The following is a 241192-nucleotide window of genomic DNA, read 5'->3' on the forward strand; positions in this document are numbered from 1 at the left end:
GGGCCATCGAGTCCAACCCCCTGCCAAGCAGGAAAGACCATCAGAGCACTCCCGACATATGGTTGTCAAGCCTCTGCTTAAAGACCTCCAAAGTAGGAGACTCCACCACACTCATTGGCAGCAAATTCCACTGTCAAACAGCTCTTACTGTCAGGAAGTTCTTCCTAATGTTTAGCTGGAATCTTCTTTCTTGTAGTTTGGATCCATTGCTCCGTGTCCGCTTCTCTGGAGCAGCAGAAAACAACCTTTCTCCCTCCTCTATATGACATCCTTTTATATATTTGAACATGGCTATCATATCACCCCTTAACCTCCTCTTCTCCAGGCTAAACATGCCCAGCTCCCTTAGCCGTTCCTCATAAGGCATCGTTTCCAGGCCTTTGACCATTTTGGTTGCCCTCTTCTGGACACGTTCCAGTTTGTCAGTGTCCTTCTTGAACTGTGGTGCCCAGAACTGGACACAGTACTCCAGGTGTGGTCTGACCAGAGCAGAATACAGTGGCACTATTACTTCCCTTGATCTAGATGCTATACTCCTATTTTTTTTTAAAAAAAAAATTTTATTAGGTTTTCACATTTTATATAGACAACGACAAAACACAAAAACAAACACAAAAAAACAACAAACATGTATAATTTCCGAAAAACTTATTTTCTAACCCTGGTCCTTGACTTCCCCCCACCCCCTCCCTTGCATCCCTATTCCCAAATTTATGTCAGCAAATTAGCATTCTCTTGTCCATCTTGATATTAGTCCTTTTATAAAGAAAAAGAAAACAAAAATAAATTTTTCTAAGTTGGACCCCAATTCCCTTCCATCGATTTCCCATTTTGTCTTAAATGATAGTCTTATTATCTAAACCCCCTGGTCTTGAGTGTTGTTATAATTAGTTCCTTCCCTCCCTCCCATCCCCGATTTGCGTCCCTTCCCGAAACATGTCTAAAATAACAGTTCTTAGCCCGGGTTCCTCACGTCCGAGGCTCTCAAGTCTCTTTCAGTCCCTCTCCGCCGGTCTTGTTGGTAATCCTTTATGTCGGTCATCGAATCTCGAAGGAGTTCTTTTACAATCAGTCCATAGTCTCTTCCCATATTTAAAAACAGCTGCTGGATAATTTCCACAAGGCATGAATCTTGAAAGTAATCAAGGTCAGAGTCTATGTGGAGGCCCCAATTATATTTCTTTATTCCAAAGTCCTGAATTTCATAAACTCCCAGGGCCTCCACTTTCGTCTTCTGGATCTTTCGTAGACCTGTAACAGATTTAATCCAATAGTCTCCTTGCTTATATTCCCCAGGTGTCAGCTTCTGGTTAGTGTTTTCCCACTTCACTTTTTCTCTTTCTTGTTTTGTCTTCTCCTCTTCTTTAGTTATCATTTCGAGTTCAGCTGTGGATTCTTTCTCACTCAGGTCCTCATTACATTCAGCAGAGCTACTTGTTTCAGAAGTCAAGGTCATCAATTGTTTGCTCATACCCGTAGTCTGCTCTTGTAAGATTCCCACCAAATGGAACATCCTTTCGATTTCCCCCAGTATCTTTCCATCCACAGCCATTGTAATTCCACAGAATTCCCCCTAGAGGGAATCTGGTTACTTAGTGTTCTTTTCTCCAACAATCCTCTATCTTGTTATTGTTTCTTTATTTCCAACAATTTTAGTTCAAATGTAACTCCTTTTAATCCAGAGGAATCTTAAGTTGCAATTTTTCACTATTTACAGTCCGTTTGACAGCTTTGACAGCTGTCAAACTCTGTACCTCTTACACAAGCTCCAAAACAGGACGCTCCCGGGCCCGGGAGGGGGGGTTGTTTACAGCAAAACAAACGACTTCCAACACTCCACTCTCCTGCTCAAAGATACTTTTCCAAATCTTGGAAGTTACTGTCTTTTTAAACTCACCCTTTACAGGGTAGGCACTCCAGCTTAGTTCTTATATCGTTGCTCTGTATCGTCTGCAAGGGGGGGGTGCGGACTTCCTTTTAGCACACCCCCCGATCGTCTCAAATTCAAAAGGTAAAATTCTTAAAGTCCAATTCCAATTTACTCACGGGTTCTTCTTTTCAGCCAAATTTCAAGGAAGGAAGTCAGCGCTCTCCAGTCATGGCTCGCGGCTTCACTCAGCGGCGGTAGCGATCGACTCTCAGCACCGCGCCGTCCCCCGTATCCCCTCCACAGCCTTTAAAAAGGCTCTTCGCGAATCAGGGGGGCGCTTAAGGTGCCCACCGAGTCTTCAGTCCGCAGGCTTCCGCGCCTGCGGTTTTTAAGGGTCCCCGTGTCGCCGGCACGGCAAAGACCCATCCACCGCTGAGCCGATTCCCTCCGGAGCTCGGAGGGAATCCGCCATTTCCAGATCGCGCCAACCCCGGAAGTCCCTAGATGCTATACTCCTATTGATGCAGCCCAGAATTGCATTGGCTTTTTAGCTGCCGCGTCACACTGTTGGCTCATGTCAAGTTTGTGGTCAACCAAGACTCCTAGATCCTTTTCACATGTACTGCTCTCAAGCCAGGTGTCACCCATCTTGTATTTGTGCCTCTCTCTTTTTTTTTGCCCAAGTGCAATACTTTACATTTCTCCCTGTTAAAATTCATCTTGTTTGTTTTTGCCCAGTTCTCTAATCTGTCAAGGTCGTTTTGAAGTGTGATCCTGTCCTCTGGGGTGTTAGCCACCCCTCCCAGTTTGGTGTCATCTGCAAATTTGATCAGGATGCCCTTGAGTCCATCATCCAGGTCGTTGATAAAGATGTTGAATAAGACCGGGCCCAAGACAGAACCCTGTGGCACCCCACTAGTCACTCTTCTCCAGGATGAAGAGGAACCATTGATGAGCACCCTTTGGGTTTGGTCAGTCAGCCAGTTACAAATCCACTGAGTTGTTGTTCAGCAACATCGGGCTGATCAACAGTGTGAACTGGCAGTGTGGTGTAGTGGTTCAAGTGCCAGACTAGGATTTGGGAGGCCAGGGTTAAATCCCTACTCAGCCATGAAGCTTATTCAATGTCATAAAAACATAAGTGTGTGTGTGTGTGTGTGTGTGTGTGTAGTATTTGCATTTGTATATTTACATATATAGTATTTGTCTAAACCACTGAGCCTAGGGCTTACCAATCAGAAGGTCGCGGTTTGAATCCCCATGACGATGTGAGCTCCCATTGCTTGGTCCCTGCTTCTGCCAGTTCGAAAGCACGACAAAGTGCAAGTAGATAAATAGGCGGGAAAGTAAACAGTGTTTCTGTGTGCTGCTCTGGTTCGCCAGAAGGGGCTTAGTCATGCTGGCCACATGACCCGGGAAGCTGTATGCCGGCTCCCTTGGACAATAAAGCGAGATGAGCGCCGCAACCCCAGAGTCGTCCGCGACTGGACCTAATGGTCAGGGGTTCCTTTACCTTTACCCTTTAATATACAAATATACACACAAACTTCTGTAAATATATGTGTATGTGTGAATAGTTCTGTTATCAACTCACTTACATTGTCAATTCAATAAAAAAGAGTGGGAGGAAATAACAACAACAACAATTGTGGGATGAACAAATTGTTTAATGGGAAGATGTCTAAACAAATCAGGATGTGTGCTCATTGTCATATAACCTCTCCAACACATCAGAACAAATGCTAATGGCTGGGCATAGTATCACCTCTCTGTAAGCTTTGTCCAAACAAATCAGGATGACTACTTGATAAACAGGTCATCTGGAGCAGCTCAGTAAATCCAGATCTCCCTGACTCACACCCCTGCCTTAGGCAAGTACTGTATCTTTCCTTCTATCAATGCATGGTCTGCAACAGGAGAACAATCGTGCTAATCTTCCTTAAAAGGCTGTTGTAAAGATGACAATGGCTGCCATTATTTAGAATTGTATTTATTCTTCTGCGCCGTGCTTTTTTTTCTTGTAGATTGGTGACCCAAAGGAGTATTTTAATTTTTTTAGCGCTAACGTCATTGCAAGGTTTAATTCTTCCGGCATGAAAACTTTACTGAAGTCACAGATTCTCAGATCGTTCTGGATACTTCGACTGCATCACCGATGGTTCCACAGGCACAACAGGTTCCTCGGCTCTCCCATTTTTGCTCAGTATGAAGCTCAAAGCCAAGGAGAGCAGCAGCTACCTGAGTATTTTAACTTTGCAAGTGACATTTTGGATAAATGGTCACAGATCGAGAAGGTAGAATTTACTTTCCTTCTACAGATGAAGTGGCTTCTTCTAAATTAATATCTGATTGTGTCCTTTTTTGAAAAGCAGTTAACATGTGTGTGTGTGTATTTCTAGAAAAATATATATACACACATATGATGCTTTGATGCCAACTTCTAAATAGTGAGCACCTCCAAAGCATCAGAAATTTGTTTCAAGTACATACAACAAAATTTAGGTTTGCACAACTAAAGTGGATTAAAACGCTCTATCATCCCAGCACAACAAATCCACTTTTAAAAATAACTGACGCTTAATGTCTGATGCTGTATTGTTTTTGATATTTGGTTGGAAGCCACCCAGAGTGGCTGGGGAGACCCAGTCAGATGGGCGGGGTATAAATAATAAATTATTATTGTTATATTATTATAACAGGCTGCCTGGAGGAGCCCAGTAATAAGTTTCATCCTCACACCCTTCAAGCCTGATCTGGAATTGACGTGGTCATCACATACCCCTCAACTGTCCCGCTTAAATCGGGACATCCCATTTTGGGGGGCTTTGCTTGTGCATGAGGACACGGCCCCCTTAAACACACAAGAGCATGGTACCTAAAAACACGATAGATCACAGTGCCCAGAAACACACATTTAAAATAAACACAGTCAGCCCTCAGGCTGAAAAAAGGACCCCCGCCCCTGCTAAATCAGGTCTATAAACAAAACAAACTTTTCCTTTTCTTTTAACACATCTGCATTTATTTTGCAGGAAGGAAAAAGACCTTCTAACCCAGCCCTATGGTGGATAAATGGAAGAGGGGGTGAAGTAAGGTGGAGCTTTGAGGAGTTGGGAGTCCTGTCCAGGAAAGTGGCCAATATACTCTCCAACCAATGTGGGCTATGCAAAGGAGACAGAGTTTTGGTTATCCTGCCCCGAATCCCAGAATGGTGGTTGGTGACCGTGGCTTGCATAAGGACAGGTCAGTAAAAATAGCCGAACGTAATACAGCAGGGATGGTGAACCTGTGACTCTTCTGGTGTGGTTAGACTCCAAATCCCATCAGCCTCAGCCAGCATGGCCAATGTTCAGGGAACAAGATGGGACCTGGAGTCTTGCAGCCACAGAACCAGGAGGCCACAAGTTCCCCATCCTTGAAATACAGCCGTTCTTGGAACTGTCTTGAACTACAACTTCCATCATCCCCAGCCAAAACTTCCAATGGTCAAGGATGATGGGAGTTGTAGTGCAAGACATCAGGAAGGCATCATGTTGGGGGGGCAGCTCTTGGTGGCGACCCACAAGTTGGAACAATAAAGCAAGTGTGGGCAATTTCTGGCCCTCCAGATGTTACTAAACTACAACTCCCATCCGCCCTAGCAAGAAGGGTCAATGGCCAGCCATGATTGGAGTTGTAGTTTAGTAACATCTGGTGGGCTAATGGTTCCCCCACACCTGCCATAAAATGGTGGTCAGGAGACTCCATGCCATGGGCCAGATTAGACCCACCAGGCAGAGGCGTAGGAAGGTCAGGTGGTACCTGGTGCGGAACATTTCTTGTCACACACACCCCACATCGATTTTTGATTTTTTTGCCTGCAAAAATGGTTTTATGTTATTTCATATTTTCTTACAAAGGAATGTGGATTCTGAGCCTCTGAAAACAAGTAAGCGACTAGGGACAGATACTTAAATCTACAGGATGGGTTGTGTTTTGGCTTGCGTTATTTTATTTATATTTATTGTTTATTCATTTAATAAAATTTATTTTTAAAAACTTGCAAAGCGGTTTACCTAAACAAACAAACAAACAAAAAACACCACAGCAGTAAAATCAAGAAAAATTAACAATCCTACTTTAAAACATACAAAAGCTAAAATATTAAGATTAAAATTCTTCAACTTCCTAAAATCAAGGTATGCTTGCCTAAAGAAGAATGCTTTCAGCAGGTGCCCGAAAAGAGTCTAGCAAAGGCATGTGCTTTGTTGAAATTGCAGCCTTCACAACATAGGAAAACAGCCAAGTAAACAGCTATTTTCGTGGAGGAGGGTCAAGATTAATGACTATTTTCGTGGAGGAGGGTCAGTTAATGATATGCATGAAATTTCATATGTAGCTATATAATCCCTAGTGTAGTAAGGTAGGACTTTTGGAGCAGGCTTTTTTTAAAAGGTTTTTTATGAAGTGCCCTAGTAGGGCAGTAATTGTTCCTTGATAATTTGTCACCCCCTCCATGAGGGCACATGGGGCGGCCCCCCTTTCCTACACCCCTGCCCCCAGGCCTCTCCATTTGGCCCAGAACCATTTGAGTCTCCAAAACTCCTACAACACAGATCCACCTGTCCTTAAAAAGAACATTGCTCTTCTTGTAGGAATCATCCTTATGCCTGGAATATCCCAGTTAACAGCAAAAGACATTCAGCACAGACTTCAGGCATCAAAGGCCAAGTGTATCATCACCACAGACGCTGTGGCCCCTGCAGTGGATTCCATTGCAGGCAGCTGCAACTTCCTGCAAACCAAACTGGTGGTATCTGAAGGCCCGAGGGATGGGTGGCTGAATTTCAAAAAACTCTGCAAGTGAGTATCCCTCATTGTGCTTCATCCAACAACACAGGGGTGGAGAACCTTCAGGGCCAGGGGACCAAATGCAGCCCTCCAAGCCTCTCTGGTTAGCCCTTGAGACTTTCCTCAGGCCATAGCCATTTTCCAGGCATACATTCTCTCAGTGCTTTTTCCCCCTAGAAAAAAAAAGGTGCTGGTATTCACCATGAAGTTGTTACAGTAAGTGCCACACTTTTTAACAACAAAAAAGAGGTGCATACTCTTGAGTAAAGGTAGAGGGATCCCTGACTATTAGATCCAGTCGTGACCCACTCTGGGGTTGCGGCGCTCATCTCGGTTTATTGGCCGAGGGAGCCAGCGTACAGCTTCCGGGTCATGTGGCCAGCATGACTAAGCCGCTTCTGGCAAACCAGAGCAGCGCACAGAAATGCTGTTTACCTTCCCGCCAGAGTGGTACCTATTTATCTACTTGCACTTTGACGTGCTTTCAAACTGCTAGGTTGGCAGGAGCAGGGACCGAGCAACGGGAGCTCACCCTGTCGCGAGGATTTGAACCGCCGACCTTCTGATCGGCAGGTCCTAGGCTTTGTGGTTTAACCCACAGCGCCACCCGCGTCCCAATACCCTTGAGTACCCCCTGAAAACAACAGCATAGCTTTCTCTCCTCAGACCACCCCCTCCCAGGCCCTGCTTTGCAGCCTCCTTGGGTGCTTGTGCCTGGCTGGAATGCATCTGTGAGCTCTGTTAAGGCTTCTTGCATAAATAGAGGCTAAATTTGGGTATATGATTGTGGGTGGAAAGTGGCCTCTTGCATTTGTGATTGTAGTTACTTTAACTATTGTGGCTTTCTGTGTTACACAGAGAGGCTCCTGACAGCCATACTTGCGTGAGAACAAAGATCCATGATCCAATGGTCATTTACTTCACCAGTGGAACGACGGGAGCTCCAAAGATGGCTGAGCATTCCCAAGGGAGTCTTGGCTTCCGGCCCATCGCCCACAAAAGGTATCAATTAGAGCCAAAGCAAAAATGTACAGTGGTGCCTCGCAAGACGAAAAGAATCCATTCTGTGAGTCTCTTCGTCTAGCGGTTTTTTCGTCTTGCGAAGCAAGCCCATTGAAGGATTAGCGGATTAGCGCTATTAGCGCTATTAGCGGCTTTTAGCAGCTTTTAGCGGCTTATCGGCTTAGCAGATAAGCGTATAAGCGGCTTAGCGGCTTAGAAAAAGGGGGGGAACCCGCAGGAACTCACAAGACATTTTCGTCTTGCGAAGCAAGCCCATAGGAGATTCGTTTTGCGAAGCACCTCCAAAACGGAAAACTCTTTCGTCTAGCGAGTTTTCCGTCTTGCGGGGCATTCGTCTTGCGGGGCACCACTGTACTGAGAAAAGGTATTGAGGTTTTCTATTTCTCCTCACCAAAGAAGGTTACTTTGCAACATTTTCTCCATATATTCTCCACCATTTTGTGAGGCAGTTTCCATTTCCCATCAGCCCCCACTTCACAACTCCCCAGAAATGCATTATGAGGGATACAAAATGGCGGCCAGACTGCCAACACAGTTGTTGCTGCTGCCAACACTAATACTGAGACCCACCCCAGAGAAACTCATGAAGAACTTCTCTCTCGCTCACCCCCAGCCAATCTTCCCTCAATTTCTCTTGGCACAAGTTCAGGGTCCAGCATCACAGAGTCAGGCAAGGCAAGGCAGGGCAAAGTCCAGTTTTCAGGAAGACAGAGGAGGGTCAAGCAAGGCAAAGTGAAGTCCAGCTTATGGTGAAGCAAGGCAACTTGGTAAGTTAAAGTGCAGCAAAGTAAGATAGGCATTTGGGAATGCAGAATAGCCTTCTGAGCACTGAAGGCAGAGACGTATTCAGGCAAGTCATGTCTCAGACTGCACACCTAAATGTGAATGCATCAAAACACCAGGCACAATTACTGAGCGGTACCTGATCAGCATTAATCTAAGGGGAAGGGGCTCTTTAGGGTTTCCAAAATGGGGGCAGGGACCCTAGTAGATCAGGGTTGCAAACTTTGAAGGGTACAAATGTATTTAATAAATAAATTTAAAATAATAATAATAATAATACCAAACAGCACAATGCCAGCCGCTGAGCATAATCTTCAAGGTCCTTGTTGCATGCTTGAATTGCCTGTTGCCATTTTCTTTCCTCTGTTATATCAGATACTGGCTGGATTTGACCCCTGCTGACATTATGTGGTCCACTGCAGATACAGGATGGGTGGTGGCTTCTCTGGGGTCTGTTTTCGAACCATGGGCTTTGGGTTCCTGCGTCTTCATACACAGCCTGCAGCAAATAGAATCAACAATTATCCTGAATGTAAGATTCTTGCTCCTGTCTCTTCAAACATTTCTACCTGATTTTTCTCTGTAATGGCAGCTTGTCCGTGGCTGGGATTACATTAGAAGTGGAGGAACAGTAATGAGACTGATTGTTTTTCAACATTATTTTTGACTAATTGCTATTGTCTCTGAGCCTGTGGAATAGGTTGGGATTTATGCCCACTTAAGGTTAATCAGACCACAATTGCTCTTGTTTTACTTAGGGATGGAGGAGAATGTTTGTCCTGAGGGATTAGAGATAAATTCAAAATAAATTCAGTTTGCATTTCAAGATAAAGCTACCTAATTCACACTTTCTGAAAAAATATGAGAACCGAGACATGAGAGCCTTCTTCAAATATCTGAAGGACTGTCAATGGAAGATGGCGCAAGCTTGTTTTCTGCCACATGCAGCCCTCTCAGTCTGGCCTTTGGGGTTCTCCCCAAACTACAACCCTCGCTAGACTTGCATTGTACTCTCCTTGGGTGTTTTGTTCCGGATAGACTGTGTCCTTGAACTCTGATAATGCTTTTCATTTGGAGACTAGAGAGTGTGTAGAACTAAGCCCTCTGTTCAAGGGTAAAATTAACATTGGTTGCTCCGCCCACTTTCCCCTCAGGCCCCACCCACCATGGGCATGTGGCCCTCAAAAGGTCACCAAGAAGAGAGAGTGACCCTCAGCCTGAAAAAAGTTCCCCACCCCCCTAGTTTAGCACTACTGTGCATCAGCCAATTTGTGAGATGAACCAAGACAGTTAATATAAAACTCAGTTGATCAAGACATTGGGTTGGATCAGATTGTGTTGTTCTTGCACAACCTTTGCCTTTTTTATGTGCTAGACTCTGTCCCGGTTTCCCATCACCACCATCCTGGGTCCTCCAACCTTGTTCCGCATGTTGGCACAGAGCGATCTCACCAGGTACCTCGAATACGATTGTTTCAGAATGGATTTGCTGCATGCGTCCAGACCAGTGGCGTAGCGTGGGGGTGCAGGGGGGGGCAGCCGCACCGGGCACAACATCTGGGGGGGGGCGCTCGCACTCTCAGCTCTCTGCCCCTACCTGGCTCACTCACTCTCTCTCACTGCAGTGCTGGCTGTGCAAACCCGATCCGAGCCGCCGGGTCGCCGCCCACTGTGGAGGGGGTGGGTGCCAGGCATGCGGTGCGGAGAGAGAGCGAGGGACTATCTGGGGGAGGGACAGTGCAGCGGCAGCGCAGCGCTGAGCGCGGGAGAGAACCACACCAGACCAGACCAGGCAGCAGCAAGAAGAAGCTGGCAGCGGCGGCAGGTTAGGGGTTAGGGGGCGCAAATTACTTGCCTTGCCCCGGGTGCTGACAACCCGCGCTACGCCACTGGTCCAGACTCAGTGATGTCAGTGATGTTATTGAAGCTCTAGTTTGAAATACAAACCTTAGCATCTTGCCCTACTTGTTTCCAATACCAGACAAACGTTACATTCCAAGAATTACAATTGCAATTTGAGAGGAAGAGAAGAACTTCTACTTCTAATGCTGGTATCTGGAGTGGTAGCAGCAGGAAGGGGTGTGGTTCTTGCTCTTTCCCCTTGGTGGTGCCTTGGGCACTAGGGAGCCTGGGAAATGTGTTTTTCCCAAGGCACCCAATAGCTTCAGTTTAGACCTCCCAGAGACTTGTGCCCCTGCCATAACAGCATTCAGGGTGCCAGAGAGAGGGAGGAAGAGGGAGGAAAATCTCACGGCCTGGCACTACCATGGTCACAGCTGCCTTTGCTAAGTCAGGTGAATGACAAGCGGGAAGTGCAAAGGTTTATTGATGCGGTTTGGAAGGCTTACACAAATTGGATAAGGACCCAGTTGTGTTCCTAATGATGTCATCAGGAGCAAAACAGGCCAAGCTGGATTCCAAATAAAGAGCACATCTGTACACATACTCATGGCTCAGGATGGAGACACACAACTATATTTAGATACTGATGCAGTGATCCTTTTTTTCCAGTGGCCTGAAGGTGTGTTGAGACCACATTTCACCATAGTCTTAAATACCATCAAAGTAGTATCTGGGACATCGGGAAGCATGGGAAATGTGCTTTTCCTAGGGTGCCCAATAACTTCTGTGCAACATGTTCTGGGTACCCAGAAGGGGCTCTCTAGAAGGTGCCTATCTAGGCTTGCCTGCTAGATGCCAGTGCTTGCACCAGCCACACTCCTGGACAACACATATGTTGGGATATATGGGGGTGGGGTGAGCCAGGTGTGCTCTAGAGATACCCCCTTCACCTATTCCGTACCCACAGCCACCAAATGACCGAATAGAGTTCATGTTCTTTCCCCATGGAGTTGATGACCCCCTCCTTGAAATGTGCGTTTCTAAGATGCTGCATAAAATGTCCTTGGGGGTTCTCTTATTTTGTTCACCCACATTCAGTTATAAGTTCATGAGTCTGCAGTACTGCTTAAGTGGAGGGGAACCTCTGAATCCTGAAGTGATGGAGCAGTGGAAGAGCATGACAGGACTGCAGATCTATGATCTCTATGGACAGACGGAAACAGTAGGTGCTCCTGTGTATTCTTACGCTTTCAATGATCTTTTAAGATGGAGATAGGGGACCTCAAACACATGGGCCAAGGTGGACGCCAAGCCTCACTATCTGGCTCTCAGGATTCTTCTCATGCCCCAGCCACACCCCGTCTCCCCAGGTCATGACCTTCACTGATCCCCTGCTTTGCACCCAAATTTATGGTAGTGTTTTCACTGGGTAAATAAATAGTTGTCATTGAACTCACATAAAATGCTTCTTCCTTGCCTAAAAGGAGGATTCTGGGTATTGTGAGTATCTGTCAGCTTTCCCCACCTCTGCACCTTCAGCTCATGTTCTGGACCAAGCTGATTGTCTTTAAGCATCACCAATTTGCCTCCCGAGAAATGGGGTTCTGTTGGAGAAAAAAACAACAACAGATGGGCTAAAAAGAGTAGTGAGGTATTTTGGGTTCAGGCCCAACTTCTGCACCTAGCAGTGACATCCCCTGCTATTTATTGAAACCTAGGGCAGATCTATGGGATGCGGGTGGCGCTGTGGGTTAAAACCACAGAGCCTAGGACTTGCCGATCAGAAGGTCGGCGGTTCGAATCCCCGTGACAGAATGAGCTCCCGTTGCTCGGTCCCTGCTCCTGCCAACCTAGCAGTTCGAAAGCATGTCAAAGTGCAAGTAGATAAATAGGTACTGCTCTGGCGGGAAGGTAAATGGTGTTTCCGTGCGCTGCTCTGGTTCACCAGAAGCAGCTTAGTCATGCTGGCCACATGACCAGCTCCCTCGGCCAATAAAGCGAGATGAGCGCCACAACCTCAGAGTCGGTCACGACTGGACCTAATGGTCAGGGGTCCCTTTACCTTTAGGGCAGATCTACACTCATGATTTATAACGTTAAGGAAGGTTTAAGGAACAGTTATCATAACATATTTGGACATAATACTTTTTGCTTTTAATAATGCGTTTTTAAAATGAGACACCATCGGGCGTTGCAGAGCAACCAGGAACCAGGCAATAGGGAAACTGCTTTGTTATGAAGGAAACAAGGTAAGGAACATTTTTATTTTAGCAGTATGCCCTGTGACATTTTAGAACAATATATCTAATAGTTTAGTGTAGACCTGGCCCTAGTCAAACGTTGTAAAGCTACAGAAACTTGGGAATGTGCCATTTGAAATCCTTGCAAGTCACTTCAGTGTAAACGTGCAGAAGATCAAGATGCAAAGATATCAAAAGCTGTTGGGGAAATGCCATATAGTCCCTTTTGAAACAATATAACAATCTTCTTTTAAACAGGGTGTGATTTGTGCGGTTAAAAAAGGGATGAAAATTAAACCCGGTTCAATGGGAAAGGCATGTGCACCACATCAAGTCGAGGTGAGTGGTTCCTATTTTTCTAGCTCCTATCCATTTTTAAATGACAGCCAGCGAAGGTTGGTCCATTAGGGAAACTGGGGCACTGCACTACCAATGTCAGTCCGCCTTCAGCCAACACCCTCCCCCCGCAGCTGCCTATCTGCCTACTTACAACCAGTCTCAGAGTGGCCCCAGCTGCCAGCTTCCCCCTTCCACCTTAGTCTCAGTGTTGCCCTTGTAAAACTCAACAAGGAAGAATGTGGAGACAAAACTAAAATTAGTTCACTTTGCCAGTCATTTGGTTCTACCTACTGCTGGCCTCCTTGCTTTCTGCCACACTAATCCCAATGGGCAGATCCTGAAGCTGAGACTCCAATACTTTGGCCACCTCATGAGAAGAGAAGACTCCCTGGAAAAGACCCTGATGTTGGGAAAGATGGAGGGCACAAGGAGAAGGGGACGACAGAGGACAAGATGGTTGGACAGTGTTCTCGAAGCTACTAACATGGGTTTGGCCAGGCTCCGGGAGGCAGTGGAAGACAGGAGTGCCTGGCGTGCTCTGGTCCATGGGGTCACGAAGAGTAGGACACAACTAAATGACTAAACAACAACAATCCCAATGGGCACCAGCTGAAACCACAGAGTACAGCTGTTGTGACACACCACAATGGAGGATACTTGATGCTGTGGTCTAAACCACTGAGCCTCTTGGGCTTGCCGATCAGAAGGTTCCAATCCCCACGGCGGAGTGAGCTCCCGTTGCTGTGTCCCAGCTTCTGCCAACCTAACAGTTCAAAAGCAAGCCAGTGCAAGTAGATAAATAGGTACCACTGCGGCGGGAAGGTAAATGACATTTCCATGCACCCTGGCTTCCGCCACGGTGCACCAGAAGCAGTTTAGTCCTGCTGGCCACATGACCCGGAAACCTGTCAGTGGACAAACAGCAGATCCTTCGGCTTGAAAGTGAGATGAGTGCCACAACCCCATATTTGCCTTTGATTGATCTTAACTGTCCGGGGGTCCTTTACCTTTACCTTTACTTTTCTTCTAGATCATAGATGAAGAAGCAAATGTTCTGCCACCTGGGAAAGAAGGAGAAATAGGCATCAGAGTGAAGCCCCAAAGACCCCTTGGTCTCTTCTCTCGCTATGTAGTAAGAAGCCTTCTGGATAACTCCATTGATTTTTGTGTGGCATATGAAGGGACACCATAATTAAAAAGTCTGGGTGAATCCACAGAGCTTTGTTCCCTTTGGTTCAACTCAGGTTTATTCTGCATTTTCATCACTACCGCCCCAGAATCTGGGGTGGGGGGGTGGGAATTCCCAAGCGAAACTTGGAAGGAGTTGCAGATTTGTGTCTTTATTTACATATAAAATAATATTCATATACCATCCATCCAAATAAAATATCAAAACAGTGAACAGCATGCTTTGTATATGTCCGTCTAATACAGAATAAAGGCAATACAAATGAAACATTAAAGTGACTGGCTCACCTTGGGGAAATTCTAACAAATGCATAGGCCTGTTGGCATCAAAAGATCCTCAACAGCAATTAGCAATAGGAGAGAAATTAGATTCAGTTTTCATTTGAAGCTGAATTTGTCAAATCTGCCCTTTCCAATATATACCGGTATACGTCTGTGTGTGTGTGTGAACAGATCTGCCCTTCAAAATTTGCACCTCTCTGAATTTCGTTTGCATTATTTATTTATTTTTATTTATTTTTCATTTGCATTTTACTTATTTATTTTTAGATTTGCATGCCACGCTTCCTCTGTGGATCTCAGAGTGGCTCACAGCATCAAAATGCAAGATGAAAACACAAAATACATAATAAAAACAAGAACAAAGCAAAACAATAACACCTCTCCCTCCAAGCCCCTCCTACAAGCACATTAAAAAGGATATAGGATATTAGTAAGGCTATTTTTCTAGATAAAGAGGTACCAGAACTCACCATGATCCTTGTTCTCTTAGAATGGCAATGATGCCCACCTGAGAGGTGCCGGAACTGAGTTCCAGTGAGTTCCAGCTGGAAAAATAGCCCCAAATGTTAGGTGGCCACAAACCTGGCTGGAGATATGCTATGCAGTTTGCCAACCAACCAATATTACATAAATGCATATATTAGGGGACACTGTGCATGAAAACAAACATATTGATGAAACACATAAAAAGGCGTTGCGTTTGGCTTAACCACCATTCATCTTCTCATTGAACTCTGGGAACTGTAGTTCTGTGAGGGGGATAGGGAACAGGGACCTCCTAGGATTTGCCGACCAGAAGGTCGGCGGTTCGGGACTTCCGGGGTTGGCGCGATCTGAAAATGGCGGATTCCCTCCGAGCTCCGGAGGGAATCGGCTCAGCGGAGGATGGGTCTTTGCCGTGCCGGCGACACGGGGACCCTTAAAAACCGCAGGCGCGGAAGCCTGCGGACTGAAGACTCGGTGGGCGCCTAAAGCGCCCCCCGATTCACGAAGAGCCTTTTTAAAGGCTACGGAGAGGATACAGGGGGTGGCGTGGCGCTGAGAGTCGATCGCTACCTCCGCTGAGTGAAGCCGCGAGCCATGACTGGAGAGCGCTGACTTCCTTCCTTGAAATTCGGACTGAAAAGAAGAACCCGTGAGTAAACTGGAATTGGACTTTAAGAATTTTTTCTTCTGAATTTGAGACGATCAGGGGGTGTGCTAAAAGGAAGTCCGCACCCCCCCCTTGCAGACGATCTAGAGCAACGATATAAGAACTAAGCTGGAGTGCCTACCCTGTAAAGGGTGAGTTTAAAAAGACAGTAACTTCCAAGATTTGGAAAAGTAATTTTGAGCAGGAGAGTGGAGTGTTGGAAGTTTTCTGTTTTGCTGTAAACAACCCTCCCTCCCGGGCCCGAGAGCGTCCTGTTTTGGAGCTTGTGTAAGAGGTGCAGAGTTTGACAGCTGTCAAAGCTGTCAAACAGACAGTTTACAGTGGAAAATTGCTACTTAAGATTCCTCTGGATTAAAAGGAGTTACAATTGAACTAAAATTGTTGGAAACAAAGAAGCAACAATAAGATAGAGGATTGTTGGAGAAAAGAACACTAAGTAACCAGATTCCCTCTAGGGGGAATTCTGTGGAATTACAATGGCTGTGGATGGAAAGATACTGGGGGAAATAGAAAGGATGTTTTATTTGGTGGGAATCTTACAAGAGCAGACTTCGGCTATGAGCAAACAATTGATGACCTTGACTTCTGAAAGAAGCAGTTCTGCGGAATGTAATGAGGACCTGAATGAGAAAGAATCCACAGCTGAACCCGAAATGATAACTAAAGAAGAGGAAGAGACAAAACAAGAAAGAGAAAAAGTGAAGTTGGAAAACACTAACCAGAAGCTGACACCTACGGAATATAAGCAAGGAGACTATTGGATTAAATCTACTACAAATCTACGAAAGATGCAGAAGACGAAAGTGGAGGCCCTGGGAGTTTATGAAATCCAGGAATTTAAAATGAAGAAATATAATTGGGGCCTCCACATAGACTCTGACTTTGATTACCTTCAAGATTCATGCCTTGTGGAAATTCTTCAGCAGCTGTTTTCAAATATGGGAAGAGACTATGGACTGATTGTGAAAGAATTCTTTCGAGATTCGATGACCGACATAAAGGATTACCAACAAGACCGGCGGAGAGGGACTGAAAGAGACTTGAGAGCCTCGGACGTGAGGAACCCAGGCTAAGAACTGTTATTTTGGACATGTTTCGGGAAGGGACGCAAATCGGGGATGGGAGGGAGGGAAGGATCTAATTTTAACAACACTCAAGACCATGGGGTTTAGTTAATAAGATTATTATTCAAGACAAAATGGGAAATCGATGGAAGGGAACTGGGGTCCAACTTAGAAAAAATTTATTTTTGCCTTTCTCTATAAAAGGACTAATACTAAGATGGATAAGAGGAGAAATGCCAATTTGCTGACATAAATTTGGGAATAGGGATGCAAGGGAGGGGGTGGGGGAAGTCAGGGACCAGGGTTAGAAAATAAGATTTTCGGAAATTATACATGTTTGTTGTTTTTTGTGTTTGTTTTTGTGTTTTGTTGTTGTCTATATAAAATGTGAAAACCCAATAAAAAATTTAAAAAAAAAAACAAACAGAAGGTCGGCGGTTCGAATCCCCGCAACAGGGTGAGCTCCTGTTGCTCGGTCCCTGCTCCTGCCAACCTAGCAGTTCGAAAGCACGTCAAAGTGCAAGTAGATAAATAGGTACCGCTCTGGCAGGAAGGTAAATGATGTTTCCATGTGCTGCTCTGGTTCGCCAGAAGCGGCTTAGTCATGCTGGCCACATGACCCGGAAGCTGTACGCCGGCTCCCTTGGCCAATAAAGCGAGATGAGCACGCAACCCCAGAGTCGGCCATGACTGGACCTAATGGTCAGGGATCCCTTTACCTTTACCTAACCTTCTGTCAGCACCCTTAACAAACCACAGTTCTCAGTCAGTGTAGAGACAATACTGAACCAAATGGACCAATGTTCTGACTCCGGGTAAAGCAGCTTCTGATGCTCCTATAACTCTGCAGTCCTGGGGCAAAATGTCCCTGTAGCTAATTCCCCCTTTCTGAACTGTTTTCATTAGGATAACCCAGAGAAAACAGCTGCAACAGAACGAGGGGATTTTTACCTTACTGGGGACAGAGGACTGATGGATAAAGATGGATACTTTTGGTTTATTGGGAGAGCTGATGATGTCATCAATTCTTCAGGGTTGGTTTGTTCTCTTCCTTTCCTAATTATTGTGTGCATCTGTAGCTCTTTGAACCCGGATACTTCAGGATCCCCAAACTAACTTGCATTGGCACGAACATGATTCTAATCAGCCAGTGCTCTGTAGCCGCTGGATGTTGGACGAAGATCTGGGAGACCTTCAACCAATCACAGGCTTGCAGGCTGATCTACTTCACAGGGTTGTTGTGAAGCTAACATGCGGAGGGGTGAATGATACTTTGAGCCCCTCAGAGGAGAGTTAAAGATGTTATGATTATCTAGAGTAGTAGCAGTTGTGATTCAGCTCCCAGAGCAGAGGTTCCCTGTTTGTGATTTATTGTTTTCTGCAACTTATACTAGTTTTCAGCTGTTAGCTGTAAGCTTCTTTATACGTAAGATGTCTGTGTTCTCACCCCAGGTTCCAACAAATGCAACTAATCTACTCATCCTTCTCATCTGCAAAATAGATACTGTTCAGGTTAAGAGACATTTCCGTGCGGGGCATCTTTCCTCCTACAATTTCATTGTTGCTTTGTTGTTGTTATGATGATGATGATGATGATGATGATGATGATGATGATGATGATGATGTCAATTTCTTAGGTATCGCATTGGACCATTTGAAATAGAAAGCGCCCTTTTGGAACATCCAGCGGTAGCAGAAGCCGCAGCTGTCAGCAGCCCAGACCCGCTCAGAGGAGAGGTAACAATTGCAGAAAGAGCATCTGTCCAGCAGGGCTGGGTAACCTGTGGCTCTCCGGGTTTCACTCCCATAATCCCAGGCTATTGGTCCTGCTGCCTGGGGCTAAGAGAGCTAGTATGCTGCAGTGGTTAGAGTTGTGTAGTGCTCAGACTAAATCCTGGGAGACCAGGGTTCAGACCTGCCACACAGCCATGAAGCTCACCGGGTACCCTTGGGCCTGTCACTGCTGCTCAGTCTAACGTCCCTCACAGGGTTGATCAATAAATGTTTTGTTTATAAAACAAGTATGTTTCCAAGCACAATTCAAAGCACTGGTGCTGACCTTTAAAGCCCCAATCTGCCTTGACCCTGTAGACTTGAAGGTGCAGCTCCACCCCCATCGTCCAGCCCGGACACTGAGGTCCAGCTCCGAGGGCCTTCTGGTGCTTCCCTCACTGCAGGTAGTGAAGCTACAGGGAACCAGGCAGAGGGCCTTCTCGGTAGTGGCACCCACCCTGTGGAATGCCCTCCCACCTGATGCTAAGGAGATAAGTAACTATATGACTTTCAGGAGACATCTGAAGGCAGCCCTGGAGAGGGAAGTTTTTAGTGGTTGATGTTTTATTTTTATTTTTTTATATTTTGTTGGGAGCTGCTCAGAGTGGCTGGGGCAACCCAGTCAGATGGGTGACATAATGTTGTTGTTGTTGTTGTTGTTGTTGTTGTGACTGTATTATTATTATTATTTGGGACACGGGTGGCACTGTGGTCTAAACCACTGAGACTAGGGCTTGCCAATTGGAAGGTTGGTGGTTCGAATCCCCACGACGGGGTGAGCTCCTGTTGCTCGGTCCCAGCTCCTGCCAACCTAGCAGTTTGAAAGCATGCCAGTGCAAGTAGATAAATAGGTACCGCTCTGGTGGGAAGGTAAACAGTGTTTCCGTGAGCTGCTCTGGTTTCCCCGGAAGTGGCTTATTCATGCTGGCCACATGACCCAGAAAAACTGTCTGCGGACAAACGTCGTCTCCCTCAGCCAGTAAAGCGAGATGAGCGCTGCAACCCCAGAGTAGTTTGCGACTGGACTTAACTGTCAGGGGTCCTTTACCTTTTAGTAGTAGTAGTAGTAGTAGTAGTAGTAGTAGTAGTAGTAGCAGGAGCCCTTTCTGGAACAGGCCAATAGTCCACCTAATCCCACATCCTGTTATGCCAGTGCCTTCTGTGGGATACTCACATGCAGGACATCCAGAATATGTGAGGAGGGGGGGCTTTAGAGGGGTTTGTGCAGGGTGTGTGGTAGGGGTGTTGGTGACTAGAGTGAGCAGGGGCACAGTCCCGTGTGTGTGTGTGTGTGTGTGTGTGTGTGTGTGAGAGAGAGAGAGAGAGAGAGAGAGAGAGAGAGAGAGAGAGAGAGATTATCTTTGCTTATATGCCAACTCTGTCTTTTAGGTGGTGAAAGCATTTGTGGTCCTGTCCCCAGCCTACACACTCCAAGACAAGGAAAAATTAACACTCCAGTTGCAGGAGCACGTCAAGAAAGTTACTGCTCCATACAAATATCCAAGGAAGGCAAGTATTACCATGGAATATAGAGATGTTTAGAGATAGTGGTGCTGGAGAGAGCGGTGTTGTAAGCTCAGGAATAACATACTCGCCCCACACCAAAAAAGAGAGATATGAAAGGTCACTAGTCATATTTTCTGTACCATAATGATGCCTCTGATCTTTTAAGAAATGAAGGCACACCAGTTACTTTGGAATCTAATCACCTAGTAATTATCATTAGTCTTTGATTTGACTTCTAATTTTCCTCATGATTACTATGTTCCCCAATCTTGTTAACCAGTTCTTAATTACTGGGATTTGAAAGGCTCCTTCTTTCATACTTTCAAACTTATTTTCCCAACAGCAAAATGTCTGTGTCTGAGGTCATAACCTCGCCAAACATTTAAAACACTTTTATGCCACTAACAATCTTGGCTTCCCCCAAAAAATATTGGGAAGTATAGTTTGTTAAGGGTTTTGAGCTGCAATGCTCAGAGTGGTTTAAGAGTCAATCCCTTTCCCCAGGAACTCTGGGAATTTATCTCTGTGAGAGAAATAGGGGTGTCCTAACAACTCCCAGAACCCTTAACAAACTAAAGCTCCCAATAATCTTTAGGGAGGAGAGCCCTTAATGTTAAAGTGGTATAATAGTGCCTTAAATGTACATGACTTGATAAAGAATGCTGTGTTATTAAATACATCGTAATAAGAACATCTCTAGTTGGGACACTCACTGTCACTAATAACAGATATCCATTCGCCTAATCTGGATGCTGAATTCCACACCCTCCTTGAAAAACTCTGAGAAGTGACCCATATTCACCATTCATGAACAAGTCCATAAATGTCGGAGGCTAACTGAATTCAGGCCTGTTTGCAACACTCATTGACTGATAGATGCACTGATCTCAGACCCCATGCCTCTGCAGACAGATTGCTCAGAAATAACAGCCCCCACCTGCAATCCAAAGCGGCGCATTTTACCTAGACCAGGGGCAGGGAACCTTTGGCCCCCCAGTTGTTGCTGAACTACAACTCCCTTCATCCTTCTGTCTGTAAAGGCCAGTCCACATAGACTGTCATTATTCGGAGTAGACACCCCACCTGCATTTCACACTATGCTAAACAGCCGTAGCTATTGTATAGGAAGTCACTCTATGGGTTGATTTGCCATGCTTCCTTTCTTGTTGTTGTTCTTGTTTTGCTAGATGGAGTTTGTCAAGGAGCTGCCGAAGACAGTCACGGGGAAAATCAGACGGAACGAGTTAAGGAACAAAGAATGGGGGCGAGTTTAACACAACGGGGGAGGTTGCACAACTACTGAGCTTTCTTGAACGCCATGGATGTTATTCAAGGCTTGTTGATATTGGGATGACCTAACTCTTGGGTGGACTTTGAGCATCCAGATTAGAGGCTGTGGGGATGATAAACAACGAAAGAAGGGAAAGTGGACTGTACCATTACTATGCAGAGATACCCATGGACTTTAAATATCCCTTGTTATGTGCCACCCACTCTTCCACGCAGTGACAAGTCTGAGACAGCAACACAAGATTTAAGGGGATGAAAGAGACCTCAGGAGATTTTGAAATATTCGCTTCATTTACAAATTTTCAAGAAGAGCACAGTGGAAGCAAATGGACATCTACTGCAAGCAGAACAACTCCTAATCCTGCACCAGAATCCTGAATAGCAGCTGCATCCCAAGAATGCTTCCATTTAAGTCAGCTCCAACTTTATATTTGGTGGGGGGCATATCTCTTTCCCGTTCTCTTTGACTCTAGGCTCTTCCAGCCTCCCACTATTTTTGGTTGGGATTCAGCCACATTCCAGCAAATTCAGATTGTGCAAAGATTTTATTTGTGTGTGCAATGGGCATTACAAAACATAGGAATAGTACATATGTCTACAATTACTAATCAGCAGCAGTTAAAGTTGATTTGACACTCTTGTGTAACAAACTCACTTCTCTCCCACAACCAGACTTCTTACGACAAGTGATGATAATGACACAAAGCTCTATTTCTCCTTTACATCTGCAGGTGAGGCCATGGATGTGCTGGACTGGGGTCTGGACTTTGTAATGGACTGGATGAGAGCCAATAAACTGAAGCTCAATCCAGATAAGACAGAGACACTGTTAGCAGGTGGTTCCTTAGATCAGATGGAGACTGCTTGCTCCTTGACCCTCTAAAGGAGCAGGTACATAACTTGGGGGTGTTCCTGGATCCATTGCTGTGGTTTGGGGCCCAAGTGGCCTCAGTGGTGAGGAGTGCCTTCTGCCAGCTTTGGCTGGTGGCCCAGCTATGCCCTTATCTCTGCAGGGATTACCTAACTGATGTGGCCTCTGGTAACCTCTAGGTTAGACTACTGCAGTGTATTATACATGGGGCTGCCTCTGAAGATGGTTTGGAAACTTCAGCTGGTGCAAAATTTAATGTCCAGGTTGCTCATGGGTGCAAGATGACTGGCCCAACTGCACTGGCTGCCAATTCATTTCTGGGCCCCATTCAAAGCGCTGGTGCTGACCTATAAAGCCTTGCACGTCTCAGGACCTCATTACCTTAAGGACCTCCTCTCCTCATACAAACAGACCCGGGCCCTGTGGTTGTCATGCAAGGCCCTTCTCTGGGTGTCCCCTTCCCTGGTGGTGTGCCGTGGATGACATCATCACATGTCTTTAGGTGCCTGGTGAAAACATTCCCATTTTACCCAGGACTTCGGCCATTAAACAATCTATGGCCTTTTAAAAGTGGACGGGTGGATATTATGAGCCGCCCCCGTGATTGTTTTATTGTTTTTTATGTTATGTAAATTATGTTTTTAATGTTGCACTGGGATCTTTGGTTAAAGGGTGGTATATACATTGAATAATCAATCAATCAATCAATCAATCAATGATTGCTTGCCACACACAAATCAGAAGGAAAGCTCAATAAATAGCCAACATTGCCTAACAAACTTTGTGCAAATAAAGGTGACCTTGAACTCTGAAAATGGCTCTTTGTTGTTTGGGTGGAGAGCCGTCTGCAGCTGTGTACAAAAACTAGCCTACTGTACAAAGGTAAAATCTATATTCATTGTTCCAGTCACTTTTGCCTATTGGCATGGCCTTCATAAGGTTTGCTTTATGAAGAGAAGGTGGCCTTCAGTCAAGAGTGAAAGGTGAATAAAGTCATGTCATGGAGTGGCTGGATGCAGAGGAGGGGTGGGAGGCACCAGCTGAGGAACCCCAAGAAAACCCCCAGGGGAAGAAAGCTCAGTACCAGGAGACTGGTGATGAGTGACCAGAGGGAGAAGAGGGAGCCGACCAGGAGGAGGAGGCTTCAGAAACTGGAGAGGTAACAGGGTTTAGTGAGCAGGAAGAGGCTGTGGCAGAGAGCAGTCCAGAATCAGTGACAGAAGGGGAGGATGGTGAGAAGGAGGGGCCAAGAGGCAGAGATGAGTCAGGCTGCTGAAGAAGCCAGGGAGTCTCCCCTTCCTACTGCAACCACCTCTCCTCCCCCGCGGACTCCCAGAACACAAAGAGGAATGAAGAGGGCAGAGCAAAGAGAGATAAGATGAAGGAGCTTTAGGTTACTGGGGAAGAAGTTAGAGAGCAGCAGCAAGGCAGGGACCTTCAGTCCTCACAACTGGGGCCTCATTAGAACAAGACCTACTAGGAAGAGTTGCTGTGACCACTAGGCCTGTGCTGTTTTGGATTCTTTGAAGAAAGAGTTAACTTCACTGGCACCAGGGTTTTTATTGATGGCATGCTCCAGTCTCCAGCTGCTAACAAATAACAGCAGCAATTGCAGAAGCTCCTAGGTCCAATCCCTAGCATCTCCAGGTAGGGCTGGGAGAGACTCTCTGCTTGGCTTTCTGGAGAGCTACTGCCATCCTAAAAATCAGAGACATCACCTTGCCAACAAAGGTCCGTATAGTTAAAGCTATTGTTTTCCCTGTAGTGATGCATGGAAGTGAGAGCTGGACCATAAAGAAGCTGATCGCCAAAGAATTGATGCTTTTGAATTATGGTGCTGGAGGAGACTCTTGAGAGTCCCTTGGACTGCAAGAAGATCAAACCTCTCCATTCTGAAGGAAATCAGCCCTGGGTGCTCACTGGAAGGACAAATCGTGAAGCTGACGCTCCAATACTTTGGCCACCTCCTGAGAAGAGAAGACTCCCTGGAAAAGACCCTGATGTTGGGAAAGATGGAGGGCACAAGGAGAAGGGGACAACAGAGGAGGAGATAGTTGGACAGTGTTCTCAAAGCTACCAGCATGAGTTTGACCAAACTGCGGGAGGCAGTGGAAGACAGAAGTGCCTAGTGTGCTCTGGTCCATGGGGTCACGAAGAGTCGGACATGACTAAATGACTAAACAACAACAACACTGCCTATCAGTGTAGGCAGTACTGAGCTGGATGGAGCAATGGTCTGGCTCAGTTAAAGGTAGCTTCTGCTGTCCCTATGAAGCTCACCAACAAGACTTGAAGTTAACAGCCCTCTGAGTGGTGCCATCTGTGCAGAAGGGTTGCCAAATGCAGAAGAGCTGTCTTTACCAGATTTTGAGGTAACAAAAATGGTAATAGATGGAATCTTCTCAATGGGGTGGAGATAGGTTCCTGTATAGCATTTGAAGTAATACACAGAACTGTCTAAAGAGGGGTAGGGCCCATAAGACCACCAAGTTTGCATTCATACCATACATTTAAAGTGCTATGGTAGCACTTTAATAACCCATGGCTTTCCCCCACAGAATTCTGGGAGCTTTAGCTTTTTAAGGGGAGAGTAGTTAGTAGGCCCCTATTCCGTTCTAAGAGCTACAATTCCCATAGTTCCCCATGAAGAGGGATTGACCGTTAAACCACTCAGGGAACTGTAGTTCTGGGAGGGGAATCAGGGCCTCTTAAGAAGTCTCACTCCTCAAATTATTGGGAGGAAGCCATGACGGTTTAAAGTAGTCTATAGTGTTTCGAATGTCTGATGTGAATGAAGCCTAAGTCTAGATGGTGGACCATCTGCCAACAAAAGGAAAAGCTGATAACTGTGCTGGTGCCACTTCTAATGGTGAGCACAACCCTGAGAAAATGGTGGAGAATTTCTCATCCCCCATGAGAAATTCTATGGAGTCTCCCCATCACAATTTCTCTGCCAACAAATAAGATGAGCAACTTCAAGAGTCCATTTGCATGCAGCCTTCCATTTATCTACAAACAAACCTGAACTTTAGACACAAGGCATTTCCGAACCTTAACACTGAGGTCAACAGGAAACTGACAAGTTCAAATCAGAGCAAGGTGGAAGCTGAGTTCGAAGGAAGATTGATTAACTTGGACTAGGCTCTGTTCTGCAGACCTCTGCAAGTTTGGTATTACAAATGGATGACCAAGTAAAACTAGCAGATCAAAAGTGAGGCACGTTGAGCAATCCCATGCCACTGGATGATCCTGTCCAACTTCCTGGCTACATTTATGTCCACCACTAGTTGCATTCACTTCATGGTTAGAGTCCTACCCTCCAGAACAGGAGAAAACCTAATCCATCTTCCATGTGACAACCTTTTAGATAATGGAAGATGGCTATCATATCTCCTCTCAGCCTCCTCTTTTCCAGGCTAATCACCAACTCCCTCAACTGTTACTCACAATGCTTGCTTTCCAGACCCTTGATCAACTTGGTTGCCCTCCTCTGTGTTAGGATATTTCCATTCCACCTTAAATGGTCAGTCATGATTGTTGCGTGTCACATGCCTGTTTACTCCCAGCACTGTTCTCTCTGGGAACTTCTGTTTTGTATATAGCTTTTGTTCTGGCTTTTTTCCTGGACACTGTGGCAAGCAGTCATGTTTTTCCTTTGTTCTGATCTACGTTGAATAAAGCTGTAAATATGCTCTCCTGTCTGAATCTTCCGTTGTGGAGACTGCTGAAAAGGGTGTGCATGAGTCTTGGAATGTCTCTGAGGCTCGTGTCGCTAATTGACTGATGCTGTTCCACGGGAGACCGGTGATCATCCGGAGATGACTGGGGGGGCCTGCATGATGGCTCCGTCTCCCTGGCAGCATCCCAACACTCTGCACACATCCAGCTTGCCAATATCCTTCTTAAATTGTGGTGTCCAAAACTGGGACACAGGACTCCAGGTGTGGTCTGACCAAGGCAGAATAGAGCCGGACTATTATTATATGAGATCTAAACAGAACCCCAAGCCAGTAATCTGGCTGTTGCATTTTGGACCAATTTAAGTTTTTGAGTTGTTTTCGGTGGCTGCCTCATGCATAGCACATTGCAACAACCCAATCTGGAACTTACCAGAGCATGTAAATAATGTCACAATAGCTTGCATTTCAGTTCACATTTTTTTGTTTTGGAAAGTGTGAATTTGGTAAATCATGTCCTCCCTAAAAGAGGGCACATGTTGTGGTGAGACCTGGAGACCAATCCCCTGGGTTGTGGGTGGGTAAGATTGATTAGCCACAACACCTGATTGGTAGGTCCCTCGATGTTGGGTTCAATTTGGCCAATGGGGTGCAGTCCAAACGGATTGAGGGACCTATTTATGCCCATGCACGTGACCCAGAGCTTCCTCTTTCAGTGCATGCATTCAGAACACCTGCCCACCTCTCCCTACTTTTAGGGCTTGTGCTTGACCTTGCTATGCCATTGTGTGTTGTCTGTTGTTGGGACAGGGGCACGGCAGGAATTTCCCCCACTTGGCTGATTGGCTGTTGCCATTTGGGTTTGGCTTGCTGCGTAGCAAATCGTCACAACTTGTAAGGTTGCAGATAGGCTCTGGTTCAGGTGATAGGGATGGGGGAACGCTCTTGCCATCCCTATGTGAAGGGTATTCCGTTAAAGGAATCCAGGAACTCAAATGGTTTGGTCAACCCCTGAGAGGGGGACATCTGGGTGGCCGACATAGTCTGTTCCCGATTTTTCACCCACCCAGGTGTTCACCCTTGGCTGACCTATGCCAAAACCCCGGGTCAGTGCTACCTGCCAGTGCAGGGAGCTAACCGAACCAGAGCCTATGCAACCACTCAGTTTCTGTAATCAATAAAGTTGTGGCCTAAATTCTGCCAAAAACCAAAGTAAAATTTGAGTCAAGTGTGAATTTATTTAGGGTGGGTCTGAACACACAATTAACTTTCAAATACAAACTGAGCTGAACCTCTTCTTCTTTACTAATGAAAATAGTACAAAATGTTGAAAAGCTCTGTGACCTCCTTCAAAAGGAACCCAAACCAGAACCCCAGAACTGATCACCACTTGATTCACCACTTGAAGAACTAGGGCAAGCCCAGGAAGATCTTGAATGAAACAGGAGAGGCCACCGTTTCTACCTTTCAGAGTTCTGCCATTTCAGGATTTGCTAAACCTCTCTACTCCATTTTCCCTTATCCAACCTGCATTCCCCAATGACTTTTGAAGGGGGAAAAAGAAGGCATATCCTACATTTCAGCATAAATTAATTTGGAGGAAAGAACGGGGGCCTTTTGGCAAATACGTAGCGATCTAGTCAAACATTAACTTTTGACTTACATCAGACTATCCAAGTGAAAGGTTCTCAAATGTCAATCAATGGATCTCTGATAAAAGTTAATGTTGTTGTACTGCTTGCTGTTTAATTCAGTTCTCAAAAACCCTGGTGAATTTCCTTTTGGAGTGCTCTCTGCTATTCCAAAGTGTGGGTTGTGGTAAGTTGTCTGCATGTTTATACAGAGATTCTAGTTTCTGAGTTGTATAAGGTCCTCTGGGTATGCGTCTAACAATGAAACTATGTTGTTAAAACAACCAGATCTTATATAAAGCATGTAGGTACCAACGCCCAACTAAGTATAGTCACAAAAGCAGTCAGTTTGAAATGAGCTGTAACTAATATACATAGATATTTTCCAGTTGTTTCAAGAAAGCATTAGCCACAGCTCAACTAAGCAGGAGTGCTTTCAGACTATTGCTCTTTTTGGGTAGGATTCAGTCACATAGCTGCAAATTCAGGATGTGTTGAATAACAGTTGCTTGGCATAACATCAGACAATATTAGCAAGTCAGGATGAGTGCTCAGTAAACAACTGCCATTGTCTACCCCGACAAATGTCTGCAATACAATCACTATGGATAAACAATGTAGAACCACCCTATATTTCAGCTAGATTATATTTATATAGAGACTCTTGTTACATGTTACATTCCCATGTTGTTTTCGAAGAATGGTGTTTAGGAAGTAGCCAGGAGCTGTGTGTTTGTACAATGTCAGGATGGTCCAGTCAGTGGTGCTCTTAAGGAGTGGTCTATACATAAGAATGTAAAATGTTGTCAGGGGGTGGATCTACACACCGTGGGAGGGGGAAATGTTATAAATAAGTCAGAAATTAAATCATTATAACAAAAAAAAAAAAGCCATGGAAAATCGCTTATAATTTTATTTGCTCTCTGGCGCCATCTGGTGTTGCATGTTTATAACACATCCGAAAAGCTGAGTCCAGGTTCTGCAGTTTGCAAGGCTGCCAATAGGAGGCCCCACCAACTGCAGCATGAGGAACAGCGGTGCGGCCCAGCAAGCTGTTTAACGGGGGGGGAGGGGCTTGAAGCACCTGCCCCACTCCATTAAACATGTCCACCGCAAGGTTTAGCAACCCACTGGGTGAAGTGCCTTCATGCACACACTCACACATCCGTTGAAATACTACCAGCTTTTGAATTTCACTGCTGGCCGTTTTCACATTTTGTGTGAGCAATAATATCATTTGTAGGTATAGCTGGATCTGCAATCCTATATTAACTTACCTGGGAGTAAGTCCTATTTAACAAAGTGTGGATTACTTCTCGGTAGACATGCCTTCTCTGAAGACGTTTTATTACCAAGATGGAGAGGTCTAACTTCTCTTAGATCAAATCAAGCCTTCCCCTGGACTCTCTCTTTTAAACTTGTATTTGTACATGCTCTTTTCTTAAAATTTCTAACCAAAGAAAAATAAACCAAAGTAAAAAATCCAATAAACTAAATTCCAATAAATTAAATTATATGAAAACAGATTTCCCGATGTAAGTTACATTTACGACATTGAATGTACTTATACTTCTTACCATAGTTTCTAGTACTTTCTTATAACATATCGTACCATTTTTTCCTTGCTTAGTAGTATTTTATTTCCCAGGATTCTCAATGGATCCATGCCTGCCCCTTCCCCAGAATTCTGCTCACAAATAAATGAAACTTTGAGGAAAGTAGATGAAATTATTACATCTCCTGAGCCTCTCAGTAGAAGCAACACAGACATGTGATTTGATGGTGATGGAGGGGGGGGGAGAGAGAGAGAAAATTGATTTTCAAAAGCCTCCAGCAAACAGTGTTGAAATCTCTTTAGTTTTCAGTAATTTGAAAACCAGGCAAGAATATTATACAGGTGCTGCTTGCCTGTCCTTAAACTCCCTCTCTGAAAAATATATAATTTCATGTAACAAGGGTTTCCCTTCAGTAATGCTTGTTCGTCAGGGACATCAGCATTAAATTAGGACTTTTCAGTGGGGCATGTGGAATTCCTCCTCATATTTATTTATTAAATATATATGCAAATTTCCTCCTGGTGCAGAACCTAAGGCAGCTTGTTGTTTAGTTGTTTAGTCGTGTCCGACTCTTCGTGACCCCATGGTCCAGAGCACGCCAGGCACTCCTGTCTTCCACTGCCTCCCGCAGTTTGGTCAAACTCATGCTGGTAGCTTCGAGAACACTGTCCAACCATCTCGTCCTTTGTCGTCCCCTTCTCCTTGTGCCCTCCATCTTTCCCAGCATCAGGGTCTTTTCCAGGGAGTCTTCTCTTCTCATGAGGTGGCCAAAGTATTGGAGCCTCAGCTTCAGGATCTGTCCTTCCAGTGAGCACTCAGGGCTGATTTCCTTAAGAATGGATAGGTTTGTTCTTCTTGCAGTCCAAGGGACTCTCAAGAGTCTCCTCCAGCACCATAATTCAAAAGCATAAATTCTTCGGCGATCAGCCTTCTTTATGATCCAGCTCTCACTTCCATACATCACTACAGGGAAAACCATAGCTTTAACTATACGGACCTTTGTTGGCAAGGTGATGTCTCTGCTTACAGCATCAATTAAAACAGATGAAGGTTCAAAGTATAAATATTAAAACCAATTAAATAGGTAAACTTTGTTTTAAAAAGCAGTGAAAACACTGAAAACCATTCAAATTCTCACACATACGCAAAAGAAACATCACCCATCTCAGAAGACCCCGCCAGTTTATGGTCAAAGGCTAGTTGGAACAATGAAATCTTTGGCTGGCAGCAAAAGGAAAGCCCAGAGGAGGCCAGCCTAGTCTCATGGAAGAGAGCCCCACAATCTGGGAGCAACCACCGAGAAGGCCCTCTTACCTTCTCACCCAGTGTGCCTACAAAAGTGGCAGAACCGAGAGGAAGGCCTAGAGAAAGCATTCTTTTTTAAAGGGACCAAATGTGTATTAAATGTGTCCTTTAGAGAAAAGTGTGCCCAAATATACATATAAATGCGGAACTGTTGAGGGAGTCGGGTATGTTGACCTGGAGAAGAGGAGACTTAAAAAATAAATAAATAAATAAATAAATAAATAAATAAATAAATAAATAAATAAATATTATTAATACCCCACCCTTCCTGGTTCAGAAAACCGGGCTCTGAGCGGATAACAACAAATTTAAAACACTTAATTGATGCAACCCAAAACAGCATAAAATACAGTATAAAACGTGAATAACAATAAATTCAGAATTCAAAAATCAATTTAAGGGGGAAATCCATCCAATAAACATTAGATGATCACCAGGACTAGCTGGCTAAATTAGTCCTATTTGGGCCAGCGAGGAGACCAGGGGAGAATTAGCTGTGGGATCCCAGATGTTATGTACTGAGGTTCTCACCCTAGGCCAGCAGGGGGATACTGTAGATAATTTTCACTCAGGTCTATATGCAAATAAGGAATTGAAAGTGACATTCAGTGATTGGATAGTTACAGAAAGTTGTTACTATTGCCTCGTAGTTGAGCTCTATATAAGCAGGTTGGCTGAACCCTTCAGCTCAGTTCTGTTCTGGCCTGTGAATAAACAAGAGCTGTTTGAAGAGTCGCTGTGTCGTCTGATATGTTCACCCACAACTTAACACCAGAGTGGGTAATCTTCATAAAAAGGGAAGGGGGAGGGAAGGAAGGGGAATAAAAGATCAGGCTAAGTTCAAATTGAAAGAGGTGAAAGGATGGCCATCTTAAAATATCTGAGGGGCTGTCACAAAGAAAATGGAGCAAGCTGGTTTTCTGCTGCTCCTGAGGGTAGGCCCTCAACCAATGGACCCAAATTACAAGAAAGGAGGTTCCAGCTAAACATCAGGAAGAACTTTACGGTGGTAAGAGCTGTTCAACCCTGGAGTAAGTTGCTTTGAAAGGTGGTGGGATCTCCTTCATTTAATTTTTAAAAAAACAAACAGAGATTGGATGGCCATCTGTCAGGAGTCCTTTAGCTGTGATTCCTTCACTGCAGGGGCTCTGACTAGATTAGGGTCACTTCCAACTTTACAATTCTCAGATTCCAGGATTCTTTGAGGCTGGAACCCGGCCCAGCAGCAAATTGGCAATGGGAACATGACGCACAGTTCAGCTCCCATTTTCAACACTGAAAGAGCTATATAGAGCAGGCTTCGTCAACCTCAGCCCTCCAGATGTTTTTGGCCTACAACTCCCATGATCCCTAGCTAGCAGGACCGGTGGTCAGGGATGCTGGGAATTGTAGTCTCAAAACATCTGAAGGGCCGAGGTTGAGGAAGCCTGATACAGAGTAACTCTGAATTCCCACCCCTAAGACACATTCTGGCTACGGAGTGAAGTTGCATTTCCATTGGAGTTCCACTTTGCAGTTTTGTCACTGGAATTTATTCGGTTCATACATATATTTCTGTCATTGTTGTTTTGTTTTTGTTCTTGAGCAGAATCTTGAATTATCATGTTTAATTCTTTTTTCTTTTTCTTTTGGTTTTCCATAAAGGTAAGAATAGTTTTCATGGCAGGGGCAAGGAAGCTACTCTCCAGAATTCCAGTTTTAAAGTCTTTTAGTGCTTTCAAATTGCCTTGTAGAATCATGAGTCAACCTTGCAGTGGATCTCCATTTCTGGATTTCTCAGACACTGAAGCCCTCTACAAAAATGTGCCAGAGCATTTTAATTTTGCACATGATGTCCTGGATCAATGGAGCCAAAAGGAAAAGGTAAGGGACTATCTGTCATGATTTCCTAGTATTATCAGTCAGTCATGCTGATCTTTATTGTTTATAGCAAACGGTCACTGAATATATATCTAAAAAAAAAACTTTATGTCAACAAAACATAAATTAGCATTAATTTTTAGCAAATCATCAAAACCTAAAGTTGCAAAGTTCCCCATTTCATTTACATTAATAAGTGAAGTCCCTTTGGTAGTCAAAACTGTTTTGAGTCAATGAAAAAGAGTAGCCTGAAAACTTCCTCACTGCTAGCTAGAGTTAAGAAAAGTTGTCCTGTTTGGCTTTTCTCGGTTTCTCATTTTTCCCGTCTTAAATTCAGTTCTCAACATTTCCCCCTCAGCTTACAAATCCATTCTGCCTCCTGCCTAGAAATGTCTGCATGGAATTCATCAGCATTTTAGTGTGAAAGTTCTTGTCTAACCCTTACATCCTCTGGTTTTTTCGTTTTCCCTTATTTAACATGCCAAGTGATGTTCAAAATTCTGAATGTTTTTGTATGTTTTCTTTTCCTTTGTATAAATGGCATTAAGACTGTTACTTGTGGTCTGCTTAATTCATTTCTGTTGTCCTGAGGACTTGAATTTACAGAGTATCAGATACGTTGCAAATTTTGTCTGTAGATAGTCTAGCTGTTTATGGGGATGTGACATCTATAGTTTGATTAATTTTATGCCTACTTGCTCAAAAACAAGTAGGCATAAAATTAATCAAACCATAGATAAAATATGAAACAGGATGTAAGGGATAGTTTGATTTTATTGGTGTCTTCTTTGGAATAGTTTATAGGGTTTTCTGTAAACCGCTGAGAAACCTTTTGCTGATTATTTGGTATATAAATCTTGTTAGAGAGATAGCAAAGTAAAATAGCTTCCATTTTTTTCCCATCCTTTGTGCCTGATAGGATAGAAAGAGACCTTCCAATCCCGCTCTTTGGTGGGTAAGTGGGAAAGGCGAGGAGGTGCGGTGGAGCTTTGAGGAGCTGGCATTCTTAACCAGGAAATCAGCCAACGTCCTCTCCAAAGCCTGCAATCTGCAGAAGGGAGATCGAATCATCATCCTCCTCCCCAGGGTGCCTGAGTGGTGGCTGATCACTGTGGGCTGCATCAGAGCAGGTCAGTCAGGTCCTCTTTGTGCTAGGAACTGACAGAAAGATCCATTTTTGCTGTGTCTCCTTTCTTTTTAATCACGCATTGTTTTGCTCCTAGGTGTCACCTTCATCCCAGCCACAACCCTATTGACTGCTCAAGACATCTTGTACCGGCTTCAAAAGTCTCGGGCCAAATGTATAGTTACAAACGACGCCTTGGCTCCATTGATCGACTCTCTTGCATCTGATTGCCAGTTCCTGAAAACTCGGATGTTGGTCTCCAAAGGCACCAGCAGAGAAGGATGGCTGAACTTCCATGACCTGCTGAAGTGAGAATCTCTGCTGCCTTGTTAAGCAAGTCAGGGATAAGTCAAAGAGTGAGATACAGAAAAACCTGGTGTCTGCAGTATTCATCACCTACATTAGGAAGATAGCCAATTACTTGCGAACATTTTTATAGCGGACAAAAGTGTATACAAAAACATGTATTTTGGGAGGAATGTCAACTAAAATGTTGCAGAATTTTCATGGGATTGTGGGTTTTTTTTAAGTACAGGGGAACCTCGGGTTACGTACCGTCCTCCTTATGAACGCTTCGGGTAACGAGCTCCGCTAACCCGGAAGTAGATGCTCCTGGTTGCGAACTTTGCCCTGGGATATGAGCGGAGGTCACGTGGCGGCAGCGGGAGGCCCCATTAGCGAAAGTGCACCTCATGTTAAGAACGGTTTCATGTTAAGAATGGACCTCTGGCACGAATTAAGTTTGTAACCGGAGGTTACCTCAGGATGCGAACGGGATCCGTTCCGGAGCCCCGTTCGCATCCCGAATGGAACGCAAGACGCGACGGCACGTCTGCGCATGCACAGGTCATGTTTCGCCACTACCATGCATGTGCATGACATCATTTTGAGCGTCTGTGCATGCGTGAGCAGCGAAACCCGGAAGTAACACGCTCCGTTACTTCCGGGTTGCCGCGGAGCGCAACTCGAACATGTTCAACCCGAAGTGCATTCAGCTCGAGGTATGACTGTGACTGTATATGAATCACAAGCTGATTCAAAAATGTGAGGAACTTGAGTTAATTTGAATGGAGTATCTTGGATGAGGTCTTCCCACTGCAACATTTTATTGCAGTTCGCACTTATTCGTTTTCTATTGGAATCCTAATTTCCCAGAACACCTTAAATTTACAAGATCACAGACCATTGATTTTGATTGCATCTACTCCATTCTTACTACTTGCCTACTTTTCTGTTTTTTAAAGTGCTGCAGACGGTGATCATCAGCCTGTCAAAACAAGGAGTCATGATCCAATGACCATCTACTTTACCAGTGGAACCACGGGTTATCCCAAAATGGTGGAACACTCCTGCAGCAGTCTGGGGATTGGGCTGACAGTTGTTGGAAGGTATCTATCTCTTTCTAAATCTTCAGGGGCAACAAACACAACAGAAAGTCCTGTGGCAGTTTAAAGAATGACTATTTAAGTGTGGTAGGGACGTGGGTGGCACTGTGGGTTAAACCACAGAGCCTAGGACTTGCCAATCAGGAGGTCGGCAGTTCAAATCCCCGCGGCAGAGTGAGCTCCCGTTGCTCGGTCCCTGCTCCTGCCAACCTAGCAGTTTGAAAGCACGTCAAAGTGCAAGTAGATAAATAGGTACCACTCCGGCGGGAAGGTAAACGGTGTTTCTGTGTGCTGCTCTGGTTCGCCAGAAGCAGCTAAGTCATGCTGGCCACATGACCCGGAAGCTGTTCGCCGGCTTCCTTGGCCAATAAAGCGAGATGAGCACCGCAACTCCAGAGTCGGTCACGACTGGACCTAATGGTCAAGGGTCCCTTTACCTTTATTTAATTGTGGCAAGAACTTTGATAGGCATGATGAAGTGGCCGTAATCTTTGTTTTAAGCTTAAGGCACAATAAAACTCCAGTTCTTAGTCATCCAAAGGAGAGCCCCAGCACAACTTTTTAAAGTAAGTGCACATTACCACAGCTTCGAACCATTTCCATCTCTCCACCTCCCCCATTCTTGCACCTGCTGTCCTTTAAGTCTTAAAATCAAAATATCTGATCTTGTCACCCTGTCTAGTTTGTTCCTCAAACATACGTAAGTCTAATAAATGTAACCGAGCAGTCGTCGTGTTTGCCTCCTTATTACAGGTACTGGATGGACCTGAATCCTTCCGATGTGATCTGGGGTTTCTCCGACACAGGCTGGATCAAATTCGTCTTCAGCAATTTGTACCCTTCGTGGATCCAAGGGGCGTGTATCTTTCAGCACGGCATGGTCCAGTTCGAGCCAACGACTGTTCTCAATGTAAGGCTAACATTGCCTTAAGGCAGGAAGCATTGGGGCAGAAGACTAAGGTGTCTGGGGGAGTTGCTCCTTGAGTTTTCTCCTTGAGCTCCAAACCCGGAAGAGTGGTTGAGAATTTGCTTTGGATTTGGATTTGATATCCCGCTTTATCACTACCCGAAGGAGTCTCAAAGCGGCTAACATTCTCCTTTCCCTCCCTCCCGCACAACAAACACTCTGTGAGGTGAGTGAGGCTGAGAGACTTCAGAGAAGTGTGACTATCCCAAGGTCACCCAGCAGCTGCATGTGGAGGAGCGGGGAAGCAAACCCGGTTCCCCAGATTACGAGTCCACCGCTCTTAACCACTGCACCACGCTGGCTCTAGACAGCATTCAGAAGGTTCTAGGTTCAATGACATCTCTAGGTAGGGCTGTGAAAGATTCCCTGTCTGGGACCCTGTAGAGTCGCTTTCAATCAGCGTAGACAAAGCTAAGCTAGATGGACCAGTCTGATTCAGGATAAGGCAGGTTCCTATACGTACTCCATAATAGCCTTGCCTGCCTTGCAAGAGCTATCTGGGGTCTCCAACAGAGGTCTTTCCCCAATACCTCCCATCTCATCCTAGGGGTGGAGAACATTTGTCAGCATCAAGGCCCACGTAACCTTCTGGGCAGTATCCCAAGGTCCACTTGCCAGTGGTGGGTGGGGCCAAAGGGGAAAGTGGGCAGAGTAATAAATGTAAATTGAACCTTTGGAAGTTCGAGAGCCAATGTGGTGTAGTGGTTAAGAGCGGTAGACTCGTAATCTGGTGAACCGGGTTCGTGTCTCCGCTCCTCCACATGCAGCTGCTGGGTGACCTTGGGCTAGTCACATTTCTCTGAAGTCTCTCAGCCCCACTCACCTCACAGAGTGTTTGTTGTGGGGGAGGAAGGGAAAGGAGATTGTTAGCCACTTTGAGACTCCTTCGGGAAGTGATAAAGCGGGATATCAAATCCAAACTCTTCTTCTTCTTCTTCTTTGAGATTAAGGGAACATCCCCACCAAGCAAAACATCCAAGAAGGGTTCATAGCAGGGACAGGGAGGGCTGTGGCCTGGAAAGAGTTGAGAGGTAGCTGGGGAGCATTCCAAGGGCTGGATAGAAAGGTCTGAAGGGCCATATTCTGCCCCAGTCTAAGGTTCCCCAGAGAGGCTAAGAATTTAACTGGGAATCTTCTGCATTCAAAGCTCTTCCCGCTGAGCAATGTTCCCTCTCCAGACCACAATTCACTCTTCTTGAGGGAGGCAGGAAATCTGTTTCCTCCATTTCTTGGTAGAAGTAAAAACAACAATTCAGCCTTGCAGGAAAATGTTTCCGACAAAAAGTTAAAAATCAGAAATCAACCCTGGTGAGACTTCTGGAATCACATGGTGCAATAGGAATGTGTTTGTGTTTTCCCCTCTAGACCCTCACCAAGTATCCAGTGACAACTTTCTGTGGCCCCCCAACTGTTTATCGTATGCTTCTGCAGCACAACGTTGGAAGGTATGGCAAACTCTGCATGGTAGCATCTGTGCATTTTAAAACTCAACACTAACTTCCTACTTTTTTTAAAAGTGCACTTCCGAGTCCCTCTGCCTGGGTTTACAGAATCATAAATTCAAAGAACTGCAGAGTTGGAAAGGACACAGAGGGTCGCATCTAGTCCAACCCCCTGCCTGTTTTTTCTTGCTTTTGTTTTAGCTTGTTTCCTATTAAATCCATCTCATTATTTATATTTCTTGCTTCCTTTGGAAATATTTCATAGAATCTTAGAATTGTAGTCGAGGGATGTCCCAAGGCTCACCTAGTCCAATCCTCTGCTATTTAATTTTCCATTGCTTTATTTCTTGCATTTACAATAGTTCCATTTTCTACTTCTTGCTTGCACTTGATAACATTTTTTTTTTTTAATTTCTGAACTCAATCCCACCCTAACCTGAGCATTGGCCAAGCTGTCCGGGACTGATGGGCATTCGAGTCCAACATTACACCAGCACTAGGTGTGCTAACTGGGATGCTATTGTACGCCTTGCTACAGAGGCAATAATCACTGTTGACTCCAAGCTTCTTCATACCCTCATGCAGATACAAGTTCAAGAGCCTGAGACGGTGTCTGAGCGGTGGGGAAGGCAACAGCCCTGAAGTGATGGAGCAGTGGAAAGCGCAGACAGGAGTGGGAATCCGTGAAGGCTATGGGCAGACGGAGACGGTATGTTGGCATTTGGCCATGTATCTATAGACAACAACAATAAACCTATGGTTACGTGAAACATACTCAATAAACACACAAGATGTAACTGGCTGTAAAGGTAAAGGGACCCCTGACCATTAGGTCCAGTCGTGACCGACTCTGGGGTTGGGGCACTCATCTCACTTTATTGGCCGAGGGAGCCAGCGTCATGTGGCCAGCATGACTAAGCCGCTTCTGGTGAACCAGAACAGCGCACGGAAACGCCGTTTACCTTCCCGCCGGAGCGGTACCTATTTATCTACTTGCACTTTGATGTGCTTTCGAACTGCTAGGTTGGCAGGAGCAGGGACCGAGCAATGGGAACTCACCCCATCACGGGGATTCAAACTGTCGACCTTCTGATCGGCAAGTCCTAGGCTCTGTGGTTTAACCCACAGCGCCACCCGCATCCCTGTAACCGGCTGTACTTTTGAATAAATAAGGTATACTATTCATTGTATCAAATTGTAGATTTCAACGGAAGTTCAACGGAAAAAGCAGAAGACCATTCAGTTCATTCTCTAGTCAGTTCATGCAAGGATTTCCAGAATATTAGCCTTGTTTCGCAACCACTACTATGCTATAAGATCCACTATCCTGCAATATTACATATGAGCCTGCTCTACTGATGAAGCCAAGGATGGCGAAACAAGGCTTATATTCCAGAAATCCTTGTCTTAGACTCTGTGAAAGGATTCTGCGGAACTGTAACAACCCTTCATGTGGATATTGGACTCTTTGAACAGACAGGTAGAATAGATAATTTTACATGTATGGACCTTATGCATGAACTGACTAGAGAATGACTAGGGAATGAACTGATCCACAGTTGAACTTTATGAGACTTCCGTTGAAACCTACAACTTGATACAATGAATAGTATACCTTATTTATCAGGTATCTATAGAATCACAGAATCACAGAATTGTAGAGTTGGAAGGGAGCCCAATGGTCATCTAGTCCAACCCCACTGCAATGCAGGAAACCTGCCTACTGCCGTCCCCGTGTGGGCTCGAACCACCAACCTTCTGGGTAACAGCCAAGCACAGCTGGCCCATTGTGCCAGCAGAAGCTTATCAAATCCAAATGCATGCATTCCCCAAAACACCCCACCTGGGAGAATGCACCTCCATCCATATTGGAGAGAATGGAATGGAGTGCCCTAGAAAAGGGCATTGCTGGCTGGTTGGAACCCTGTATAGGAAAAGTATACCTGAAGGAATGCCTCCACCCCCATTGTTCAGCCCCGTCACTGGGATCCACCTCCGAGGGCCTTCTGACAGTCCTCTCACTGTAAGTGGTAAAGTTACAGGGAACCAAGCAGAGGGGCTTCTTGGTAGTGGCACTGAGCCTGTGTAATGGCTCCCCATCAGATGTCAAGGAGACATCAGATGTCAAGGAAACATCTAAAACACAACTTCTAGAAGACGTCTGAAGGCAGCCCTGTGCAGTGGTACCTCGGGTTAAGTACTTAATTCGTTCCGGAGGTCTGTTCTTAACCTGAAACTGTTCTTAACCTGAAGCACCACTTTAGCTAATGGGGCCTCCTGCTGCCGCTGCGCCGCCGGAGCACGATTTCTGTTCTCATCCTGAAGCAAAGTTCATAACCTGAAGCACTATTTCTGGGTTAGCGGGGTGTGTAACCTGAAGCGTATGTAACCTGAAGCATATGTAACCCTCTCAAATGATGGGGCAGCCTCCAAGAAATATAACAGAGGTAGGGAACCTTTGGCCTTCCAGATGTTCCTGACTGAAGGTACCACTGTATCAGGAAGTTTTTTTAAATATTTGGCATTTTATTATGTTTTAATGTGTACTGGGAGCTGCCCAGAGTGGCTAGGGAAACCCAGCCAGATGGGCGGGGTATAAATAATAAAATTGTTGTTGTTGTTCCATGCCGCAACTTCTCCTGCAGACTCCAGCTTGTACAGTCCCTCACTCAGCTATGGCCCTTCCCCAAATCTGTAAATGGAAGATAGATAAAGTCAGCTGAAAATTCTCTAATCTGTTAAAAACCATAGTTTCAAAGAGTGTGAGAGAGAAACCTAATTGAACATTTACCATTTCTATACACAGACTATGTTGTGTTCGACTAGGAGAGATATGAAAGTCAAGCCTGGCTTTGCTGGAACGCCAGCTCCTCCCTTTGATGTCCAGGTAGGAATATTTATAATGCAGGGAAGCCATAACAGTCACCATAATAACCTATGTTGCCTGAGTAAACACCGTGATGTGCCCCTATTGCTCAACTAAAGAGACAAAACAGAAAAGCTCACATAACTGATGCTTGGGGTTCCATCTTTCTAGATAATAGATGAACATTGCAATTGCCTACCTCCTGGGGAAGAAGGAGACATTGCTGTTAAAATCAAGCCCAAAAGGCCCTTGGGTCTCTTCACCTGTTATGTGGTAAGAAACGAACCCTCTCAAATGATGGGGCAGCCTCCAAGGAATATAAGAGAGGTGGGGGACCTTCCAGATGCTCCTTACTGGACCTCCCATCATCCCTCTCCATTGACCATGATTGCAAGGACTGTTGGGTGTTGTAGTAGAGCAACATTTAGAGGACCACCCCTAGAATAAAAAGATATTGGGTGCTTTTTTCAGCAGATGTTAATAAGGCTGGGTGGGGGGGCTTACAAACCCGTAAAATGCAAAGCAAGCTGGCAATCGGTTTAAATCATTTGCGGAGAACCTTTGGCCCTCCAGATGTTGCAGAACTACAAATCCCATCTACCCCAGAAAGCACAGCGAGCAAGCTGGGGATGATGGGGGTTGTAGTTCAGGGCCAAAGGTTCCCTACATCTGGTTTAAACCAAATAAGTAAGGGAAAATATGATGGAGCAAAAATTGCTAGGAGAGTTCATACATCAAAAATTGGGGGGGGGGGTTACCCCACCTTGCTGAAAAAACAGGTCAGGAATCATAGCAGTGGATCATGCCATTTAACAACAGAATGCCTGGGTAAGCAGAAATGTCTTAGCCTAGTATCTAAAAGCTGACAATGATGGTGCCAGGCATGTTTCCCTGAGGAGAGCATTCCAGAAACAAGGGGCCACCACTGAAAAAGCCCATTCTTGTATTGCCATTGTCTGCACCTTCCTTGGAGAAGGCACTCGGGGAAGGGCCCCTGCTAATGACAGCAGAATCCATGTAGTTTGATAGAGAAAGATATTAGCCATCATGGCTATATGCAATCTCCAGGACCAGAAGTGCCATGAGTTGTATTCCATGCTAGTTCTTTGCAGTTAACCAAGTGTGAAAACTCAAGCGTCTCTGTGTTAACCAAATGCAAAAGCCAACTTTTACCCAGGAAAGCACTCAGTTTGAGATCTTAGAACATTCTGCCTGTGTTGCTAGATCTGTGATGGGCCCTTCACAAATGCAGGATACCATCTGATGTTGCAAGAATCAAGAGATGAATGTGCCTTTGTAGCTTTGTTGATCTCCACTGCATTGTTCTTAGGATGACCCTGAGAAAACAGCCGCAACAGAGCGTGGGGACTTTTACATCACCGGGGACAGAGGGTTCATGGATGAAGAGGGATATGTCCAGTTTGTGGCAAGAGCCGATGATGTTATCTTGTCCTCTGGGTATGCTTATTTTGTAAAACACTTGGCACTGCTGTTTTGTGTTTTTTTTTTGTTTTTTTACCGTGCCACAAGTATCTGCAATGCAAAAGTTGCAACACCATTAAAAGACTAGAAATCAAGCCAGCACTGTCCCTGGTAAAGTAACATCCATACATTTAAAGCTCATTCATTTCCCCAGAGAACCCTGGGAACTGCAGCTTGTTAAGGGTGCTGGGAACTGTAGCTCTGTGAAAATTAAACTGCAGTTGCCAGGGTTCTTTGGGGAAAGCTGTGGGTGGTATTTAACTAAGTTTTACGCAGAGTAAGCTCACCCAAATTAACAAGCATGACTAAGTTAGGCCCATTCATGTCCATACCGTATGTGTGCTCTAAGTAAAATTTAGCTGAATGATACTCTATGAGCTTTAAATTCAAAGTACAGTCATACCTCGGGTTAAATATGCTTCAGGATGAATATTTTTAGCTTGCGTTCCGCGGTGACCCAGAAGTAACGGAGCACATTACTTCCAGGTTTCGCTGCTCGCGCATGCGCTCAAAATGTCATCACACGGAAGCAGCGAATCGCGACCCACACATGCGCAGACACGGGTTGCATTCACTTCAGGATGCAAACGGGGCTCCGGAACGGATCCTGTTCACATCCAGAGGTACCACTGTAACGCTAAGGAGATGCTTCTATAACCACAAGTGTTTCTGTTTGTCTCACAAAGACAGGTCCCGGTCTCCCCAGCACACTTGGGGGTCTAGGGAGTGGAGGGGGAGGAGCCCTATTCCACTAGCAGAAACCTTTGTGCTGGCTTACACTCATGGGACCGTGCAGATGAATCCTTGCCCCTGGGGTGATGGGAGTTATAGTTGAACAATATATTGAGGGTCAAAGTCCTCCCCACGCCTGAATCAGGGTGAGATCCAATCTTAGCCCTATTCAGAGTGGACCCATTGAAATTAACAGACCTAAGTTAACCATGTTAGCACACACAAAGCTCTGCTCCAGGCTGATAGCTTGCCAAGATCTAACTTCTCCTTCAAATCTGAGGTATCGCATTGGGCCATCGGAAGTAGAAAATGCATTGATGGAGCACCCGGCAGTGGCAGAAGCAGCTGTCGTCAGCAGCCCAGATCCTGTCCGAGGAGAGGTACGGTGCTCTCTCTTCTTCTACTACTACTTCTTCTTCTTCTCCTTCTCCTCCTCCTCCTTCTCCTTCTTCAATATTTTTGTCTTGAAAGATTTTCACTAAATAACAAAAATACACCCAGTGTCTCTATTTTCAAATCGTTGAGTCCTTCATATAGGTCAGTTACAATCAGTATGAGACATTTTTGTTATAGGCAATGTGGGGTTGTAGGCAACATGCAACTCCATCTGAAGTATAAGCCTGGAAATTGGAAGTTAAAGCTTCTATGTTCCTGCTCAGTCTCTGGTCCAGGAGCTAAGTGTGGATGGGCAGCTTCTAGGCCTCTGCGCTTCCTTCTGAGGGTTGTTCTTCTTTGGACTGGTCAGCCCTTCAAATACCTGCAGGGCCAATGGTACCCCACACCTGAAAAAGATGGCACCTTCACAATAGAGGGCTATCCCAGGACATCCTAGGAGGAATGAGTCTCATCTTGCTTCCTCCCTGTTTCGTTTTCTATGTACAGCAGGGGGCGACTGTGTGTCCAAGAGAGCATTCAGTGATGTCTGAGCCCCCACCATTAGCCTCAGGTGGGACAGCCCAGACCTACATTCCCCATCTCTGCAAGAGCTAGGTTTTTGTCAGAGAGGGAGGCAAGTACAGTTGATAGTATCATAGGAAGTTTCCTTATTCTGAGCCAGGCCATTGGTTCATCTAGCCTAGTATTGTCCTCACAGACTGGCAGTGGCTCTCCAAGTTTGCAGGCTGGGTTCTATCACAGCCCGACCTGGAGAAGCTGGGACCTTCTGCAGGCAAAGCTCTAACCACTGAGCTGCAGCCCTTTGCCTCATTTCCTCCCCTTTCACACACACAAGCATGGCTATCAATTAACCTTGCCTCCATTCGCCTTCATTGTAGGTTGTGAAAGCTTTCGTCGTCCTGTCGCCAGTTTATCAGTCACACGACAAAGAACAATTAATTCTTGAACTGCAAACACATGCCAAGAAAGTGACAGCTCCTTACAAGTTCCCCCGAAAGGCAAGTACAGTGTTCAGAATTACTCGGCGTCAATCTCTGGATCTTGGGTGGAGCGAGAGACAATGTTCTTAAGAATGAATTATGAATGATCCTAGCCTAGCAATGCTTCCAGACTCTGGTTTCAGACAAGAGTCACATTTAAAAGCAAACTTACCTCATTTGTGCTGGCCTTTGAAATTTGTGCTGCTCTGAATTTTACGATGCAGTTGTCCAATGGAGTTGTGCATTCAAAATGCATATACTGGAGTAAATTTGCATAGAAGCGCAAAAATGCATTATATTACGGGGAGCTGATCTGCCAAAAAAAAAAAGTTTATATTTGAAGAAATTTGCACACAAATGGTCGCGAATTTTCATGTGCACGTTTAGAAATGTTAATTCGCAAACTGATGTTGAAATGTGAAGAGCTGAATTTAAGATTGGAAAAACGAAAAACAGAGATAAATCAAAATTGACATATTCACCTGTCCTCTGGTTGCTGGAGATTGAACCTGAGACCTTTTGCATGGAGAAAAAAAAGACGTGTTCTGCCACTAAGCTACAATCCCTCTCCAGTGGCTCCTATTTAAATGTGTATTAGCTCTCTGAATATATATTACTGTTATAATGCACCCTTCACCAGTGGGTCTCAAGCTGGGTTAAAAGGTAAAGGGACCCCTGACCATTAGGTCCAATCGTGGCCGACTCTGGGGTTGCGACACTCATCCCGCTTTATTGACTGAGGGAGCCACTATCCAGCTTCCGGGTCATGTGGCCAGCATGACTAAGCCGCTTCTGGAAAACCGGAACAGCACACGGAAACGCTGTTTACCTTCCCGCCAGAGCGGTACCTATTTATCTACTTGCACTTTGTGCTTTCGAACTGCTAGGTTGGCAGGAGCAGGGACCGAGCAACAAGAGCTCACCCCGTCACAGGGATTCGAACTGCCGACCTTCTGATCGGCAAGTCCTAGGCTCTGTGGTTTAACCCACATTGCCACCAGCGTTTTTTAAAGGGAAATTCCCTTATTCCAAATAGGATTGCTCACAAGAAAAGGGAAAAGTTGACAGCTATGTTTTAAGCTCCAAGTTTGATACATTTAAACTGCCGGAGACCACTGCAGCATTAGGAGAAGTGTGAAGTCAGTACATTTGTCCAAGACATGCAATGGATCATTTCACAAAGGAATTTGCAATGCCTGAATTCCTCAACCGTTCAGATGCAGAAATTCAGCTGCTGTAGCATTTTTGCTGCATGGAGCTGAAAGGAGGGTCAAAAACTCCCATGGCTAAGCCTCTGGCTCCCTTACCCCAGATTCAAGGCCCAGGAGTCTTTCCAGGAGAGGTGGGGACAGCTGGTCATCCTGTGTTTTGTTAAGACTTGGATTAAGATTTCCCTGTTCCACAAAAGTTGGTTTTTCACAATGACTAAATGTAACTCCAAAAAAAGTTGATGTGTTCAGTTTATCCCTCTCTTTTAATCCTTCAAAACAGGTAGAGTTTGTTCAAGACCTACCCAAGACAATTTCTGGGAAAATCCAGAGGAAGGAGCTGAGGCTGAAAGAGTGGGGGAAAGCCTAAAGAGACTCTGAAGCTATCAAAAAAGGACTGATTGTCACAAAAATATCACAGATGGATAGGTGATGATGCTCCATTTGCCTTGGTGGCTCTTGGGTTGCCATCACTGTACAAAATTCTAGTGTCTCTCATGGCTATAAAATAGGAATTTATAGCCTATGGGATATTAATTGGCCTGTTGGTGTCCTTCATGGTCACTTAAATTTCTTTGCTGTATTATAAATTAATGGTTAATTATTGAAATGTTAGTGCTGTAAATGGTATTATGATTTTAATTATGTATTGTGGTTATTGCGTTGCTGCTTTTGGGGTGTTACTCTTTTGTAAACTGCTTTGGATACAAGTTTGCAGAAAATGCAGTATAGAAATAACGTCATGATTATATTATATCGTTATTATTTTATCATTATGAGCTGAAGAATTTCTCCTCTCCTGTCAGTATATATCAGTATTGTATTGACATATCTTAGGGAAGTAGCAATCTGAATGCCAATCTGAATAAATATGGAAAGTTGGTTTACATAAAATAGTGTCTAATGAATAAAATGCCTTAGTAGCTTACACTGCCGTTGCAGAAAAATAAAAGAGCAATCTCATGAATTGTTTCAACTTACACAATACATTCAAACCTGCATTGCAAGGACCATAAGCATAAATTACAGGTGATGAACCTTGGGCCTTTCAGATGCTACTGGACCATAGCTGTCAATGTTTTCCTTTTTTAAAGGGAAATTCCCTTATTCCGAATAGGATTCCACACAAGAAAAGGGAAAAGTTGACAGCTATGTACTGGACTCCAATCTCATCAGCCCCACCCTTGAGTTCCTTTACCAATAATTCAGGAATTTTCACCACTGTAACTAAGCCAAATTTTACTGTCTGTGTTTTCTGACTGGTGTATGGAAAAGCACATGAACCTGACCTTTAAAGAGTTTGTAAGTAAACTAATTTTAACTTGTTAAATGTGTGATTGTTTTCTATGCTAGGGGAAGAGGGGAACTTTGGATGAAATGTAGAAGGGCGTATTTTAAAGGTCTAACAGTCTATATTTCCACACTTTGCTTTGCTGCATATTATGTGATTTTAAATCTCTGCTGGAGTTCTCTAACCAAAGAGTACTTGCCCAAAGCCTGGATCTTGGCATCCAGGAATTATCTTTTTATACCATTTTCCCCCACCCCTTGCCACAACACTTTTTGGTCTAACTGGAATCATTTCTCATCATAAGATTGTTTTGAAGTTAAGCTCTTGTGCTCCTGAGCTCCAAGACTCTAAGATCTGCAACTGGATGACCAGGTAGTTGAGTCAACCCAGTTGGATACTTCACCCACATATCTGAGGAAGTAGATGCTGGTTTATGAAGGCTTATGTCTTATTTTCTTTTTTTAATAAACACAGTCTTTAATGTGCCACAGACCCTTTTGTTCCCCTGACCCTGATACCACAGACTAACACAGCTACCTCTCTTCTGTTTATTTATTTTTAACATGCAATTTAGACAAACAGAAACAGACAAAATTGCTTTAAAGAGTGGGTGAGAGAGGTGGTTTTGTCAGCAAATGCAAGCTTATTCAGCTGGCTATCTTGAGCCAAGATAAGATAGCCTTAAGCCTGGTCTTAAACTGGAAGGTTGTCTTTTAACAATAATGGATATTCTAGGGTCTGGAGTGGTTGCAACACTCCTGCAGAACACTCCTGATGTTTTCCTTTGAATTGTGTTCAGTCCACCATTCTCACCAATTCACCATGGATAGATTGGTATTAGGTAGTGGAAAGCCCATTTTGATGTTTCCACTGGTGAAAGTACAATTACAGCATCCTGCGATGGGGATCTGAATGCAGGCCAGATGGAATCTCCACTACTTCTTCCTCTCTCTCTCTTTTTTGAAAACATTGGGTTTTTTAAATCATTTCCTTCAATGTAACAAGGAACAATAAAAAGGAACAAATAAATCAGCAATAAATAATACAGTGGTACCTCGGTTTATGAACTTAATCTGTTCCGGAAGTCCTTTCTTAAACCGAAACCGTTCTTAAACCGAGGCGCGCCTTCCCTAATGAGGCCTCCCGCTGCCAGTGCCCTTCCACTGTTCAGATTCCGTTCTTAGACCAAGGTAAAGTTCTCAAACCAGGACACTACTTCCGGTTTTGCAGAGTTCAAAAACCGAATCGTTCGTAAACAGGACTGTTCTTAAACCAAGGTACCACTGCAAAATAAAATAAAATCATCACACACAGAGTGGGTTATATACACATGTATGCACAACACAGGCATGTATATGCATGTGGTATACAGAATAATTTAAGTGACTGAAACTAAATAAAATAATGGGCCTACACAACAAGAAGAGGTACAAAATGTTTAGGACTGAGGTGAATGGTTAGACAAGAAAGGCAAGCGGTATCTCAGAGGATATTTAGTACATCCAGGTTGTATGAGGTAAGTCAAGAACCGCATATTTTCAAATTTTTCAGATTCTTGCAGTCCTCTGAGAAGCCTCTTTCACTGGGTCAAGCTTTTATTGCAATACCAAATTCTAGACTTCACTCTCCCTCCAGAGAGAACACAGAATTATGTTTCCAGTGGTGAGCTATTTCCATCTTAGTAGCCAAAGGAAGAAATAAAATAAAGTCTTTGGGGGTTAAATCATTCATGTTATTCAGGAAGATAGAGCGCAAACCAAACCAAACCAGGGTCAAGGGGAAGGCTCTGACGAACAATAGTGGAGATTTGTTGTAAAACTTCACCCAAGACAGGTCCAAAGGTAGACAAAGGTAACCATTCCATTGCACCCCCTCCAGCAACTGGGTGTGAGGTCAGCATTCATCTTAGACAGACATTTTGTTAAAGCAAAATAAAGCCTAACCTATCCTCTTGCTGACCAGTCTCTCATATCCATTAATTTATTTTACAAATATTTTAACATAAATTAATGGACTAAGGGAGCGCTTTGGGATATAAGTGATAATCTAGTAGAACATTAACACCAGATTGCAGAACAATTGTAGAAAAAGGTTGCCCAATGTCACTGAATGGAGTAAAAGTTAATGTTTATGTTCTTAAACCTTAAACATTTTCAGCTAAATCTGACTCTCTTAAACTCTGGTGACTTTCCTTTTGCACTTCTTCCCAGAGTGTAGGATGTGGTAAGTATGTACAGGTATATATATATATTTTATACTATTTCTTGTTCCAGTCTGAAAAAAACAAGAAGTTTCCTTTAGCAAACTCAGATGGCAGTAAATGGGGTTTCTGAATTTCAGACCTATAGGTATGCATCTAACAATGAAACAATCTAATCTGACATAAATATATAGGTCCCAGTGCCCAACTAAAGATAGTCATAAAAGCAGTCCAACTGAAATGAGCTATGAGTAATATTTTCTTCCAGGTATTTTTTTTTTTTTTTTGAAAAAAGAACAACTTTAGACACAACCATTTTTTTAATGGATCAGAGCAAAGTTAGGTTGTGCATTTAAACCCGAATTGGTTATCTTGCTCAGGAGACCAGACCCTGCCCACTGGACTTTTTGCTATAAGAAAACAGAGCTGGAAAATGCACTGGGAAGTGTGGTGTAACAATTGCTTGATGCAACACTATATAACAAATCACCAATATTCAGTAAGCAGTTGACATTATCTACCCTCTGCTGCCCACAAACATAAAGTGTAGCTGATGCTCGTGAGCAGCTAACTTTGGTGCATTCCGGTCTATCACTAGCACACTTTATCGACAGGGTCCATTGCAGGTTGTACTTTACACACAGTTAGCCTCCTATTTTCAGCATGAGACTGAAGGAACTAATACTCTGAGCTCTTCTGCCCTGAAGAAAGATCCTGGATCTGGAGTGAAGTTGCATTTCCATTGCATCGTTCCAGTTGCATCCATCTTTCTTTTCCATATACTACAACATCAGTGTTTGTTTTCTGTTCTTGAGCAGAATTTGGAATGTTCTTTTTTATCCTTTTGGTTTTCCATAAAGGCAAGATCATTCACGGCAGCTGCAATGAAGCATCTCTCCAGACTTTTAAAACCTCTGAGTGCCTCCAAATTGCCCTATAGAATTAAAAGTCAACCTTGCAGTGGATCTCCAGATTTGGATTTCTCCGACTATGAAGCTCTCTACAAGAATGTGCCTGAACATTTCAATTTCGCAAGTGATGTGCTGGATAAATGGAGCCAAAAGGAGAAGGTATGAAACTCTGTCTGTCATGATTTCTTCCTAATATTATCAATCAATCAATCAATCAATCAATCTTTATTACGGTCCAGAGACCCAACAAATCATTACAAATCAATCCATAACTTTGTTGCATTGTGCAAAATATGAGCAGGCCAGGGCTGAACTGATATTACCCTTGCTGGTACCTTTCCTGGGAAAATCAGAGGCTCACTATGTCAGGTTCCTACTGGAAGACCGGACAAATGCTAGAACGTTAGCAGTGGCAAAGTTTTTATCGGTGGTTGCAAGAACAAATGAGCCCTATATTCTAAACAAAATGCTTGACTAATATTATCAGCCAGCCTTTCTTTGCTGTTTACAGTCAACAGTCATTGCAACAAAAACAATTAATCCAGGTGGAAGTGAGCATCAATTTTCTGATCCTCAAATCATCTAAACTTAAATTTGTAAAATTCCCTGAATCTTTTAAATTAAAATGCCCTTTTGGCAGTCAACACTGTTTTTTTTAATAAAAAAATACCGGTAGCTTTCTTACTGCTGGCACATATAACATTACTCTATAGGTAAAAAATGAAACCATCTAATAATATTATGTCATCCAATAAACAGAAATGCATTACTACTGCAATGCGCTCTACGTGGGGCTACCTTTGAAGGTGACCCAGAAACTGCAATTAATCCAGAATGCGGTAACTAGACTGGTGACTGGGAGTGGCCGCCGGGACCACATAACACCGGTCCTGAGAGATCTGCATTGGCTCCCAGTACGTTTCCGAGCACAATTCAAAGTGTTGGTGCTGACCTTTAAAGCCCTAAACGGCCTCAGTCCAGTATACCTGAAGGAGCGTCTCTACTCCCTTTGTTCAGCCTGGACACTGAGCATAGCTGTCAACTTTCAGATTTGAAAATAAGGGATCAGCAGCCTTGAAAATAAAGGATCAGCAGCCTTGAAAATAAAGGATCAGCAGCCTCACCTGTCCCAGGGACAGTCTACGGGATATCTAACAATCCGGGATAGCAGCGGGAAGCAGTAGGAAACAGAGCTGGAATAAGGGAATTTCCCGCAAAAAAAAAAGGGAAGGTTGACAGCTATGACACTGAGATCCAGTGCCGAGGGCCTTCTGGCAGTTCCCTCATTGCGAGAAGTGAGGTTACAGGGAATCAGACAGGTGGCCTTCTTGGTAGTGGCACCCGCCCTGTGGAACACCCTCCCATCAGATGTCAAGGAAATAAGCAGCTATCTTATCTTTAAAAGACATCTGAAGGCAGCCCTGTTTAGGGAAGTTTTTAATATTTAATGCTGTATTGTTTTTAACACTCGACTGGGAGCCGCCCAGAGTTGCTGGGGAAACTCAGCCAGATAGGCGGGGTATAAATAAATTATTAGTATTATTATTATTATTAACCTTAGAATGGACTTGAGCAACTGATCAAATCTCTCCATCATGTTAGTTCCTTAGTCAGGGTTACCCTTCTTTGAACTGCAGTATTTCTTAGGACACAGTTGATAGTGCTATTAACTTAATTCTAGCATAAAGAATACACCTGGGCGATACATTGATTTAATACGGCATTCATACCACTATCAAGGAAGCTGAAAATAGAGGTGGGAGCAGGAAGTTGATTCAGTTTGAATTTAAAGGTAGACTTACGTAATTTGCATTTCCTGAAAGAAGGTTCAAACCAAATGCAGCCATCCTTCAAAATCTGCAGTTTTCCAAATTTTGCAATGTGGCCCTCCAGCCAAATAATTTGTACAGACATGCATATACTAGTTTAGAGCTATTAGATTATATTTTGGTGAAAATGGAATGCAAATATGCATTATATGAGGGGAAATTATTTTCAAAAATGTTTATATCAGGATACATTTGCGCTAAAATACTGATGAATTTTCATGAGGGTTTAAAAATAAAAAACTGCAAACTGATGGGGAAATATGGAATCTTGCCAAGCCTATCCACATGGTTCAGAATTAGATCCCTGCCACTGTACTCAACAAGACTTTCTCCAAAATAAGTTGGAATGAATTGGAATGCAACATCAGATTGTGACATCAGAATAAAAGTCCATTTCATGTTCATTGTTTTATTTTATCTATAGTTTGGTGAATGTTATGCTGACATAGTTTGTATGTTTGATCAGTATTTACTTGTGAATGGCTTGTTTTCTTTTCTGTAAACAGCTTAGAGGCTTCTTGTTGGACAAACAGTAGATAGATTTTTGGGTAAGGGTTTCTACTCTGCATGCAGAAGGTCCCAGGTTCATTCCCCAGCTTCAGGGAATTGGCTTCCCCCCCCCCATTGTAGTAGATAAGCAGGACAGAGGAAAAGGAGTCTTCTTACCAGTTAGAAACTGCAAGAGAACAAAGAAAGCAGCCCCTAGAAACGGCGGTGCTCCCAATTAAGGATCACACCCCTTTCCATCCCTATTAATCTTCGTCATTCCTACATCTTGTAATCTGAGCTTGTACCTGCTAGTATTGCAACGTCTCATTCTCACATTGCAGAATGTTGTGGGTTGCCTTTAATTACTTAATTGATTTATGAGAATGGGAACTATTTAAATGCCTCCTCTCTCTCTGCTCCTCTGCTGAAGAAGATGGATGTGAGAGTCATCTTGTTTTGTTATTTGCTTTATACATAAAACCTTTCATGTTACTATTCCAACCACAGTTGCTTCTGCTGCATTCTGCTGTAAAGGACTGAGTTTACTATCTGCAAACGGGCTTTTAAAGCTCACAGTACCCTCTATGCTTTCTGTTCTGACACTTTCTGAGCCTTTCTTGACCTTGGACTGAGCGGAGGAATGCTGTCCAGAGACTGAGAATCTGTTAACCCTCTCTCTTCCAGTGTTTCTTCTCCTAGCTGTTCCCCATCTAGTATTTCCCAGCTTCTGCCTACTGAACTATGCCCCTCTGCAAACCACTGTTCCAAATCTATACTGTCCTCCTGCTCCTGAGAAGATTCAGGAGCAGGAGGAGGGGAATGACCGCTCCCCGCATAAAACGGGGGGCGCCCTTTGCGTGGACGTGGGCAGCCCCTGGATCTGGAGCGGCTCCATCAGCATAGGCTTGGCTTTGCCTTCCCTCAGGTGGGATACCTGGAGGTCTCCGCCTACCCCAGTCAGTTGTCCAATCCCACCTGGGGGAAGCGTTGCCAAGGAGACCAGGCCAGGTAGGGGAGGGATTACCTGCCCACACAATAGAGGGAGGATCTTACCTGGGAATCCTCACTCGGCTCCAGAGCTTCTGAGAAGATTCAGGAGCAGGAGGAGGGGGAAACTCCCACCATTCCTTCTCAGTGCAGCCCTCCTCAGCATGGTCCCTGACAGCATCTCCACATAAAGCTGGGAAAGACGTCCATTGGAAACCCTGGAGGGCTGCTACCAGTCAATGTAGAAGATACTGAACTATATAGATCTATGGTCTGAATCGGTATCAGGCAGCTTCCTGTGTTGTAAAACGAATAACTATCTCCCATATACTTTCCCATCTTTTGTACCTGATAGGATGGAAAGAGACCTTCCAATCCCGCTCTTTGGTGGGTAAGTGGGAAAGGCGAGGAGGTGCGGTGGAGCTTTGAGGAGCTGACATTCTTATCCAGGAAATCAGCCAACGTCCTCTCCAAAGCCTGCAATCTGCAGAAGGGAGACCGAATCGTCATCCTCCTCCCCAGGGTGTCTGAGTGGTGGCTGATCAGTGTGGGCTGCATCAGAGCAGGTCAGTCAGGTCCTCTCTGTGCTAGGAACCGACAGAAAGATCCATTTTTGCTGTGTCTTCCTCTCCTCTCTTTTTAATCATACTTTGTTTTGCTCCTAGGTGTCACCTTCATCCCAGCCACGACCCTATTGACTGCTAAAGACATCTTGTACCGGCTCCAAAAGTCTCGGGCCAAATGTATAGTTACAAACGACGCCTTGGCTCCATTGATCGACTCTCTTGCATCTGATTGCCAGTTCCTGAAAACTCGGATGTTGGTCTCCAAAGGCACCAGCAGAGAAGGATGGCTGAACTTCCATGACCTGCTGAAGTGAGAATCTCTGCTGCCTTGTTAAGCAAGTCAGGGATAAGTCAAAGAGTGAGATACAGAAAAACCCGCAATCTTCATCCTCTAGACAGGAGATAAAGGAGATAAGTAGCTATACAGCTTTTAGAAGACACCTGATGGCAGCCCTGTATGGGAAAGGGTTTTAAAAAAATGTTTAATGTTTTATTGTGTTTTAATATACAGTCGTACCTTGGAAGTCAAACAGAATCCATTCCAGAAGTCCGTTCAACTTCTAAAATGTTTGGAAACCAAAGTGCGGCTTCTGATTGGCTGCAGGAAGCTCCTGCAGCCAATCGGAAGCCACGGAAGCCCCATCAGACGTTTAGCTTCCAAAAATAGTTCACAAACCGAAACAGTCACTTCCGGGTTTGCGGCATTCAGGAGCCAAAACGTTCGGAAACTAAGCTGTTTGGAAACCAAGGTATGACTGTATGTTGGAAGCCACCCAGGGTGACTGAGGCAACCCAGTCAGATGGGAGGGGTATACATTATTATTATTATTATTATTATTATTATTATTATTATTATTATACCAGGAAGGTGGCCAGGGTGATATTCCTTCCAGATGTTGTGCCCCAGGCACCATGGTCAATGTTCAGGGGTGATAGATATTGTTGCCCTGCAATAAATGGATGGTATGAGGGATTTGGCCTGGAAAACAATAAAAAAATAACCAGTGTTTGCAAACCTTGTCACCCAATCAGTAGGGCTTGCCTGATACATTTTTCTGCTGGAGAAGAACAGGATCATGCAAAGGGATGGGGGAGGGATTTGGTTTGCTTCAGATTTTAGTGTGAAACTACCTAATTCACAATTTCTGAAACAATATGTGAACTCAAAGGCAGCCGTTTTCAACTTCTCTGAAAATTGTGGTGCAATTGTCCCACCAAATACTGTGTACAGAAATGCATACAGCGTGTGCATAAATATGCACATATTAGTGAAAATTACAGCCACAAACCATTGTGTGAGGAAACATCACTTGCAAAAATGAGCTAAACAGGCAAAGGTGTGTGCAAAAAATATGTATTTTGACAGAAAATGTCCACTAAAACCTTGGGAGAATTTTCATGAGGGCTTAAAAAAAATAAATCTCAAACTGATGCAGAACTTAAGACTGGAAGAATGAGAAGCTGATGTAGATCATAATGGAGTCTTATGGACGAGGGCTCTGTACTGCAACATTTTGCTACAGGTCCCACATATTCATTTTCCCATTTGTAGTCTAGTCATGCACACCAGAAGCCAAATCCCCATGCTACTCAATTAGTATAAAAATGCCTCTCATAAATGAATAAAAATAAAATTGACCAACAACAAGTTCAGGACAAAGGAAAGCATTACATAACAGAACTACTTATTGGATGCTACCAGATGTGGGAGATGTTCCCTCTATTTCTACTGTTCAGAGATGAGTGTTGATCTTTACGCAGCCAAAACAGCACTATCCATGCAGAAAGTGGGATCCTTCTGTAACTGAACCATTTGGTAACAGACACATCCAAATCCTAAAAGAAGCTGAAAGAATTTCACAATTTGAGCTTGCAAGATCATAAACCATTTTGACCACATCTAGTCCACTTTTACATACCTGCTTCTCTACTTTAAAGAGCTGCAGGTGATGATCACCAGCCTGTTAAAACAAGGAGTGAAGATCCAATGATCATCTACTTCACCAGTGGAACCACGGGTTATCCCAAAATGGTGGAACATTCCTGCAGCAGTTTGGGGATTGGACTAGCAAGTACCGGAAGGTATTTCCTATCCCTTTCTAAATCTTCAGGTGCAGGAAACACAACAGGGAGTCCTATGTGAGGTTTGAAGAGTGACAATTTTATTGTGGCAGAAGTCATCTGATGGCCTCCTCAAAAAGCTTAAACCACAATAAAGTGTCAATCCTTGGATACCCAAAGGAGGGCAGCTGGACACAGCTGGGCTGGCTTGCTGATGTTATTATGCAAATCTATGGTGTGACCACACTTGGGGTGCTATGTACATTTCTGGCCACCTCACCTCAAAAAGGATATTGTGGAACTGGAACATGTTCAGAATGTTAAAAGGAACCTGCTAGAACAGGCCAGTGTGTTCAGTCCGATGCCCATAAGAAGCCTCCAAGCAGGATCTGACTGCAATAGTGCTTTCCCTACTTGTACTTCCTAGCAATTGGTATTCAGAGGTGTGCTACCTACAACATAGAGATAGGACACAGCAGTCTTTAGACAAGCCTTATCCTCTGTGAAGATGTCTAATCCTTTTTTAAAGCAATTGAGGTTAGTGAACATCTCACCAAACACTGCCAACACAGCTAATCACAGTTTCAGGGAGGTTGTTTAAATCTGAGATATTGCCCAACCTTGATCAGCTTAAAGTCACCCCCCCCCCAAACCCCACATCCCAGCAGTTGCTGTTCTTTAAGTCTTAAAACCAAAAGATCTGACCACATATGACTTTGTGTTACATCTCGTGTGGCCCTCAGACATTGGCTGTTTAATTAAATGTAATTCTAGGGCACTGATCATAGAATTGTAGAGTTGGCAAGCACCCCAAGAGTCATCTAGTCCAATTTCCTGCAATGCAGGAAAGTCAATTAAGCATCCATGGCAGATGGCCATCCAACCTCTGCTTAAAAACCTCCAGTGAAGGAGAGTCCACAACTTCCTCTTGAACAGCTCTTACCACCACAAAGTTTTTCCTGATGTTTAGTCAGAATCTCATTTCTTGTGACTTGTAGCCATTGGTTTGGGTCCTACCCTCCAGAGAAGGAGAAAACAAGCTTGCTCCATCTTCCATGTGACAACCCTTTAGATATTTGAAGATGGCTAGCACACTGCCTCTCAGTCTCCTCTTTTTCAGGTTAAACATACCCAACTCCCACAACCGTTCCTCATAGGACTTGGTTTCCAGACCCTTGATCATCTTGGTTGTCCTCTGTACATGTTCCAGCTTGTCAACATCCTTAAATTGTGGTGCCCAGAATTGGACACAGGATTCCAGATGTAGTCTGACCAAGGCAGAATAGAACAGCGCTGTTCCTTCCCTTGATCTGAACACTATACTTCTGTTGATGCAGCCTAGAATAGCATTCGGTCTTCTTCTTTTCTTCACATGTACAGCTGACAAACCAAGTGTTCCCCATCTTATATTACACTTGTTTGCCTCCTTATTAACAGGAACTGGATGGACCTGAAAGCTTCAGATTTGATGTGGGGTTTCTCCGACACAGGCTGGATCAAATTTGCCTTCAGCAATGTGTACCCTACATGGATGCTAGGGGCATGTGTCTTTCAGCATGGCATGCTCCAGTTCGAGCCAACAACCGTTCTCAATGTAAGGCTAACATTGCCCTATTCAAAAGGCAGGAAGCATGTAAAATATAAGATGTGTGAGACCTCCTGAATCACACGATGCATTTGGAGTGTGTGTGCTCTTCCCTCCTAGAGTCTTTCCAAATATCCAGTGACGATCTTCTGTGGCACCCCAACTATTTTCCGTATGCTTCTGCAGCACGACGTTAGCAGGTACAACTACCTGGCTGTGGTTTCTAGAACTCCACCCTAGAGTAACTTGATTCCTGTTTGTTTACCTCACTTCAAAGTCACTCTGCCTGGCTTGAGTCCAGTGATGGCTGGTGCCTGTCGGAACTGGTTGGGCAAAAGACAGGGAGGCCAACAGTAGGTGGAGCCAAAGAGAAAAAACTCCCCTACTGGTTCTAAGTAAGAACTCTATGGGAGATGACTGAGGGTAGACTTTGATGGGGCACTGCACAATTTGCCTGAATAGACCAGCCTCTGCTGGCTGAATCTTTCATTGTCCTTCCCCTTTTCAATTTTACCTCTATATCTATAAAATTCTCAGAGTGTGGATCCAGCTGAGGCCAAATTGGCGCCACTCATTCTTTGCTTTTCCGTGTGTTCTGGATAAAAGTCGGATCTGGTAGAATTAAAACGGTTGTCTCTTTTTAGGAAGACTAAATGCTTCTTCATATCCTTGTTCAGATACCAGTTCAAGAGTCTGAGACGGTGCCTGAGTGGTGGGGAGCCAACCAACCTTGAAGTGATTGAGCAGTGGAAAGCTCATACCGGAATAGTAATCCGTGAAGGCTATGGGCAGACAGAGACTGTATGTTTGCATTCAGACACAAACATATATGCCAATGAGCAGCAGAAGCCTATCAAATCTGTATGCATGCTTTCCCCCCCAAACTCCCCAACTTTGATATGTCCCTCAGTCCATATTGATCATACATAATTCTTATGCAGCACGTTCATGATTTGTCTGCACAGGTAGAAATGGGGGAAAATTGACACCAGAAGCCCAGGCTCAATGTGATGCCAAGAATATCTGATTGGGTGGGGTGAGGGAATGGAATGGAATACCCTGTAAAAGAATGTGGCTGTTGGTTTTTGGAATCCTTTGCAAGAAGACTTCACGGTGCAATTTTTTTTGCAGGTCTAGCTTGTATGATCCTTCCCCAAATCGGTAAAGAGGCAGATGGTTAAAGTCAACTAAAATTTATCTGATTCACTAAAATCCATAGTTACACACACACACACAGAGAGAGAGAGAGAGAGAGAGAGAGAGAGAGAGAGAGAGAGCTGATTGCACATCTACCATTTTTTCTCAGACCATACTTTGTTCAACCCCGAAGGATATGAAAGTCAAGCCAGGGTTTATTGGACCGTCATCTCACCCCTTTGATGTCCAGGTAGGCATGTTTATAACACAGGGGAGCCGTAATGGTCATCTTGGTTGTAACAGCCCATGTTGTATGATTTAATATCACGATACCATATTCTAGTAAAACTTAACACTCAGCTAAAATGACAAAATGGAAAAGCTTGCATAACCCACCCTTGTTTATCTTTCTTTCTAGATAATAGATGAACATTGCAATCGCCTGCCTCCTGGGGAAGAAGGAGACATTGCTGTTAAAATCAAACCCAAAAGGCCCCTGGGTCTCTTCTCTGGCTACTTGGTAAGGAGCATAGGTGCCAATTCCCTGGGGCCCTAAGCACCCACAAAATTCCCCATGACGGGGCTGGGCACCCACAAATTTCAGTGCCAAGGCCATGCATGCTGCATGGCACCCATGAACCAGGCACCCACGGTCACAGGGCCAAGCTGGTAAGGCGGGACCCTTTCAAATGGTTGGGCATTATTCAAAGAATATATGATCCTAAGTGTTTCCTCAGCAGACACTAGGAGGACAAAGACTTCACCAAGACTACTGGCTTCATTTTTCTGCATTCTTGCTTAATGCGCTGAGTTGTTTTTATATTTTTGTTCATTCATTTAAGGTCCCAGGGCAGGTGGCAAAAATAAAATACACAATTATAAGACACTTGTGACCAAAAAGCAAACAACTTAAAAACAATTCCCTATATCAAAACCATTCAAGAATGTAGAAGCAATTGATTTCACCTCTAGAAACATTAAAAAAAAAATAGTTCCAGTACGGATGTCAATTGAGGTAAGAAATATATCCATTTAAAGGACTGTTGAAAGAGGAAGGTCTTTCAATGCTTATGGAAGCTGCCTTCCTGGAAAGAAGTTTTTGGATGAAAGTGTAATTTATGGATTCTTAAAAGTAAGTAAGTAAAAGTTTTAAAGGGGTATTCACCAAATTCATGGAGGGTGTAATTATTATTATTTGTTGCTTTCCACAATAAAATGACTCAAATTGACTTGCAAAGCCATAATATGACCATCAGTTGATGGGAGCAGCAATGGGAGGGTGTACAAGAATAGAAAGACCTTTTATCTGATCCAGCAGGACTCTTTGAGAATGATGTGAACAAATGTATGAATGTTGTGGAGACGGGAGAGACTGAGACATCATTAAGCCCCAGCTTGAGGCTCCCGCTTTCTTGCATACATCTTTGACATCTCCAGGAAACCAAATGTGAGAGCCAACTCCTCACCCACCAAACACACACACACACACACACATTGAATTTGTTGTCGTAGGAGAACATTCTGTCTGTGTTGCTAGATCTGCAACAGGCCCTTCACAAGGGCAGGACACCCCTTGAAGTTGCCGGAATCGAGAGATAAATGTTTCCCTCTTTGGCTTTAGTGATTTCTGCTGCATTGTTCTTAGGATGACCCTGAGAAAACAGCCTCAACAGAACGTGGAGACTTCTACATCACTGGGGACCGAGGGATCATGGATGAAGATGGCTACATCCAGTTTGTGGCAAGAGCTGATGATGTCATCTTATCTGCTGGGTAAGCCTATTTTATGGGCACTTGGAAGTGCCCATAAATAAAATGACTCAAATTTTGAGTCATTTTATTTGCAGCAGAGGTGGGGGACATTTTTCAATCTGAGGGCCACATTTCTTCCTGGCGACCTTCCAGAGGCCACATGCCAGAGGTGGGTAGGGCCAGAGGCAAAAGGAGGTGGAGCAACAAATGTACATTTTACCTAAAGCAGGTTAGTTTCTGCACGTACTTTCAAACACCCTTCTTTAGCTTCCATCCAGGGAAGCAAGAGGCATTATTGGTTTTCAAAGTCACGTTCTAGCAAGGCAAAATCACTCAAGGAGGATGCAAACCAGGGCTGGCAAAGAGTGTGGCCTGAGGAGAGTCCTGAGGGCCAAATGGAGAGGCCTGCAAGGCTGTGTCTGGCTCCTGGGCCTGAGGTTCCCCACCCCCAATTTACATCATGCATACATGTCACCCCATGCACACCAGTCTCTAGGCGACTCTCAAACATGAAACAGTAAAAGACCATGTTAAAAAATTGTTGGCAGAGATCAAACTGGTTTCACACCACATGTGAACAGTGGCATACCTGTCAACTGCCCCAGAAAAACAATGTTTTGAAAGGTTATAAATATAAAAACTGTCAGGGACTGGGCTGAGGTGGAATGGTGGAGACCGCCTCCCCAGCCTGACCCTTCCAGAGAAGAAGACAGTTCAGAATTACAACAGGGGTTTGAGGGAGGTCACAGCTCAGAGGTAGATGAGGGGAGAAGTTGGGAAATAATGGGAGAGGAGGAGCAGGCAGAGCAGGAGCAGCTGGCTGACATGCTGTCACTAGAAAGCATTCCAGACCCACCATTTCCCAGAACCCGGCAAGCCTTAAAAGTAGGAGAGCAAAGAGCTCAAAGACAGGGCACCCATAGAGGAGGTGGGAGAGAAGGGGGGTGGAGATTCACTGGGACAACGCCATTATCCAAGAGGCTGTGTTCCAAAGCCTCTCTCTGTAAATATTGAATAAAAAGCAGATGGTAAGAAACTTTTCTTTGTCTTTGTGCATTCCCGGGCAACCAGCCATGGGAGTTGCTGGCAGCCACCTGACAAAAACCAATTCCAAACAACATGCTTCAAATCAATTCAAATTCAGAGCAGAGACAGACTTTAGAAGGCTTGTGGAAAGGAGTAAACATATTGGTATGTAATGAATGAAGCTTTGCAGGGTTAAAGAAAGAGAAAAATGGTGTAAAAAGTATAAAGATAGAGGTAATCTACATTAGACACAACAACTTAGAAAGAGTAAAAATGTCGAGGTCTTAGAACAAAGGAAGGAAGTCAATATGTGTATATGTATGTAATGATTAGATTAGAATGATGATATGGTTTTATTTGTAGATGTGTGTTTTTGTTTTTTGTGTTCTTTTTTCTCTTGTGTTTTGTTGTTTTTCCCTTGTTTGTACTGTTTTATTTTGGATTCAATGTTTGTAATTTTTGTTGTAATTTTGCATTGATATTTTTTTAAAAAAAAAGAATGCTTGTGGAAAGAGGAGCATCTTTAGCAGCCTCCCGAAAAGGACTTTTCTCCAAACCAAGATACTGTATCCCAAATGTTATAACCTTTCCTACTAGAGGAGTTGCTCCATCATCTTCATTGTTTTTGTTGCCTTTCTCCAGTTCTGCAGTATCTTTTTTGGGGGTGAAGCATCCAGAAAAGAATTTAACTTGTGACTCTCAGTGTGCAAAGCATGTGTCCTCATGTTGAGCTATGGCCCCTCCTTGTTAGGTATCGTATCGGGCCCTATGAAGTGGAACATGCCTTAATGGAACACCCAGCAGTGGCAGAATCGGCTGTTGTCAGCAGTCCAGATCCCATCAGGGGAGAGGTAACATGAAATGGACCACCATCTACCGTCAGCACCTGGACAGCAGACTGAGCAGGCAGACATGTCATTTGGTGACAATTTCCCATTCCCCACCCTCCTTATGAGGAGATGCACTATATTTCTTCTCAAACTATTCCTGTTATTCCCAAATTTGCATGAATACATATCCATTCACATATATCCATTCACTGCACGCAGGTGGTGTAGTGACAATACAGGTTGTTTATTATTATTATTATTATTATTATTATTATTATTATTATTATTTTCCATTTTTATGCAAAATCTTGTGGGTTGTGAAAGCGTTGATTGTGGCCTTTCTTTTATTTTTTTGGGGTGCTAGGTTGTAAAAGCCTTTATCATCCTGTCGCCTGCCTACGAGTCACGAGAGAAAGACCAATTAATTTGTGAGCTGCAGGAACACGTCAAGAAGACAACAGCTCCCTACAAGTACCCCAGAAAGGTAAGAAGAGGGTTCGCTGTTCCTAGGCATCAGTCTTGAGGCTGGATTTAACAACAGGCAACCCCAGCTAGCAGCCTTGGGCGGCGGTATAGCCTGCCAACTCCAACATTTGAACTGCCCAGTCATGATCAGGTGGGGAGGAGCAGCCTGAACAACAGACCAGAGTCAGGAAGTCTTCACTGCTGTCTAGGAATAAAAGCCTTGGACACTCAGTACAGTCATCCAAAGAGCAGCGTCCCTCCATTCCCTCATACTGCTGTTGTTTAACATGTCATCAAGTACAACTCTGTATACAGAATGAGAGTGTATTGCACGCTAAATAGCTCAACACAGCACATACTATAACTCCAAATAATGCAAGCTCAAAGAATATATATAAATATACAGTCTCAAATCAGTCTTGAAGAGATATATACAATCTTGCAAATTACTATTCAATGCCACCAGGTTCAAGAGTTCAGCTGTAATGTACTGAAGGCCAGAGTGCAGATTTCTGCGTTAAATCTTGCAGATAAGAAACTGTGTACAAGGAGGACTCTGACAACGAGACGTCCGGGTAAAATCTCTGTCTCGTCTTCCTCATTCAGTGCACTGAGGTACAGGCAACTTAATGCTCACAATTAGGTCAGGTCCTGCCTTGCTTGGGCACTCAGCTCCTGGTAAAATGCTGTTTAGCATGTGTCTTAACCTTGCTTTTGCTTCCAGGTGCACCCTGTCTATTGACCTTGCTATGGTTAGAAATAATAGTAATAGTAATAATAGTAATCTTCTGGGAGCAAATTCCACAGCTTATGTATGTACTGTATGAAGAAGTACCTCTTATTATCTGTCCTGAATCTTCGAACATTCAGCTTCAATGGATCACCCTGAGTCTAAGTCATTTAAACACTTCTATCATCCTTTCCCCTGGGAAAGGAATGACTACAATGACCAATAAAATGTGCTCATTTTTTTCCCTCTCTCTCCTTGATCTTTCAAAACAGATAGAGTTTGTTCAAGACATGCCCAAGACAATTTCTGGAAAAATCCAAAGGAAACAGCTGAGGAAGAAGGAGTGGGAGAAAGCCTAACAGGACTCTGAAACCAGCATGAAAGGACTGGTTTTTATTTGTCTTAATAGTCTCAGAGATAGATAGATAGATAGATAGATAGATAGATAGATAGATAGATAGAGTGGTGCCTCGCAAGACGAAAAGAATCCATTCTGTGATTCTCTTTGTCTAGCGGTTTTTTCGTCTTGCGAAGCAAGCCCATTGACGGATTAGCGGATTAGCGCTATTAGCGCTATTAGCGGCTTTTAGCGGCTTACCTGCTGATCGGATCAGCTGATAAGCAGCTTAGCGGCTTAGAAAAAGGGGGGAAAGGGGAAAAAACCAGCAGGAACTCGCAAGACATTGTCGTCTTGCAAAGCAAGCCCATAGGAAATTCGTTTTGCGAAGCACCTCCAAAACGGAAAACTCTTTCGTCTAGCGAGTTTTCCGTCTTGCGAGGCATTCGTCTTGCAGGGCACCACTGTAGATAGATAGATAGATAGATAGATAGATAGATAGATAGATAGGAGATGTAAACTGTTTGCCATCAGGGAAAATTAGATATCACCAATCACCTATCAGCATATGGTAACATTAAAGGGTTTCTGACTACGCACGAAGCCTGACGTCAGCGATTCCAAATCACTTCAAGGTTGGATTACTGTAATGCACTCTGTGTGGGGCTTCCCTGGCACCTGACCCAGAAACTGCAGCTAGCCCAGAATTCTGCAGCGTGGCTGCTGACAGGAGTAAAACTCCATCTGCATATGACACCTCTGCTCAGAAATCTGCTCCGGCTGCCCATTGGCTATTGCGACAAATTCAAAGGTGTATATTAGGCCCATAACAGATTGGAACCAGTTCGTTTGTGAAATCACCTTACCTCATACATGACCACGCAAATTCCCCCTACACCTAATCTTTCCTATCTCCTCCTTTAAGTAGACATTCCATTTGTTTGCACCTCCTGCATGCACAACGTGTGCCAGTGGCAAACATGGGGCTTTAAAATTTCAGCTGCGCTCTGTGCAATGCCAAAATTTGGCACTTCCCATGCCTTCCATTTTGCATCAATGTTTCAGCACCCTCTCGACTCAGCACCCAATGCGGGCGAACCAGTCATGCTCCCCTAAATCTGCCTCTTCGTGTGCCCAACTTCTGCACTGTGATTCCTTACTGAATATCCTTACTGAATGGGCAGTGGAACCCAATCATCTATTTCTTAATCTGTTCAAGGTTACAATTGCAAAAACAAAATAAAAAAGAGCTCTGTTCATTGCCAAGCTGTGCTTAATGTTGTTTTTAACCATACATCACCTGAAGCAAAAGGACGTGTGCAACCTTAGTGTGCTCATTTGGTTGTTTATATCATAAGCATTCAGTGAAACACAGGGCAAAGGAGGTGTCCCCTCTCTAAATAACTTTGCTACCCATGCCTTCAAGAAGACCTTGGTTCTCTTTCATTGCCACAAAGCCAAGCTCACGAACACATCTGCTCAGACGCAGCCTGGGAGAACAGCAAACCGGTCTGATGGCCAAGCTGCCAATTATCTTTCAGCAAAGACCTCAATGGAGTGATTACTGGGCAAACAAACAGCAGTTCCCAGAAGGAACGGTGCCAAGTGCCGCCCCGCAGGTGGATCTATAATACCCCAGCACTTTGGGGGATAATGCTGTGTTTCTACAATGACTAAGCTTTTAATTGATGCTGGCGAGGGAGACGAGGTCAGCTTTCTTCCATCTCATAAGGGCAACTCACATTAATAGCTGGTAGGAAGGACACTCCTGTTGGGTGCAGAGGGCATCTCCATATGCCCTTTCATGCTTCATGCTTGCTAAACAAAATGAGAGCAGTGAGCAGAAGACTAGGTAAGAGCTAACTCCCAAGGAAAGCATTTGTCACTGGTAATGAGTTCTCCAGGGGACGAGGCTCTGCTTGTTTGGCACAGATACCACCTTAGCAACACAAACAACAGAAACATATCGCCCTGCTTATGGACTTCCCCATAGAGACCTGGTTATCCACCATAGGAAGCAAGATCCTGGACTAGATGGAGCCTGGATGTGGGGGACCATTGGTCCTCCAGATGCTGTTGAGCTATCATCTTCATCATCCTCTGATGGGAGTTGTAGCTCAGCAACATCTGGAGGGCCAAACGTTTCCCACTCCCAAGTTAGACTTTTGGCCTGATCCAGTAGGTGTCCTAGGTATGTATTTAGTAAGGACAGTCCCTATTATGTAGTAAATGGCTCACTGCCCATATTCATCTCATGGTGGTGATCGGCTCAGGTTTCAAGAACATAAGAAGAGCATTAAGGACCAGGATCAGGCCAATGGCCCGTCTCGTCCAGCATCCTGTTCTAGCAGTGGACAACCAGATGCCTGTGGGAAACAAGCAAGCAGGATTCGAACACAAGAGCACTCACCCCTTCTTGTGCAATAATAATAATAATAATAATAATAATAATAATAATAATAATAATAATATTTTTTTATTTATAGCCCGCCCTCCCCAGCCGAAGCCGGGCTCAGGGCAGCTAACAACAATAAAATAATACAACATTCTAAAATCATTTCATTATAAAATTAATTCAAATCAAATTGATGGCAAGCTGCATCTCCAGTTTCCAGTTCCTGGCTTTGGGCAGTATTCTGTCCCAGCCAACAGTCCAAGATCAAGTGAGGCATGTGTAATGGGGGGTGGGCTTGTGGCAAGTCCTGAGATACCAGATCACATACCAATAGCACCAGTTCCAAATCCAGAAATGTAAAGATTATTGTGCTAATTTTACTGGTTATAATGCTAGCACTTCTTCCCCAGTTTCTAATATTCCTTTTACACTGCAGCACCACGTTGTGTTATGGAACTGAGGCTTTTTTTAAAATAAATAAAAAAAATCAACATTCCACCACATTGTGCTAAAGTTTAAAAGGGCAAGGAAAGACCTTATTTTGCAAAACTCAAGCAATTTTCCCAGTTGCAAATGGATTCCCACCCCCCTCAAAACAATCAACACCAGAAACAAGTGCTAAATCTCCACTAGATTTCCAGAAGTGGCTTTCACATTATGGGGACGACCACCCAAAGTGCAAAAATGAACAAGCAAGCAGCACAAAGATGGACTCAGGTGTCATCTGAATGCAGTCAGACTCAGCTCAGGTTCCAGGAAGGCAAAATCAAATACAGCAGAGGGCAAGTCTGGACAAACAAGGTGAACATAACACCTAGTCTACATGATGGGCTTGAATACTACTCCTACATACCCTCCAAGTGTCCCCATTTTCCAAGAACAGTACCAGAATTACAGAAGCCATCCCAGTTTCTGATTTCATCCCAGAATGTCCCGGTTGTCCTTTCTCTTTCCCTCCATGTCCCGGAGAACAATTAAAAATGGTATACTTCTGTAGTTGCAAAAACGGGAGTCCTGTTTATATGGAGAATAAATCCCTGAACCAAATGAAGGAAATGTTGATGCTGGCATATAATCTTGAAGGAAAGACTCACCAATCCGCTTTCAATTCTTTAATTCCAATGCTTCTGTAGCCAGCAGTTTCTTTGGAAATGCAGTGCGTATCTATTTCTTTACAGCCATACCTTGATTCTTGAACGGAATCAGTTCTGGAAGTCCATTCAACTTCTGAAAACATTCGAAAACCAAGGCGCGGCTTCCGATTGGCTGCAGGAGCTTCCTGCACTCAAGCGGAAGCCGTGTCAGACGTTCGGCTTCCGAAAAACGTTCGCAGACTGGAACACTCATTTCTGGGTTTGCGGCATTCGAGAGCCAAAACATTCGAGTCGCGAGGCGTTCAACAACCAAGATATGACTGCATTGTAAATGGGACCTTACACTGTCTACTCAGAAGTAAGTTCTGCTGTGTTCAAGGGATGCATTATTATTTCTGAGGCTTTTAAATGGTACACCTGGTAACTCCCTGTTTGTTCCTCAAAACAGAAGCATTTTTTTTCTTTATACCCGTATGCTGTCCTCTCCTGAGATTTCCCATCATTCTCCCTCAGTTTTGCCAGGGGAGTCAAAATTCATTGAAAACATGGTACTTGGAGGCAGAATTATGCAGATTGATTTAATGTGCCTAATGTATTCATAACAAAGAATGGTGGTTGCCCTAACCGATGGCTTTAATTGAATCACAACTCCATCCCTTAATAGATGTTTTAATATTTTAAATAGCTATGCCCAAGGGCCTTTGTGCAGCTCAACAAACTTATGCTAAGCCATCATTAACTTTAGGCATTTTGCCCAAATTGCTATGATGAGTGGAAACAGTACAGTGCTAAGGCACAACTGGAGCAAGAAAATGAAGAACCACAGAGGAAAAAACAAGAGGAGATTGGGGACAATGGTGGCTCAGTATAAAAATATGCTTGTTCTGTTCTTCATTGTAAGTGAGCAGGTATTGTACCAGGGCTGGTGTCTGCAAATGGTATCCTTGGGCAGTTGCCAGGGTCCCAACAACCTGGTTCACAGCTCTGAGAAATGCTAGGCAGCAGGGTCTAGCTGCCATTTTAACTTCCCACACTGTCCAGAACCAAACATCATTCTGGGGCCTTGTAGGAGATTAAAATGGTGCCCCCTGCCCATCTTGAACTGCTTGAAGTAGTACAGCTCCCTGACACAACTGCCAGTTGAGTGTGTCAGGGTCCACAAGCAGAGGGGGAGGCCACCAGAGAGTGTCAGACTAAAATCTGGAAGACCAGGCTTCAAAACCCCATGAACCTCAACTGGGTGACCTTGGACCAGTCACTGCCCCTTAGTCCTAACCTACCTTGCAGAGTTGTTGCATGGATAATATGGAGAGGGTTAGAAAGAGCCATGTACGCTACCTTGAGCTCTTTGAAGATATATGCTTTACTGAACGAATGAATGAATGAACCAACGAATGAACGAATGACCGAAAGAACGAATATTGGCATTGGCAGTCTGAATGGGAGTGTTTTCCTCCAATCCAAATATTTTTATTTATTTATTTGGAGGTGGTGAATTATAAACCACCCTTTATTCAAAACAGGATTCCAGGGTGGCATGCAAAGAAATTTTAAAATGACAGAAACATTGCAACACAAACTGATACGAATAAAATTAAGAAGACTAAAACTGTTCAACAATCAAAAATGACTGCTAGTAGTATCAACCCCAGGCAATCTGCATAAGGTCTGGAGTGGGGAATACGGGGTTAAGGGCCCCACATCACCCCCCACCAGCTGCTACGTCCGCCATGGATGCCAGTTACTTACTTAAAAAAAAAAAATACAACAATAACTAGGAATTGTTAATTGTATGAATGCCATCCTGTATAGTTCTACCTGCACCACAAAACTTCCTGAACTCCTATATTAGCTGTCTCCGCCCCCCAAATCTCTGCTGGCACCATAGGGTGAAATTATAGCTTCACCTGCAGCGGATTAGTTATTGATCTGCAGTGAGAGGCCAAGGAAAGGCAGGGCTAGTATATGTTTTCTTTTCTGCTCTTCGAGGCTTAAAAAAAAAATAAAGGATCATTGGTGAAACAAACAACTTCATTCTCACAGGGGAATAATCCTTTCCTGCGAAAGGCCCTTATAGTACGAACAAGACTCATACGCTTTGAAGAAGCCGGATTGAGGAGCAGGAGTTGGCCAGAGGCTCTTTCCATCTCTGGTGGTGCAGGATGACATCTTGTCTAAGCCAACTGCCTCCAGGTAACAATGGCTTGCTTGCTTTTGAGTTATCGGTTCTTCCATGCACACCCTGAATTTGTTTGCGATTTCTTATCTATCCTTGCAACAGTCCTGTGAGGTAGGAAGGTTGCCTAGCACGAACTTTCTCATCGCTACTCCTACTGCCAAACTAGATGTGATGTCACACTTTTTAAAAAATGGTAATAACTGGATCAAGAGAAGTCATAGGAGCTTTATGTTTTAGACTGCTTTTAGTATTGTGTTGTAAGGTTGTCTTTTGCTGTTGTAAACTGCCCTTCAGGGTGAAGGGCAGGTAATTAATAATAGCAATCATAAATAATCATAATGTAACTCTTTGCCCCATCCGTAATACTGATTACAAATGTTGTAGGTATTGGGTTCAGTTCACATACAAAAGGTGAATCTAACTAATTCACCATTCTCAAAACAATATGTGAATTGAAGCGCAGCCATCCGTTGAAATTTGCGCTTCTCCAAATTTTGCAATGCATTTCTCAAACCAAATAATGAGGACAAAAATGAATATGCTAGCAGAAGGCGCACAGAGACTTGCATATATTAGTGAAAATAACATACAAAACTTCATTGTGTTACCCAGGACTTAAAAAAACCAAAAGCTATGAATTACTGCAGAAATGCTGAGAAATGAATTTAAGATTGGGAAAATGAGACCCTTAGAGGGGCAAAATTGACAGATCCTTCCATCCGCTAGTCAGGGATGTTGTATTTGCATGCCCTGTGTGTCTATTTCGTATTCTTTTTAAATGTGTATACTGTTTTTTGTGCATTTAACTGTTTTTTCCCCATTTTTATTGTTCATTCCAATTGGGTAGAAGGCAATTAATAAATTGTTAATCCTCCTCACCATCCTGCATTGCATATCCTATACAATACAAATATAAATAAACATCCAAGACAGATATTAAAAAAAATACATTTGGCTGGAAAAGCTGGCTGGAACAAAAATATCCTTAGTTGTTTCGAGAAATTATAAGTAGTGGCTACAGGAGCTGGACTAGATGACATCTAAGCCAACAGTTCTATGGTTCTATAACAAATAATGATTCGTTTTCTCTTTTCTTGAAGGACCAAACCACCCATGATCCCAGGCCCACTCACATTGCAACATGCAAATCTTACTCAAGCTCAAAACACTCAGGCCTGTCTGGAGCTGCCCACCACTTTGCAGGGCATTCCAGAATGACAACAAGAGGTTCGCTTCACTTGACCTTTCACACTACGAAGCTATTAACCGGGGTGACAAGGAGGTCCCAGAGTACTTTAATTTTGCAAGCGATGTGCTGGATCAATGGTCCAAAGCTGAAAAGGTAACCTTCCTCCCCACTCAGGGTAGCCATTTCCTGCTTTACTGGGGTGATATGCCAAGACAGTGCTTGAATTTGGGAGGAAGGGGGGTCCAATAAAGAGAGACGCCTCATTCCTGGCCTCTGTCAGTTTTTAGCCAAATTGCATCCCCTGTAACCTTCAGAAAAGAGTAGCTAAGTGTCTCAAAAGATAAGGCAACCGGGAGCCCTCAACCCACTTAGCCACTTAGCTAGGCAAAAACAGTCATCTTTCACCAGGTCTTTGGCTTTTACTTACCCATGTTCTCTTTGAGTGAATGCGATGTTTTAATCTAGCTCATGGGTAGGCAGACTAAGGCCTGGGGGGCAGATGTGGCCCAATTGCCTTCTAAATCCGGCCCACAGACGGTCCGGGAATCAGCGTGTTTTTACATGAGTAGAATGTGTCCTTTTATTTAAAATGCATCTCTGGGTTATTTGTGGAGCATAGGAATTCATTCATTTATCCCCCCCCAAAAAAAAAATAAAGTCCAGCCCCCCAGGAGGTCTGAGGGACAGTGGACCGGCCCCCTGCTGAAAAAGTCTGCTGACCCCGGTTCTAGCTTGTAAAAAACAGCTTTCTGATTTTTCTTTGTTTTATTTTTCTCCAGTTTTAATGTATCTGTTTGCTTGATTGTTTTTACTGTAAATCACTTAGTTACTTTGGTTAAAAAAAGAGTGACCAATAACAACTTATTGTTATTGTTTTTATTGTTGTTGTTGTTATTATTACCGCTGCTGCTGCTGCTATTACTCTGTTCTGAAGGTTGCTTACACAAAGCTTACGTGGTGGTTAAATTGTGCCCAGACTGTACTGAGCATTCGTTCCGATTTGTTTGCACAGCCTGCATTTACGTATTGGTAAAAGGGCTGAAACTTTAATTTTTTGCAAAGGGGGGCTGCTTTGTATGATACAACCTTATCCATAAAGTCTCTACCATAAACTGGAGAACACCGTGAAACTGATGCTGTTTTGCAGGATGGAAGCAGGGCATCCAATCCAGCCCTCTGGTGGATAGACGGCAAAGGGAAGGAAGTGAGATGGAGCTTTGAGGAGCTGGGAGTCCTGTCACGGAAAGCGGCCAATGTGCTCTCTGGCCCATGCGGTCTGCAAAGAGGAGACCGAGTAATTCTAATTCTGCCTCGAGTCCCAGAATGGTGGCTGCTGAATGTGGCATGCATTCGGTCAGGTAAGCACCTCTTGGGTGCTCTGGAAACTTGAGAAACTGTTGTGGGTGCCAGTTACAAAATGGCTGCTGTGGGGTTGTATGTAGTATGGTATAAATTGGCTGCTGCATCTAAAAAGGAGACAAAGACACAAAATGGACCATGGACCAGAGATTCTCCACCACTGCTAAGCAGGTCTGGGCCTGCGTTCCGTCTTAGAAGAAAAGTGGGTGTATAGTCCATCTGTCCCCACATACACTTTTCTTCTATACGCCCAGGGATGGAAAGAAGAAAAAGTCCCATCGAAAGAAGAATGGATAATGAAGATGATGGACTATGCAGAGATGGCAAGGCTGACCAGGAAGATTGGGCACCAAGAAGATAACAAATTTAACAGAGAATGGCATAACTTTATAGAATATAATATTAAAGAACATTGAAAATCTTTAAAAACATTTGCAGGATTTACATAACACTTTACATAACAACGGATAAAAATGAAGTATAACAATTTGGATAAATGTAATTATATGCAAGTTTGACCAAACTGCGGGAGGCAGTGGAAGGCAATGGAAGACAGGAGTGTCTGGCGTGCTCTGGTCCATGGGGTCACGAAGAGTCGGACACAACTAAACAACTAAACAACAACAATTATATGCAGTTTTAAAAGGTGAATTTTGGAAGCCAAGGGAGGGGTGCAGGGAAGTCTGGGGGTTCAGGGAACCCCATAAAGGTACTGATATGACCATGGTTTTAGGAAAGTGTGTGTGTGTAAAACGTTTTCCTTGTTGAATCTTTGGGGGGAAAAAATTCTAAAAAAGGAAGAAAAGTGGGATAATAAAGTAAAAACAAAAGTGAATCCATAAAACCTAAACACCATTTTGAATGTGTTGGTCTTCTAGGGATTGTGTTCATGCCAGGGACACCTCAGCTGACGGCCAAAGATATCCAGTACAGACTCCAGGTTTCGAAGGCCAAATGCATCATTACTCATGACACCTTGTCCCCTGCAGTAGACTCCATTTCATCTTCTTGCCCCTTTCTGAAAACAAAGCTGCTGCTCTCCGATGGCAGGAGAGGGGGCTGGCTGAACTTCAAGGAGCTGCTTGAGTGAGTAACAGTGGCTTTATTTCTATGGCAGGAGAAATGTCCTCGTAGGGTTCAGAACCGGCTATGAACCCACATCTCAACATGCATGTTCCTCATTGCTTCCTCCAAAGAATCCTGGGAAATGTAGTTAAGGCTGCTGAGTTGTTAAGAGACCTCTCTTCCCCTCAGAATGCTACTATTCCCAGACTGGCTTAGCAATCAATTCCTCTTTCCAGGGGATGCTGGGAACTGTAGTTCTCTGAGGGGAATTGGGGTCTTCTAACAATTCTCAGCACCCTTAACACCTTACAGATTTTTGGGGGGAAGGAACGGCTGTTTATAATATTATAGAATCAGAGAATTATAGTGTTGGAACGGACCATGAGGGTCATCTAGTCCAACCCCCTGCAATCCAGGAATCTTTTGCCCAATGAGAGGCTCAGAACCACGACCCTGAGATCAGAGGCAGATTTAGGAGAGTGCACCCAGTTTGGCTGCCTTGGGCACTGAGCCGAGAGGGCACCGCAAAAATGACTTAGAACGGAAAGCGAGAGGTAGGGGCGGGCACTGAATTTTGGCATCACACAGGGCGCTGTTGAAATTTGAAATGTCAAAGTTTGCCACTGCTGAGATTAAGAGCCTCATGCTCTACTGACTGAGCATAATAGTACTTGAAGTGTATGACTGGTGACCACAACTGGGATTGGAAAACCACCTGCCCTATGTTTCCCACAACTCCTCAGAGCTCCTGATGTAGCATCGCTCTTGGGCATCATAGGAAGTTAAAATGGCAGGCAGTTCCCCTGATCTGACCACTACTTCCAAGAATATTGGTGATGGTGGGTGGTAAAGTCCAGGCGACCATCAAACCAGCAACCAGCTCTAGCAAAGGCCCATCTCATCCAACACCTTGTTCTCACAGTGGCCAACCAGATGCCTCATGGGAAGTCCACAAACAAAACCTGATTCCAGCTGCCCTCTCTACACTTGCAATTCCCAAGCAGTGGTATTCAGAAGCATACAGTTGCTCATGAGTGTCTGAGAATGAGCATCGGCACAGGAGGTTCATGTGACAATTGCATGACCGACACAAAGCCACATTAATAGGCTCCCACAGTTGGCACTTATGAGGTTGGCCCCTGCTATAGCATCTGTTTGCACCAGGCATAGGCAAACTCGGCCCTCCAGATGTTTTAGGACTACAAACCCCATCATCCCTAGCTAACAGGACCAGTGGTCAGGGATGATGGGAATTGTAGTCTCAAAACATCTGGAAGGCTGAGTTTGCCTATGCCTGGTTTGCACCCTCTGTTGTACATTTAAATGCAGAAGACTTGAACGTTCACTTCCTTAACCTATCAACCTTTCTTGAAGAGTGGCGCCTTCTGATCACAGCTGCGTGAAAACCAAGAGCGATGAACCAATGACGATCTACTTCACAAGTGGAACTACGGGGTCTCCAAAAATGGCAGAGCATTCCCAAAGCAGTTTAGCTCTTGGACTGGCATTATCTGGAAGGTATAGTTCTATAATTTGTTTGTGTTTTTATAAATCTCTAGGAAGCATTAAAACATTAAACTCTCTCTCTCTCTCACTCTCTCTCTCGGGAGCAGGAATAGACAAATCATTTTTCAGTTTTCTCGCTTTCTCATTTTTCCAGTCTTAAATTCGGTTCTCCATATTTCTGCAGCAATCTGAATTTTTTTTAAAAAAACAACCTTGTCACAATTTCAGTGCCAATTTCTCCTAATAAACACAATTTTGTATGCTATTTTGACAGACATACACATTTTGACAAGTACATCTTGAATACTGTTTACGTGAATATGTGCATGCATATATATATATGCTTTCGTAGATTTTCACGGGTACAGGAATGCAGGTTTTGGTGTCTTCGGGTGTCTTCCCGTGTAAGAGTCGGGGTGTCTGTGCGACGTTTCGACGAGGTCTCACTCGTCATCTTCAGGCTGGTGCTTTCGGCTTCTTGTTACTGGAACAGAGCAGAGTCTGGTGTTTGAGTTCCTATAAATACTGTTGAGGGGTGTGGTGTATAGCCTCCAACGTTCTGGGCAGAGAGGAAGTTCCTAGATTAGTGTGCCTTTTCTTCTTTTGTTCCTTAATTACTTGAGGGATATCTTGGGTGATTTCATGAGTGATATATATATGCACACTTTACCCAAATGTAATGCAATTTTTTTTGTACACACTGCTGGGTTGGAGAGCTGCCTTGCAAAGTTCGGAAAAGTGAGGCTTTTACAGGATAGTGGTGTTTTGGTTCGCCTTTTGCTTCCCAAAGTGTGCATTTGGTAAATTCAACTTTTAAATGCAAAGTGAATCAATTTTCTTCCCCATCCCCAAGTTCACAGGAGAAATTGAACCTGGTGGGCAAAGGAAGTGAGGTTTGCAGGCTGCCACCCATCAACTGATCGTTTCCGTATCCCATATCCTCTCAAAGTCTCTGGGCAGAGTGAAAGACACAGTTTTTATTGTATGTATTAATGCAGACTCCCATCTCTCAACCTCTGTCTCTCGCAGGTCTTGGCTGGACATAAGGCCTTCAGACATCATCTGGAACATGTCTGATACAGGCTGGGTGAAGGCAGGCCTGGGGAGTGTGTTTGCCCCATGGCTTCGAGGCGTCACCGTCTTTGTACACAGCATGCCCCAGTTTGAGCCAAGAGAATTCCTGAATGTAAGAATAAAAGTCCTATCTTGGGGGGTGTAAGTTATGTTTCACACTCTCTGCCAACTGGGTAAAAAAAACAACCCAGCCTATGGAAGCCTTGACCAAGTGAAGTGATCTGCAGGTCACAGCCAGAGGGCCAGTGTGGCCCTTCAGACCTCTCTGTCTGGCCCTTCGCACTCTCCCCTGGCCTACCACTTCCTGACCCTGCTTCATAGTGTTTTTCCTGGTTGGGAATGGATGCTTGCACTTTGATAGTGCATCTTGTTTCGCTGGATGGAGGATAAACAGTGGAGTATGCCAGCATGTGGATACCAGCCTGCAGTGCAGTGGTTAAGGGAAAAAATACATTTGTTGCTTTGATCATTTTTGCCCCCAGCCTCCCCCAACACTGGCCTATGGCCCTCAGGAGGTTTACTAGAAGCAAATGTGGCCCTCAGGCTGAAAAGGAGTCACTATCCCTGTTTTAGGTTCTGAAGCTCTGAGCTATCACCAAGCCTTGTTCCAGCACAACTGAGAAATTGCCCCACTACCTACTATGTTACCATTTGAGATGCACTTGTTTATTTAAAAATTCATAAACTGCACTTTTTATAAAAATAAATAAATATCAATGCCACTGGCAGCATATACACCACATGATATCTATTAATATCTATAAAACAGTATGCTATAGAGGAGTGTTTCCCAAACGTAGATCGCCAGCAGTTTTTGGACTACAACTCCCATCATCCCTAGGTAGCAGGACCAGTGGCAAGGAATGATGGGAACTGTAGTCCAAAAACAGCTGGATACCCAAGTTGGGGAAACCCTGGTGTAGTGGATAGAGTTTCAGACTACGACCTGGGAGATGTAGGTTCAAATCCCCATGCATTCATGAACCTCATTGGTTCATGGTCCAGTCACTAACTCCTACCCTAACCCATGTTGCAGGGTTGCTGCGAGGATAAAATGGGTTCGTAGAGCAGAGAGACAATGAACTCTTCCTAGGGCTCTTTGGATAAAGGGAAGGCTCAAAATGTACTCTTGTTACCCACAAAGCAAAATATATTTTTCATTGTGAATTTGTGCTTTTCTTCCCACTCTTCCCTTCCTACTGTCTCTAGACTCTCTCCCAGTATCCAATAACAACAGTGTGCAGCGCCCCGACAGCCTATCGCATGTTGGTGCAGCATGATCTCACCAGGTACCCTGCGTTATTGTTTTGCATTGGGAACGTAGGCGTTCTTTTGTGATTGCCATCCAGCCTTGGAATGGAAAACACCCCACCTGTATCTGCCCACCGCAATGATCGTCCCAGCCTGCACATCAAAGTGCTGCAATCCTGCATCTAGTGCACTATGCACCAATGTGCTGGTGGGGAAAAACACGGCATCACCAGTGGCGTGGCGTGGGTTGCCAGTGCCCGGGGCTGCCTGGAGGGGGCAGGTGGGAGAGAAACAGACGGAGTATGCATGTGCATTCAACTGCCTAATGGCGTCCATGTCATCCAGTGATCGCAGTCACACAGATAAGAAAAGAAAAGCTTTTCCATTGTCTAGAGGGGACACTTCCTGGTTTATGTGGAGAATCCATTTTCAATGGAGCCCAGTGACTTAAAAAAAAAAATTAAGGAAAGCACTCCAGCCCCTTCCTCTTATTTCTCTTAAGCTACAGGTTCAAGAGCCTGAGGCACTGTTTGACAGGAGGGGAGCCGCTCAACCCGGAGGTGATGGTGCAATGGAAAAGGCAGACGGGTCTGGATATCTACGAAGGCTATGGACAGACTGAAGTGGTAGGCCCAATTTAGCGGGTCAGCATAGCAAGCGAAAGAAACCAGGGCACAATGTAACATCCTTTGTTGTTGGAGCAAAACTAGAAATGCTTAATGCAATGGAACCTTAACCGAATGAATGTGCTTAGCCAGTGTCATAATAACTATCATCCTTCATAAAGTGTTCAGTTAATTTGTTGCATCCTCTTAGGAGCTCAAGGTAGTGGACAGAACCATATTTCCCAAAGTTCCCTGGGAAGAGGGGTCTCCTAACTACTCTCATCATCCTTAATGAACAATTGCTGCCAGGATTCTACAAAGGAAGCCATGACTGTTTAAAGTGGTATAATACTGCTTTAAATGCACAGGGCAGACAGGGCCTAGTTTTTGTATAGAGTACGCCCACTGAAATAAATGGACCTCAATTAGCCATGCCCAATAATTTCAACTGGTTTACCCTGAGAAAAACTTCGTTAGAGACATATCATTTAAAAGTAATCATTGAAACAATAATTCCAGAGTTGCCAAGACAGTATCAAATTGACAGCCATCAAATTCCTGGGTGAACAGGAATGTTAATAATGAGGGCATTCCACAAATTGGGAGCCACCGCTGAGAAGGTTCTGTCACAGGTCTGTACAAACTGAGCTATCTGCTTGAAATTTGAAAGTGGAATAAAAATGCAACTTACAAAGATGATCAAGGGTTTGAAAACTTTTGTTTGCTGCAGGGTATTATATCGCAAAATGAGAAAGGGAAGAAAATTAAACCTGGGTCCATGGGCACACCAGCTCCACCTTATGATGTTCAGGTAAGAGGGCAGCTAATTTGTCAGGTGGGTCTAGTGAAAATATGGAAATAAGAAGAAGAGTTTCAAGAAAGCAGTAATGATATCTGTGTGTTTAGAGGTGTTTCCTCCCCCCCTTCTAAACCATAACTGTACTTGCCTTTTTTTTCTAGATTATAGATGAAAACGGCAATATTTTGCCTCGTGGGGAAGAAGGAGACATTGCCATTAGAATAAAATCCAAGAGGCCATTTTGTTTCTTTTCCCGCTATGTGGTAAGCAGTTCATTTCTATGCAAGACAGTTCCCTCTGTATAGTTTCCGGAAATCAAATCAAAGCAGCCGTTTTGTTTTTCTCGCTACATGTTAAGTGATTTATATACACAACGTTTCCCCTTTTAATTTTCGGTATGTCAAATCTAAGTGGCGATTTTGTATTTTCTCTCGCTTCACGGTAAATTTAGATGCGAGTTCTTTCCCTTCTCTAGTTCTGTACACCAAATCAAATTGGCCATTTGGTTCTCTCTCTCTTGTTATATGGTAAGGAGTAGCAATTCTCTCTTTGTCAATGTAATTGCAATGCGATGGCAACATTTTTACCACCGTAATCAGGGGTGGGGAAACTCTTGCCTGTAAGTTTAAATAGGCCTGCCAAGCCTACCCATTTAGTCCACAAGGCCACTTTGTGGCTGGGCCAAAGGGACTTGTGCAGTGCTGTGCAAGTCCTTATAATCAGCTGATCGGCAGAGCTTGAATAGCACAGTACAGAGAGCAAAATGTCATTGTGGTGTCAATGTCCTTATATTAGGATACTGGATTAGATGTGGCAGTGTCTCGATCGTGCAGGCTCTCCTTACGTTCTTATGATTGCAGCTGTCTGTGGACAAACACTGGCTCCCTCGGCCTAAAAGCGAGATGAGTGCCGCAACCCCATAGTCGCCCTTGACTGGACTTAACTGTCCAGGGGTCCTTTACCTTTTTTTGCTGCTAGAGTAGGAATTATTTCCTAGGTAAGAGCAGCAGCCAGAGACTCCTGATTCACATAGACATATCATTGTGTTTATTGTAAGGATAATCCAGAGAAAACTGCTACAGTCTTCCGTGGGGATTTCTACATTACTGGAGACAGAGGGCTAATGGACGAAGATGGATATTTGTGGTTTGTTGGGCGATCCGATGATGTTATCATCTCTTCTGGGTTTGTACATTGCAGAATGTGTTACTACAGAAAGGAGCAAGTATTTGTTAATATTTCTAGGCCACTTTCTAGGCCACTTTCACACTGGTTAGCCTTCAAAACAGCTAACAGATTTTTAAAGCAAAATGACAATAGATACAAATGCACAAAATACACAGGAAAATGAGAAAGCAAGTACAGTGGTATCTCAGGTTAAGAACTTAATTCTTTCTGGAGGTCCGTTCTTAACCTGAAACTGTTCTTATCCTAAGGTACCAATTTAGCTAATGGGGCCTCCTGCTGCTGCCGCACAATTTCTGTTCTCATACTGAAGCAAAGTTATTAACCTGAGGTACTATTTCTGGGTTAGTGGAGTCTGTAACCTGAAGCGTATGTAACCCAAGGTACCACTGTACAAGGGGAAATGGCTAATTACAGTGGTACCTCTGGCTGCAAACAGCATGAAAAGAGCGCAACCCGCAGCTGTGCACCTGCACACACCCAGGTTGCGATTCACTGCTTCTGCGCATGTGCATGACGTCATTTTGCGCTTCTGCGCATTCGTGAGCAGCAAAACCCGGAAGTAACCCTTTCTGGTACTTCCGGGTCACCGCAAGACGTAACCTGAAAGAATATAACATGAAGCGGACGTAACATGAGGTATGACTGTATAAAGAAACAGAACACTAACCAGGAAGCAGATAGATGACTCAAGGCCTAAGGCCTGATGAAATAAAACAGTTTTACTAGTACACCATACCCTCCAACATGTCCAGGCCCAAAAATGGGACTCACGTCTTCCGGGTGAGTTACGTGATCTGCACAAGATTGCGGCCCCAAATAAAGTGCTTTTGGGAGGTGAGATTGTGGCGTGAGGTCACACAAGATTGCTGCGCCCAAAATGGCTGCCATGCTTACACATGAAAAAACGGTCCTGGTGGCCACTCCTTGTCACCAGTATGGCAACCGCATTCTGAATTAGCCGTAGTTTCCAAGTCACCTTCAGAGTCAACTGGCCTTTTTGTTGTTGTTGCTTCCAGGTATCGTATTGGGCCTTTTGAGGTGGAAAGTGCTCTGATTGAGCACCCAGCTGTGGTCGAATCAGCTGTGGTGAGCAGTCCAGATCCTGTCAGAGGCGAGGTAATGAAATGCTAATTAAGAAACTCAAATCCTATTTAATGCATGGCCTGGGAATTATGGTTGTCTACAAGGCAGAGGCTGACAGAGGATTTGCAGACTACAAATGTTCCCATCTTTGCATGGTTTCATCTTTACAGGGTTACCAACTTTTTTGGATCAGTGGGAATATTGGGAATTTTGGGAAAGTATAGGAATCGGGTGTTGGGGAAACAGCAGCTGCTTCAGAGGGTAGGGCCTGAACCACTGGATTCAAATTACAATGAAGGAGATTCCAACTAACATTAGGAAGAAGGTTCTGATGATAAGAGCTGTTCGACAGTGGAATAGGCTCCCTTGGAAGGTTGTGGACTCTCCTTCATTTTTAAACAGAGATTGGATAGCCATGTGCCAGAGATTCCTTAGCTGTGATTCCTGCATTGCAGGGAGTTGGTCGAGTTGATGCTTGGGGGTCTCTTCCAACCCTACGCAGTTCTATGATTCTACACAGGAACAAAGGAAGCCCTGAGAAAGAGGGGGAAGATGCTAAGTCGGAGTGCCTGCGGGAGTGTGACTTGGCCTGTGTTCACGCTCCTTTTTAATATGCACTCACTGCATTTACAGTACCGGGTTCTTTATGTGTTCACATGACATTATCCAAAAGGCTTATGTATCCTGTTTGATGTGTTGTTTCTCAAACCAGCTTCTCCCTAGTTGGAGTTCTTGAGTTGCTCCTAATTTGTCTCTAGATGAGATTTTGATGCCTTTTCGTAGGGTAAAGATGCCCAACCCACCTGTGTGTACACAAATAGAAATGAATTATATTAATGAAGCCCTGTGGGGACGCGGGTGGCGCTGTGGGTAAAACCTCAGTGCCTAGGACTTGCCGATCGTATGGTCAGCGGTTCGAATCCCCGTGGCGGGGTGAGCTCCCGTCGTTCGGTCCCAGCTCCTGCCCACCTAGCAGTTCGAAAGCACCCCTAAGTGCAAGTAGATAAATAGGTACCGCTTTATAGCGGGAAGGTAAACGGCGTTTCCGTGCGTTGCGCTGGTGCTGGCTCGCCAGAGCAGCTTCGTCATGCTGGCCACATGACCCGGAAGTGTCTTCGGACAGTGCTGGCTCCCGGCCTCTTAAGCGAGATGAGCACGCAACCCCAGAGTCGGTCACGACTGGCCCGTACGGGCAGGGGTACCTTTACCTTTACTTTAATGAAGCCCTGCTGATGTAAACAGCTGATGGCAGGGGGAGCTGTGAAATACACCAGGATGGGGACAGCTTCACTATGCTCTAAGGCAGCAATGGAAAAACATCTAAACATGGAATGCATTCGGTTCCCACCAAGACCCTTAGCAATTTTCAAGTTGTTGTTTGCAGGGGGAGTGGGCGAAGGAACAACCCATGCTCTGCTAAAGAAACAGCAAAATTTGTTCCTGAATTAAATTCCTCTCCATATGGCCCTAAAGTCCTCCTGAACGTTAAAAAAACAAAACATTCCCCTTTCATTATTTATTGCTTTCGATCAACTAAACATTGCAACATGTACTGATTGTTTTTTATCCTCCTTAGGTGGTGAAAGCTTTTGTGGTCTTATCTCCTTCCTTTGCATCACACAACCCTGAGAAGTTAACCCTTGAGCTGCAAGAACATGTCAAAAAGGTGACTGCTCCATACAAATATCCTAGAAAGGTGAGTTGTGTTAAAAACTGATCCCAAATAATATCCATGTTTGCTTTTAGTATGGACAGGCTTATCAATAGTGAAGCCTGTGTGGTCAGGAGCAGGATGTCTGTGAATACTAGTTCCTTAGGAGGGAGCTACTGTGTTTGTGCCTTACCAAGGACTTCCTGAAGGCATCTGATTGGCCACCAGGAAAAGGAGGGTACTGGGCGGAATGGAACTTTGGTCTGATCTATAGCAGGGCTGCTGTTCCCATTTCAGCTTCACCCCTTCAGTGGCCAAATAGCATTTTCCGATTTTACTAACTTTAACGTTTATAGGCATTTGCAATTTAATTCTGGTGCTTCTTTTTTTCCTCCTTCTTCCATCAGATGGAATTTGTCCAAGAGCTGCCAAAAACCATCACAGGCAAAATTCGAAGAAATGTATTGAGGAAAAAGGAGTGGGGACCCATTTAGTTCTGTGCTGAGGTTAAGGCAAGAGTTCTCCACCATCAGCATTAGGCTGGCATTTAAAATGAGTAGAACCAAGTGTGTGCTAAGCTGTGTTAGTTTTAAGAGTATTTAGGTCACAATGTGGGCAGATGTTAAAAGTGATCACCTGATTCCAAACTATTTAATGGTACCTAACACATGCAAGGTTCAGATTAAAAAGGACAAGCAGGGGCTGCAACAAGATGTTGTAGCCAGTGGGTGCTCGGCTCTTATCAGAAGTACCCCAGTTCAGGGTTCCAGGATATGATCAGCTGTAAGAGTGGGGTGAGCGTGAGCAATTCCCCCAGTGTTGCTTTTTTAAAAAGAAAACAGATTTTTCTTTTGTACTTTTTCTGCAACCTTTGAAGTTCCACCATTTGTGACAGTCACACCCTTTTGTTTCCCAGTGGTCCCGTTAGAAGGCTTCTCTGGGCTAATTTGTCATGTAAGAATACGGGGCTGCATACAAGCCTAGACCTTAGCCTGTCATTTAAAAGATGCCTTATAGCACAGATAGGGAGCCTGTGGTCTTCTGGATGTTGTTTGGACTCTGGCCCCCATCAGCCCCAGCCAGAATGGCCAGTGATCAGCTGACAATGGGCATTGTTGTTTAACATCTGGAAGGCAGCAGCTTCCCTACCCTGCCTTTGAATTGATGTAGGAAGCTGCCTTACACTGAGTAAGACCTTCTCACTTAGAATTAGACACAGACTAGCAGAAGTTTTTTAGGATGTTGGACAGGGGCCTTTCGCAGCCCTTCCCTGATGTCAGGGCTTGAACTTGGGACCTTCTGCATGCAACACATGCTATAAGCTGTACCACTGAACTGCAGGGGTTGGGCTAGATGACCCTTTGGATCCCTCTCAACTCTACAATTCTATGATTCTGTGATCCAAGAGGCAATACTGAGCTAGATGGACTCCTGGCCTTATCCTACTTCATGTATTCCTTCTATATAAGACAGCAACATTACATTGAAATTGCTTGTTCCTTTTTTTTAAAGTCACAATTTTACAAAGTATACTTAGTCCTCGACCAGACAAAAAAATCACAGAGGAATGGCTTCAAACTGAAACAAAATCAGTTTAATAAAAAACAATGTACAAAAACAAGACAATATACAAAACAGAATTATTATTTTTTTAACCTGTCTCAGATGTTCTTCTACTACAAGGATTCTTTTCAGAGAAGGAAATTCCAAATCGAAACTAAAGCCAAACTCATGCAGGCAACTTGTTTTAAAAAACGAAGTTTAAAATGACACTGCAAGACCCAATTTAAAAAAAGAACGCTTCCCAAGCCCCATACAACACCTTCGATCTTAGAGGAAATACCCACCCTCTCCCCGCAAAAAATGCTTTTTGTAGCTCCCCAGCAGAACTAATGCTCCAGGCCTATTTTGTCACTTTCCCAGGCCTATAATAATTTCTTCCCCTAACAACCAAAAGAGGTTCAAGTTTCTGTCTGCTCACAACCCTCACCCTTCAGCTCCTCTGCCAAGGATTTTGTTGCTCTGGGAGCAAGCACCCTGAAACTGCCTGGAAGTATATGTGACAGAGAGCTGACTCTTCCAATTTTCTGATGGGGCCAGAAACGGGAGCCTGGGAAATGGCTGAGGCAAATTTTATGGCCCAAGACAGAAAAGCAGTGGCAGATCCTTCCCACAAATGGGCCACAAGGCCGTATCTCTAGGGTCACAGCTGTCTGCTAAATGGAGGGCAGGCATTCCCCTTTAAACTTCCCACCTCTAGTTTAACAGTGTAGCCCAGTGTTAATGGAAAAGTAGATGCAACAACCCCACACTGGCTGCTGCAGGGAAGCCCTTTGCTCATAAATGCAAGACACTGGTGCTGCTCTTTTCCATGGGCTACAGAAACGAATGCGAGACTACCCTGGCTGGCTCTCCTAGTTTTCAATGGTTAGATGAGGTATCGCTGCAGCATTCCACCTATGTGGGTGCTTCGGGGAGGAGGCATACTATGTGTCTGAAGCCAGGGTGGGAAACCTTTGACCCTCCAGGTGTTGCTGGGACTACAGTTTCCATGCTGCCATTGATGGGAGTTGGGAACTGGGAACCCGGGTGTTATGGGGCTCCACCAGAAAACCAGGCCTGCAGTGGAACAGAAGAGCCTTTCATACAGATGTGCTCTTCATCAGTCAAAGGCCAGAGTTGTGTGGCCCTGCTTGTGAGACCACTGGCATCTATGCTTCTCATGTCCCTCCTTTCTTTCTCAATCTTCAGAAAAGGGTTTTGCTTAGGAAAGGCAGTCACCCATGGTGGATTATCTGGCTACAACATCCTCCTGGAGCAAACCCGCCTTACCTTGCCCTGTATGTGGGTTCATTAAGCAACATTCACCAACACGCTGCTTGGCACAAGGTGGCTAGAACCCCCCAGGTCTAGGAGAAGGACACAATGCACCCACTGGCAGAGATGGTGGAGAACTGTGTTGGTCTGTTAGCTGCCAGACACAGCTAATGCATACCCATAAGCTAAAGGTTGCCCACCTTGCCTGTGGAAACAACTCCAAAAGGATTCTTCCCAATCTCTGCAAACACATTTCAATACAGTTTCATTTCTTTCTCAACTTACTCGCAGATCTTCTGTCTACTTCAGGGCGGGGGGGGGGGCTGTGGCCCTCCAAGTTTTTCCTGGACTCCAGCTCCCATCAGCCCCAGCCCATGTGGCCCATAAGTCAGAGATGATGGGAGCTGTAGTCCAGCAAAAGTTGCAGGGCCACAGGTTCCCCACCTGTAATCTAGCTGCTAATAAATCCCTACCAACACATAAGGTATATACTACCCACGAGGTTTTTATAAAACTTGTATTTTTTAGGCATTAAAAAAAAAACCCTGCTCCCTCTCCACCACACACTGCTATGGTTTTAGGAAGTGTCTGTCCCAGATCCTGAATCAACTCTGGATTCACAATAGTTTAGAAATCTGAAGCATGTAGCCATGGCCAAGCCAGTGTGAAAATCTGATTATGGCTTGCATCAGTTCATCGGCTTGAAGATAGCATGCTTGCCCTATATTGACCAACAGTTGTTACCAAACAAGGCAGCAAGAACCCACACAGATAGTGTTATTTGTCTGTAAACAACCATAAAAGAGATGCTGCCTGTGTCTGGATTTAACACCAACAGCAAATGAGAAATAGCGCCTTTTAAGTAGCAGTTAATGTCGATTGGGGAGGTGGGTGATTCAGCAAAATTAGGCCAAAATCTCATTGTCAAAAGGAACTCAAGCCTTGGTATGCTTTGAGTTTCACCTCTCTCGTTGACATTTTTACAGAGACTCACATTTGCTGGACTGGAGCTAGAGGCTTGGTTCAGATTTCATATCTAAAGCACAGTGTGACTGTCAGGGTCCTGCCTTGGGGCTCACCAGCTCTCAACTCTTCCTTTGTATGCTCCGACTCCCCCTCCAGAACTGGAAACCCATTTCAAGCCATGTGTTCAAATCCAGGTTTGGGGTCAAACTCTGGTTGGCTGTAACCACCCAATCTGCACAAATCGAGAAGGAACACCCAACTACTGTTGCCACAGACTAGGAAGCAAGGGAACACCCTGGAGCTTGCAAACAGGAGAAGGGAGCTCTCAGTTTGGCTGTGACTTCTGATCAGAGAGCTCTGTTCTCCTGTTTGCAAGCTCCAGGGTGTTCCCTTGCTTCCTAGTCTGTGGCCACATTTAGTTTGATGTTCCTCCTCGATTTGTGCAGATTGGTGGCTTGGCTAAACAGCCTAACTCCCATAGAGTTATAAAGGACAATTAAAGCACACCCACACCCAATTCATTGAGAGCCATCCTTCAGAGTCTCTCCCCCAGTAAGTTTCATTAATGGTCCTAGTCCTTGTGATTGTCGCTGGCCTCTGCCACCTCAGTCTTCTCCTCCACTTTCTCCTCCTCAGTTGGTTTTCCCCCATCCAGGCCCCCCTCTTGGGACACTTTGGAAGCATCCTGCTGCCCTTCCCCTTCCTTGCTCTTCACCACTTCCTGGAGGTTGTACTTCCTGAACAGAATGTAGTCCTTCACCACACTCAAGCAGCAGATGTTCTTTATGATCCCCACCACGATGGTGAACTCGGGGTTGCTCAGATCAACTTTGTTTTCTGGGTTGAGATGGCCAACGACTCCTGCCAAGGCAACAAAGAAGGGTTGGGGAGGCAGAAAGCCGTCTGATAAGCCTGGAGAGTCATACTTTTGATCAGCCACAGATGAAGAGATGGTGTCCCATAAGGGCTAAGAGACTATGGACAGAAGAAGAGCTCTGCTGGATCTGGTCAAAGGCCCATCTAACCCCACATTCTGTTCTCACAGAAATGCCTCTATGGGAAGCCCACCAGCAGGACCTCAGCACAACAGCACTCGCCCCACTTGCGAGTCCCAGAAGCTGGTATTCAAAGGCATACACCCTCTGACAGTGGAGGTAGAACATAATCTTATTCTCCAAATTTTTCTAATCCTCTTTTGAAACCATCCAAGGTCACATCCACAACATACATTTAAAGCACATGGCTTCCCCCAAAGAATATTGGGAGCTGCAGTTTACCCTTCACTGAGCTATGATGCCCAGCACCCTCAACAAACTACAGTTCCCAGGATTTTTTGGAGGGCACCATGTGCCATAAATGTATGGTATGGATGTGACCCAAGTTGGTAGCCATAACTACCTCCTGTGGTAGTAAACTGCAGTTTAACTGTGTGCTGCATGTCTTTAGCAATCCACCATCTTTTCACCTTCAGCCACTTAAGAACAGCCTGATGATGATGGCCAAACTTGGGATGATGAGAGACACACATATTTTATTTCAGCTTAAGTATTTAATACCTTCCTCTCCCATACAAAGGAACTATATCCAGATTAAGGCTGCAATCCTCTACCTGGGAACAAGACCATCTGAACTCAATGGGGCTCACATTTAAGGATACATATTTTTTAAAATACACTGTTAAGTTGGTTGCTCACAGGTCCACTGAAATCAATGGGAACTCAATTAGCTTAGGCTGCAACCCTGCGCCCATTTACCTGGGAATATGTCCACTGAACTTGATGGAACTTACTTCCAAGCAGGTATGTTAAGAGGGCTGCATTGTTAGTCTGGGTCCAACCCACTGTTCCACCCCACCCTGAAAGCACTAAAGTTAGAAATGAAGATCTGAAAGAGAGATAGGGAAGCTGAAGGACTCCAGATGTTGTTGGACTCCAACTCCTATCAGCCCCTGCTATTACAGCCAATGTTCAGGAGGGCCACCAGTTCCCCATGCCTGATCAAAAAAATCTGGCAACCAAAGTCATGTGAAAAATAGTGGCTACGAGATATGTCAGAGGCGAGGAAAATGGTGCCCTGGAATCTGTTTTCAGTCTCAGAATAGAGCCCCCAGTCCTTTTCACACACAAATCCTACTTGTTTCACCTGCTCTAAGCTTGCTTTGTTTCAGCAACCTAAAAGCAAAGAAAAAATCACCCTATTTTTTGTTGCTGTTATTAAACAACTGGGAGTCAGAAACCCTACTACAAATCACCCAGTGATCCTCAACAGATCCTGACTCACCTTCTGCCTATTCCTATTACAAAATAAATCACTTACCTGCCAGTTCTTTGATGACTTCTTCCCGGCTCAAGTGGCTGTTATTTCGAGCCTTGTAAACAATCTGAAAAGTGCCTTTACGGGGACTTTTAAACCAAGGTTCAAAGAAGGTCTCTGAATATTGTTTCATGTCCTCCAGGAAAGCTTTGCAGGTGCCCGAAACAGGCAACATGCGCAAGATGACTCTGGTCTTCTTCTTCTTGGTGGCTTTCATGTCCTGCAGGATGTGGTGCACCAGCTTCTCAGGCTCTGCAAGAAGAAGGCAATGAGAGAGACTTTTTCACTTATTCCTCTGGGTGAAGAAAGGGCATCTCTAATAGGATGGAAGTCTAGGCGCAAACACAGGGAGATGCCAGTCCCAAAACTGGGCAGAGCCACCTCTTTTCTCTCTCTTTCTACCACCCCTCTGTCTGCCCCTCTGATGCCCATCATTTCCACTTAGTCTATTCAGGGCTTATGCCCTTGTCCATTATGCTGCCTCTTCCCATTCCATGCACACTTACCTACACCCAGAGTCCTAATGAAAACTACATTGTTGGCACCGCTCTCCACCGACTGGAACCGTCGCAGCTTCTGCTCTGTTGAGGTGCGAATCTGATTGACTTCTTTTTTCAATGCAGCTTCAGCATCGTCGTCGTCCTCCTCATTTCCTGACAGTCTGCTCTCATCTTGATCTGTGAACTTTACAGACGCATGCACACATATTGTTAGTCAAGTTAACTCAGCGAGGAAAGCTTCTTTAGAGCTGGTGCAAGCTTAAATTCTTATACAAATTCGGTAGGTCTCTCCTTTTTTAAAAAAAAAAATAAAAATCAACACAGCCCTGTTAAAAAAAACCAATTAATATGGCTGTGTTAAACAATTAAACTCGGGTCCCCACAATTTCTAATGGTGTTAAGCAAGGGAAAGTTTCCTCTAGCCATTTTGTCCTTACCACGCAGAGGTGTATGAATTTCTATCATCTTATTTGCCGTTTCTCTTAAACTAAAAAATCCCAAACGCTGCAACCTCTCCTCACGGGGGCGTTGCTTCATTCCTTTGATCCTTTTTGGTCGCCCTTTTCTAAAGCTTCCCCAGCAATATCCGTTTCGAGGGGAGAAGACACAGTACAGTGGTACCTCGGGTTAAGTACTTAATTCGTTCTATTCCAAAAGCAGCTGCACCACAGATTTGCATAAGGATATTACGATTCCGGCGGTTCTTCTTTTTCCCCACTTTCCAGTGGCGTAACGTGGGGGGTGCAGGGGGGGCCGGCCACAGCGGGCGCAACATCTGGAGGTTAGGGTTAGGGGGCGCAAATCCACGGGTTAGGGGGCGCAAATTACTTGCCTTGCCCCGGGTGCTGACAACCCACGCTACGCCACTGCCACTTTCCCAAGCGATATCTAATTTTATAGGCTCCTATCGTGCCTCGTCTTGCTCCCCTTTCCTAGTCTAGTCTAAACCCAAAAGTCCTCCTCCTACCTGCTCGGGCCCGTAGAGCTGCTCGCCATACTCGCCCAGCAGGCTGTAGGCTTCGGCCACGCACTTGCGCTCGTTCATGTTGCAGGTGATGAGGATGCCGCACATGCCGGGCTCCAGCTGGCGGGAGCCGCCGGGCCGGGCCCGCTTGGCCGCCTGCAGGTACTGCGCTTTGGGCCGCCGCTTGCGAGAGGCAGCCGGCGCAGCTCCCGGCGCGGCAGCGGGCGGCGTCTCCACGGCAGCCATCGCGGGCGTCGGGAAAGGCGAACCGCGGAGGCGGCGTCAACGGCTGGTCCCGCAACGGCGCGCGTGTCGGCGCCCTTTCAATTGCGTCATCGGGACGCGCCGGGGGGGGGAAAGCACCATAGAGATAGGAAATAAATATTAGCATGTTTAATTTTTATTCATTTATTTATTTTTCTACCACGGAGCCGGGTGTGTGGACCTGCGGTTCTGCTAGTGCAGCCGGACTACGACTCCCCCATCGGCTTGGCCACCAGGGATGATGGGGGTGGTAATCCGACAGCATCGGGCCTACGCCTATCATAGAGGCGCCAAGGGATAGAGAGGCGCTGCTCTACAGTCATAGAGCATCGAGGTTCTCCCTTTTACTCTCTGTTTTTGTTAAAGGATAGAGGTGCTAAGAAGCGAAATGCGGGAATCGGTGGCTTTCCATTTAGTTGTTCATTTCCTACCGGAAGTACAGGCCTTAGGCTTTCCCCGTCTCCATGGCAACAGGCAAACTCTTATCCGCCACGCAGTTCCGCGCTGTGTCCCAAAGTAGTTTCCCGCCGGGTCCTAAAACCCGACTTATGCAGCAACTTTAGAAAAGCTGATACGGAGCTAAATTCAACACGCCCCCCCCGCTATATTTCTCAGATATCCGTGTCAGCTTCCAAAAAGCTGCCTAATCAATTTCCTCATTTAAACTACCAGCATATGCCATATAAACCTTCCTCAGGAAACAAAACCATGCAATGCCAACTTTGCAGAGACCCGGACATTCTAATAAAATGGGTGATTTCAGATATATTTATTTCCTTTATTGGATTTCTGGCCTGCCTTTCTAAAAGAGCCCAGGGTAGCAAACTACAAAGTAGCAAAAGAAAAAAAGAAAACATTTTAAATAAATAAAAATGTGTATTTTAAAACATGAAGAGTGAGTGAACATAGTCACAATCCTAACGACAGCTAATTCCGTAGTTTCAAGGTTGCCTGGAATGGTGTCTTTCAGCCATCAAATGCTTGGGCAGCCCAGGTATGTTTTTATTTTTATTTTTTTTATAAAAATTTTTATTGATTTTACAAAATTTTTATAAACAATACAAACAAATAAAAAGACAAAACAAACATGTATAATTTCATCTCCCTTTTTCATAAACCTTACTTCTCTGACTCCCCCAAACCTCCCCTTTCTACATCCCAATTTCCAAAATTATTTCAGCAAGTCCTAAACTTAATTTTGTCAAATTTGTTCCTTATTTGTTCTTTTCTTGAGCCCAGGTATGTTTTTAAATCCCTCCTGAACATTAATGATGAGGAAGAGGGACACACCTCACCATGGAGGGTTTTCCTCAAGTGGAGAACCACCACCAAGAAGGCCCTGTTCTGGGTCAGTGCCAACCAAGCTGCCCCCAGCAGCAGCAGCAATATCAGTGGGACCCCTGAAAGCTATAGATTGTAGGCTTTTGATATCAGGGAACTGTTTTTTAAAAAATCAATGTACACTAGTGTTACTGTACATGGTCTAAATAATTGGCCCAGGGTTGTGGGTGAGCTGTCAGGGTAACGGTGACCTGCCCTCCTTTTTAAGCTGCTGGCTTAAAAGTCACCAACCACCAGTGGTGTAGCACAGGCTGATGGTGCCCGGGGAAGGCGCATGCACACTGGGGAAGCACACTGGGGTAACAGATCTTTGATAAGAGGAGAAGCCGGGAAATCAAGAAAAATGCTGTACTGATCATGGAAAATACTAAGAAATGAACTAGACTGTCGGCAGTCCTTCTCTGCTTCTCTTAGCGCATTTCCAGTAGATAGCCAGGCCTTCCCATCACCTGAAGTTAGTATTTGAGAAAACAGAAGAGGAGGCACTGAATTGCTCAGGTGGGTGGGGACCCAACCATAGTGTTTGCTTTATATTCTGCAGTCTCAGATGCAGAGAAGTCCTCGTCCCTTGAATTGATAGCCTGGCATTTGCAATTTCAGTAAGTGGACCTGGATGAGATGGGGTTGTTTTTTTAGTTCTGGGCACTTGAGGGGCCTGCAGACAGTGGCTGATGCTCCTGAAAAAGCGCTGAGAAAGAAAGAAAGAAAGAAAGAAAGAAAGAAAGAAAGAAAGAAAGAAAGAAAGAAAGAAAGATCTGGGCAGCAGGAAATCTTGATGAAGCAGCTTGAAAACATTCAGAAAGAAAAAGGAGTTAAAAGCATGCCAGAGGGGCCTGCAGACTGGGGTGTGCCAAAAATCTGGCCACCACGAAAACTGTGGTGAGTGAGAAGATGGATTGGGTAGGGCTGCCATTATGTCTGGATTTTCCCAGACATTACCAGGATTTCAAAGGCAGAAGTGACATCCAGGGAGAATTTCCAGAAGGTGTTGGTCTGCCCTGGATCTCTGGCAAGTAAACGAAAAAATTGTGGGTTTTGAGCATTTTCGTTAAAAAGCTCAACAACCCTGGGGTGTCCTGCCTTTTACATTTTGAAATATGGCAACTCTAGGATTGTGGGGGGATGTTTGGTGGAAGGCAATTTGTTCTGATTATACAATAAAGAGGATTCATTCTGATTACATTCTGGTTTGTTGCATGGAGGTTATTTGTCTTTAACCAATTGTTTATTCCGCACCTTTTCTATCATACAATTATTTCATTGATTTGTTTTTTAAAAATGAAACATAACCAAAAAAAAAAAAAAAAGAGAGCAAAACATTTTTAAAAAGCCTTAAAGCATCACAGCCTGGAAGGACAAAAGTACATAGATACAGCACAGAAAGTACTAATTCATACAAAGGCCCTCTGCACCAATAATAAAGATAGGAGTACAGAGTTGGTAGCTTTGGGGACAAGGGAGGGCAAACAGCAAGCCTCCTGTGCGTGGCAGATCTTAATGCTCAATTTGTTGCTGCCATTATTTACTTCTCTCCGCAAAATGTGGGTGAAAAGGGAAGGAGAGAACGTGCTGAAGGTCATACTTCATTGATTATGTCCCAGTGTGTGCACTTTGAGCTGCCTCACAGCTGTTTATTGTGCAAGCACAGGCCAGAGAGCAATGGCACCACAATCAGGGTCAGACTTTGAGGCAGAAGTCCTGGGCCTCAGCAGAATGAGAAGGAGAGCCCCCAACACATAAAATGCTGGTGACATTTTGAAGTAAGTGAAATACTGTAATACAAATTACTATCTAATGCAGTATAAAACTACAGTGGTGCCCCGCAAGACGAATGCCTCGCAAGACGGAAAACTCGCTAGACGAAAGAGTTTTCCGTTTTGGAGGTGCTTCACAAAACGAATTTCCTATGGGCTTGCTTCGCAAGACGACAATGTCTTGCGAGTTCCTGCTGGGTTTTTTTCCTCCCCCCCCTTTTCTAAGCCGCTAAGCCGCTTATCAGCTGATCCGATCAGCAGATAAGCCGCTAAAAGCCACTAATGGCGCTAGTCCGCTAATCCATCAATGGGCTTGCTTCGCAAGACGAAAAAACCGCTAGACGAAGAGAATCACAGAACGGATTCTTTTCGTCTTGCGAGGCACCACTGTATTGCAGTGTAGCATAATGTTACTCTGAGAAGGCCCACTGAAATTAATAGACATAAGTTATTCATCTTCATTTAATGCCAGTGGGTCTACTCTAACTAACATTGGTTACTACCAATTATGAAGAATTAAGCATCACACTAAGGTGAGTTTTTGTCTTCATTGCATGGCCCTGCATTATCGTATGAGGAAGAAAAACTACTCTGTTTTTCCCCACACCAGTGCATAATTTTTATACGCCTCTATCGTGTCCCCCGTTAACTCGCCTTTTCTATAAACCAAAAAGCCTGAATTGTTATAATTTGCAAGGGGGTTCTTCCAATCCCTTGATCAACTATTATTTTCATTTGTGGGAGTTGGAGCGTTTTCTCTGAACTTAATTATGCACTCTGACCTTTTAGGGGCTTGAAATTTAGGAACATGTGAACCAGGAGTCTTTGCGGCCTGAGCCTCTTAGTTTTTGAAGTGTGTCTAAATCTTTCTGCCATCATAATCAGAAGTATTGGGAAAAATGTAAAATTCATAAAGGTTAGAAAATTATTTCCAGCGCTCAAAATATTGATTTGGTACAACGAGAAACTTTCCTTTGGGATTTTTTTCCTCGAAAGCCAAGGTTACAAATACATGGGCACAGTTGATAGCACAAAAATAAAAGTTTAGTGACATTGTTTTTGGTAATACAATCTCCTGTTTCACCTGAAAATATTTACTTGTTGGTGGCTGCAAAAATGGTCATTCATAGTAGCCCTAACTTGGGCCTTGCATCTTCAGCATTATTTTATTTTTGGAACATTAATATTTGCAACCAATCCACATGCAAGGCAAAGGAGGCTGACATGCAACTGAGTGCTTACATTAACCTGGGAAGAGTTTCTGAGATGCCAACTTAAAATAGATCTGCCTGCCTGCAACATGAGATGTATGAGGGTTTGCTTTTAAAAAAAAAACTGGGAATCCATACCAGCCTCAGCCTCTCCTTTCCTTCTGAAACATTAACTTTGGACTATGTTGCAAGCCTGCTGTAACTTGTTCTCTTGCAGCACAGAAATCCAACCTGCATAAGGTGTGTAAGGGTGAGCTACACAACAGGGTTATTGCAGAATACTTTTTCTGCCAAACATGCAATGTGGGGAGAAAAGCAGTGAACAACATTTCAGGGTTGTTGTTCTCTCTCAGCTTCAGTCCAACCCAGTGGCGTAGCGTGGGGGATGCCAGGGGTGCCGGCCGCACCGGGTGCAACATTTTGGGGGGCGCGTTTGGCCGGCCCTCCTCGAGGAAGCAGGAACCCCACTGTCCTCGGACCTCCTCTGAAGGCTGGCGGTGGGGCGGAGAGACCTCCTCCCGCCGCAAGCCTTCAGAAGGCTGCTCCGAAGCCTGGCGGTGGGGTGGAGAGACCTTCTCCCCGCGCCAGCCTTCGGATGGCTGTCCTGAAGACTTGTGGTGGGAGCAGTGGCGTAGCGTGGGGGGTGCAGGGGGGCCTGCCCTGGCGCAACATCTGGGGGGGGGGCGGAAGAGACTCGAGTGCTAAAATCCACGGGTTAGGGGGCGCAAATTACTTGCCCCGGGTGCTGAGAACCCATGCTACGCCACTGGTCCAACCTAAAACAGGGGCCTAGTACAGATGGTCAACACTGCAGGGTTTGTGTCCTAAAACATGGGTGTCTTCACACAACATTTCTTAGGGATTAATTCCATCTACTAGCACCCTCAAACTCCTATTTGAGTTTGATCCTTGAGGTGATCAACATTTGTAGCATATTTTATATTGACAACAAAAAATATTTTATATTAGCTAATATTGTATAGTAACAACAACAAATAAAAACCATAACATCTGTCAGGCCTTTGGTGTAGATAAGGAACTTGGCACAAAATAGGAGCCTGGCCTCAACTCACCCACTTTCTGCCTTAAAGTCCATATCAGGGAAGGAGAATCTGCAGTCCTCTAAGATATTTTTTGGACTCCAACTCCTGTCATCCCCCTAACCACAGGGCCATGCCAGTGTGGATGGTAGCTCCCATCAGCCCTAAAACTCCATCTGGAAGACCACAGGTTCTCTATCACTGGTCTAGACTGGCTGGCAGCAATCCCGGGGTTTTAGACATGGGCCTGTTCCTAACCCATCAGTGGAGAGAAAGGGAACAGGATGTGACCTGCATGCAAAGCATATCCCCTACCACAGAACTATGGCCCTTCCTATCAAAACTCTTGATGTAATTGTACACAAGGTAACATCAACAGTGTTTTTGGCAATGTTTCATCAACGCAACTGTGCAAATCAGTTATGTAGAGAAAGGAAATCAAATGAAAACTGGATGTTTGTCTCTACTACAACAAGGCTTGGGGATCGTGGCCCACAGATGTTGCTGGACTCCAACTCCCATCACCCCTGACCTGAAAGAGCGTCTCCACTCCCATCGTTTGGCCCAGAAACTGAGATCCAGCTCCAAGGGCCTTCTGGTGGTTCCCTCACTGCAAGAAGTGAAGCTACAGGGAACCAGGCAGATGGCCTTCTCAGTAGTGGCACCCACCCTGTGGAATGTCCTCCCATCAGATGTCAAGGAGATGAGGAGATATAACCTTTGGAAGACCGCAGAAGGTAGCCCTGTATTGGGAAGCCTTTTAATGTGTGGTGTCTTACTATGTTTTTACAGATGTTGGAAGCTGCCCTGAGTGGCTGGGGCAACCCAATCAGACGGGTGGAGTACAAATAATAAAATTTTTGTTGTTGGCTGGAACCAATGGAAGTTGATCATCACCTGAAGAGCTACAGCTTCCCCAATCTCATTAAAAAAAAAAGGAGACAGAATGGTTGAGGGTTCCTGACGCATCATGGTTCCACTTTGGAAAGAAGGGAAACTGCAAGTCCAACATTTCAGGTGAGGGGAGAATCAGATGAGACTTTTAGAAGCAACCTTAAGGGAGAGTACATTTTTTGAGTGAACCTCTTTGCCGACAAACAGCAGTACTGCAGGAAGGTTCTTTGTTTCCAGATGTTCAGCCCAAGCTACACTCTTCCCCATTCTTGGTTCCTTAATACGTTCCTTCGGATTTTCCCTGCTGCCGTCTTGGGCAACTCCCGGACAAACTCAACCTGGGTAGGCAAAAAATGAGAGTGCATCTCAGTTTTTTTGCAGCCTTGGACTAATTCATTACCACAGCAGCTCAGAGTTTGCAAAACAATTTAAAAAACAGTCAATTCCTCTTCACAATAGACACACTGAAATTAATGAGTCTAAATTAGTCATGTTCTCCAATTTCAATGAATCTACAACCCATTTTAATTTCCCTGTTAGGACCTGGGAAGATACTTGCCTTTCTAGGATACTTGTAAGGAGCAGTCACCTTTTTCACGTGATCCTGGAGCTCCTTTTTTAATTTTTCTGGATCATGCGATAAAAAGGCAGAAGACAGGATGACAAAGGCTTTCACCACCTATGGGATGCCAATCATATATGCATTAACGACTCAGAAGAAAAAATAGGCACCAGTGTGACTGGGTGATTGGGATAGGATATTGCTCATTAGCCAAAATAAAATACTGCTGTGTGGAGCGCTCTGTGCTCCTGTTCAGAGATCCAGCTGACCATGCCATTTTCAAGGTAGAAGAAGAAGAAGAAGAAGAAGAGTTTGGATTTGATATCCCGCCTTTCACTCCCCTTCAGGAGTCTCAAAGCGGCTAACATTCCCCTTTCCCTTCCTCCCCCACAACAAACACTCTGTGAGGTGAGTGGGGCTGAGAGACTTCACAGAAGTGTGACTGGCCCAAGGTCACCCAGCAGCTGCATGTGGAGGAGCGGAGACGCGAACCCGGTTTCCCAGATTACGTGACTACCGCTCTTAACCACTACACCACACTGGCTCCTGAATTCCATTCTACTTCCCACTAAGCATGCTCAGTCCTCAAAAGGTTTCCCCCCACTTTGGATTCACCCCTAAATGTTTTGTATGCCTGCAAACCTTGGGGGTTTCTCTGAGCCCCTTGAGTATGAATGTTGCTATTTTAGCAGCAGTCAGATCCTCACTTAAAGAACTAGAAGCACACATAGATTAATCCTTAAATGTTGAGTTAACCATAGGGATGAGTGAGCAGAGAGAGAAGAGGATTTAGGAACTCATGGAAATTGGCGGGATCTCCAGGGGATATTTAGATCCCACTGTGATCCTGGTAATGTCAAAAACTGGGCTTTGGGGATGCAACTGTTTTTTTCACTTTTCGTTTTGCAGCCAAATGAACCGAGGTGAGTTTGCCCACCAAGAACATTTTTATACCTCGCCTGCTCAGGCATGTGTCTGAAATACAGCACCATCTGTACCGCTGCGATGTGTCAAGATTTATTACACTTTCCCCAAGCAAGCGCACTGCATGTGGCTTTCTGCTGCTGAGTATCATGTGTTGCATAATGTGTTGGCTGCCTGAATCTCTGTTACCTCTCCTCTCACGGGATCTGGGCTGCTGACCACAGCCGATTCCACCACAGCTGGGTGCTCTATCAAGGCGCTCTCCACTTCAAATGGGCCGATACGATACCTAAGAGACAGAAGGAAGGGGAGGTCACTCCTGCGCCTTTTGTCGCTTAATAGCACAGGTCAAAGGGGGAAAGCCAACCGAACTGAACCTACCCGGCAGAATTAATCAGATCGTCTGATCTTCCGACAAACCAGAAATAGCCTTCTTCATCTTTAATCCCTCTGTCTCCAGTGACATAAAAATCACCACGCTCGGTGGCTGCGGTTTTCTCAGGGTTATCCTGACAACAACCAAACATCGTTCAATACGTTTTCACCGATGCCTGTTGGTCTGTCCCTTTTGGCATTGGTGCCCCAAGACAAAATAGCAAGGTGATTTGCTTTTGGTTTGATTACTGCCACAAAAAATGCTGACTCCAGATCTCAGTGGGCCCTTGAACGAGAGGCTCTTCCTTCCTCGGCCCTACCTGAGCGGGTCTTCCCTCTTCCTTCTCTTTGCTATCTCTTGTACTGTACTGTCCACCAGAGTCTAAACCAAACCACCACCCAAAGGGAAGAGGGCAAGATGAGCAAAGGATGCTGCTCAAACTCCTTGCTCTCGTCAAGACAGGAGAGGGCAGGTGAAGAAGCAGCAACAGCAAGGCAGAGGAGGAGCAGAGCCAGGAGGACGAAAAGAGTTGTCAGTGGGTCCCATGCTGGGATGTGGGCCTTGCCAGGTGCCTGATAACACCCACCCCTGACAACAGCCAAGTTTGCGGAACTACATGTCTGTGAGCATCAGGAACAAAGGAAACTCCCTTATAATGGGATCAGGTTATCGATCCACCTAGCCTAGTATCGTCTCCACTGATTGGCAGATGCTCTCCAAGGTTTCAGACAGAGATCTCTTCCAGCCTTATCTAGAGACACTGGGGATTGAACCTTAGATTAGCATGCAATTAGATCCATATCCAGCCTTAATACACTGCATTTTGTACTACCACTGGACCCTGTAACATAGCAAAAATCTAGACCCGGAGCTAAATCCAACTGATGTCCTCAGCTTGTTTGCAAAGTGAAGCTGTTCTATCTATCACCACGTTGTTGACATGCTAAAAATAATACTTACTAAGTACCGTGAGAAAAGGCAAAATGGTCGTTTTGGTTTGATTCTGATAGCAATGTCCCCTTCTACCCCCGGAGGCTGAATTTTGCCTTCATCATCCACAATCTGTAGAAGCAAAAGATAAAAAAAATGCTTATATTGTTTCAGCCAACCAGTGTTGATTTAAAAGTCACACACGTATCTCCACGAACAATGGTACACTTTATGGTTTGGCTCGGTTCTCAATGGCTCCCATTAAGAAAGAGATCTCTGCTTGCTCCCAGGGTTCCATTATAGGCCAGTATATCAAGAAATGGGAAATGAATTAGAATATTTAGGTTAGTGATGGTGGGAATACGTTCCCAGTGATTTCCATTAAGTTCTATGGAATACAATTTTAAAACCCATTCCCACCCCCCAAAATCAGAGTTTTGGAAGTAAGGAAAGTGACTGGAAGATACACTGGAAAATGTGGGACTTCCTTGATGCAGTGTTGCCCAACCACCTCACAACAAAGTAGAATGAACACTCAGCAAACATCATTTAACCTCCCTGCAAACTCTGTACAAACAAATCTTTGTAACTGGCTGACTGACCGAACCCAAAGGGTGCTCATCAATGGTTCCTCTTCATCCTGGAGAAGAGTGACTAGTGGGGTGCCACATGGTTCTGTCTTGGGCCCAGTCTTATTCAACATCTTTATCAACGACTTGGATGATGGACTCAAGGGCATCATGATCAAATTTGCAGATGACACCAAACTGGGAGGGGTGGCTAACACCCCAGAGGACAGGATCACACTTCAAAACGACCTTGACAGATTAGAGAACTGGGCCAAAACAAACAAGATGAACTTTAACAGGGAGCAATGTAAAGTATTGCACTTGGGCAAAAAAAATGAGAGGCACAAATACAAGATGGGTGACACCTGGCTTGAGAGCAGTACATGTGAAAAGGATCTAGGAGTCTTGGTTGACCACAAACTTGACATGAGCCAACAGTGTGACGCGGCAGCTAAAAAAAGCCAATGCAATTCTGGGCTGCATCAATAGGAGTATAGCATCTAGATCAAGGGAAGTAATAGTGCCACTGTATTCTGCTCTGGTCAGACCTCTCCTGGAGTACTGCGTCCAGTTCTGGGCACCACAGTTCAAGGAGGACACTGACAAACTGGAACGTGTCCAGAGGAGGGCAACCAAAATGGTCAAAGGCCTGGAAACGATGCCTTATGAGGAACGGCTAAGGGAGCTGGGCATGTTTAGCCTGGAGGTTAAGGGGTGATATGATAGCCATGTTCAAATATATAAAAGGATGTCCCATAGAGGAGGGAGAAAGGTTGCTTTCTGCTGCTCCAGAGAAGCGGACACGGAGCAATGGATCCAAACTACAAGAAAGAAGATTCCACGCATATCTCTGGTATGAGAAGGTGAAAGTCCACAGGGCTTTCTTAAATCATATTTTCAGGGGACCAATATATCAGGTCTGGGAAAGAAATAAGATCCTTCTTGAAAGAAAAACACCATGGTGGATCTCACCGGTAGAGGTCTTAATAATAAAAAAAACCAACATGGAAGGGAAGACAGCTACTTACGAAGATTTGGTAAGAAAATCAGAACAAGGGCTTAAACTTAAACCTTATGAGGAAATAAAGGATCAGTTCACCGGTTGGTTACAATATCATCAGGTGAATGATATGTTAAAGCAAGATAAAAGAAAAATGGGCTTTGAGGACAAGAAATCAAAATTCAATATAGAAATAATAGAAGGTAAAAACAAAACATTGTCTAAATTATATGACATATTACTGGAATGGCATACAAAAGACGAGGAAGTCAAAGAGGCAATGATTAAATGGGCAATTGACTTCGGCTATAACATCGAGTTTGAAAAGTGGTTGAAATTGTGGAATAGAGATATTAAATTTACGGCCTGTACGAGTTTGAGAGAAAATGTTTGGAAAATGCTCTATAGATGGTATCTTACGCCGGCAAAATTAGCTAAAATCTATAGATCAGAAAATAAGACATGCTGGAAATGTGGTGAAGTGGAGGGAGACCTCTACCATATGTGGTGGCAATGCAACAAGGTGAAGGTTTTTTGGGAAGCAATTTATAATGAACTTAAAAAAGTTTTTAAATATACTTTTCCCAAAAGACCTGAGGCCTTTTTGCTGGGAATTATGGGTAAGGAAATAAAAAATGAAGATAAAAAAATATTTCTCTATGCCACCACAGCCGCAAGAATTATGCTGGCACAAAACTGGAAAACAGAAAATATACCTAACGTAAGTGACTGGCAGGTCAAAATGATTAACTATGCCGAGCTAGATAGACTAACAGGCAGAATACGAGACCAAGACGACCAGAAATTTCAAAAAAATTGGAGTAAATTTTGGAAATATATTGGAACGGATATATAGGAGGAACTGGCGGTATTAGAAAAACTTTATCAGCTAATAAGTATAAACTTTAATAAACTAATTACGCAATCCGGGATTTATTTGATACTTACCAAAAGGGTGAAGGGAAGTCAAAGGCTAAGTAGAGCCTAATGCTTATATTATTTTTTTTTGTATGATTGTATGCTTACTTTTTGTATAGCATGAAAATAGGATGAATAATTTATGTTAAAATGTCTATTTTTGTATCTGTTTGTCCTTTTTTTTTCTTTCACAAATTCTGAATAAAAATTTACTTGCAAAAAAAAGAAAGAAAGAAGATTCCACCTAAACATTAGGAAGAACTTCCTGACAGTAAGAGCTGTTTGACAGTGGAATTTGCTGCCAAGGAGTGGGGTGGAGTGTCCTACTTTGGAGGTCTTTAAGCAGAGGCTTGACAACCATATGTCAGGAGTGCTCTGATGGTGTTTCCTGCTTGGCAGGGGGTTGGACTCGATGGCCCTTGTGGTCTCTTCCAACTCTATGATTCTATGATTCTATGAAGTCAAGGGGAGTGCTCAATAAACAGGTTGCCCAGTCTTCAGACAGACACCAGTCTGGTAAGTTTATATTCATCCTTGTACCTGGACATCATACGGTGGAGACGCCACTCCCATGGAGCCCGCTTTGATTTTCATCCCTTTAACATTCGTACAGATGGCTACCTGTAAGAGCAGAGAGAGAGAGAGAGAACAAAGCCAAATAACATTTGGGAGTTTCCACTAGTTTCTGCTTGAGCAGAAAATATTGCCTAGTCTCCAATTGCCCCCAAAATGTCAGTACCGTCATGAAAACCCTTAAGCCATCACGGCTTTTCACTTTGTCATGCAGAGTCCTGAATTCCCAAATGCAAGCCTTTACTCCCCCAGCTGCTTCAAAACAAAGACAGATAGGAAATATAGATAGACAGAGTTTTTTGTCTAGGAGCAAAAGGGCTACAGAAGTGTATGTGGAAACCAGCCTCCTATACAGAGGCAATTTTTGTGTTTCATATTCAGCCCACTGGCATGCGGCCCCTGGAAGTTTTCTCAGAAAAGGCTGGGCTGAAAAGGCCTTCCCCACACCACCCTTGATTTAAAAGTTCTATCAACTGCATTGTGGTGAGTTTGCCAGGTGCACAGCCATGCCAGAATTAAGATAAACATACTGTTTCTGTTTGTCCATAGCCTTCATAGATATCCACCCCTGTGTGGGTTTTCCATCGCTGCAACACCTCTGCATTGAGCGGTTCCCCTCCTGTTACACAATGCTCCAGGCTTGGGAATTTGTAGCTAGATAAGAAATGGCGACAATTAGTAAACCCACAAGTGAGGCTTGCACCCATGGGTGCCTACAATAATTTTTCAGGGCAGGGGTAGCGGGCAGACAAAGTAAAACTGAAAGCGAGGAACAGGCTAATTTTAAAGAGAGAGAGAGAGAATGTTGCCTGTATGTTTTGTCTCAGGTTCTATGCATTTACTCTTTTTTTAAAAAAAATGAAAGGTAGGAACCTAGGGGTTATGATTCATCCAGGGGCAGCAACTGCCCACCCATGCACACCCATGACTGCAACAAAATGTTGCAGCGGGAAGTGTTCCTGCTCACTCAGCCATACTCTCCCCAAAACCTCCATGACTGAAAATGGAAACACAGCACTATCTGGAAAAAAACACTATTTATCCTACAGGAAGTTAATGAACATAGAGAGCTGCCTTATACAGAGCTGCCCCACTGGTCCATCTCACTCAGTATTGTTTTCACTGACTGGCAGCAGTTCTCCAGGGTTTCAGACAGGGGTGTCTCCCAGCCCTACTTGGAGATGCTGGGGATTGGGGCCTTCTGCACGCAAAGCAGATGCTCCACTTCTGAGCTCTGACCCTTCTCCATATACTGGACGGATGCTGCTCTCTTAGACACACATGCATTTTCACACGCATTTCCTAGATCGGGGACGGGGAATCCCATCAGTCCGAGGGCCACAAACCCTCCCGAGGGCAACAATCTGGGGGGCACCCATCAGCTCACACAGGGCATTTCCTCTTGCATTTGCTTTTCCAGTTAGTCCAGTGAAAAGTACCTGGCAAGATCCTGCTGCACCAACATACGGAATCCTGTAGGAGCTGTGCAGAAAGTGGTGATTGGGTATCGGGCAAGAGTCTAGATAGAGACAATCAAGATCATCAAACCTTTTATTGGCATCACGTACAAACACCCATAGCAAATCAATACGGAAGTACCGCCTTCCCAGTGACACAGAACATTTGTCAAATGAAAGAGGCAAAGCAGTCTAACATTACATCTCTAGGTCTCCAGGGAGATCAGACATCTGCAATGTGTTTCAACGACAAAAAAACAGATAAAGATATTTAGCTGCTAACTTGGTGAGCTCCTGATTATTCCCCAGTAATAGAAAATGTAGGACCTCTAACTCTGGTTTCCATTTGGGGATGCAGAGTTGATCTAGGAGCTGCTGGTGGAGAACAGCATATAGTTTACATTTAAGAACCATATGTGTAAGAGTTTCCACCTGATGGTCTTCACATGGGCAAATTCTTTCTCCTTCTACCAGTCCCAAGAACCTTCCCCATAGGAGGTTTGAAGGATTTGAATTAAAACCTGGCCAGCGAAAATGCCCTTCTTTCTTGAGGATTAAGCAAAAATTCAAGATAATTGTGGTTACCGTATTTTTCGCACCATAAGACGCACTTTTTCCCCTCCAAAAATGAAGGGGAAATCGGGGTGCGTCTTATGGGGCGAATGCCTGCAAGCCTCGCGCGCCCGGCAGGAGGTCCCACCGGGTGCGCGAGGCTTGGGGCGGCAGCCTGTCGCCCGAAACACGGGGAGCCCTCGGGAGGGCTCCCCCTGCTTCGGGCGAGTGTCTGCAAGCCTCGCGCACCCGGCAGGAGGTCCCACCGGGTGCGCGAGGCTTGGGGCGGCAGCGGATTGCTTGCACGCACCTAGAAGCTTGGGGCGGGCTGAGCTCAGCACCCCCCAAGCTTCTAGGTGCGCGCGAGCAGTCCGCTGCCGCCCCAAGCCTCGCGGACCCGGTGGGACCTCCTGCCGGGTGCGCGAGGCTTGGGGCGGCAGCGGACTGCTTGCGCGCACCTAGAAGCTTGGGGCGCGCTGAGCTCAGCACGCCCCAAGCTTCTAGGTGCGCGCGAGCAGTCCGCTGCCGCCCCAAGCCTCGCGCACCCGGTGGGACCTCCTGCCGGGTGCGCGAGGCTTGGGGCGGCAGCGGACTGCTTGCGCGCACCTAGAAGCTTGGGGCGCGCTGAGCTCAGCACGCCCCAAGCTCCTGGTGTAGCGCAGCGATCCGCTAACCCTCGGAGAGCCCCGCGGCTTTCCCAAGGCTAGCGGACTGCTTGCCGGCACGCAGAAGCTTGGGGCGCGCTGACCTCAGCTCGCTCCAAGCTTCTGGATTAGTGCAGGGGTCCGCTAGCCCTGGGAGAGGCGCCCGGCTCTCCCACGCTAGCGGAGACCTTGCCGGCACGCAGAAGCTTGGGGCGCGCTGAGCTCCGCACGCCCCAAGCTCCTGGTGTAGCGCAGCGCACCTGGGGGGGAAATAAAATTTTTTTCCTTTATTTCCCCCCAAAAAAATCTAGGTGCGTCTTATGGGCCGGTGCGTCTTATGGGGCGAAAAATACGGTAATTTCATGTGCCCAAGAAAGTTGAAAGTTAAGAGGGGAACATGTTTTCTCTGCTGCTGCTGTTAGTTCCTGGCATTCAATGTCCCACAACCTAGTTTTTATTATAGCCTTGGTAGATGGTGCAGACATTGATCATAAAAATTCCACTGACAGCCCAAGTTGCTGTACCTTATCTATGCAGGCCATAATGCATTTCTTTATAACAAGAGGTAATTCGCATATCCCCTCTGCCCTCAAGGTCTTCAACGCCAAAGTTATAGCTCGATTGCTCTACGGAATTCCAGTCTGGCTGCCAGGGTTTACCCAGCTGGTAGAATGAGTGCAGACAGCTTTCCTTCTTAAGATTTTTGCTGTCCCACGTTGTGTACCCTATGCAGCCTTGTGTCTAGAGGGAGGTCAACACAAGGTAGAGCCCGTAGCCTGGGCGAGATTTCTCACAACAGATAAAGATCCTCTCCTTAGAACAATAAGCTTCAATCACCAACATGTGCACTTTGAATTGGGCCCCGAAGACAAATGTGCAACCAGTTAAGCTGTTTTAAAACAGGATTTATATACATTGGTACCTTGATTTAAGACCATAACCCATTCCGGAAGTCCGGTCTTAAAACAAAGCAGACTTAAAACAAGGCGTGCTTTCCCATAGAAAGTATTTGAAAATGGATTGATCCATTCTAGACAATGAAAAACACCCCCTAAAACAGCAATTTAACAGGAATTTTACTGTGTATCTGAAGAAGTGTGCATGCACACGAAAGCTCATACCAAGAACTAACTTAGTTGGTCTTTAAGGTGCTACTGGAAAGAATTTTTTTTATTTTGACTATGGCAGACCAACACAGCTACCTATCTGTAACAGGAATTTTACTGTAATGAGACCATTGATCCATAAAATGAAGGCAATAATCAATGTAAAGGTAAAGGTACCCCTGTCCGTACGGGCCAGTCGTGACCGACTCTGGGGTTGCGTGCTCATCTCGCTTAAGAGGTCGGGGGCCAGCGCTGTCCGAAGACACTTCCGGGTCACGTGGCCAGCGTGACGAAGCTGCTCTGGCGAGCCAGCACCAGCGTAGCGCACGGAAGCGCCGTTTACCTTCCCGCTATAAAGCGGTACCTATTTATCTACTTGCAGCTTATTTATCTATTTATCTACTTGCGCTTAGGGGTGCTTTTGAACTGCTAGGTGGGCAGGAGCTGGGACCGAACGACAGGAGCTCACCCCATCGCGGGGATTTGAACCGCCGACCATACGATCGGTAAGTCCTAGGCACTGAGGTTTTACCCACAGCGTCCCCCGCGTCCCCCAATAATCAATGTACTGTACTATAAAATAAATACAGTGGTACCTCGGGTTAAGTACTTAATTCATTCCGGAGGTCCGTTCTTAACCTGAAACTGTTCTTAACCTGAAGCACCACTTTAGCTAATGGGGCCTCCTGCTGCCACCGCGCCGCCGAAGCACAATTTCGGTTCTTATCCTGAAGCAAAGTTCTTAACCTGAAGCACTATTTCTGGGTTAGCGGAGTCTGTAACCTGAAGCGTATGTAACCTGAGGTACCACTGTATGATGGGGGGGGGGGGAAATAACATGATGGTAGTCATTGTTTGGATGGGAGGCTTTTATCCATTTCTACAGTCACACAACCAACCAGTAGCTGAACTGGGTTCCACACAGTCACAAAAACAAGTCACAGAAACGAAGTCACAAGCCACAGTCACAGGTCAGTCCCATAAAATGAAGTCACAGTCAAAAACCCGAAAAAGCCACACAAACCAAAACACAAAAAATAGCAAAAACAAAACCTCCAAATATCACTGTGTTCCGTGGGTGCTCAGGACTCAACAGCTGGCAGACTCAACAGGAAGCCTCTGATTAGCAGCGAGGGACTCAATTAACAAATGAAATACCCTCAATGGGAACCAGACAATGGAAAGCAACCCCTAAAACAGCAGCAGGGCCCGACTTATATATAAAAAATGACTCAACCCGGAAAACTCATTTCCGGGTTGCAATTGGACTTAGTCCAAAACGGATTTATAATAGACTGGAATTTAGTCAAGGTACCACTGTACAAGCTCCAAGCAGAACCACAATCAGTAAGTCGGTTGCTGCATTTAGGGTCAACTGAAGTTTCTGAACCATCATCGAGGGCACTGCAATGCCCTGCACGCTTACGTTCAGTACGATGGCGGGTTCGAATTGCGGCAGGTGATGTACAAAGACGCACGACCCATTGAGCCACGGACCGAAAACACCACTCCAGGTTGTCTTAATCCATCCTGGGTCCGACGTATTCCAGAATATAGCCAAAGGAGACAAATCCATGCAGCGCCTATGTATGTGGGAAAGGAGCAGAAGATGGGGAACCAGTTGCTGACTCAGGGTGTCAGGATTCTGGGAAGCAGGTTACAGAATGACTCAGCAAAAGTGCTGCAAATCAGGCTGAAGGAGGCAGAAAGTGAGTCGGCTAAAAAGTGCAAAGTCCACACAGGTGGTGAACTGTAGAGCAGCGAGCCCCGACAATGGAAAACTGCCACTAAGCATTACAAAACACTCCATTTAATAATGTTGAGAAGATACCAATGTAGATCCTTCAAAAGTAAGCCAAATCGTATTCTTCCTCCATCCCTACTGACCAGGGGAAGGGCTTAGAATATAGCTCAGTAGCCCCATCCTATTCCCCACACCTGTCGTTAGAGGATCCCCAAAGAAAGGCCCAATCCAGAATGCCATGACTCATCCATTCCCCGCTTTTGCTACCATAGCACTTTTTAAGCTTTACCTGGCGGCAGTTATCAATCCAATGCCGTGGCAGCAGTGGGAATGTTCCACCATTTTGGGAGCTCCCGTGGTTCCGCTTGTAAAGTAAATGGCCATTGTGTCCTCGCTCTTGGTCTTTGCGCAGTCGTGATCGGCAGGCGCTGATCTTAAAAAGCAATCACATCGCATGGCATTGACAGGCAACACTTTCCCCTTCCACAGCAGCCACACACATCATGAGCAGAACATAGCAGCTGGAATCCTGCACCCATTTGGTAACCCTTGGCAGAAATCCAATGGGTCATTGGCCACATTCACACCATAGGTTGAAAGAACTATGGTACTACTTTCAAATTATTATTTATTATTATTATTATTAAATTTATATACCACCTTTATCTTCCAAGGATCTCAAGGTGGTGTATGTGGTTCTCCTCCTCTCCATTTCATCCTCACAACAACCTGTGAGGTAGGTTATGCTAAGAGACGGTGACTGGCCCAAGGTCACCCTCTTCATGGCTGAATGGGGATTCGAACCCTGCTCTCCCAGTGGCTCAATGCCTCACAAACTTGGCAGGAGGAGAGCTCTGCTGCCAGCTCCTCTCTGCCTCTAGGGGCCAGGGAGACTGGTGGCAGAAAAGGCACGCCGCCCCTTGGGGGATGCTGCCTGATGCAGCTGCCTCACCCAGTCTGATGGGCGGTCCAACTCTGCTATTAAGTATAAATCAAAAGTGAAAACAGATCCCATGTTGCAGCTTGGGAAGTCAGACCTGGATATTAATCCGGACCAGCTGAAGACCACCGATCTAAATAATATCTCTACTGCTATCGATTCATGTCTGTTGCAATGCTTACTGGATGAGATCCCTGAAGTTCAGCCAGCCATCTCTGCTGATGTCGGACACAAGAAGCTTGGTTTTCAGAAACTTGCATTCAGACAGGACCGAGTCCACTGCGGGGGCCAAGGCGTCGCTGACCACGATGCATTTGGCTTTGGAAGCCTGGAGCCTGTAGGAGATGTCTTTGGCAGTTAACTGGGGCGTCCCTGGGATGAAAACAACACCTAGAAAAGAAGCAGAGAATGTCGTGAGCAGGAACCCCAAAAAGTCTCTGTGTTTGAGAAGGCTGCACACACAGTGGTGTCTCATTCTAATGTGGTGTAGTGGTTAGAGCAGCTATGGAGAACTTTGAGTCTTCAGATGTTCTGTCAGCCCCAAGCAGTATAGTCAATGTCCAGGACTGGTGGGAGTTGTTGTTTTATACATTTATATTTTATTAAATTTCAAAAATTTAATATACACTCCAATACACAATGAATTTTTCTTTTGTTTTACTGACTTCCCATTCTGTTTTCCATGGTGTTTTTTTTAATTATTTCTCCCCTATGCTACACTTTATCTCCTCTCTCTTATATCATAACAATACAATAATCTTTAATTCCTTCTGTTCCACATACAGTGGTACCTCGGGTTAAGTACTTAATTCATTCCGGAGGTCCGTACTTAACCTGAAACTGTTCTTAACCTGAAGCACCACTTTAGCTAATGGGGCCTCCTGCTGTTGCCGCGCCGCCAGAGCACGATTTCTGTTCTCATCCTGAAGCAAAGTTCTTAACTTGAAACACTATTTCTGGGTTAGCGGAGTCTGTAACCTGAAGTGTATGTAACCCGAGGTACCACTGTAGTTCAAATCCTGATCATGAATTTATCATACTATAATATTTATTTCAATAATCCAAAAGAGGCTTCCACTCTTCCACAAAACAATCATCACTGGGTTCTCTTATTTTAGCTGTTAGGGGCTGATGGGAGTTGTAGTTCAGGGACACCTGAGGACCCAAAGGTTCCCCATTCCTGGGCTAGACTGTTGGACTACCTCTGGAGAAACTAAGGTAAAAATTCCCAGTAAGCTGTCAGACTTGCTGGACGACTCATTGGGCCAGTCACTATCTCTGAGGCTATCCTTCCTCACGTGTGGAGAAAATGGCGGGAGAACAATTTTTGGAGTCCCGACATTCCTAGGAGGAAGAGGGGCAACTTAGACCCTGCAAAGCAGGTATAGGGGTCCATTTTCAGCCAAAGGGTCACATTCCTGTCTGAGGGACATCTGACATTGGTGGGTGTGGCCAAGGGCTTAAGTGGGAAGAGCAAAACCTGCAAACTCCACACATTCTCACACCCTTCTAGATCCTCTTTCCAGACAAGCAAGAGGCATCATGGGAGTTCAAGGACACATCCAGGGGTGTGGCCAGGGAGAATTCCTAGGGCCAGATAGAGAGGCTCAGAGGGCCATATTTGCCTCCCAAGCCTGAGGTTTCCCACCTCTGCAGTGAATAAAAAATAAAATATTTATCCGTTCTAAAAAATGCAGATATCTGAAGCTAGCCAGGAAATGAAAGAAGGGAGCACATGGGTTTCATCGCTTCTGCAGCTCCTTCTCCCTCCCACACAGTAATTTATTTTAAAACTGAAATCTTGATTTTGGTAATGCTTTTGACCAGGCATCCCCAAACTCGGTCCTCCAGCTGTTTTGGGACTACAATTCCCATCATCCCTGACCACTGGTCCTGTTAGCTAAGGATGATGGGAGTTGTAGTTCCAAGACAGCTGGAGGGCTGAGTTTGGAGATGCCTGCTTTTGACAATGTTCCCCATGGTATTTTTTGAAGGAAGCTGGTAAAATGTGGGGTTGAACGAATGTAAATTGTTAGGTGGATCTGTAGCTGGTTGTCTGACTAAATCCCTGCAATGCATGCCCTTTCCTCCCAATTTTTCTGCAAATTGTGTTGCTGCTTTTTTTTGTCAAGCTGTCAGTGGAGAATATTTGCCTGCTGCTAAATCTTCTCACTGGGGAAGACAGCACTTTTTCTGGGGAGGGGGGGGGCCCTCTTTTCTTTCCCAAAATCTTGACTGACCTGTCCGGATACAAGCCACATTCATCAGCCACCATTCGGGAAGCTTTGGAAGAACCACCATGACCCTGTCGCCCATCTGCAAGCCGCAGGGATCGGCCAGCATGTTGGCAGCTTTCCGGGATAAGACTCCCAGCTCCTCAAAGCTCCACTTCACCTCTTTGCTCTGGTCATCCACCCACCAGAAGGCTGGGTTTGGAGGCCTCTTTCCATCCTAGCAGAGAAGACATTATTAACAACCTAATCCACAGAGCCATTTTATGTGTATGAATCATATAGAAGTGTGGTCAGTTGTGGCCGATGGAGGACCTTGGGTGAGAGATAGGGAAATGTCTGGTCTCTCGGACTTGGAGGAGAAAGGAAATATCCCAGGTCAGCGCTGGGAGGAGCAGGAGCTACTGTTCTCTGTGAGCGGTAAGGGCCGAGAATTACTTTTAAGAGAGGACTCCATATTTTACTTATTTGATTTGTATTTTCTGTAGTTGTAATCTTACTGTATTATGGGGCATTCTTCATTTAAAATATTTTTTTTAAATAGGCAAAGAAAAAGGAAAGCAGTGGTGTGTGTGTCTGTATGTATGTGATACCTAGTGCCAGGATCTTGCTTCTGCGCTGCTGTTTCCAAAGTATTTTTTACTAATTTTCAAGGATGTACAACAAAATATAACTAGACAGCTAAAGACAAGCAATGGACATCAGCAGGCATCAACACCCCTGGCAATCTTGCCAGCAGTCAAGTAAGTATTAATTTATTATTATTAATAATAATGATGATGATGATGATGTAATCATCAACATTATTATTACAGTAAATCATTTATTACTCTCCCTTGACCCAAAGGTCCTAGGATGGGTTATAGCATTAAAAGCAAAATTTAAAACCACTTCATGTCCTTCATGTCAGGTAGCTGAAAAAAGCAACCATTTTTCTCTATTCCTGTCAGCGCCATTACTTTGCGGGTTATTTCCTCAGCTGCAGCCTACCTCCATATATTTTTATGTCGCAGGCCTACATCATAGGAATGCAAGATGCCTTAGAAAGAGCCAGTCCATTGGTACATCTATTCTGGTTTTCTCTACACTGATCAGCAGGAGCTGTCCAGGTTTTCAGGCAGGGGACCCTCCTAGCCCTAACTGGAGATGCCGGGAATCAGACGCAGGACTTTCTGTGTGAAGAGGTACTATCACTGAGCTAGAGCCCTTCCCTTAAGTGGCCTTCTCCCACCTATGTTTGAGAGAAGGAACACAGGAAGCCGCCTCAGGCCGAGTCAAACCACTGGTCCATCTGCCTCAATACTGCACTGCAGTGACTGTCAGAAGCTCTCCAGGGATTCAGATGGAGGTCTCTCTGAACCTGAGGCCTTCTGCATGCAACGCTTAATCACTGAGCTACAGCTGAAGTCAGCAGAGGGAACAAATGGCGATTAAAGGCAAGGTGCTTCAACCAGTGTTGAAGCAATGATTCTTCAACATCAGCTTTGTTGGACTGGTCATGTTGCGCTGATGCTTGATGATCGTCTTCCAAAGCAGCTACTCTATTCCGAACTTAAAAATGGAAAGCATAATGCTGTAGGTCAACAAAAGAGGTTCAAAGACTCTCTCAAGGCAAATCTAAAAAAAATGTAGTATAAACACTGACAACTGGGAAACACTGGACTGCGAGTGCTCCAGTTGGAGAACAACCTTTACCAAAGGTGTCATGAGTTTGAAGACACTCAAACTCAGGACACAAGGGAGAAATGTGCTAGGAGGAAGGCACATTTGGCAAATCCACACTTTGATCAACTCCTGCCCGGAAACCAATGTCCCCACTGTGGAACGATGTGTGGATCCAGAATTGTCCTCCACAGTCACTTATGGACTCATTGTTAAAACAGTGTTTATGGAAGACAATCTTACTCGGCTACGAGTGATAGCCAAAGAAGAAGAAGAAGAAGAAGAAGAAGAAGAAGAAGAAGAAGAAGAAGAAGAAGAAGCAGCAGCAGCAGCAGCAGCAGGAGGCATTTTGGAGGAGGATGCTCCTGACACAAGAATCAGGCAGTCTGGGAGGGTCGAATCCAAGACTACCCTGCATCTTTCAGTTTGGGGAACACATCACTGAACGAAGCCACCGGCCTCTATGCTTTGCTTTCAAGCATGTTGCAAAAAATTATTTTGTATATTATTATTGATGTTTCAAATGCCTCCTGTGAAATATGTTGCTATGTGGAATACTTAGTAACTTTTCCTCTTTAAATGAGAATATGGTAAGACTTTGAAGGCATCCTGATATTTATGAATAAAAGAAACGCTTTAAAAAAATATTACTACCCTCAAACACCAGCAATGCTAATCAAAATATTTCCCTCCAGGGAATGTAAATGAAACAACCCAAATTTATATATATATATTCTTTTTAAAAAATCATTCAGTTGCATTGTTTTTCTTTATTCTTGTGCATTATTGAAGCATTTGTTCTTGATGCAAGTCTGAATCGGTTTTTAGTAGTCTATTGCTATTTTAAAATTTCAAAAAACCCAAGTTATTGTTGTTCATTCTTATTGATAATTTGTTTTATCTGTTTTATACACCTCTTTGGGGGTTGCTGTGGTGCTGGTGGTGGTAGTTGTTACAATCAAGAGGTGTATAAACTTTGTGAAGTATATAAAAGTTACTATTGTTTAATTTTAATTTTTATTTAAAAAAATAAAGTCTCAGGTTCCTCTGCGCTCCAGGGAGAGCAATTGCAGCCCCACAGTACTATTAACATTCGGTTTTCCTACCTGTTCCCCCAAACAACCAAACCCCTACCTTTTCCTCTTGGGTCCACCTGTCCAGAACATCCCTGGCAAAATTAAAGTATTCAGGCACATCCACTTCACCATGGTTTATAGCTTCATAATGGGAGATGATCGGAGAGGCCAGGTGTCTCTTGGCTTGGCGAAAGAGAGTGCAAGGAGGCGGCCGCAAGCTCCAGAAGCATCGAAGCAAGGTCTTCATGGCAGCTTGAGGGCATCAACCAGCTTGATCTCTCTGCAGTGACATGTTTTGAAAGCATAAAAACCCTGAAGACTCTGTAAGCCTCAATGCAGTCAATATAGCAGCAGAGCCACAACCTTATGGATCCCAAACACAGGAAACCGACTTATATTGAGTCCATCTAGCTCAGTATTGTCTACACAGACTGCCAGCAGCTCTCAAGGGATGTTCTCAGCCCTATGTGGAGATGTCAAGGATTAAACGAGGGGCGTTTAGCATGCAAAGCAGATGCTCTACTCCTGAGCTGCCGTCTTTCCCAAATCGATTAGCTCATCTCCCAAACTCCACCCTGCAAAATGGATGAGTGATGTTTGTGCAGGATGCCCTGTTTTCACATGCTGTAGATGTCTCATATATGTACAAAGAAGAGAGGAGGGGCTGACTCCCGATTTTCTGAGGGTCCTTGGCTAACAAAGTAAAGGTAAAGGGACCCCTGACCATTAGGTCCAGTCGTGACCGACTCTGGGGTTGCGTGCTCATCTTGCTCTATAGGCCGAGGGAGCTGGCGTTTGTCCGCAGACAGCTTCCGGGCCATGTGGCCAGCATGACTAAGCTGGCGAACCAGAGCAGCACACGGAAACACCGTTTACCTTCTCGCCGGAGCGGCACCTATTTATCTACTTGCACTTTGATGTGCTTTCGAACTGCTAGGCTGGCAGGAGCAGGGACCGAGCAATGGGAGCTCACCCCGTCACAGAGCCAACCTTCTGATCGGCAAGTCCTAGGCTCTGTGGTTTAACCCACAGCGCCACCCGCGTCCCGTGGCTAACAAAGTATACAAGGCTAAATAGACAGCTAAATAAACGGCTAAATAAACAGAAGGAAATGAGAGAGTCAAAGAGAGTTTCACAATATCGCCCTGCATCACGTGGGAAACGCTTTTATGTAAGCAAAGTAAGGTACACGATATTGAGCAGGGGCAGGGGATGGAGCAAAGCCAAGCCGTCCAAATTACCTGACTGAAATCTCTCGAACAATCGTGGTGCAATCACATTGGAGCAGAGCAGACCCCACCCTCTCCAGCAAGGCCCCCCTGCCCAAAGAATCACAGAATTGTAGAAATGGAAGGGAATGCCAGTGGTCATCTTGTTCAGTCCCCTGCAATGAAGAAAGCCCAGCTAACAAATCCCCGACAGATGGTCATCCCATCTCTGCTTAAATACCTCCAATGATCGAGAGTTCACCTTTTAAAGATGCTTGCAATGGTGTCCACTGGTCATCCTAATCCGAGTAGACCCATTGAAATCAATGGGCATGGCTAGTTCAATGGGACCGCTTTCGATAAAACTTAGCTGGAAGCAACCCTTTGCAGCTCAGCTTCCATCATGACACAGAGCAGGGATTTCCAGGCAACCGGTTCATTGCACCTAGGGGACACTGTGTCAAAACGAGTGCATTGCAGGGGGTTGGACTGGATGGCCCTCAGGGTCCCTTCCAACTCTACAGTTCCATGATTGTAAGGGTTCTCTTGCACTTCCCCATCACTTCTCTTCCTGCAAAACTTTGGAAGAGCCTCCTGCCCAGGCATAGGCAAACTCAGCCCTCCAGATGTTTGGGGACTACAACTCCCATCATCCCTAGCTAACAGGACCAGTGATCAGGGACGATGGGAGTTGTAGTCCCAAAACATCAGGAGGGCCAAATTTGCCTATGCCTGCTCCTGCCTGACAGAAACCCTGGACAGCTGCTGCCAGTCGGTGTAGACAACACTGGGCTAGATGGACCACTGGTCTACTTTGCGATAAAACAGCTTCGATGTTCTACGGTCCTCTGTGGATCTGCGTGCTCTGTGTGGACAGAGACAAGCTTTCCTCCTTTTCCCATCCCACTAGATCCCCGTGGCCGTGGGTGGCACTGTGGGTTAAACCACAGAACCTAGGACTTGCTGATCAGAAGGTCGGCGGTTCAAATCCCTGCGACAGGGTGAGCTCCCGTTGCTCGGTCCCAGCTCCTGTCAACCTAACAATTCAAAAGCACGTCAAAGTGCAAGTAGATAAATAGGTACCGCTCTGGTGGGAAGGTAAACGGCGTTTCCGTGTGCTGCTCTGGTTCGCCAGAAGCGGCTTAGTCATGCTGGCCACATGATCCCTCGGCCAGTAAAGCAAGATGAGCACCGCAACCCCAGAGTCGGCCACGACTGGACCTAATGGTCAGGGGCCCCTTTACCTAGACCCCCGTGAACATCCAAGGATGCTGAATTTTGGAAGATTTGGCGCAGACGTCTGCGGGAACAGGATGCTGGATGGGCCGCTGGCCTGATCCTGCAACTTATTATGCCCTATGATTGCGCAAGCTGTATTGGCAGGCATGCGACTGAACCCCACCGCGAAGCAGTCCAGAGTTCACTGACCTTGGCTTTTTCCTCGGGGGACTCTGCGCAGAGCCAGGGAGGCGGCCAAGGAAACTCCACCGGACCAGTCCGTCCTCCTCTGCAACAAGTGCCTGGGCGGGCCAGCCTCTTCCCCCAAGGCAGGCAGGGACGGCCCCTTCCTCTTGGCGCGGGGCGAGTGGCGCCGTCGAGGGATCGAGCTCAGCCAAGTTGCCTCCGCCGAGTCCGTCCAACAAACTGTAGGCAACGGCGTAAGTGTCTCCCCTCCCTGCTCCTCCTCCTCCTCCTCTCGCCCTGGGCGGTGCTGCTGCTGCTGCTGCTCGCTGAACTTCGCGGAGGCCGAGATCGGGGTAATCGAACAGCTTCCGACGTGGCGGGGCTGCTTGCTCGCTTTCGCTTTCTTTGTCCCAACTTTCTCTCGTCCGAGCGCTTCGGCGGCGGCCCCAGAGCGCGCAGCCTTTCGCTTGCTCGCTGCTGCCACACTTCGGGCAGATTGCTCGTTGAAAGAAAGGCAAACACAGTTGATGTCGAATAGATTCTTTTTAAGGGGTTTCTTAACCGACCTTCACTATGAGGTCCCAGGGCAGGTCACAAAAACAACCATTATTAGTATTAATTAAATAATAAATAATAATTAATTAGTAATTAATTAGTAATTAATTAGTAATTGGGCTGTGTGATCCTCATAGTCCCTTCCAACTATACAATTCTGTGATTCTGTGAATATTCCATGTTAAAAAACAACAACCCCAAATAAAACCATTGCAGTTATACAGGTGTTTCCAAATGGGACAGAATGGTATTTGTTTGAACCTAATTTCTTTTGTAAAGTCCCTTAAGGCTGGACAAACTGGTTTCTCCACAATAAATCCTAGCATTAACCTGGAACAATATTCATTTCTTTGTAGTTGGCATCCTCCCTGCTTAAAGCCCGCTTCTAGATTTTGTAATCTTTAAAAAGCATAGTTCCAAGAGAAGACATCCTAAGGAACATTGGGGTCTGGCCCAGCTAGGTTGTTGTTGTTGTTGTTGTTGTTGCGGTGGTGGTGGTGGTTGTCCCACTCTTCTGCCAAACAAAGGCTCCCACAGCAGCTTAAAAGATCAGTGAAAAAAGACAGTCCCTTCCCTCAGGCTCACAACACAAAAGGAAAAAGGGACTGGGAGGGAGAAGGGAGAAAGAACAAGCTCAGGCACGAATTCTTAGTAACAAACTCTTGCAGGTAACAGCAGGAATAGAGAGAAGCCGAAAAGTTGCTAGTTTTTCAGCAGATGTCATGGAGAGACCTTGCCATTTCATCCCTCTCCCTCTCAGCCTGATGAAATAGCTGCTACAGATGCAAGTTCAAGGAGGGGGATCTCTAGATAAAGTAGCTGTTTTTGGAGGGTTTTACTCATGAGTAGTCCAGCTGGCTGGGGGTGTTTGGGCCTGCTGCTCAACATGAGAGAGATAGTGGAGAAAATCCAGTACCCAGTTTTAACCCTTGTGGAAAAGTGTAACTAATTTAAAAAGTTTTTGAGCAGCCTGATAACTGTTGTGTTCCTTCTGCAAGCACAGTTGCATTTGACCTGGATTAACCCTGGCCATGCGAGGACAAGGCAAGGAGAAGAAGAACTTTGAGTGGGTTATTTATAAGTGACTGTTTAGAGTACTTTAACTATCAATCCCTCTTCGCAAGGAACTCAGAATTATAGCTCTGTGAGGGGAATAGGGGTCTTCTAACAACGCTCAACACCTTTAACCAGTGCTTTTTTCTGGAGGGACACAGGGATACGCATACCCCTCAACTTTTTGTGAGTCTTTGTACTTTTGTCCATTTACTGTATTTATTTTTGACAATTTGAAGTACAGTCATACCTCTTGTTACGTTCGGTTCAGGTTATGTTATTTCAGGATATGTCCTGCGGCGACCCGGAAGTAATGGAACAGGTTACTTGCGGGTTTTGCCGCTCGCGCATGCGCAGACACTCAAAATGACGTCACGCACATGCACAGAAGTGGTGAATCGTGACCCGCGCCGACGCGGGTTGTGTTCTGCTCATGTTGTGAATGGGGCTCCGGAACGGATATCGTTCGCAACCAGAGGTACCACTGTATAAAATTGTGATTTTCTTGAGTCAAAATGACAGTACCCCTAAACATTTTTTTTAAAAGTATTGCCTTTAACAAACCACAGCTTCCAGGATTTTTTTGGGGGGGGAAGCCACAACTGTTTAAAGTGGTAACATATCACTTAAAATGTATGCAGTGAATGTGGAAGAAGATGATAACTACCCTACTATTCCTTTCTGTTTCTTCCCCTTTGCCAGTGTTGAACAGATGTGCATTGATAAAATGCTCACACCCTCAAAGACCATATTTGTAACTATGATTATATCAAGATTCATGTGGGTGATTATGTGACCAATGGGCAGGAACACATGTGGGCATCTAGAAAACAATTCAATCTTTATCTATCTTTCGCTCTTCTCTTTCACATATTGTGAGGTTATTTTCTCAAGGCGTGTTTTCAAATAACCCAGGAGAAAACGCCATAAATAACCCAGAATCTAAATAGGAGGGGAGGCTTGGTAGGGTTTGAGAAACAAAAACTTGGTTTCCGTTCCTTTGTTTTAGCCCATTCTTCCTTGAAGTAGCTCAGGATAGCAAGCATGATCCCCACCCTCCTGGCACAAAATGATCCCGTGTGGTAAATTAGGTTCAGAGATAATCTGAAGGTTTACATCAGGGCAGTTGCATGAACAAACACATCATTGTAGCTTTTCCTGTGGTGTTTTATAAATGTGGCTTTGTAGCCTCCAGTTCTGGAATTTGTTGTGGACATTCTTCCAGTTTAAACCAAAACTCAGACATGGGATGGAGGGCAGAACAAATCATTGGAACAGTAGAGAAAGGAACAAGAAAGATTCACTTGCCCCATGACCAGTGTCCCCCCATCATCCACAGCCAGCTTAGCCCAGAGGTCAAGGATGATGGGAGTTGTAGTCCACCCACATCTGGGGACCCAAGGTTGAAGAATACTGCACTAGAGCCCACTGACACTTCAGAGGTATAATGCGATGGAGCAGCCTTGCAGATGTTTTGGACTTCAGCTCCCATCAGCCTCAGCCAACATGGTCAATAGTCAGGTGAAGAGGTGCAGATTCTACCTCAGTGGTTTTGTTTACATACCACGGATGTTTTAACACATGGAATGTTTTTTGTATTTTCCAGATTTGCTTTCTAACCGCGTTTTTTTGTTTTTAGGGGATGGATTTGTTTATTTCTTTGCTAATTGTGTGGCTTCAAATGCAGATCTTTTATCATATTTTTGTATCTGATTTCCATTTGTAATGTTCTGTTTTGATAATCCTGTCATGTTTTAAGAGATTCCCCTGCCCCAAATAAAGAGCAGTATACAAACAAACAAACAAAGTGTGAAATATCATCCATTGGTTGCTTCTGACATCTCATAAAGACATGCTTTCTCTCCAGAATTTTCTTGACCTATAAGACTGCACCCTGTTATTACCTAACTCCTGTTTTTATTATACTGTTTTATTGTGTTTAGGTTTCATTTATTTATATATACTGAGAGATATTGTGGGGGGGAGGGTTTAGATTTTTTTTGCAAAAAAATAATAAAGAAAAAGAACGCTGAAATTCTCAGCAAGCTGAAGAAATCAGTATCTTCTCTGTTGTACAATGGCTTCCCTATGTATTTCAGGTAAGCAGCTCATGAAAAATGCACTGAATGTAATACACTGTGGAAGGCCTCACTATGGCGTGCATCACCTCGATGATATTATCGAAGGCCTCGGCCTTTCGAGCTCTCTGGCCTCTTCGCCTGTCTTCTTCCAGAAGCTTCAGCAAAGGACAGCAGGCCCTGGCTGCTCAGAACTTTTCAGGCTACGAATCCATACAAGCACAATATAAGCCAGAGGTGCCAGAATACTTCAATTTTGCAAAAGATGTGGTGGATAGCTGGGCTGAGGCGGAAAAGGTAACATTTTCTGTCACTTTTCATGTCAAGTCTTTCAAATGTGGCACATCAACACAGCAGTCTGGTTCGCACATAACTCTAAGCCATGGTTTATATACCTTAGCAGTTTGGCCATGGTTTGTTAAACACAAATTAACCATTCCTTGTTAGCCATGGTTTGTTGTTGGTTCATAAACTTTGTTTACTGTGGCTTGGTGTTACACAGAAACTTAGCCAGTGTTGGTGGGTGTTTTAAATTCCATCCTATATTTCAATAGATCCTTTGCTCCAGTGTTGTTTGACTTCAACTGCCAGCATGCCCATTGTTCAGGGATAATGGGAATTGTAGTCCAACATCATATTGAGGGCCACAAGCTAGCCACTTACATTTTAGTACCCAAAACTGCACCATACGCCCTCAAAGAGGTATCAGCAGGCCTGAGGGATACAAAGTTTGTAGAAGTACAAAATATTTGGGGGGGGGACTCCTAAGGGGGGACAAAACAGACCACTGAGGACTGAGCATTCTCTGTGGGTTCAGAATGCAGATTGAGCGGACCTAGAAAACCAGTGGGGAGGGCAATGGAACGGAGTACACTGGAAAAGGGTATAGCTGGCTGGTGCCTTTTAACAGGAGCATTACAATATTCTGGTGCTGGTCCCACTAGTAGAGACATCTACAAAGACAAAGCAAAGCAGGAAATGTCAAATTAACAAATTAATGACTTTAACTAGGGACAGGGCAGAAATTCAGCTCAATTCACATTCAAATACATCCTAAACTGCACTTTTCAAAACAACATATGGGACAAAACACTTTGAAATTAAAACTTTTGTGAGTTTTTCAGTGCCATTCTCTAGCCCAAGTAATGTTTAGAAAAATCAAAATACTAGGGTAAAGTGTGAATATGAATGCTTATATTAGTGGGCACAACAAACAAAAATGTATTGTATTAGGGAAGACTGCTTTATAAAATTGTACATATTGGGCAAAATTGCATCCAAAAACATGGATAGTGAGAGAAATTTTGCTGAGGAATTTTCACGATAACTGATTTTTTTTTAAAGTAAAAACTAAATTGCAAACTGATGTGTAAATAACTAAATCTAAAACTGAAACATGAGAAATAGAGAAACCAAAATTGACAGGCCTCTAGCTATAACCAGTACTTCATACTTGGCCATAAGAAGCGTTCTGCCAACTGAGTGTGGTTGCTTACAGCCAGCTGACTCTGTCATTCCAACAGGAAGGAAATCGACCGACAAGCCCAGCTCTCTGGTGGGTCAATGACCAAGGAGACCAAGTGAAGTGGAGCTTTGTGGAGCTGTCCCACGTTTCCAAAAAAGCGGCTAGAGTGCTCTCTGAGCAGTGTGGCCTGCAGAGGGGAGACAGAGTCATTGTGATCTTGCCACGGATTCCTGAATGGTGGCTCTTGAATGTGGCTTGCATGCGAACAGGTTAGCAGCATGCGGAGAAGTGCTAGTTGGTGGAGGAAGCAGGATGGGCCCTCTCCATGTGGGATCAGGATTAATCCCTTCCCATTTTTCTAGTTCAGTGGCTGACCTCTGCCTAAACACTTGAGCCATCCTTTCATGGATAATGTTCTTTATTTATACAGATGTTTTCCCCACCCTCTGCTTCTCTTCTAGCCCCCGCCTACACTATACATTTAAAGCAGTATCAGACCACTTTAATCGGTCATGGCTTTCCCCCAAAGAATACTGGGAACTGTCATTTGTCAAGGGTGCTGAGAATTGTTAGCAGGCCCCTACTGTTAGAATTCCTGCTCCATGATTGTAGTCATGGGATTTTTGTCTATCACATGACGTGGTATGTTTTGACTCCACAGGAGACAGGATGTTTGTGTTACTGTGTTCCGTGAACTGGGACTATTGTCCTTTGTTCATTCTCTTTGCTGTCTGATGCTAGAGACAGAGGGAGCCATGTTGCAGTGCTCTGTGTGTGTTTATATGTAAATAAAGTAGATTAGCCAAAATGCTGAGTTGCTGAGGTCTGTCACGTAAGATGCGCAAACTCTGCGGATCCCTAAGTGTGCCGATGTCTGTTAACATTGGTTGCTGTGATGGTCGGGCTGAAGAAAGCTTTTGAAGCTCCCGAACGATTGACCAGGAGGGAGGGAACATGCCAGTCTTAAGCTGGAAACGTGTGACATCATTTTTTATCTTCATCATTTGGTCCCTCATTAGGAACCGTTCTTATTCCTGGGACAACACAGCTGACGGCAAAAGACATTCTCCACCGAGTCCAGACTTCAAAGGCCAGATGTATCATTACTGACGAGGTTCTGGCCCCAGCAGTAGATACCATAGCTTCCAAATGCCCATCTCTAGAATTCAAGCTCATTGTGTCAAGGAACCACAGGGAGGACTGGCTAAACTTCAACGACTTATTGAAGTAAGTATACAGACTTGTCTCTATACATAATCTCTCTGCAGGACAAATTTGGCAAGCGTCATGTGCTTGAAGGCTGTGGTTCTTTTGATCACATGGACTTCATTTTATTCTATGTCTTAGACTTGCACCTGCCGAACACGACTGTGCAGTCACAAAGAGCTGGGACCCAATGGCTATCTATTTCACCAGCGGGACAACAGGGACTCCCAAAATGACTGAACATTCTCACGCAAGTCATGGCCTTGGCCTTGGTGTAAATGGAAGGTATGAAAGGGTTTGTGTGTGCGTACTTTTTGCAGTTTCTTGCCAACTGATCCACACTTGGTTTCATGAGAGCACCCAGGTAAGGAATTATTCTGGTCATTTGCTGATCGCCGAAGAATTGATGCTTTTGAATTATGGTGCTGGAGGAGACTCTTGAGAGTCCCATGGACTACAAGAAGGTCAAACCTATCCATTCTTAAGGAAATCAGCCCTGAGTGCTCACTGGAAGGACAGATCCTGAAGCTGAGGTTCCAATACTTTGGCCACCTCATGAGAAGAGAAGACTCCCTGGAAAAGACCCTGATGTTGGGAAAGATGGAGGGCACAAGGAGAAGGGGACGACAGAGGACGAGATGGTTGGACAGTGTTCTCGAAGCTACCAGCATGAGTTTGACCAAACTGCGGGAGGCAGTGGAAGACAGGAGTGCCTGGCATGCTCTGGTCCAGGGGGTCACGAAGAGTTGGACATGACTAAACGACTAAACAACAACAAAACTTTCTGCAGTTTCTTGCCAACTAATCCACACTCGGTTTCATGAGAGCACCCAGATAAGGAATTATTCTGGTCATTTTTGCAGGAGGATACAAGCACATACCTTTTGTAAACCACTTTGAGGTGTTTGTAAAAAATAATATAAAGGAGTATGTATATGTTATGATAGGCATAGGCAAACTCGGCTCTCCAGATATTTTGGGACTACAGTTCCCATCATCCCTGACCACTGGTCCTGTTAGCTAGGAATGATGGGAGTTGTAGCCCCGAAACATCTGGAGGGCCAAGTTTGCCTATGCCTGTGTTATGACATACATACATACATACATACATACATACATACATACATACTGGCCTTCAGGTTTGTGCCTTCAAAATGGACTCGAGGGTTCTGATGGCCTACCACAACAAAACCACTTTAAACCTGGACTTTGATAAGTGACAGGAAACACACTGAAAGTGTGGCATAAATGAATGATTAATGGGAAGACACGGAAACACCCCAAATCAGCATGAATGCTTACGGTCATGTAACCACCCCGTAATCAAATCAGAACAAATGCTCCATGAAGACCACATCTAGTCTAACGACTTTGTGAAAGTAAAGCAGGATGAATGCCAAATGAACAAGTTGTCTTAAGATAGTTCAAGAACAGATCTTCACAATGCTGTGGCTTGCAGTTACAGGCTGCGTAGGTATGACAGCAATCTGCCTCCTTTGCTGGGGTCAACTAACTGATCCCACTAGTGGAAGCCCACATAATGATTTCAGCTAGCACAATGGGGCTTCGCCCTTGTGCACAGGGTTTTTTGTGGGGGGAGGAGAACCCCTCAACAGCACGGTGGAAGAGGGAGGAGAAGGCAAACAACCAGAAATGCTTACGCTGATGGAACATTTCTAGCAGTGTGATGTTGAATTCCTAACATTTTGCACTTCTTCTTCCTGTTACATAGGTATTGGCTGGATTTGACCCCCTCGGACATCATTTGGAATACTTCTGACACAGGCTGGGCAAAATCGGCTTGGAGCAGTGTTTTCGCACCCTGGATCCAAGGGGCATGTGTGTTCGTTCACAGCATGCCACGCTTCGAGCCAACCCCTGTACTTGAAGTAAGGGACAAGTATTATACTAGTTACTCAAGGACTGGACTTCCCTTTCAACATTGTTTGGATTCATACAACTGAACTGGTTGTGTGGGTTGTTGGCTGAGTAGACGCATAGAATTTATCTCACAGTGAAGCCGCCCTGTGATGGCTGCAGCATTCACCTCTCTCAGCCCAGCTCACTTCTGCAAGTTCATCTTCTTAATCTACTTTCAACAGTGTTGACCCACAGCTACCTAAATTCAGACCTCATGGCAGACCACAGTGTGCCCAAATGATCCCTTTATTATTTTCTTATAAGTCACTTGTTATCTAAAAGGTCTCCAAGAGCTTTGAAAGCATTAATATACTTCTAGCTGCTGAGATTAAGTGACTTACGAATTTCTTGTCCCGTGCATGTGTGTTGTTGTCCTGGAATATATTTAATGGAGCTAGTTCTGGAGTTGCTTCTATTACCTGTTTGGTTATTTTGGAGATTTCATGCAGCACTGTTACCCAAAAGGATTGAACTCTGGGGCATTCCCACCACATGTGGAGGTATGAGCCTATGGAGCTGCAGCCTCGCCAACATTTAGATGAGGTTCCTGGCATCCATATTTCATTTCATTTCATACTCACCAGCTTTTTACTCATGAGAGGCTGGTAAGAGTAGAAAGGGGTCCCCCATTCATCCTCAACCTGCCCGTCTTACGAGTAAAAAGGCGGGCAAATAAAGCTTTCACAGGCTAATGACTGTTTTTGGAGGCTAAATTACAAGGATGAAGAGAGGAGGGCTTCCCCTCTCCAACCCCCAGAGAGCTAATTTATAGCAACTGCCTTGGGGGAAAGAACATCTCCTGTTCCGTTAGTTGTTTCGTTTTTGAACATGTGGTTCTTGATGCATCTGTTGTGTTTATAAATGTTAAGCTGACTAGTTGAAAAGCAGGATACATATCCAATAAGTACTTAAATCAATCAGCTGGAGAACGGATTAGCAAATATGTCTGTATGCCACATCTTTTTTTTAAATTGTCTGCCGATAGCTGCAAAAAGCTATATATTACGATCTGTACACAGCATTAAACTAGATTTTGATCTAGTTTTTGATCCATTGTTTTTTATAATCATCTAGGCTTTGTCTAGGTTTCCCATAACAACATTCTGTTCTGCTCCAACTGCTTATCGGATGCTAATCCATCACAGTTTAAGCAGGTAAAGAAGTACTATACAACTTTTAGAAGACATCTGAAGGCAGCCCTGTATCGGGACGTTTTTAATGTTTGATGTTTTATTATGTTTTTATAGGTGCTGTTGTTATTTACTACTTGTTGGCACCACTTACTGCATTTGCTCAGACAAAATCCCAGCCTAAGCAGGAAAACATTTATTGCCCTCCCTGGTGAGAAGCCAGTGAGAGCCAGTGTGGTGTAGTGGTTAGAGCAGCCTTTCTCAACCTAGCATCCCTAGATGTTGTTGGGCTGCAACTCCCATCATCCCTGACCACTGTTCCTACTAGCTAGGGATGATGGGAGTTGTAATCCAACAACATCTGGGGACCCAGGGCTGAGAAAGGCTGGGTTAGTGTGTCGGAGTAGGACCGGGGAGACCAAATCTTCACTCAGCCATGGAGCTCACCGGGCCAGTCACTGCTTCTCAGGCTAGCCTACCTCACAGGGTTGTTTGGGGAGTGGTTAAATGAGGAGGAGAACCATGTAAGCCCCTTTTGAGCTCCTTGAGGAAGACCGTGGGATACAAAAGCAATCGATCAATGGGAAGTCTAGGATGAATGACTGGCAGGAATCTATAGCTGCCCAGGCTGCTGTTAACAAGCAGCTCTACACAGATATGCAGACTTCCAGTTCTAGCTCTGGAAGTAGGAGCAAAGATAAAGTAGGAGATCTTATACTATGGGGTGGAAAATTGGAAGAGGAAACCTTATTGCTTCTAAATCTCCATGGACCAAATCTGGCAGGTGGGCAGAGGTGAACTCATCACACAACCTAGAAAGCTTCCCCCTATAAACCATTTATATTTTCATAGCTTAGCTGTGTAAATAAATGTTTCCTGAATCTCCAACCATTCAGCTTTATTAGAAGAAACGCTTCTGTCTGTCCATGTTCTCCAAACCATGCTTAATTGTATAACCTCTTGATTATTAACCCTTTTGAAATCTAAACATTTCTGTCTCTTCCCTTCCCCCATTTATCCAAAGTTATAAATTCCACAGCCTGAAGCATTGCGTGAGCGCAGGGGAACCCATGAACCCAGAAATCATGGAGCAATGGAAAACAAAAACAGGACTGGATATCTACGAAGGCTATGGGCAGACAGAGACGGTAACGCTGGGCAGTTTTTAAAGTGCAGGGTGTTCTTTCTGCTTTCAGAAGGTTCATGAAGCTGCAATGGATGTCCATATTCTGCTACAGAAAAAGCAAAAAGAAGTTACTTACATGCCACCCCCGAGTGGTGCAAAATTTCAGGGGGTTTCAGGCACTTCACCCTGGGTTTGTGTTTCCTTTTGGGAATCTATTTGTTTGTTTATATATTAAATTTATATACCACTCTTCATCACAAGATCTCAGGGCAGTTCACAGAATGAGGCACAGCGGAGACTGCAGTGTCTTTATCATAAATGGTTTATTTACACATATATACAACCTGAGCCTACGATGGAGGGGTTCACAGCATTAATACTCCAAGAGGGTCTTGCTTCTCCCAAAGCTGCAGTTCTGGATCCAGACAGACATCAGCCATGACTCTGATGCTCTCTCCCTCTCTCCTAACTTTACCAGGCTGTAACATCTATTTTCCAGGTCACATTCCAGCCAACTCCAAACCCTGGTTTTTGTTCTTCTAATTAACTCTGAGCAGAAGGAGGGGCCCCATCCACTTGCTGTCTGGCTCATTGCCTTCCTAATGGCCCATCACCCCAGGCGATTTCCTGGTTAGGAAAGTAATCTGGCTTATATTTGAACACTTGCCTTGATTAAATTCTAACACCTACCAGACCCAGGAATTTAGGGTGTCTAGAACCCATAAACTCACAACAGTATAAAATACAAAGGCTTAATGTACCTGGTAACAGGGCTGCAACATTTAAACATTGATTTAATTAGTGTAACCAACCAATGAATTGTCTTGACAGCATGCAACCGGATTAGTTACATGAACCTAAGATGCTGCCTTATGCAGAGTCAGAGCACTGAGGCTAGCTCAGTACTGTCTGCACTGACTGGCAGCAGCCCTCCAGGATTTCAGGCAAGGGTCTCTCCCAGCCCCAACTGAGGATGTCAGGAACTGAACCTGAGAACTACTTGCTAAGTAGACACCGTACCGTGACGCCATGTGACTTCTCCAGTGCTTTTAGAATGCCACTTTTTCTACCTTCTCACTGACATGTCACCTAGCATTTCTGTGCCCAAAGGAGCCACCTCCTAGGGGCCAAGAGCCCTTCAGCCCCCAATAAAATATTTGAGGGGGCCACCCCCCACAAAGTTGATGGACATTGCCATTCAAATGGCATGCGTGTGCCGCTTCTAGTGATCAGTTATGCAGGGCAGGGCCTACCTAGGTCTCCCCAATATTTTATTCAAGTTGGTACCCTTCTCTGTGCCTCTGCCCCCCCCCACCTACCGAAATCTCATCAGCCACGCTTTGCTTTTCACTACTTGAAACAGGTGCTGGTTTGTGGAACTTTCAAGGGGATGAAAATTAAGCCGGGCTCTATGGGGAAGCCTTCCCCGGCCTATGACACTCAGGTACAGTATGCAGTGCTGGTTTTAGGAGTTTTTATCTGGGGGGCCGGGGGGGAAGAACCTAAGGACTAGAGGTCACAAAGTTGGCTACCCCTAGCTTAAGCAGCTGGTCTTTAACTGGTGGGGTTGGGATTCATGTGCAAGGCACAAGGCAGCCTAAAGTGGACCATACTGGGGTGCCTCACTTCAAGTTGGTCCATCTGGTTTAGTATTGTCTACATTGGCAGCAGCTTTCCAGGGTTTCAGACATCATCTTTCACCAACCCCAACTCCAAGATGCCAGGGATTGAACTTGAGACCTTCTGGATGTGAAGCAGGTGCTGTACCAGTGAAGATATGGCCCTCCACTGTTCCAACACTCCACCCCCGAGTCCAACTTTGTAATGGAGCCTATGACTTTTGACTATTTTCTCTTTGTTTTTAGATAATAGATGAAAACTGCAATATGTTGCCTCCTGGGAAAGAAGGAGATATTGCTATCCGAATAAAACCGACACGGCCATTTTGTCTTTTCACTCGATACACGGTAAGGATGCAATCTGCACGGCTAAGAAAGAACTAGAAGCTGTTAAGTTATTTACTCGGAATTGGATCCAGTTTTCAGAATGCCAGGAATTAAGAGTGGCATCTTGCCCTTCCAGCTACAGACGTAAAGCTGGACAAGATGATCCAGTGGCAGAAACTCGGAAGCTATTGCGGGGGCTGAAGTAGCTTGGTAGACATTTGAGGGGCTCAGAACGAGAGTCGGAGAGCAAGGAAGACCAGGCGTCTTGTCTTGTAGGACCATTGACCGAGCAGAAAGGAACACAGCACTGAAAGTTTGAGCGAAGGCATGCCCAGGAAAACCTTACTGGGCGAGGCAAAGGTTAAATGGTGCTCCCCCACCCAACAAATTCCATGCACAGACACTGGCCAGCCAGAATTATAGGGCTGTACGTTGCACTCAGGGCTGACCAACTGAAATGAATGATCCTAAGTTAGTCAATTCTATTACTTTCAACGTGCTTACTCCGAGTAGGACTAGCATTGGGTACACACCTTCCCATTGTAAGCATGAAACAACTTGGGGTGGAATGGAGCAGTAATTACCACTCTTAATTTTGTGTTATGTGTTGCCCCATGGCAGCCATGGTACTTTCTTCAATATCTACCCTGCTGGTCCAGAAAGGTTGGTTACCCGTGTTTAACTCTGGATTTAGTGCAATGTGCAAGCACAACATGCCTTCTCTTCTGGTGTTCTTAAAATGTTCACCTTTAACCCAAGGGCTGAATACTTACCTGCTCCCACAAATGGTATAATTTATATATGGCACTTGTGTTATCTCAGTATTATTAACTCAAGTCTTATGGCATGATAGGGTAGAAGGGTGTGGCAAATAGCATTGATACAGCAGGAGGAAATGAATAAAAATAATACAGCCGTACCTTGGAAGTCGAGCGGAATCCATTCTGGAAGTCCGTTCGGCTTCCAGAATGTTTGGAAACCAAAGTGTGGCATCTGATTGGCTGCAGGAAGCTCCTGCAGCCAATTGGAAGCCATGGAATCTCCGTCGGACATTCAGCTTCCAAAAATAGTTTGCAAACTGGAACACTCACTTCCAGGTTTGTGGCGTTCAGGAGCCAAAACATGAGAACTAAGCTGCTCAAAAATCAAGGTACGACTGTAGTGGTGATATAGATATAATAGAATCATAGAGTTGGAAGGACCCCAAGGAATCATCAAGTCCAACCCCCTGCAATGCAGGAATCTCAGCTAAAGCATCCATGGCAGATGGCCACTCAACCTCTGCTTAAGAACCCCCCAAGGAAGGAAGAGTCCACAACCTCCTGATGGAGATATCCCATATTTTTCGCTCTATAAGACGCACCAGACCACAAGACGCACCTAGTTTTTGGAGGAGGAAAACAAGAAAAAAAATATTCTGAATCTCAGAAGCCAGAACAGCAAGAGGGATCGCTGCGCAGTGAAAGCAGCAATCCCTCTTTCTGTTCTGGCTTCTGGGATAGCTGCGCAGCCTGCATTCGCTCCATAAGACGCACACACATTTCCCCTTACTTTTTAGGAGGGAAAAAGTGAGTCTTATAGAGCAAAAAATACGGTAGTATACATAAACATACACACACATACACACACTCAGCTTTGTCTAAATTTGCAAGCAGGAGCATGCTTGTGCTTTTTATAAGTACCTATTCACCTCTCCCAGGATGATCCAGAAAGAACGAATTCAACTGTACGCGGGGACTTCTACATCACCGGGGACAGAGGAATGCAAGATGAAGATGGCTACTTCTGGTTCGTAGGAAGAGCCGACGATGTCATCAATTCTGCTGGGTAACGCACCTCCTATGTGGTGCTAAGCGTTTTCTGCAGACCAAGTATCAGAAGGTCCCTTTCAAAGCCTTCTCTTTTGTTTCCAAGATACCGCATTGGACCATTCGAAGTGGAAAGTGCATTGATAGAACACCCGGCGGTCGTAGAATCCGCTGTTGTTAGCAGCCCAGATTCCATCAGAGGGGAGGTAAAAAGAGTCGAGTTGTATTACAGTATGGAATGTTTTTAAACAGAGGAAACAGTTTGCTGGCTGTTTTGAATGGGTGAAGGTCAGAATGCATGAAGCATCTTCGATAACAACAACAACAACAACAAGTTTATTACTTATATTATATACTAATAATAATTTTATTACTTATTACATTTAGCTGGGTTGCCCCAGCCACTCTGAGCAGCTTACAACACATATAAAACCATTATAAAACATCAAACACTAAAAACTGCCTTCTGATGTCTTCTAAAAGTCAGATAGTTGTTTATTTCCTTGACATCTTAAGGGAGGGCATTCCAAAGGGCAGACGCCACTGCCAAGAAACCCCTCTGCCTGGTTCCCTGGAACCTCACTTCTCACAGTGAGGGAACTACCAGAAGGCCCTCAGAACTGGGTTTCAGTGTCCAGGCTGAATGATGGCGGTGGAGATGCTCCTTCAGGTATACAGGGCTTTAAAGTTTAGGGCTTTAAAGGTCAGCACCAATACTTTGAATGGTACTCGGAAACATACCAGGAGCCAGTGCAGGTCCTTTAGGTTTGTAATTTCTGGTTTTTAAACTGTCATATAATTGAAATGTGATTTTTTTATGGTTCGCATTTGTTGTAAGCAAAAAGACGACTCTGAAAAGACAAGATCCCGCTGGTGTTTACGTGTTCTTTTTTGAATTTGAAAGCCTATGAACTCCACAAGGAATTCATGTTCCAGAACACAACGGTCCATGCTGATTTGAACACCTTATGCTGGGATGTACAAACAGCAATCCCCAGAGCCACTTAAATTGGCACGCTTAGCTTTAAGCTCTCACAGTAAAATGGCTTAAGAGATTTGTGGCTGTACAGTCCATTTCTTCAGCTGCCTGTTAATAAAAGGTGGTGCAGCCACAGGACACAAAACACACCCACCCACACACACCCGAGTGTACCATTCTTTGGGTTGGTCGTGGACCGTTGGAAATGATCCATTGTTATAATCTGCGTAAAGAATATTTTGCTAAGTCTTCATGATCTTTTATCAAACATATTTATGTGTTAAGGTTGTGAAAGCCTTTGTTGTTTTGGCACCCGACTATGTTTCCCGCGACCCAGAAGCACTGATTAAGGAGCTACAGGATCACGTCAAAAAAGTCACTGCCCCTTACAAGTATCCTAGAAAGGTAAGCTATGATCTAGCTTCCTTTAGATCCCTGCACTGGCTTCCAAACTCTGCCCAGTTCCTGCACAGGCTTCATGTCCTTGCCTTCAATATTCTCCTTGGCTATGTCCCTGCACCTGCCAGCTTTTATATCCTTCCTTTGGGCTCATTCAGCTCTACCACCCTGAGCTTCGTGGATGTGTCCTTTTCTCTAAAATGACCCCACCCTTGGTATCTCCTTATGCCTGCAACTTCTACCCAGAATGCTTCTGTAAGTCCACCTCCCCTTCAAATCAATCCTCAAAACTCATCTTGTCCACACAATGGAACAAACCCTTCATCAAATATCTATATCTAAACTGAAGTGCCTGAAACTGAAAAACACATCCATCTCTTATTTACTCCTGTCTTCATTGCCCTCCCTCTCCTCTAGTATTTCCCTTGTGCCTTAGCAGACTGTGAGTCCCTTGGGGCAAGGCTCTGTCAAACCTTTGGAAAAATGCCATAGTCAGTCTCTGAAGCTGTGTACACAGCATGCATTTAAAGCCTGCAGCTTCCTTCAGTGAATCCTAGGAACCACAGTTCACCCCTTACAAAGCTACAGCACCCTTAAACTACAGATCCCTGGACTCAGGGGCAGTGGTAGTTTGCTTTAAATATTTGGTGTGTGTGTGCAGCCTGAGAGAGGAATGAGAAGATACCTTGCAGGGAGCTATCCTGCACACCTGAACCCAACAGCATTGCCCTCACATCAGCTGGTGAACTGCTTTAATGTTTGTGCGGTTTTTAATTGTGTTATAATGTCCTGTTTTAATTGTATCATAATTGTTGTAAGACACTTTGGCATTTTTCAAGGAAACTGTGGTATACAAATATTTTTTTATGAATAAACGTGAAGGATAGTTGTTGGGTGCTTCAGAAACACTTTGCAGCCACTGCCCAGCAGCTAAGCCCCTATCTTACCTGCCCCACATTTGGCATCAGGTGTAGGGCGGTGTCAAGGCAGGAGTTGGGGCAGGTCAGCAATAACTCACAAAGTTAACTCTTCATTCAAAGAAGCAAACAGCACAGGCCTCGTGATCATGGCAACCCTTCCCAGCAGGTCTTGCCCCAATGAAGCAGTTGCAAGAACTGAAGGTCCCCACCTTCCCACTGCTCTGTAAGACTCCTCCCCAGCAACCTGAGGCTGCTTCACCTTACCACCCTTTGCTGTGCCCGCTTCATGCCTCTTCGTGTTCTGGGAGACCAAGGGGAGGGGAGCTGGTCACAGCTGAAAGGGGAGACTCCCTGGCTTCTTCAGCGGCCTGCCTCATTGCTGCCTCTTGGTCCCTCTCCTTTCCTGTCTCTGCTTCTGCCTCTGAGTCTGCACTGCTCTCTGCCACAGCCTCTTCCTTCTCACTAAACCCTGTTGCCTCTTCAGCTGCCGACGGCTCCTCCTCCCAGTCTGTTCCCTCTTCCCCTCATCCTCGTCCTACCACCAATCCCCTGGGCTCTGAGCTGTCCTCTCTTGAGGGTTCCCCAGCTGGTGCCTCTCACCATTCCTCAGCATCCAGCCAGTCCACAACAGGCAGTGTAGCTCACAGGCTGGAAGATCCTCCATCCCTGAAATAGGGGTAAGTAGAGCCCTACTGTTTGCCTTCCACAAATAGACTCCATATTAAAAAAACGGCTTCGTATGTTTTGCCCCCTCTTTGGCTCACTGTAATTCCTTCTCTTGTCCAACAGGTGGAGTTTGTGCCACATCTGCCAAAGACAGTCAGTGGGAAAATCAGAAGAAACGAATTGCGCAAGGCAGAGTGGGGGAAAGCTTAGATTTAGCTGTTTACTTCCACAGTGCCTGTTCTGAGTTTTATATTGATTCCTTATGTTGCAAGATCTTGCCATGCCAGCCTCTGTATTTAAATCCCAATGCTGCAGCTGTCACACACACACTGCAAAAAATCCCCCAACCCTCACATACTCCCTTGGAGAGTTTGAGGTATATTACAAGCAGTGCAGGATCACACATTTGGGGAATATCAGTGGTTGAGCATCTCCCTCCACCCATTTATATAAAATCCAAAAAGCATCTTGCAAGGTTGAGCAAAGCAAAGTGTAACTCTCATTCCAGATGCTGAGTCGCATGCAGAAAAGAACACAGTGTACTCTGGAGAAAATGCCAACACAAAGTTGATTCCAAAGCTCAGAAGCTTAAAAAATCACCACGAATCTGCAGGGAGCTACAAGAACAAGCTAGACATGTAATCAAGCATGTTAGCCAGTTCCTTTCCCCGCTCCCCTGTAGAGACAGAATGGAAGGGTCTTGATCTGTTCAGATCTCCTGTTGACCCAACAGCTTCCAACACACAGGACGATGGAAGTATCCACACCCAGGCCACCGAAAAAATCAGGGGAGTAAAAGTTATTGCAATGGGGCCATAGTTGTCTCAAAGCAAGTGAACTGTCTGGGATTATAAATAAGGACCTTCACAGCACTGTTGACACATGCTCATTTCAACATTCCACATGGTTACTGGCAGCAAGCTTCTTTGGGCACCCCTGCTAGAAAGCCCTTCTAGAGACACAACCTGGCCGCAACCTAAATAAGTCCAGTCTCTATTGTGCATCAGGGTGATATAAACTACAAGGGATCCGGTGGTCACCATGCAAGAGTAGCATCCCCACCAAAGCTCCCACCAACGATGTACTATGCTGAATGATGCCGGCATCATTGAAGCAGGAGAAAAGGCTTTTAATCCAGCTGGACACAATCCAGCCAATATTAAATTCTTTTAAATCCCATTTAGTTCAATGGGAGAATTCAATACACACTGAACGTCAGTGGGGCCTGAAGCGTGTGATAGTGACTGATCATGCCAGGAATATTTTTCGTTTCTGCAACAACCGGAGGCCCACATCTGTGCTTAAATATCCTCTCCCCCATCCGTGTGTAAGCAAGCTCCTAGGATTATAGTTAAGAACAACTGAGCAGACTTTTAAGTATTAATATTTCTGCATATGTAACTTCCCTACAGTGCTTAAAGAGCTATCAAAATCAAAAAGCTATCAACAGGCAAAATCCAAACTGTTAAAACAGAAAATCGTTTTTATTTCATATTTTATTTCACTTAATTCAGATAATAAAAAATGGTTAGCTAAAAAATTCCAGCCCGGATCAATATGGATTATCTTCTGGGACACTGAAAGCATTATAGGCACAGTATTTCACAATATTGGCAACCATTTTCAAGCCAATGCCAAGTTTCTCATGCATTCGAGAAGTCACGGAACTCCCCTGCCATGCTATGCAACAACTTCATTCCATTTAATGTGCTGAGCTTGCTTAATTTGTTGTAGAACTTCTACCTCTTTACTTTCTGATTGATGTGGGTTTATGTTAGCTCCTGTCTTTGATTTAAACTTCTGACTTTTTCCACAGGCTGCGTACCAGCCTCAAATATGGTGGTAATGCCCCAAAGTAAACAAAACATGTTTTGGCAGAAATAGAGCATTAAGATAAGAAAAGTGCTTCACTTTTACTGTGGAATTTAAGCTGCTATACTGGAAGGAAGTCAACCTCCAGAATTCCAGGCCATACTTTTACTGTACTTCACTAATAAAGAATAAGTATGTATATAAAACTTAAAACCATGATACCTTCTTTATGCACTATTTCTTTTAAAAAGCAAGTGTTCAAAAGCCTGTGCTACTGATTCTCATGGAGCATGCATGTGTTTGCAGTTATCTAGTAATGGAGACATAATCTGTGATAAACCTAAAATAGAGAAAAAGCAGGATAACTTTCAAAGGCAAGACCAACTACTGATCCTCATTTGGTTTATCCTCAGCAATACTGTCAAAATCCTTTCAGGGATGCCCATCCTTTTACTTTTCACTTTAGAAGCTTATAGACAGCCCATTTGCAGCACGATTTGGAAGAATATTCTAAGATGGGGAAACAAAGCTAATAGCCTCTTACATTTGTGATGGTGTAAGACATTTTTCTCCATGAAGGAGGACGTTAAGGAGGTAGTTCTTGGCTAGGTTCGCATAGAAGGTCGGAGAACGAGGGTCTTTTTTTCAGAATTTCCTGATGAACTGAAACTGCGTCCAGGACCTGGCAGCCCCAGAGCGCTGGAGGTAGGGAGTGTGAGCTTCTCCTTTTGAAGAGTATGCTCCCATATGAAATAACCGCAGCCCTTTCTATTCCCCACCTGCTTTCCAACTGGGCAGCTATAGAATGCTTTGCCATGATTCGGACCACCATTCGAAACATTTAGCCTTCTGGCCCTTCGACCGCATCTGCACAAAGGAGGGGTCACTCTCCCAGTCTCGGCAGCCTTTAAAGGCTGGTTTAGGTTGACTGAGGAGTTTAAGACGCCGGAAGGGACGCGGTAGGAACCGAGCCTCCTGACTAACTGGGAGGTACTAGGCGTTGCGCCTTTGTCTTCATAAACTATAAAGGGTGGTTTCTTTGCTGGAGGAACTGATTTTGGACTGGAAGGCTTCCTTTTGTGTGCTTCAGATGACAATCTGAAAGGGGTTCCATTTGGCACATCAATGGAAGCAGCACTTGCTTTTGCAGTGGGAAGCTTAAACGCAGAAGTATCCGAGAACTTATTTGGGGCTATGCTAATGTTATAAATCGTAGTGCTGGGGCTTTGGTACACAACAGACTTGGGGAGTTCCAGATTCAGAGCAGCATCCGCAACACTTTTAGATCCCAAGTTCATCGTGTGCGACTCATTCAGATCCATCTTCTCTTCAACGGTTAATGAACTCTTAAGGTTCGGGTCATCCTCCTGCTGCGAACACCCCAAACTTTCATCATCTTGCGATGCTGGTATTAAAGCCACATCCTCCCAGTTGGCCAGCGCTGATAAACAATCTGGAGTGGTACTTATGTCTATATCTGAAATATTGACGGAGGAAAGAGTGGTTGAGACTAAAACCAGTCCTAGATTATGTACTGAAGAATTAGAAATTGGGTGTCTGTTATTTAGCCCATTCTGGATGCCCAAAGAGTTATGCGAAGGCTGAAAAGAGCCAAGAGGGGAATTGAGCCTTTCAATCAAGCAGCTTTGGACACTACTATATCCATCAGTCTTTGGGTCATCTCTCGACAGAACGTGGGCGTTTCTATGCAGATGAACAGGACTGAACTCTTGCTGTTGGTTTTCCTTGTTGTTTCTAATTCCTGTGGTAACTCCAGCATTTTTGCTCTCATCCAGACATGACATCCCTGCACCATCATTGCTTCCCAAAGGACTTCCTTCAGTAGGTTTCGGAGACAAAAACCTGGCAATGGAATTCTTCGCAGGAGGTGCCTAAAGAATCCATAAACAAATAAGATATTGTGGGAACCGCAGGAAAGAGGTGTCAACAGCCAAGTGAGAAAATGTGCCTCGGAATCCTCCAGGAAGAAGATCAAGTTCAAAGTCGTTTCAACAAACTCTTACTGTCTTCTTGGCACATATGTCAAGAAGAAAAGCCACTGACCTTATCCAAAGATTTAGTGATTTTCATCACACACCCATCGCAGATCATCTTCCATGCAAGGCGGGCAGTATTCCGGGAATCATCCAGCCCTTGGGAAAAAGAGAGATGGTGCTGTTGTTGACCAAGTCAGGCAAGTTAACTATTCTGTACTCACACAACCATTTCTCACTGCTTAACAAAAGAACCTGTAGGGATACAGCTATGCACAAAGCACCCTTGTATAAGAAGACCCTAGTATAAGATTTGGTGATTTAAATATGGCAGGTAGTAAGTCCAGGGAGAATTGAGTTCCACTCCCTGCGTGGTCCTGAAGTGCACTAAGTGACTTTGAGTCACTCTGCCTCCCAGTCCGGTCCACCCCACCCCACCGGGTTGCTGCAAGGATAAAAACAGAAGGAGGTAGGGAACAGTAGGTACTGTCCTGAACTTTGTGTGTGTGTGTGTATTTCATTAATTTTTACAATAACAAAAATCACATAAAAATAACCATACTATGTCTACAATCCATAACAACTTCCAAACATGGGATTTCTAAAATCCCTTGACTTCCCTCCACTCCCCTTCTTGGCTCTTTTGTTTTACATTTGTTCCTGCACATCCATAATATCTTAAATTCACAATAATTTCCAATTTTATACATTATTCATCATATTACAAGTGTTTTTTCAAAATCCTGCTAAGGTATGATATTGTACACAATTCTTTGGAGATATGCAATAAATGTTTTTCACTTTTTCAAATTATTGTCCTGAACTTTTTTCAAATTATTTAATAAATTGTCCTGAGCTATTTGAAAGAAGGGTGAAACAAAAGTAGAATAAAACTCATTTAAAAGGATAAGAAAAACCAGCATTCTTGGTTTTAGAGCATGTTATTATTGAACAGTTTGGGTTATATTCCATGGAGTTTGTCTCAGTTTAGGCAGAGCTTGGAACAAGCCTAAGAACTTGCTACTGATAACTAGAAATATTTCCATACATACACACATACACACTTAAAAACTCACTCACCAGAATGCTCCCGTCCTGCAAATATGATCCCCACATCCTGCAAAGCACCGTTTAGCCCGCGTGGCTTCCGACAGTAGAAGAGCTAAGAGGAAATAAAGGTAAAGACATTAGCTGCTGTGCTCTGCTCAGCTCAAATCATGCCGGGTGCTCATAGGCACAGCACAAAATTTAGTTCTTCATATACGCCTCTCTTTAGCACTGGTGTGGGAAGCCTGTGGCCCTCTAAACATTGCTGAACTACACCTCCCATAATCCCTGACTATTGGCCATGCTCGCTGGGGCTGATGGAAGTTAGGAGTTCCACAACATTTAGAGGGCCAAAGGTTCTTTGCTTTAGCAAGTCAAAGAACTGAAAACACTCCCATCAGTGCTCTGATTACTAAATATTCAGGAGCAATCATAAAATGAATCTGTATTAAGTGATATCTATCATTTTTAAAATAATGAATATACTACATTTATAAATGCAATAAGCGTATAGACACTTAAAAACTTTAAGATAAGCTACCGCAGATAGATGACCCAGAGTCACCCATGGAGCAGAGTTTGGGATTTTCTTAACAAACTAGTTTGGGTCAGGGGATGGCTTATTGTTGTACATTGTTTAAAATGTTTGTTTTCCTTCTGGGATTGTACCCTCAAGTGTGTTTTATAAGCTGGTCTCCGACCGTAATAAATTATCTATCTATCTATCTATCTATCTATCTATCTATCTAATATACTACATAGATCATATCCTTCCTCCAAAAAAATAAATAAATCACTGTCCCATCTTACAGGGCTGTCTACCATGAAAAGCCCTATGACAAGGAATAGGAGACCAAAGGAGATAGGCAATGATGACCTCAGGTGACCTCAGACTGTTCCCCCCCCCTCCCTGCACACAGTGACTGCACTATGGAAGGCAGCCTGGTGACTTGTTATGCTTTTCAGGCATCTGGTTGGCTGCTGGGAATGGAAGGCTGGACAACATGGGCCACTGTTCTGATCACAGCTCCTCCTGTGTTCTTATTGCAACCTTATTAAATTATTTTATCCCCCCCCCCAATGTATTTCTTTACTTTACTTACTTAAAGGCGGGATATGGATAATATAATAAATAAATAAATAAATAAATAATACAGGCAGGACCAGAGCTGGATCATATACCTAGGAGGGCTATGTAAACATGTGATTTTTATGTCACCAGCGAAGGAAAACACTTAATGAATAAAAGAAAAGAAGAGAGATGGAAAGGAGTAAAACAGATGGGAGGTTTGAACTAACATGACAGTATTATAAGCAATGTAGAAATTCAGCAAAAGTTTATTTCATCTGGCCAATGATCTAGCTTGCGGAGATGCAGATAGGCTGCCAGTTACACCATGACCACGGCAATCCAAACAATAAGCAGCTCTCAGCTAGCAAAATTGGCCATTTCCGCATTCCTTTCATGAATATTACACACACACTGTCTGATCTCACCTTGTAAGTTGCCCGGAGATCAATCCAGGAGTTTAAAACATCTGGTTTTCTCAGCTGCTTTCTTTTACACTCGTATTGCAAACACACACCCAGGTCCCAGTCTGTAGAACAAACAAACTGTCATAAACCTTTCATGTTTTATGCTTTGTTAATTGTTTCTAGCTTTCTTCCGTGTGGAATAGTAACTGTGTCTTATCAGACAGCCATTCCTCACCGGGCTAGAAACATGAGGAATTAAAGTAGGAAAAGATACCTAGGGACTAAGTCCGCTCTATGGTGTGATCGTGAAATGCACACATAACTGCTGAGGAGTACGCAATCCACAACTGTGCATTGCACCTCCCAACTCAGAGTTTTGTGTGTATTTTATCCAAGGAAAACCTCATTTTTCTTTTGCTTTCTTAAACCAGTTTCTAGCACATGTTGCAAATATAGCCTTGAAAGATTTTTAAAAAGGAAGTGGAAAAGCAAAGTCAAGAGGGTCAAATCACTTCAAACCACTTTCAGTGTAAGAAATCAGATTTTTAAAAAGGTACTATGAATTACCTGACCATGTAACAAAAGCACATAATTTCCCTTCCGAAGAATGACCTGAACTGAAAACAATGTTTTTTTCCTTCTGCATTTTTTGAATCCATTTAGAAAACTGAGACAGGCATATATGAAGAGGGACGCCTTCATCAACTTGGTTCTTAATAGAAGAGAACAAGATACATTTAGTATTTTTGACAGTATCCAAGTGTTGCTTTACACTCAGCCTTAACACAATTCATTGTCAGGCATAGTGAAACAGGGTCAACAACACCTCAATGGTTTCAAATCCAACTGGAAACTATGAGCTTAGCTTGCAAATTGACTGCAACATGAAACAATAAAATTGTACCTGCTTTATGCCAGTTAGCTCAGTGCAAAATTCAGAGAGAATGGGATGTTCCTGAGGCTGCACGTACATGTGGAATTCAGATTCAATCTCTCCATTCAAGGTGTTTAATAGAACTGCTGGAAATTCAACTAAAGAAAGTACATTTTCATTCCAAATCAGGTTTATTTTAAAGAAATAGCATTCTTAAAAATGCAGTTTTACAGATGGAGTTGAAGAGTGCTGGGTCAAAGGTTTAAGGCACCCGCCCCCCAGTCATAAAATACATTGGGTCAGTTATATTTCCTTACCCTAATCTACCTCACAGGGTTGTTGTGAGTATAAAAGGGAGAGGGGATTATATAAATCTTTCTAAGATCCTTTGAGAGAGGAAGAGATAAAAATGCAATTAATTGCAACCGTGCCCCAGGTTTAAACAAGCTAAACATTTCAGCATGTTTTAATACCACTGAAAAAATCAATTCACATTTTTTAAGACAAGCTCATCTATTTGCTCCTAGGAATGCTTATAAGCCAAGATGTTTTGATCAATTGATCAATCAATCAATCAATCAATCAATCCCTAAGCTACTGCGTTTTGGCTAGTTTAAGAAGGGTGAGTTTTCTTAACAGAATGACAACCACCGAAATCACAGATTGGACTTTGACAAACTTAACTAGATTGATCTGTCCTGGAGCGAGAGGTGAGTGGGGTTTTGTTTTTGTATCTTCTTCTCTTTTTTGTAATTTTTATATATTGGAATTCAATAAAAATATGTTTATTTTTTTAAAAACACACACACAGCATGGTAGTGTTTGGTACCATTTAAATTCCACTTGTTGGACAAAAATACATCGTCCTTTTCTCATTTGGACCTTCCTAGTGGAATCCCACAAGGTTCCATCTTGTTCCCTCTCCTTTTCAAAGTGTGTATTAAATCCTTGGATGAGGAATCGTCAATACACTGAAGACATCTTCTCCTAAGCTCCATGCTCTTGGTTCTTTAGTAACCCCAATCCAATAAACTCTAACTTATAAGCAAAGAGTTTAACCAATCACAAGCTGCCTTGTACTCTCAAGAAAGTGCTGTGCATTCAACTGGGGTGCATGGGTCACATTTCCCAGTACTATAGGGTTTGGGGAAGCCAGAGCATAGGTCATGCTGAATCCTTCATGTTCAAAGAAGTCTCACTAATAAAGCTTTGAATTGTGGCCAATAGCAGCAATGGCCAGAGACTTCTTTGCATGAGCTGCTACATCTAAGGCAGTGGTTTTCAACCAGTGTTGTATAGCACCCTGGGGTGCCTTGAACGATGGTCAGGGGTGCCGTGGGCAACACTGGCCTCTGTCCCTCTTTCCTTCCCTCCCTCTTCTGATGCCCTCTTAACGTCTCTGACTCCCAAAATGCTTGCACACCTGTTTGTTGCAGCACAGCCCTGGCTACAGGCTCCCCAGGTAAATGGTACCTCTGGAGCTGGCCAGGGGGTACTTCCCATGCCCCTATGGGGCAGTGTGAGGAGACACCTCTCTTTGGGGTGGGGGGGGCAGCTCAGAGACCAGGGGTGGCAGCAGCAGCTATCTGAAGGACTCCCAAGGCGAGGAGAGGGGAGAGGAGGCTGAGGGAACATTCCACAAGGGAGGGTGTTTGAAAAAGGTGAAAGGCTGCCAGCTCTGCAAGGGGTGACATAACTGGGCTCCTGAGCCCTACAACAGTGCCACAGAAAGGATGTAGTTGGTTAAGGGAGCCATAGACTCAAAAAGGTTGAAAACTTCTGATAGTAAGAGGTGTGCCCCAAATACCAGGGGCTGTTATGTTCCAGCACCCACCTCCAGTCATTCATGTAACTTAAGTATCAAAATATGAATACTTTACATGTAGAGTTTGGGATAGGTAGGTTGGGAATTATACACAAATAAACTGCAAGAGCAATGTTTTGATAGCTCCATTATTAATTTACCGATCACACAGAAGCAGTTCTCCAACAATATTACTAAATCTCCACTTACTGATTTCTTGAGTGTAACATTTTCTGCCTTCTTTCCAGCACGTAGACTCAAAATCAATAATTATTAAGTAGTCAAACAATTGCCCTACAAAATCAAGTGAGGATTGCGTTATTTGTGAGAGTATAGACAGTAATTTTTGCTTTGCAATTCAGACACAGTACTCACTTAGTTTGGGTTTGCCATGATTCTGGCCACCGGGCGATGTTTTAGAAATTCTTCTAATAATGCCAAGCTGCCTACAAAAATAAAAATTCAAACACATACTGAAAGAATTAATCTCTCAATAGCAGAACAATATTTTGGGGGGTAACCAAGTGATCGAGATTCAGGCCCGAGGCTCCCAAATTCCTTGAGAAAAAGTGGAGAACAGTTGGGACAACTGGTAATGAAATGCAAGCAGCCCAACCTGTAACCTATTTACACGAAGCTCAATAAACGGGATAAAATGGGAGAGAACGGGCAAAATGGGGGCTTGTTGCAGACATCTGGCAGCATCTTTTCTTCTCACCAGCTCCCTCCACCCCCTTATTTTAAACATCCAAACTTTCCCAAGGGAAAAGAAACCCACAAGGCTTGTTAACCAGGGTGGTGCAGTGGTTAGAGCACCAGACTAGGGCCTGAGAGAGCGGGGTTCGAATCCTCACTCAGCCACGGAGCTCCCTGGGTGACCTTGGCCCAGTTACTGCCTCTGAACCTAACCAACCTCACAGGGTTGTTGGGTGGATTAAATGAATAAGGGGGGGGGCACGTGCGCTACCTAGAGCTCCTTGGATAAAAAGGCAGTGTATAAATGAATGAATGAATGAATGAAATAAATAAATAAATAAATAAATAAATAAATAATCAATCAATCAATCAATAAATCCGAGAGCCCACTAGGGAAATGGAGGAAAAGAAGGATGCAGCCCCTGTTGTAGGCCTCACCTGGCCAACTTCTTCGTCGCCATGGCTACGGCCTCCCACCCCCATCCCCCAACGCTCCACGTTCCTCACTCCTCTCCGTTTCCGGCCTCCGTTTTGAACAGCCCGCGGATCCCGCCTCTTATCGATGCCGTCGACAAATCGGCTACTAGGGCCTGGTCCTTCTGACTTCCGGGGAGCTCTCCTTTCTTCCTTGGAGTTCCCGCTCGCGACTTCTCCAACAGCCTATACGGCGCTCCGAGAGAGCGGGTGTGGTGGGTGAGCTGCCTAGGCCGAAGGAAGCGATTGCCGATCGAAAGCTTTTCCTCGATTGGGAGCTCCGCTCTGCACCCCGCGAAGGCAAACGAAGGCAGAAGGTGAGCGTCTCTCCTGCTTAAACGACCGCCGTTCTTTGAATGGCGTTTCTGTGTCCCCGGGGGGGGGGACGGGAGAAGCGGCTATGCGGGGTTTGCCTTCAGAGGGCAGCAGGAGGAGGAGGAATCCCGCCCCCCCCTCCACGGATAAACGCACATGGCTGCAGGTCTCCCAGCGGTCTACTCTGAGTAGTGCTAACATTGGCTCTATAACCTGCAGTCTTGAGTCTCCTCTCCATTATTGCACACGCTGTGGGTGTCCCTGCACCTGCTCCATGCTATTTAGGCTGCCATGCACACCATATGCTTAATCCTGGGAGCTGTAGTTTGTTATGGGTGCTTGGAATTGCAGACTACGGTTCCCAGGATTTGGGGAGGGGGAATCTGTTTTAATTGTATGGTGTGTATTACAGCCTTTTCACGACACAACATTTATTTCCTCCCTTTATTATTATTATTATCATGCATGTCATACCCTCGCAACATATCACCGATGAAAGTAGGGACCTCCCGTTCCATAATGATCATTTTACTATTTATACCCCACACATCTTACTGGGTTGCCCCAGCCACTCTGGGCAGCCTTCAATACATATAACAACATTTTAAAAAATACCACTTCCCTATACAGGATTGCCTTCAGATGGCTCGGGGGTTGGATAACTATACCCTCCAACATTTCTCGAATGAAAATAGGGACATCCTACCATACCCTCCAATATTTCTCTAATGAAAATAGGGACATCCTAGGGAAAAGTGGGGACGCGGGTGGCGCTGTGGGTAAAAGCCTCAGCGCCTAGGGCTTGCCGATCGAAAGGTCGGCGGTTCGAATCCCCGCGGCGGGGTGCGCTCCCGTTGTTCGGTCCCAGCGCCTGCCAACCTAGCAGTTCGAAAGCACCCCTGGGTGCAAGTAGATAAATAGGGACCGCTTACTAGCGGGAAGGTAAACGGCGTTCCGTGTGCGGCTCTGGCTCGCCAGAGCAGCGATGTCACGCTGGCCACGTGACCCGGAAGTGTCTCCGGACAGCGTTGGCCCCCGGCCTCTTGAGTGAGATGGGCGCACAACCCCAGAGTCTGTCAAGACTGGCCCGTACGGGCAGGGGTACCTTTACCTTTACCTTTAGGGAAAAGTGGGACATTCCAGGATCAAATCAGAAACCAGGATGGCTTCTCTAAACCAGGGACGTCCCTGGAAAATAGAGACACTTAGAGGGTCTGGCATGTTGCTATGTGCTTGGCTTCACCAGAAGTATGTTTGTTCCATAATGGCTTCCCCTTCAGTTGTGGATTGGATCTAGAATAACATGACAATCCTAACCATGTCTACTCAGAAGTGTGCCCTGTTGAAGTCAATGGGGTTTCCTCCCAGGTAAGTGTGAGTATAGTTGCAGCCTAGGTAAACGGAGCTTTTGTCCTGTTGAAATCATTAATACAGATTAATTATGATTTACTTTTAAGTACCATTGTTAATTTGAGTGTTCTCAAAGGGGAGGGCCTGCTACAGCAGTGTAGGGTGCTTCCATTTCTAGGACACCCCATTTCATTGCCCCCTATTGAAGGCAATGGAGAAGTAGAGGACACCGAACTCTCCACTGCTTTCAGTGTGGTATAGGTTGCAATCATTGGCGCACCTCCTAGAGCGTAAGCCCCATTAAGTTCAGCAGGACTTCTGAGTGCACAAACGTAAAACATAGAACAAACGTATTCTGCTTTGTGACTATAAATAGCTTAGCTGGTTAGAACCTTTGTGTAAATGCTCCCAGTTATTATTATTTATTAAATTTGAATACGGCCCTCCATGCATAGATCTCAAGGCAGCTCACAACACAAAAATACAAGATAAGAAAACACACATATAAAACAAGAGAACGAAAACAAAACAGCAGCCCCTACTCCCTCCCACAACACAGTTGCAACATGCTGAAACCCATTTCAAATGTGGTAGAACATTGCCCTGGTTTCCTCCCAAAACACACAAACTTGTAAAGAAGAAAGATGTCTTTATTCAGACGGCTAGCAGTACAGGCTCAGCAGCTAACACAGGACTCAGGAGTTCAAGAGCAGGGCAAGAAGTTCAGAACCAGACAGAAGCAGCAAAGATGTCACAACAAGTTTCCCCACCCATCCCACTGAGCTTTTAAAGCTGAGAGGTGGTGTGTTCACTCAGGAGACTCTCTTGCCTTGCGGGGATGTTGAGATTGCGAGTGTGCTCTTTGGTGGGGTAGATGGGTCTGCTTCCATCTGTGAAGGCAGCTCCTGAGTAGATGACAAGCACCTTCCTGATCAGTTGCCACTTCCTGTCAGCCACAACCCCTTTGACAGATCAAAACCCTATCTGGTGGTTGCCAAACAGCCCTCCAGATGTTTTGGGACTACAACTCCCATCATCCCTGGATAAAAGAACCAGTGGTCGGGGATGATGGGAATTGTAGTCCCAAAACATCTGGAGGGCCGAGTTTGGCCACCACTGCTATGCAACCTCCACTGAGGCTTTCTGCTCCACATGTGGGTCGGAGGGGAGAGCTCCCATCCCTGCTTCCTCTTCCAAAGCAACTGTAGTTGAGTGAAAAGAGGAGATTTGCCTGCCTCCAGCCCAGGTTCCCACAATCCACCCCACCACGCCATTTCCTCCTCTTCTGTCTGTGCCTGCCAAGGGATGCCAAATCGTGTTGTGGGGTTCGTTATATTTTGTTCAACTTAAATCTGTTTCCAGCTATTTTATTTCTTGATTCTTCTTTTTGGCAGACACAACACACATACACACCCCAAGAAAAAAACCCCAACCCCATACTGATGGACAAAATGGATACAGCAACCCATGTCATGAAAAAGAAACGGCCCTGTGAAGATAATGAAAAGACAGAGAAGGTTACAAAGAGAAGGAAGGTTGATGAAAGCGATGTTTGCCAAAACCAGCAGAAAGCTAAAAGCGATGTAAGTGTTCCTGCTATTGCAGGAGATCTGCTATCAGTTCTGTGGATGAGCCCCTCAGTCTCCAATCTCAGCAGAAAGTAACGTTGTGTACTAGAGTAGACCCATTGGAAATAATGACCCTACGTTAGTCACACCTATTAACTTCAGTGGGTTAACTGAATAGGACTAGCGCTGGATACAATCCAGTGCTTTTTTACCAGCTTTGACTGTTGACCTGGCTACAGCCATTTCTGGACCAGAGTAGCCTGACCACAGTTTTCGGGGTGCTGGTCACCTCCATATTGGATTACTACAATGCCCTCTTTGCAGGGCTTCCCCTGAAGTTGTCCCGGACACTGCAGCTAGTACAAAATGCAGCAGCCTGAATGCTCACTGGGCCAAAATCCAGGAGAGCTCTTGCAAAAGGCCAGGCTTGATCAAAAGTGGCCATCATATTAAGACACATCACCTCCAGGCCATGTTTGTGTGAAGCCAGTGTGCTCCTCCCTGAATTCTGCAAAATTAAACTCAAGCTTCTGGCCCTCATGAAATCAAGACAAGATTGAAAGCACTTTGTGGGTCAAGTTTTAAAATCTTATAAACCGAAAGGTAGGAAAGCAGGCAGCCAAGTTCTCCCACCATTTCTAACCCTGCAAGGTCGTTTTTGAGAGGATGACTCATGTGTTTTTTCACAGTCAGGGTTGTTAACTTCCCAGCGGAGGATTTTTGCAAATGGCACGTCCAACTGCAGTCGCTTGGCATTTGCTGTGTTTATGTAAATAGCTTCCAAGTGATGTCAAGTTATGCATAATCAAAATACTGTATGCTCACTCTGTCTTCCCTGCTCGCTCATTTATTTTCTCTGTGCCCTTTTTGTAAGAGACGAGTCGTCCCCTTCTGGAATCCATTCAGTGGCAGCTCAGACACTTCAACGCTTTCTGTCTCTGTAAACAATCCTGAGCCGGTTCTCTCGTTCTTTTCAGGAGAAGCAGCCCCGCTTGTCTGCCAAAGTGTTTGGAGAAGACTCTGAAATCAGCTACGACCAACTGTACAGATTCCTCAAGTATTCAGCTTTGGGGAAGCGCCACGATGCAGCTCATCCCAGGTACTCACTTGTCCCCTTCCAGGTGTTGATGGGCTCCCAACTCCCACTGAGGTTGAGAACTGGAGTCCAGCAACATGCTGGAGGACTGAAGGCTGCCCATCCCTGCTCTATGTTCAGTCTAGGAGTCCATCCTACATGCTCCAACAGGAATAGATCTCACTAAAAGCCATCACCTAATGCCGTTCTCATGTGCTCTGATGAGCTGTCAGCCATGCACCTTTGACGCTTCCATTAGCCTGTGTCAAGTTTCTGGTACTGACATAGATCACATCAGCACCATGCATTTAAAACACATGTTTTCTTCCTCCAAAGAATCATGGGAACTGTAGTTTGCTCCTCGCAGAACTGCAATTGCCAGCATACACAGTTCCCAGGGATCTTTGAGGAAAATACAGTGATACCTCAGGTCACATACGCTTCAGGTTACATATGCTTCAGGTTACAGACTCCGCTAACCCAGAAATAGTGCTTCAGGTTAAGAACTTTGCTTCAGGATAAGAACAGATATTGTGCTCCGGTGGCGCAGCAGCAGCAGGAGGCCCCATTAGCTAAAGTGGTGCTTCAGGTTAAGAACAGTTTCAGGTTAAGAACGGACCTCCAGAACGAATTAAGTACTTAACCCGAGGTACCACTGTAATGTATTTTCATTGCGTATTGTGGATGTGAATTTAGTTCAGGGAAGGCTTCATTTCAGATCCCCTCCTGGCTACATCAGAACCCTGCAGGATCAGGCCCATCTAGTCCAGTAGGAATATTGATTTCCTTTGTTTTGTTGAACAGATGGATTGATTTGCTTGATTTATTACAGTTTCATTCAAGAATCCCAAAGAGGATTACAAACAATAAATAATAAGAACATGAACATAATAAATGCAGCATAAATTATATCAGATAATTAATGGCCTTGTGGTGAAAGTAGCAAAATTTCTAAGAGATGCCACATCACTGTAAGACTCAAGAGGCACTTTTTAACCTTAGTTTTATCTTAAAGCCTCTCCTTCTATGAACAGATGCCAATTTTACGCTTTGACTTAAATACTTCTGCATCCTGTGCATTCCAGTAAGTGAGATTGATGGAGAACATCACAAATGCAGCGTGAATCATCTAGAACAACTAACAAATCATCAGTGAAACAATTGCAGTCTATAAAACACTGTTAACAAAGCAGCAACTAAAAAATAAGCTGGACGCCACAATTAAAGCAAAAGTCGTGTTATGCGATCAACAAATCAGTACAGCATTTGTAAACTAGGAAGCAGCAGACAAACACCAGGCCTCAGACTGCTTTTCCAAGTTCCTTGCCTTTCAAAAGCAGCTTTGCCATGCACTGTTGGGAGGGTATATTGTGAGGGGTGTGGTCAGGAGAGAGTCCTGGGGGCCTGGTAGAGATACCTGGGGGCCGCATTCAGCACTTGAGATTCCTCAGCAGTGCTGCAGGCCTTCGCTGCTCTGAATGAATATTCTCCTTCCTCCTTAACCATGCTCAAGAGGGGCAAAGCATGCAGAAAGTTCCTGGTTCAGTTCTTGGCATTGCCTTAAAAAAAGGGGGGGAGACTCACACAGCAGGTGATAGGAAGATTTCTTTGACTGAGAACTGGAGAACTTGTGGCAATCAAAGTACAGTGGTGCCTCGCAAGACGAAAAGAATCCGTTCTGTGATTCTCTTCGTCTAGCGGTTTTTTCATCTTGCGAAGCAAGCCCATTGACAGATTAGCGGATTAGCGCTACTAGCGGCTTTTAGCGGCTTAACAGCTTATCGGATCAGCTGATAAGCGGCTTAGCGGCTTAGAAAAAGGGCGGGACAAAGGGAAAAAAACCCGCAGGAACTCGCAAGACATTTTCATCTTGCGAAGAAAGCCCATAGGAGATTCGTTTTGCGAAGCACCTCCAAAACGGAAAACTCTTTCGTCTAGCGAGTTTTCCGTCTTGCGAGGCATTCGTCTTGCAGGGCACCACCGTAACGGGCGTGGGACTAAAGAGGCATAAAGAGCATTTACAGTCCGGCGCCCGGACACTGAGGTCCAGCGCCGAGAGCCTTCTGGTGGCTCCCTCGCTGCAAAAAGCCAAGTTACAGGGAACCAGGCAGAGGGCCTTCTCGGTAGTGGCACCCACCCTGTAGAACGCCCTCTCACCAGATGTCAAAGAGAAAAATAACTACCAAACTTTTAGAAGACATCTGAAGGCAGCCCTGTTTAGGGAAGCTTTTAATGTTTAATAGGTTATTGTATTTTAGTGTTTTGTTGGAAGCCGCCCAGAGTGGCTGGGGAAACCCAGCCAGATGGGTGGGGTATAAATTATTATTATTATTATTATTATTATTATTATTATTATTATTTGTTATCATCTTTCTGTGTCCCAGCGCTGCATCAACAACATTGACCAGGACTGGAAACCAGGTCCTTGTCCCTAAAATACCCAGGACCAAGGAACCTTCCTTATACTGAAACAGAACGCAAGAAGGGCCACTGGGGTCAGGCCCTTCTGCCCATCTAGTCCAGTCTCCTGTTGTCACATTGGCCAACCAGATGCCTATGGGAAGCCCACAAGTAGACCACGATCACAGGACGACTGGTCTAGCAAGCTCAGTATTGTCTACACTGACTCTCCAGGGTTTCAGACAGGACCTAGAGATGCCTGGGGATTTGAACCCGGGACCTTCTGCATGCAGAGCAGATGCTCTGCCACTGAGCTACAGACCTTGCCCCCCGATTCCCGTGCTTTCTCACCACCCACCCAGAGAAAGGCGGGAGGCTCACCGGAGTGGTAATGGCTTTCCCTCTCCCCCTGCTTTGTGGTGCAGCTGGTGCCGTGTTCATCACCGGAAGCGTCTGGCTGGCATAGTGGTGGTGGTCCTGCGGGACGTCGGTCAGCTCCACTTCGACCGCTTCTACCTGCAGTTCAAGCATCTCCGAAGGATATTCAGACATGTAAGTTCGCCAGCCGTAATCCTTGAGGCATCTGGGGAAGGTCCTGTAATCGGGACAGAGCTCCTATAATCAGTTCCAGAGGGCAGCAAACTAGGGGTGGCAAACCTCAGTTCTGTGGGCCAAGTGTGTCCCCCCCCCCCACCTTGACCTTTCTGTTTGGCTCCTGGACATGCCCCTTATCAGCTTTGCTTTGTACCCTCTTTGGACTGTTTTTGCCTGTCTGGAATGAATCCTTTTACAGTGGTACCTCAGGTTACATATGCTTCAGGTCACATATGCTTCAGGTTACAGACTCTGCTTACCCAGAAATAGTGCTTCAGGTTAAGAACTTTGCTTCAGGATGAGGACAGAAATCATGCTCCGGCGGCGTGGCAGCAGCAGGAGGCCCCATTAGCTAAAGTGGTGCTTCAGGTTAAGAACAGTTTCAGGTTAAGTACGGACCTCCAGAACGAATTAAGTACTTAACCCGAGGTACCACTGTATCTCCATCCGTCCATATTGCACACACAGATAGAGGATAGAGAGGGGGGTGCATATGTTTCAGTTTGTGTGAAATTCGCATCCATTGCACCACCCACTTTTCCCTCTGGCTCTGCCCCCTCAACCCCCCAGAAGTCAGTTGAGAAGGGAGAGTTACCTTCAGGCCAGAGAAACTTCCCCACCTCTGCTGCGAACCCTTTTTCAGGCTGGCAGGTTTTGTTGCCTGATTTGCAGGAATGAAATAAAGTGATGAAATGGACGTGCTATTCTCCCTTGTTCTCCCCACTCTCCAGCCACAATCTGTGGCCGCTCAAGAGGGCACCAGATGTTGTTGTTGTTGTTGTTGTTTTCTTCATTTTCACTTGTACCCCGCCCACCTGACTGGGTTACCCCAGCCACTCTGGGTGGCTTCCAACGTATATAAAAACATAATTAAACATTAAAAATATTCCCTATGCACTTTCCCCAAGAACTTCGTCTCCCAAGTCTTGGCACACAGGGCTCCAAAATCTAGCTGCGAATATGCGTTTGCGTGATGTGCTTCTCTTAACACAAACGGTACGTTCTGTCTTTTGAAAGAGACAACTGTTTTCCACGCAGAATGTGGAAATGCTTTAATGTGCTCAATTTCTTTTCTTTTCTTTTTCCTTTTGGTTTTCCTTACAAGTCTCCTCTGAACAGGATGCTTTGAATGAGTAAACTTTGCCCAAGTTTTTTTTTGTTTTGGCGGTGGGTGGATGTGGTGGGGGGGGGGGCGGCTTTCCAGTGGCAAGGAAACACATGTCTTTAATTGAGAGCAAATTCAAGACTTTCCAGGAATATGCAGCCGCCAGTCCTTGCCAGCGAGACGAAGAGTGAGCTTTCTCTGGCTCCTGCCTGGAAGTCAAGGTCATTAATACGATAACGACACAAAAGAGGCCCGTTTTAGTCAGTCCCATTTCCCTGAAAATGTTATTTGTCCCCCTGCGCAGTCCTCCCTACTGTTAAAGCAACAATCGCGGACTCAAGAGTGAGGCAATTTAAAAATGGCTGTATGCTAGTTTGTTTGGACTATACTAGACTGTGACCTGGGAGAGGAGTATTCAGAAAGACGGTGGTTCTATCACCACTGTTGGAGGGAGTATATTTCTGAATACCGCTGACTGGTAATCAGTCACAGGCAAGGCCTGTTGCTCTTGGGTCCTGCTTTCAGGATTCGCATGGGCATCTAGTTGGCAACTGTGAGGGCAGGATGCTAAGCTAGCTGGACATTTGGCTGGAGCTCTTCTTACGAGACCAAGTTTCAAATCCTTACTTGGCCAGAGAGCTCACAGGGTCAGCCTAACCTCCCTCACACAGTTGCTGTGAGGAATAAAAAAGGGAGGGGAGGCAAACCCCGAAGGGGAAATTAGAATGGAGTATACCAGAATTGGGCATGTCTGGTCGTCTGGAGCGCTGAAAAAAGCAGCCCTCGGCACTGCAACATTTTATTGCAGACCCCACTTGTTTTCTGCCTATTAATAGGGGTCTGTTTATGCAGTGCATCTGTTGCACACACCTTTAGAAAACATTTGGGAGCTTCAGCTAGCGCGGAGGTGAAACTTTAAAAGTCGGTGGACCTCTGTCACGGGGAGAGGGGGAATCACCTGAATCATTTGCTCGATGTTTTGATGAATTAAAAGTCTTTCTAAATGATACATACGTTTAACGTAAGAAGAGCCCTGTTCAGTTAGGCTAAATCTCTCAAGGGCTGTCACATGGGAGCAAGCTTGTTTTCTCCTGCTCCAGAGGGTGGGACTCGAATCGATGGCTAGGTTACCAGAAATGAAATTCCGACTAAATATTGGGAAGAAATTTCGGACAGTAAGAACTGTTTGATAGTGGAACGGACTCCCTTGTTGTGGGGGAGGAAGGGAAAGGAGATTGTTAGCCGCTTTGAGACTCCTTGAGGGGAGTGAAAGGCGGGATATCAAGTCCAAGCTGCTATTCTTCTTCCCTGGGAAGGCAGTGGACTATCCTTCCTTGGGGTTTTTTAAGCAAAAGTTGGGGTTGGACTAGATGACCCTTGGTATCCCTTCCAACTCTGCAATTCTGTGATTCTAGTCTAGCATCCTGTTCTCACATAGCAGCCCCTTAATTACTTGGCCTGACCTTTTGTTCAGTTGTGTATTTTGGCACCTTCTCTGTCCGAAGATTCGAGAACTTACGTAGCTGCTATTCATTCATGTTAAATTTATTTGTATGCAGGGTTTCTGGACCCGATCCAACACTAGGAGTCAGTGAAATGTATTTTTAATTACTGGGGTACCAAAAGAACAAAACAAAACCCCACCCAAGTTTTTCTTTTTGGTTTTGTTTAAGCTTCCCGGCTTTTCCAGCGGCCATATGTGTCTGCTTCGTTTGTTTTCAAAGTTATCTGCTATTATTTTCCATGTCGTTTTTGACTCTTTTTAAAGTGTGGTGTAATGGTTTGAGTACTGGACTGCAGCCTGGGAGGCCAGGATTCGAATCCCCACTCAGCCATGGAGCCATGGAGCTCCCTGGGTGACCAGGGGGGAGGCAGTCCCTGCTTCTCTCAGCCTCTCCTACCTCACAGGGTTGTTGTGAGGATAAAATAGGGAGTGAGGAGAACAATGCCACCACCTTGGGCTTCTTGAAGCAGAATAATAATAATAATAATAATTTATTATTTGTACCCCGCCCATCTGGCTGGGTTTCCCCAGCCACTCTGGGCGGCTTCCACAGAAACCAAAAAACACTAAAATATCATACATTAAAAGCTTCCCTGAATAGGGCTGCCTTAAGATGTCTTCTGAATGTCAGGTAGTTGTCCATCACCTTGACATCCAATGGGAGGGCATTCCACAGGGCGGGCGCCACCACCGAAAAGGCCCTCTGCCTGGTTCCCTGTAGCTTCGCTTCTCGTAATGAGGGAACCGCCAGAAGGCCCTCGGCGCTGGACCTCAGTGTCCGGGCAGAACGATGGGGGTGGAGACGCTCCTTCAGGTATACTGGGCCGAAGCCGTTTAGGGCTTTAAAGGTCAACACCAGCACTTTGAATTGTGCTCGGAAACGTACTGGGAGCCAATGTAGGTCTTTCAAGACCGGTGTTATGTGGTCTCGGCGGCCGCCCCCAGTCACCAGTCTAGCTGCCGCATTCTGGATTAGCTGTAGTTTCCGAGTCACCTTCAAAGGTAGCCCCACGTAGAGCGCATTGCAGTAGTCCAAGCGGGAGATAACTAGAGCATGCACCACTCTGGCCAGACAGTCCGCGGGCAGGTAGGGTCTCAGCCTGCGTACCAGGTGGAGTTGGTAGACAGCTGCCCTGGATACAGAATTGACCTGCGCCTCCATGGACAGCTGTGAGTCCAAAATGACTCCCAGGCTACGCACCTGGTCCTTCAGGGGCACAGTTACCCTATTCAGGACCAGGGAGTCCTCCACACCAGCCCGCCTCCTGTCCCCCAAAAACAGTACTTCTGTCTTGTCAGGATTCAACCTCAATCCATTAGCCGCCATCCATCCTCCAACCGCCTCCAGGCACTCACACAGGACCTTCACCGCCTTCACTGGTTCTGATTTGAAAGAAAGGTAGAGCTGGGTATCATCTGCATATTGATGAACACCCAGTCCAAACCCCCTGATGATCTCTCCCAGCGGCTTCATATAGATGTTAAAAAGCATGGGGGAGAGGACGGAACCCTGAGGCACCCCACAAGTGAGGGCCCAAGGGTCTGAACACTCATCCCCCACCACCACTTTCTGAACACGGCCCAGGAGGAAGGAGCGAAACCACTGTATAACAGTGCCCCCAGCTCCCAACCCCTCTAGACGGTCCAGAAGGATGTTATGGTCGATTGTATCAAAGGCCGCTGAGAGATCCAGCAGAACTAGGAAACAACTCTCACCTTTGTCCCTAGCTCGCCGGAGATCATCAACCAGTGCGACCAAGGCAGTTTCAGTCCCATGATGAGGCCTGAACCCTGATTGGAAGGGATCCAAATGGTCCGCATCCTCCAGGCGTGCCTGGAGTTGTTCAGCAACCACACGCTCAATCACCTTGCCCAAGAATGGAAGATTTGAGACTGGGCGATAGTTGGCCATACTGGCCGGGTCTAAAGATGGTTTTTTAAGAAGCGGTTTAATGACCGCCTCTTTCAGCGGATCTGGGAATGTTCCCTCACAGAGGGAAGCATTCACCACCCCGCAGAGCCCATCGCCCAGCCCTTCCCGGCTTGCTTTTATTAGCCAGGATGGGCAAGGATCAAGGAGACAGGTGGTTGGTTTCACGCGTCCAAGCAGCCTGTCCACATCCTCGGGGGTAACGGATTGAAATTGATTCCATGCAACTTGACCAGACAGGGCTCTAGCACTCTCCCGCCCCGGCCCTGCTCCCACGGTGGTGTCTAGCTCCTTCCGAATATGAGTGATTTTATCTGCAAAAAAACTTTGCAAAATCGTTGCAGGAGATCTTGGGGTCTTTACAAGGCCCCGGTGGTAAAGGTGGTTCCGTTAAATTGCGGACCACCTGAAAGAGTCTCCTGCTACTATTTTCTGCAGATGCAATAGAGGCGGTGAAGAAAGTCTTCTTCGCCGTCGCTATCGCCACTTGGTAGGCTCGACGTTGAGCTCTAACCTGTGTCCGGTCAGATTCGGAGTGAGTTTTCTGCCACCGACGCTCTAGCCGTCTCAGCGATTGTTTCATCGCCCTCAGCTCCGAAGAAAACCACGGGGCTGTCCGGGCTCCATGCAATCGGAGAGGGCGCTTCGGAGCCAGACAGTCGATAGCCCTGGTTAACTCCGCATTCCAGTGGGCCACCAGGGAATCAGCTGAAAGGCCATCAACATGGGATAAAGCATCCCCTACCACTCTCTGGAAACCATTTGGATCCATTAAGTGGCGGGGGCGGACCATCCGAATTGGTCCCACCTCCCTGCAGAGGGGAAGGGTCGCGGAGAAGTCCAGAAGGCGGCTTCTAAATGTAATAAATAAATAAAGCTGTCTTTGTTGCTCTTTGTGCATTTCCTTGGGGTGTGTTTCGGAAGGCGTTAAATAAACAAGCAAATGGTGATGATTGGAGTTGTAGGGAGTTACAGGTTCTCCATTCCTGGATACAAGACAAATCTCACTGTGGCACACATGTTTCTCTGCATTTTCAGTTCTTTGGTTTGCCATGTCCTCTGTGTTTTTCAACAGCGCTTCTCTCTGCCTCCTGCCTCTGATGACTTTATGAAAGAACTTTGCGGCTCGGGAATAAATGACGCTCCACAGATCAGCAGGCAAGGTATTTAGTATTTGTGTGTACAGTGGTACCTCAGCTTACATACGCTTCAGGTTACAGACTCTGCTAACCCAGAAATAGTACCTCAGGTTAAGAACTTTGCTTCAGGATGAGAACAGAAATCATGCTCCGGCAGCGTGGCAGCAGCAGGAGGCCCCATTAGCTAAAGTGGTGCTTCAGGTTAAGAACTGTTTCAGGTTAAGAACGGACCTCCGGAACAAATTAAGTACTTAACCCGAGGTACCACTGTACCTTACTTTACAAGGCGTATTATACTGTGTATAAACTGCATTATACTGATTTACTGTAAATTTTGTTCCATTTAATCCCTGCAAGATGGCCACAAATATAGCTTGGCTTATACAGCGGCCAATAAATAAATACAGTGGTACCTCAGGTTACAGACGCTTCAGGTTACAGACTCCGCTAACCCAGAAATAGTACCTCAGGTTAAGAACTTTGCTTCAGGATGAGAACAGAAATCGCGTGGCAGTCACGCAGCGGCAGCAGGAGGCCCCATTAGCTAAAGTGGTGCTTCAGGTTAAGAACAGTTTCAGGTTAAGTATGGACCTCCGGAACGGATTAAGTACTTAACCTGAGATACCACTGTACTTGAACCCCGGTTGGTTTAAAATCCCTTGCTATTCCAGATTGGCATGTGTGGCTCTCCTGTGAGTCTGACCTGGCATCCGTCAAACACATAGTACAGCTCTGCCCAAATAGTTCAGTCCTGAAGCACAGCACTGGCTGTTAGTGAGCCTTTGGGCCAAATTCAAGCTGTTGGCACTTGCATATAAAAAGCCTTAAATGGCTTAGGGCCCCAAAGAGCGACACGGGTTTCCTGCCTGACAGAAACTAGCACCAACTGATGCCTGTGAGCCTGCCACAGATTCTCACCATACAGCTCAGGATTCCCTGCCATCGAATCGTAGAGTTGGAAGGGCCCATGGCGGTCATCTAGCCCAACCCTCTGCAGTGCAGGAATATTTTCTCCAATGCGGGGACTGAACCCTTGACCCTGAGATTAAGAGTCTTGTGCTCTTAACAACGGAGATACCCCAGAGCTGTTTCAGAATGTGCAGTTGTAAGGCCACAGGAAGGAGAAGTAGCGACCCACCAAACAGAGGAGCCAGAAACCAAGGGTTTCCATCTGTGGTTGCCAGCTCCTCTCCTCTACACTGTCAGGGTTCATGCAAGGTGCCTAATAGGCAGAAATTCCACAGGTGAGGTATTCCGTCACTGCCTCTCCACCTGCGTGAGACCCGCTTCTATTAGATCTTGAAGACTTTCCTGTTTTTGTCCTCTGTTAAGAAAAAGATAAGTTGCCTTTTTTTTAGCAGTCCACACAAAAGCTGCCTTTAATTTATTTTGGATTTTTTTTAAAAAAACACCAACAACTTTAAATTAGAATTTTAATTAAGGCTGCAATTCTCAGCAGACCCGCTTGGATGAAATGTGCGTGACTTGACATTTGTGCAGTGTTGAGGACAGGGAGTATTAATGCAACGTATGAAAATGCAAGTACTGTAGAACCCGAAACAAAACCTGGCGGTATGGAGTGCTCCTGTTCGGAATTTCAGCCAGCCATGCTCTTTTCAGGGTACTCCATTCCATTCCCCCAGTTTTACACACACAAACACCTGTCAGTCAGCATTCTGTGTCCAATGAACACACCTGGTCCTAATTGAGTTGTCTTGCAATTCCACCCCCCCCCCCCCCGGAGGTTTATATTCTGCAAACTGTCTGGCTCCTACAACCCTGCTGACCCCTCCCTTTGTTCTATATTTCAGTGACGCAGAAAAATCCCATAATTCAGAAATATGGAGAAGAGGCCCATGGGCTCTCCAGGTATGTCCTTACTGTGGAGGAGATGCGTCTCAATGATTACCCCTTGGAAGGTAAGCTCCTGTTATTCTGTTTTCTGGGGAAAACAGAAATGCACATTTGCGATTACAGTTAATTTGCAGATTATTTGAAAAGTGGGGGTGTGCCGTGGTTTGGTGGTGGAGCACATGCACCGATTTCTACAAATTCTCTTAACTATTCAGTATCACCAATGGAATAACATTAGGCAGGGTAGCTTGAGAAGGCAGTTCAGGTCAGACCCCATGACAAACCATTGTTTATATGCTAGCTGCTGTTTAGAACCCATACTATTGTTAAAAAGTCTTTTTCTGTCGTCCCCCACCTCATCGCTTACCGTTCTAGTCAGTCGTGTGGTGGCAAATTTAGAAGCGCAGAGTCCCTTCATGACAATCACAGCCACGCCTTCTCAAAGCCACGTCCCTTCTACGATCATACGATCATATTATAATTATTAAGTAATCATAATTAGGGATTCATTGCAACAATCATTGCAGATATCCTTGTGCTCCCTTTCAGCCAGATCTACCTTTTCTGGGCATACGTGTGGGCAAATGATTTTCAGAGTACTCAGATATATTCTTTCAGACTGATCTAAGTTTCATTTTCCTTGGCATTCCATCGTACGTCACAGAACTTGCACACCATTCTCTTGAAATGGAAGGCATCTGAAGGCAGTCCTGTTTAGGGAAGTTTTTAATATTTAATGCTGTATTGTTTTTAACACTTGATTGAAAGCCGCCCAGAGTGGCTGGGGAAACTCAGCCAGATGGGCGGGGTATAAATAATAAACATTATTATTATTATTATTAGCGCCAACCACACTGGCTCTTGCCATGTCTTTTGGAACTGAAATACCCCCGCTTCCTTCTCTAGGCCTCAGCAACTACAGCCATTTTGTCCGGACCTGTTGTGATGGCCCAGTGACAGACAGCAGCCCCCTCTTTGGGCTGGACTGTGAAATGGTACGTTGGCGTGGCACTCCCCGACAAACAAAAGAAATGAGTGTTGTGCTTTTGTTATGTTTCCTTGCCGTAGCTGAGGCTTAAACTGTGGGAGACCTTCAGCATGAAACGTTGCCAAGCCTTTCCTAAAAACCTCCTCAGCAACTCTGAGTACTCGAACGAGCCCTCGCCAGGAGACCCCCTTGCTTGTGGGCTTGTACTTCCGCGGCAGGGGTTTGGATGTTGTGGGGAGGAAGGCAAGGTCTCAGCCTGAGCCAGTCAAGACCTTTCTTGATGTTCTTTTCTTCTCAATGTTTTCCCCCAGTGCCTCACCGATAAGGGATCCGAACTCACGCGAATCTCGGTGGTGGATGCCCGTGGTCGGTGCATTATGAATGAGCTGGTCAAGCCCAAGTTACCAATAAGAAATTACCTCACGAGGTACCCTTGTCACCCATTTATTCTGTGGGGGAGAAGGGGCAGAAAACCACCAAGCCTAGGTACAGCAGGGGAGTGTGAGTGTGTATCCCATAAATTGAGAGTTAGCACATGGGACTTAGAATTGCTTCTGTTCAGGATACTCTCAGCTACCCTTTTCCCAGATGTTGCCGGACGACATCTCCCACCAGCTGGTCAGAGATGAGGGGAATTGTACTCTAACAACACCTGGGGACCCAAGGCTGGGAAAATCTAAGCCATTCCCCCAAAAAATCCCTTTTCTGTTACCCTGCTCCCCCTTCTGTGGCCACTGAGCGTTTTTCAGACTTGATGGGACTGTTTGGACGATCCTCCCTCTGCCCTTAGGGTTTGCTTTCAAGAATTGTTATATTTCTGCAAACCTACCCACCCACACTGCGCTCATTCAGGGACCAGCTGAGATCCCCCTCTGCTGCCTGGGTAATGCAGATTTGGCAGTACAGTGGTGCCTCGCAAGACGAAAAGAATCCGTTCTGTGATTCTCTTCGTCTAGCGGTTTTTTCGTCTTGCGAAGCAAGCCCATTGACGGATTAGCGCTATTAGCACTATTAGCGGCTTATCGGATCAGCTGATAAGCGGCTTAGCGGCTTAGAAAGAGGGGGGGAGGGGAAAAAAACCCTCAGGAACTCGCAAGACATTTTCGTCTTGCGAAGCAAGCCCATAGGAGATTCGTTTTGCAAAGCACCTCCAAAATGGAAAACTCTTTCATCTAGCGAGTTTTCCGTCTTGCGAGGCATTCGTCTTGCGGGACACCACTGTATAAGTATCGGCACTCACAGACTGATCATCAGAAATGACATACCCTTTCTGGACAAACCTACATTTCCCTCCCGGGCTGTAAGAAGCGACCCAAGCCGTTCTGTGACATCCCTTCTCCCTGCAAAGGCCAGCTCTGAGCTGTTCCACAGGGAAGGTGGGATTTGGCCAGGAAAAGGAAATTCGGGGTGTTTCAAATCAGATTTTAAATGAAGAGGCCGGGCGAGATTCTGTGCCAAGGATTCCCACCAGAGCTTTGCCTTGGCTTGAAAATGCAGCATTCCTTCAGGGGCTCTGACTACTACTCCTCTTGTGTTTTGAAGTTACTCTGGCATCACGGAAGAGCTGCTCCTTCCCGTCACGACAACCCTCGCCGACATCCAGGTCCAGTTGAAGAAGCTGCTGCCCTCCGACGCGGTTTTAGTGGGCCACTCTTTGAATTTTGACCTTCAAGCTCTAGAAGTGAGTCTGCGAGTCTCCTTTCCTTCGACAACTCTCACTCCTCTCAGGGCTCGGACCTCTTGCGTAAAGGGCAAGGAAATTGAATCTGCATGTTTAACCTTAGAAACACATGGAGCTATACCGAGTTAGGCTCTCTGTCCATCTAGCCGTCTAGGGGCTATTATCAAGGATTGTTATTAATACTGGGCGATATGTGTGATCGTGATATATACCAATATGTCACGACGTCTGAAATAAGGATGGAGCTGTGTTAGAGGCATTGACTGGCTTCACGCATTTTACCCCACATTGTGATTTTTGCATAGTACACACAAACACAAATCATGATTCACAATGTATTGCCAGGTCAAAAATTCTGAAACCAATATCATGATGTGGACTTGAAACTGGTTTTGAAAGATATATATTGCCCCTGGCTTCCGGTTCCGGTCTGCCTTAATTTAGGCAGCTCTCATGACAGCGGGAGACAGCTGGAGAAGGAAAAACAAGGATGATTAAGGGTAATTATCCTTGCAAGGATATATTACCCAGCTCTAGTTGTACATAACATAACAGCTATGTTCTACCTCCATTGTTGGAGCCAGTTTGCCTCTGCATACCAGGTGCTAGGAGTTGCAGGCGGGCAAGGTGCTGTTTGTTTATTGCACAAAATTCATACACCACTTACAGAATCGTAGAGTTGGAAGGGACCCCGAGGGTCATCTAATCCAACCCCCTGCGATGCAGGAATCTCAACTAAAACATCCAAGACAGATGGCCATCCAACCTCCGCTTAAAAATCTCTCAAGGGAGAAGAATCCATAACCTTCCGAGGGAGTCTGTTCCACTGTCGAACAGATCTTTACTGTTCAGAATCTTGTAACTTGGAAGCCATTGGTTTTAGAAAACCTCAGAACAGCTTGCAGAAAGATAAAGCAGTAAAATCAAGGAAAAAAGTCACAACCACACTTTATAAAGAGTATAAAAGTTAAAATGCTAAAACAGATTAGAATCGCCTTAACTTTCTAAGCATCTTAAGTAGGATTTTCTGAACAAGAATGTGTTTAGCAGGTGTCGGAAAAAGCACAGGAAAAGCACCTGCTTGATCTCAACAGGCAGAGAGTTCCGAAGTGCCGCCACACTAAAGGATCGAGTGGGACTCGGCTACATTTGTAAAGATAAAGCGCTTTATATGTATTATAACACTTTGACACCAGATGGCACTGTGGAGTCCTGTTTTTCGCCAACGGGACTTCCCTGTGTGAAGTTTACAACGTGTTTAACTGAATCACTTCTTGGCTGCGTCTAGATCCAGCCGTGGAGGAAGGCGATCTTGAGTCATTGGCCTTGTGTCCTGCTTGCAGGCAGATTCCCACAGGCATCTGGTTGGCTGCTGTGAAAACAGGATGGTGGACAGGACGGGCTGCTGGACTGATACAACAGGCCGTTCTTGTTCACTATTAGTATTTTTCCAGTTTGCAGGCTGCAAATCCGGGCCAGTAGCAAAAGATCAAGTTTCCTAGCCTCGTTTGCGACTTAAAAATGCCACCCTTTTTTGAGTCATGTATTCTAACACCCCTCTCCGCTTCTTCCAGATGGTGCATCTGAACATTATAGATACTTCTCTTCTTTTTGCCAGGAAGGGTGGCAAACGGTTCAAGCTCAAATTCTTAGCAGAAGCAGTTTTAAGGTAAAGTATTTCCCCTGTCACCCATCTCCCCCAAGCTATAGAATCATAAAGTTGGAAAGGGACTGTGAGGCTCATCTGAGTCCAGCCCCCTGCAGTGCAGGAATCCTTTGGCCCAACATGAGGCTTGAACCCATGACCTTAAGATTAAGAGTCTCATGCTCTACCAACAGTTTAAGTCAGTGTATAATAAGTGAAATGTTGAGCTGCTGAATCATGAAAGGCGATCTTTCTAAGCAGAGGATTTTGCAACTGATTAAGGCTGGAATCCTATCAATGCTTATCTGGGCTCAGTGGGGCTTGCTTCGAGTATGCAGTTATATAGGATCACACTGTATGTATTTATTTATTTTATTTTATTTTGAATTGAATTGAATTTATATACCTGAAGGAGCATCTCCACCCCCATCACTCAGCCCGGACACTGAGGTCCAGCTCCGAGGGCCTTCTGGCAGTTCCCTCACTGGGAGAAGCGAAGTTACAGGGAACCAGACGAGAGCCTTCTTGGTGGTGGCACCCACCCTGTGAAACGCCCTCCCATCAGATGTCAAAGAAATAAACCTCAGCCCTCCAAATGTTTTCAGACTATAATTCCCATCATCCCTGGCCACTGGTCCTGCTGGCTAGGGATCATGGGAGTTGTAGGCCAAAAACATTTGGAGGGCCGAGGTTGAGGAAGCCTGGTTTAGGGCTTTAAAGGTCAGCACCAACACTTTGAATTGCGCTCGGAAACGTACTGGGAGCCCATGTAGGTCTTTCAGGACCGGTGTTATATGGTCTCGGCGGCCGCTCCCAGTCACCAGTCTACTCTGACTGGCAGCAGCTCCCCAGGATTTCAAGACGGGGTCCCTACCAGCCCTGCTCCAGAGATATGCCAGGGATTGAACCCGAGACATTCTGCATGCAGAACAGATGCTCTATCACTGAGTTACGGCCCTTTTCCAACCTGTGAGGGGTCAGATTGTGCCAACTTCCACCCCAAGGTTTGGAAAACAGAGCAGATCCCGGAAATCAAGAGGAGATTGTCTTTGCTCTCGGCCACAAAGGGGGATTCTTTTCATGAAAGAGCCATTCTGCAAGGCAGAGTGTGCTGTTACCACGGCCCTCACTGCATCGCCGCACTTAAATCTTCTGCACATCTTGCTTTTCTGCTTTGCAGGAAGCAAATCCAATGCACAGACGGAAGCGGCCATGATCCAACCGAAGATGCCAAGTGTGCCCTTGAACTGGCCCAGTATTTCATCAGCCAAGGACCCAGGAAGGTATGTGGGTTTGCATCTTTTGCGCTTCTTTTCCTTCCCTCCTTCCCTCCTTCCTTTCTTCCTTTCTTTTGAAAAATATTTGTCTGCAAAAAGATTGTATGCCTGCTGACGGGTTGTAGGGAGGGAGAAAATGCCAGGGATCAACGAAAGAACCAACCCTAAATGTTTGGGATGCAATACGTCAAAGTGGGAGAGGAAAGTAAGGGCTTGCTTGCTTTGCCTTTGAAATAAGTTTGTGGGATTTAATTCGTTCATTTGCATTGCCGGGGTTGGGCTAGATGACTCTTGGGGTCCCCTTGCAGCTCTACAGTTCTGTGGTTCTGATCAGGTGGGGTTTGAGTCTGAGTCACTCTGGGGTGACTGCAAGCCCATTTCGACAAATTAGTCCTTTTCAAGCCCAAGTAATCTAGAGTCCTTGGGAACAGTTTTGACGACAAACTCCTTTGTGGAATGTAACGAATTCCTCCAAATGCATCACTGACCCATAGAAAGGGTTTAGCTAGAGCAGCTGCTTTCTTGATGATGAATTCTTCCCTCTGAACCATAACCAAATGTTATATATTCCCCCCCCCAAAAAAAATGCAAATAATATAAGAATAATACACATGGCAAATGCCGCAAATAGGACACTTCACTCAAATTACATTCCCTCACCCTCCCTGGAGCCAGAGCAGCGGAGCCACGACTTCCACGAAGCATATTTTATAATAGCTGTGAACCTGCTGCCTTGTGTGACTGATCATACAGAATAAAAACAGATGTTGCAAGTATGCAGATAGGTCAGGCTTGTCACCGCGAGGTCCCAGAGCAAGTTACAGCACTGTGAAAATATTAAAATCAGTTAAAACGATCTGCAGTGAGAAAGATCAGGCTGGGTCCTAAATCTGCCTGCCTCTGCCCGATCTCAAAGACCAGGTGAAAGAGGGATGTCTTCAGCAGAGAACGAAAGCTCTGCAAGGTGTCTGGCAGACCTCTGTGGGGAGGGAATGGCACATCTTAGAGCTGCCACAGAAAATGGCCTCTCTTGGGATATCCACCCCACAATGAACTACCAAGAGCCTCTCTGAAGACCCAAGAGGAGCTATAGATGGGGAGCTCTGCTGATAAGATTTACAAGCCCCCAGAATGGATGTGGTTAATTTGAGTTTAATCTGGAGAGTGCAAAGGAGAGCTGTCACTAAATCCTGGAGACAGGGAATCGTTCCCTCGCAGAGCCATTGGTGTGAAGGTCGCTCTGCAGGGTAAGAAGGCAACAAATCCCTGCCCCAAAGAGCTTACAGTCTTGAATGTGACCCCCCGAGGAGACAACAGAGGGAGAGGGAAGTATTTGGAGGAAGGATAAGTGCCTACGTTCTTAGGCTTATTAGTAATACAGTGGTACCTCGGGTTACAGACGCTTCAGGTTACAGACTCTGCTAACCCAGAAATAGTACCTTGGGTTAAGAACTTTGCTTCAGGATGAGAACAGAAATTGTGCTCCGGCGGCGCGGCAGCAATGGGAGGCCCCATTAGCTGAAGTGGTACCTCAGGTTAAGAACAGTTTCAGGTTAAGAACGGACCTCCAGAACGAATTAAGTTCTTAACCCGAGGTACCACTGTACTACATGTTGTTGTTGTGTTTTGCAAATTTATAAACCACTTCACAACCTGAGGGCACCGAAGCGGTGTACATCGAGATAAAAATAAGATCAAACCCTTTTGGCAAACTCTAAAAAATAGTTTAAACCATTCCAACAAAACCTAAAAGCATCCTACAGATGTACAATTAATATTTCATAGATGACCGAGTCACACCTCAGGAAAAGCATTCTTAAAACCATCACATATTCTGTAGGCACCTAAAGATAATGAACCCCCATGACGCCTGCCAAATTTCAGCTGATAATTGAGTCCAGAGGCTTAGTTTCAGTAGGAGGTGAGGGATTTAATTTCTGCTCTGCCAGAAGGTTCCCATTTTGCCTGCCAGCAGTGGCCTAAAGTCTGGTTTCCATCGCCATCTCCTCCCACGTGGTGCTCTCCAGATTCTGTTGATTTTCCGCCCCCCCCCCCCCCAATCATCTCTTACCGTTTGCCCCACTGACTGGGGCTGGTAGGAGTTCAAAATGTTCAGAGGGTTCCAGAATGGGGGAAACGTGATCTAGTTGCAAGAAGAAGAAGAGTTTGGATGTGATATCCCGCCTTTCACTCCCTTTAAGGAGTCTCAAAGCGGCTAACATTCTCCTTTCCTTTCCTCCCCCACAACAAACATTCTGTGAGGTGAGTGGGGCTGAGAGACTTCAGAGAAGTGTGACTGGCCCAAGGTCACTCATCAGCTGCATGTGGAGGAGCGGAGACGCGAACCCGGTTCCCCAGATTACGAGACTACCGCTCTTAACCACTACACCACACTGGCTCTCTTTTCTTCAAGCCCCCTTTTCTTCCTGGGTGCCAAGACCTCGCCCTAATTCTTAATATTGTACGGGCGCATAATTTGCAAAGGAAATCCGCGCAAACGCTTCCACACGCCCCTAGCGAAACGCCCAGATCAGAAACCTGGAACTGTGACTGAACGCAGATTCTGGAAAGGGGAATGTCTGGTAAAATTATATTGGCTTCACACCAGGTAGCAGAGCTGAACCTGGAAGCAAGACAGCTAGAGCAAAGGGAGACGGGAGAGGCATGGAACGGTGCCTTGCCGCAGCAAAAGAACGGGGTGAGGAAACCCAACCAATGGTAAATAACCTTTGTGCTGTTTTTAATTCTCTTTTTGGGGCAGCCTTTGCCTGAGCAATGTGCGTATCTCAGCCTTCTGTAGCACCATCACTCCACTTAGACAAGTTATTATTGTGCTGGCAGAGTCTCTGGAAAGAACACTGTGCAATTCAGCTACCCGCACCTTTCAGGACACATTGTCCACATGATAATCCACTTGCCTTCATCTAACGATCCGTGGTCTTGTCGCAATCGCCAGTTGTTGATTTTGCAAAAGGAGCCGGACCTGGAAACTCAACATTTTAGTGCTCTTGGCTGTCTCCATTGTCACAATTTTAATCTGGAATTGCCAACCTTCGTTCACTCTGTACAGGATATCCAGATGGTATCAGCCTGCTGCATTTGGATTTTTCTGTGTTGGCCCCATGTTTTTTCAGACCTTATTTGTTTTCACTGTTTTGTGATGCAGTGCTATTACATCACCGCCACCCCCTGTCCAGTGTGGACTCAAAAAGCACTATTGATGTTTTCCAGGGTGACTGTGCCTTTCGTTAGAAGTTTCCTTGCAGTTCCCACTTGCCTTTAATTAAACATTTCCTCCTTGCATTATGAAGCATAATAATATTGGCCAACTTACAGGGTGGTTCTCCATTAAGGACTTTTGAGAGTCCCACAGAGCTGTATAAATATTAATCATTATTATTATCTAATCAAAGTGAGTAGTCAGTTTAAAACATGACAGTGGGTTTGTTTGTTTGTTTGTTTGTTTGTTTGTTTGTTTGTTTTAAATAGACTTTGCTTTCATTGTCTTATAGCCTTCTAGACATCTTGCACTCTGTTGGTCAAAAAACATTGCTTCTGGGACAACAGAATGAGGGAGCTTCTTACAACTGTCAAAATCATAATCAGACTGGCTCTCCTAATCAAGTGAGTTATAAATATCCCCCCGGGCCTTGACATTTTATCCCAGCTTAATAGTCATTTTCCAAAGCTGAGAAACCCCACACACCTTGGTCCTTCTCAACCGAAGCATAGAGAACTGATTCAAGCACTTGGAACCAGAATGTTTAAAAGAGGAGGACTAGGACCCAGGAGACCCGGGTTCAAATCCTTATTTGGCCTTTAAGCTCCCTGGGTGACCATAGCCTGAATAAATGAGACAGTCAAAAGGACTCTACCACTTCAGATTTTCAGGAGGGGGGGTTGCATGCATGGTTAGTATGGTTTTGTGCTCCTTAGTGTAGCAATTGCACAGAGCCTTTTAGGAATCTGATACGCACCCTGAATATTCTGCTCTCATTAAAAGAAAAATATATAAGGAAGAGGGGTGTGCAAAGAACATTCTACCCAATTGCTAAGTAAGAATTTTGCCTCCTTCTGGTCAATTCAGGCCTGTGATTGGAAAAGGCACTGGTGTAACTTGGATGGCACAAATAAAGAAAACTTTTAAAATAGCTAATAAATAACTGTAAGTGTTATTGGGATGCGGGTGGCGCTGTGGTCTAAACCACTGAGCTTTGGGCTTGCTGATCGGAAGGTCAGCGGTTCGAATCCCTGCGACAGGGTGAGCTCTCGTTGCTTGGTCCCAGCTCCTGCCAACCTAGCAGTTTGAAAGCACGCCAGTGCAAGTAGATAAATAGGTACTGCTCCGGCGGGAAGGTAAACGGCGTTTCCGTGTGCTGCTCTGGTTTCACCAGAAGCGAGTTAGTCATGCTGGCCACATGACCCGGAAAAACTGGTTGCAGACAAACATCGGCTTCCTTGGCCAGTAAAGCGAGATGAGCTCTGCAACCCCAGAGTCGTTCGCAACTGGACTTAACTGTCAGGGGTTCTTTACCTTTTTCTTTTTAACTGTAAGTGTATTTTGCTGACACAGCCTTTGCCAACCTGCTGCCCTCCTGATGTGTTGGGCTCCTGTCAGTTCCAGACAGGCTTCTCTCTCTGGCCTTCAGGACTCTCCACACAGGCCACACCCCTTTTCTGCAGGCCACACCCCTCAATGGCTGTGCTTCACACCCTCCTTGAGAGTTTTTGCTTGGCTGGGAATGTGTCCCTGGAACTCTGATAATGCCTCTTCCTCATCCAGAGGAAGGGTGTGTGAGCCTGTGTAGAAGCTACGAAGCTTACTGTACAAAGGTAATATTTGCATCCATCGCTCCGCCCATGTTTGCATCTGGCCCCACCCACCACTGTTATGTGACCCTCAGGAGGTTTCCCAAAAAGGAACACAGCAGTCCTGAGTCTGAAAGGGCTTCCCTGCCCCAGATATTCGTTTTCCATGCAGTCAGGTTTTCACTTTTAGAAATCAGAGGCCTTCCTTTTGGGCATTGTCGGCCAGAGGGTGTTAAAGGAGGATAGAACTTTCTTTATGTATGCAACAACAGCAGCAAGAATACTCATCACAAAACATTGGAAGACACAAGATTTGCCCATGCTGGAAGAATGGCAGACGCAATTGATAGACTACATGGAGCTAGCTGAAATGACTGGCAGAATCCGAGACTTGGGAGAAGAGACAGTGGAAGAGGACTGGAAGAAGTTTAAGGACTATTTACAAAAATATTATAAGTTGTATGAATGTTAAGATAATGCACGATAGAAAATAACACGGCATCAGTAATTTAGTTGAAAGATATTATGAGAATAAGTGAGGTTTAAGAAAAAGATGAAACCTGAAGTAATATTATGTTTAAGTCAAGCAGTTAAGTATTTGACAAAAAGATATATTTAAGGTTTGAGACATAATATTCGAGAATTACAAAATAAGAATTGAAACAAGGTAACAAATTGCTGTTCATAATTTTATTAGTGAGAATGCAGGAAAGGGAGATGTGAGGAAGTCCTAAAGCTATGGAAATATGATTTATGGACTGTGGGTTACTTTTTTGCTTTTGTTTTTTTTCCTGTTTTTCTCTGATTGTTTTTTTATTATTATTATTATTTTTTTGGTGATGGTACTTTATATGTTTGGTGATTTCTTTGTTGAAAAATTTTGCAATAAACATCTTTTTTTAATAATAATAATAAAAAAGGTTTTGACTTTTATGGACCCTGCAGCCCATGACTGCAAATGTCTCCTACCCAACTTTCTCTGTGTTTAGGTACTCCAGAGAGCCCTGGAAGAGATTCCCAGGTCCTCCTTCAGTGTAATTCAGTTTGCTTTGGATTCTCAGCATGCCACACCCAACCAGGTTGCAGAAACAGTTTCCAAGGTAAACAGCGCTTCCCTATGTCCTTCGGCAGGGGTGGCCAAAGCAAGACCCAAAGCAGGTGTGGGGAACCTTTATTATTATTATTCAACAACTACCAGACTTTTAGAAGACATCTGAAGGCAGCCCTGTTTAGGGAAGCTTTTAATGTTTGATGTATTATGGTATTTTAATTTTTTGCTGGAAGCCGCCCAGAGTGGCTGGGGAAGCCCACCCAGATGGGTGGGGTATAAATAATAAATTATTATTATTATTACTTCCAGATGTTGCTGAACTACAGTTCCCATCCATGCCAACAAGCAAGGCCAGAGGTGATGGGAGTTGTAGTTCATTGACATCTGAAGGGCCAAAAGCTTCCCCAAAATCTGATTGACAGGAAGGTCTCCATATGATTTGCTATTGGTTGGTGATGCTTTCTGAGTCCCTGTTTTGATTTGATTGTGCGTTTTTAACAGTAGCAACAACAAAATATTCTCCTCTCCCTAAACTAGGCTGCTGAGAAGAATAACTTTTTTGTGGGGTGCATAAAACCAGGAGTGGATTTGTGGGTGGCCGTTCTGTGAAATCCTGCCTTGACTGAGCAGTCCTGAACCAGTGGGAGGGTGAATGACTCAGCAAGTCATGCACTCAACCTGGCTGTGTTGCTATGGTAACCCAATGCACCTGACAGCCTTATTTCAAGAGCATCCAGACATGGAAAATGTGCTCCTGAAAACACGAGCCCAAGCACTGTGTAATTTAGCCCATTATTCACATTACACCAACAGAACATATTGCCTTGTCCTCCATGATTTTGTCTAATCCTCTTTCAAACTATCCACGTTTGGGGCCACCACTGCCTCCTGTGGCAGCGAGTTCCATAGTTTAACTGTGTGAAGAAATGCTTCCTTTATCTGCCCAGAATCTTCTCCCAAAGCCTTATGGTTTGAGGTGGGGAGCAAGTTACTTAAAAAAAGAAGATCCTGGGGGTCCAAAATGCAACCAGCCTTGTTCTGGAACAGAAGTGAAAAACTAATTTTGTTTTTAAACCCTCCCCTTATCGCAGATGAGGACCAGGCTGGCCAACATGCTGACACTCTATGCAGGCCCCTTTGCCAAAGACTTCTGCCTGAAGTCTCTGAAGAGAACCTTCAAGAAATACGGCCATGTTCTGTCAATAAGGGCCATCTCAGAAACATTTGAGGTAAATAAACAAAAGGAATTCTGCTAGGATGAGGGAGGCAGCACATGTATTCCTTCTAGTTATACCTCTTGTTTTTTTTTACTTTTATGATTTTATTTTTAGAAACCTTGCACAGTAGTACCTCGGGTTAAGTACTTAATTCGTTCTGGAGGTCTGTACTTAACCTGAAACTGTTCTTAACCTGAAGCACCACTTTAGCTAATGGGGCCTCCTGCTGCTGCCGCCGCGCCGCCAGAGCACAATTTCTGTTCTCATCCTGAAGCAAAGTTCTTAACCTGAGGTACTTTTTCTGGGTTAGCGGAGTCTGTAACCTGAAGCGTATTTAACCCGAGGTACCACGGTACTGAATTCATATTATTTTTTATTCTCAACGTTTGCCCTTTTTCTCATTTGCATTTTCTGTTTAATAATTTATTTATTTTTTAAAAAAGAAAATGCACCTGTGTTGGGGGCTCTTGTAGTGGAAAAATGGGATACAGGTTTTCTAAACACAGTTGTCTGTTGCCACTGGCTTCATATCATGGTTTGCAAATGTGGCTTAAGCCACAGTTGGGACTCACAGGAAACTATGGTTTTTTTTTTTTTTTTTTTTGCATTTTTAAAAGATTTTATTAGTCTTTCCATATATATACATTAAATCCGTGTTTCATACATCTCATACTTTTGGACTTCCTTCAACGTCCTTGACATTCATTCGTATTTCTCTCTTTATAGCGCATTCCATTCTTTCGTACTGCCATTAATACCATCTTTCAAACATTGTTTTCCATAAGCAATACTTCTTGGTGTTTTACAGTGCCTCTTTAAATCCTACTAGCGTTGTATTTACTAAACATTTGTTCTCCAGATAGTCCGCAAATTTTCCCCAGTCATCTATAAATTTTTGATCCTTCATATATCTAATTTTCCCTGTTAATTTATCTAACTCCGCATATTCCGTTAATTTTAATCTCCACTCTGTTATCGTTGGGCCTTCTTCCTGCTTCCACTTCTGCGCCACCACGATTCTAGCAGCTGTTACCGCATACTGGAAGATTTTACAATCCTTTCTTTTAATGTCTTTTCCCACCATACCTAATAGAAAAGCTTCGGGTTTCTTTACAAATGTGTAGCTTAATATCTTTTTGATTTCATTGTAGACTTCGTCCCAGAAGCTTTTAACCTTCCCACATTCCCACCATTGGTGATAGAACGTCCCTTCTTTTTGTCTGCATTTCCAACATTTGTTATCTGTTTTATACATCTTGGCTAGTTTAACGGGTGTTATATACCACCTATATAACATTTTTAACATATTCTCCCTTAGCAGTACACATGCTGTAAATTTTATATTCACTCTCCACAATTTTTCCCAATTCTCCAATTGAATATCATATCCAAGGTCCTTTGCCCATTGAGTCATCACTTTTTTAACTTTCTCATCTTTCATGTTCCATTCTAACAGTATTTTATACATACTTGACAGATTTTTCCGATCACAGTTTATTATCTCTCTCTGAAATTTCGATGTCTTTTCATCATATCCCCTCTCTTTCACTTCTTTTTTAAATATTTCATTTATCTGATAGTAACTCAGCCAATCGTATGTATATCTTTTTACCTGGTCATATGGTTTAATTTTCCACTTCCCTCCTTCCTTCAATACCATTTCTTCGTACCTACCCCATTTTTTCCCCATATTGACTTTCTTTACACTTATCAACTCCACTGGTGATAACCAGTGTGGGGTTTTTGGTTCCAGTATGTTCTTATATCTATTCCAAACTTCTATCAAAGGTCCCTTAAAGATATGGCTGCAAAATCCCTTATGTACTTTTATCTTATCTCTCCACAAATAGGCATGCCATCCAAATTTGTTCTTATAACCTTCTAAATCCAGTAGGCAGCCACATGGCTTGTTCTGAGGTTGGTAAAACCATGGTTTATTGACCTATGACCTGGGCTGATCTGTTGCAATATTCTCTTTTTCTAAAGCCCCACGTCTGTATACAGTATGAAGTGCTTGAGGCTGCCCAGCTTGCCCTGGAGAGTCTCAATGGCGCAGAAGTAGCAGGATCCTCAATCAAGGTAAGCTCGCATCTTGCCTCTGCATTCATGACAGTGTTGGGCGGAGAGCAGCAGTGGGAAGACACAGCAACATTTTGTCTTCCCCCATCGTAAGTCTCCGAACTCTCCAGTACTTTGCTTCGGATATAAATTGGCTCCCATCATCATCATCATCAAACCTTTTCTTGGCATCACATACAAACATCCAAAGCAAATCAAAACAGAATTACCACTTCCCCAGTGGCACAAAACATTTGCTAAAAGAAAGGAGGCAGAGCAGTCTATTGTCACATCTCTAGGTCTCCAGGGAGATCAGATGTCTGCAGTGTATTTCAATGACAAAAAACCATGTTAAGCAAAATATTTCCACAGTAGACCTGCATGGAGCCACTCTCCTGCAGCACGTACAAATTGCCTCCAGGTGATCAGGCTGCGAAAGAAGGTGTGTGTCAGGGAGAAACCCACCCTCGGCTCTGACCTGCATCTTCCAAATTCCTCTAAAGCATTTCATGCCCATTGCAAGCCCACCAGCCCCTTAAGTAATGCCCTCGTGCACACAGGATAGAAGGCCTCTGGACTGCAGGGTGCCAAGTGATGGTCTGTTTCTCCTCTGGTGCCTTTCAGCTTCAGAGACCTGTCACTGAGGAAACACTCGATTCTGAGGTGCTGGTGAAGGAGCTGGAAAGAGATGCAGACAATGAAGGCGTCCTTTATCTGGCAGGATTGGGGAAAGCCCAGAGCGAGGCAGGCTTGCGGGAGAAGCTGGGTTATTTGAAAGACCTAAATGCCGTTTTCCTGCCAAGGGATCCCAGAACCGGAAAACAGAGGAATTACTGCTTTCTCAGTAAGTACGGCACCTGAGGAACTGGATTCTAGGCGTAATAATAATAATAATAATAATAATAATAATAATAATAATAAATAAATAAATAAATAATAATTTTATTATTTATATGCCGTCTATTCCTGCAGTTTCTTGGATGAGGGGAGACAGGCTTTTGAGCAAACAAACACCATCCTGGGAATATCCCCAAGTTAATCTTTGTTATTTGTCCTGGCTGAGGAAAGAGCACTCAATTGATTTTTTTGTGTGTGTTTTAGAATTCCACACGCCAGAAAGCGCCTCCCATGCTCTCAAAGCCATAAGGGAACGGACAGCCAGAGGCAGCAAAATGCAGAGCAGGAGGGCTCTCACGCCCGCACATCTCCACAAATGGTTTCGTCATGTGAATCAAAATGGCGGGAAGCCCCTTGCTCCACAGCCACCCCTTGAAGCTCACTTCCTGGAAAAGGAGCGGCCCTTTGCTTTGGTGAGCTTTTTGCCTTGCTCTCAACGTGTCGCAGAGCTTGGGACAAAGGTTACCTCTTTGGTACCTTCCTGAGCTTGCAGCATTGATAACGGACTCTGCCAGTGGAGTGTTCTTGATGACTGGTCTAGAAACTTCATTTGGTGTTGGAGGATATAATCCGAACCATCTGCGCCAGCTTCCTGTTATTTTGCGTTCATGCGTTACTCATAACCTTGGAACAATGTGTACTAGAGGTGGCAAACTCACGGTTGGTATGCCAGCCCCATCCACTGACATCTTCCTGCACTGGGGTGGGAGGAGAGGACAGAGCAGGGCTTGATGGGAAGCAGCGGTGACAAACTTGTGGCCCACAAGCCTATCAGGCCTCAAGCCTACAAACCACACCCTCCTTTCCATCACCTGACATCGTAGGATGGACAGCTGTCCAACAGACAGCCCTGCAGGGCTGCTTGTTCATTTCAGCACCTCATTCAGTGCAGAATTATATTTGGAAAGGCAGAGTTGGGAGAGGAATCTACAGGAGAATGTCTTCCTTTTTAGCCAGGACTTGAAATCAAGACATGACTGCAAAGGAAGAATCGGGAGTGAACTTGAATCAGCTGAGATCAAAGTTGTGTGTGTGTGTATGATTTTTGTATGCATGAATGTCCACTGTTGGGGGCAATGTACAGTTGAATACCGGCGACTGTGAATTGCAAGTGTGGAGAAGGGTGTTGTGCTCAAGTTGCGCTTGCAAACTTCCTTTGGGCTTCTGGTTCGACACTGGGAGATCAGAGTGCTGCACTAGCTGGCCCGATCCTGTAGGGAGCTTCTTAATGTTCTGCCCATATGTGTGGGTGAAGGTGCAAGAGTTGGGGCACAGGGGGACTGTGCCAATTTTGGCAACACCCACTTTTGTTTGCAGTCCTCAGAGAGATGACCAACATCATTTGTGGTCCTTGGGCCAAAAAAGAGAGACAAAAAAGCCATCCCTAACTTAAATGCCCACAAAGCACTTAAATAATCAGTTTGTCATGGGTTCTTTTTTAATTGCAAAATTAAAGTACTGGGGACCCTACTACCAATGCTCTTTTGCCCACTGTGCAATAACTTTCTGTTGCCCTTTCCAGTGTCATTGTGGTTCTTGGGTTTTTGCTTTAAGGACAGCCTTTGTGTTATTTCTACACAGGAAGACGATTTAAAGAAAGCCATGAAGACATTAGACCGTAGAATCAAACAGCTGTATCGGTGCTTGCCGAACCACACGCTCTGTGTTGTTTTGTTACCAGGCACAAACAGGTAAAAAACTTTGCAATTGTGTTTTGGTTTTTTTCCCCCTGCTTTCACAGAATTCTAATGTTGAAAAGCAAGCTCATCATCTAGAGCACTGTCTTTCAACCTTGGGTCCTGCGGATGTTCTCGAACTTCAAGTCCCATCATCCCTGACCATTGGCTAAGTGGCTGAGGATGATGGGTTTTGTAGTCTTAACAATATCTGGGGACCTAAAGTTGAAGAACACGGGTCTAGAGCAGGGGTTCCCAAGCTGTACTCCACGGACCACCAGTGACCTTCATGCTTCATTCAGGCGGTCCACAGGATTGTCTGCAGTTAAGTATTTCTAGCAATTTTCAATTGCCTTTTTATGTTTTTCTTCTGTGGAATGCAAATTACAGCACAATGAAATACTATGTAAGAAAATAAAAGAAGCAAAAAAGAAAAGAAAAGAAAGAAAGCAATTATAATCATACAGCATCTAGCACGTTGCAATTGCTACAACAGGCAGTAAAATCATTAAATGGCCTTTGAAAGACCATTGCAGGGGCTTGGACTAGATGACCATCAATATTCCTTCAAACCCTACCATTCTGTGGGCCTTGACAAGGTGGTGGGGGGGGTTTGAATCCCCCTGAAGAATAAACCAGGACATGAAAAGGGGTGAGAGTGGGACAGGCTATGGTGAATACAAGCAAAAATTTTATTTGAAATATATATATACAGAAAAGCAGGAAATGTGAGTCTGTGCCATTTAGATAAAATGTACTAAATGATTGGGTTGGAAAAGCAAACCCTCATCATATTCAAACCAAATCTCTTTCCACCCCCCTCACCCAAATTTCTTATCTCCATTTCCTCTCCCCAGCCTAGATGGGTGACCTGCTTTCATGATAAAAAAAAAATCCTTCCAGTAGCACCTTAGAGACCAGCTAAGTTTGTTATTGGTATGAGCTTTTGTGTGCATTCACACTTCTTCATGAATGAGCCAATAGCCATAGAGGACAGTCAAAAATTTGCACAGAGCACTAAGGTTCCAATCCACAGGGCCTCAGGGGTGGCCTGAATGAATGTGGGAAGGAAAAGTGGGACATGCCTCAGTTAGCTTGATGGGAACAAGAAGCCCTTAAAACTGACCGCAGTCCTACTGTCTCAAGCTGGTTGGAGTCTTCCGGGCACGCTCTCAAAATCAGTTGCTGCTTTATGGCTTTTCAGTTATCTCCTCCATGCAAGTGTTACATGGCTTTGGGCTCCTGTTATTATTTTTCAGGGGCTTAAAAGAAGGGCAGCCATGCACCCTAGAGGCTAGACCGGCTTGGCTGTTTTTCAGTTCACTGGGGTGTAGGGAGGAGGGGGTCTCTTGCTGCTGCTACAGTTTTTTCGCTTGTTTGCAATAATTCTTTTAATGTGCTATAACAGTAGCTATAGATCTTTCCTCCAGCCCCCACCTCACCCAGCCCTCTTTCCTGAGCTCCGCGTGCAACACCACATTAGCTTAATCAGCCCCAGGGGAGGTCTGAATGCAGGGATGAGCCCTTGCAGGCCTTTCAAAATTCACTCTGCCTCCATCCTTTGATCCTAAACCCTCGCTGCTGATTATTTGAAGCCGGGGGGGGGGGGGGCAGTTAGATGCTTCCCAAGTAAGTCATTTTTTTTGCTCCTGATAAGCCTGGGGTTACACACAGGAATTGATTCATGCCTGTATTTTCCTGCTCTTTGTTAACTATTGAAAGCTTGCCAGTGTACCGTATTCCTTTTTCTTTTTTGCACCACAATACACAGCGCAAGTGGACGCGGGTAGCGCTGTGGGTTAAACCACAGAGCCTAGGGCCTGCCGATCAGAAGGGCGACATTGTTTTATTTTTACTATAATCTCAAGATCCACCAACCAGAGGAGCATAAGAATGCTGTGCCCAGAAATTGGTTTTAATGCCCAAGCTGAACCAAGTGCAATACAGTGGTACCTCGGGTTCCATACACTTCAGGTTACAGACTCCGCTAACCCAGAAATAGTGCTTCAGGTTAAGAACCTTACTTCAGGATGAGAACAGAAATTGTGCTCCGGTGGTGCGGCGGCAGTGGGAGGCCCCATTAGCTAAAGTGGTGCTTCAGGTTAAGAACAGTTTCAGGTTAAGAACGGACCTCCAGAACGAATTAGGTACTTAACCTGAGGTACAGCTGTAGTCCTTCCACACAAAACTTCCCTCCTGGTCACCCCTTCCAAGATTTCTCACCAAGCTCCAACAATTTGACATAATGGTGTGAAAAGCAGCCTACATGCTTCTGAGGATGTTGGAGACCGGGCTTGCTTAAACAGGGCTCCAGAGAATCTGCCCTGAGGGTCAAGATGGCGTAGTGGTTATAGTGTCGGACTAAGACCTGGGAGAGGGACGCGGGTGGCGCTGTGGGTTAAACCACTGAGCCTAGGGCTTGCCAGTCCGAAGGTCGGTGGTTCGAATCCCCGTGACAGGGTGAGCTCCCGTTGCTTGGTCCCTGCTCCTGCCCACCTAGCAGTTCAAAAGCACATCAAAGTGCAAGTAGATAAATAGGTACCGCTCTGGCGGGAAGGTAAAAGGCCTTTCCGTGTGCTGCTCTGGTTCGCCAGAAGCGGCTTAGTCATGCTGGCCACATGACCCGGAAGCTGTCTGCCGGCTCCCTCGGCCAATAAAGCGAGATGAGTGCCACAACCCCAGAGTCATTCGCGACTGGACCTAATGGTCAGGGGTCCCTTTACCTTTTAAGACCTGGGAGACCAGGATTCAAATCCCCGCTCAACCATGAAGCCGACTGGGTGGCCATAGAATTGTAGAGTTGGAAGGGACCACAAGGGTCATCTAGTCCAAACCCCCTGCAATGCAGGAATCTTTTGCCCAACATGGGGCTCAAACCCACAACCCTGAGATTAAGAGTCTCGTGTTCCACCAACTAAGCTACCAAGGCCCGGTCGCTTTTCTCTCAGCCAAATCTTACCTCGCAAGGTTTATGTCAGGATAAAACGAGGGATCACGTGCACCAGCTTGAGCTCCTTGGAGGGAAAGCGGGATATAACAACTACTACTACTACTACTACTACTACTACTAAATAAAGACCTTCTGCCCACACAGGGCATCTTGTTCAGCTTTCCGTTTGCCTGCAAAAAGCAGAGTTTACACAACCCTCCACCGTTCAGCACTGTGTCCCTGGAAGGAAAGTAACGCTGGTTCCTGTCGTTTGCTTTGCAGAGGCTCCGAATCGTTCCAGGGCTTCGGCCTGCTGGGAATCAAAGGAGAAAAGCCCACCTCCTGAGGTTCCTGTTCGGCTTCACAGCTTTTAACGCCCTGGTTTTGCTAAAAGCTCCAGTGATTTCATTTAGGCCCTGCATCCGGAACACCAGCAAGTCCCCCCCCCCCAATTCCTTCAGTGTTTTAAATATTAAAATCAGTCAAGTCAAATATGAAAGAGGCTGATCCAGTTATTAATTCAGTAAGCTGGGTCCCCCCTCACTTAACCTCTGCTAACTGCTAACCAAATGTTTAGGTGGGGAGAACGAGCATGGAAGAAGCTAATTGGGTCTGGGTTTGGTGGAGCTGAGTGAAAATGGATTCCCAAAATTCTCCCATCCTGTTTTCGGGTGGCGTGGGTTGGAGTTTCACATAATATTCTCCAGGAGAAGAGAATTCTACAGTACTTTGGGAAGAGGGTCAGAAATGAGACTTTCAAAGCAAACTTCCATTCTGAGAAATTTCCACTCAGTTAATACTGGATAAAGCTATGTTAAGAGTCAACACATGGGTGGCCTAGGGCTTGCCGATCGGAAGGGCCGCGATAGGGTGAGCTCCCGTTGCTCGATCCCTGCTCCTGCCAACCTAGCAGTTGAAAAGCATGTCAAAGTGCAAGTAGATAAATAGGTACCGCTCCGGTGGGAAGGTAAACGGTGTTTCCATGCGCTGCTCTTGTTTCGCCAGAAGCGGCTTAGTCATGCTGGCCACATGTCCTGGAAAAACTGTCTGCGGACAAACTTCAGCTCCCTTGACCAGTAAAGCGAGATGAGTGCCGCAACCCCAGAGTTGTTCGCGACTGGACTTAACTGTCAGGGGTCCTTTACCTTTACCTTTTTTAAGAGCCAACATTATCTAATGGTTGGATCCTAATAGTTGTCACCGAAATTCACCACCCGGATTTTCAGGAGGCAAATTTTGAGAGGGAAGGAAGAGTTTGCCAAATATATTCTCCTTGTATGTGTGTAAAATTCGCCCAACAAGTTAAGGGTTTGCTCAAATGAGAAAATTCTCAGGACATTCTTCTCTAATAAATATTGGCCTTTGTGTGTGTGAGAGAGAAATTTAACAAGAAATAATGTTAACTGTTGGAAGTTTTAAACAGGCACACTATCATGTAGATAACAAAATGCCACCCACCCACCCACCCCCGGGGCCAAAAGGTGCATAGACAAGGGCTACCCACCAATCTCTGCCTCTTAGGTCCCATAATTAAGCTTTTCATAAACGTCTGTAGCATTTTCAACACACACACACACATACCATCCAGCCTGCAGGAAGTAGCACATTTTAGAGCAAAACACTTAACTTTGCCCATGGGAAAATGGAATCTGTGATTCACACATTTTGGTCTTTTTCCATCTTCATAAAAGGAAAGGTTTCAGCTTGAGTGGGGTGGAGGAACACCGGGGGGGCGGGGGAAGAGAGAGAAAGAGAAACTCTTGCCGAGGCAAGAATGTGTATAGACTGAATTATTATTATTCATTTATTCCAAATATATTTTGGAAGCCCACATGACCATAGCTCTGGTAGGCTTGCAGCCCATTTGGTTCTAAAAGCATCTTGAGCAAAGGCAGCAGCCCCTCTGAGCATGCATAGATTGCCCTGTGCCCCCCAAAAGAGGAAAAAATAACGGGATTTAAGAGCAAAGGGCTTCTTAGGGAAACCAACTAATCTCTGAATACATGTTTTGGGGAGAAAATAACTCTTTGGATTAGATTTGTTTCCAGGAATAAGAAATCATTGATGATAATACACCCAGTGCCAGCTCCAAGCTGGGAACAACTGTGGGCCATCGACATTTCCAGGCAGGGCTAAGAGCATCCCCTGCCTGAAACCTCTTGAGAGCTGCTGCCAGTCCGTGTAGGCAATACTGAACTAGATGCAGCAAGGATCGCTTCCTGTGTTCCTGGGGTTGGGTGCAGGGCCAGAAATAGACTTCCTCCAGAGGATGCAGCCACCACTTCCCCTTTGCCTAAATCCTTGCCCTCCCTCTGGGCTCAGTGCTCACAACTGCCCAGAGGGAGAGGCCAAGGCAGGTTGGAGAAGCTGTTCCATCTCCTCGCTGCTTCCACACTTGGAATAGGCAACTGAGAGGACAGTGACAAAGAGCAGGAACAATAGCAGGACTAGTACATTTCGTAGATTAGCAACAGGCCCCCAGGCGTGCTCAGCAAACACACCACAAAACCAGCCATGGATGCCAACTGCAATCTGCCCAGATAAGACTTTTGATGCTGGTACAACTGGGTGTCTTGTCGTCTTTAGGTCTGTATTGCTTTTAAAGCTCTCCTTTTTATGTTCCTATACACATACTGATGTTTTGCAAGAGGGAGGTACATAAATACACTTTTATGAAGAGATAGCTAGAACAGCAGCATGGGAATTGGGGAAAAACAGCAGTCCTTCAGCTACTGTTAAGACTGCATTATCCTTGACCACTGGGCATGCTGGCTGGGGCTGACCAGGATCCCACCTCATCGGCAGACCCAGAGGCTGCCTATCCTTGCAAAGGAGCCTCTGAACTGCGCCTGCATCGAAACTGGGCTGGCCAGAAGAGTAGAGAGGTTTGATGTGCAGAAAGCAGCAAGTGGGAAGAGTCAGTCTTGTGTAGGACTCAGCACAGTGTGGTTTTGAACACCTGGCTTCAAAACCTACGCAGCTGTGAAGATCAATGGGCCAAGCGCTACCTCGCAGGGTTGTGAGAATAAAAGCAGGGTGGGTGGATAGGAATGCAGACCCTCAAAGTGTTCCTATTTTCCAGGGACAGTCCCAGATTTACAGAAGCCGCCCCGGTTTCTGATCTGATCCTGGAATGTCACGCTTTCCCTTATTTTCCCTATTTTCATTGGAGAAATGTTGGCGGGTATGGAGCTATTTGACCCCCCGAGCCAAGGAGATAAGCAACTAGACAACCTTTAGAAGACATCTTCAGGCAGCCCTGTGTAGGGAAGTTTTAAAATGTTTAATGGTTTAATGTTTAACAGTTTTTTATATATGTTGGAAGCCACCCAGACCAGATGGGCAGGGTAATTTTTTATTATTATTATTATTATTATTATTATTATTATTATTATTATTATCATCATCATCAAGGACATCTCCATTTTCATCAGAGAAATGTTGGAGGGTATGGAAATGTAAATAGGTCATAAATTCATGAGCTCATGACTGCAAGGCATGTGTCAAATTTGGGCTGAGCTTAGATCCCCCAAGCCACACTTCAGATGAGACCCCCCCAACTCCCACTTTGGGAAGGGGGCCTGGGGTCATGAGCCAATGCGACTTCACCATCTGTCTGGCTACACATCTATGGTCTTGTCCATGTACTCTTTTTCCTGTGAGGGAGGTCATGTAACACACTTTCTGTGGAGGTGCAGACCTGGCCCAGCGACCAAGGCCCAGCTCCATCCCCTCCTGACCTAATTCCGGAACGTTCCGGGCAAACAAAAATGGCAGCCACCTGAGGGGAAAATAGGCGACAGTGAAGCGAGGAGCTTGGCTGAGTCACCGACCATTTCACCGGGTTCTCGCCAGAAATGTACTCAAGCAGCTAAATGGTGACAACATGTAACGGAAGACAGGTACATTCTGCAGTTGTGTAGGTGAGAAAATGTCAGCAGATGGGCTTTTCGCACCTGCGCTCAACAAGGTTTGCCTGCTCTAATTCCCCCACATCTCTTGCTCCCACAGAGTCATTGACCTTGGTTGCACTGAGCGATGAAGGTGGCGCATTTTGGAGGCGCAGAGCTTTGTGTAGCAGCAGGGGGGGTGACACCCCTATCCCCAAACGCACGCCAGGCTCGTAGGGCTGTATTCAGTGCTAGTAGACTGTGCAGAGTAGACTTTTGGGGCATGCTGAGGAAAAACTTTGTTGGCTACAAGACATAACTCTGGTGGAGGCAGGACAGAAACACCAGCTAATCAATGGTATTAATTAGTTGTATTTTTTAAAAGGGAGCCTCAGAACTGCATGCCATCCCAGAGTTGTGATCCCTGTCACCATTGATCAGGACAGTGGAAAGTAAACATGGAAGCTGCCTTGTAGGGAGGTTTATCTAGCCAAGTGTTGCTTACATTGACCAGCAGCCACTCCCTAGGATTTCGGGCAGGGAGTGTTCCCAGCCCTAGCTTGCATCTTGTTCATTATTATCTCTGAAAGGGAGTAGAGCCTTTAATGCAAGAGGAAAATTATGGGGGAAAGCCTGGGGTTTCCATAAGGGAACTGCTCTGGCCCCCATTTCTCACCCTTCTGTGGCTCCAAACCTATTATAGCTCTTCATTTTCCATCTCTTCTGTTTCTGCTCCAAGACTAAACTAAGAAACTCCACCCTCCATTTTACAGTAACAAAGGGAGGGGCCCAATCCAGCCCTCCTGGTTTCCCCTCAAGAATCACAAGGCTTTACACTTCCCATGATTTTGTACGAAAACATCTAAATCATTCTTGGCAATGGCAAAGTTTGGTGGCTGCTTTGTATCAGTGAGATACAAATCTAACAAACAAATCAATAAGGCATCAGGCTTCCGGAAGAGATAAATCACTGTGAAGGCCAGTGGCCTCCCTCTATGAGAAACTACGAGGCATTTTAAGGCTTCCCAGGCTGTTTCTAGGCTATTGCTCTTTTGCAGCTGGAATCCAATCGCCTGTCGTCAAATTCAAGTTGGGGAATTGAAGGGATTTGGCACCTTTGCATGACAAAACCGCTTAAGCCAAGAAAAATGGGGGTGGACTTTTTGCAGTAAGTGATGTGGGGGAAACCACTGGAAAAGCAGGATAGCAATTGCTTGACATTGTGGTACCTCCCCTGCAAACAAATCGGAATCGATGCTCCATAAAGAGCGGGCGTCATGCAACCTCTCGAGTGAATTTTGTGCAAACAAATCAGGCCGAATGCTCAATAAGCAGGTCGTGTGGAAGCGAGATGAGAGAGACAAGGAAAAGCTCAGTTGCATTTTGTCCTTCCACTTCTCCCAAGCCTTGCTGGAGGGTTGCGTGACTGGGAACCTCTTGCAAACAGACATTTAAGAAAGCCCCATTTACAGGTATTTTCAGTGTTGTAGTCTTGAAATATTAAGCACTGCGCTGTCAAAGCTGATAACTCTGACGCTAGATTCCCACAGGTACAAGCAACCGTTAACCTAGAATTCTGGAACGACTTTTCCTGCAAAACTGTTTCACGCTTGAACCACCCTCTTTAGTGTGTTGAAGAGAAAGGCTGTGTACTCGCCATAGATTTGAAGCACATTCACCATGCCAAAGAATCCTGGGAACTGTAGTTCACACCTCACAGAGCTACAATTCCCAGCGCCCTCAGCAAACTACAATTCCCAGTATTCTCAGAGTGGTGTGTGCTTTAAATCTACAGTGTGCATGCAGCCAAAACAAAAGCCAATTACGAGTGAGCATGGTTTGTTTTCATCTTAGCAATGGGGGCGGCTTGCTGGATGCATCTATTCGTGCCTCTTATTGCTAAACACACCCCACAAAAATACCCCTATTTATGTATTTTAAAGCCTTAGGTTTTAAAAGACAGGGAGGCAACAGGTCGAAAGGAATTGCACAACAAAGGGGGGGGGAGGAAAAGGAACAAAGGCAGCAACTGCTCTGAATTTGGAAAGCAGGTTACACAACCACACTCACGGCCAATTAACATCTCGGCAGGCCACTTGGTTCAGAAGGCAGACTGATGGCGTGCAAGACCTGCAAGACCGGCAGCCAAAAGAGCAAGGGAGAGACAGCACATATGCCAAGAGCTGGCACTCTACCACTTCTCACAAGTATAGTCAAATTTCTCTTTTCCCCCCACCGGAAAAATTGTTTTGAATGTCCAGCATTAATCCTGTAAAGAAATGGAGCAGAGGGAAGCAGACAAGTTGACAAATGGAGACTACAGCCTAATTTGGAACGAATGCAGGGAGATTGCTTATTTTCCATCTTTTCCTTTGTTTTTTAAACGAGGTTTTTTTTTTTTTTTGCATGTTGCAGAACTAGGGAAGTGAATCAGCGTTGTTTTCCGAGAGCAGACAGGGCTGACAGACTCTTATGAAAAGCCTTTTCACTTTTCAGGGAAGACCACCTAGTTGCTATAGACATAATAATCGGGGGGGGGGGGGAGGCGTTTGTAAGAAGCCTATGCCTTTTTCACAGCATAGCTAAAGATGTAGAAAAAGCCCTGCTAGTATAGACCAGAGGCCTATCTGAGCCACCCCTTTGTTTGGTTATCTGTTTTGACACACGGACTACTTATGTGTTTAAATTAAGATGGGTGGATTATTGTTATTGTTCATGTGAGCTGATATTGCTTCTCTCTGTTACATCTGAAATTGTGTGTACAGCGGACACTCGGGTTGCGAACGTGATCCGTGCGGGAGGCATGTTCACAACCTGCAATGTTTGCAACATACAGCGCAGCGCATGCGCGGGTTGCAATTCGGTGCTTCTGCGCATGCACGGCCGCCGAAAGCGGGAAGTAACCCATTCTGGTACTTCCAGGTTTCGGCAGGTCTGTAACCTGAAAAAACACAACCTGAAGCGTCTGTAACCCGGGGTATGACTGTATATGTATGTACATACGCAAACCAACAAACACACACACAAGCCCTGCTTCCCAGCAACTGTATCATATTGCCTAAGATCGAGATTTATAGCCGTCAATACTAGTAAGAATACAAGAAACATTAAGATGAGCCTGTTGGATCAGGCCTGCCTAGGCCAGCATCCTGTTCTCACAGTGGTCAACCAGATGGTTGTAGTAAACCATTGAAAAACTTCTCCATGAGCACATCTAACCCTCAAAGCTGCTGGCCACCTCTACATCATGTGCCAGTTCTTTCCATACCTCTAAATCCAAACCTTAAACTGTGCATTTTGCAATTACAGTGGTGCCTCGCAAGACGAAAAGAATCCGTTCTGTGATTCTCTTCGTCTAGCGGTTTTTTTCGTCTTGCGAAGCAAGCCCATTGAAGGATTAGTGGATTAGTGGCTTTTAGCGGCTTTTAGCGGCTTATCGGATCAGCTGATAAGCAGCTTAGCGGCTTAGAAAAAGGGGGGAGGGGAAAAAACCAGCAGGAACTCGCAAGACATTGTCGTCTTACGAAGCAAGGCCATAGGAAATTCGTTTTGCGAAGCACCTCCAAAACGGAAAACTCTTTCGTCTAGCGAGTTTTCCGTCTTGCGAGGCATTCGTCTTGCGGGGCACCACTGTACAGCATATGCTTCCATTTGTCTCACCAGAATCTCCTGCTAATCAGCCCCACTGTGTGACTCTTACTGAAACATGAGGAAGTTTCCATTCAAAGAAGTGTTTCTAAATTCCAAATTTTGGATGCAGCGCTCTCCCTGCCTCTGACGTTTCCAAAGCACACAGAGCCGTTGAGAGCACATTGGCAGAAGCAACCCTGATCTGATTGTGTGCAGTCAGCTTTTTACGGTCTACCTGAACAGCAGTATACAAATATCTTCATAAATCAATCCTCTTGCAGCCCAGTGGCTTGCCAATGGCAGGCAAGATATGCACAGTGGCAGAAGACCCCCCCCCAAAAAAAAGGTGAAAATGAAGAGTATTGGTAGCAGAGTGATGTGCGTGCTTCAATTCCAGAAATTGGAAGGTACATTGAACTGAAATTCAGGAGGAGCGGAATACAGGGTGAAGTGAACCCACAGGACAAATACAGGAAGCAACTGGGTAAATCCACTCATCTCTCAAATGGGGATTTGGATAGGAGCCTATATAAACCAAGGGATTGCCATTCATAGAATCATAGAACCATAGAGTTGGAAGAGACCACAAGGGCCATCGAGTCCAACCCCCTGCCAAGCAGGAAACACCATCAGAGCACTCATGACATATGGTTGTCAAGCCTCTGCTTAAAGACCTCCAAAGTAGGAGACTCCACCACACTCCTTGGCAGCAAATTCCACTGTCAAACAGCTCTTACTGTCAGGAAGTTCTTCCTAATGTTTAGGTGGAATCTTCTTTCTTGTAGTTTGGCTCCATTGCTCCATGTCCGCTTCTCTGGGGCAGCAGAAAACAACCTTTCTCCCTCCTCTATGTGGCATCCTTTTATATATTTGAACATGGCTATCATATCACCCCTTAACCTCCTCTTCTCCAGGCTAAACATGCCCAGCTCCCTTAGCCGTTCCTCATAAGGCATCATTTCCAGGCCTTTGACCATTTTGGTTGCCCTCCTCTGGACACGTTCCAGTTTGTCAGTGTCCTTCTTGAACTGTGGTGCCCAGAACTGGACACAGTACTCCAGGTGAGGTCTGACCAGAGCAGAATACAGTGGCACTATTACTTCCCTTGATCTAGATGCTATACTCCTATTGATGCAGCCCAGAATTGCATTGGCTTTTTTAGCTGCCACATCACACTGTTGGCTCATGCAAACACAAAAGACCTACTCCCTGTTGCTTGTATCTAGTCCGTGCTTTTATCTAGCCCAAACCTCTGACTATGGCAGTATCTGCTCAAGCCGCACATCCCAACAACGAGAAGCCCATTTAGAAATGACCCATCACATATGGCCCATGGCCAACACTCAGTCTAATTGCTTACCTATTAAATGCCCATAAATAACTGATCCTAAGCCACCTCCACACAGATTGGGCTCCTATTGGGAACGATCATGTATGAGTATTTGTAGAAACATATGCAGCTGCCTCGTACCATTGTTCCATCTAACTCAGTATTGACTGCACTGACTGGCAGCAGCTCTCTAGCAGCTTTAGACAGGCGTTTTCCCGAGCCCTACCTGGAGATGCCAGAGATGGAAGCTGAGATTGGAGCCTGCAAAGCACATGCTCTGCCACCGAAACTCTGTCTGTACAGTATTATCTGTGACAATCTACTACTATGCAGGTGTGACTGGAACATGGATCTACACACCCCTTATGATAACAGCAGGAATTTGGGCATGCAGGTGGCAGCGCCTGCACAACCCATCCCTTTGAATGACTAACGTGTCTTGCCTGGGAACCTACTTGAGATGAATCATGTGTCAGGCATGCAAAAGCCATGCTGTGAGGATGCTTGCCAATAGCTTAGCCTACCAGGGAGCCAGCATTTAAAATGGTACCTCTGGCCAGGCTTTGTTGGTGCAGCATGGGTGTAACTTTTGGGTTTCCAAGGATGCCTCACTGCTGCCCAAGTTCCGCTCCTCTTACCTCGGGAGGCCTTTGTAAGCCACACTGCCGTGCCATCTGTAGGAAGCGTAAATATTTTATTACCAGGAAGCGGGGAGGGAGAGATAAAAAATCACATTTCTGGGAAAAGGCAGCAGGATGCTACAGAAACTACAGCCATCAACTCCTTTTCCAGCCGATAATTACCACGACTGTGCTAAATGAGTTTCTGCAGCCATTTCACTCCAAGTTGTGGAAGATTTCACTGCAGGGTCCAAATCAATACCTATTTTTACATCAGCCACATTTTTAAGTGCAGTGGTACCTCGGGTTAAGAACTTAATTCGTACTGGAGATCCGTTCTTAACCTGAAACTGTTCTTAACCTGAGGTACCACTTTAGCTAATGGGGCCTCCCGCCGCTGCCACGCGATTTCTGTTCTCATCCTGAAGCAAAGTTCTTAACCCGAGGTACTATTTCTGGGTTAGCGGAGTCTGTAACCTGAAGCGTCTGTAACCCGAGGTACCACTGTACTTGTCAACATCATGTCCATTCATCACCCAAAGTTTACATGTCTAAAAGATTGTGTAAAAATGAGAAACATGCCTTTTATACTTGGCATGAGAGATTCACGTTTCAGCAATCAATCAAGCTTGCCTCTCAGCTCCACCCCTTCAGAGCAGCAGCAGGGAACCTGTGGCTCTCCACATGTCTGCAGATGCCACCATCCCTGACAACCAGCTGTGCTCCCTGGGGCTGATGGGAGTTGGAGTCCATCCATGCAGTTTTCCACCCCTGTCCCACTGGCAAAAGTGTACAGGAGCTGCTTCTTGGTGGATTAAAGTGCCCCTCCATAAGCTTCATTTGACACGTTTGTGGGCTGGGGAGCAGGAAGAGAAATTAAGACACTTAAACTTGGGAGGCACACAAGACACATGCACAAGCTGGTGTTCATAGAACAGAGGGACATCCTCTGGGCAACTGCAGAATATCTGTTAATATTGCCACCCTCCACTTTTCTCAGTATGGCTAGAGTTCAGGAACAATTTGTTTTATGGGCAATGATGTTTCTTCATAGATTCTGTGTCAGCTCACAGTGAGGTTGCACCAAAGAATCCTAGCACATCATTAGTCCCACTCTGTGGAGGGTGGCTTTTAGGGCTGGGTGTTATATCGATATATCGCCCAAAACTGGTCCACATCGTGATATCGGTTCAATTAATTTTTGACCTGGCAATGTATGTTAAGGCTGGGCGATGTATGATCCAAAATGGGTTTGAAGTCCATATTGTTATATCTGTTTCATAATTTTGACCTTGCAATATATCAAGAATCATGGTGTGTATGTGTGCTATGCAAAAATCACAATGTGGGAAAAACCGTGAAGCCAGCCAATGCCTCTACAAAGCTCCCTCATTTCAGACATCATTATATATCAGTATATCACAATGTTTACCGGGCGATATATCACAATGCTGAAAACCAGATTATCACCCAGCCCCTGTGGCCTTGCTCACATACCGGCAGAAAGAAGGGCAATGAGAAACGCCATATTGCGTGGAGCTACTGCTTCTTCTGGGAATTGTAGTGTGGTAGATGCACTCAACAGGACAGCTTAATTTGCGAGCGCTCACTAGATAAGCCAAGGACAGGGAATCTGTGGACCTGCAAATACTGTGGGCTAGCTTATCTTCCATCCTCTCCAACCATCTGATCCCTGCTCCTGACTCACACAAGCAAGCAACTCTTAGTTATGGAGAAGTTTTGAAGCAATCTGGGCAAATGTTTTTTTATTTCTGGGAGCCTGCCCTTATTAGTGGTGGCTACATGGGGTTCTCTCTCTCACTGGCATTTATCTCAGGAGGCTTAAAGAGCTTAAAGCAGGGGTCAGCAAACTTTTTCAGCAGGGGGCCGGTCCACTGTCCCTCAGACCTTGTGGTGGGGCTGGACTATATTTTGGAAGGAAAAAAAATGAACGTATTCCTATGCCCCACAAATAACCCAGAGATGCATTTTAAATAAAAGGGCATATTCTACTCATGTAAAAACACACTGATTCCTGGACCGTCCACGGGCTGGATTTAGAAGGCGATTGGGCTAGATTCAGCCCCCGGGCCTTAGTTTGCCTACTCATGGCTTAAAGTGTTGGTGGAAGGTAAATTAAATCATGCAATGGAGCCTCTAGGAAGAAACAGTGTGGGGTGGGGGGTAGCAGCGGTGGGCAAGGAGAGATTCTCACCTCTTAACACTTGTGGCACATTATCTGGATGCAGGACTTGTTGCCTGACCAGAGGGAGGGATGTTCCAAACCTCCCCCACTCCCAAACCTCTTTAGAACTGGCTGCTGACTAAAATAGGTCTTCCCAGAACCTCTGTAGACAAGAGACTCTCAAAGGCACAGAGTTACTGCCATTCATTATGTGTTTAATAACCAAGGCTTCTTCCAAAGCCTCAGTGGGCCAAACCTTCAAGCAGGTGGCTAAATACTTTGCAAGGTCAAGCGAGAGGGTGCAGGGCCCTCGGGAATGAATTAACACACCAAGACAAAAGGCACCCCCCCAAAAAAAAAAAATTTAGGCACACAATTTCCTTTGTAATAAATAAATAATAATAACAACAACAACAACAATAATAAAGAGGATATTGAACGGAACACACATGCAGCCTTAACGCTGATGGATGAACTTCCTTGTCTGGACTCAAGAGCAGGGGTCTGAGGAGTTGGCAGCCACTAAAACCAGCTTTCCCGTAAAAACAGCACTCCTGGTAGCGTTTGCACAATTTTAAAAAGGTGTTTTAATGCAGTCAATATTCGTCAACAAACAAATGGATGTCAATTCCTGCTCCTGACAGGCGAGAGAGGGTGTGAATTTAAAGTATTTTTATTTTATTTTTCTTATCCAGCTCGGGATTGTTGGCAATTTCAGATCTAGAAGAATTTGTCTTGATGGAATTACTAATTGGGATAATTCAAGTGCACCCATGCAAACTTCCTTAGGAAAGGGGAAAGGGGGGGATACTAGAGAAAGAAAGGTGTGTGTGTGTGACTTTGAAGTGATTCTCTTGCATGAAGAGCTGTAGCGGTGGAGGAACTGAGCTAGCCTGCTTCTGCACATTGCATGGTTACAGGGCAACTGCAAAGACGGGGGGGGGGGTCTTCAATGCCCCTGCCCAACCTACCACACAATCGGCTTTCCCATTCGTCACAAGCTACAGACAATGGGATGTTTCGGTAGATGGATTACTTTTAAAAACAAAGCTCGAGTGAGTCTGTTACTAGTTAAGCCAGGCTCCGTCAACCTGCTGTCCTCTGCATGCTGGACCATAACTCCCACATGGGATTTGTAGTCCTACAAGATCTGGAGGATACAAAGTTGGGGAAAGGGTGCATTAAGTATGTTTAGGGGGGGGGAAATAAAACCTACTTTTGTGAGCCTTCACTGAGTGACTGGATATTTTATAGATTTATTAAAAAAAAAGACAGCCATATGGAGGTGAGGCTCACTTCAGGTGAAAGCCTCAGCAACTATTCCTTTCCCCAAGTTTTAAAAATGTTAACATTGTTTTTCAAAAATCCAGTTAACAACATAATCCGGCCAGTGTTAAGGAAACTCCCTTTTTTGGGTTACAACAGTTGAAAGCGAGCAAATCATCCCTAATACAGGTGAAATTTAAAAGAAATCCACCCCAAAATAAGAGGCCTACCGTGTCACTGCTAAATATTATTCCAAAACAGGGTTCCCTCCACTCTGGTTAATTCTGGGCCTTTTCGACAGCAGCAGATGAAACAGAAATCCAAGCTTTTGCTGCCTCTGAATTTCTATGTGAGCCAAAGGAACATCTGCCAAACTACCTGGCCAGGCTGCTGCTAATAAAGACACAGGAAGTCCCCAGGAGAAATCGTATTCAGCTGGAGCTCATTTCTTTGAGCAGAGAAGAAATGGCCACTACTCTGATTTCAAAACCAAAGGCTTGTTTGTAATTGCTGTTGTTTTAAAACACACCCTCTTATACAGATAGTTACCAGCCAAACAGGGTTGACACTTTTATCCAAGAGTCAAATATATAAAATTAAAGCAGAGTTTTTATTCAAGTTGTGTGTGTGTGTGTGTGTTATTTCCTTGGAGGGTAAACATTCGCCACTTCTCTCGAGGTTCATGCTCCTGAAAGAAGAAGAACCACCACCTTTGGCTTTTCAGTCAAGCAAAAGTGCTTTTGCACGGCCGTGAAAATACAATCCCTTGGGGATTTGGGGAGCGGGCGGGTAGAGGAGTGACTACAACCTTATAACCGAGCTAGCAAAGCTCTTACACCCTTTACGCACAGCGAGGGATGGCCAGTTTGCAGCCGGAAAGTGCCAAGACCTATTGTTCACACAAGTAGCCCACATGAGAGGAGAATCCCGTCACTTAATGCTATTGGAAAAGGGCTTGCATTAGCACCATCCCTGAAAGGCTGCCTAGTTTGGGCGTAGGGAACCTTTAGTGCTCCAGATATTGCTAAAATACAGCTCCCATCATCCATGGCTGTGCTAGAGTTCCAGTTAAACAATATCTAGAGGGCCAAAGGTTCCCCACTCCTGGCTTAGTTTTCACCCCCTTATAGTACATGCTTGGCATCCTGTTGGTGTGAACAGAGCTTATGTGCAAAGCTGCCCCAAATTATGGCAGACGTTTCTATTTCGGGGGTGGAGGTGGCGGAGAGTTGAAGGCAAGAAGTAAAAAAACAACAACAGCCCTCTCTACCAAACCATATACTGCTCCCTCTTGCCTCGGAATCAAGGGTTCAAAAAAGGTTATTACTGAATTCTCAGCTGACTGGCAGGTACAGAATACTCTTTCAGACAAAAGTAAGCTTTTTTCCTCACCCATAAAAACCAGGAGCCAAATTAAAGGAAGCTAGCCATGCTACAAAAAAAAAGGAAACGATGCTGCTTTCATTGGCTTTCAGAATCTTTTTTACCTGGGAATTAAATGCATTTGTAGTTAACAGTTAACACTGTTAATTCATCATGGTATGAATCTTAAAATTATCACAACCTTTTTAAAAAAAATTCAACAATGTAAACAGCACTACACACAGTATAGACCTGCTCTGAAATATATACACACACATATATATATACACACACACATATATATATATATGTATGTATATTTGCAGAACTTCAATCTGGCACTGTATAATTTAGCGATGTTAATTTAACCTCACAAAATGTTTTTTTTTTAAGTTGTGCAACCAACATCAATCTGCAACGTTTTTTGTTTGTTTTTTGAAAAAGAGAAAAAGAAACCATTTAACTTGCAGCCAGGGGGTCTCAAATATTTCAGGGGGCAGGGGGGAAGAAGAAACGAGAAGAACCCAAAATTCAAAAGAAAGTGCCTAAAATATGGATACAGCATTTTAGAGCCCTTTCAAAAATACAAGGCAGAGAAAGGTGTAAAGTAGAAAAATCTGGAGCGTCTGTAAATTCCAGAGGAGTCCGGAGCTTATGGGTAATGAAAGGTTAACAGGTTACGGCTGTTTTCGCTGTGTTAAATGGCACTAAGTATGGTGGTCTATACACAGGCTTGCTGTCTGTGAAGCTGCAACGCATTTGGTGTTCTCCTCCTTCTTCCGCCTCTCCATTTCCCATTCCACAAAGGTATCAAAGAGACTGGGCCAGGCCTCATCTTCACTGTAATTGCTGAGGTCCGGCCCAATGACCTGAGTAAAATTGAGGAACATGTTCCACGTGTCCCGGGAGATTCCCTTAATTCCTGAGGGGTTCTCATTCAAGAAGTGTAACCACTGGTCCAATATCGGGGGCTTGTTTTGAGTGAAGACTAGTTTCCAAAGGGCAATGGCTATTTCCCGATGCAGCGACCTCTGTCCCTCCTCGGAGTCCAGGCCAAACTGAAAGGTAAAACGGTAGAGATCCTTGAACTTATCTTCTTGTTTGGCTTCGTTTAAGAGGCTGGGGAACCGGGCACATATCCCATCGATGCTGTCTGCGTTTATTGCTTTGCAGCCCTCAAAGAACTCCGTCCTAGTCAAGGGGAAAAGAAGCCAGTTAGATCACCTCCTTTTCTTCAGCATCACACGCAAAAACCTCAGGGCTAGTAGTCACAGCGGCTACATGCAACTTCCTGGATCAGGGGTGAGAACTCCCAAACCAGCACTCAGAGGGATGAGTTGGGGGGGGGGGGTTCCAAGTGGCAAGTAGAACTGCTTCTGCTGACAAGATGATCAGTAGAGTTTTGCATTCCTCCCTTTGATCCCAATTAATTTGTGTTGGGAAAGGGGGAATCATAAAATGGTACCGGAAAGAAATGTCGATTCAAACATTCTGTGGAAACATATGAATCACTGAGCATCATGCTACCCCTGAAGGAATTTAAACCCCCTCAGGCCTGCCTGTTGCACTTATTTCCATTCACACAGTTTTACACTCTATGCGAACATGATTCCCTCCGCAACACAATCTGAAGCCCAATGGATCAGTCCAGCTTATTTATTTGTTTGATTCCTTTTATGAATCAAATAATTTTTATTTGATTCCTTTTATGAATCAAGGGACGCGGGTGGCGCTGTGGGTTAAGCCTAGGACTTGCCGATCAGAAAGTCGGCGGTTCGAATCCCCACGACGGGGATCCCTGTTGCTTGGTCCCTGCTCCTGCCAACCTAGCAGTTCAAAAGCACGTCAAAGTGCAAGTAGATAAATAGGTACCGCTCCGGCGGGAAGGTAAAAGGTGTTTCTGTGGGCTGCTCTGGTTCGCCAGAAGCAGATTAGTCATGCTGGCCACATGACCCGGAAGCTGTACGCCGGCTCCTTTGACCAATAAAGCGAGATGAGCACCGCAACCCCGGAGTCGGCCACGACTGGACCTAATGGTCAGGGGTCCCTTTACCTTTACCTTTTTATGAATCACTGCCTTTATAATATAGTAAGTGATTTACAGTTAAATCATCAGCAGTGAAAACAATTCCATACTAAAACACACACACACAGAGAGCGAATTCCACACACACACACACACACACACACACACACAATTAAAAACACAAACATAAGGCTGTTCCCAAAGGTCCACTCAGTCAAGCATCCTGCTTCCCAAAGCGGGCAGCCGGATGACTCCAGGAAGCCCACACGCAGAGACGGAAGGCAAACAACCTTCTCCTGCTATTAACTAATCTTGGACTTATGCTCATGCACTAAAAGGTGGTTGAAGCTCCAAAGATCTGTAGCTCAGTTCAGACTTACCTGGCAGTCCTCGTGGGGTAGGTCAATGGGTGAGCTGCACCCCCCTCCACAATACTTCAGCCCTGTATACCTGAAGGAGCGTCTCTGCCCCCATTGTGCAGCCTGGGCACCAAGGTCCAGCTCCAAGGGCCTTCTGGTGGTTCCCTCATTGCAAGAAGTTATAGGGAACCTGGCAGAGGGCCTTCTTGCATTGGCACCCTCCCACCAGATGTCAGAGATAAACAGACAACTTTCCATAGGCATCTGAAGGCAGCCCTGTACAGGGAAGCTTTAATGTCTGATGCTTTGTTGTGTTCTTTTATATTCTGTTGGAAGCTGCCATAATAACAACAACAACAACCTAACAGGTGAGAGTGGGACTCCACTTGGAGGGACCAGTTGCAAGTCTTCAAAAAGGTGAGAAAAACAACTCATTTGCACATACTTTTTTCCAAAAAGAGAAGAATTTGAGAATCATGATTTTTACAACAGCAGGTTTAAATTTTCAAAAACATTTTTTTGTAATCCAACTATTTATAAAACCTGAAACCATCACCTGAAGAGGCATCCTCTAATGTATAAAAAGGGGGTGCCTCTTCTAAAATCGACGCAGTGTGCATCACCTAAAAGACATGGGGAGTATGGTTTCTGTTAGAATCGTTTTCTCTTATATACAGCTTATGTAGATTCACAATCAATCAGAAAGTTGGCAATCCACCAATATTTATGTAAGTCAGGAAATAGTCTCTGAGCAGGTCACAGCTGCAGGAACTCACCTTGTGAATTTGCACATGGTAGCTGCCTGGAACTTCCATGCCAGAACGAGGACTTTGAATTCAGTTGGGTCGACACAGAGGTCGTTGCAAAAATGCTCCATGCCTTCCTCTAATATGGCATCTTCTCGCTCGTCCTTGTATCTCCTAAATAATTCCTCAGTCCTGTGGAGGGACGATTCCTCTGTGCCAGAAACTGGCTCCTTCTTTGCATCCCCGGAAGAAGAAGGAGGATGACTAGACTCTACAGAGGCTTCCATCTTCTTTGTCCCATTAACCAGGATGTCCCCGGAGGATTTCCCACCGACGGTGCAGTGTTCCTCCTTGTGAATCGTGCTCCGCTTGCCGTGAGCCTTGCCGCTCGATTCTCGGTCGCCATTTTTGCTGCCAAGAGTGGAAGAAGGATTCTTGCACTTGGTGACGCACTGGCCCATGGTGTCCCACGCCCAGCGGTTAGAGCGGCCCCCTTGCTATCGCACGCCCACGCCGCCGCTGCTTGGTGGGTCTCAGCATGCCATCATTGACGGTGGAGCAACCTAGGGGGAAGAGGGTGGGGAAATTGTTTAGAACAGGGGTGCCAACATGAATAAAATATTGGGGTGTTTGTGTAAGCCCCGCCCTGCATAATTGATCACATGACGCAGTACACACACACCATTTGAATGGCAATGCCCATCAACTTGGGGGGAGGCAGCCTCCTCAGATATTTAATTGGGGGGCCAAAGATCCCACAGACTCTAGGAGTTGGCTCCTATGGTTTAGAAATAACAATAAAACAATGAACAGGGTGGTGATACAATGACTACTGCAATCGACACAAGATCTAAACCACTGAGCCTTTTAGGTTTGCCATTCGGAAGGTCAGCGGTTCGAATCCGACCGACGAAGGTGAGCTCCCGTTGCTCTGTCTCAGCTCCTGCCAACCTAGCAGTTCGAAAGCATGCCAGTGCAAGTAGATAAATAGATACTGCAGTGGCAGGAAGGTAAACAGCATTTCAATGTGCTCTGGTTTCCATCACAGTGTCCTGCTGCACCAGAAGCGGTTTAGTCATGCTGGCCACATGACCCGGAGAGCTTTCTGTGGATAAATGCTGGCTCCCTCGGATTGAAAGTGAGATAAGCGCCGCAACCCCACAGTCACCTTTGACTGGACTTAACCGTCCAAGGGTCCTTTACCTTTGCATGTATGCATCACAGTTGGTGCCACCTTCCAAGCAAGAGACTGGAGGAAATTACCTAAGATACCGCTGCCATCTGTAGTTCATAGAAATACTTAAATTGAAAGCAACTAACTTTAAAAAAGGTGTGTTGCCCAATTAATGAAAGATGCACTTATAGTCAGTTGAATATATAGTCAGTTGCCCAAAATACCTGGAGAAGGATTTTGGGGAGCACTGGAGAGGACAGAACTGGGCTAAACAGTCCCATCCAATATATGACCTCATCCTTTGTTTCCACTTTGGATACTCTGGCTAAACTCTTATGTCATCCACAGTCTCAAGATTGCAGTCTCTGAAGGATTCTTGTGCACCCTCCCAGTTGTGCAATGCAGCCTTGCAGAAGTGCAAAATGTGTTTGGCCGGGCTTGCCCCGACAGCACAGGAAGTGACTGTTTCTGGGGCAGTACTTTGCATGTGAGCCCTGCTGAAGCTCTCAAGGCAAGGATTCTGGTGCAGCCTGCAAATTGAAGACAACCCAGTGTAGCCTAGTGGCTAGGTCACTGAGCGATGGATGGGGAAATGGTTAGCTCGGATCTTTCCTCTGCCATGAACTCATCTGGTGATTTTTAGTCTAAGACCCTTTTCCCCCCAACCTATTTTTATAAGGCCATTATAGGGTTGCAATCAGATCGTATAGGCAAAGAAGTCTAGAAATCAGAGTTGTCACAAGTAGCCAATTTCAGCCGTTGACTGAATCAATGAAAACAAAGATATTCTCCAGGTGTTTTGGGCAACTGGCTGATGACACTTCATCTAGAGGGCACCAGGCTGGCAAATCCTGGCCAACTTTGGTACAAGATCTCAGGGAAATAATATCATTGCACAAGGCCCTTACTAATCAGCTTAGGTCCAGGATATCACAAGGACTGCCTGATCCCTTATATTGCCACCTGATCACCAAAATATTTGAAGGGAGTCTCCATTGGTGATCAGCCGTGGTTCAGAGGTGCATCTTGTGATTTACCAGAAGCCATGCATTCAATGCATGTCATCCCAAGCCATTAGAACTCCCTCCCAGCTGAGATCAGGTAGGCACGTCCTCCTTGCTGAACCTGCATGGTTTATGGCTATGTACAGTGCTAAGAAATGCTAATGATTAAGAGGTGTAGAAATGGCTTAAATTAAAGAATTAAATGAACAACTTCCTGCCAACTGCTGCTTTTAATGATAGATGCCAGGGATTGAACATGGGACCCCTGACCTATGGTCTTTTCCCCGCAGTGAAGTCGAACGTCGTCCCCCCGCAGCCCTGAGAGGGCTCATCTAGGATCCTGGTGCACCCCCATTAAGACTGGCCTTGTTGCTTTATCGAAGCCCTTTTAAACAGCATGCTTCTGCAATGCTGTGACCAAGGTTGTTGGTTCGCAAATTCTATGTGATTCTGCTTGCCTCTCCAGGAGGCAGGACAGGTAGCATGAGAGACATCATCACCTTATTGTGCAATAATAAATTGCTTACACAAACACCCCTTGTGCTAGCTCAAGATGCTTCAAATCTGCCAGGAAAAAAACCACACACGTGGATTCAGCACAGTCTCCACATTTATTGTGGGCGTACCTAAATGACCCCCCACCGCCCCAGGTCTCTCCATTTGGAAGCACCCTTTAAACTGTGTGATGCCACATTTCCTCATCTCTGCACCTAGAAAGCAGCTGTGGCTTCTCCCAGCGGCCGACTGGCAAGAGGTAATCAAAGGAAATTCCTAAAATTCTTACTGTAACACAGGGTTACAAAGAGGTCGATTCATGCGCTGAATTTGCCGAGACAGATGACTCTGACCCAGAATCTTTTTCAGGAAGCTATTTAAAAACCATAAATGCATTTTAATAGCTAAGCATCCAAGGAGCTTTACGATACCCACAGTTTGCATCGAGCTACTGCCAAGTTTGGATTCCTGGCTCCATTTGCTGCACTTTCTCTTCTACCAGTCTCCAAAGTTTGGATTTTACAGTGGAAATCTAAAGGCCTGCATCCTCCCCACCAAAAAACCCCGTGCTGGAGCAATGTGCCTGGGGAAGGGGGGGGGGAGAGTATAAGAAGTGATATAAAAAGGCAATATAAAAAGGCTATGATGGCGACAGAACGACTTGCCTTCTGTGGGATAAATCAGAGGACTGCATGTTGCCCACCCTGATCCAGTCCCATGAAAACTGCTAAGTTATCATTAAAAAGGACATGGAGTATTGAGGCTGGCTGAGATGGCAGATGGTTCTAATCATGGCTAGATAAACTGTGTTCAGTGCAGAGCTGTCTTTAAGGGCTCTTGGAAGCACAGCAGCCCGCCTCATAGGGATGTTGTGCCAGTGGGCCAGATAATGCACATCGCTGCTCTCTTTCCAACTGGAGTGAGTGCTCAAACCTGGTTTTATCTTGGAGGCTGCCAGCTCCTCTACACCATCTTTACAAAACTTTCAGCTCTGCCAGGGCAGCCTCCCTGGCACACTCCATGAATACGCCAAATTTATGTAACAAGAGAATGAAAAAGTTATCTGCCTTTCCAGGGGCAGATATGCTAACGAAGCAAGTTTTTGTCATGAAAAGGGCAGCAAATACTTTCAGGTTTAAGGCAGACCTCTGATGAATACAGTTTTTAAAAAGCAAGCACTCATAAATCATCCATACTTTATGGGGAGAGATGGGTGGATTTTGAGGAAAGTAATTTGGAAGCGAGGTTTCACTGAACAACATTGAGCCCAATGCTGGTTAACATTGTTATAATCTGACTTTGAGGGTGCTCAGACCTCCCGAGTTTGTACGGATATATTTTTCATTCGAAAAAGAATTTTCAAGGTAGGTTTCTCAGGGAAATGTACTTGCCAGCCAATTCCAAGCATTTCCCAAGTTTTTAACGTGTGATATTTTATTGTATTTTTGGTTTTTATGGAAGCCGCCCAGAGTGGCTGGGGAGGCCCAGCCAGATGGGCGGGGTATAAATAATAAATTATTATTATTATTATTATTATTATTATTATTATTATTATTATTATTATTATTCCCCGCTTGGTTCAGTTCATTAAAGGGAAATCAATACTTTCAACAGTACTTTCAAGATCGAACTTTTGCTGCTCTTAGAAAAGCTTTCATGGTCCTTCATTTCCAAACAATGCCTTCTGCCTATTTGGAGGGAAAGTATAAAAGGATTCCCTATGCACAGCAGATGTGTGTTTGTGGTACCCGGTCAGTAATCACACAGTCCAAAGTTGGCGTTAATGATATCCCACCGTTCACAAAGGTATTTCAGGAGCAGTAGACGATGTTTCCACTTCCATCTTGCTTTAAAACATTTAACATTGTTAGTCACCGTAATTAACATATCCTTTTACTGATTAACTGCATTCTTCTGAGATCCGGAGAAAACCTGTCTGAAGTTTGATGCTGCTTGATGCTTTTAAGATTCCCCTCTCTAGATATAGATACACACAGACACACACTCAACACTTGGTATTAGAACAGATCTTTCCAAACTGTGTGTCGCAACATGGTAGTGTGTTGGCTGCAATGTGTAGGTGTGTCGTGTGAACGCTCCCTGCGCTCTTCCCGGGGCTGGAAAGGGGTTAGTTTAGCCTCTGGTTTGCTAGCAAAACTGAATTACTGTGTCACGCGAAATGATGCATGTCCAAAACACGTGTCACAAACATGTAAAGTTTGGAAAGCTCTGTATTAGAACTTTCAGGTGTTCAGAGCAATCTAGTTTTCATCATAACTTTTTTTTTCAGCCCATGGTCTGTATCCTTATAGGCCACCTTCCCGAGGCTGCATGCCAATGGTGCGCAGAGACAAGACGCATGGGGTGTGGGAAGAACAAAGTGCAACTTGCCTCAGGGCAAGATTTGAACCAGGGATCTTTTGATCCATAGCTCAGCCTTAGTTAGCTGTTCTATGAAAGTAACATATAATGACTAGTGACGGGACCAGCACTGTTATTCAGCAGTAGTGTATCTCGGTCTCTGGATGGTGGTGGCTGGTTTTTTTTTATCTCAAGTCTCTTCTAAATTTATACTGCCTCCTTTCCAACCCAGCCCTGACCACCAGTTGAGAAGAGGCCCTCAAACTCACCCACCTTGCCCAAGGTTCAGTCCCAGAGGATGAAACATCCTGGCATATAGCTGCCTGCTGTTGCAGCACATGTGCAAAAATCAGCAGACAGTGGCTGTAATCTGAGAAGGCCTAGGATGAAGATACCAGAGCCACTGCCTCCCTTACGCACCTCTGTGATGCATGATCAGATCAGCATCCGAGGCCCTGCTCCATGTCCCTCCATCTTCTGAAATTCAACAGGTGGTATGAGAGACGGGGCCTTCTTGGCTGTGGCATCCTTCTTGCAGAATGCCATTCCTAGGAAGGTCCATCTGGCCCCATCATGGCGTAACCCTTCCACACCACACGTTGAAGACCTGCTTCTAGAAGAGGGCTTGTAAAGATCAAGACACTGGGACTGTTGGTGAACCGATAATGGTTGCTATGGCTTGTTGTTTTGTGGTTTGAAAATGTCAGTAGTGCATCTGCTTCAAACTTCTTCTGCTCACTGCCTGGAATCTCTTTTCTGATAGAAAGGCAGAATCAAGACAACACACACAAATCCCACAGCAGCAGCAGAAAGGGAGTAGAACAAGACATCTCTGTTCTGGCTTTTTAAAAAGCCATACACAGAGGGAAGCACCATTAGAACAAAGCAGTGGCTCTTCCCACAATAGGATGGGATGAGGAGGCCAGTGGGAGGTGGGATGGCTATGAAGAGCCTATTTTAGATGCATGACACGTTATCCTTAGCTGGCAGAATTGTGTGTGTATATGCACAGACACACACAAAAACAAGAAGGAGAGAGAAATGATGCCAGAAGGCCCCAGCAATGCAAGAATTAGGTGTGTCCCATTACTATGCAGGGCATGAATGCAAACAAGAGCCAGTCAAGAGAGTTGGAAAGATGAAATCCGAGTGGATGTGACCCACTCCCAGCTGGCGGTGAATTGGCAAAGGAAGATGAGCAGTATGCATCAGTATGCTTCAAGATGGACAATTACTTCTTATTATTATCATCTCTTAAGTTGCTGTACCAAGCCAGCCATTCCTTGTCTCTATCAAGCCCTGAATCCAACAGCGTCAAATCTGCAACCAACTCACACCAGAGGCAAGCTGGGAAATATTTCTTGGCTGAAGGAGGATAGACTTTCAAAGTCTGCTCCAGAATTGGCTTCCTAGCAGGTAATCTGCAGGACAGCACCCAAATGGCTTCACGTGACTGAAGCCTAAACTTGTGTCTTACTTGCAAATGCAAATTCAGACAACTTCTTTCATGGCAGGACATATGGGGCAGGAGGGAAAAGGGCAATTGCCTAGCCCATTGGTCTTCCACTGGTGGGTCAGAGCTCACTAGCGGGTCACAGCCTGATCCAAGGTGGGTTGCAACAGGAGTACTACCAACATGCAAATATATGACAAAAGGTTAGGACATGGGTTCCTATATGCATGTTTGGATTGAAAGTGGGTACTGGGTCTGAAAAGGTTGAAGACCACTGACCCTACAATCCTGACCAAATGCAAGAAGGAAGCAGACACCGATTACAATTAAATGTTACTCACGCACAAAAAAACATTCCTACACTTATGCTCACGGAAGCTTTGCTGTCCCTTATGGACAGAACTAAAAAGAACCTAGGGCTATATCCAATTCTGTTAGAGTAGACCCAGTGAAATTAATGGACCTTCATTAGTCATGCCCATTTATTTCAACCTGCCTATTCTAACTAGGACAAGCATATTGCACTTTTAATTTTTATAGGCAGAGAACCACAATTTGTTGGAATAGATTTTCAGTAGGGAAGAACAAGAGGCTAAGGGAGACTTGCCCAAGGCCATAAAATGAGTTCAGAGAGAGAGAGCGCATTTGCTTCTGACACCCACATGAAGTTTGCTGTTTGAACAGCAACGGCTCCTGCAAAACAGGTTACAGGATATTCTTCACCCTCCAGCTCTCTATAGGGCCAGCCCAAGGGTGCCTGCCAGCCAGATTACCAAAGTTCAACTGGAAACAGGAATTGCCCATTGAATTTCATAAAGACGGTCCACACTTTGGGCGAGGCATAAACCCTAGGTTCTCAGCTTTAAGTCTAACATACTGTTTTACTCGGTTAGACCAGAACTCGTTCAAGCAGAGGAAACTACCAAACAACACATTCAAAAAACCATCATTGACATAGAATCATAGAGTTGGAAGGGACCCAAGGGTTATCTAGTCCAACCCCCTGCAAGGCAGGAATCTCAGCTAAAGCATCCATGACAGATGGCCATCCAACCTCTGCTTTAAAAGCTCCAACGAAGGAGAGAGTCCACAACCTCCCAAGGGAGTAAAGCTCAGATTAATTTTACAGGAACACATTTTTACCCAGATCCCTTGAAAAAGCTAAGTGTGAGGGCTTTCTGTCTCTATATGTAGGGTGATGGTGATTAGCAGAGGGGCGTGTGACCAGAGGGGATGGCACCCATCACACTCATTCAAAAACCCAATGTGCGTACAGACCTATAAAAAGTTGGTGAAGGGAAAACGCACAAAGTCATACACGTTTGGGGGATGGGGAAGAGAGATGAGGGCTTGAGGAGGGTGAAACTTATTTTAATCCTTTAGCACTGTGTGCCATTAAACCCACAAACTAACCAGAAGCTCTGTGCAGATTTGCATAAAGCTCATTTCAAAGTAAGTGTTTATTGCTTGTGGCCACAGGCAACTGCACAACAACAGTAAGATTAATTACATAGGCTCCCCCCCCCTTCCTCTCTCATAACACTGGAACTCGAGGACATCCAATAAAGCTGAATTCAGGAAAGGCAAGAGGAAGTACTTCTTCACAGGGCGCAAAGCTAAACTATGGAATAAGTTCTCACAAGAGATAGAGTTGGCCAGCTTGCATGGCTTCAAACCTGCCTTTAGCTGCAATTCTGAAGTGACCCTGCAGTGAACCCAAATACCAGGAGAATGCAAGGGGCACGATTCCATCACTGTCCAGGTTTCAAAAGGTGCTTCCATTTTCTGACACACACTTGGCTTTCTGCTTATGTCTGATAGTCTGATTATAGCTCCACCTCCTTAAGAGGTCAATCAATCCTCTTAAAATAATCGCCGCCACCACCACCATCATCATCAGTTTTAATCAAGTCTCCAGCTCCCCTGGTTGAAGGAATCAAACAATAGTAAGCTTACATTTGACTCTGCACAAGTTGGAGCCACAGCTCTCCCCCCCCCCCCGTCTGTGCACTCCTAGTTGAACTCCTAGTTGCAGGAAGCTAGACAGAGAACCAAGGAGAGTTTGGCTGCTGTGCTGTCCCCCCCTTTGCATCCAAACACTTTCTTAAAATTCACAACTGAAAATACGATGGTAAGAGACAAAAGATTATGTCTATGAAAAGCAGCAGGGACCACAGCTTAGTGGTAGAATGCATGCTTTTGCAAAAAGGCTTGATCTTGGTTACCCCAGTTAAAGGATCTCAGCAGCAGGTGCTGGGAAAGATCACTGGCCAGGACCCTGGAGAGCTACTGCCAGGCAGAACAGATAATTCAGAGCTAGATTGTCCGATAGTTTTGTGGATCATTCCTGTTCCCTTTCTTATAAATCAGGAGAGTGATACTCATTTTCCATCCAGCAGGCATTTGGCCTGTGTTGTTTATGGAGGTAAATAAGCCAGCCGGGATAGAATTATACAACCACAGATAATAGAATTGGAAAGTTGAAAGGCAGCTTCCAATATAACACATTTACTCGAGTCTAATGAGCACCCTTTTTTTTTGCCAAATTATGCTGCAAAAAAATTGGGTGCGCATTAGATGGCGCATTAGACTCGAGTAAATAAGCATCTCGGCGTCAGATCCCGCTAGCCAGCAGTGAGGTGCGGGCTCCACCCTACCTGTCCAATGAGGGGGGGGGTGGCTGTGCGCCCCTCAATGGATGAGCGCCCCCTCACTGCTGGCTCACACCACCCTCTAGACACAAACAGCCCTCCAAAGACATCAGCTGTAATATTGGCTTGCCAAAAGAGCGGCTGTCTTTTGCTAATGACAGAGTGGTCCAGACTGTCTGAGAAGCACACTTGTCTGGTCTATGAGAGAGCAACCATAACAGAGGACTTACATGCTATCCTCAGAGGAGCAGGAAGGCATTGCAGCAATGAGTCCGACTCTCCACCCACGCATCAGGGTCTCTCCATGGAACACTGTGAAAAACAGGGACATGGTTTAGAAATCTTGAAAGAAGGAAATTTCAATGGCTGCGGCACATACAAAGCTCAAGTCACCACCACAAAGCAAAATTCAAAGGTGGCAGCTTCATTTATGTGGCCATTGTTCATTGCTGATGGGTTAATTCATACCAGGGCATACATGAAGGCTAGCTGCTTCCAAGTACACAGACACTAAGTTGCATAAAGCATTTTGGCCAAGATGTCATGCACAGAGGTTTAGCAATTAGAATACCAATTAACATCTGATGCATTTAGGGAAGGGGGGAGGACATCTGTAGCTCTGCAGATGTTTCTGGACTGCCACTGTCATCATTGTTGACCACTGGCTATGCTGCCTGGGACTGATGGAAGCTACAGTCCAGCAGTATCTGTAGAGCTGCAGTTTCCCTCCCCTGATTCAGAGTATATAAACAAGGATTTACATAAGCAATGGGGAACCTGTCTCCATGCAGAGATGGGACCCGGGTGCATTCAGAAGGTGTGTCTCCAACAGCCTCAAATCCATGAACGAGAATGCAAGTTGACTCAGGGCAAAAGTACACTGCAATGTATTTAATCAGTTTTATGTCTTGTTTAAGGGATTGAAGAGGGTCCTGAGAAGTCTGTTATCGATGCAGACACTTTCACTTCTACCTGTGAACATTTCAAGTTCACAGAGGCAGGAGAAGGTCTCAGTTGTATGCGTAGGAATCTCTAAAGGGTTTTTAGGTTGACTGCAGGGTACCTTAGCCAATACTTTCCTCTGGGTGCCCCAACACCAGAGGTGAGGTAAGTTACAGTAAGAGAAGGAAGCCTTTTTTCAATGTGGCACCCAATCAGTGGCATTCACTCTCCAGTTTTCTTTTAAGCCATGGTATTATTCTAAAAAAGACTGACATTATGAGCCATCAAGCCTTAGAATTGGAACTTTTCCTGAAAGTTCCCACAGTTTGGGGCACTAGTATGTGTGTTCCTCATACATATCGTGGAGCACTATTTAGGAAACCTGGATCTAAGAGCATCTATTATATTGTTTCTTCATATTGTAAATTGCCACAGAATCTAGTGATGAAGAATGGTATATCAATATATAAGATGCAATTCCTATATTCAGGGTTCTTCCCTAGCAGGAATTCAGTTCTGGCACCTGTGTGTGCCATTGCCATTATACGAGAACAAGGGAGACATTCATGGTGAGCTCCAGCACCTCTTTTTCTCAAAAAATAGCACTGCCTATAATACCCTTTTGGGGGGGGGCACGGGTGGCATTGTGGTCTAAACCACTGAGCCTCTTGGGCTTGCTGATCAGAAGGTTGGCGGTTGGAATCCCCACGATGGGGTGAGCTCCCGTTGCTCAGTCCCTGCTCCTGCCAACCTAGCAGTTCAAAAGCAAACCAAAAATGCAAGTAGATAAATAGGTACCGCTCCAGCGGAAAGGTAAACAGTGTTTCCGTGCGCTGCTCTGGTTTCGCCAGAAGCGGCTCAGTCATGCTGGCCACATGACCCGGAAAAACTGTCTATGGACAAACGCCGGCTCCCTCGGCCAGTAAAGCGAGATGAGCGCTGCAACTCCAGAGTCGTCTGCGACTGGACTTAACTGCCGGGGTCCTTTACCTTTTTTATAATGCTTTTTTAGTGCATTCAAGTCACCTCCGTTTGGCAATCCAGCAATCACACTTGCATGGTGAATGTCTGCTTTTCATCAGCGAGCTTAGAGTGAGCTCTTCCTTACAGTACTGACTGCCCAACATGGTGAGAGATAGCTCTGCTTTACAAGGCCAACATGGCAAAAAATATTTGGCAACTCACTTTTCACTCCCATCAAGTTATGCATGAAAGCCTCCATGTCTGCTTGGCCAGAGACTGCAGCCCATTGCCACTTCAGTTCTGGAAAGCAGAAGGCTCCACAGACAAACCCAGCTTCCTCACAGATTTGAGCAGACCTCTTTTGTATGCCAAGGAAGGACAACGTGATGTTCTCTTCCCCACCTAGGCTGGCCTGCAAACAGGCTGCAGCAAACCCAGGTGCCAAGCAATTGGAACATCTGTTGCAACAGACAACAGTGAACTCTCTCTTACTATTTTGGGTTCAGTTGTGTTGCAAATTGTTCTGTAATCGGGTTGCATGGTAGCCCTGACAACATTTGTCCATTAATAGCTGCCGACTGGAGGGGTGGTGGGGAAAGAAGTCAACATTTCCAAAAATATTTTTAGAGGGCGATATTTTTGGAGAGAGAGGTGCTTTTTCTGGGCTGGGTGCTTAGAGGGAAAAAAAGACACACTTTTAAACAGACCAAGACAAAAACAACCCTGCAGAACACACTTTATTAAAGGTGACTAGCTAGTTACAAGCCTAACATCAGCGATGAGCAGCATTACACAGGAAGTTGTTTGGTACAGACTCAGGCCATTGTTCCACTGAGCTCAGAGCCTGCCTACATTGACTGGCAGCTCTCCAGGGTTTCAGACAAGGGTTCCCAGGCCTACTTATAGATGCTGCGGGTTGAACCAGGGGTATTTGCATGCATAATATTCAGTGAGCTGCAGCCTGTCCCTGAGAGCTTCCTTATCACCAGGACCAGCCAACCTTGTTGCCAAACTCTGCTTTTCATCTCTTGCCTCTCTCTTGTCACACCTCTCATTTCCTTTAAATCCTTACTCAATGCCCACATTTCCTGACACACCTTTGGCACGACTACAGCGTCCTCTGGACACTGCAGTAGCCAAGTGAAAGCATACATAAATGAAAGCCATACATGCTCTTCCCCTATCTGTTGCCATTTCTCTAAGAGCTCTAGCTCAACGGCAGAGCATTTGCCTTGCACACAGAAGCTGCCAGGTTCAATCCCCAACATCCCCAGGTAGTGGTTCCTGCCTGAAACCCTGGAGAGCCACGGCCAGTCAGTGTAGACAGTGGTGAGCTGGACAGACCAACGGTCTGATTTGGTATAAGGCAGCTTCCTCTGTCTCCATTCCTTGGCTGCCTGTGCCAAATTTTAGATCGCAAAATACTTGGGGAAGGGATTGTGTCTTATATTCTAAAGAAGCCTTCGTCCAACTTGGTGACCTCCAGATATTGTGGACTTCCAACTTCCACAAAGGATGGAGCTCATGGGAGTTGTTTCCCTTCTATATTCATTTCTCTTCTGCTGTAGTGTCTGGGCTACATTAGAGAGGAGAAAACTAAAGTAGAATCCCATGCTAGAAAGTGAAGGATGAAGTGACAATCATAGAATTGTAGAGTTGGAAGGGACCCTAAGGGCTCATCTAGTCCAGGCATGTCCAAAGTCTGTCTTGGGGGCCTAATCCGGCCCGCCGGTCGGTTTAATCCGGCCCCTGTGGCAGTTTATTTCCTGGGGTAAAATCCTAAAAAAAACCTCAGCAACTTTGGTCGGCCCCCACGGCCCTTCATTTCATCAAATCTGGCCCTCTTGGAAAAAGGTTTGGACACCACTGATTCTAGTCCAATCCCCTGCAATGCAGCAGTCTCAGCTAAAGCATCCATGACAGATGGCCATCCAACCTCTGCTTGAAAACCTCCAAGGAAGGAGAGTCCACCACCGCTCATGGGAGTCTCTTCCACTGCTGAACAGCTCTTACTGTCAGAAAGTTTTCCCAAATGTTTAGTCAGAATCTCCTTTCTGACAACTTGAAGCCATTGGTTTGAGTCCTACCCTCCAGAGCAGGAGAAAACAAGCATGCTCCCTCCTCCATGTGACAGCCCTTGAGATATTTGATATCTCCTCTCAGTCTCCTCTTTTCTAGGCTAAACATACCCAGCTCCTTCAAATGCTCCTCATAAGGCTTAGTTTCCAGACCCTTGATCATCTTGGTTGCCCTCCTCTGCACACGTTCCAGCTTGTCAACATCCTTCTTAATTTGTGGTGCCCAGAATTGGATACTGTATTCCAAGTGTGGTCTGACCAAGGCAGAATAGAGAGGAACTATTACTTCCCTCTGAATGACCTCTGAGAACTCGCATTCAGACTTCCAAATCAAAACAGAGCTCAGAGAGAAGTCTGAACTTCTATATAATTTTATTTTTATGCTGCCTTTCCATAATTAAAAGCCCCTAAACTTCCCATGATAGCTGTCTACACTTCCTTGCGGAAGCCTAACTCACTTCTGACAGCTGCAGCTCTGGATAAATTCTGTAAAACCATTGGCTACAACAGATTGCCATTTTCTAACATTACTGCATTTTTCTTGTTGGAAGTGGGATAAAAAGTTGTTTAAATCTTAACCAAATAGTGAACCTTTCAGCACTGTGTGGACTTTCTAATGAATTGACTTTCTAAAGAGAGATTCTTACATCCGGATAACATTACCATGTTATATGAATAACATTTTAGGTTCATAATCATCTACTTATAAATGTACATAGATAAAATGTATGTATCATAATCAATAAAAAAATCAATAAAAATGATAAATACCGTATTTTTCGCTCTATAACACGCACCAGACCATAACACGCACATAGTGTTTAGAGGAGGAAAACAAGAAAAAAAAATATTCTAAACGAAACAGTGGATGTATGATTTTTGTGGCTTATGCTGTGGCCACAGACATGTGATCTGACGGTGAGTTTGGGGTAGCCCAATGCAAAAATCCTGAGGATCCATGTGGATCCATGCTTTGTAACCACGTTTTTGCACCACTGCGGCCCCAGGCAACAGTGGGTGTGGTTTTTTTTGGTGCAAGCTGTAGCCATGGGCATGCTATGTGATCTGATGGTGAATTTGGGGTGACCCAGTGCAAAACTCCTGAGGATCCATGTGGATCCGTGATTTGTAACCACGTTTTAAGTGGGGAGGGAAGGAAAAGCACTCAAGGGACAAGGAGCACACGTGGGATGTGTGGAGAAAGGATGCTGCTAATAATGCAGAAGAGGGGTATAAAAGAAGAAGGCTCCTCTCCTCTCCCGCTTTGCTCCTTTAAAGAAAGAAGGCTCTGCTTCTCTCCCACCTCCCTGGCTTAGCGAGCTGAAAAACTTTGCTGCTATTTAGTGAACTGAGTGGGGAGGAGAGAGGGGCAGAGCGCCTGCTTGCTTTAAAGGAGCCAACTGGACAGGAGCCGCTTACACTCATGTAAGCGGCTCCTCTCCTCTCCTCTCCTCTCCTCTCCTCTCCTGCTTTGCTCCTTTAAAGCAAGCAGGCTTTCTGTCCCTCTCTCCTCCCCATTCAGCGGCTCTTCTCCCGCTTTGCTGTTTCAAAGCGAGCAAAGCAAGCCACGGAGGAGGGAAGGAAGGGGAACCATGGATCCTCTGCTCACGACTGCAGCAGATCCCCCCGCCATCCGTAGGCATTCGCTCCATAACACGCACAGACATTTCCCCTTACTTTCTAGGAGAAAAAAAGTGAGTGTTATGGAGCAAAAAATTGGAAGGCTGTGTGGAATAGAGGGGAAGAAAGTGGAGCAATTCTGCTGAACTCTTCTATCTAAAACAGGGATGGGGACCCTCAGGCCTGGGAGCCAGATATGTCACTCCAAGTATCACTGTCTGCAAACCATGCAACCTCCCAAGCCACATCCCTCACCAGCCCTGCTCTGCACACTCCTCATGTGTGTTTGCCTGGCTAGAATGTGTCCCTGAACTCTGATGAACTCCTTGCTTGTCAGGATGGATGATAGAAAGGACCTTGTGAGTGTGAAGAAACTCAGCCTGCTGTATAAAGGTGATATTCACATTTACTGCTCTTTCTGCATTGGCCACAGGACCTGCCCATGACTTCCACAGAGCTCCCGTGAGGTTGCCCAGAAAGGAAAGTGGCCCCTGGGCTGAATCAGCTCCCCACCTTTACACCAGCTCAGTCGGCAGAACACGAGACTCTCAATCTGAAGGCCAAAGGTTTTGTGCATTGCAGGGGTTGGACTAGAGAACCCTTGTGGTCCTTTCCAACTCTGTGATTCTGTGCACCAAGGTGACATATCAAAATGCAGTGCCTTGAGACTTCCGTGAGCTGGAGGAGAAATTCCACAAGGAAGCTCAGTTCCTTTAAGAGAGAAAAGAGGTCCGTCCAACCGCCTTAGAAAATGAGGAAGTGTAACTAGACTAAAGCCTCACCCACTTTACCCAAATTGTAACTGCGATTTTGGAGGGAAACCACCAGTTCCCCTTTTGTCCTAACCAAGAGTGGTTTTTAAAGAGCTGCTCTGCAGATCTAGATGCAACCACTGTAGGAATCTTTCATAAACCTTCTGCAGACCGGTGAAATGAATCTTCATGTTCAAAACACGGCAGGCAGTCACTACTGGGAAGCGAAGTAGCAGCAGCAGCTAGGCTCACAAAACCAATTCTGTCCTACTCCGTTCCTGCTTTTGCTATCAGCCAGCAATGTGTCATGTGCGTCCCATGCTGGCACATCCCCAAATTGCAACATCATTCATATGATTGCAAGAGCTTGATGGGAGTTCATTCTTCTAACATCTTTTCAAGGACTCCACCGGAATCAAACATCTTAAGGAACTGTCATGAAGAGGATTACCCAACAGCTCAACTGAAAGTCAGGTTCCTCTCCAGGCAAATGTCATCCCTAGCTAGCAGGACCAGTGGTCAGGGATGATGGGAACTGTAGTCCAAAAACCCAATTTGGGAAACCCTGCTCTAGTCTAATATTCTGCTAGTTCGTCTGTCAGTCCTATGAACACCAAGCATCAGAAACAAAGCACCCAAACAAGGTAAGCCAGCCTTGTAAATAAGGTAACAACTCCAGAACCAGAGACTGGTTGTGGGAGTGAAGAGGAGAAGATGAACTATGTGAGACACACACACATCCCCAAACACATGCTTTTGTATCAGCAATTCAAACATTTCTTTTGAAATGTAGATCTGGAGCATGGAACAGTAATTATTCTATTTCTCTCATGCACCAGCTACAGGATATATCTTTCTTTATATCACAATATTTCAAGCTCTAAATAATTCCCTTTCATTTGCAGCGATATGAAGGTCCTTCTCAGTTTGAGTGTGTCTGCACTGATTTCTCCCATCTATGAAGTTTCCCCCGGGCTTCCATTGTGTCAAGGCTGGCCCACCACCTGCAATGTGGAAATCTAAATCCCAGGATCAGAATAAATGATGCACATCCCATAGGTTTTGCTTAAGTGGATTGACAGAGCGGTGAGCCAATTTTAGCGTTCAGGTTCTCACCGAAGACTTCAGCAAAGCAGCAGAGGAGGGGGAGGAGAGACATCAGCTGGACCAGCAGATAGAAACACCAAAAGAAACAAGGGGAAGAGCTTCTAATTTCTAGAAATCTAATCTCTAGATCTCAGCAAGACATATTCTCAATCTGCACCATTAAGAATGCACAAGATTCTTAGTAGGGCCATTACCTTCACCTCACTGGACAAGCCTTTCCAAGAAAAAATAGTGTCATTTCAGATCCACCATATACATAAACCAGCTTTAAATGCTTTAAAGAGGTACGTCTTTCCCCAGAGGTTTTGAAGTCCATATCGTGATATCAGCTTCATAATTTTTGACCTGGAAATATATCGTGAAACATGATGTGTGTTATGCAAAAATCACAACATGGGAAGAATTGTGAAGCCAGTCAATGCCTCTACATTGCTCCATCCTTATTTCAAACACTATGATATATCGGTACAGTGGTACCTTGGTTTTCGAACGTCTCAGAAGTAAAACGTTTTGGTTTTCGAACGCAGAAAACCCAGAAGTAAATGCCTCTGTTTTCGAACGCACCTCAGAAGTTGAACGGCTTCCGCTGAGTCCCGCCCCCCCCATTTTCTCTACTGAATTTGCAGACCGCCCTTTGCACCTTGGTTTTCAAATGTTTTCGAAGTCGAATGGTCTTCCAGAGCAGATTACGTTCGAAAACTGAGGTACCACTGGATATCGCAATGTCTAGCTGGTGATATATCACAATGTTGAAAACCAGATAACACCCAGCCCTACTGTTTGCCTCTAGATAGTTCCATCCTTATTTCAAGCATCGTGATATATCAGTATACTGTAATGTTTAGCTGGCGATACATCGCAATGTTGAAAACCAGATATCGCCCAGCCCTAACTGATAGAGCTCTTTTCGATCCAGAAACCTTTGGGGTAAAGCAGAGCGTGGGAAGGGTGCAGCCTTTGGCCTAATTTCAGGTGGGTGGAAGGAGTCGGAGGGAGGAAAGGAGTTTGGAGGGTGGGAAATGGAAGAGGGAACCTGAAACAGATGGAGTAATAGAAGGAGGCAGAGTGAAAGCTGCATGCAAATTATCAGTTCACATCTGTGGAAAGAGTGATGTGTCCCTTCCTATGCTGTCCACAGGGCAGCAGCACAGGCAGAGAGAAAGGAATGGGTGGCCCCACTCACTTTAGATTCCGGCCTCACTGCCAACACATAGACAAAATACCACCACCCCAAGAATGCAACCCTCAACAAAATAAAGGTTTCCCATCCCTGGTATAAAGCAAGAGAGGAGACAGCTGCAAAACCACCTCTGTTTCTAAGCGCCTGTCAGCAGAGCTTAAGGAACTCGCATGATGAGAGGGGTTTTCTAGCTTGGATGCAGGCGAGACACAGAGGCTTTCCTCAACAGCACCTGCCAAAACATGCATTCAATTCTACTGTACCTTAATGCAATGAGAATCCAAACGCTTTTGTTACTGCTAAATAATTCCCACATGCCACTTGCAATCTGCAGAGCCCTTTGTGGTCTGTCTGCTTCATTCATCCACCCTGTGTGTTATTATTTCACAAGTGAAGAACCAACTCTGACCAAAATCTGGCTGGGCCGTAGCAAAGGTGGGACTTCCAATGCTGCTCTCCTAGGTGGAGAATCTTGTATTAGTCCAAGGACCTCATTTCCTCCTGGGCAACCTTTCAGGGGCTGTATACCAGTGGTGGCAGGTTTGCTGCTGACCTAACTCCCTGACTGCACACCACGGCAACTAAATGCTAAGCCGGGGGCTTTTATTTCATTAAAAAGCAGAGCTGACACGTGCTTGAGTGAGGGATGAGCCTTGCAATCCAAAATGGAGGGTGTGAGTTCGGGGGTGGGGAACCTTCTCCAGCTCAATGGCCACATTCTACTCTGGGCAACCTTTTCCAGGGGCCATATGCCAGTGATGGGCAAGGCCAGAGACAAAACTGGACAGAGCAAGCAATGTAATTTTTGCCTTCATACACACATTCACACACCCCTATCTGCCCTCCATGTAGGCAAGCAACAGACATTATCAATATTCAATGACACATTTCCAGCAAGGCAAAAACACTCAAGGAGGGCCAGTGAATATGACATGTCTTGCAGAGAAGGGGTGTGCTGGGGAGAGTCCCAAGGGCCAGACAGAGAAACTTGGAAGGGTGAATTTACCCTAAGGCTATAGTTCCCCACCTATGAAATTGTACAGTGTTTCCCAAACTTGGGTCTCCAGCTGTTTTTGGAATACAACTCCCATCATCCCTAGGTAGCAAGACCAGTGGTCAAGGATGGTGGGAATTGTAGTCCAAAAACAGCTGGAAACCCAAGTTTGGGAAACACTGATCTAATGATCTCAGAGCCAAATGCTGTCTAGTGGTTTTACCTTCCCTCCCCCCCAAAAACCTACCATACCTTTGCACTATATACAGTCTCAATGGCAAAATCTATCTTGCAAACTGAAGAGCTGTCAGCAGTTCCACAACTGTGATAAAAGTCGCCGTGGATGTACAGTGGTGCCTCGCAAGACGAAATTAATCCGTTCAGTGAGTCTCTTCGTCTAGCGGTTTTTTCGTCTTGCGAAGCAACCCTATTAGCGGCTTAGCGCTATTAGCGGTTTAGCGGCTATTAAAGGCTTAGCAGCTATTAAAGGATTAGCGGATTAGCGGCTAAAAGGCTATTAGCGGCTTAGAAAAGGGGGGGAGCGAAAAAAAATTGGAACACTTGCAAGACGTTTTCGTCTTGCAAAGCAAGCCCATAGGGAAAATCGTCTTGCGAAGCAGCTCAAAAACGGAAAACCCTTTCGTCTAGTGGGTTTTCCGTCTTGCGAGGCACCACTGTACTTCAAAGAACCAGTAACCCCCCATCCGCTGGCATCTTTAACACTTGGATGTTAAGTGACCCACTACTGACAATAGCCCTGGTCCAAAATCAGCTGCAGGGGGGGGGGTAGTAAGGAGACAAATTTAAATAGGTTGTGACTGTGCTAAACACACCATGGTGTCCCTGGAGAAGCATGTTGTGTTTGCAGCAACAAGGAGGGCGCAGATGCCGCCTCTACAAAGCCAAACATTCTTTTTCGTCTTCAGGCCAAGCGGCTTCTATAAAGGAAACAGCAGTTCCTGGCTGGAGAGTTAGAAGAGCAACACATTCCAGCCTGTTCAGGAAAGGTTGCTAACAAAGCTAATTTGCATGCCACTGTTTACATATAAATATGCAAGTCTGATGAAACCGTCGCTGTTAAAGCTCACTTTTATTTTGAGGACACTGGGTAGGTGAGGACAATTTCTGTACAGAGGAAGGAAAAGAGAACAACTCAGGAGGAAGGAACTGGGCACCGGTAGTAGTCATCAACCGGTCTAAATCATTTGACAAACCTGCATGAGCAGCTGTTCCAAGTGTTCAGTTGGGCCTCAAAGTCCCAGTAAGGACCACGTTGCACTCTTAAATGCTTCGTGCAAGCCTGAAATAGCTCTCTAAAAGAGATTCCACAACTAGCAACGGAGGCAGCTGTAGTTGCAATTGATATTGATATTCTTTGTCACCACTGCACACCAACATTAGCGTCCATAGAAAGATGTAGATAGTATCTTTAGAGCAGGAGTGGTACACTTTTGGACATCCAGATGGAGCTGATCTACAACTCCCATTTGTCCTAGCAAGCATGGCCAAGGGGCCAGAGATGGCAGCTGTGGTTCAGCAACACCTGGAGGGCCAAAGGTTTCCCCAGACCAAGGCGTTATGCTTTGGAAGCCAACATTGCCATCGTTTTCTTAGATCTAAACCCAGCTTTCTTAACCAAAGCCCTTAAAGTGGCCTGGGACAAAACACCAGGGATCTGTACTCCTGCATCCACTACCCATTTTCAGGGCCATAAGGCAAGGTAGGCAGACTCCAGGCTTGTAGGATCTGGGTTTGCGGGGTGTGTGTGTGTTTTACTAGAACACCAACATCCACCAAGCAGAGACAAGGGCAAAATAGTGGCTATGGAGGTGGAGCCAGATGTAGAGTGGAGCTAGGAATAGAGCCTATTCCTTCCTGCATCCCACAAGTCACAGACTGCCAGACCTTGTATGTGCAACTGCAAATCTGTATCCCAGATCTGCTTTCTCACCCAAATCAACAGATCAAGGACAGCCTTTCTGAACGTGAATGCTTTAAGCTTAGGCTACTGCTGCCACAGGGGGGTCCTCCCAGGGACTGTTATCAATAGGAAACAACATAACGTGAGGTTGAGATTCTGCTTCTCACAACCTTCTTACCCCAAGTGTAGTGGTAGCCCATGTGGTGCCCTCTAGATGTTGTTGGACTTCAGTTCCCATCATCCTTAGTCATGCCAGCTGGGGCTGATGGGAAGTGCAGTCCAACAAGACTTGATGTATCCAGGATTAAGTTTGCTTTGATCGCTTAAGCAGACTTTCAACCTGTGGATAGCACAGAATAGTGGTAGCGGTTGGGACGGCACACGGGGAGAAGGGACTGACAGCTAAGTGCCACTTCCCTTCAAGATGTGCCGATTTAATGCATCCTTCAGATCTAATACATTCAACCTCAGCAGCTTTGCTGAGCAAAACGGTAAGAAACATGGTAGATTGATTTGATGTTGCTGCTTGCAGCTGAGAAAGGGCAACAGTTTGCAAAATGAAACAGACATTTAAAAGCTCTTCTTCTACTTATTAAAAACACATGTTCACAGGGAGATTGCTACCAGATGCTGACTTTTAACAAATGATCGGCATATTGATTGCCACTGGGCCCTGCTGCTGTGTAATCAAAATATTGATTAACTATACAATAAAGCAAAAGTTTAAATGGAGAGAAAAGCCGCGTTTTGGCAAAAACTGTAGTGCTCCCTAAGAAATGTGCGTGTTGACAAGTGTTATTTCTTATTTCTTCAGAACCACCTTTAATAAATATTGCAAAACATCAACAGCTGAATACGCTGGGATGCCAAATCTCCATCTTGATATCCAGAGCGGCCTCTTAGCAGAGCAGGGTCCAGAAGGCTTTGAGTTCAGGGAGGGTTGCAGCTCCCTGAAGCAGCAAGGAAGAACAAGAAAACCAACAGGCCCCCAGCGTTCACCCCTGAGCACACCATGACATGCGCTACCAAGAATCCACTGAGCAAAGACGCTGTTGGGATTGGACGCATTAGATCAGCACATCGGAAGGGAAGTCTTCACAGGCACACTCAACACACCAAATCCACAGAGACACTTGCCCTTGGTTACAGCAGGGAAAAGGTTCAAAACACTTTTGTTTACTGACTTGGAGAGGTCTGCTATATCAGGGATGAGCAATTCCTGCTCTTGGCCACCGTTTACTATCAACACCAGTGCAGAATGGAATGTTTTCTGCAGAAAGTTTATTGCAATGGAAAAATATATAAAAAACCTTCCAAAACAATTTTCTATGGACAGTTACACCATTTCTAAAAATGAACTGTTTCATAAAATTAATTAATAACATAACGAATGGACACAACAGCACTGCATTACAGTGGAAACACTCATAAGTAGCAGGGGAGAGATTCAAGAGCAAAGCTGTGCTGTTTTCAACATGGGGCAGAGGTTAAAGAGGACCTGGGAGACCAGGGTTCAAAACCCCACTCCGCAAAGAAGCTCACTGGGTGATCATGGAGACTAATCACCATCTCTCAGCTTAAACCACCTCACAGGGCTGCCGTGAAGATAAAATGGGGAGGGGGAGAACCATGAATGCCACCTTGAGTTCCTTGCAGGAAAAGCGAGATATAAACGGAATAAAATTAAAATTAAAACAAACAATCCAAAGGGAGGGGGGAATGAGAATATATTAGCAGTTTTCCTAGTTGTTTGTGGAGGGGTATAGGGGTTTTTTGGAGGGGGGAGCAAAGGAAGGAGCATAGCTCAGTGTTCACAGCATGTGCTTTACATTCAGAAGGTCCCAGGTTCGTCCTTTTGTCTCCAGGAAGAGATTGCTGTCTGAAATCCTTGAGAGCCGCTGCCAGTTGGTTTAGTAGCAGACGCTGCTGAGCTAGATGGACTAAGGGCAGATCCACTACCATACACTTATAGGTCATCCAAGGCACATTTAAAGCATGTGATTTCCCACAGAGGATCCTGGGAACTCTGCTTTGTTAAGGGTGCTGTGAACTGTAGCTCTGTGAGCCGGAAACGACACTTCCCAGGATTCTTTGGGGGAAGTCGTGTGTTTTAAATGTGTGTTCGGTGTGCTTTAAATGTATGGTGGGTGCATTTGCCATACTTACCTGATTCCATATAAGGCGGCTTCTTCAAGTTCCTCACCTGGATAACTGGAGGTGCAGATGTGAGACCTGGTTGTCTCCAAGGCCTCCCCTCTTGGGTGTTGTAAGTAAGGAAACTCCCAGGCTTGATGTAAGCAGCTCCCAGGCCCTCCTCGAGAGTGATTGTACCAATACCTCTGCACCCAATATAAGGAAGGACATAGTGAAAGTACAAGCTGTTCAACACTGGAACAGGCCGTCTTGGAAGACCGTGGACTCTCCTTCACTAAGAGGTTTCCAAGCAGATGCTGGCTGGCCGACTATCGGAGGGACACGGCATCAGCAGATTTCTTGAGCAGCAGGGGGTGGGCAAGGTGACCTGTGAGGTCCCTTTAGGACTCTGAAGATGCAGAAAAATCTGGCTAAGACTGCCTGCGCTTGGCACTTCTGAGGAACCAGCTGCCGATTATATTAGATACTGAAATCTGGAAAAGTTTTATCATATCTGGCTCCAACTTATGTACTTATGCTTTAAAAATTGAGGCTGATACTGCCCATCTTTGGGGGAAAAAATAACGTGAATTATTAAAAGTGTTGGAGTGAACAACCTTTCTTCTGCCAAGGACCACATTCCTTCAGGAGCCAGTACCAAAAGTTTGTTCATTCCCTCTTTTGGATACCCTCTTCTCACCCTCCAGGAGGCAGCTTGCAAATGGACAAATCTCTCTTGCCAGAGGCTTTTGGAGAGAGACCAAGTACTAGGCTGGCCAGTGGGGGTAAAAATGAGGCCAGGGCCACTGCACCTTTAACCATTGACTGGAAATAGCTCAGTCAGTAGCGCAGGAGACTCTTAATCTCAAGGTTTGATGCCCACACTGGGCAACAGATTCCTACACTGCAGAGGGTTGGACTAGATGACCCTCACGGTCGCTTCCAACTCTACTCTTCTGTGATTCTAAGGATGCAGACTAGGGAATTTCAACAGGTGTAATTGGCAGGGAAAGCAACAGGAACACAGAGTTTCCTTATCCTGAGCCAGACCATTCATTAGCTCAGCACAGCCTCCTACACTAACTGGCAGCAGCTCTCCAGAACGTTGGGCAGTTGTCTTTCCCCAGCTCCACCTGGAGATGCCAGGGACTGAACCTTCAAAGCAGCTGCTCTGCCTTCTGAGCTATGGTTATTCCCCCAAATGATTCGGCTGCGTTGTTCTGAGTCAAAAAAAGTGACCCATCTCGCTCAGTATTGTCTACACTTTATGATAGTGGCTCTCCAGGGTTTCATACAAGTCTTTCTCAGCCCTACCCGGAGATGCCAAGATGCATGTAGAGGAACCTTCTACATGCCACACAGATGCTCTGTTACTGAGCTATGGCCCTTCCCACACAGCTCTCAGGGGGTGCCAAAAGCAGCCAGGGGAAAGTTTTCAGTCCCTTCTTTTTTCCTCTCTCTTAACATTTTTAAGGGAAGGATCCAGTCTTACGCTATTTGCAGATATTCAGATAGAAATGCTTTCAATAAAACCAGGAACGGCTTGAAAAGTGTACACTCTGTCGATTTTCAACACCACCACCACTGCCTTGCCCTCAATCAAATATTTCGTTTCAACTCTTTGACTATTGGAATAACTTTTTCTTTTAAAGATACAGGGCATTGGGACGTTTTCCAGAGTTTTCTGGGAAATTTGCCAAGGCAAAGTTTTCCAGAAAACCCACATTGCTATCTGGGAAATGTGTGTGTTCTTGAAAAGGGGCGTGTGTGCGAGGGGGAACCAGCAACCCAGATGCAAATCTGCATTTCCCTAAAACTCTGAGCCAAGCTATACATCCTGGTAATAGTGTGTTTACAACTGCATGCTTAGATGTAGGGCCAGTGCTTTCTTTTGGTTTGTTTGGTTTTTTAAGGAGCAACTAGGAAGTGCAATGAAGAGGGAGTGGCTTAACCCATTCCCCACATACCACTTTCCCACTGTTATTCCCCCATTCCGCCCCACCCCCCCTGGCAAAGTGCTAGTTTCAGCAGACAGCACCAATGTGTGCAACTAGCAGCTTCAACAGATAACATTTTCTGGTGATCAAGAGCTAATCCCCTACCTTGTAGATCTCATCTGGATTTCACCACCACTTGTTTGTTTCCTGAGGTTAGAGCATGGTGTGGATAGCGCCAAGGTTGCAGGTTCGATCCCCGTATGGGATGGCTGCCTGTTTCCGCATTGCAGCGGGTTGGACTAGATAATCCTCAGGGTCCCTTCCAACTCTATGATTCTAAGAAAGCACTTGCCACACTTCTAAGGGCGCAACTGTAAACACATCCTTAATGGAATGTATAGTTTGGCCCTCCCATGCATTTTGTAATGGTCCAGACATGGGGCTGTATCCAATGCAAGCCTTACTCGAGAGTAGACCCATTGAAAATAATGGGCAATACCAACCTAGGTCCATTAATTTCACTGAGTTTACTCTGACAATAGCATAGTTGGATACAATCCTTGAGATCTAGTCACCCACGTATGAGACAGAGAGTTCCCCCACTTTAAAAACTACCGTATTTGCCTGAATATAAGCCTCACTTTCCCCCCAAATTCCGACCGTGAAAAATGAGAGTGCGGCTTAAATTTGCGAACTTACAAAAATAGGCTTTTCCAATATCTCTCCTGAAACAGACATATGGTAAAATGGAATGAGTGTGAATGCCTGCGGAATTTTAAGGGAGTGGCTTATATTCGGGTATTGTCTTTTTTTCTCCCCCCCCCCTTCAATTTTAAAGGTGCAGCTTATATTCAGGCCAATATGGCATTTATTATGTTTCTATCTCACCTTTCCTCCAAAGAACCCAAGGTAATGCATATGGTTCTCTACTCCCCCATTTTATCCTCACAACAACCCTGGGAGATAGGCTAGGCTGAGAGATGGGGACTGGCCCAAGGCCACCTGGGGAGGCGTATGGTTGACCACTCAGCTGCCTTAAGCAAGCCTCAGCTTCTCCCCAGTCCCATTTGTTTTATCAGGATTAACTCTGCACACCTGCTTTAGCTTCCTGCAGAAGCGAATGCACATAACTCTGAACGCACAAAGCGCCGCATAACTGCCAAGCATTGTTCTTGGCCACCCACATGTTCACCGTTGAAAAACAAAACACCTTGTGCCTTGAACTCAAGGCCCTCAAGACGACAGCACTTTATATTTCACATTCCACTGCCACGGGTCCTGCAGCCCCCAAGAGAGACCCACTTCACAGAACTCTAGCTAGTTCTGCCTAAAAAGCTACTTCATAGCAGTCAACATCATGCTACTACCGAGATCCCAGATGCCTTTGACCACCCCTTGATTGTCACTTAGCAGCAACCATTCCATGAGGAATCCTGAACTGTTTCCATTTCAGCTGGTAATGGCAAGAGCTGCACATTTAAGACCTGATGCTTGAGCTTGCCCTTTTCCTCTGCCCTTCCTACCCATTTTTCCTTATGTGCCATGTCTTTTAGATAACAAGCCAGAGGGCAGAGACTGTCTTATTACTGTCCCTTGTAATAAGAGCCTTCTTGACTAAAGAGCAGGGTAAAAAGGCTATAAATAAAATGCAAGTTGCCTTTATTGTGTGGTATTTCATCATCCCTGGGATAAATCAAACACCAGTGATTTGCAGCATTATTTAATGTGGATATTCTCAACTACAACAAATTGGATTTCCTTTATTCTTCTCTCTGCCGTCCCGCCTTTACTTCTTTTGAACCTTTCTTCAGTTCCTGCATATGCTTGCACAATGCGAAAGTCCGTATATGTGTCTACTACAATGACAAATTGCTTAATATGTGACTTTAAAGACGCAGTACTGTACACAGGGGCACGGGTGGGTAAAACCTCAGTGCCTAGGACTTGCTGATCGCATGGTCGGTGGTTCGAATCCACGCGGCGGGGTGCGCTCCCGTCGTTCGGTCCCAGCGCCTGCCAACCTAGCAGTTCGAAAGCACCTCCGGGTGCAAGTAGATAAATAGGGACCGCTTACCAGCGGGAAGGTAAACGGTGTTCCGTGTGCTGCGCTGGCTCACCAGATGCAGCTTGTCACGGTGGCCACGTGACCCGGAAGTGTCTGCGGACAGCGCTGGCTCCCGGCCTATAGAGTGAGATGAGCGCACAACCCTAGAGTCTGGCAAGACTGGCCCGTACGGGCAGGGGTACCTTTACCTTTACTATACACATTTAGGAAACTACCATGACATTTGAGGTGGAGATTGGTGGAGATGAGGAGGTGAGAGATGTGGGAAATTGAGGCGCAATACTATATGTCCTGTTATCACCAAGTGTGCAACTAGGGAGAGGGAATTCTTCTACTGTGAAAATCTTAAAACTTTTCTACAAATAAACAAAGGTGTTCTGGGGAGTGGGTGGGAATCCAGTGCAACTAATAGTATAACAGAGAGGTTTAAGAGTTTCCATTGGAACGAAGCTAACACAACCAGACTGTGAATCTACCAGCATCCAGCATTAACACTGCTTGATAGGAAGGACAACTTTTCATTCATTCTCTGAAGCTTCCTGACTTGCAATCACAACACAGCTAAGGGAGCATTTCCCCCTCTCCTCCCCACTACCTCCTAAGGCTGAGCAGCGCAGATCTTTACAGAAGCAGATACATACCCTGTTCTTCCTGGCAGGATATTCCAAGGATGCCTCTTCTCTTGCAGTGAGTGTATAGACCATGAGCCCAACAGCAGTGGTCACAAGTCTTCAAAACACAGCTGGGCATTCATGAAGTCCAGAACCTACGATTTCAAAATAGTTACTTTTATTTTTTGAAAAGGAGAGATAGTATAGGTTTTCAGTTACAGGTAAAAATCTGGAAAAGATGTCATGTCCAACGGTTAAGATCCTAATCTTATCCACCCAACATTGATGGTACGCACCCACCTTCTTTGTTGATTATTACCCTTCCATCCAGACTGTTAAAACTCTTGCCCGTTTTTAATGCATATCAGCAGTGAAGCATCCAAAACGGAATGCCTAGTTGCCATTTTGGGGCTTGATGGTTTGTAAGTCATGTTTTTCAATATGACCTTCTGGCTCCTGAAATTCATTCTGGTTGTGCAGATAAAATAGATCAGGTACAATTCTACAAGATGTGTTGCTGGTGTGTGAAAACTGTCAAGATCCAAGGATCCCCAGGCATGCAGGTCCAGATGGTGGAAATGTCAGGTGCCATTCTGACGCCCGGGCATCTTCACTTGGTTGCAAGTGGCCAACAGCCAGGTGCAAAACGCATTTGGCAACTTTTGAATGCTGCCTATGTGACAACTATATTACAATCAAAATTCTTACTACTATTGAAGGCTCAAAATATCAACATTTGTAAAGATAAAATAAAGGCAGCCTGTACATCTGATGCTACAGAGAACGCCTAAATCCACCCCATCACACATAACAGTGCTAAAATGTGATGTTTGTTGGGCCATGCTTTGGTCTTCACGCTAAAGCTTAAAGTGGGGCAGGGAGAAGCGTTAGCTTGGAGCATTGGAAATCTCATGGTCTCCAGAGCTTATTCAGATTCACTGGCCGGGTGGCATGAGGGGCTAGGGTTTTGCATATTTGATGTTAACCATTCAAACCAGAATTATTGCAGGAGTGAAACGTATCTGTCTCTCGCTAGTTGGCACCCAGCACATTTGTGGAAATGACCTACAAATTATGGTAATTACATGCAGCTAATATATGCAACTTGCTCTAGCCCTTGGGCTTGAGATACATTTCCAAAGCTACCACCCTTTCTTGAATGTTTGAAACAAATTGCTAAGCCCTCCATCACTGAAGTTGCTCAGTTGGGGATGGGAAGAAGGACTGGAATTAGATAGATGCCTACTGGAAGAGCAAAGGTAGCCATGCTGACCCACTAAAAAAAATAATCCAAATTCCAATATTAATGAAACTGGATAGAATACACCTCTATTAGAAAGGCCAACTGAGAGTCTGTGCTGTGCAAAAAGTGATCTGTGAGTCTTAAGGAAGATGAAGTTCTTCTTTAGGAGTTCAGTGCCATGAAGCTACCTAGTTGGCTGTCGGCTAGACAACAAATATCTAATACCTAACAGGGTTGCTGTGAGGGAAAAACAGGGAAGGGGAGAACCATGTGCACCAACTTCAGCTGTTTGAGGAAAGGTGGGGATATAAACACAGTAATACTAATAAAAATAGCATTTGGTAAGGCCACAGTCTCCCCACCTCTGCTTTGAGTAGCACAGAAAGGCAAATGAAAAAAGCAGAGGTTCCAGGAGCTTTAGAGGAAATTTGTGGTTCGAAAGTCTATTCAAAGAATTTAAGGGATAGGCATCCCACTGGAGTCCAAAGCCATTCTGGAAGAGACAGAGCATCAATTGTTTTGGCCAGATTGCCTGAAGAGTGCAAACATTCTTCTCAATGGTAGCCGTAAAAGGAAACAACTTCCAGTTAATGTTTGCTTAACCACTGCTTGCAACAATTGTTAGTCATTTGTCATTAACAAACACATTTCTATTACACTGCCACAAATTGGTTAACTTAACACTATGGCCTTGGCATCCTGTTAGCACTGCGTGCATATTTAAATGTGTGTGTGAAGGGGTAAACCTGTGGCCCTCCAGCTGTTGTTGGACTACAACTCCCATCATCCTTGACCGTTGGTCATGCTGGCAGGAGCTGATGGGTGGGACTGCCCAACCATGGCTGGAAGAACATCTCTGATTTAAATGGATAATCCAAAATATCCACTAGCCATCCCTGATTTAAATGGATTGTCCAAAATATTTTTTAAGAGCAGCACTTCATTATACTGGCAGTTCTCTTTCATTAAAAAAGACACCCTCAGAAATGCACACCTTAAGAGGATTTGCTTTTTAAGAAAGAAAGAAAGAAAGAAAGAAAGAAAGAAAGAAAGAAAGAAAGAAAGAAATCTAGTGGCTGCATTTAAATCTAAATTATAAGAGATATGTATTTTATGAACCTACTTGGCCACAACTTTTAGCTCAAAGGCCAGTATTTCAGAAACAAAGAAATACAAATTGTGCAAAACGAAGTATTTTAGGTTATTAGTATTAACTTTTTTAAAAAATGAATATTGTCACTTTATTTAAAAACACACCTCTGAACTCACTGCTCTCGTAAACACTAAACACTAAACCCCCTTGGGGGCAGGGTGTTATACCTCCACACCCTTCAGATAGGAAGAGAATATGAATAATGACTGGAAAAGCAAACCACACTGGAATGTGGCGTTTTGTTTGCACGTTTCCTACACAGCCAGTTAAAAAAAAGGGAACACGTTTTCTACAGTTAGGGAAATCCCACTTCTCGTTTCACTAGCTACAAAGCACTTTCGTTGTTATCCCTTAATTCTTCAGAGAAAAAGACACCCAACTATCTCTTTGACAACCACTGCAAGCTCCTCCCCAAGACCTGGATCCTGTACCTGAGCCATAAAAAAGAGTAAGTACCACAAACAGATTGGGGAGCCCCCAAGCAGGACCCAAACACAATAGTGCTCTCCCTCCTGTGGTTTCAAAAGCATTACTGCAAGTAAGCAGAGCAAAGCCATCATGGCTAGTAGCCATCAAACAAAGGCGATAAAACATCTAAAAGCATATCTGGTACAGATGCAGACTAGGAAAGGTCTCTTACTTAATAAGAGACTTGTTGAAAGGGAAAAGGCAACAGAGACAGAGCTGTCACCCCAAAACCTCACCCTGTATGAAGGTGGCAACGAGAAGTCTATACTACTAGGGCACCAGCGAAGTCAAGAACACTGAGTGCTCCACCCCATAAATTAAGTAATCCTCAGCATCTTAAAACAGAAGAAAAGATCTGCTAGTTCAGACCAAAGGTCCATCTAGTCCCGCATTTCATTCCTGGTCGTGATCACCTGGAATGTTTTGGGAAGCCCACAACCAGGGCACTGAGCCCTTTCCCAGGAAGACTTTGGTCACTCCTGAGGATGTGTGCAAGTCTTCTGAACACAATGGATCTCCTACTCATTTTTCCCTCACTTCCTCTCCTGTTTGTCTCATGTCTATTTCAGGATGCAAGCTCCTCAGGGCAGGGACCTGTCATACCTGTTTTTTTGTAAAGCAATTTTGTAAAGCAGTGTCATCTACATACATGATGCAGATGACACTAAAGAAATAAATAAGGGAACAGCCTCTTCAGCACTGAGGTATCAACAAGAGGTCATCTTTATCTGACCCTCAATTGTGGAAGCACCTCCAAAATGATGTATTATGACCACAGTCCAACAAATTGACTTCCTGAAGGAGGAGACAGGAGATTGGTGATCTTGCACTACTGGTGGTGGGGAAGGTGTCAGTGTGCCAGACTTTGGGGGCGTGGAGGGGAAGGGACTGACCCTTTCCCATTGTCCTCCTCTCACTTGGGGACATTCATTTGGAACAAGAAAAACCACACCCACGTTCCATGCTCACGACTAACACAGATTACAATATTTCACAGTATAGGGAGGTAGCGAAAGTGTGTTTGGGATGGATTTAAGCGTAGATGGAAGAATGACCGAAAAACATCAGTGTCAACTGCCTCTGCATATTAAATGATCTTTAATTTCTGAAAGGGGGAAGTGCCTCCTTCAAAAAGAAAAACCCAAAACCAATGACCACACATTCCAAACATTTATGAGAAAGTGGTGTGCGCATATGTGTTTAACCACAGTTTAACCATCCCACTGTGAGCACACCAGGATGGTTAAAATAGCAGCTTCCACCCTGCCACCACTTCAAGCCACATATTAAAAAGGTGAAGTCCCACACACTTACTTGGGAGTAAGCCCCTTTGAATTTGGGCAACCTGCCTTGAGAAAACTTGCCCAGGATTGGACCATGGGTGGATCCTTACCTTGTAGCCTAAAAAGGGGAAGGGGGAGTTCCCACCAAAAAACAAAACAAAACAAAACCACCCAATTTTGTGAATAAGGGCGGGTTTAATACCACTCCAATCTAAATTCACCCTGGGACACACAAAGTGGCAGTGACGCCCTCCCATCCTCCTAGTCACACATCCTGGGGTGTGAAGCAAGCCTCTGAATTTACCAAGTAAAAATGCACCCAGATCAAGCGGGTCCTAACACCTAGCTCAAAGGAGGGGAAGCTTCCACAGACACAAAATCTGACTAGAGACTGCATCCAGCTCACCTTCTGAGATAGGGGAGGGGGAGGAGGAGACACTTATATTTGGGGTGGGGGTGTTGGGAGAGGTGGGAAGTCAGGGAAATTTACACGCCCCAAAGTTGGAAGGAGGGGGGGGGATGGAAGACTCTCTCACCCCCTTCCTCCACTGTCCCTGCTTCCCTCATGGGGACTTTCAGGGGCCCCTCATGACCCACCCCAACCCCTCCAAGTGAACACGTATCCCCCCACCAGGGCTCCAAATCTTCCTCCTCCCTCTCTCCCCACCCGAAGCCCCTTCTAACTCAGGGCAGTCCAAAGGGGGAAGAGAGACAGAGAGAGGGGGGCGATGGGGGGGCAGAGCTGAGGACCTTGGCAGTTGCTCAAGGTGGGGGGGGGGAGCCCGTGTGTGAGGGAAGGGAGTGGGTGTGGGGGGTGGGGGAAACCGATGGGAGGCTCCCCAGCCCCATCCCGAAACGGACGGGAAGAGAGACAGCCCAATTCACTCACCCCTCCGCACCAGCTCCTTACAGCGGCCAGGGCTCCCACTCGGGCTCAGCCTCCCCTGCATCACTTCCGGGGGGCGGTGTCCGTTTGGGAGTCAGCTGGCGACGCGCTGACGCAGGGCGGCGCCCGCGCCGACGTGCCTGACGCCGCACGCCGTGAGGGCAAGACTCCCCTGCTCCTCCCCCCCCCCCGTCGTCGTCCTCCTCCTGCTTCTGAGGTAAGTAAGGGAGGAAAGCGGCGTCGGGTGAAACTATGCTAGGCGGGACGGTGGGGAAGAGAAGGGCGTTGCCTGCCTCAGGTAAGGGAAGGTTGGAGTGCTCACGGGGGGTGGGCGTGTCACGGGGGAGGCCGAGGGAAGCGTTTTGAAATGAGGTGTTGGTTGTGGGTGTGGCCTTCCGCACTCGCCACCCCCCGCCCCCTTCGTATGTTGGTACAGCCCAGATGGTTTCTCGGGCTCCCTAGAGCGCTTGAGTTGTTCCTGCCCTCTCCTCTAGAGGGCGCCAAAGCGCCTTGGCCTGGCGACAAAATGGCGTCGCCAATGTCAACCAAGAGAGGAAGAACCTGACCCCCTAAATGCACCCCTTTATAACGCCTTGGCGCCTCAGTTGGGCCTCTTGGCAGTCAGTCACACCAACTGCCATCTCCTCCCAGCGCTGTGCCATTGCTCCCCTGCTGAAGCTGCCATGACAACCTCATTTTCAGGGGGTGGGGCTTGCAGAAGCTCAAAGGCGGGGCCTTGAAAACCATGGGGCGGAGCCTGATGGAGCTTAGTTGTGATTGGGAGTTGATAGGATGCTGCTTGAGACCGTGTCAGTCCATTGGGAGTATAGTGCCCTAGGGTGAACCCCTAGCACATTGTCCACCACCATTCCTGAAAAGATGCAGATTTGCATTGTATTCATAGCTGTCAGCGTTACCTTTTTTGCGGGAAATTCCCTTATCTCAGTGCCAATGCTTCCCACTGCTATCCCAAATTGTTAGATATCCCGTAGACTGTCCCCGGGACAGGTGATGCTGCTGATCCCTTATTTTCAAATCTGAAAGTGGACAGCTATGAATGCATTTCTGTATTCTAATTTTTATTTATTATTTAATATGATTCATATGCCATTGGGAGTTCCCATCAGAAAAGGTAAGGGCTCTGCTCCACCCCGCCACTGTACCCTGAAACTCAGGCTTTCCATGTAACATGCAGGTGAAGTCTACACTATATATGTAAAGCACAGTTACACCACTTATAACAGTTACAGATAGGTAGCCGTGTTGGTCTGCCATAGTAAAAATAAAAAAATTCCTTCCAGTAGCACCTTAAAGACCAACTAAGTTAGTTCTTGGTATGAGCTTTCGTGTGCATGCACGAAAAGAAGAAGTGTGCATGCACACGAAAGCTCATACCAAGAACTAACTTAGCTGGTCTTTAAGGTGCTACTGGAAGGAATTTTTTTATTTTGACCACTTATAACAGTTACAGCTTTTCCCCAGTCATGGGAAATGTAGTTTGTTAAAAGTGATCGGGATTGCACCTCTGTGAGGTCAGCACCCTTTGCAAACTACACTTCCCGGAATGCTTTGGGAGTAGCCATTTTGAATGGATGCCGGGTTAGTTTCTGTTGCCCCATGACACCATCTCGTGTTCAACACCACCACCCATAAGTCATAGGTAGATAGGGCGTTAGCCACGAATGGGGGAACTTTGGAGTCTCCAGCTGTTGCTGGGAGCCAACAGCTTTCACCCCCAACCATTGGGCATGCTGGCTGGGACTCTTTTGAGTTGGATTCCAACATCTGTTGGATTCCAACATCACAGTTGCCCCACCGATGGTGTTAGCTGATGGGAAAGTTAAATCAAATTATATTCAAGCCAGCAGTTAAAACATCAGTGACAACTGAGCAAAACTGAAGCCCGCAAAAGAAACCCAGGAACCCACGAACGTAAGGGAAGCCTTTGTTTTAAAATGTGAGCCTACCCTTGAAAGCAATAAGTGAAACTGAAATAAGGAGAGGAGCAAGAGAAGCACTTGATGTGTATATGTGGCTCTCCAACTGCAACTCAGAAACCCTCAGCATTACTGGCGTGTCTCCTGAATGGGCTCAGTTGATCTGAGTCAAAGCAATGGGAGGTAGGAAGGAACTGGTCATATCATGGGCAAGCGTAATTTGTGGGGAATAATTAGTTTCATTAATATTTAGATCCATTGTTTTATTTTGGCCTTGGCCCAGTACTTGATAATTTCTATTATTTTCTGAGTGCTTAGTCACCTTTGCCCAAATGCCAAAAATGAATAAGAAGTGCAAATCCATTATTTTGCTCCGGATTTGGGTTGTATATTTTTGGATGCCTCATTCTTATAATGAGTGCAGAGATAGCTGAGAATGTCATTTGTCGTGCTAAAGAAAAAATAAATAAAAGAAGAGTTCCAGGAAAATACTTTATACATGCTGCTGAGACTTATAAGGTGAAATTAAATTGCTGGGCTACAGCGCTGACCGAATTCTACATGTATTGATGTTTTGGGAGAATTTCCTAGGAGGTGGGAAACAGTTGTCTGATTGCATTTTTAAAAATGGAATAAGGCAAATCTTGTCCCATTAGTCTTCATCAGAACATTTTTTTAAAATTTATATAACAAAATTTATATAATTGATTGCAGTAGAACCTCAAAGCAGTTTACATACAGAACAAAATACTAAAATTATCATTAAATACAATTAAAAGTGGGTATCAAAGACATTCAAAAGCAGCTGCAAGCTAAAAAAAAAAAAGGGTAAAAAAACCGATTTCTGTATGTCGATAAGCTTGCCTAAACAAAGATGTTTTAAGGCGAGGCGGCACTGAGAAGAGTCCAGCAAAGGCATTTGCTTGATGTTAACAGGCAAGGAATTCCCAAATATAGGAGCTGCCACAGTAAAAGTTTCATTTCTTATGAGTGCGGAACAAATATTATGTGGCACCTCTAGCAGTGCCAATTCCGCAGATCGAAGCGGCCGAGTGAGCATACTGAGTGGGTAAGGCGACCCCACAAGTGCAAAGTATAAGAGGCTGAGGAGTTCTAAACTTTTTTTTTAAATTATGTCACCAAATAGGAGAGAGAATAACGTTTGAAAAAAACAAGGAAATGTGCCTATGATCCTTCTCTCTCTCAATTCCACCCCATGGTTGGTAACGTTACTATCCAAATTGCCTTTGGTTTCAGGTCATCCGTGTGCATTTTTTCCTGACAGAGCAGATCTTGGATGTATTCGAAGCAATGAAAGGATTTCTCTAGAAAAGAGCTTGAGTCAGTGTTTTCCTTCTGCAACTAGGAAATGCAGTGAAGGGCAGGTAGAAGTCCTTGCAAGATCATTGGCGGCTCCTGAGCAGGTCCATCTCTTGCTCCTCTGAACCGCCCAGTGCTAATAATTGCTGCTTTTTATATTTATTTTTTAACGATGGGTCTAGTTCAGTATCCAGCTTCTGACTATGGCCAACCAGACTGTTTCTAAAAGATTGGCTATTTTGTTTATTGAAAACCACCCCCTCTCTACTGTTCAGGGAGAAAAAAAGACTCCCCAAGTGAGGACTTGAACCCAGGTTCTCCAGCCATAGCCTAATACATTCACCACTACATTGAGTTTCAGAATCACAGCTGCCAATGCACAGGAACGAATCAGGGACCTTTAGCTATTGGCTGCATTCACATCTAATAGTAAGCCATAAACCAGAGATGGGGAGCCTCAGGCCCGTGAGGCAAATGTGGTCCTCCAGGAATCAACCCCACATGACAAGAAGGGCTGCAACCCATTGGTAGAGGATCTTCTCTGCGTATCGAAGATCCCAGGTTCAGTTCTCAGCATCACTCAGTAGGGCTGGGAGAGAACCCTCTCTGTAACCTTGGAATGCCGCTGCCAGTCTGCGCCAACACTGCTGAGCTAGGTGGAACCAAGACTCAGTTTAAGGCAGCTTCCTAAAATACCCAACTTCACACAAAAGATCAGAGCAGTGCCTTGCTAACCGGCTTGCAACCACTTCAGCAGCTGCAGCCCTAATCCCGTTCCCCTTTTGCTCAAATCCCAGCGCACTAGTCGAAACAGAAGCTTGCCCAAGTATCTTGCACAAAGAGGGGGGCGTTTGAAATGCCCACCTGCTCCTGGCATCGTTAAACCAGATGAGCTGTTGTCGCAGGGGGGGGGGATGAATCCTGTTCATGCCAAACGACTTGATAGTTTAATGCGTAACTGTGCACTGGAAAGAAGGTGATCTTCTCAGCCAAGCAAAGAATCCTCCTTCGTTCCCCTTCTCTTCAATGTCATGGGGGGCGAAGCATGCCAGCTGTTCATTCTTCCTACTAGGAAATCTGCTGAATGTCCACCACAGCGGCAGGCCTGTTGGCTTTCTTCGCTCGTGTTTTACCCCAGGGTTGAATTTGACCCACTGACTTTTCTGTTGTTGCTGCAGCTTAAATGTGCAGAGCCGTGAATGATGATCTGTCACCGCTCCCAGCTGCGGAGCAATTGTGGGCCATCACTTCAGCTAAGTGTTATAATTTAGCTCTTAAGACAGCGAAATGGGGACTCCCGACACCGGCCGTTCTTGGAAAGGCGCCCGAGAGTGGCGTTAAGCAGGCGTCGAGAACAAAGGCCAGAACGTCCCCTGCTGATGTGATTCCTCCGCAGGAAGGTAGAACAGTTGCTTTGTATCCAGAAGGTCCCAGGTTCAACCCCCAACATCTCCATATGGGGCTGGACGAAAAACCAAAGGTTCTCCAGATCTGGCCTGCACTTGGTGAGAACAGTGCTAAACTAGATGAGCCAATGAGTCTGATTCAGTATAAGCCAGCCTCCTGTGTTCCTGTGCACACATGGATGAGTGGTATTGAGAGGCAGACAGCGCGAGACCTCCTACCCCCAGAGGGATCTTAGAAATGGGTTTCCTTTCTGAAGCTTTCTGAGCTCAAATTAGGAAGCTGCTGTGCCTTTAGTGTACAGTTGTGGGGAACTGTCAGCCTTCCAGATTTTCCTGAACTCCAAATCCCATCAGCCATCAAGCACGGCTCAAGGCCAGGGATCATGGGAGTTATAGTTCAGCAAGATCTGGAGGACCAAAGGTCTGCACACCTGAGCATTGCTGAGCATTTTTGTGCAGCAGGGATGGGGGCCCTGTGGCTCTCCAAATGAAGGAGCTGCCTATGTCGAGCCTGGAATGAGGAGACAGAGAGGAGATCTGATAGCCATCTTCAGATATCTCAAGGGCTGTCCCATGGAAGATGAAGCAAGCTTGTTTCCTCCTGCTCTGTAAGGGAGGATTCAAACCAGTGGATTCAAGTTACAAGAAAGGAGATTCCGACTAAACATAAGGAAGACCTTTCTGAGAGTAAGAGCTGCTCAGCAGTGGAACGGTCTCCCTTGGAAGGTTGTGGACTCTCCTTCCTTGGAGGTTGGCTGGCCGTATGCCATGGATGCTTTAGCTGAGATTCCTGCATTGCAGGTGGTTGGACTAGATGGCGCTTGGGGTCTCTTCCAACTCTACAATTCTATGTTTATATGATTCAAAGGTTGTTGGACTCCAACTGCCATTAGCCCCAACAATTTTGGCCAATGGACAGGGAGGACGAGAGTGGTAACTCAACATCATGTGGAGGGGCCACAGGTTCCCCAGATGTTGCTACAACTTGCATCATCCCTGGCCACTAGCCATGCTTACTGGGGCTGATGGGAGTTGCAGTTCAGCAATATCTGGAGGGCCAGAGGTTACCCATCCTTGTTCCAGAGTGCTGAACAGTGGCCAAGTGCCCAGTCCAGCTCCAAAACAGAAAACGTCGTATTCACGGTGATGCTGTGGTCCCTTCATTGGAGGAGAGGTTTAAATCTGGTTTGCCCAATAACTGCACCAGCCAAATCCAGTCCCCTAATCCCCTGTTGTGGGACAGGCAATCTGGCTTGGCCGGTTTCTGAGCTGTTCTGAAAGACCACCATTTTCCTTCAGTCTCCCAAAGCCTAGTTAAACATTTGCCATCTGTTCCTTGAGAAATGACAATAGGTCGCCTTTGCTAAGAACAGTTAAGAAAGGGAGTATTGTGCCCATCTTGTTGAGAATCGCTGTCTGGATTCACAGACAACGAAAACTTAGTCTTGAGTTCACAGAAACCTCCGGCATTAAAAGACCAGAAACCCCGAACAACAGACAAGCTTCTGTTCTGAGACCTAGGTTGGATCTGCATTCATCGTCCTTGAGTCAAATGTGTTCGTGTTTTAAATGGATCACTGGCTTGGATCCAACATGCCCTTTGACATACCCTCAAATATTTCTCCGACAAAAATATGGACGTCCTAATTTTACTATTTATACCTCACCCATCTGACTGGGTTGTCCCAGCCACTCTGGGCAGCTTCCAACATATATAAAAACATAATAAAACATTAAATATTAAAAAAAACTTCCCTATACAGGGCTGCCTTCAGATGGCTCAGGGATCTGATAATTCCATAGCTTCCCAACATTTCTTTACTGAAAATAGAGATGTCCTAAGGAAAAACAGGACATTCCGGTGTGAAATCAGAAACCGTGGCGGCGTCTGTAAATCCAGGACTGTTGCTGGAAAATAGGGACACTTGGAGGGTCTGGGATTCCCACCTCCTTCCCCCAAGTTGGTACACGGAAAGTAAATGTTCTCTGTCATTGGCAGATGATAGTAGTTTTCTGTCTTTTCTGGTTCTTTGTGTTCAGCTAAGAGCCATTAAAATATTTGAAAACTAATTAAGGAGTATGTGAAAATGTCCCATCTGTTTGGAGGCCTCCTCCCACCCCCACAAGCATAAATGTTGGTGGGTCTGTTCCCTGTTTCTCTAGATGACGCCCGTCACCCGTCAAGAAGTTCTTGGCCTTTATCGCAAGATATTTCGCATTGCCAGAAAATGGCAATCGGCATCCGGCCAGATGGAAGAGACCATCAAAGAAAAACAGTACATTATAAATGAAGCAAAAACGTTATTCCTAAAGAATAAAAATGTGAGTGTTTGTCTTGCTGAATATTTATGGGTTTTGAGTTGGCATCGAAGATGGCAGGAGGACTGGCTTCTTCCCGCTCTGTCCCAGCTGACAGGGCAAATGTTCTTTGTATGCAGATGGTTGCTTCTTTTTAGACCAGACTGTGATCATCATCGGGTTTCCCCATGGAAGAAACAAATCCAGGATCTATTATGAAACTAATGAAGCTTAAGCTTCAGGGTCCCTAATCTTGGAGGGGATGCAGAAGCAACTGTAGTAAAAAATTTGGGGTCTATTAGACCCAATTTGAGTTGCAACCCCAAAGCAGTCCCAAAGTCAGCAGCACAGATGTTGTAAAGGTGTGGTGATCTGTGATCTGTTAAGATAGCAGTGGTTACCCAGATCTTGTTATCACTGGTGAAGGGGCTCCCATGACAGTTCAAGCTTCAGGGGGCCCCAAATGAGCAAATCATAGGTTGGGGTAGGGTAACTTTTTCAGCCCAAGGGCCACATTTCCTTCTTGGCAGCCTCCCAGGGGCCACATGCTGCTGGTGGGTGGGGCCATATGCAGAAGGGGGCAGAGTACATAGCTGTCAACTTTTCCCTTTTCTTGCGAGGAATCCTATTCGGAATAAGGGAATTTCCCTTTAAAAAAGGGAAACATTGACAGCTATGGCAGAGTAACAAATGTGAATCTCACCTTTGTAGAATAAGCTAGTTTCTGCACCGGCTCAGACATCCCTCTGTTCCTTCCATCCAGATGTAAATCCTACTGAGGTGGCGTACAAAAAAAACTCTGACCTGTTGTTGTTTTTAAACAACAGCAACAAAAACCACATACCCACCCACAACAATACCAGCATTTGAAAAGCAATCAGGATCCTTCCCACAGAGCAGTTCCTGGTTAAATGGCCTTAGCACAGGGCACAACCCAGTTGTAGGTCCTGAAGGACCAGCTGAAGATCAGTGTGGTGAAATACCACCGCAATGGGCTGTAATCTGATGCAACTGTGTCGAATCGTAGAGTTGTAAGGGACCCCGAGGGACATCTAGTCCAACCCCCCCGCAATGCAGGAAATCTCAACACTGTCCTCCATCCAATTTGAAACCCTGTCAATTTGAAATCTCATCCAGTTTGAAACCAGACCAGACCCTGCTTTTCTTTGCAAACCTGCTAGCAGTTTTATTGCTGCACAAAGACAAAAGCCTGTGGTTTTTAGCCCCCTAAGAGTTCAGTAGCCTGCGTTTTCATGTTGGCTGTAGAGGTGGGAGAGGCTAGTCCAGACAGGGAGCCTCTTAGCAGGCTAGTTACAAAAAATGCCTTCTGCCAGGCAGGCTGGCTAAACAGGGGGTTCCATCCCTGCTCCCTTGGATTTCCATCTGTGGAGGAAGAGGCTTTCATTTCTTCAGATGCTGCTACAACTCTGATCAGCCCCAGCAAGCACGGCCGATTCAGCCATGTTCAGCAATGTCTGGAAGGCCAAAGTTACCCCACACCAGCTCTGTGCATAGCAGAGCAAGAGGTGGACTGTAGTGACCCATTCTTCCTTTGCCAGCCTGCTCATTCACTTGCATGGAATTCCTGTTCGCCTATGACTACCAGGCGAAGGCTCAAATGTAAAGCATGCGAGTTCTGTTTTAAGAATTCCTCCTTTGGAATGTTTGGGAGACAAAAAACCCCGTGGCTTTGCTTTCCTGAACTGTGAGCGATATATATTTTTATCAAAAGTAGACCTACAATTTAATTAAAAGACAGCGCAGTCCAAACGGGTAGGCGCGAAAAGAGCTCAAATTAGACACTCCGTGGGAGAACAAAGAGCTGCTCTGAGTTAAATTTGGAATCAATCAAAGGGCTGCTCAGAACCCAATCCAGAGAAGAGATATGGGTACCTCACATTTAAGAACGCTCTTTGATCCCATTGATTTCAATGGCACTTAGGCACACAAATTTCCTTCCGAGTGTGCTGTGTGGCCTTGATCAGCAGCGGACGTTGAACGATGCTAAAATTTGGCACCCCAACCTCTCCTGATCCGTTCTGCAGCATTGTTTCGGCACCCCCTGCAGGCCGACGCCCAGTGCTACCGCAGCGGTCCTGCTAGTCTAAAACCGCCTCTGCCTTGATACTTGGCCCAGTGGAGGCTGGTCTGTTAAGGTGAATGGGGCATTGCCCCACCAACCCTAGCCTCAACCTCAGATTCTATTTTTTAATAAATAGAATCAATAGAATGTCCTTGCCTGGGCTAGTGGGAGAGGGAGGGGGGAACCCTGCAAGGTGATTTTTGAGATGGCTAATTTCTACATGGATTCACAGCTTTCTATTTTGATTTCTGTTCTGTCTTATGTTGTTTGAGAAGTTAACAGATCCGAAGCTGATTAAACAATGTATAGACGAATGCACAGCGAGGATAGAAATAGGACTTCACTATCACATCCCGTATCCAAGGCCTGTAAGTAGAAATCCACCTGATGTGAATATCTTGGCCCCATTACTCCATAGAATTCCACATGTTCTAGACAGAAGCTACTGAATCATCCCATTTGCTTCTCCAGGAACAATCCTACAATTACTGCTAAGCACGTGAGTCAGATTGAATCAGGAGTATATCTTCAAAGATGTCTCCCACATCTGCAAGAATCATTAAAATGATGTCTTTTAGTAACACAAGTTGCTTGGAGAATCTGGATGTTGGCTTGATATTTAATTACCATGTAGCACCGATTCTCAAATTTTTAGACTTCAAATGATATTAATTATCAGCCCACAGACAGTCACAAAGACAGTTCCTCTGTCAGCATTCGGTTCTTTTTGCAAGTGGGGGTCCAGTATGGCAGTAATCCATTTGTTTCCCCCCTGCCCATACAGTGTTTACCATGATTTTACTCCCCAGATCTCAGAACCTAGGCTGAATTGATAAACCACATTTTTGACATCGGCTGGGAAATCAGAGACCACAGCCAGAAATTGGATTGCAAACCCTCATTTGGCAGAATGTTTGAATTGACAAACCATGATTACATCCATTGTTGTGCTTCCAGAGGCCATTGGCTCAGAGACATGAGCACGGAGCGAACAGAAAACAAAAGCAGACCCACAGCTCTAAATTATGGTTTGCCTGTACCTTTGGAAGCTCACTTCATGGTTTGGGTTCTGAACGGTGGTCAGTGGAAACCATGGTTCAGCACAATATCTGAATTGAACCTCTGGTCTTATTTCAGTGTAACAGTAAATGGTGAAAATACTAATCTTGGTCAGTTGGTTCCTTCTCACCCTTTCTGGAGCAAGGGGTGGGAAAGGAACCCTGGTTTAGCATTAAATCTGAAGGAGATATACTGGTTTGTTTGCTCCCAAAGCCAAAGTTAGCTTACTTACTGATCATGATTTCTTAGAGCAAAATCACTAATGATCTCTGGTTTGGAAACCAAACTGTTTCCTCCACACACTAGGAAGGAGGAGATAAATGGTCCAGAAATGCATGTCCATGGTAAACATTAGCTATGGTTCAACCTAAGGTGTGAAAAGATGGACCATGGCATGTCTTTGTGGGGACAGAAACTGGGATGTGACTCCACTTCTTCCAGGCCCACATGCAACACCCCCTTCATTGGGCTATGGCAGGGGGGTGGAACTGGTTGCATGTGTGTCTGTTTTCTGATTTTTTGCAGTTTCCAAACGTTTGGGTTTTTTAAAAAAAATTTCTCCTTGCTTCTCATAGACTCATCTGCCTCCCATGGGTCTCGCCCAGCAGCCCGGCCGTACTTTTCGACATCAAGAGAAGCTGAGGAAGCTTTCCAAGCCAATCTACTTGAAATCCCACGATGAAATTTCATAATCAAGACTGTTGCCTGTGTCATCCCGGACTGCTTGGCAGATTCCTTTCATGCATAAATGAAACTGGTGTGGTTTGCACTTGCTGACATCGCCCTCAAGGCCAGGGGCCCACTTGATCCTGAGAAGGCGATGAGTAAGGATACAATCAAATGGTCTTGTATTTATTAAGAGTCAGCAGATGACTCACCAATAAAAGCCAGATGATTTATGATAGGAAAGGCAAAGCGTGATGTGTCTTGCATTGTAGAAGGATATAGCACCATGCAGAAAGGGTCAATAATCTTCTGAAACCTAAAATATTGTTTTTCAAAGACTACAGCAGCATGGGGTGGCAAGTAGAAAACACCTCTAGGAGACAACAGAATGGTCTGGTATGGGCAATATTTTCCCCGGCCTTTTTGCACATGGCTGAGGAGTGAGATTGTGCCTTCCATTCCTACCCACTGGCGGCCCTAGTCTCTCTCTACATCCTCATGCAGAGCCATAACTTGTGCATAAAATCCAACGCATGGAGGCCTAGCCAGTGAGAGATCCTGGCATGTTTCATGTGCGCCTATTGGGAAGTAGATGTCAGCCCACAAGCACTCATTCAGCATGTTACCCACCCAACTCATTTTAAGGCTCTTGTGCCTTTGATGAAGCACTCGGGCGGCTACTGTGCCCTATGTTTGAAAAAGGACAGGGTTGAAAAACATCAGCAAAGACAGAAAATAACCCTCTGGCAAGATGCCTGAAATAGCCCTCCAATTTAGACCAGGGTGGGAAACCTTTGACCCTACAATATTTGAGGGAACCACAACTCCCATCACTCCTGATCATTGACCTTGCTGGCTGGAGCTGATGGGAGTTGGGAGTCCAACAACTTCTTGAGGACCACATGTTCCCCATCCCCGGTTTAGGCCTGCCTTTCAATGGATAACACTGTAATTTTAAAGCAGGGATACAGATCCTGTGGCCCTCCAAATGTTGTTGGACTCCAGCTCCCATCAGGCCCAGCCAGCATAGTTGATGGTCAGGGATTATGGGAGTTGTAATCTAACAACATCTGGAAGACCACAGATTCCCTTGTTTTATAGCTGAAGGTCTAATCTAGATTTGCGTGTGGGTCAAAATCTGGCCTGCTATTAAGAACATACTGTTCCATGTCAGGAGATGGTACTGGCCAATTGTTAACAAACAGAACTCCAGACAAAGCATGGAATGATCCACCTAAGGTTAGCAGGATAGTGGTGTCTCTTGCTGCCATAGGAATAACGCAGGTCAGCCTGAGCTGTTTCATTTGAATGGGGTGATGCGGTGAACAGCAGCTTATGAACGCTTCTTCAAGTGTTTTGTGTTCTTGGTAGCAACTTGTGTCAACAGGGTATGACTCAAGTAAGAAACCTTTTTCTTGCAAATGACTTGAGAGCACAACTTTTATCCCATCAGAGAATTCTACAAGGTAGAAATGCAAAGTCCTCCTCTTTTATCTCTGTTAAGGCTGAATTGTTTCTTGTGTGGTATTTGTGGAAACGTCATTGTAAGAGGCCTGAGTTACTCTTCCCCAGAATGTGTAGCTTCAGTCATTGCACACGTCCTCTAAAATGTGTCCAGCCCATTCACTGCTTGAGATATATGTTGTCCATTAACCACAAACAACTGTGCAGAGGGTTTTTCCCCCTTTGAATATCCATCTTTTGAATTCTGGGCTTAAAGGAACTAAAAGCTTGAATATCCAAAGTATATGACTAAGGCAAGTGAGCTGGTGCAATGAGGTATTGCGTGGCCTAATTAGCTGAGTCAATATTACTATCTGGTTATGGCAAAAGCTCAGGGGTAGAACACCCAGTTCTGCAAGCAGCTCACTAGATGGCCCCAGGCAATCAGAAAAGGGTCTCTCTTCAACATTCATGAATTAAACAGCATCCAAACCAGCTGACTCTTGGGAAAATGCAACTTGGTTTTAAAAAAGAGCAACAACAAAACCGAGCCCCAACAATATACACCTTTTCAGCTTTTGAAATTTGATCAGGGCGTCTTGAAATTGCTGCCCTTTGAAAACCTGAAGTTATTACACCTACAATCCCCTTTCAAAGCATTTTGCGCTTCTTTGAGAAAAGACTCTGCATAAGCAGAAAACAGTTTCACGGAGTTAATTAAAGCTTCCACAGGAGAAGGCTGGAAGGTACAGCCCAGCAGAAAGTGCGTGCCTAAAAAGAGGAGCTGCTGCTGCAGGCTTCCCCCCCCCCCCTCAGAGGGGCAAGGCTGGTTTCCCCACACTGTCTGTCTTGTGGACACTTCAAGTCCCTTCTTTATGTTTTTCCCCATGAGTAAGGGCTACAGCATTTGGGGCATTTTAGCTCATCAAAAAAACAAGGACATAATAGAAGGGATACAATTATGCACCATGACGAGAAAATGGACACGGACAAACCTTTCTTCCCCCTCATAATACTAGAGCCAAGGAATCGGCCAATGAAACCGAATGGTTGACAATGCAGTGTCTTCCATAGTTCATCTGTGCACAATAGGCTATTGGCACAACAGCGCCCTCCCCACTTGTGATTCTCAGCAGCTGGCACTGAGTGGCCTCTGGCAGTGTGGAGCAGAACACAGCCATCATGGCTAGCAGCCATTGATTGCCTTATCCATCAAATCCGTCAGCCTTTGTTTTTAGGCAAGTCCATATGTCCTCCGATATTTGGGGAACACCATTGATCACCATAGCTTTGCATGCAGAAGGTTCCCAGGATCAATCTCCAGCAGAAGGTGATAATTTGAGGAGCTGCTGCCTTTCAGA

General features: G+C 45.2%; 11 protein-coding genes and 1 long non-coding RNA gene across 21 annotated transcripts; 8 read left to right on the top strand and 4 right to left on the bottom strand.

Moving 5' to 3' along the window:
• The first annotated feature begins 3624 nt into the window (after positions 1-3624).
• LOC309519315 (acyl-coenzyme A synthetase ACSM4, mitochondrial-like) lies at positions 3625-22604 on the top strand. The gene is made up of 13 exons (XM_082200171.1): positions 3625-4164; positions 4903-5113; positions 6505-6712; positions 7559-7702; positions 8882-9038; positions 9882-9961; positions 11447-11570; positions 12847-12927; positions 13958-14059; positions 17521-17648; positions 18252-18351; positions 19777-19896; positions 21081-22604. The coding sequence occupies exons 1-13, from the start codon at positions 3964-3966 to the stop codon at positions 21165-21167; spliced, it is 1743 nt and encodes a 580-aa protein (XP_082056297.1). The 5' UTR covers positions 3625-3963; the 3' UTR covers positions 21168-22604.
• A 4798-nt stretch (positions 22605-27402) lies between these two features.
• Positions 27403-45997, top strand: LOC309519270 (acyl-coenzyme A synthetase ACSM3, mitochondrial-like). Of its 2 annotated transcripts, none has more exons than XM_082200102.1 (14): positions 27403-27549; positions 31868-32086; positions 33003-33213; positions 33307-33517; positions 34454-34597; positions 35348-35504; positions 36927-37006; positions 37589-37712; positions 39810-39890; positions 40041-40142; positions 41200-41327; positions 42364-42463; positions 43358-43481; positions 44955-45997. In XM_082200102.1, exons 2-14 carry the CDS (start codon positions 31883-31885, stop codon positions 45035-45037), a joined length of 1749 nt encoding a protein of 582 aa, XP_082056228.1. In that variant the 5' UTR covers positions 27403-27549; positions 31868-31882; the 3' UTR covers positions 45038-45997. The 2 variants fall into 2 exon arrangements, with proteins under 2 accessions (XP_082056228.1, XP_082056229.1); XM_082200103.1 differs by having other exon boundaries at positions 27404-27549; positions 31957-32086.
• Positions 45998-48072: 2075 nt separating this feature from the next.
• LOC309519268 (acyl-coenzyme A synthetase ACSM3, mitochondrial-like) lies at positions 48073-62987 on the top strand. 4 transcript variants are annotated; one of them, XM_082200098.1, is made up of 14 exons: positions 48073-48181; positions 49019-49228; positions 52730-52940; positions 53040-53250; positions 54879-55022; positions 56439-56595; positions 56707-56786; positions 57264-57447; positions 57893-57973; positions 58142-58243; positions 59369-59496; positions 61253-61352; positions 61696-61815; positions 62799-62987. In XM_082200098.1, the coding sequence occupies exons 2-14, from the start codon at positions 49043-49045 to the stop codon at positions 62883-62885; spliced, it is 1791 nt and encodes a 596-aa protein (XP_082056224.1). In that variant the 5' UTR covers positions 48073-48181; positions 49019-49042; the 3' UTR covers positions 62886-62987. The 4 variants fall into 4 exon arrangements, 3 of the variants coding, with proteins under 3 accessions (XP_082056224.1, XP_082056225.1, XP_082056226.1); XM_082200099.1 differs by having other exon boundaries at positions 57264-57387; positions 62799-62985; XR_014213777.1 differs by lacking the exon at positions 61253-61352 and having other exon boundaries at positions 62799-62828.
• Positions 62988-68434: 5447 nt separating this feature from the next.
• On the top strand, positions 68435-82221 carry LOC309519272 (acyl-coenzyme A synthetase ACSM4, mitochondrial-like). Of its 2 annotated transcripts, XM_082200104.1 has the most exons (14): positions 68435-68545; positions 69632-69873; positions 70868-71078; positions 71958-72165; positions 73519-73662; positions 74680-74836; positions 75934-76013; positions 76478-76601; positions 77311-77391; positions 77541-77642; positions 78437-78564; positions 79584-79683; positions 81227-81346; positions 81709-82221. In XM_082200104.1, the coding sequence occupies exons 2-14, from the start codon at positions 69673-69675 to the stop codon at positions 81793-81795; spliced, it is 1743 nt and encodes a 580-aa protein (XP_082056230.1). In that variant the 5' UTR covers positions 68435-68545; positions 69632-69672; the 3' UTR covers positions 81796-82221. The 2 variants fall into 2 exon arrangements, 1 of the variants encoding a protein (XP_082056230.1); XR_014213779.1 differs by lacking the exons at positions 79584-79683; positions 81227-81346; positions 81709-82221 and adding an exon at positions 79220-79350 and having other exon boundaries at positions 78437-78983.
• A 652-nt stretch (positions 82222-82873) lies between these two features.
• THUMPD1 (THUMP domain 1 NAT10 acetyltransferase adaptor) lies at positions 82874-89122 on the bottom strand. Its single transcript, XM_082200147.1, has 4 exons — positions 88865-89122; positions 87904-88081; positions 87401-87649; positions 82874-85945 (listed from the first exon to the last, which is right to left on the bottom strand). Exons 1-4 carry the CDS (start codon positions 89105-89107, stop codon positions 85656-85658), a joined length of 960 nt encoding a protein of 319 aa, XP_082056273.1. The 5' UTR covers positions 89108-89122; the 3' UTR covers positions 82874-85655.
• A 982-nt stretch (positions 89123-90104) lies between these two features.
• LOC309519331 lies at positions 90105-93791 on the top strand. The gene is made up of 3 exons (XR_014213806.1): positions 90105-90119; positions 90365-92265; positions 92602-93791. It is a non-coding gene; the product is annotated as an uncharacterized lncRNA (long non-coding RNA).
• Positions 93792-94351: 560 nt separating this feature from the next.
• On the bottom strand, positions 94352-115403 carry LOC309519273 (acyl-coenzyme A synthetase ACSM5, mitochondrial-like). Its single transcript, XM_082200105.1, has 14 exons — positions 115266-115403; positions 112688-112909; positions 109901-110111; positions 107843-108050; positions 107010-107153; positions 106403-106559; positions 102657-102736; positions 101748-101871; positions 101185-101265; positions 98188-98289; positions 97233-97360; positions 97041-97140; positions 95925-96044; positions 94352-95703 (listed from the first exon to the last, which is right to left on the bottom strand). The coding sequence occupies exons 2-14, from the start codon at positions 112874-112876 to the stop codon at positions 95617-95619; spliced, it is 1731 nt and encodes a 576-aa protein (XP_082056231.1). The 5' UTR covers positions 112877-112909; positions 115266-115403; the 3' UTR covers positions 94352-95616.
• Positions 115386-134517, top strand: LOC309519265 (acyl-coenzyme A synthetase ACSM3, mitochondrial-like). Of its 4 annotated transcripts, none has more exons than XM_082200095.1 (14): positions 115386-115499; positions 118957-119224; positions 120451-120661; positions 121412-121619; positions 121740-121883; positions 123331-123487; positions 124593-124672; positions 125673-125796; positions 127138-127218; positions 127640-127741; positions 129420-129547; positions 129635-129734; positions 130793-130912; positions 132311-132592. In XM_082200095.1, exons 2-14 carry the CDS (start codon positions 119003-119005, stop codon positions 132464-132466), a joined length of 1833 nt encoding a protein of 610 aa, XP_082056221.1. In that variant the 5' UTR covers positions 115386-115499; positions 118957-119002; the 3' UTR covers positions 132467-132592. The 4 variants fall into 4 exon arrangements, with proteins under 4 accessions (XP_082056221.1, XP_082056222.1, XP_082056219.1 ...); XM_082200096.1 differs by lacking the exon at positions 132311-132592 and adding an exon at positions 132616-134517 and having other exon boundaries at positions 115388-115495; positions 118949-119224; XM_082200093.1 differs by having other exon boundaries at positions 115388-115495; positions 118949-119224.
• ERI2 (ERI1 exoribonuclease family member 2) lies at positions 133958-142978 on the bottom strand. Its single transcript, XM_082200088.1, has 9 exons — positions 142634-142978; positions 141875-141945; positions 141710-141793; positions 139726-139853; positions 139389-139533; positions 138843-138943; positions 137379-137460; positions 136369-136457; positions 133958-136196 (listed from the first exon to the last, which is right to left on the bottom strand). Exons 1-9 carry the CDS (start codon positions 142654-142656, stop codon positions 134910-134912), a joined length of 2010 nt encoding a protein of 669 aa, XP_082056214.1. The 5' UTR covers positions 142657-142978; the 3' UTR covers positions 133958-134909.
• Positions 142979-143054: 76 nt separating this feature from the next.
• Positions 143055-178230, top strand: REXO5 (RNA exonuclease 5). The gene is made up of 19 exons (XM_082200078.1): positions 143055-143150; positions 145729-145917; positions 146880-147001; positions 149803-149929; positions 155586-155673; positions 157461-157568; positions 158410-158498; positions 158803-158918; positions 160034-160172; positions 161747-161841; positions 162998-163100; positions 165703-165792; positions 168893-169003; positions 170046-170183; positions 172158-172250; positions 172854-173073; positions 173331-173539; positions 174708-174817; positions 178014-178230. The coding sequence occupies exons 1-19, from the start codon at positions 143070-143072 to the stop codon at positions 178075-178077; spliced, it is 2292 nt and encodes a 763-aa protein (XP_082056204.1). The 5' UTR covers positions 143055-143069; the 3' UTR covers positions 178078-178230.
• A 13060-nt stretch (positions 178231-191290) lies between these two features.
• On the bottom strand, positions 191291-227749 carry DCUN1D3 (defective in cullin neddylation 1 domain containing 3). 2 transcript variants are annotated; one of them, XM_082200149.1, is made up of 5 exons: positions 227623-227749; positions 222617-222741; positions 204514-204595; positions 195176-195708; positions 191291-193205 (listed from the first exon to the last, which is right to left on the bottom strand). In XM_082200149.1, the coding sequence occupies exons 4-5, from the start codon at positions 195604-195606 to the stop codon at positions 192722-192724; spliced, it is 915 nt and encodes a 304-aa protein (XP_082056275.1). In that variant the 5' UTR covers positions 195607-195708; positions 204514-204595; positions 222617-222741; positions 227623-227749; the 3' UTR covers positions 191291-192721. The 2 variants fall into 2 exon arrangements, with proteins under 2 accessions (XP_082056275.1, XP_082056276.1); XM_082200150.1 differs by lacking the exon at positions 227623-227749 and adding an exon at positions 227140-227467.
• A 41-nt stretch (positions 227750-227790) lies between these two features.
• On the top strand, positions 227791-238631 carry LYRM1 (LYR motif containing 1). The gene is made up of 4 exons (XM_082200170.1): positions 227791-227836; positions 234446-234604; positions 236939-237031; positions 238298-238631. Exons 2-4 carry the CDS (start codon positions 234446-234448, stop codon positions 238412-238414), a joined length of 369 nt encoding a protein of 122 aa, XP_082056296.1. The 5' UTR covers positions 227791-227836; the 3' UTR covers positions 238415-238631.
• The last annotated feature ends 2561 nt before the right edge of the window (positions 238632-241192 follow it).

Source organism: Podarcis vaucheri (genome assembly GCF_965113315.1).
Source record: "Podarcis vaucheri genome assembly, chromosome: 14".
NCBI classification, from domain to species: domain Eukaryota; kingdom Metazoa; phylum Chordata; class Lepidosauria; order Squamata; family Lacertidae; genus Podarcis; species Podarcis vaucheri.

What these genes read in the sequence shown, in the direction of transcription:
- LOC309519315 (XM_082200171.1), top strand. Translation starts at nt 3,964, where the DNA reads ATGAAAACTTTACTGAAGTCACAGATTCTCAGATCGTTCTGGATACTT. An exon ending in CGGCCCATCGCCCACAAAAG is followed by an intron (nt 7,703 to 8,881) that starts GTATCAATTAGA and finishes CTGTTATATCAG; the next exon opens with ATACTGGCTGGATTTGACCC. An exon ending in GATGTCATCAATTCTTCAGG is followed by an intron (nt 17,649 to 18,251) that starts GTTGGTTTGTTC and finishes TCAATTTCTTAG; the next exon opens with GTATCGCATTGGACCATTTG.
- LOC309519270 (XM_082200102.1), top strand. Translation starts at nt 31,883, where the DNA reads ATGGCAGGGGCAAGGAAGCTACTCTCCAGAATTCCAGTTTTAAAGTCT. An exon ending in AACTTCCATGACCTGCTGAA is followed by an intron (nt 33,518 to 34,453) that starts GTGAGAATCTCT and finishes TGTTTTTTAAAG; the next exon opens with TGCTGCAGACGGTGATCATC. An exon ending in GATGTTATCTTGTCCTCTGG is followed by an intron (nt 41,328 to 42,363) that starts GTATGCTTATTT and finishes TTCAAATCTGAG; the next exon opens with GTATCGCATTGGGCCATCGG.
- LOC309519268 (XM_082200098.1), top strand. Translation starts at nt 49,043, where the DNA reads ATGAAGCATCTCTCCAGACTTTTAAAACCTCTGAGTGCCTCCAAATTG. An exon ending in GGACTAGCAAGTACCGGAAG is followed by an intron (nt 55,023 to 56,438) that starts GTATTTCCTATC and finishes CCTTATTAACAG; the next exon opens with GAACTGGATGGACCTGAAAG. An exon ending in CAGATCCCATCAGGGGAGAG is followed by an intron (nt 61,353 to 61,695) that starts GTAACATGAAAT and finishes TTGGGGTGCTAG; the next exon opens with GTTGTAAAAGCCTTTATCAT.
- LOC309519272 (XM_082200104.1), top strand. Translation starts at nt 69,673, where the DNA reads ATGCAAATCTTACTCAAGCTCAAAACACTCAGGCCTGTCTGGAGCTGC. An exon ending in TGTGGCATGCATTCGGTCAG is followed by an intron (nt 71,079 to 71,957) that starts GTAAGCACCTCT and finishes TTGGTCTTCTAG; the next exon opens with GGATTGTGTTCATGCCAGGG. An exon ending in GATGTTATCATCTCTTCTGG is followed by an intron (nt 78,565 to 79,583) that starts GTTTGTACATTG and finishes TGTTGCTTCCAG; the next exon opens with GTATCGTATTGGGCCTTTTG.
- THUMPD1 (XM_082200147.1), bottom strand. Translation starts at nt 89,107, where the DNA reads ATGGCTGCCGTGGAGACGCCGCCCGCTGCCGCGCCGGGAGCTGCGCCG. An exon ending in CATTAGGACTCTGGGTGTAG is followed by an intron (nt 87,650 to 87,903) that starts GTAAGTGTGCAT and finishes TTCTTCTTGCAG; the next exon opens with AGCCTGAGAAGCTGGTGCAC. An exon ending in AGTCATCAAAGAACTGGCAG is followed by an intron (nt 85,946 to 87,400) that starts GTAAGTGATTTA and finishes TTGCCTTGGCAG; the next exon opens with GAGTCGTTGGCCATCTCAAC.
- LOC309519273 (XM_082200105.1), bottom strand. Translation starts at nt 112,876, where the DNA reads ATGAAGACCTTGCTTCGATGCTTCTGGAGCTTGCGGCCGCCTCCTTGC. An exon ending in AACTTCAGGGATCTCATCCA is followed by an intron (nt 107,154 to 107,842) that starts GTAAGCATTGCA and finishes TTGCTTTTTAAG; the next exon opens with ATCAGCGCCTGCCGATCACG. An exon ending in GCCTTTTCTCACGGTACTTA is followed by an intron (nt 97,361 to 98,187) that starts GTAAGTATTATT and finishes GGTTGTTGTCAG; the next exon opens with GATAACCCTGAGAAAACCGC.
- LOC309519265 (XM_082200095.1), top strand. Translation starts at nt 119,003, where the DNA reads ATGGCGTGCATCACCTCGATGATATTATCGAAGGCCTCGGCCTTTCGA. An exon ending in AACTTCAACGACTTATTGAA is followed by an intron (nt 121,620 to 121,739) that starts GTAAGTATACAG and finishes TCTATGTCTTAG; the next exon opens with ACTTGCACCTGCCGAACACG. An exon ending in ATCCATCACAGTTTAAGCAG is followed by an intron (nt 124,673 to 125,672) that starts GTAAAGAAGTAC and finishes ATTTATCCAAAG; the next exon opens with TTATAAATTCCACAGCCTGA.
- ERI2 (XM_082200088.1), bottom strand. Translation starts at nt 142,656, where the DNA reads ATGGCGACGAAGAAGTTGGCCAG. An exon ending in GCGACGAAGAAGTTGGCCAG is followed by an intron (nt 141,946 to 142,633) that starts GTGAGGCCTACA and finishes TTATTTTTGTAG; the next exon opens with GCAGCTTGGCATTATTAGAA. An exon ending in TCATGGCAAACCCAAACTAA is followed by an intron (nt 141,794 to 141,874) that starts GTGAGTACTGTG and finishes TTGATTTTGTAG; the next exon opens with GGCAATTGTTTGACTACTTA.
- REXO5 (XM_082200078.1), top strand. Translation starts at nt 143,070, where the DNA reads ATGCGGGGTTTGCCTTCAGAGGGCAGCAGGAGGAGGAGGAATCCCGCC. An exon ending in TCCGAAGGATATTCAGACAT is followed by an intron (nt 149,930 to 155,585) that starts GTAAGTTCGCCA and finishes GTTTTTCAACAG; the next exon opens with CGCTTCTCTCTGCCTCCTGC. An exon ending in TTAGCAGAAGCAGTTTTAAG is followed by an intron (nt 161,842 to 162,997) that starts GTAAAGTATTTC and finishes TCTGCTTTGCAG; the next exon opens with GAAGCAAATCCAATGCACAG.
- DCUN1D3 (XM_082200149.1), bottom strand. Translation starts at nt 195,606, where the DNA reads ATGGGCCAGTGCGTCACCAAGTGCAAGAATCCTTCTTCCACTCTTGGC. An exon ending in ACCATGTGCAAATTCACAAG is followed by an intron (nt 193,206 to 195,175) that starts GTGAGTTCCTGC and finishes CCCCTTGACTAG; the next exon opens with GACGGAGTTCTTTGAGGGCT.
- LYRM1 (XM_082200170.1), top strand. Translation starts at nt 234,446, where the DNA reads ATGACGCCCGTCACCCGTCAAGAAGTTCTTGGCCTTTATCGCAAGATA. An exon ending in TATTCCTAAAGAATAAAAAT is followed by an intron (nt 234,605 to 236,938) that starts GTGAGTGTTTGT and finishes TTGTTTGAGAAG; the next exon opens with TTAACAGATCCGAAGCTGAT. An exon ending in ACATCCCGTATCCAAGGCCT is followed by an intron (nt 237,032 to 238,297) that starts GTAAGTAGAAAT and finishes TGCTTCTCATAG; the next exon opens with ACTCATCTGCCTCCCATGGG.